Here is a 272,872-nt window from a genome sequence, read left to right on the forward strand (position 1 = left end):
GGGTAAGCAAGTCCTAAATAGTTCCTGCTTCACATTTATGTCTGTCAAATATTCTGAGCCAGAAGGCTGAAGATGATGCTCCAACGTTATAGAGAGTTATGGGTGACTGTTCAGGCAGCAAAGTGTCTCTGTCGATTTTTATTTTTTGGAAGCTGCTAACATGCACTTGCTATTTACTTAAAAACTAATTTTATTCCTTCTCAAGTCTCTGATGGGGCTGAAGACCAAATAGTTATAGTGCCACAATTAAGCTTAAGTTGTTTAGAAGTTAAGAAATCCTTTCATATAGGTAATACCAATAAGGATAAAAGTTAATTTAGGGATAGAACTTTAAACTTGTCAAGATAGGTAGGATAATCAGATACTTTCTCCCAAGTTGCTAAATACACATGGACTGGACATTGCACATATAGATTTTACCTAACAGTTTTCATAATTTCATAATTATTATTGTATTGAAAGAAAAGGAGCCTTTTATTGGACTTAAAGGGGGAAATGTTGGTATAACGTTCTTTTGGAATGTATACACTTTACACTTGTTCATTCAAATGCCGATTTCTCTCCCCCACTCTCTGGTTTCAATCTGGATATTGCCTTGTGATACTTACTCTAAGCATCACCTGTCTCAACTTTGTGTAAACATCCAAAATAAAACAACCAGCCACGATGTTGAGCAATAGAGGGGAGGAGCCAGAGGACAGGAAAGAGGGGAGGAGCCAGAGGATAGGAAAAGAGTGGGAGCAAAAGGGGGAGGGAGAGCTGGGAGAAGAGAGGCAGGAGAGATATCTTGGAACAGGTGTAGAGAGATGGGCGGGACCTAATGTATCACAAAAGCAAGTATAATGTGGGAAATCCAAATGTTAGGAGACTGTGAGGGCTTGGAGGTTTAGGATGGAACAACTATTACCCAGCATTGTGTTCGAGGTTAATTAAATAAATTCCAGTCTGTGTGGTGATTTGGGTATACAGCTGTTTAGGATTAGCAGCTTTACCAGAAGAGATAGCAATAGTAAATATTAATAGTCACTTACAACACCGCCCCCTGCTTGATGCGACTGGAGTGGAAATCCCCTACCTGTGGGGGAGTCCCTTCCTGGGGCTCCAACAGCAGGCCTGGGGACTGAAGCCCGGGTGCTTAACTGCCCTCCTGCAGGCAACTCACTCCTTCCAGTCCCCGAGTGGGCTGGGGACACGTGTTATTTCCATTTCATAGATGTAGAAACTGAGTTGGAGGGGACAAGTATTTGATCCCAGCAGCAAGGGAGAGGCCGTGGCGGTAGGGAGCCAGTGGCTCGTGGGAGCCTGTCGTCTGGGAAGGCTTGCAGTGGCCCCTCCAAGCTGGGGGCGTAGGCGGCCTGCTTCCTGTTGGGGGAGGGGAAAGGGACAGGCATTCCTCTTTCCCCTCCCTCCCTAGTGCGGCGGGGAAGACTGGCGTGCAGTGACTCCACTTCAGGACAGGGGCACCCCACTGTTAGCCGCACCCCCATGTGGCGATAGAGAAAAGGTAAAGGGCTACGGGGCGCTCAGATGTGTGAGCTCAAAGGGCTTGATGGCCTGGGGTTCGGAGGAGTTCTTGGAGAAAGTCGCCTCAAAGTAGAGAGCAGCGGGGGCGGCCAGGTAGAAAAGAGCCTACTAGGCCCGTTCCGGGACTTCGAGGATTTTAGGAGGGGAGCGGAACCCGAATGGATGGCGCTGCCGGAGCAGGTCGGCTCGGGAGCGCCGGGGATAGTGCGGCCTGGGCGGGGCGGGGACCCTCCCCGGGAGGTGCTGAAAGCCTCGGTCGCGGTGGCTAGACCCGGCCAGGCGAGCGCAGATAAGGCCCGGCTGAAGGGAATCCGTAAGGGCGCGCCCCCACGAGGTCCCGAAGGTCGGCCGGCCCCGCCCACCGCGCATGGCCCCGCCCCGCCCCTTCAGGGGCCCCGCCCCGCCGAAGCACGTGTGACTGGTCGGCAAGGGCGCCCTTTGCGATTCCCTCCCCCTTCTTTAGGGGGCGCGACACGACTTGGGGGTAGGGAGCGCGCCTTTTGGGGGCGGAGCTTGTCCATATGCTGCCTCCCACCGGTTGGCAGGCCGAGGCAGCGCGGGGAGGGCGGGGCCTAGCCCGCCGCCCGGGCTCCGCAGGCGGTAGACGGGGCGTGGCTCGTCGTGGCCCCGCCCCCAGGCCGCCCTCCGCGGCCGCCGGAGGCTCGCGGCCGGTTCCTCTTTACATAACGGCGCGGGGCGGCATGGGCTCGGGCCGTCGCCTCCGCCTGGCCGTCAGCCCGCCCAGACTGTCACCGGCCACGGGGTCCATAGCAGCGGCGGCGGCGGCGGCGGCGGCAGCAGCAGCAGCAGCAGCAGCACCGTCCCGGTGGCGGCCCGGGGCCGCGTCCCCCGGCTGCTGTCAGGCGCTGGTGGCGGAAATGAGGCGCTGGCCGTTTTCCGAGCCGGGGTTTCCTGCCTGAGCGTCGAGAGGCCGTACGACGCCATGGGCCGGCCGGGCCTCGACCCGCAGCTTGCGCGGTAAGCGCGGCCCGCCGAGCGCGTTGGAGGAACTGGGCTGGGCGGCCGCCCGCGTCCCGCTTCTGTTTTCTGGTGTTTCCTCATTTTGTTTCTCTTCCCCAATCCCAGACCGCAGTGATGTGGGCGCGGAGGTCAGTGCTTGCAGCTGGGGCCTCCAGCGAGGGGCCTGGCGGGGCGCCGCGGGAGGAACCGAGAGCCTTCCCGGGGACACAGCGTGCTTGGCCCCTGCCAGGGGATTGGACATGTGTGTCACTAGGGTCCTGGTGATCCACAGGGGTGGCATACCGAGCCCTAAAGGCGAAAGCGGGCAGAGATCTTGGGAGGGGAGAGGCGTGGGGTAGGGCATGACAGGCCAGGGCCAGTGGGGAAGTTGTGAGGGTTTTACACGTAGGACACTTGATGAGCCTTGTCCCACAGTCGCCATGGTCCCGCCGGGAGGGAACTCCGTCTGGGCCAAGGTGTGAATACATTCGGGAACTTGTTCAGTCCCTGTGGGCCGCGGCGGGGTGGGTGGGGGCGGCCAGCTAGGAAGGGGTTGCCCCGAAGCAGCCTCAGCTGCGGTCTGGGACCCTCAAGGGCTGGGCAGTAGCAGAAGAGAAGAAACAGGGCCCTCGAGGCAGCATTTGTATTCTCTCTACTCTGCTTTCCAAGTTGAGGGCCATGGCCCGTTTTCCCTCTGTTGAGTGAGGACTAAGAGATTTGCTGTGCAGTTTTAATGAGGTGCAGTTTTAATGAGGCAGAGCGTGGAAGGGGAAGGCACCTGCGCCTGGCAGGGAGAAGGGCTCAATTACAGGCTGTTTGTTTTCACAGTGTCCTGTTTTATTGACCCCGACTGTGGAACTTCCTCAGCTCTCCCGAGCACCCGCTGCTCTGGGGTTTCCCAAGTCTTTGGGCAGGGCACTCTGAAGGACTTGGGCAGGGTCAGATGACAGCCCCTCCTTGGTCTCCCTTTCCTCATTGACACCTAATTGTGAGGGCCACCAGGGCACAGAGAGTCTTGATCAGGAGGGTGGGCAGGCATGACAAGGGTGTTATCTGTTATGGTGAGGTCATTTCTGCTGCTCTTCCTTCCTGGCTCTTTGTCACCCAGTGCCTGGTCCTCTCTGTTCAAGAGACAACCTTCTTAGACAAGTGAGGTTCTCGGAGCAGCTGGGCTGTGCAGTCAGCTTACAGACCTCAGGATATCTGGTCCTGCTGGGCCATGCTCAGGTTGGCTGACAGAGACTTCTGGTGACTTCACAGGGAGCTAACTGTCCCCACCCTGGACCTATGTCATACCCTTTGCAGAGCAGGTCTTTGGGGTCTGGCCCACCTTTGAGGCTAGTTGGCTTCTGAGTCTCCCATCACTGTGGGTCTTTGGGTGGTCACTTAGCTTCTCAGAAGTGATGAAGTCTTTAGGAGTGGGAAGCGTTTTAACTGGTGGAGTCTGGCATGCAGAGATGGAGCGTAAGTATCGTCGGCACGACAGGTCTTTTCTTAGTCCCCCTTGTCCCTGGAGCAGCACTCACGTAGAGACTAATCCAGACTCTGCTAGCTTCGGGGGTGAAGCCCTGGGCCAGTCACCTGACATCTCTTGGGACCTGCCGAGTGTCAGCCAAATCTCTTGCCCCTCTAGGGTGGCCATGTGCTATGTAGGAGCCCAGCAAGGGCCAGGCATTTGAACTAGGCTGGTTGTAACTGCCTTTGCTCTGAGGTCTGAGGCTTGGGTTTTTACCATCTCTGAACTGCAAGTGTTGGCAGAACTCTGAGGTGGAGGTGCTGAAGGACAGCTGTTCTAAGAGAGGCATGCAGTGTGGGCATGAGGTTGGTGCTTAGTAAATTCAAGCTACTGCTAGTAATCCAGGAGGGGCAGGCACTTAATTGCCAGGTTTCCTGGGAAAATGGTCCCCAGGGCTCCGGGGTGTTGAGAATCTCTGTTTGGGCGGGGTAGGGCAGGAAGCGGCTTCCATCTGGAGTGTCTGGAGGGGCTCTGCTTGCTCCTACTAGGCCTGTTCCCAGCCAGCCACCCACCCTCCTGAGGAAACTGAGGCTGGCAGGCTGCCTAGGGGAAATGATTCAGTGGGGGTCACTGGCTGAGTCATGCCTAATTGGACCCAGGAGTCCTGTACCCCAGCTCACAGCTTCCGGGGCCTTGAGGTCCCTCAGGGACTGGGTAGGTCTCAGGCATGGCTGCATGTCCTTGGCCACTGTTAGACACCACCTGTTTGGGCCCCACGATTTGGACATCCAGTGTCTTTTGGTCAGTGCTCTGGATCCCACTAATACCACTAGGCTGTGCAGCCCAGAGTCCCTCTTCTCACAGGGACAAGAGACGGGTCCCTAAGGGATCTGATGGCCTGCTCCACCCTGGCCAGCCGGAAACCCAGCAGCTGAGCAGATGGCTGAAAGATTTTTCCTCCCACACAACCCTGTCAAGGGTCGGCAGGGGGGCCAGCCTCCGGGCTTCCTTGTGAGCCAGGCCTGCAGCCCCTTGGGGCCTGTCCGGATGTGCCCCCCCCCAGCTGCTGGTGGGGGTTGCAGCTTGGTCCCCAGGGAGGCCTGGAGGGAGGAAGTCTTTGCCCTGCTTGTGGGGGCTGACTCACGGCAGCTGACTGGGGGCTGGGCCAGGCTTGGGGGTGGGGGCTCTGTGTGCCTCTCCGTGTAGGAGGTAGACTCACCTTTCAGACCCACACTGGAGGCATCTTCAGATAGTCCCAAGGACTCATTTGGGGCACACGAGTGCCCGGTGCTGCCAGTGCCCCTTCAAGCTCCAGGCAGTCCAGGAGTTGGTGAGGCTTTTCCTGGCAGTGAGGTACTTCTGCCATCACCTCTGCCGCTGTCAACTCTTGCTGGCTGGGTGCAGTGGCACACACCTTTAATCCCAGCACTATGGGAGGCAGTTCCAGGCCAGCCAGGGTTACACAGAGAAACCCTGTCTCAAAAAACAAAACAAAACCCTGTCTGGTATTGGGGGCTGTTCCCGTTTGCCCCACCTCCTGGAGAGTAGTTAGGGTGATGGCTGTCTGGAGTGGCAAGTTGTGTGTGTGTGGGGCTCACAGGGGAGGGAGGGCAGAGGAAGCTAGATGAGACTTCCTATGCTGCAGACTGGGCGGGCCTGCTGCCTGCCAGGTAGTCTAGCCTTAGTCTCTCAGGGCCAAACTTCTCTTGCACCCTGCTTCCTGTGGGCTAGAATGTGAGGTGTGTACACTGGATCTTTCCAACACTGCAGCAGAGAGTTTGGAGGCCTCCTTGGAGGGGGCAGGCTTCAGAGGATGGTAGGGGGTTTTCTGTCCCAGCAGGGCAGGCACAACTCTTGGGTACACACATACTGAATAGCTCTCCCAGACCTGACACACACTCTCCCCTCCCCTCCTCTCTCCCACTGAACAGCCCTCCCTGGCCTGACAGGTGGAACCTCCAGGTAGTGAGGCTTCCTCTGCTCCTGTGAGATGGGAGTGGCGGTCAAGCTGAGAGGCTGCTGAGCCGACTCTGTAGTCATGGGCTGGAGGTGGTCGCAGAATCTCCTCCCAGCACCCTTCCAGTCCCCCGCCTTGCTGACTGAAGGGAGCGAGCTGCCTTGTATGTCTGCCATAGGGACTTGGGAATGGGGAACAGGTACCCTGGGCCCAGCTCTTCTTTGCTGTCTACTGTGGCTCCCACCAGGCTGGGGATCAGGAGACGCTCCTGGGGCTGAACCCAGGTGGGCAGAAGAGGCTGTATCTTCTCTGTGAGGAAAGGCAGGTGAGGAGAGGGGTATCTGTGGTCACACAGAGCCCATCACAAGCTCAGGCTGGGGTTCCTGGAGCTTTGCTTCTTCCTTCTTGTGGCTCCTCTACCCTCCCAGGATTGTCACGAGCTGAGCAGCTGTGTTTCATCTCCTAGCACATGGAGTGATCAGTCAGTCACTGGAGGGGACCATCTTCTGCCTGGTGCTTCTGGCCATCCAGCCGGGAGCCACAGCCACCCATGCTGCCTGACCCAGAATTGGGTTCCTCCTGAGACTTGGGCTTTGCGGGTAGGCAGCCTGACTCACCTCCCCTGCTCTAAGTGTCAGCAACAACAAGACAGCCACTTTCTTCTCCAGCCCGTGCCAGCCTTTCACAGTTCTGAGAGCACTGGCAGGTGTCCATCAAAGCCTGCCTGCTTCTCCTGCTGCCCCTGGGCAGGGTGGGGTGTAGGCAGCCTCTGGGGCTATTGGGGTGGGATCCTCGAGGTTCTCTTTTCTCCTGTGTTGGCACTGGGGGATGTGGGACGTGACCTGACACTGGAATGCCAGCCTGCTTTGCCCAGCTGCAGAGGCCCCTGGGGTGCTTGATCTGAGTGGGCCTTGGGGGAGGCAGAGGCACCTCGGGATGGTGAAGATGGATGGGGCAGCTTGTGAACAGGCTGGCTGGGATCTGCCCTCTCTAGATGGCTGGACCTTGAGTAAGCCCATCTCCTTTACCTGGCTTTTCCCCTCTTTACTTGGGCCTAAGGACAGGACACCCAGCTAGTTGGGATTCAGGGAGCCTGGAGTAGAGTCATCCTTTTTAATGTGAGTGGATGTGCTTTCTCTGTATTTCTGAATAGTTGGTACTGTGGACAGGGCCGCTGGTCACTCTACTTTAGCAGAGCCGAAACAGTCCACATTCCCAGCTCTGTGCCATAAGCACTCTGTAGGGTGCAGGAAGCAAGTTAGTTTCTGGGGTGCACTGGGGCTCTTCGGGGTGCTAGCCTGGCTATTGGGTGGTTTCATTCCTACCCCTTAGGGTTTAAGGCCTGGAGTAGTTAGAATAGTGCCCAGGGGTGTGTGTGGGGTGTAGCCAGTGTCACCTTTGTGAGGGGACTCCAAGTGAACCCACAGCTGGGCCTAGCTAGCAGGGAATGTGGAAGGGCCCACCAGGGTCTGGCTCTGCAGCTACCCTCTAGACCCTGACATACAGAGTGAATTGGTACAAATTCCAGATGAAGGGCAGGTGCGGACAGAGCCCAGGGTACCCAGAAGGCAGGCTAGGCAAGATGATGGCTAGTGGATGATCGTTGTTGGTCACGAGGCAGTGGCATACAGGTGGTTGTTAGGCTGGGGTGTAGCTCACATGGGAGGGAACTTTACTTAGCATATGGGTACGTTCCATCCCCAGCATCAGAGAGACCCAGTACATGCCTGGAAACCCAGCACCCAGGAGCTGGAGGCAGAAGGAGGCCAGCCTAAAGAGAACATTCATGCCAGGCCTGCAGGAGGATGGTGTACTCAAGTCTAGTTTGGCTGTGTAGTAAGACTTAAGTGTGTGTATGTGCCCTTGAGCCCCTGCTGTGGCAGGAAGTGGAGGAGAGCAGGTGTGTCTTGGTCCTTGGGTCATAGTCTGGTGGAGATGGCCACTGACAAATCCCCACTGCTCAGGACAGTTGCGATCAGTAAGCTGAGGACGGACTCTGGACTCGTGCTCCTCTTGTGATGTGATGGACACAGAAGGCCTAGAGAATATGATGCGAGAAAGCAGCCCTGCGGCCCTTGCAGTGTGCAGACGGGACTAGAGCTGTGATGTGTGCACTCAGCTCGCGGGTGCTCCAGGCTGTGTAAGCTGGGCTTGCCTCGCCAGCAAGAAGGCCTGGGGTATGGGGATATGGCACTGACCATGGCTGGGAGTCCCCCAAGAACTAGGTGCTCCCCAAGGGGAGGCGGGCAGAGTGAGGTGGACTGGGTAGATGTGGCCTATTCCTTTTTGCCTCCTGGCTTTTTGCTGTTCCGTGCAAAGTGCCTACTGTGTGGAAAGGACCTTACGATACGGTAGAGTGTGCAAAGTACTGACAGGGTACAGAGTGGCCCCTGTGAGGGCTGCCTGTGGGGTGGACATGTCTGTGAGGTGCTGGAAGTGGGTGGCCACCCTTCCTTGTCTGTTGTTGCTCTTGCAGTGCACAGACCATAGAAGAGAAAGCACCTGGGTGGTAGGGACAGCAGGAAGAGCCCCATTTCTGGCCCAAGTTTGATGGAAGAATAGGGGCTACCTGGTTTTCAGTCTGTGGCTAGAATGCAGACTGGTGTGGGACTGAATAGTATTCTCTTGTCTTGGCCTCCTGACTACCATAATTTTATAAACATGGGCCACCATACCTGGCCAGAGGAAAGTGTTATTGACAAAATTAAATATTCCTTCAGCTGTTAAATGAACAACTAACAGGGAAAGATTACGATGTCTGCCAGTTATAACAGAACTGACAGCAGCTTATTTCACATAGCCAAAAATAGAGGGTGTCAGCCTGAAGCAGCCAAAGATCATCTCTTTCCCTATTCCGTTTGTTACCAACAAAAGGCTGGAACATTAGGTCCCCATCTGCTGCAGGACCCTCTAGCCCCTTACAAGGGGTTCTCACAAACATTTAATGAGTTGGAAATTGAGATGGCCACACAGCCAGTGCCTGGACCTGTTTGCGTTGAGCCCTGAGGGGACAGAGTTTGTTTCTGTCGTTTTGAGGCTGGTCTCATGAGGCCCAGGCTGGCTCTCAATTTGCTGTGTAGCTAAGGATATTCTTGTTCTTTTGACCTTCCCAGTGCCAGGAAGGCACATGCCACCATAATCAGCCAAGGTTTTAAATACCTTGTCTGTTTACTGTTGTATCCTCTGGTACACAGTAGGCCCTCAGCGTACTGTGGGGAGTGCCTGAGGGAGCAGATGAAGACAGGTCTTATGCATAGGTTCTGCAGTGCTTATCCTGGCCAGACACCAAGGATAGTGCAAGGCAACCCATAGACATCGTAACTGTCATGCTCCTGGGTCTGCCGGAGGCCCCTATCAGGCCTGGAGATGCTTACATCACTGTGAGTCTGCTCGCTGCATTTCATCTTTAGTGTGGCTGTTGCTACATTTAAATGAAGGCAGCATCTAGTCACTGAACTTTTCCAGATTATAAGCCATTCTCAATTGGCTGAGGTAGGCAGCCTGACATATGGGAAACTAAGGGGTGGGAGAACCGCGTGAGGTCACTCAAGATCACGTATAACCAGTGAGAGGAGGGCCTGGACTTCGGACCCAGGTTTCAGAGTTCATGTTCCTAACCATGCTTTCTAGAGACGGGTAATAACTATCTGCCTGTTATTTCCCCGACACCCCAAGTCTGCCCCACAGCCTACCATTTCAGGATGGATCTGCCCGCCAGGCCTTTCTTGTCCACCATTAAATGTGTGGCCATACCTGTAAAAACCAGCTGGAGAAGGATGTGTGGAAGTAAACAGGGTCATACAGGGTGGATGGATGGCCTTGACCTCTGCGCTTCCTAGAAAGGGTGGTAGATTACCCCGACCCTTGCTTCCTGCTCTAGGACAGACCCGTGCCTTCCCCTCTCCTCAAGCTTTGCCCGTGGGTCAGGGTTGTCACCAATAGCAGGGAGCTGTGGTCAGGGCGCTGGCCTATGAGCAAGCATTTACCTTGAAAACCTTTAATCATGGGAAATGAGTCTAAATCCCCCCGCCCCCCCCCCCCGAAGTTGTACCATTTTACAGCACCCACCCTGGGCCGTGGAAAGCCTGTGTTCGTTCTTTACAAAGCAGCCCGGCTGTCACTGGTCAGTTTTTACTTTGGTGTTCTGTGAGTAGCCTGTTTCCTGGTAGGCAGTTCCCGTCACCCGAAATTTCACTTCATATGGTCAAAATACTAGACGGAAAATTCCGGGAAACCCCAAGCATGGTTCTGAGGGTTGCTGAGCTGTCAGAGCCCCTCTGGAGAAGGCAGCTCCTCCCCGGTTGATCTTGCCTACCCACTGTATCCACTGAGTGTGCGCTGCCCTCCCGCTGACTTGTTGGCTTCCACGTGCGGGGTGTTTCCGGGTGGCCACGGGGGCGGGAACGTTGCCTCGCTCACTGCCTTGTGTCCTGTCTTGCAGCTCGGCCCCCCCGCCTCGCTCTCCGCCATGAACGGGCCCACCGTGCAGCCGTCCCGCACGTCCTCGGCACCCGCGTCGCCCGCATCCCCGCGCGGCTGGAGCGACTTCTGCGAGCGGCACGCAGCGGCCGCAGCGCGAGAGCTGGCCCACCAGTACTGGCTGTTCGCGCGCGCGCACCCACAGCCGCCCCGCGCCGACCTGGTGTCGCTGCAGTTCGCCGAGCTCTTCCAGCGCCACTTCTGCCGGGAGGTACGAGAGGGTCTCGCGGGGCCGCCGGGTCGCGACTACCGCGCCACTGCCCCGCCCCGCCCTGCGCTGCCCAAAGCGCGCAGCTCCGAGGACCTGGGCCCGCGGCCCGCCTGCGCCCTGCTGCACCTGCGCCGCGGCCTGCGCCAGCTCTTCCGCCGCCGCTCAGCTGGGGAGCTGCCAGGGGCTGCCGGCGACACCAACGACACCGACAATGACACCTCCGCCTCCACCAGGCCGGGTTCCGCCCGCAAGCTGCTACCCTGGAGTCTGCGGGAGCCGTCGGCCGAGGCACTCAAGGAGGCGGCGCTGCGCTACAGCCTGGCAGATGAGGCGGCCATGGACAGCGGCGCGCGCTGGCAGCGGGGTCGCCTGGTGCTGCGAGCCCCAGGTCCAGGCCACGGCCGCCTGCTGCAGCTCTTCGATCCGCCCAAGGTGAGCGTCCTGGAGAGTATGCAACAGCATGCCCATTGCTTGGTAACCCACCCCACCCCCGTGTCCCAGTGAGTTTTCGACCCTGGAGAGTTCAAGGCCACTGTGGACGGGGTCTGAGCTGATCGGTTTAGTCTTTCAAAGTCCAGATCCAGCTGACCCTGACTTGTAAGAAGTCTCTAAGGGCAGAGTGGAACCCCTGCTGTGCCCACCCTGCAGTTTGTTTTCTGAGACCCTGCTCCTCCTGGCTAGTGGCCAGGGTTTCACCAGTTATTCTACTGGCAGGTGAGGCCCAGGATCTCAGTGCTGCAGCCAGCATTCATCTCTCTGGTGTGGGTATGTGAGGCCTGGCTGCCTGCCTTGATTTCCTCTTTCTGTTCTCTGTGGTCCGGTTCTGTGTGACAGCTGGGCTGTAGGGGAACAGTGATGGGAGGCACTCTTGGTCATGTGGTACCAATCATGATCACTGGACAGGTATTTATTAGCACCTACTGTGTATTAGGCATACATCAGGGGCTGGAAAGCTACTGTTCTATTGGGAGCTGTGGACGGAGCAAGCCCCCAGTGAGCACGCACTTGGCACCATTGCAAAGGAAAGGGAGTTGGATCTACTAGGGTGGCAAAGTCCTTGCCAGTGACTGCTAAAAGGTAGTAGTGCTATGAAGCTCTTTGTTTCAGTGTGTGCCTCTAAGTGATCCAGAAGCACCCGCATCCCCACACTCTGCCTTCTCACTCCATACTTTGGATATCTGGTTTCGTTTTTGAGATTGGGTCTTGCCTAGCCTGGTCTTGAACTAGCTATGTAGAGGATGGCTTTGAGGTTTAAGCTTCTTGGTTTTGTTTGTTTTGTGTTACAGTTTTATTATTTAATGTACAAGTGCTCTATCTGCATGTACACCTGCATGCCAGAAGAGGGCAAATCAGATTCCAGTATTGTGGTTGTGAGCCACCATGTGGTTGCTGGGAATTGAACTCAGACCTCTAGAAGAGCAGCCAGTACTCTTAACCTCTGAGCCATCTCTCCAGCCCTTTGGGTTTTTTTATTTGTTTTTGTTTTTGTTTTTGAGACAGGATTTCTCTGTGTAGCCTTTGCTGTTCGGGATTCACTCTGTAGACCAGGCTGGCCTGGAACTCACAGAGATCCGCCTGCCTCTGCCTCTCCAAGTGCTGGGATTACAGGCGTGCCCCACAGCGCCTGGCTAGGTTTGAGCCTCTAGGCTCTCCCCACTGGGTGCTGGAATTCTAGCATGTCCCACTAGGCCTATTTTATGTGGCTTAGGTATTGAAGCTAGGGCTTTGTGCATGGGCAGCAGGATTCTACCCATCACATCACATTCTCAGTTGGTCCCTATGTATTTATTTTTAACTGCACATGTGTGCATGCATACATCCATATATATGTGTGCTCGCGTGTGCGCGTGCTCATGACTGAGTACAGGTGCCCTCAGAGGCCAAAGGTATCCAATACTCTGGACTTGGAGTTATAGGTGGTTGTAAGCCACCTGATAATGAGTGATGGGAATCAAACTCAGGCCCTCTGCAAGGGCAGCAAATGCTCTTAACTGCTGAACCATCCCTCCAGCCCTCTGTAGAGTTTTAAGTTCATCTTGTTTTGTATGTGTTCTGGTGCAAGCACTAGCCCATGCTGGTTACATGACTCCTGCTTCCGTGCCTTCTCCCCCTTGAACAGGCTCTTGCTTAGGTCCTCTTCTGTCGGTCTCTCAAGTGTTGGTATGGCAAGCATCAGTATTTTTGGGGACTTTTTTGAATAATACCCCAGTGACATTTGCACATAGGTCTCTGCAGGGCATGTGCTTCTGTTTCTCTTGGGTAGATTCCTGGCAGTGATTTTCCTGGTGACACCATGACTTTTCCCAAGGGGCTGTGCCGGTTGGTGTACTTATGGCAGTGGCTAGAGACCCTGCTTCCACATCCTCATACACTCTTGAACCTGGTTGTTCTAACAGCCATGTGCTGGTCTCAGGAGCTTTAGTGTCTCATGTTTACTGACCCCTACGATTTATTCTTTTGTAAAGAGCCTGTCTTTTGTTTTTTAAATAATTTATTTTTATTTTGTGTACATTGAAACTGCCTGCATGTATGTCTGCGTGAGGGTGTTGGATCCCTGGAACAAGAGTTACAGTTGTGAGTTGCCATGTGGGTGCTGAGAATTGAACCTGCCTCCTCTGGGAGACAGCTAGTGCTGTTGACCGCTGAGCCATCTCTCCAGCCTGGAGAGACTGTTTAGTTTTGTTTTTTTGTGTGGCTGCATGTGCCTGTGGACAGAGGGAGCCTCTGGTGTGTCTTCCCCTTTGCTCTGCACCTTATTTTTAAAACATGATCTCTGAACCTGGAGCTCATCAGTTCAACTAGCCCACCTGGCCAGGGAGCTCCAGTGACCTATTGGTCTCTTCCCAATGCTGGGCTTTGTCCAGCTGTTGCCATGAGTTCTTGGGGGCCTCATGTTTGTGGGTCATGCTTTACCAGCCAGGCCATCTAATTGGCCAAGGTTCCCTTTTCTCAGGACTTCCCAGAGCTTGCATGTGGTGTGGGCATTCCTGTATTGCAGTGTCATGTCTCATGATGTGGACTGCCTTTTTAGCAACACAAGTGCCACCTTTTATGGTGATCCACTCACTGTAATTTAGCTTGTAGCAGGGGTAGGAGGGGTGTGTGGTATGTGTATCAAGGTCAGAAGATAACTTGGAGGAGTCAGTTCTCTCTCTCCACCACCTGGGTCTCAGGGAATGGAACTCAGGTTGTCAGGCTTGGCAGTGGGCACCTTCCCTGAGCCATCTTGACAGCCCTTATTGAGAAAGCATCTCCCTTGTAGCTTAGGTTCACCCTCAACTCTTAAATCTCCTGCCTCAGTATCCTGAGTGCTTCGATTATAGGTATACGCCACCACAATGGACAAGAAGCTCCCTATTTGAATGCTTTCTGTATCCCACTTGAGAACTACTGGCCCAGCCAGGCTTTGTGGGCCTGTCTTTTCTTCTGGAACTTTATTGCAGCATCATGCTGTCGTGGCGGGCATCTGGACTAAGTTGGTGTATAGGAGTGAGGCAGAGCTACCACACTATGCTTGTGGATGTGTTCTGTGTGCTGGAGAGACTTCTGTTAGAGCCCAACGCCACTTGGTGCTGAAGTGCCCATCTGTAGGGGTGTGCTTCTGCCTCTGGATGCTGTCTGTCCTACTGGCTAGTGTTCTGGATTGTGCCAACAGCACTGTCCAAACTGCCGGTTTCCTTGTCTTCCTTCTCTGCACCCCACTGTGGGGTCTCACTCGTAGCCTGGGTGGATCTGGAAATTACATAGCAAAGGCTTGCCTCCAGCTGAAGGCAATCCTCCTGCTCCAGTCCTGAGTGCTGGGATTGCAGGCATGTGCCACCACCCCTGATTTCTTGTGATTCTGAAGGGGAACCTGCTGACTGGCAGCAGGGGACAGCTGGACAAAGGTCCCAAGGTGGGAGGTGTGGAGCATGTTTGCAGCAAGAGCCATGAAAGCTGCCTGGGTTGGGTAGAGGCTGCCCCGAAGACTTAGCACCATGTTCCAAACATGCACACAGGGGCAAGTGGACACTCTTACTCTTTCCTAAGGTCTAAACTGGGTATGGTGGCACTACCTGTAATCTCCGTAGTATCAGTTCATGGTCAGTCTTGGTTACACATCAAAATTGGGGCCAGCCTGTGTTATGTGAGGTGCTGTCTCAACAGCAAAGAGCTAAGGATGGGCATGATGGACCTGTGGCCCACCCTCTCCAATTATCCTAGCTAAGGCAGGAGGATTTTGTGTCCAAGTTCAGCCTAGGATACAAAATAATCCCATCTCAAAAAATAAAGCCAAATTGTGAGACTGTAACACAGGAGGGACCTAGCACCTGGTCTTACCTGTGTGGCCGAGTAGATGCGAGAAGACACCACTGGCTGATGAGTGGCCCCTGTGCAGTTCCCCTCCCAGGGCAGTGGCCAGGGATGCCGTGTGGGTGCTGTAGATGCTGGGCCCAAAGACAGTCGTGTTTCAGTGTGTGCCCAACTGGGGCGACATTGAGGTACTACAGGGAGGCTTGGGGCTGTTAGTCCTTACTGCATGGCCCAGTGGGCAGGGGTGGTTTTCAGGCCTGGTGGCCTCTCCTAGCCCCTTGGAGCAGCAGGTCAGGCTGGGGTCAGTTTCACTTTGGTAAGCCTGAAAGCCTAGTGCCACCATTCTCTCTGTGGCTTCTATGATGTCAGGAACAGGAGTGACTCTGGGGTATCTGGGGTCAGGCCTGTGGGAGCTGCTGCTTAGGGAGAAAGGTCTCACAGCTGGTGGTGGGAGTGAGGGTTAGGATGTAGAGTGCTGTAGGAAGGGAACCAGGTGGTCATCCTAGTACCAGTGGTCCCTTGTGTGCTGTGTAGCCGGAGAAGTGCTTGAGAAGCTGGGGTGATGATGGGCAGGAGGGCTATGTACTTGCTGGGCATAAAGACAGGGAAGCTAGGAGGCCTGAGGAGCCCCAGGCGTGCAGGGACCTGGCCTCCCTTCCTCCATGCTGTGTGGGAAAGAGGAAGCAGAAAGAAAGGGCTGGCCACTGCCGGCCTGGCGGTTTCCTTTGGGCCTGCCTGGGAGGAGGTGGTGGGGAGGCAGCAGGAAGCCTTGTTCTGTACCCACCAGCTCTGCTGGGTTCTAGGCTCTGTGGTCCCACAGCCCCACCCCCACCCCTGCCAAGCCATGGGAAAGGCACTTGACCCTTGAAAGACAGGCCTGGTTTTGGGCCTTTCGAGCTGCTGTTTCTGGTGTAGTGACTTTCCCTTTGACTTCGTTGCTTTCCTATGACAAGCACTGTAAAGTTGGCTTACCCATGGAGTCCTCCCACAATCCCTTTGAGGGGCCCAGCCCCATCAATTAGCAGATGAAAAGACAGGTCCAAGGCCACACAGCCTAGAGGTGAGGAGGCAGAAATGGGGTCTTGTGTGAGCACAGGATGGGACATTAGGGTTGGGGTTGTATTAAATCCCCAAATTTGCAGAGCAAGCCCTGCCTGCAGAAGCCACACCCAGATGTCACAGTATTTGCCAGGCCTGCCTACCGTGGACCTCAGGGGCAGATGCCTAGGCTTCTCTGAACTGTGAACAATCAAGGGGGCTTGCGCTGAGCCTACCAGACTGGAAGGGGAAGAGAGAAAAAGAGATGCCAGAGTTCCCAAGAGGCCTGCTATATACAGCCATTCCTACTCCCTCAATGGGTTCTGTGAAAAATCAGTCAGAACCCAAGCTCTGCTAGCACTACAGGCAGCTGGTGACACTTGGGCTTCTTTCAAAAGGCTCCATCCAGTTGTATGAATTCACAGTAGAACATGCCTGCGTGGGGGAGGTGCCAGTCAATCCCCACCCTGTCAAGAGTCTCTGTCTTGGACCCTGACACCACCATCATGGAAGATGGTCCTGTTGCTTTGTGGGATGAAGCCATCAGGAGTCAGGGCTGTGGATGCAGTGTTGGGATCATGGCTAAGGGCAGTGTGGTAGGCACTGGGAAGGAGCAGGTCTGAGCTCATATTTCAGTTTTTGTCCTTGGGATATATAGCCCTGGGCTGTTAACTTGACTCTGTGAGCCTCAGTTTCCCATTACGGCAAACAGTGCTCTGGCACATCACCATCCTGAGGGGCAGAAAAGACTCTCTGCATGGAAATCTCCAGACCCCAAAGATGGGTTTTCCAGGTGCCCTCCCCAGTTAATAGTCCAATGGCCATGCTGGGGAAATCCCCTGCCCACTGCTTTAGTGAACAGAAAATAAACAAAGGCTTCAGAAGGGGGCCAGCTCCCAGCCCTCCCCGCTAGCTCTCCTCTGGCTAAGGCTGGGACCCTTCCGGGGGAGACATGCCACCTGGCCCTGGCCTTAGCACAGGTACTCTTACTTAGGCAGTTGTCTTAAAGGGGCCAATTGGCCTCAGAATGCTGCCACCATTTAGGAAAATGACAAGGATTGTCTAAAGAGACCAAAACCACAGATAGACTACCCAGCGTCCTCCCATCCCTGGCTGCAGAGGACAGTGCGTCTCAGTAAATGGCTGTCCACCTGGCTTCCTCAAAGAGGCTTTCTCCTACCCTGCAGTGTGCCGGGCAGATGACTACAGCTGGCATCTGGAGGCTTCCAATACAGAGGACTTCAGCCCATGTGGCCCAGTGACCACAATGAAGTGTCAGTATGGCAGACAGGTGTGTTTCAGCCCCGCATCACCTGGAACCCACTTCAGATGCGAGGCGTCTCCCCAGTGCAGTTAACTCTGCACGGAGCATTGCATGGTCTCGGTGTCTCCTTGGGTAGAGTTTCTAAGAGGGCCATGTTGGGTTGGGCCGGGCTCCTCTCCCTACCTTCAGGGTCCATTGGAAGATGATCTGGATAGCATAGGTTCACTAGTTCAGAGTGGTGTGGCCATGATTACACTCTCCTCGGACATTAGTTAGTCCCAAAAGGACTCAGGCTGGAGGTGGTCTTTTTATATCTGCATTGTATCTTTCGGGAGGCTTCCAAGTCACACCCATTATCTTGTTCCTTTTAATGGCCAAATAATATTCCCTTGTATGGATTTACCATATTTTTCCCCCCTAATTCATGACTAAGTGGAAATTAGGTTGTTTCCACTTGGGGGAGTTATGGTGAATAATACTTTGAACATCTGTGCCATATTTGTAGTAGGCTGTTCAATTAATGCTTAACATTTTGAGGAGCTGCAAAATCACAATACAAACACCACTATGTGATATTCCCACAAAGCACATACACGTGTCCTTGCTGACTTGTCCCCATCTCCACACTGGCTGCAGCTGCAGGGGCCTGAGTTGGGATTAGACTTGGTTCTATGGCTGGCTACGGGCACCTTTCCCTTGCTTAGTGACCATTTCTAATGCTCTGCTATATCCTTTACCCATCAGCACAAGCACTTTTTTTTTCTTTAAATAATTTATTTTGTAGAGGTCAGAAGGTGTTGGATCCTTTGGTTTGGAAGGTGGTTGTGAGCCACCAGGCAGGTGCTGGGAACTGGACTTGGGCATTATTGAACAACACAAAGTGAACTTAACTGCTGAACTATTTAGAACCCAATCCTTTCTAGTTAGGAGTATGACTGGCCTTTTTTTCTTTTCTTTTTGGCAGTGTTTGTCTGTGTAGCCCTGACTATCCACTTTGTAAAACCAGGCTTGGCCTTGAACCCAGACCTGCTTCTGCCTCCTGAGTGCTGGGATTAAAGGTGTGAGCCATAGACCCAGCTGCCATTTCTTTTTAAAATTTTACTCTTGCTTTAACAGTTGATTGGTTTTCAGCATATCTGCGCAACCATCTATTTCCAGAATATCTCATGTGAGGAGGCACCTCTCAGCAGTCTGTTCCCTATGGGTAATCTGCTCTGTCTGTGGATTCTGTTTCCCTGCTGTTTCTTGGTCATTTCTTTGGAGTCTGGGCCTGATGATACATGCTGGGTAAGGGACCTGTCACTGAGCTACACCCCTGCCCACCCCTGTACTTTAGGTCTCGGCAGGCTGTGGTTTGTTTCTCTGTACCTTGAGCTCATGATATAGTCAAGGATGACGTGAACTTCTGATCCTACTGAATTAGGGCTTTGTGCATGTGAGGAAAGCATTCTACTAACCAAGCCTATGTTTTCTGTCTTGCTGGTCCTACCTTGTTCTATCACGGGGCAAACAGTTGTCTCATTTTGCCCTCTGATCTTCCTGAGCTCCTGGCATAAGGCTCTCAGTTCTTCGCCACAGCTGACGGCAGTTCTAGGGCTCAGCATCATCACTTCTGTTCCAACCTCAATTCTTACCCCAGAAAGCTTTCCTCCGAGGACCTCAATATCCACTTTGCCTTGACAGGCAGACAGGATTCCCTATGCTGGGAACAATTCCCTGTGACTTCTTAACAACTTTGATATCTGCTGCCCTAGGGCAGAGCAGGGCAAGGGGCCTTTTGTGCTAAATCTTTCTGACCTGTAGGGAATCTTGTGAGAAAGAAGGGTAGCAGGGCTGGCCCAGGCTTGGCTAGAACCCGGAATTTGTAGACTTCCTTACTTGGCTTGGCTAGCCTACGATGGGAATAAGGAGCACAGTGGGAAAGAGGCCAGAGTCAGGAAGATACATAGTCTCAACAGTCTGCTGTCAGACTTGTCAGTCCCTCTTAGGACTGGCTTCTGGACTGGGTGGCTCCCAGATGTCTCTGTGTAATGCTATAATCTGACTGACTGAAATCTAGTTTGGAACAAAGCAGGGTATCTGTTTTTGTTTTGAAAAACAAGGCTTCCTATTATCCAGCAGGTTAGTCCAGCGCTCCTGCCTCCATCTTCCTAGTGCCATACCAGGTGTATGCTGTAACAGGAAGCCAGGCTCTAGGATGGGAGCTGCTTCAGCCTAGGTGAGGCAGTAAAGGGTGACAACAGTGAGGCTGTATCCTGCCGAGACTGCAGAGGTTCACTAGGCAGAGTCCTGGAATAAAGCCATTCTTGGTCCCCTGGCTCCCTTCCCCTCAGGATTTTGCAGTTTGGCAAAGCTTGTGACCAACTGGGCCATAGCTGTCTTCTGAGGATGTCAGGGCAGCCACAGGCTCCTTTCTTGGGTGGGTGTGGCTTCCCTAGGCCAGGTGGCTTCAGAGCCCTGTGAAGATTTAGAAGTCTGCTGAAGATACTTTTGGGTTCCAAGACCGATCCTTTGTCCCCTGACACATGAAACCATGTGGTGTTATTTTTTAAAATAATTTATTTAATTTCATTTTATGTGCATTAGTGTGAAGGTGTCAGATCCCTTGGAATTGGCATCACAGACAGTTGTGAGCTGCCATGTAAGTGCTGGGAATTGAACCCAGGTCCTTTGGAAGAGCAGAAAGTGCTCTTAACCACTGAGCCATCTCTCCAGCCCTCTGAAACCATGTGGTTTTAAGTGACCAGAAATCAGTACAAAGACTGTACAAGAGGTAGCCATGGCTCTAGCGTCAGCCTCATTTTTCAGCAGGTTGGAGATGCAGTAGCTAGTGGCAGGACTCTTGACCTCTGGCTTCTTGTTGTTATCACTATGTTAGGGTACTGCAGGGTGTCATAACCCACATAGAGCTGACCACCATCCTGGAAACACCCACATCAGCTGCCCAAGTCTAAGTCTGGCGAAAGGCAGACCCCCTTGCCTGCCTGGGGTTGTAGAGTAAGGGGCAGAGTTGTTCCCTCATACCAGAGAGGGCAGGGCAAAGTAGAGGGAAGTAGAAAGCCAAGATACACTCAACATCGTAACAGCTTTAAACAAACAAACAAACAAACAAACTGACTTCTTGGCCTGGAAGTAGATGGTATGGAACGTTCTACTTAAACTGAAAAACTCAAATGGCCCAGACACCCCAGTCTCCAGCTACCCTAAGTTGGGTCTGGGGAAAGCTGCTTATTGGCCAGGCTTGACCAGTGAAGCAGTTGGTGAGGAATGTAAGGCTCCAAATGTACTTAGGATTCTGCCTAGAGATTCCCACCACATCCATCCTCTCAACCAGTAGTCCAACCAGGTGGACCAGTGGCCAGTGCTTATGCACTCTGTCCCAGGTACAGTACATACTCAGGTATCCTAGCAGGTAGCTCAGAACATACACTGTAACTCTCATCCTTCTAGGGCTCGCGCAGGGAGCTGGAAAAGCCCCAGCTCTGACCAGCCCACAGCAGTTGTGGACGGGAATAGGAGACATGTCTTCCCCACTTGGCCAATCTCCAGCGGGCCCCCCTTGCTCCTATTAACAGGCAGTTGGCCAGAGCTAATGGCAAGGGGGGTAGGGGTAGACTCCAGAAGGAGCAGAGAGAGTTAAAGACTGGGCTCTGATGCACTTGGCTGGAGCACCTGGTAGTCTCTCCTGATCTGGCACAAAAGCCACGGAGGGAGGGAAAAAGCCTGTCAAGTCTTTTGTCCTTCCTACTTCTCTGGCTTTCCCAGCTGCTTCCAGTAAGACAATCTTATCACGAGAGGAAATAAAAGACCAGAGGGCTTCTGACCCTAACTGGCACTTGTAGGGCCAGCCAAACCCAGAAAGATGGCATGTACCAGTGATGTTGTATGGCCAACTGCATTGACTGACAGCTTCCTGAGAACTTCCCACAGGTGGGAAGGTGCAGGAGAAGGATACCTACAGAGAGCCTCCAGGGACAAGCCATAAGTGGTCTTCTCGTTCTCCTAGAGCTCAAAGCCCAAGCTCCAAGAGGCCTGCTCCAGCATCCGGGAGGTCCGTCCGTGCACTCGCTTGGAGATGCCCGACAACCTCTACACCTTTGTGCTGAAGGTGAGTGTCAGGGGAGACACTGCTCTTGTGGAGATACTGCTCTCTCCACAGATGCAGAGCTGCATGCCTCCTCTCTGCAGGTGCAGGACCAGACAGACATCATCTTTGAGGTGGGAGACGAACAGCAGCTGAACTCATGGCTGGCAGAGCTCAGGGCAAGCACAGGCCAAGGGTGAGGCTTGCCCTTGCCCAGCCTTGGCTCTCTTTGATTGTCCCTGCTGGCTTCCTCCTCACCTGGCCTCTTCCCCTACAGGTTGGAGCATATGGACACAGAGTTACCCCTTTCCTTAGTGGCAGAGCCTGTCTCAGCCAGCTCCCCAAGGGGAAGCACAGACTCCCTAGATCAAGGTATGTGCCAGTTGCCTGGCCTCTGGGTGTCCTTGGACATGTGTAGCCCCCCCATGTGGGTCATCATCACCATCTTTCTGCCAGGTGCTTCACCTGGAGCGGCGATGCTGGACCCAGCCTGCCAGAAAACAGATCATTTCCTGTCCTGCTACCCCTGGTTCCATGGCCCTATCTCCAGGGTGAGGGCTGCACAGCTGGTTCAGCTGCAGGGCCCTGATGCCCATGGCGTGTTCCTCGTGCGGCAGAGTGAGTCCCGGAGAGGGGAATATGTGCTCACATTCAACTTACAGGGCAGAGCCAAGGTAGGGCAGGAACTGGTGGGCCATGTTGGGGCAAGGGCAGCCTGGGCAGCTGGCTGACCTCTAACCCTGTGTGGCCCTTTCCGTAGCACCTCCGCCTGGTGCTTACAGAGCGTGGACAGTGTCGTGTGCAGCACCTGCACTTCCCCTCGGTGGTAGACATGCTCCGCCACTTCCAGCGTTCCCCCATCCCGCTTGAGAGTGGGGCAGCCTGTGATGTCCGACTCTCTGGCTATGTGGTAGTCGTGTCCCAGGCACCAGGTAAGGAACCCCAAAGTTTTTGTCAAGGGGTGGTATCACAGCAACTGCACACATGCACAAGCTTCTTGTCTGGTGCACTTTCTTCACTTTCAAGACTCATCCGTGTCATCTCTCCTGGTCACTTCTCCAGGTTCCTCCAACACTGTCCTCTTCCCTTTCTCCCTTCCTCACTGGGACTCGGAGCTGGGTCTTGCCCCTCTCAGCTCTGCTGGCTGTCCTCCCGGCCTTGGCGCAGAGGCTCTCCCTGGCCGAGTGACACCCCCGGAGCAGATTTTCCACCTGGTGCCTTCTCCTGAGGAACTGGCCAACAGTCTGCGGCACCTGGAGCTGGAGCCTGTAAGCAGCACCCGGGACTCGGACTATGAGATGGACTCCTCTTCACGGAGCCACCTTCGGGCCATCGACAACCAGTACACCCCTCTCTCACAGCTGTGCAGAGATGCAAACTTGTGAATGTAACCATCTTCCTTCCCTCCAGAGAGCTACTGGCTGCTGTCAGCCTTCCCCAGCTCTGATGTGCCCCTCTACCAGGCTGTCACAGGCTTCCTGTCAGCCGCAGCTAGCCCCTGGCTTTTTCCCACTGTTTACAGATGTACTTCTTGTGCACAGGTGCCACTAGCTGGTACCCTATGCCCTGTCCCCATCCCAGAGTGGGGAGAGGGGCTGCAGGCCCAGAGCTGGCAGTGGAAACTGACAGAGCTGATGACAGACTTCTTACCATAGGGTCATCGGGAAGCACAAAACACTAACAGTCCCTGGATTTTCACATGGTTTCCTTCCCTGTAGCTCCAGTTCCTTGGCAAGTCCACATTCCATGCCACAGGTGATGGATGCTTCATAATCCTGCTACTCTTAGCTTTAGGACAGAAGCTGTGCTAGAGGGATAAGCTTAAAGATCAAAAAATGATTTTAAACATTTTACCTCAGATTAATTTTAAAAAACGGATTCAGGTTTCCATTTAAAATTACAGCTTACTTCACGGCACTGCCCTACTAGGAACCATGCCACACTCAAGTCAGAGGCAGCTAAGCATGCCTGCTTCTCTCGCCCTGAGCAAAGCTAGCACGCTGGTGTCTCTGTATGCTCATCCTCAGGACAGTCGCCTGCTATGGGGTAGCCACTATCTTCCCTAATGTAGAGAGAATGAAGTGTGTCACCCTTTCAGGGAAATCCAGGCAGCTTGCAGAGAGAGAAGGGTGGCAAGGGACATCCCACCCCAGTGCCTTATGCATAAAAAAAAAAAAAAAAAAAAAGAGAGAGAGAGAAAAGGACTCTGGTTGACAGCAGCTTTACAGAGGAAGGGATGAACAGGCAGGGGATAGACAAGCACAGATGGAAGGGCCCCTAGGTTTGTGAACTCACGTTTATAGCTTGCCCCTGCCCCAGGCATCTAGCGGCTTACGTGGCTCGATCGTGGGCCCAAAGGGGAGCTGACACCATACTATGAAGAAGCTCCTGAAATATCTCACTGTAAGTGTTCTGTCCCACGTGGCAGCATGGTCACTGGTGGGAGAATATGCTCTTGAACTATACAGTCTCTCCATCTAGATGGGGCCTATACTGGTCTGATCTTTTCTACGTGACGCAGTTCACGGGGACTGGAGTGGGCTGCTCATGGGCACAAACAGTGCCAGTTAGTGTAGCCCTTAGGATCAAGGGAATCAACTTAATTCTGGGACATGTTCATTAGAGGCAAAAGATGCCGATGCCCTGCTGATACCAACAGCACTGGCCCCTCATCTGGCTACTCTGTACTTTGCAAGCTTGTGTGGCCCTTGGTGGGTGGAAGAAGCAGCCAGCTGTACCTCACCTTGGAACAGCCACTGTTGTGCTCATGGACCAAGGCAGGTCTAACACAGGTGCAGATTTGTGTTCCATCTTTAAAAAAAAAAAAACAAACAACAAACTAGCTTTCCTTTATTTCCCACAAAGTATGAACCAAAGATATAAGCAATATTCAGTCACTGGTCCAGTCTTGTCTCTGATCTGTGCCAGAGAAAAGGGGCTGATTGCACAGACTCTGCCAGATACTATAAACCAGCACCTCTGTCTCACAGCGCTGGAACCTCAAGCTCCATGTGGATGGCTTTCTTTTTAAAGGTATCCAAGGTATCAGAGAAATTTAAGTATATTATGACAAAAAAATATTCTCCTGGCTCTGTGACAGAATGACATTAAGCCAACACCTTTTCTTTTCTGCTAGAGGAGGTCTAGTTGGCTGAAGGGAAACAGGCAGGCTAGCAAGGCCCTGGCCAGATGCACACAGTGTCAACAGCAGATACCATCTCCAGCCCCAGCAGTCCTTACTGGCCACCAATGGCAGGCAAGGCCACACTAGGCAGGAAGTGTCAGTTGATCCCATAGAGACTTAAGTGTAGCTCAGCAGTCTCTGTGCCCTTGCTTCCGTCTCCTGACTCCTCAAGTACAAACTAACAGTCACCAGCACAAAGAATTAGGTCAACTAACCTGCCCTGACTTTAGACCAGCAATCCATATGGCTTTCTCTGTATAAATCTTCTGCCTTTGATCATTTCTGGACTGTGTAGGAAAAAGGAACAGTGATCATTACAATTTTGGGCCAGACAACACTATTTTTTACCTAAGTTTCTTAACCTAAATTAAGGCTTCACCTCTTTCCTGAGGGCTCCATCTTGTGTCCAAATGTTACCTTGGTGCAAACACCAAGTGACAAGACTGTCATTCACTGCCCCCAAAGGAAGATACATCTAACAGCATGTGGCTGGAGTAAGTGGCACTGGGACAATAGGAAGAGGGGATTTCATCTATCATATCAGAAGGTATTTTGGCAAGCTTTTGTTTTATGTACTGTAAGAGTAACTTATTCTTGAATAATGCAAATTTTGCTACAATGTACAAATTGCTAAACGTGAATTAAAAAGGTTTTCAGAATTATGACCATGATCTCTGCATCCACACCCTTGCCTTTCCCTTATGGCCCCCATAAGCACATGCTCAGCCTCGTTCTGCTGCCTGGATCTCTCCTCCCAGGATGGAACCAAGGGTCTGTGCTACCAAGCAAACACTCAGCCGTTCACTCCCAGCCTGGTCAGACTTCTTTGTTTCCCTTTTGAAGTAGTGTCTTCTGCCCCCTGCTGGTAGAAAAGGTCTGAACTGGGATAACTCAGCTCAACAGTGACTTTGGCTCTTTAGATAAGGCAAAGTAGCTTACAGAGTCTGCACCTGCTTGCAGATGCGGACCTTTGGCTGCTGCCCACCTCTGTCTGGCCAGCCTTCCTCCTGCTGGAGCCAACTGCTAATCCGCCTGAGAGGGAAGCTCAGTCTTGACTTTTTCTAGATACCTTGAGCAAGAACTGAAGGTGAAGAAGAAAAGTCATTTGGTCAGCACCTCCTTGGAGACTGGAGCAGAGCACACCCAGCCTGCCTGCCCAGGGTCTGCCTCCCACAGCAGTAGGAGTTGACACAAACACACACTAACTGGGTATCAGTTTTTAAAACTTTTTTTATTTTTTAATTTTTTTTTTAGTTTTTATTTTATATTATCTACAAAGTAAAAGTTTTCCCTTAACTTAAAAGTTGAACCACTGTAGACAGTGATTGCCTCATCAAACTTGATTTATAAATAATAATCCGTCAGTTTGGCGGTAAGAATTTACTGAACTTCTGTCAAGTTTAGTAAAAGGGCGTTCCAAGTCTTGATTTTTTTTTTTTTTTAAAGCGGTAATAGCAGCAAGAATCACTCTTGTTACTTCTTTTGCTAGCTGATGTGTTCATGACTCTCAAGGGCCATTAAAAAATAAATAACTTCCAGTTTCAGCAAGCAGAGCTGGGTACTTGCGGGACCCTGCAACAGCACATGGAATTATGGAACAGCCACAAGTCCCTACATTCCTCTACTCGGTCCAAGACATCCTCCACTGCAAGTGAACTGTTAGCATTCCTATCAGATGTTAAATCAGTGTATCTTTTTTTTTATAAAACAAAATAAATGAAGTTCTAGTTTTCTGTGCTTCCAGTTGGTAGAAGCAGTAGAAGGGAGGGGGGAATTTGGCCTTTCGGTTCCTCCAGGGCAGCCTTACAACTGCTGTTGGTGGTGGGCTTGTACTGTAAAAAAGAAAAGTGGCTATTTAAACAACACAGGCACTACTGCCCACCAGCCTAGTGTCTGCAGCCTACTACTGTTAACTACTCTTGTGCTAGCTGAGTGAGACTGGAGTTTTAATGCTGCCCCCTCCCCCCAGCTGCAGCCAAGGTGGGGTTGGGGAGGGAAGAGGGGGGGTGAGGAGAAACGAACCAGTCAAGACGTAAAACCACTTCAAATGCAAGTCCTGGACTTGGGCTTGTGGGGCAGGAGCACAGGCCTTCACACCCCCTCCCACTAACACTAGCCAAGCACCACTGCTTTCCAAGTCACAGGGGAGACAGGTGTTGTCACAGCAGCCATCCAGTACGAGACATCATGGGTGTCCTGTGTCAGGGCACAGGCTGGGGTGAAAACTACACTCAAACCAGTCTGCACACAGCACGTGCTCATCAGTGTTCTTCTCCAAGTTACAAGCAAACTCGGCCATGGGCATAAACCCCCCACATCAGCCTGTAAGGACTCAGGAAGGAACACGCTTGCCCTATCCAGCCTGTCATACATAACCAGGAAGGCCAACTGAGTCCTCGGCATGCATCAGCTACCCAGAATGAGGCTGCTGCTTCTCAAGCCAACCCTGATACCAGCAGAACACACACAGACTGAGCTCCAGAGGCCCTGAGCCCTGATGCTCCCTGACCGCCACAATCCCTCCTGCGCACACTTGGACGGGCCTTGCTAGTCAGGTTTGGAGCCTGAAGCACTGGTCCTGCCTGACGTTCTACCTGTGCGAGCAGAATGCTCGGGGTGCCCCGGCGGCCCCTGCACACACACGCCTCACCTGAAGGGTGCGTCATATAGGGGAAATGCGCTGTTGTCGAGACTGGAATGGGCTGTAGTGCACTTTGAGCGAGGGCGGCCTGGGGACCGCCGGGTGGCTGTGTCGTCATTAGCATCATTGGCGCATGGGCAGTTGGATGAGAAGGAACCATTCCTGACTGTACATGAGCCTGAAACAGAGAGCTCTTTTACGCATACAGGCAACATCTCCGTCTTAAACAACAAGTCAACTGTTCCTTTCATTGGGCTGGGGCTCAAGAAGGGGCAAGATGGACGACTTGGGTCACCTTGAGGCAGATCCTGCAGGGTAGGGATGGGGAAGTTGGCCACAGCCTCCTAGTCCCCAGCATGTCTGCTCAGATTACCACACAGGGCAAGGTCCTTACCAAGAGCAGGCCTCTATTGGGTGGGAAGGGCACTTTTCTTAGCTTGTTATGGCACAGGGCCAAAAGTATCAATGCCCTTTTCAAGTCAGAGAGCAACTGACAAGGGCCTTGAGGGGACTGCCTCCCAGCACCCTCAGCAGCTTCCTGAGTCTCTCCTCTTCCGCCCTTCCCCAGTCATGATGGGTTCCCCTGAAGTAGGTGAAGCAACACTTAGGCCCCTCACTCTAAAAGCTTAGCTGATGGAGCAAAGGCTGCAGTTAATGGCTCCACTGAGATGAGAGGGAGTGATCTGAAGTTGAGTCAGCCCGGTGCTCCGTACCAAGTGGCAGCAAGTTTAAGTCAGAAAGGTGATGTTGGCTGACTGGCTGATGAGTTCAACCTCGGCTCTGCAGGCAGTGGGCAGAGCAGGAAGAGGCTGCTTCCTGCCTCCCATCCTCTGCATTGCACTAGACCGTCACCCCAGCGAAGCACTGGTTCACACCTTCAAACAGGCCCATGGCTCTCTGCTTTCCTACGCTAGCCTCTTCTCTTCTACACAAACACACGAGTGAGGTTTGGGGTGAGCCCATCTGGCACGTAAATTCACAGCTTCTGCTAGACACTAACAGGACCCTGATTCTCTCAAGTCTCACTCCAGCAAAGCACACTGACCGAACTGGCTCCCCTCCCCACTGTCGCCAGCCAACAGGAGCATATCCTTCAGACCCTTAGCTCTGGGGGAAGGACACCTAGTGACAAGCTAGCCTTTTGCAAGAGACCCAGCTACACAGCATTTGTAGCTCACACCTTGCCAGAGCCTCACTGGCACACTGTGACAGGAAATGGAATCATTCAGTAATTCTAAGTGAGACCTGCCTCAGGGAACTGATCGAAAGTCGCAGAGAAATCTGATGCAGCCACCTTGTGCTAACAGCTACAGAGAGGGCCTCCCTCTGGCCCTGGGCTGCCCTGGCTCTATCAGCAACCACACCTTTCAACCTCAGACTTTACACTGGGGCAAAGAAAGCTCCAGATGATCTTGGGGCTACCCTGGAGCTTCAGTTTCACTGCACCACAGTCCAAGGCCAAGCACTCAGGAAGCACAACACAGGATTGCAGCAGATAAAGGGTAACCAGGCAAACAACTGAGACACTTCTCAGAATCCATGTGACTAACACTCAGGCTAACAGGTCACCTCAGAGAGCTGAGAACCACTGAAGGCCTGCCTGCCATCCTGCCCTCAGGCTCCCATGTGTGCGTGTGTGTAGCGGTGTCTGTATGTGTACACATATACACATAGTGGTGAAGCTAGAGAGACGTAGCAAAGCAGACACAGAAAGGGAAGGACTGGGGTGCATTCCAGACTCAGAGAGTTTTAAGGTCTCAGCTGGGAAATGCTAAATCACAATTTCACTGATCCACCACAAAATCATAGCAACATTCACTGAGGGCCAGAAGATCACGTACTAAGCAGGAAAGGGGAAACGGGCAGATGGCACCACACACAGGGTTTCCTGGCTTGGGGAGCATCTGGCTCCTTGCTGCTTATCTGAAAACCACCACACCCTATGTGGCCTTCACAGAAACGTGGCTAGTGCTGGTTTACCTGAGGTACGTGGGCCATGTGGGGTGGGGTGGTATATGCCGGCTGAACATGAGAAGGATGAATGGTGAAGACTGTCTGTTGTGCTGCTGGGAAACTGCTCTGTGGAGATTGTGTATTGGAGGCAGGTGTCATGGAAGGAGGGGTTGGTGCCAGCCCCGCATGGTAAATGGCTGACTGCTGCTGTGGACTGGCCAGATGAAGAGCCTGGGCGGCCTGGTGCTGATGGTGCTGCAAAGCAATGGGAAACTTCTTTACTGAGAAGCCATTAGGATCAGAGCTTTATACAACAAAAGCAACACAGCACAGCACACACTCAGGCATACACTAAGGCAGGCACGTATGTGCACTTCCCTCAGCCCAGAGAGGTGCAGAAAGGAGAGCATGAGGCATCCCCTGTCCATATGATTTTTTTCTGGGTACTCAAGCCCAAGTCTCAGCCAGGCAGTTTTAAGTCCAAACAAGCTGAGGTGGAGCAACTGACCAATATCAGAGGTATTAATTGCTCCACTAGCACATGTGACTAAAGAAACCAACAGGAAGGCAGAATGACTGCTTGGCTTCAGGAATGAAATTCCAGAGAGTACTTTACACTTAACTAAGAACCTTAAGCTGAAGCAGCTTTTCAACACTCATGTTTCTGGCATTTACTCTTAAGGTATGGCCTACTTGACATGACATTTCTAAGGCCTCCCCTGTACCCACGATAGTTTGGCTACTAAGGATGGCTGCTCCAATACATCCTGATCACACAGAGCCTTATAAGTGGCAGGGACAAGGAAGCAGCTGTGCAGACACAAGCCATGGCTCTCCTTACCTGAACAGGACTGGGTGCAGGATGACTTCCACCGTGCTGGCTTTGTTGCTGTCCGGTGGGAGTGGCCGCAGGCTGAGGATGGGGAGTATGCGGGTGCAGGGTTGCATTAGGATGCGCATACTGCTGAGCAAGGGAGCCCGTGGAGACTGAGGTGAAAGGAAAAGGAATGTGTACAATTGACACACACTGATGAGCGCTGTTAGCCCGCTATGCCTCATTGACAGTACTTTCCCAACACACTACAATCTAACCCATGCCACTGCCAACCTCTGCAGCCATTGACATCAGGCACAGTTTGAAAAACAGACATAAGAGCTCTGCTTAACAAGGCTAGCATCTGATCACATGCTATTGCTCTACACATTAACACTGAGTTAGTTTGAATTTACTCAAAATATTTCGTTTCTCTTGGAGGCTTAAAAGCATCGGCAGAAACAACTCCAACAATCACTCTGGCCTACATGAAGATAGGCCATCATCTGGCTACCCTCACCCTGTTACTGCCCTGGAGTAGTCCCAGTATGCACACCAGTGAAGCTGGGAAAGAGTGGTGTTAGCTGGGAGCAAGGACAAGGTCGCTGCCATTTCAATAAATCATCACACCCACTCCGCCATTCTGTCCCTACCGAGGATTTCCTACTAAAGCCTGGGGATGACACTGACCCCATCCTATTAGCTAGAGAACACAAAAGGAAACACAAGCCTGTTAAAGTGATTATAAAGACAAAGACCCAGGGGCAGCTCTTTTCCATCTAGTAGGAACCCCACCATGGTACCAAAAGATTAAGTATTAGGTGAACCTGTGCCTTCACAAAGCAACAGCCTGAGAATGAAAAGTCCAGGAAGGTTTCATTGCTCCTGTGACTCTGGACAGCTCATCGGCACAAACTTCGAAGTGGGCAGAAAATGGAGTGCTCTCAGCCATTGTCTACAGCACCAGACTCCATCCCTCCACAGCCAAGTCCACACAGATGCTGTCATGTTACTTTCATGCTCTTCAGATAATATGTCAGCAAACACATGTGGGATATGGCAGAGGAGAAGCAATAACCCTTAAGGTCAGCACCAAAGCTCCTAAGAATGGCCAGCATGGAGGGCTCTGGCTGTTTACCACCTCAGTGGCGCAGAGTTTGGGACAGGAAACATTCCTGAGATGTCACAATGCAAGGCAAGGCACTCTATCCCAATGTGTGGTCTTAAATGGTGAATGCCACCTGAGAGGGCAAAGCAGAATGCCAGAGCTGGGATGACCAGTGCATCCAACCGCCAAGCCCACAGCTGTCACCCATGTTGCTCAGTACCCAGATGAGACTGATAAAGGCAATTTTGTTTAGACCTTGGTAAAGCTTTGAGCCAACAGACATGGTAATGAGAAAACCACAGCAGCATAATCTCAAATGTTTTCAATGTGATGTATTTTTGTGAGCCCGGGAGAACAAGCAGTCTGTCTTCTAACCCAATGATTATTAAAAGCCACCAGAACCATCGTAGCTCTTAAAGCTCTTTTTCTTCTTGGAGACAGGGTCTACTAATGTAAACTAGGTTGCTGAACAGTGAGGACAGGTATGCAGGTCTCAGTTTAACACCACATACATTAAAACCTCATCCAGTGTTTATTAAGTATTTTCTTTGTATCAATGTTAAATCCATCGAAAGGAAAAGCAATTCTCAAGTTCTACGTATGGGGTTTCATAAAAATAATCGTACAGAGGCTCAAGAGCTTGGAAATTTCATTAGTATTCCAGAGACTAATGAATTAATTACTGATACTAATGAATTAATACGAATTAATTCCTAAGTATTCAGGATATTTAAAAAGTTAAATGGGGAGAGGGACTTGGAGACACAGTTCAGTGCAGAGCTTTGCCCAGGAAAGGCCAGAGTTTCTCGAGTTTCAGTTCCAGAACAGGAGGGAAAAACAACAGATAACTCTGAAGGAAACTCTAGGAAAATGCTGCACTACCTTCACCATGGAAACACAGCACTGAGGTAAAAATAATTATGTCCATCAAATCTCAGAATTAAATTTGTCAATTGGGAAAATGTAAAAGTCTTGAAAACTGTCATCTCAAAAGAGATTTTTTTTTCCTCTTTCTTTCATAACTCAAGTTGGCCTGGAACACACCATCATGCTGAGTCTATCTTCCAAGTGGAATTGCACCAGCATACCACACCTGGCCAGGGTCAAACAACTTTATTACTCACTTACTTATATTTTATGCTGAGGACTGAAGCCAGAGCCTCCTGCATATGGAGTACACAGTCTACCACTGAGCTACACCCTTAGCCCTGTTCTTAAAGATTTAATAATTAATCAGAGGCAGAGCCCAGGCTATCCTCAAGCTCATCAGGCATCTGAGGATGACCCTGAACCTCTAGAAGGCCCTCCTGCCCTAGCTTCTGATGTGCTGGGGTCATATTTTGTCATTACAACCAGTTGTAAATTTTATTTTTATGTACAAGGTATTGCTACATTGCCTGGCGAGCTCTAAACTCTTAGGCTCAATCAAACTTTTTGAATAGGCAGGACATACATAGTATCATGTTTAGCTTTAACTAAGTGTGAAAACCTTAAAACCTTTATTATTGCTGTGTGTGTATGCTGGCAAGGGTGGTGTGGGGGTGGAGGAATGTGACTTGGCACTCACGGGAAGTCAGAAGAACTGGTTTTTCTCCTTCTACCTTTACGTGGGTTCTGGAGATGGAACTTGATTGCCAGGCTCTTTACCACTGAGCCACCTTGCTGGGCCTATTATGTATCTTTTAAAAAGATGTATTTTTACTGTATTCATGTGAGTGTTTTGCCTGCACATGAGACTGTGCAATACATGTGTGCAGTGCCCACAGAGACTAGAAGAGAACACTGGATCCCTGGAACTGGAGCTAGAGATGGCTGTGAGCCATCACGTGGGTGCTGGGAACCAAACTGGGGTCCTTTGCAAGAGTAGCCAGTGTTCTTCACTGCTGGGCTGTCTCTCCAGGCCTATTATGCGGTTTAACAAAGTATCTCTGCAGTGAGTGTTCTAGCTCAGAAGATCTGCATGCAGAGCACCAATGCTGTAGGGAACCCACAAACGCTGAATCCATAAAGGCTCTATCTATAAAAACCCCAAACAGAAGTGAAAACAGAGATGTGGGGAAGCACAGCAAAGCTGCAAACAGCACTTTCAAGAGCATCATTACAAATGTTTTCCTAAGCTCACTTTCTGGCTCAACAGCCTAAAATAAGCACCTTATATAACTCTCTGTCCTTGAATATTAAGTGAGAAACTGGGGAAATGGGAACCTGACACTGTAATTCTACTAACACAAGAGCTAAGGGTGATACAAAGTGGGGAGAGGGGAATTATAAGGTAAAGAAGTGCAGACTTTGGAGCCAACAGAGAGCAAGGCTTTCAGGAAGGGCAGGATTAAATAGTTTTTGCTTTGCTGGCTAATTTAACTACCTGGGAAGCTAGAAAGACTGAATCCCCTCAAGTTCTGAAATGGCTACTCACTTACTAAACCTCTACTTACAAGGCAGCCTCATGAGAGCTGGGTGAGGTGAGGACAAAGTGTGTCTTGACATAAATATTTAAAATTATAAATATGTCATTGGCCAAATATTTTTTAAAAATTTATTTATTTACTTATACATTATTCCGCCTGCACGTGTACCTACATGCCAGAGGAGGGCTCGAGATCTCATTACAGATGGTTGTGAGCCACCATGTGGTTGCTGGGGAAAAAATTCAGGACATTTGGGAGAACAGCCAGTGCTCTTAACCTCTGAGCCGTCTCTCCAGCATCCCCCTCCCCCCTTTTGGCCAAATCTTTTTAACATTAACTACATTCTAAAGACAGTCTCCAAAGTCAAGACATTAACAGAAGCAAACTCAGTCCATAGGGCCATAAGTTCAATCTATAAAAAAACTCAGTCCATAGGGCCATAAATTTAATCTATAAAAAGGTTCTGTCTGTCTTTTTGACCTTAGATGCACAAGTCATTGAGGATCAGCAACACTTGGAAACACTGGAAATAAGCACAACAGGATCCTCCAACTTCAATAGTATTTCCAAAAAGGAAACATGACTCAAAGGAGGAAATTTAGGGGGTAGAGGGGATAAACCAAAACCACAGAGAAATGTCACAAAGATAGGGGCAGGACACTATGGCGACTAAAATCCCCAAGAGCAGCTGTTGATTTTAGTGCTGATTCCTTTCAAGAAAAAACTATGCTCAGGTTGTTAGTGCTTAGGGATGATGATTAAGGACCTTTCAGCTATTTACCAGGAAAATGACTATAACAGAGCCAGCAGGATGGTGAGGATAACTATACCTCAACTGTGTCCTTTAAAGTTCTCATGTACAGTCTCAACAGACTACTTTCCCAAGAGCATCTGAAAGGGACTCCATTTGTTAACCTATTTCAGGCATAGAACAACAACAACAAAAGCACCTAATTTTGGATACCCAAGGCTTGGCATAATTAATGAAGACTTCAGGTCAAAATATTTCCAAAACCCTGTATCTGATGATGAACTGTCATTCCAAAATAGCCCAAAATTTAGTCCCTAGTTTTTATTAACATTCTCTAGAACTCGTGTTTTATACAAAGTGACATTAGCAACATACCTGTGGTTCTACCAAAGCCCATGATCTACTTTATTTTAAAACACTGCCCTGGAAACAGGGAAAATGCATCTACCAAGTTCACAAGGAAAGAAAGTGGCCTAGATTGCATCAGCTTCGAGGCCTGTGCTTCCAGAAGCTTCTTGTGCTGAAGGAACCTCTGGACACCTCGTATCTGCTCCCAGTACTTTAAGCCTCTAGTCATGCAAAGACAGATAAGCCAGAACTGTCTCTCTAACTACCTCATCTACCCTGCGCTACAGGAACCCCAGTGAGGACACTTCTCTGTAGTCCCAGGACACTACAAACTTAATGCTTTGAGTGTTATCCAAGCTTGTGGCTTGGTATAAAATAGAATTAATTTTCAGAAAACAATTAATTCCTGGGTGAGAAAAACATAAGGAATTTCTGTATATAATAATTGTATATAATAATTGTATATAAAGCACTGTTGCTTTATATACAAGAATTGCTTCCTGAAACAACTCAAATCTTTGTTTTGTTTCCATCTTTCTTTCTTTTTTCTCTGTGTAGCCCTGGCTGTCCTGGACCCACTTTGTAGACCAGGCTAGCCTCAAACTCACAGAGATCTGCCTGCCTCTGCTGGGACTGAGGGCATGCGCCACAACACCCGGCTGACTGCAACTTTCTTAAACTGAGACACAGGTTTTCTATCAAAACTCTAAATAATACAAACACAATTCTTTACTCTTTTTGTTTGTTTGTTTTGTTTTGTACTAGGGAATAACGTCAGAGCCTGGTGCATGCTAGGGTAAGTAATCCACTACTTAACCACATCCCCAGCCCAGACATGCATGTTTTGAATGAATCTGTCTGGTAGAAAGAAAAATATTCTCCAACAAGTTAGCTACTTCAACATGTATCCCTTAAATAGTGTTTACTGCTTAATTAAAATTAGTATAAAAAACCCAACTCACTGGCAAAGTAGAAAGAAGGGCTTGTCTCCTTGTTGTATGGTAATTTGGGACATGCTGAATTTGGGAAATAGAAAGGTAAATTAGCCTCTTGAGGTGTGCATTCCTGATGTTCTGGAAAGGCCGACATATTCAGTGATCTTTTGTATTCACGCACGATTCGCTTTGACAGGGAGTGACCAGCACTGTAAATAAGCATTGCTGCAGAGATTTACAAGCGAACAGGACTGAACCGGAAGGCTTCCCTTCTGTACTGAGGGAGCAAGTCCACACGCTGACTTGCTTAAATAGAAAGAATAAGATTATTATCTGATATAGAACCATTAGCTGATAAAGACCAACATGGCATCCATCAAACAGCCTTGATATAAGCAATATTTAAGCAAATTCATGATACATAATTTTCTACAGCAACACAAATATCATCTCAGGCCCTTGGTAGTGAATCCCAAGGTTCATGATATAAAAATATAAACATAAATATTATACCACTCTTACTAAAATGTGCCTGTATTACTAAGTAGAGGGCAGGCAAAAGGATTATGGGAAATTTTATTTCTTTATGCTTATTGTACTTAAAAAAGTTATTTCCATTAAACAATACATGTTAAAAATATTTAGCTGGGTGTGGCTGTACACACCTTAAATCCCAGCACTTGGGAGGCAGAGGCAAGTGGATCTCTGTTTGAGGCCAACCTGGCCTACAAAGCAAGTTCCAGGACAGCCAGAGCTACATAGAGACCCTGTTTTTCTTTTAGGCTGTGGGAACAGGAAGAACACATCAAATTCTTCTAGCTGACTTGTTCGTCAGACAGCTTTATCATTGTTTCTGAAAATGAAACCATTGCTGTGATACCAACTCAGATGAGCAGGAGACTGGATGTGAGGAAAAGAAAAGTTACAGTGACCTTTTAGGACGGCAGAGGCAATTAAGTGAGTTTGCTAAGGGAAGTCCTTCCTTAGAAAGAGACAAGATCAGACACCATGTAGTTTTTCTTAACATGAGGGCCTTTGCCTTTACTGCACCAGTAATTATCAACAAAAATCATGAGAAATTAGCAGCAACAACTGAGGACAAGCCATTGCAACATGATAATATCTACAAAGTGTAGCCAGAAATCAACATATTCAAGTATTTAATTTCTTGGGATATATCAAATACATGAACTTAAAATTAGCATTTTTTTACAACAGTTTCAAACAGTATGTTTGGCATAGGCATAACTAAACAGCCAAAATAACTGAAATGAATGACAAGGTTATGTGACTATACTGAAAACTGACTTATGATTGAAAACCAACAAACAATTCATTTCCTCTTGTGTTTTTTTTTTAGGACCTGCATGACAGAGGCAAACCCAGATGAGCAGCCTCACCACTCCTACAGGCAGGCAGCTCAGCACAGCACTGTCCTGGCAGCCATACAGTGGATGTTCCTAAAAGCAATGTAAGCTTTAGCTCCAAAGTTTCCTCTTAATTCAATGGGATGCCAGAAAACATGAGGAAAGACGTGTCTCTTTTACTTCTGAATCACGCAGTAAGCAGAAAAGTCCAAGCAATCTAATAATCTTTTCAACCAAGCCTTTAACAAGCTGGAAAACTGTAGAAATGCATGCAAGTGCAGGAAAGTCAGCAAGAAGCATCAGCAAAGCCTTTCCATACAAGGTCTGATCTACTTCTAGGGAGTACAATTCAACACACACTGAAGGACACATCATGACGAAAATATAAACCAAACCAGGCTGTCAGTTTATAAATCAAATAACAGGGGGACTTTTATTTGAGAAAGTGTCCTGCTATGTCACCGAGACTAGTCTCTGAACACCTGACCCTCCTTTCCCTGGTGACCACAGGGATGAGATTTAGAGGCATGCTCACCATGCCAGGTTGACAGATGGATGACAACTGCCCTACTCTTTATTTCAAATACCTAGTTCATAATAATAATAATGTAACAGGCGATAGATGATCAACAATTTAAGCGTTAATGAGGAACAAGCAGACTTCAAAGTTTTATAAAGACAAATGTTTTCTTCCCATGGTACATATCCTAACTACTAATGAACCCTGATGACAGGTGTGCATCTGCTCAGAACATATGTGTGTGGTCACAAACACAGGGAGAAGGTTCAAGGTGCACAATCCTGCATAATGTTAAACCATCAAGAAGGATCAAGTGTTTCCCAGAATCTATAATCTTAATTGTCCTGAATATGCTCATTTAAGGCATCAAGCTAAAAAGATTATAGATACAATGTCTATATAGCTGCAAACACTTATAATCTCAGACCTGCAGTGTACACTCCTCAACTGAATGAATAATCCGCACTTACCCAATACTCCAAAAAGGTTCAAATGTCACTAGGAAAATAATTATGTATCATATGCTAAGTTTGGTATAGTGTTGTCATTTAAAGTTGGGAAGAATTCGGAAGAATTCAAGATGTACTGTAAAAAGCATACAAGCATACTATAAGGTGATCCAACAACTCTACATGGTAAGATGTGGAAGTAGGAATGACGGTCTTCCTGCAAGGCTTAGGCAAGATAGACAGAATGATCTGGGGCAGAACATCTTTCCCCCAAAGATGTTCTTCTAATACATGTCATATTTTTTTTTCCTTTTTCTTTCTTTATTTTTGTTTTTTATTTTTTCCTGAAACAGGATCCCATTATATAGCTCTGGCTGTCCTGGAACTAACTCTATAGATCAGGCTGGCCTCAAACTCAGAGAGATCCACCTGTCTCTGCCTTCCAAGTACTGGGATTAAAGGTGTGCACCACCATGCTCAGCTGTTTTATCATTTTTTTAAAGAGGGAGAAACATGTCAAGACAGAGAATCTGCAGGTATAAAGTAAAAATAAATTGTCTATACTTATGTTTTTGTTTTAAGACTCTGAACACTCAATGGCATAGAGTCAGGTTATTTTTACTCTTTTTTGCTTTTTAAGGTAGAGTCTATAATATCCAGGCTTGTCTCTAAGCCCGGGGCTTAAGTGATTCTCCCACCTCAGTCTCCCCACCACACCAGTAGCCAGGATGTGGATCCCACTGCCACCTCAGACTATTCTTGAAGAGAGCACCTTTACAGAGTTTTAAAATAGCCACAGTCACACGCAGAGAAAAGGCAATAAAATGCTTCCTACCATACATCGCGTGCGTCTGCTCGTGAGCCCCGAACTGAGCTGCTGAAGAGGATACTAGACCAGGTTGTGCATGTGCTGGTGGTGCCATCATTCTGGCATTACCCTGTATGACAGGACTGTACACATGAGGATGCTGTATTCAGATAAAAACAAAATAAACAAAACAATATTACACCAAAAGAACAATGTGAATTTCAGTCTTTTTTAAGATTCATTATGTGTGTGTGTGTGTGTGTGTGTGTGCGTGCATGTGCACACATGTGAATAAGGTATCAGATCTCCTGGAGCCTGAGTTACAGGAGGCTATAAACTGCCACATAGGTGCTGGAACCAAGGCTGGTCCATCTGAGGAGCAGGACGCATACCTCACTACTCTACCATCACTTCATTTCAGTCACTTCTGCTTCCTAATTTTATGGTTCCCAGAAACACTTCAGAGTTCTAATTTTTAGATGCTTCCTTTTGAAATCTTCTTTCTTTTTAAAATTTATTTATTTCATGTATATGGGTATGTGCCTACTTATCTATTTGTGCACTGTATGTGCAAGGTGCCACGGAGACCAAAGGAAGGTGGCAGAAACAGGAATTATAGATAGTAGTGAGCCACCTGAAATGAGTATTGGACACTGAACCCTAGGGTCCCCCACAAGAGCAGCTCTGAGTGCACCAGGCACACACATGCAGGCAAAATAATTATACATGGAAAATAAAAAATAAATCTAAGAAAAGTTATTATAATTCTAACTTGCAGAGATGCATATTTCAAAGGCCTCAACTCCTTAACTATCTGACATCACAAAACAAAAACAAAACCCCCATAAACATATAAATAGTTGAAATAAGATGTTTTTCTAAGGAGTAAAAATGAGTCAGGACCCCCTGGTCTTACCTGAGACTGATAATGCGGCACATGCTGAACCAGAGGCTGACTGGGAAACTGCTGAGGGCTGTAGGCAACGTACTGAGTGGAGTAAGCGGGCGGGGTGGCTACAATGGGTGGCCCTGCTGCAGAGGCAGGGTGCATTATGGTGCTTTGATGATGCTGGTCTTGTCGCTGTTGGGGCATATTTGGTACTGCAGAAAAGAAAAAGAAACATGTTAATGGGAAATGAACCCTCCTTATCACAACGCATGCACTTGAGTGGGTCTCCTAGGCTCTGTGATTTGACTCTGGTCCTGCCTCTCAAAAGCTGTCTTTCACAGATTCCAACTCCTCCAGCTGCTCTGAGCTATTGCTCTACTCTCTCAGCCTCAAGAAAGTGACTCGTCCTTCAGAGTCAAGTGACTTTCTCTTTATCTGGCTTTCATATCTAGTATAAGATATGGTATCAGGATGGGAAAAGGAAGAGAGCAAAGGGACTGTCTGACACTACACATTATAACATGTGTTTAAGAAGATCATGAGAGGTTTGTTTTAGAAGAAAAACAATGATGACAAAAAAGCCAATACAAATCCAACACACACCATTCAACTCCTTTACTTAGCTCTATTTTATATAAAAACACTATTACTTTATTTCATACAAAATTTTAAATAAATTTAAAAGAAGCCATTAATCTTCTGACTGTTTTAACATCAAGGGCCCGGCCACTAAGCCACACCCACAGCCCAGCACCACACAGGACCAAGTACACCAAGTAGCAGAATTCTAGTTAACAATCCTCCACCACCACTGTACAAAAAGAAAAGAAAATCCCTTTGTGCCTGCCATATTCCTACAAAGCCTCCTTTTCCTGATAAATGTCAGCTAAGAGCTAGGCACATCTTTAACGTCAACACCCAGGAGGCAAAGGCAAGAAGATCTCTGTGTAAGGCTCACTAACACCCACTGCATCACCCATGCATTTCCTCCCACAGATGCACATCAGCTGTAGCTGTCACATCTGTTTCTGATGTTATGCTGTAGGAGAAGCTGCATGTCTCATGATGTGTACAGTACCAAGAACATAAAGCATGGCTTGTTCACTCAGTCAACAGGACTAAAGCAACTATTAATGCCTATGTGTTTATTACTTTAAATATTTAAAAAGGTTGACTGAACATTTAATGACTACTGCTGTTATTTATTTTTATCTATTTAAAAAGTAAACTTGAAAACAGAAGAAATAAATATAATAAAATTTTCCCAACATATTACTGACAGTCCCTATGTTAGAAGAAAAAAAAAAAAAAAAGGATTTGGTGGGGGAAAAAAAAAAAAACCCTCCCTAAATCTAATTATCTCTTATCAAATAAAAATTTGCTTAGTTAATCTCACTAAGATTCATATACTCACTAACTCTGTTATTATCTCTTATGGATAAAAGGATAAAGGCGCCCATGTGCTGCTTAGCTAACGGATGCTTGCCACCATTCAGGGAGCCCTAAGTCCATCCCCAGCACCTCATAAACCAGCAGAAGGTGCACACCCACACTTGTGGCACAAGGGAGGTGGAAACAAGAAGAGCAGAAAGAAGTTCAAGGTCCTCAACTTTTGAGGCTGGTTTGGAATACATAACCCCTGCAAAATAAATACATTAAAAACAGAACAAAAAAAGCTAGTAATGGATAACTGTTTTCCACAAAAGACATTTTATTTACTTGGCCATAGTGGTTTCTCCAAAATTGAATATATATATTCATCTTAGATTAATTTCAATGAACCATAATTGATGAACCACAATGGCATTTCAGAAGTCATTGGCTCTCAACTTGGACCAGTTTTGTCCAACAGAAACCATGTGGCAATACCTGGAGACATTTTCACTCATTATAATCAAGTAAAAGGGAGTGCTACTACTAGGGTGTAGTGATTGGTAATAACCAACAACAATCCACAAGCGACTTCTCCCTCCTGTAGAAAAAAAATACCAGTGACAGATGCAAATGGTGCCAATGATAAGAAAATCTACTTTAAGCCTAGCATGGTGGTATAGACAGGAAGCTATAACCTGCCTATAAGAGGTAAGACCAGGAGCTCAAGTCCACACAGCCACAAAGAGAACTAAAGGCCATATATAGTAGGCTCGATGACTCTGTCTTAGGTGTCTTTTACATGGTCTGTGGAATTTCTGAAGCCAGCTCTTGATTTTGTATATTTGAAAAATATTAGAAACATCTTTGCCCAGCATCTCAATTTGTTCAGTAACAGCATATCAGTATAAGGACATAGTAAACACACAGGCAGAGACACCTGCATTCCCAGGACTTTTAAGTTACCCCTTAACTTCTCATACCAGCAATTTAAGAGGCAAAAACCGAGGAAATGCATGAGATCCTCCACTTACACACAGAAAAGTTTATTCTTAAATTTTCACCTCAATGAAGAGAGAACATCTCTAAGTTAATTTCTAACTCTACTATGAGTCTAGTAAAAATGTCAGCTGGAAAAACAAGCATGAAATTCCTTAGGTTGATAATGCCCAAACATACAATGCACCATTTTTTATCTTTGGAGACAGCCTTAAAAAGAGCACTGATAAACGTCTGTACCTCCTTTCAGCTCATGCAGATTCTACCACAGGAGAGTCCTCGAGTCTAACAAAGCAACACTTTGCAACACACAAAATTTCCACTAGAAAGCAAGATGGATGAAAGAAGTGTCACTACCTCACAGGGCCTAGTGAGTTGGGACTACAACATGATCATCAAATGGCAGATACAATACACAGGCTAAGTACCTATAGGTTGCATGTAGTATACAAAAAAATTGGGGGTTGGTGGTGGATAAAAGGTGTCATGTAGCTCAAGATGACCTTGAACTCCTGATCCTTCTGCCTCAGTTTCCCAAGTGCTGGAACTATAGGAGTGTGCCATAAATACAGTTACCACTTCTCACAATGAGATGACACGACATTCACTCATACACCATTCACAGTCCAGCTGGAAAGAGAAACTACAGTCTGTGATTGCAGCAATTTGGGAGGGATAACATGAGTTCTAGGCTTCTTGGAACATAGGCAGAGTGCAAGGCTAATCGAGGCAACCCAAAGACTCTCATTTCCTCTCCCTTCCCTCACCATCCAACTGGGCTCAATCCTTAGAAATACCATCAACACCAGAAAAACAAATCAAAGCAAACAAAACCCACAAAAAAAAAAAAAAAAAAAAAAAAAAAAAAAAAAAAGAGGCAAAAAAAATTACCCAATATCATCCTGGAAACTACTAGTATGTGGTATTATCAATTTCCAGGGCTGGAAGGCACATAGAAGTCCTTTAAACAAACACTACCCAAGGATGCAATCAGCAAGATTCATATGCTAGAAAGACTTATAAAAATGCACTCATGGGACTTACAAAAGATAGAAAAGAAAAGAAGTAAGTAAAGCTGTGTGTAGGGGCAGGAGAGACTGAGGGGTTAGCACTGTGCTGCCTTCACATAGGAACAAGGGGAGACTCACAGCAACAACACAGTAGCTCACAGACACCTATAACTCTGTTCCAGGAGAGCCAACACCCTCTCCAGGCCTCTGAGGGTATCAGGCATATATGTGGTGCACATACATATGAGCAGAGAAACAAATTGAATTTTTAAGAAGTAAACTGAGGGTGGAAGAGATGAAAAGGTCTGTGGTTAGAAGTGTTTAAAAAACACACAGAAAACATTTTGTTGGGTGGTTTGAGGGTATGCATGCCTTTAATCCCAGTACTTGGGATGCAGCTGGATCTCTGTGAGTTCAAGGCCAGACACAGAGAATCCCTGTCTTGAAAAACCAGACCAAACCAAATCAAAACAACCTCCAGCTCCATGGACTCTGACACCCTCTTTTGGCCTCTGCAACTGCTGGCACACGTGTATGTACACACACACACACACATACACACACACACACACACTCAATATTTAATTTTGTTGTTTGAAGAAATGGCTCAGAAGTTCAGCACTACTGTTCTTCAAGAAGATTCAAGTTCAGTACCCAGCACCCACATTGGGGAGCTTACTACTAATAGGTAAATAAAAAAAAACGGCTATGGGGCTGGAGATACACACGCAGACAAAGTATCCATATACATAAAATACAAAATAAATGTATCTTAAGGAGTGGCCACAGAACAAACGAACAAAAAACCACACCCACTGTATTATTTCATCATGGAGAAAATCTAAACTGGGCCTAGTGCCGAATAACTTTAATTTCAGGAAGTTCACTGTCATTTTAAATTTCAACTACATTAGACTATCTCAAAAACTAAAAAGTGTGGGGAAGTGGCTCTGTCTATAAAGTAGCTGCTGCGTAAACAGTAGGAACCAATAGGTTTACAGCACAAAGGATCGACCACATGCCTAGAGTCCTAGGGATGAAGCCAGGAGGACCTGTGGGGCTTGTTGGCCAGTCAGGGCACTCAAATCAGAGAGCTCTAGGTTCACTGAGAGACGTCTCAAAAGCATAGTGGTCATACACTTTGGTCCCTCCCTTTTAGTATGGTGGTTTGAATGAGAATACCTCCACAAGCTCATATTTAAAGACTTGGTCTCCAGTTGATGGTGGGAAGGATTGGGAGCTGTGTCCTTGTTGGAAGAGGTATCTCACTATGGGTGGGCTTTTGAGGTTTCAAAAGCTACACCAGATCCAGTCTGTCTCTGTTTCTCTCTGTCTACACAACGGAAGCGTTTGCCTTCTGCCTGCTTGCCAACACTTTCACTGGTGAGTTTCATGTCCACTTCCTGAGGCATTCCCTCACTGGCATTAGAACCTACTTCTGGAAGACTGAAGACCAGTTGCTCCAGGAGTCCTTTGGTAGTCCAGAGCCAGACTGGGGCTGCAGACACACCTGGTCTTGTGGATCAAACAACTATCTTTCTCTCAGGAGACAGCCTGCCTTGTTAGACTACCAGGGTCACAGCCTATAAGCCACTCTAGTAAGTGTGTGTGAAAGAGAGAGAGAGAGAGAGAGAGACACCTTTGCTAAGGCCAACAGCTGGTGTCAATGTTCAGAAAAATGTGCAAAATGATAAATGTAGATCTAGGCAGACAAGCATCGTGATCACTTCAATTATAACAAATCAACATTATTTTCTAGCACTCAAAGTCTCAAGTAAGAAACTAAGATGGGGTGATGAGATGGTTCAGTGGGTAAGCTGTCAAATGTGCAGGGCTTAGTGAACAACCAAAATCTACATCATCTTATGCAAAGCATAAACATCAGGAATCTTAACTAGCATGGCCTACATGCAGAAAAACAAAGATACCCTGGCCTTGAATCAGATGAATGTTGAATACTGTTCTTTGATTGTCACAAGTGTACACACAGAAGCACACACACACATATGGTGGTGGGGCACAGTAAAAATTTTACAGTGATGGCTGAAGGAATGGTTCGGTGCTTAACAAAATGACTGGTTGCCCTTTCAGAGGACCTGAGTTAAGTCCTCAGTACCCACATGACAGCCTGTCTACAACTCCAGGAACAGGGAGATCTGATGCCCTCTTCTGGCCTCTACAGGCACTATGTACATAGTACAGAGACATACATGTACATAGTACAGAAAGATACAAGAGACACATAAAATACCAAAAAAAAAAAAAAATTGTTTTTACACCAGACAGTGGTAATCCCCACATCTGGAAGGCAGAGGTAGGTGGATCTCTGGGAGTTGAAGGCCAGCCTGCTCTACATAGTGAGTTTCAGGACAGCCAGGGCTATACAGAGAAGCCCTGTCTGGGGGAGAGAATTACAATGTTAGTCTTAATTGGAAACATCAACATTAATTTTTTGGGGGGATGAGGACATTTTTTTATGTATTCCTGGTTGTCCTGAAACTTGCCCTGTGGACCAGGCTGGCCTCCAACTCAAGAGTTCTACCTGCTTCTGCCTCCTGAGTGCTGGGATTAAAAGTGTGTGTCGTCACCACCTGTCTTCAGTATTAATTCTTAAATCTAGTTTTTGTGGCATTTCCTAGTTTTGTTCACTGTAAGAGTGACAGACAGTGGCTTACCAGAAGTGAACACACCTAATGACCAGAAATGGTTTCTAAAAAATAGTTCTCAGTGGAAAAAAAAATATATATATTTATATAAATATATATATTTATATATATAAATATATATATATATATATATAAAGATAAATCAGGGTTTCCTGGAGAAAGGCACAGCTAGAATATGACCTAACTATAGCGGAATTGTGCTGCCTGACGGGGATCCCTCTACCAGAGACAGGACAAGAACAACAAAAGTACAGCAACACAGGAATGTAGAAACATCCATGTTCTCACAGAGTATTTTTAAGTGAGAAAAGAACTAGGACTATTATTCTTTAGGAAGAGGACTAATAGGGAGCATGCTCTCAGAGAAATACAAGGGAAGCTGCAGTGGTCACAGTTGGAGGTAGAACTTGATATACCAATTCTTTCTGAAAACTGGGTAAAAAAAAAGTTTTCCTGCATCCCTGTATGAAGTATCTAAGGTTAACAACTCATCCTGACTAGGACAGAGGATGAATACACCTAATAAATGGACAGGAATCCTAGGCATTCAGAAACTTCCATTTCGCACTGTACCAACAGCTTCTAGTATCAGCACAGGACCTAGGAACTGGCTCTCACTTGCACTTCAAGTGGCAATCCAAGGCCATGCTACAAAGTACTGCACAGAAACTCTGCAAATGGGTTGAAAGCAATCACATTTCTGCTAAGCATTTCTCCCTCCACATGCTTCAGATGCACAATGAACCTTGAGAGCCAAAACAAGACAAAGTGAGATGAAGGATCCATCCACAGCCAGCCAATGAGATCAAGAGGAAATGTTTACAGTGGGAAGGGGTGGAGGTGGTGGGGAGCCCACTGTCAGCACCATATGTGGGGCCAGATGCAGCAAGAGGGGAAGGGGAGGAGGAACTACAGACATGTAATTCCATGCAGTAACCCAATGATGAGACCCATTTTCAGAACAAGCCAGCTGTAAAGTACATGCATGACTCAATGAGAACCAGCTAGATTACATATGGTTACCAGGGAGTTACTGTTTCTGAGATTAAAATAAGTTCATAAATTAAGGAAATAAATGCTGATAGCCTGGCTACTTAAGGAACCCATAGAAGCTTTTGGAGTACACATCACCTATGGAGGATGGGATGCTATGATGCCTGCATTTCTTCAGCAAAGAAAAACATGTAAATATGACAAAGTCTGTTATCCACAGAAACTGAACAAAGTATGAAAGCTAATACCTAATGACTTCCAACTTCAATGACTGTTCCTGTTCACTTCAGTCTTATTGTTTTGAGATGATCTTTTTAAAAAAGATTTCTTTATTGTATATACAATGATCTGTCTGCATGTACACAGCTATCCTAAAATTCAGGATCCTCACACTTCAGTCACACATGCATCATGGTACCTGACTTTATCTGAATTTTTTTCTGAAGCTCTTTAATTTTGTGCATATGGATGTTTTGCCTGCATCTAAGTCTGCATATCACACTGATGCCTAGAGTCTCCAGAGGCCAAAAGAGGGTGCCAGATCTCTGGAAAGAGAGTTATAGACAGTTGTGAGCTGTCATGTTGGTGCTAGAAACCAAACCCAGGTTTTCAAGTGCACTTAACTGCTGAGCCCTCTCTCTAGTCTTCCGTCTTCCCCACATTCTTTGGAGACCAGATGTGATGATAAATTTCAGGCCTTCAATGTTTGATGTCCCTTTTCCCATACTGAGCTGAAAGTATGGACAGTTACCCACACCTGAATCTCCCAAGAGTCTGTGCTGTTTTATTAGTGATGTCTTTGTACAACAGGGTAGAGTTTACATGCATCTAGTGCAATGCAAAACCTCCTGAACTTAGAATGCCTCTTTCACATTACAACACACTGTCAACCTTCCTTTTTAGTGCAATCATCTTTTATATTTTGAACTGGAAGGCTCCCTTTATACAGTTTTAAGCATTTTTTTCAGTCAGTAACTCCATGTGATAATTTAACACAATACAACCTTTTAAGCTAGTGTGCAACACATGCCTATAATTCCAGTACTTGCAAGGTAGAGGGAGGACTATAAGGCTATATCCTGTCTCAAAAAACTAAATACAGGGGATGAGGTGGCTCACAACTGTAACTTTCACACTCAGAGGTCTCACATAGGGATGATCACTACTACTCTGAGGCTAGTCTGAAACACATGAGTTCCAGGACAGCCTGGGGTACAGAATGAGGCTCCCCCCAACCCCAAATATCAAACAAACAAAGCAAAAGAAAAAAAAAAAAAAAAACCTAAGCAAAACAAAGAAACCCAAAATGTTCTCTCCATATTAATACATACCAACACTTGAAAAGCACTTTTCTCCACTAAACTTCTTCCCACCCTCTGTGTAACTAAAGATTGCCTAAAAGCCATCAAATTCAATTAAAAAAATTTTAACGTAGGTATTGTGATGCATGCCTGTGATTCTTGCACTTGGGAGGTAGATGCCGAAGGAGCGCTGTGAGCTCAAGAGTAATAGTCTGTGTAGCGAGATCCAGGACAGTCTTATGTACTGTACACCAAGAATGGTCTTCAACTCACTATGTGGTAGAAAATGCCCTTGAACTCCTGATTCTCCTGCCTCCACCTCCAAGTGCTGTGATCACAGGCCTTGAAACACCATGCCTTGCTTAAAATATAACTGTTGCGACTGGAGAGATAGCTCAGCAGTTAAAAGCATGGGCCTCTTCCAGAGAACCAGGGTTCAGCTCCCAGCACTCATATGGCAGTTCACAGATGTCCGTAACTCCAGTTCCAGGGGATCAAAAGCCCTCTCTTGGCCTTCATGCCTACTTGGGATACAAGTGGTACTCAGCCATACACACATGCAAAACACAATACACATAAAACAATGACAAAAACAAGGTCGTAAAGATCAAAGTAAAAACACAGAAGCTGGGACAGGGAACCTGTCTGGGTTAGTAGGGTACTTGCTTAGCAAACCCTGAACTCAACCTGCAGTACGAATAAAAAGCAGGTATGGTGACATATTCCTGCCAAAAGCAGGAGGGTTGGTTAAGGATCCCCTTAGCTACAAAGCAAGTTCACTGGTTACATGAGAATCTTGTCTCAAAGGAACAGGTAATAGGGCACATGTATGGGAAATAGTCCAGACCAGCACAGAAGGGTTAGAATAGATTGAGTATCTGCCTAGCTATAGTGCTTTGAAGCTTATTAACAAATGTAATAGGTCTTCACCGAGCTAGAACGAGCACAGAAAAATCCATACCATCTATTTTTACATACACCTTTAATTCCAGGCATTAGAGAGGCACAGGTAGGTGGATCACTATGAGTTTGAGGTTAACCTGGTCTACATAGCCAGTTCCAAACCAGTCAGGGTTACACAGTTTTGTCTGAAAACAAAACGAAATGGACCACAAACAAAAGAAAAAAATTTTTTTAATTTCAATTGAGACTTCAAGTTAAAATATTCAAAATTTATTTCTTTTGGAAGTAAGTACCAAATGGGCTAGAGAGATGGCTCATCAGTTAAGAGCACTTGACACTCTTATAGAGGATGAGGGTTCAGGTTCCCAGAATGCACATGGCAGCTCACAACTATCTGTGACATTAGTTCCAGGGTTCAATTGCTCTCTTCTGGCTTCCATGCACTCATACAGTATAAGTACAAACATGCAGGAAAAACATTCATATACATAAAAATAAAAAACAATACAGATACTTTTATGAGCATGAGTGTTTTGACTACATGTAGTCTTTACACTATGTGTGAACCTGGTGTACATGGAGAGCAGAAGAGGGCATTAGATTCCTTGGGTCTGGAAGTTAGTTATAGTATGTGAAGCAACAGTAAGTGCTGGGTATCAAACAAGCACTCTTAACTGACGATCCAGTTCTCCAGCATCAAAATTCACCTTTAAAAAGGCCAGAGGTTAGACAGATGGCTCAGTGGTTAAGAGTATTGTCTATTCTTCCAGAGGTCCTGAGTTCAATTCCCAGCAACCACATGGTGGTTCACAACCATCTATAATGTGATCTGATGGCCTCTTCTGGCCTCCAGGTGTACATGCAGATATATAGCACTCATATACATAATAATAAAGTTAAAAAAAAAAAAAAAGGAAAAGAAAAAGAAAAGGGCCAGGTGTGGCGGTGCAAGCCTTTGATCCCAGCACTTGGGACACAGGGAGGTTTATGAATTCCAGGAAAGCCTAATCTACATAGCAGTTCAAAGCTAGCCAAGGCTACTCAGTGAGAGGGAGAAACTCTGTTTCAAGCAGGGGAGGAGGAGTCAAGGGGACATTTGTTTGGGTTGGCAAGATGGCTCAGTAGGTAAGGTACTTATGTAACCAAATCTGATGACCTAAGTTTGATCCTCAGAACCCACTATATATATATATAAAATGATATCTGTTATTAAGCGTCACCTGAATGTTCACAATGGCCATCAGAAGTAAACACACACACCCTGAATTGAGGCTAAAGTCAACCATTCATTGCACACTGGAGCTTAATCCATGCAGCATGCAGACTACAAGCAAACACAGGCAGGGTTGTTCTCACCTTTACCTGCTCTATATGTCTTGGCTTGGTTCACGGGCATGGGCGTCATAGGTATTGGGTATAAAGGCTTGAGGAGATTGAAAACATATCATTAGATTCATATAGTAACAATGTATTCTATCACTATCTTTAATGTGATCTGGCTTGTATTTTCCTGATTCCCTATGAGTTATTCAAAATTAAAATAATATCCACAACTAAAAGGAAGAATCTGGCCTATGGCAAATATAAGTCAGTTTTTTGAAAATGAGTCCTAAAACTCAGATCCTCATGATAGTAATAAACCCAACCCCTACTAACCATCCCCTCTGTAGCCCTATCTGCTATCAGGTGTTCACTTAGTACAAATCTGTGCTAAACACAAACTATGGTGGCCCAGCAAATTCCAACCCTCGGACTTACTTGCACGCCTGGGCTCACTGGGACTGGATACATCATATTTGGTGCAAAACAAACAGGCTGAGTATAGACCGGAGCCGGCTGCTGATGAGCCACCATGGACGGGCTCGGCTGTGCCTGAGGCCGAGGCGACGTTGGGGTAGTAGAAGGCTTTGGCTATAAAACAAAAATAAAATTCAGTTATCTCAAGATGAAAAGTAACTATGAATGAAATCTTCAGAGCAATTTCCCCAATCTTTCTGTTGATTTCTTTCTAACCTAGCACCTTCTATTCAAAAGACAAAACCAAACCAAACCAAACAAAATAAACCCCCCCCAAAAAAAAACAATTAAAAAAGAAAAAGAGAGAGAGAACAGATCTAGCATATAAGAAGCTGACTCGGTCTCCAGGAGTGAAAGGGGAAAGCTGGCGCTGCAAACCTTGCTCAGTGGTAGAGGGCTGGCACACTCAGACTTGGTGTATTCCCTACAACTGTATTTGTGTCTATTTAAAACCATGCATACAAACACAAAAGACTTTTGCAGAAAGCTAAAATATTTATCAATAAAAAATATAAAAATTGTAGTAATTTCATAAGGAAGTAGAAAAGGTCTATCTACTCTTATTATTCTTTTCCTTTTTCTGTTTTTGGGCAGGGTCTCACTGTGTGGCCCATAACCCTTTGCCCAGCCCTCTTGCTTGCTGGGATTACAAGCATGTTTTACCACACCTGCCTGAGGAAATATTTCCAAATGGCAGAAAATCAATTTTTCCTTCTGTAGTGAGTGGAATATGTATGCATCCTTGAGCTCAGCAGCCTCACTAATCAGCAACCGCACATTCTGAGCTGTTCTTCACAGCTGCACTGACAACCCATAGGGAAAAACAAGGGGTCTCATTGTCCTACAGCTGGATTTAGATAGATGAGAGCACAGGGAAAACCAGGAAGATCACAATGAGGTCTCTTCAGAAGTTAGCTAAATGGCCATGAACTCACCTGAGAAAAAGAACGAGGGTTGAACTCCTTTGCATTGGGATTCAACGTTGACTTCCTAACTTGCCTAAATGAGAAAACAAAACAAAACAGGCATTTCAGTGAAACATACTTGGAATCCATGTTTTTCTCATACTTGTCAGATTTCAAATGATTGCTGACACAGATCGGATTGAAATAATTCTCAGTGCGTTCCACTGAAACACATACCTCTGCTGCTCAATCTGACGACAAAAACAAAACAAAAACAAACAAATAAAGAAAAAAACTAGCCATATAAGAACAAACTAGGGCTGGAGAGATGGCTCAGAGGTAAGCACTGTCTGCTCTTCCAGAGGTCCTGAGTTCAATTCCCAGCAACCACATGGTGCTCACAGCCATCTATAATGAGATCTGTTGCCCTCCTCTGACATGCATGTGTACATGCAGATAGAGTAGTCATACACATAAATAAATCTTAAAAAAAACAAACTAAGACCAAAGAAACCTTGATTGCTCAAAGGCAATCAAGGAATATTTCAACTGATGAGGCAGAAAACCCCAATGCTTAATATATGAACTCACAGTATTTCTAACTGTTGCTTTAAAAAAGTTAGGGCTCTGTAGCACAGCCAGGTTGGCCTCAAACTTGGGATTCACTGCTTCAACTGCCCAAGTGTTGTGCTAACAAAGCCTGTGCCAGCATGTGTAGCATATGCAGTAATTTTAAGTGTGACAATATTTTTTAAATCACATGCCTTGGGAAAAACCATTACACTAGTTATTTTTCCCCCCTGCAAATCAAGAATAAACAGTCACTCAACAACCTGCCATTCTTGAGTTCAAATAAAATTAGGTTTTCTGTTATCCAGAACACAAAAAACAGTGATGGTTAGGTCTGAGGCTAGTCCAAATCATCTCTTTAATTGCTTTAATATGCCAGATGCACAGAATTAAGATTTATGAAGATGTGCGTATCAACTAAACATTTGCTTCTGACAGAAAATGCCTTGCAACTATGCGTAGTGCAAGCTGCACTCCCTTCCTCAACTGGACAGCCAACAGTCCTTACAGACAGCACTGTTAGGCAGGACTAGAGTCCCAAGACAGGGTCTTCAAACTTTGAACTTTGTGTCTCTACAAAAGTAGCTTTTCTTACCCCCTCCGCTGGGTGCAAAACAGAATGCAAAGAATGCTAAGAATTCAATGACCAGATTCAACTAAGATTTATAAAAGCCAGCTCTAAATATCAGCTACTTTGTGAAGGAAGACAACTCCCAGTGGGAAGGAAGAAATACTTTAAAGCAAGTTTTACTTGGATAGAGGATATGATAAAGGCCAGGATACTCACTCAGCTGCATCTTTTTTCTCTTCTCTGTCATCTTTCTCTTGTTTGCAGGCTGGACTGGAAGTCTGCACTCCTTGGGATGTGACCTCAGGGCCCCTCTTGTGCTCAGTGTTACTAAGCATAGAAGGGGAGATGCTAGGGCTATTGGTCTTGCTGCTGCCACTGGTGCAGTTGCTGCTGCTGTTGTCAATAAAAACATCCTTAGCACTTGCTTCAATTTTGTCTTTGATCAAATCTCGTGACTTTTCTCCCTCTCTATTTTTGCTTAGTAGTTGATCCACAGACTCGGATGTAGAACTTGCCTGTAACTAAATATAAAAAAGAATTTCCCATAAGTTTAAGTAAAGTAGTATCTGAAGGCAACAAAATCCTTTGAATAAGGCTTTTGGGTCACTATTTTCAGAATACGGCTTCTTCGTTTACGTGTTGAGAAAGGATCTCTGTGCGTAGCCCTGGCTGTTCTGGAATTCTCTATGTAAACCAGGTTGGCCTGAACTCACTGAGATCTGCCTTTCTCTGCCTCCTGAATGCTGGAAGGAAGGAATGGGCAGCATGCCCAACTTAGAATATGTTTTTTTAAGCCACTAATCAAGAGAATGTTAAACAACAGAATGTTAGCAGCTAGTGTGCAAGGTTCAAGAATTAATTATTAGCCAGTTTGGTGGCATAAGGCTTTAATTTCAGCACTCAGCAAGCAGAGGCAGGTTTGTGAGTTCTGGGCCTGCTTGGTCTACATAGTGAGTTCCAGGACAGCAGGGCTATGTACAAAAGATGCTGTCTCATCCCCCTTCCCCTGCCTCCAAGCCCCAACACAAAGAAGTTTCTTATTATCCTGGTGTGTTAGTTCATGCCTGCAATGTCAGAACTTGGAAGCCAGAGGCAGGAGGATTGGTCAGAGCCAGACTGGGCTAAATGCAGAACTTAGGAGGCAGGGACAGGACAGCTCAGAGTTCCAGCCCATCCTGGGTTATATAGATTCTGCCTCAGCAGGAAGAAATAAAAGTAAATATTTGCTACAGGCCTCCAACACCAGCAATTGTGTGGTGCACACTGAACAAGATGCAACAGTTCTGATCCCCTACACATGTGAAGGCAAAAGAAGCCACAATGGAGGGTATCTCCTACCCTACCCCCAAACAAAACAAAGCAAAACAAAAAAACCATATGAAGGTTAACACCTAATCTAAACAAAAACTAATCTTAAAATCCCAACAGCATGAGAAAGAGAAAGGGGAGAAAGCAAGAGGAGGAACATGCTCCGAGTATGTCATATACGTTTATAAAATTGTGCTTATGAAACCTAATACACAATAACCATATGTCAGTTAAAAAGACAGGGCTGGAAAGATGGCTAAGTAGACATCTGCACTTGCTGTTCTTACAGGTTCAGTTCCCAGCACCCGCGTGGTCACAATCTCCAAAATATCTGGTGACCTCTCTGGGCTCCATGGCTACCAAGTACAAATGCAGTGCACTTGCACAAATTCAGGCAACACACCAGATGCATAAAGATGCAAAGGAGGAGCAGGCATGGCGGTGTAAGCCTGCACTCCCAGCACTCTGGGAGGCAGAGACAGACAGATCAATGTGAGGCCAGCCTGGTCTACAAAGTGAGAAACTCTGCCTCAAAAATGAATGAATGAATGAATGAACGAACGAATGAATTGAATGAATGAATGAATGAATGAATGAATGAAAAAAAGGGCTAGAGAGATGGCTCAGAGGTTAAAAACACTTGTTGTTCTTCCAGAGGTCCTAAGTTCAATTCCCAGCAACCATATGGTGGCTCATAACCATCTATAGTAAGACCTGGTATACAGGCAGAATGGTGTATAAATAATAAATAAAACTTAAAAAAAAAAGCACAAGAGGGGCTGCATATAAATTATTTTTAAACTGCAAAGGAAAGGGTCTAGAGAGAGTGTTTAGTGGTTAGGAACACCAGCTTCTTGATCTAAAGGAACCTGGTTTCAGTTCCCAGCACCCACATGGCGGCTCATAATAATAATCTGTAACTCCAGTTCCAGTGGATCCAGTGGATTTGGCCTACACTGACACCAGGCACTCAAGGTGTCCACATACATGGACAAAGAATACCATTTCTAAGTAAACAGATCTTTATTTATTTATTCATTTTTGAGCCTTTTATTCATCTAAAAGGCACAATTATGGGATACATTTGTAATTTCAAACTTAAAGATTTCCCTTTACGGGGACCTGTGGGAGGCAAGGTTTCTAAGAGCTGAGAGCCTGGAAACATTGCTTTCTTGGTCAAGAGGTATTGCCTCATTTTTTTTTCCTTTTTTTTTTTTTTTTTGAATTTTATTTTTTTCTTATCAGTTACATTTTATTAACTCTGTATCCCAGCCGTGTCCCGATCCCTCATTCCCTCCCAGTCCCTCCCTCCCTCCCTCATCTCCACCGTGCCCCTCTCCACCGTGCCCCTTTCCAAGTCCACTGATAGGGGGGACCTCCTCCCCATTCATCTGATCCTGATTTATCAGGTATCTTCAGGACTGGCTGCAAAGCCCTCCTCTGTGGCCTAACAGGACTGCTCCTCCCTTCGGGGGTGGGGAGGCCAAAGAGCCAGTCATTGAGTTCCTGTTAGAAATAGTCCTTGTTCCCCTCACTTTGGGAAACCAATTGGTTAGTGAGCTACCACAGGCTACATCTGAGCAGAGGTTCTAGGTTATATCCATACATGGTCCTTGGTTGAATGTCAGTCTCAGAAAAGACCCTGTGCCCAGATATATTTGGTCCTTGTGGAGCTCCTATCCTTTCCCCATCAGACTAACTCCCCTTCTTTCTTATGATTCCCTGTACTCTGCCAAAGGTTTGGTCATGAGTCTGCTTGTAAACAGATCTTTAGAACAGGCATGGTGGCACTTGTCTTCAGTCCAGAACTCAGCATGCAAAAGCAGGCAGATCTTTATATGTTTGAAACCAGCCTATACAGCAAGTTCCAGGACAGCCAGGTCTACAAAGTGAGATTCTGTTTGCACACATATGCACATAAAAAGGGGGCAGAAAGACAATTTTTTTCAGGCCAGCAAAACAGTTCAACACGTAAAGTGCTTGCTGCTCAAGCCTGAAGATGTAAGAAGGAGGCCCAAACCCATGCAAAGGCGGGGAGAGCCAACTCAAAGCTGTCCTCTAATCTTGACACACATTCTGGAACATGCATCCCCCACAATCATAGAAAAACATGCTAGTGATAAAATTTTAAAAAAGCCTTTTCCATTTCTAGTCTTATAAAGGCAAAACTACCTATAGATGGAACAGTGATCCAAACTATTTGTTATTTTTTAATCTGCACAATAGCCCATTTTAATGTAGGTGGACACACAACACACAGTGGTTCAAGTAAAATCTTTATCTACATAATCTACACCATTATGTCTTAACAGGTCAAACCCACAAATCAAACCCTAGAAATCCTTCATATGAAATACCAGCACTCAGCTATACTACAGAGCAGAAACTGCTCTCAAAACAAAGAAGGGCAGTTCAACACATGTCACAGGGGGGGCTGATGTTCCATTCACTGAACAGTTCAGTACCCCCAGATAGCCCAGCTTGTCATTCACTAGTCATGTGACTCTGTACAGAGGATTTAACTTTATTGCCTTAGTTTCCTGATCCTCAGAGTGCATCACAGTGACAGGAAGGGAAAGTGTCTGAAGCAGAGAAAGCACGGAAATGTACATTGCTTACTTAATGTTACATTAGAACAATTAGAACTCAAAACAGTGCACTGAAACTCCTGCTTTGCTTCCTAGCATCTACCTATTAGCTGGGGACTCAAAAACGATCAACTCCTACAGACTGACTCTTAAAACCATCGCTACCTAGAATTTAACAAGCATTAAATTTTTTTAATTAAGCAAAACTTAAAATTAATTAAATAATTCAGTTAAGTTTTTAAATAATGGTAAGATCTCAAGTAACAATGCTGCACCTGAAGATCTCAGAAAAGGAACCACAAACTAAGCCCAAATCAAGGCTAGGAAAAAAAAAATACTAAAAACTGGACAGGGGAAAGTATTCATCACTAAGGGAGGGTCAAAGAAGTTGCATACTAATACTGCACTAGATAGAAGTCATCTAATAAGTAAATAACTTTTTGTTGTGGGGGGCTCTTTCCAAGACAGGCTTTCTCTATGTAGCCCTGGCAGTCCTTGAACTTAGAGATCCACCTGCCTCTGTCTCCTGAGGGCTAGAATTAAAGGTGAGCACCATTGCACCTGGAAAGGACAGCCTTTCAAAAAGGTTATCAACTGTGAGCAACACAACAGGAGCAGGGCACATAGACACTGGAAGAAACGGAGCCTCGTACCAAACTTCCACATCTGCAACAACTTTGAACAAGAGTGAGGGGGTTAACAGAGTTCAACACCTAATATGGAGATAACTGAGATACAAGCAAAAGATTGAGTGTGAACCTCACTTAGTAAGGTGAATTACACAAACAAGGTAAGAGCACCCTGGGTGTTAAGAGAGCATCAAGTGTTGTCATCTTAAGGACTGGGGATTTAAACAGTGATTTGCAAGACCAGACACCAAAAGAAGAAGCTAAGCGGCAACTGACATCAAGAAAAACAAAAACAAAACAAAACAAAAAAACAACTAGATGTCATTAAATAAAGTTGTGTTTCAAAGAACAGAAAGTGAAGACCACCCACAAAATAGGAGAAAAGATCTTTTGAGAAATAGAGGGCCAAAAATGGAGCTTTGTGCCATCCTGGGTATGAAAGCTAACATCACAGAAGTATCAGAGAAACAGCACCGGACTCAGATCTATAGTACATGAGCGCAATACTAGTGAAAGTAAGGCAGAGATACCTTACGACTGAGGTCAGCATCACTACACATTCAGACACTGTGTGTGGGGGGGGGGGAAGATATAAGAACATGCCAATTTATTAATTCATTAATAAGAACCAAGTTTTAATGTAGGGGGAGGAATAAGAAGTCAGAGGGCAACTTTCAGAAGTCATTGCCCTCACCCAGAATTGAACTCAGGTTGCAAAACTTGGTGGAAAGTGCCTTTACTCACTGAGCTAGCTGACTGGTACCCACCTTAAAATTTTAAAGCTGGGTTAAGAATATAAACAAACAGCAATCTAAACAAGAAAAAAAGTCCCCCCCCCAAAAAAAAAACCCACAAGAAAGAAGGATAGTCAACATCATTAGCCACAAGAGCTCTGAATATCAAAACCACAGCGAGACTCCACTCCACATCCAGGGACCACAACCACACATGAACTCCAACACCTTAAGGGGAGAAATGGCCACCCATAAACATGGCCAGGCGGTATACATCTGTGATATTGGTACTTGGAAGGCTGAAGCCGGAAGGCTGAGCATTTGAAGCAGCTGGAGTGACAAAGCAAGTTTCTGTCTCAAAACCAAACCCAGAATGAAAACAAAAAGGATTTGTTGGCTGCTGGTGGGCATGTACAATGGTGACCATGCAACTACGATGGCAAACTGACTGGTAGTTCCTATACAAGCTCAACACACTACCACATGACTCAGAATTTCCAATCCTCAAGAAGTGACAACATATGTTTGTAAGAAATCAAACCTCAATGTTTGTGTTGTCATTATTCATCATGGCAAAATAAATAAATAAATAAATAAATAAATAAATAAAATTTCTGAGTCACTGAGTGCTATTCATAACAAAGCAAAGCAGAGCACTCCACTCCAAAGAGCATGTGTGCGTACATGTGTCTCATATAACCAAATCATTTAAAAAGGCCAATGAAACAGGCTGTTCTCAAAGATTTAGTACAAATAGTCAATGAATGCAAGAAAAATATTCAAGATGACTGCCACGACAGAAATTTGAATTAAAACTCCACTGAGGAAACTGGAGTTTTAAGTGGTTAGAGTGTGAAATCCTCTTGAGGAGGACCTAAGTCAATTTTCCAGCAACTACATCATGTGGCACACAACCCCTGTGCACACAATTCCAGGAGATCCAAAGCCACCTTGCCAGGTATCTGCATTCATGTGCATTTACACACACACACACACACACACAAATATTTTATACATGTATGTATGTATGCATCCATGTATGTTTTAACAAGGTCTCAGTATGGAGCTCTGGCTGTCCTAAATCTCACTTTGTAGACCAGGCTGGCCTCAAACTCAAGAGATCTGCCTCTTAGTGCTGGATTAGAGGCATGTGTCACTACATCCAGCTTAAAAAAATACAATTTTGGACCGGGGAGATGGCTCAGAGGTTAGGAGCACTGGCTGCTCTTCCAGAGGTCCTGAGTTCAATTCCCAGCGACCACATGGTGGCTCACAAACATTTATAATGAGATCTGGTACCTTCTCTGGCACGCAGGTGTACATACAGACAGAACATTGCCATACATAAAAAATAAATCTTTTAAAAAAATACAAGTTTAAACACACACACACATGCTCAGATTGTACCTTAACCAAGCCAGAATGGCAGTCATTAGAAACAAACAGCAGAGGCTCAGTGGTTAAGAACACTGGCTGCTCTTCCAGGGAATCCTGGTTCAATTCCCAGCATCCACATGGAAACTCACAATGTGGCTGCAACTTCAGCTCCAGGGCTTCCGCATGTGTGTGCAAACATACACACTCATACATATGAATAAAAAGATAAAATAAATCTGAGAAAAAAATAACCCTAAAAACTAAAAACAGACCTACCACTTGACCCAGCCATTAACACCCCAAGCATTTACCCAAAGAACTCCAAACCTAAGTATCAGACATTCTTCCTTATCAAGACTTCTTGCTGGGCTATTTACAACAGCTACTTACAGAAACAACCTAGGTGTCTATGGACAGATTAATGACTAGGGAAAATGTGGCATGTATATATAACAGCTTTATTCATCCAAAATAATCATATCCTTCACAGAAAAATAAATATAACAGCAGAGTATCAGATTAAGCAGATGAATTCAGAAAGATAACTGCTGCATGTTTACTCTCATTTGTAAATCTGAAGATTTTATATACGTTTTATAGAGAAGGCATGACCTTCCCTTCTAAAGCTAAATTTCAAGACTCCCTGAGCTGGTATTGAAATGTATGTAATTTGGTGGGCAGGCTGGAAGACTCGTTGGTTAAGAGCATGCACTATTTTCCCAGAGGATCAGAGCATGGCTCACACACATAATTAAAAGTAATAAAAATAAAATTTAAAAGCCAAGCAACTCTTTTAAAGTTTTTTCTAAAAAGTTCTATTTATTTATTTATTTATTTATTTATTTATTTATTTATTTATTTATTTGGCATGCAGTGTCCTGCCTTCATGTAGGCCTGCACACCATAAGAAGGCACCAGATCTCACTACAGATGATTGGTAAACCACCATATGGTTGCTGGGACTTGAACTCAGGACCTTTGGAAGAGCAGACAGTGCTCTTAAATTCTGAGCCATTTCTCCAGCCCCCAATAGGACTTTCTAAGGGTAAAAATAGTTTAAATGTAGTTTGGCATCTAAGATACAGTTCTTTGTAAGTTTTGTGTGGAAGAATGAAAAAGTAACAGGAAGGCTGTGGATACATCGAGAAAGCTTGTCTTAGGATAAAAAGTGGCATCACAGGAAGACACCTACCATGGGGGTGGGGGGCGGGCTTCAGCCCTGGGATTAATCCTCAGCACCAAAACTGTGAATGAATCCTCATAACGTGGACTATGAATTAGCTTAGAACACCAGGATGCATTTCTTCTCAACTACAGACCTACTGAGCCAGCTGCTCAGACAAGACACCAAAGCCGTGTGGTCTAGGATGTCAGTTTCCAAGATAAGATAATACCCTTTTGTTACCTTCAGTGGTTAAAAACAAAACCACACACACACACACACACATTTGTGATTTTAAGTTATTGCACTTAAAACAGGGAAAGACACCTTTAAGACTGTCAAAGGCTAGAGAGTTGGCATCATGGTGAACAGTGTCACAGCTTTCCCAGAGGACCCAGTTCAATTTCTAATACCCACACCTGGCAACTCACCATCACCTTAAACCCAGCTCCAAGGAATCACAATCTCTTCTAGCCTCAGTATACCTGAACTTCTATGTATATACCTAGTCACAGACAGACAGGCAAGACAAGACACACACGTATATGCACATATTTAAACCCTGTGGGCTGGAAAGCAGTATTAGCAGTTAAGAGCACTGGCTGCTCTTCCAGAGGACTTAGGTTCAGTTCCCAGAACCTGCACAGTGGCTCATGACCATCTGCAACTCCAGTTCCAAAAAATCTGGTGCCTTCTTCTCACTAGGCAGGTCCATGAACAAAATCTATAATGCAAACACTCATATGCATAAAAAACAACTACAAAAGTTTTGGTTTCTGTACATATGACTTAACATGTACACGGCAAGAGAGAGAGAGAGAGAGAGAGAGAGAGAGAGAGAGAGAGAGAATGTATTTTAATAATATACTTTTGTGAACTGTTCACCAATCAGTCAATAAGTGAACTTACCCTAAAATCGTTCTTAAACTTCTTTAAATCATCAATCTGTTTTCTATGTTCAGAAACAACTGGTGACATACCTGTAAAACCAAAACCTGTTAAGACTCCAATTGACTTCTGATCTTAAACTTAAAATTGTTAGTGTGGAATGTTAAAAATTAGAACAGAGACCAGGTGTAGGGGGTACATGCCTTTAGGACCTTCAATCCCAGTAGTGGGGGTGGAGGTGGAAGAGATAAATAAGTAAATAAATGAGAACATGGGCTGGAGAGATGGCTCAGAGGTTAAGAGCACTGGCTGTTCTTCCAAAGGTCCTGAGTTCAATACCCAGCAACCACATGGTGGCTCACAACCATCTGTAATGAGATCTGATGCAGACAGAATATGTATAAATAATAAATAAACAAATCTTTTTAAAAAATGAGAACAGAACTATTACCTGAAGACTAACAATTTCAAATATCCATTCTGGCTAGACATTTATTAACATATGTATTTCATATAAACAAATTTTAGAAAGCGAGTACTCAGTATGAAGCATGAAATTACAAAAACATTTTTCTATTCTGTCATTTTGTCTAAAAATTTTAACAAACTCTAACCTTTGTTTTCAGCTTTTGAAAAGCTAGGTGATGTTTCACTTGCTTTAATACTTTCTTTATTCCCTGCAGGAGAGTTCTGCCTCTGATCTTGAAGCCTGGAATCTTTAGCTAGAAAACAATTTTAAAAAAAGCAAAAAACCAGCATCAGACAGAAGTTAGGAAAGTAATATAAGAAAACACCAACCACTTCTAGACTTTCTGGTTTAGGGAAAATTAGTTTCATTACACAGAGGTTCTTCTCTTTTAGCCATCATAGCAAAACTCAATACACATGCTCATACAGCAGGGCAGAGCCTCTGCTACCAGATGTTAGATAATGCACACAACAGTGGTGTCATAGACAGTATCTTACATCCATAAAAACACCACTGTGTATTCAGAACACAGCTCTTGGTCATACAGGGTTACAAATAGGAAAGGCCTTCATTGTGTACCCTCAATAGATGGTGTCAGAGCTCTGTTGGATGCAGGGCTGGCAGGAGTAGGAGATGCAGCTGGAACAGGCATGGAAACGGCTTCAGCAGGGATGATGCCAGCTTGGGGAGAAGCAAGCACAGGCCCACTGGGAGTGTTTCCAATACTGTTCTGCCTGGGAGACCTGGGTCTGTGAGTTTTTGGAGATAATCTTGGAACTGGAAGCAAAAACATACTCATTAAATTCTCAGAAATATCTTATGGCAGAAATTACCAATATCTAAGTACCACTGTGGTTTCCCTCCTAATTAAATGTGTTAACTTTGAAGTATTTTGAATACAGCTAAGCAACGAGTTCAATGGCAAGCCAAATCACACTAAAATAGAGAAGACATCCACAATATGAACTACATTATTTACTTAAGGTGAGACATCCCTTCTATGCCTTTCTCCTTCTGTTGACACACTAAAACTCCTTTGGGAGCTTGTTGCCCAGCCTATGTATTTTTGTTTGTTGTTTGTTTGTTTTTTGCAACATCAAGATCCACAGCCAGTGCTAAAGAAAATGAGGACATGATTAGCTTAAAGAGGTATCTAACACAGAACAAATGACTTCAACGTAACCCGTAATATTTCAATTAAAAATTGAAATTAAAAAAACCTACTTGCAGAGTTCAGACTCAAGGGCTTAATAAAAAATGGTTCAATTTGCATCACGTTAGTGAGTTTTCTTTTTGAAGTCACAAGCATCCTGGAAGGAAACTGCTCACTATTCTAACTTTTCCAGTTATTGTAAAGTACAGAACTGTAACATGATTCTCACTGTATCCCTAACAACTGTCTCTCCTCTCTTCTTTCTAATTAGGTTGCTACTCTCAGACCATCCACCAATGATGAAAGATCAGAAAACCTCAAGATTTTTTTCTCACCTTCTATTTTCTTGTTAAGAAGGTCAAGGAAAGTAGCACAAAGCAATTTACAGGGCAATTACTAAAACTGCATACTGCATAGGGGTGAGCACATGAGGGTATAGCAAATAAAAACAGACATTTAGCAGTACTGGGTTTTTGTTTAAGCCTAAAGACCTCTTTCTGGTACACATCTACTGACTGATTAAGAAAATTAAGGCCAAAAGATCAGATCAGGCACGAGCTCTACCTCTGAGAGACCAACACAGCAGCCAAAGCAGTCTGGCCTAATTCTAAATCTGCCCCAAGCAGGACCTTAACTGCAACTGCCCACAGTCAGCGGACTTCTCAGACACACATAATACAAGCTGAACTTCTCCTTGTGTAGACTACTCCTTGAAGAGCACCAGGTCAGCACCTGTTTATTCCACAGGCAGATGCCATGTAAACATGCTGCAACAAGGAGCCTATACAGGTTTACAAAATGAATACAGGAACAAAGCTGCCAGAATGATGGGATGGTTCCTTCAACTAGTGTCATGAGGATGTGTGATATTTTATAACCAGCAACTCCTGCTTCTGCCACTAAATTCCTATCTCTGTACTTCCTCTCAGACCTTTAGCTCGGTCCTACTGTATGTGTACTGTAATGACATAATCAATAGTATCACAGTGTCATACCTACCCCCACTGACCACCGAGGACCACGTTCCCCCTGCAGGACTGGTCCTTGCCACTGGGGGAGCAGTTGCTTCACTTGGGGGATTGTGGGATACAAATTCTAGGCCGCCAGACATGGAGCCTCTCCCAGCGGAGATTCTGTGATTCCGAGGGTGCCGCTGTGCCTTTGGAGACATCCTTGGAGGGCCTGAGGAAGACACGATGGATGTCGCCTAAGTCCTGCAGTGTTCACCTTACTGCTTTTTTGTTAAATATAGCCATATACTCACTTCTTTAACAGATTTTCATTGTTAAAAAATTAACCAACCTAAGAATTATTTAGTGGGATGTCAATTATGTAAGTACATTTTATTTCCTCTTTTAAGATTTATTTTTGTTTTCAATTATATTGTATATAATATGTCTGTGTCTGTGTGAGAGTGTGCAAATGAGTTCAGGTGCTGAGCTACCTGACAAGAGTGCTGAGAACGGAACTCAGGTCCCCTAGAAAAGCAGAAAGCTCTCTAATAGCTGACCTATCTTTCCTTATTTCTTTTTATTTTTGAAGCAAGGGAGGGATAAAATTGATGGTGAGAAATAAAACAACATGGCATAACACTGCATAACTACATTTTGTACATAAAAATAAGCTATAATAGTTCTATTAGGCATCAAATCACAGCTGTATGGTGGGGTATTATGAGTTTATTTTTTTACCTTTTTACCATATTTTATTTCATTACTTCCAAAATGAGACCAAAAAAAAAAATTTTTTTTTTTTTTTTTGCAGTGCTAGGATCCAATCTGGGGATCCATACTTGATAGGCTTAGGCCCGAATTCTATCTCTGAGCTACATCCTTTAGGCTTACTTTGAAGTATTTCTAAACAGAAGCCTTAGCTCTCCTCTCCTCACGATCATCAATTTTACAAGTCATGGCTTCCAGCAGTCCTCATGTAAGTGGTTGCCATTTACGAGCCTAACAGGGCTACTTTGCAGGAATCTGCACTGTGTGAACTGTTGACATTCTCCGTCACTGACTCTGCCAGCCATTAGGGACTGCTGTGTCCACAGCTGTGTGTACACTAAGCCACTGAGTAAACACAAGTCCAGAACTACCCCTCTCAGAAGACAAATGTGAGGCTCCTAACACACGCTCTCTCTGTGTGTCCTCAGTGAGAACACAGTCATACATGACCTCTGAGGAAATGCTAATTGCTGTTAGGACTTTGCTTTCTCATTTGTAAAAATGTATTAATTGTCATTGTGTGTGTGTGGTGTGAGGTGGGTTTGTATGTACCATGGCATGTATCTGCAGGTGAGGAGTCAGTTCTATGGAAACAGTTCTCTCCTTCCACCTTCACTTGGGTTCCAAAGACCAACCTTATGTCATCAGGCTTGCATGTTATGGGCTTTTACCCACAGAGCTACCGCCTCAGCCTACTGTGGAGGCTTTCACCTGGAGGCATCAGCAGCCCTAAACAATGCAGAGCATTCTCTGTGAGCAGTGCAGGAGTAGTCCTCCCAGCTTACTACAATGCAATGCTCACAGTTCACTTGTGTTCAATGCTCATCTAAAGCACTCTTGTGGAATAATCACCTTTACCCCAATGGTGTGCAACAGAGCTCCATATTGCTACTAAGGGCCAATACCAGAGGCATGAATAAAAAGCCAGTAAAATTTGCCTTTGCAATATTACACTCTTCAGCCATGAAGTTCCCTTCTGCCTGGGTGAAAATTTAACAATAGCCAATAAATTCCCAAACAGCTTTTTTTTTTTTTTTTTTAAGGAAACTCTTATCAGTCCGGATCAGCTATATTCATCGTGACTTTACCAAGACAATGATTAGAATATTAATACAACTATTCTGAACAAAGGACACTGTCATTTAGAACAAAGGATTTTTAAAAAACTTATAAACTGCATTAAATCAGAATGCTACCTATTTCAGGCAGAGTGTGTGGGTGGCTGAAACAGGGTCTCACCATATCGTCCTGGTGGGCTTTGAACTCATTATACATGCCAAATTCACCTCAAATTTCAGCAATCCTCCTGTGTCCCAAAACTGGGACTATAGGCATGTGCCACCATTCAAAGAATATGGCATGTGACATGGTGAATTCAGCATCAAATATAAACAATTTGACAAGAGAAAAAAAACAAAACAAAACTGGTTTTTAGTTGATTAATTTTAGATAAAGGTCTCCCCCCAGAGTAAAGTAGCCTTTCAATATACTGATATTGCAAAATGGATTTAAAACAATTATTCAATTAAATTAACAATTCCTCAGGAACTCTAAAAACTACTGTTACCTGAGGTTAGACATATAAGGCTACAAGGAATGTCATGGATCACAAAGGACCCCAAAGTAGTACTCCTGCCTTTGGCCAACAGGAAGGTTCACTGGCACCATGGCCAAGGAGCTGGAAAGCAGCAGTCCCAACCCCAATCCTACCCTCTCAGAAATGGAAAATACCCATTTCATCACAGTTGCTGTGCCAGGGCCGTGACCTTCCTGGGTTGCACAGGAGCACCATTGCCAAACAGGTTAGACCCCATCTTTACATCTAGGACAGTGCAGAGCTTTACACAGAGCACTTATCAAATTTCACTCTAGTGAAGAAAAGGTTAACAGAAATAGCTTTAATAAACTAAAGTTAAAACACAGAAATTATAGATTATTAAATAATGAAGAGGAAACTATTTTGTCATCATAAACTCACAAAGGAGTTAAACAAAGACAAACAAAAACATGAACAAATCGTGGTATTGTACCTTCTGAAGACATGCGTTTAGGCATAGTAGAGACAGGAGCTGGAGAACCATGAGCAGAGGGGTGAGACGGGGGTCTGGATGGCCTCGAGGGGGGCCTGGAGGGCGGCCGTGTAGGGGTGGCTGCCCGAGGTGGAAGAGAGTTGGGACCTGACTGGTAGCGAGAAGGTGGGCGAGAGGAAGGAGATGGGCAAGGCGATGGCCAGGGAACACCTGACAGAACAAATGATATGAAGGAAAGTATAAAAACTAAAGAAAAAAATGAGGGAAAAAGTAAACAGAAAAAAAAAGTAAAATGACAAAAATGATTTCTTGTACATTTTAACCCTTTGAGGACAGTCATTTGATTTGTGATAAGTTTTAGCATAACTTAACTGACACAAATTCACATTTTAACCTCCTTAAAATTAAGTCTGTTTAAATAAATCCACGTTCCCAAAGGGTTAATTAGGATCTACACATACTACTGAAGAAGACAGTTCAGACTCTGCCTAGTAGGCCTACTTCTTCAGCTGTTGTCAGCCATCACTTGTGAAGAGAATGTCACACACACAGATAATTTCCCTCGGTAAACAAAGTAACTCCTGCTCAAGAAGGCCATCACCTTCTCTGGCTTTTGCTCTGAACAATTAAAAAAAAAAAAAGTAGCTACTGAATCCATTGTAAAAAGCTGTTTTCTTACTCTCACCTGAGATTTTCATCAGGTCTATATCTGATCCTAAGTGTCAGTTTTAAAATTTATTAACCAAATCCTATTTAAGCAGAAATAAAAATTTACTTCTGCTGTATTCTAGAATGCTAAAATAACAGCACCCTGTGCTTTTGTAAAACAAATCTCATTCCAACACACTAGAAAGGGTCCCACTTATCTACAGTCTGCTACACCAAGGGGAAGAATTGCAAACTGCAGTGTACAAACCCTGACAACAGGTTCAGCACTGTGGTCACTTCTCTGATGCTTAGCTAATAGTCAGGGCTCCTCTCTAACAGTCTAACAGGGGACTCTGTACTGGAATATCATACATTTCTCAGCACTCTTCAAGTTTTTAACTTGAAAATTCTGTTCATAAACAACTAAAAATCTTTACTCAGTGAGCAAAGAATTTTCATCATCATTACTAAGTAGAGAAAATACTCAAGAGTGTTTACTTGGAGAGGAATTCTGGAGAAAAGACTCAGTGAAAATAAATCCAACTGGAAACGCTGTGTGCCGCTTTCACACATCCCGCATTCCTTTCTTTCCTCTCTCCCTCCTTTCCTTCCTTTAGCATGAGATCTCACATGACCCAGCTGGCTCAAACTTCCTGTGGATCCTACACTGGCCTTTGTCTCCTCATATTTCTATGAGCCACCTCATTCAGCTTACACTGTTCTAACCTTCAGCAGCTGAAACTGCTGTCCACTCTTTTCCCTGTCAATTACCGTATTTCCAAATAATTCACTTCTGCTGTTAATCTGTATTCATCTGACTGGAGACACTACAGAAAGTGCCTTCCTACCAAGATCCAAGGCGCTACACTCTATCACCTACCCTCAGGAACCAAAGGTTCTCTCTGCTGTATTTTCCAGCAGAGTTCTTTCATGACTTTCTTCACATGACTATTGCTCATGTCTGATATTACAAATTAGCCCAAGTTCTCCCTTGAACTAAGCATAACTGAATCCATCACAGTTAATGAAAACAAGTCTGCACTAACTTGAGTGTCTTCCACATGAACTGTGCCTACGGTTTTGTTACCCAGTGTTTTTAAGACTGAGAACCTAGTCAACACTTTCCAATTTATTTCTATGTGGAGTGTTTTTAGGCCAAATAAACATGAAGACTGCAACAGTTCAGGGCCTTGTTATCACTCAAAATGCATGAAGGACATATATAATGTTACACTATCTAGCAGCCACAGAACAAAACTAAGTTATATACAATAAAAGCTACTCAACAAAATTCACAAATGGCATGCACATTCCTATCACTTATATAAACAGATGTTTAGACAGCTCTGTACTTGATCACAAACATCAACAAATATGGTCAAAATACTTGCCTCCATTAACTACTCTTTGGTCGGCAGCAGAGCTTGGGCTAAAATCTGAAGCGTGAGAGGAAGCTCTTGATGGCACTGAGCCTGGTCCAGGCTGGCCCATCCGTGGTGAGCTCTGTCTCCCACTTCCCCAGGATAAGACTTCTCTGTTTCTTTGTCCAGGAGGAATATATTTATTTTCCCTGGAAATGAGAGATCCTCAAAATTATTTATGCTAAAAGGTACTGGGCTAACAAACACACCAAGAGGTACACTACACACCACACCACCTCATACCCTGCAGGTCTTGTTCGGCCAGCAGTTAACAAGCTGGGCTCACTTGTACCCTCCTTAATACTCTGATGCTTAGGAAAACTGTAAAACTCAGCTGTGAAATCTTGAAGTTATGATGCAGCTTGTATTTTACCCACAATGCAGCAGGTGTTCTAAAACATGTTTATGAATAAACAACAGACCCATAAGCCCCCAAAATACTCTCAACCACTGAGTCATCATTTCTCCCTTCAAATTCACCTTACACTGTTCATGTGTTCTCAGAACAAGCATCAGTAAAAGTTGAAAGGTGGGCTCATGCCTCCCTAGTTTGTCCAGCCTTCACACTATGAGTCTGTCTAGCAGCTTTCTCTCTGCTGCAATACTGTGTAACTGACAGACTCAGATTGTGTTTGTGCCTCACTGTTAAATATAGGCTATTCTTCAAGCATGGCACACAAGTGGATCTGCCACCTGCCAGCATGGCATTCAAAATACTGATCCTGGGTTCCTAGCCTTTACCTAAAGTGAAAAGGCCAGATTCTCTTATAGGCCCATGTGTATGTGGGAGTGAAAACCTTTCCCCACACTCCCAGTGGCAGACAGGCCCCATTGTCATATCAGAAATGTCACCTCACCTCTTTTGAACACCACAGACAAAAAAAAAAAAAATCTAGTTCTTCCCCACTCCAGATGTCCCTGGTGCTCTGAAAAGACCTTCAACCCACAAACCACACTGCACTGCCACTAGGTCACTGGGTCCCACTCTGACCTTATTTTAAGGAACTCCTCAGGGTCTGGGCTGGGTCCTCACATGGGTCCAACACTTGACTCCAGAGAGCTGAATCCCAGAAGGTACTATCAAGATGACCTTGTAGTTTTTTTTCCCCCCTCTAACACTTTTTTTTTTTTTTTTTTTTTAATTTCAAGACATGGTTTCTCTGTATAGCCCTGGCTATCCTGGAACTCACTCTGTTCGAGGCTGGCCTCGAACCCACGAGATCGCCTGCCTCTGCCTCCAGAGTGCTGGGATTAAAGGCGTGCACGACCATCACCCAGCTCTCCAACAAAGTCTTAAGCCAAATCCATCAGTACTTTCTACCTAAGTTTCATGAAAGAGAAAACAGTCAGACTACATCTTACACAGACCTTAAATCATGTGTGTAAAACACTACACTGTGGTTCCCTTTAAATACCTAGTGTTTGTGCCATGCCCCTCACGATCAGTGCAGTTTCTCTGGACTGCGGTGTACTTTTCTTCCTCGCTTCTGTCATCATTCTCAAGGGCCAAACGAGCTTTGTACTGAGCACTGGATTCGATTTCCTCTGCCAACTGGTTTGCCCTTGCCTCCCGTTTTAGAAACTCCTCTGAGTTGTCCCTTTCTAAGGGAACTCTAAACAGAGAAGAAAAAAAAAGATATAAGTGATCGTTTCAACACTCAACTACTAAGAAAGTTTAGAGCATGGGGTTACCAAGGACATTGCCAAAGTAAGGGGTACTTTGCTATCAAAACATGCATTTTTATTATATAGAAGAACATTTACTATTTCAAGAACTGGTTCATGACAACCCTAACCTCTGTAAATTTAACTTTTTTACAATTTAAAAACAAACACAAAATGTATTTTGACCAGAAAACAAGGAACAGGGAAGGAAATTACATTTATTCCTTGTTTTCATGTATGTCTGTCAGCCTAAATAGTTAATAAAAATGTTATACTTTTCTTTTAATTCGAAACTAAAAAGAAAATTTAGTCAACAACATAAGATAAGCTGATAAAAATCAAAGACAAATGCACCAAAATGAAAGGGAACTTTGTGAACTTACGTATATGAAGATAAACTGCTATCATAAGTAGACACTACACCATAATTCTCTTCATTATATCGAAACATATCATTGGGATCCCATCCGTTAGACTAGAAGAAAAATGAAGGTCGTTTTCCAAAATGAAACTTTTTAATTCAGCTGTAATTGATTTTTATAGAAACATCTAATAAAGTGTATTGGTTGGCTCTAACTCTCACCCCTTCCCTCCAAAAAGGGCAAACTTTACTTTAAAAATCTTTTAAAGAAAGCTAGACATGGCTCATACCCATCATAATAGCACTTAGGACACTGAGACAGGAGGATATTTTGAATTCAAGGCCAGCCTGGGATACATTTCCAAAGGCCCTACTTAAAAAAATAACTCTTTAGGAAAAACTTTTCTTACACGTATCATCCCCTTAATCAGTAGGTGATTACATCAGTTATCTGACAGGATGTGAGGAAAACTTGGACAATCCAGACACATCAAAATTCTAGGGCCTCTGGGTCAGGGCTTCCACTTGTGTTAAAAGCCTTCCCCAGAAACTTCCATTGCTAAACTGGGTCAGAGAAGGACAAGAAGTGTATCGTGACAGCCAAAAACATTTCTTTCAGTACTTGGAGTAAGGAAGAGCAAAGTCAAAACTTTTTCTATTGAATTTCCACACTAGAATAAAACCTTACCCAGCCCTTCCCCTCCCCTAGGTAGGTGAGGAAGGATAGCATAAAGGCTATGGGAAGGTAAATGGGATGATGTCAAACAAGCTAAGTTTTACAGAAGTTTTGCCAGAAAGGGTTGTAAGAGGACCTCGGCAACAGCTATGGGTCCCACTGCCCTAATGTTCAACCTCAGCACTGTTATCCTCCATTGGTGAAGGAGGGAACTGTCACTCTCAAAACATAGGCTGCACTCTTCAATGTGGAGAAACTAACCCAGAATACAGCCAGAATCTTCAGTGGCAAGTATCAATGGATGGCTTGCCACTAACTTCTCTCATGTCTAGCGCTCCTTTTAAAGCCTAACAGGTTGATAGCCCAGTGGTCAAGAATACATATTAATTTTCCAGGGGACACAGTGGAGAAAGAGCGCCAACTCTCACAAGCTGTCATTGAGACTCCACAACTCAATATGTATGCCATGGTGTACACACACAGACACACAAACTCTCACTCACTCACTCTCTCATATATATAACATTTACAAATATAAGTAATTTTTTGTAAATTGAGTGATGCACCACACTAAACAGAAAAATATATATCAGAACTAATCATCTTCAAGTTCCAGGGCACATAAATAACCACCATTAGGAGTTTCACCAGCTTAAGCCAATGGTTCCAAAGTTAAGAGCTTTTACTACTGAGCTGGGCATGGTGGCACAGACCTTTAATCCCAGTACTCAGGAGATAGAGGCAGATGGATCTTAGTTCAAACAGCCAGGTCTACAGAGCAAATTCCAGGACAACCAGGTGTACCGGAGAGAAACCCTGTCTGGGGGAGGGAAGGGAGGAAACAACAAAACAAACCAACAAAAAAAGAGCTCTTAGTACTGTTACAGAGGAACAAGGCTGGATTTACAGCTTCTGTACAGCAGCTCTCAACTAACTGAACTCTAGTTCTAAAATCTGACACCCTCTTTGGTCTTCATGGTGAATATTCTGCAACTTGCTTTGTTTGTTAATAAATATATTAAGTATCTTTCCTATTTGAATACTGGCTTTTGGTAGGTATATATTTCTATTAAGTATCAGTATTCATGCTTAACTGATGGGTACCTACTAGTAGAAATAATGCTGCAAAAAATACCCTGCAACATAATTATTTGCATGTATTATAGATATATTACGACTAAGGTAAATTCTTATTTTTAAATGTATATATTTCCTTTTTCTTTCTTTTTAAAGATAGGGTTGCAAGCCAGTTGGTGTTGCATACCTTCCAGCACTCGGGATGTAAAGCCAAATGGATCTGTGTGAATTCTAGGCCAGCCTGGTCTACAGAGTAAAGTTCCAGGACAAACAAGGTTATGCAGAAGAACCAAGTCTCGAAAAACAAAAACACACAACACAACACAACACAACACGACACGACAGTGCAGTCCAGGCAGACCTAGAACTTGCTATGTAGATCAGACTGCCTGGAGGTCAGAATCCAACTGCCTCTGCCTTCTAAGTGTTGGGACTAATGGTATGCATATGCACCACCCACAATTAGCTGAAATAAATTCTCAGTAGTAAGACTAACAGAACAAATCATACATTTTAAATTTTGATAAACACCTGGAGGGGTCCCCAAACCTTCAATGAACTTTTCCCCCTAACTAATAAAGTAAAAACTGTTCCTGTTTCCCATCCCAAAGGTGCAGTGGTATCACCCATGAAAAGCATCATACCAGCCTTCCAGGACAATCTTGTTCTTTAGCCAACTGAGTTCTTAGAAAAGTCACTATTTATCACATAACTGAGTCCTATACAGTAAACGTGGTTCTCTATTCACAACAGAAGGTTCTTTGCCCACTTAACCTTATTTATGACACAGCTGAACATTAAATCACTATACTTTAGGGGGCTGGAGAGACGGTTCAACGGTTATAAGCATTCTATTCTTCTAAAGGACCTGAGTTCACTTCCTAGTACACACATGGACACTCACAACCATCTGTAACTCCAGTTCTAGGGGATATGACACCTTCTTCTAGTTTCTAAAAGCACCAAGTATATATAGTGCAAAGACCTACATGAAATACAGCCATACACAAAAAATAAAAATTGTAAGTATAGAAAATATAATAAGCTCTATGCTCTATCACAAAGTCTACTAAGATTTGACTTGTAGATGGTATGCCAGGACAAATAATACACGATAAATGGGCATTTCAGAAACAAATTTCTATAGAAAATAGTACTGATTTAAGTTAAAAAAATTAGGCAATAGGTAAATTTTCATGTAACCTAATTATTTATGTTTTGTGATTGCTATTTTTCGCCCACAGACAGGATCTGACTGTGTAGCCATAGCTAGCCTCAAACTTGTTACGTAGACCTGTCTGTTTCTGCCTCCTGATATAAATCAGGTAACACCACATCTGGCTGCTTTGTTTGTTTTTTTTAAGTCAGGGTCTTATATAGCTCAGGCTAGCCTCCAACTTTCTCTTCAGTACATGTTGAACTCCTAACTTCTACAGTTGCCACACCCAACTTAAAAGTTTTATCTTAATGAGAACTCTCTTTCTCAGACAAAAAAAGCCAACTTGACCTCATTTCTAGGAAAAATCAACACAGAGTTAAGTGGTACCTATCTTAGGCTGCTTATTTTGCAGGTATTCAACACAAAACAAGCTGCCATCTCTTAACTTCCAGTTTCCAAAAGTAAATTGCTCATCACTATCTTATTACAAAGAACTTAAGAGTGCAGAGCCCTCAAGTCAAGGTGACGGTCTTTTCTTTTCTTATTCTTTACTGCCCAGAGACAAAGCACTGCTTTAAACGTGCTCCCTATGACAGAAGCTTGTTTACATTGTGGGCTGGGGTGTGCTGCACCCTGAGCTATCACAGAGGTCACTCACCACATCATTCTCCAGAGCCTCCAGCTCCTCGCTGGCTGTGAGCTCCCCAGCATCCCAGGGCTCCAGGGCTTTCTCCTTGTGCTCACCGTTCACTTTAGCGCTGACTGCAGAGTCGGTAAAAGCATCTGTAAAATGACAGCAGGCAGGCAACATTCAGATGCAGAGCAGTAACCATGACAAAGTGAATTCTGGGATCTAAGTAACAATGAACCAGTGCACTACAGCACAGGTGACTAGTGAAGACATTTCCTCATCACTTCACGTTGTGAAGCACTGCATACAACCAAGCTAATTTAACTGTGAGTTCATGCTCTCTTTGGTTGAAGAGATCCACCCATTAAGATAAATCTTTACACAGGCTCTGTGGCGTACGCCTGTAATCCCAGCACTCCAGAGGCAGAGGCAAGCAGATCGCTGTGAGTTCAAGGCCAGCCTGGTGTATAAAGTAAGCCCAGGACAGCCAGGGCTACACAGAGAAACCCTGTCTCAAAAAACCAGAAAACAAAAAGACACATCTTTTAAGTATCTATAGCCAAATACCATTAGTTGTCCTGTTTCTTTCTTTTCTTTTTTTTTTTTTGGAGACAGTATAGCCCTAACTGACCTAAAACTCAACATGTAGCCCAGACTGGCCTTGAACTTGTAGCACTCCTCCTGCTTGTCTGTACCTCTCCAGTGCTGGGATGGCAAGCAAGTGACACCCTGTGTGACTGTGACTAGGCAGAATGGCTTTAACATTCTAAGCTTAGGTCTCTGTGCAGAATCAGTATCCAAATGTATATTCTGACATGTGGTAAGTTAAAGCCATTCTTAGTGACCCATCCCTTTCTAAAACATCTCCTCAATACCATCTTCTTAAGATGTTCAGATTCAAGATGGGTGTGGTGGTGCATGTCTTTAATCCTTGTACTCAGGATGCAGAGGCAAGAGTCTCTGAGTTCCAGGGCAGACTGGTCTACAAAGAGAGTTCTAGGACAGCCAGGGTTACACAAAGAAACCCTGTCTCAAAATATCGAAAAAAGAAGAAGTAGTTCAATTCTACAGAGTCTGTCTCTAGCAGGCTCAGGAGGCAGGCTCACGGAAACTAGTATTAGCCCACAAGCTCCCAAACCCTTGTGGCCCAACTGGCCCGACCCTTACTGCAAGTTGCTACAAAGAGCAAGAAGATAAAAGTGTTAAGGTGTAGAATTATCCCACAAAAGAAACTATTTCAGGGTTTTGATGTGGCACTGCTTAGTCATAGCATCCCCAGGGGTCAAGCAAGATACTGCCAAAGTAAAATATGCGGGTGACAAATTTTAAGCATAGTACTGAGGGCTTGCGCGGCCTAACCACCTCTTTCCAAATGGGGGTATAGAAACATGGACATGTGCCATGCTTACTAGCTGCTTGCCTCACCAGTAGATGTCTCCTGCTACTATCAATTACAAGCACCAAGCATGCATACAAGGAACCCCTCAGAGCAACAGAAGTAGAATGGAGCTGTACCGGGGATAAATCTTTTTGAGAGGGACAAGACACTGCTCATTTCCCAACACCCCATCTTCATCTGGAAGCCCTAAATAGCCCCAAATAGCTAGTCTCATTATTTTCTGCTAGATTGACTCAAACCTTATTCTACGTCATTTGATGTAGAAGCTCTATCAGCTGTTGGTAAAAATTAATTTATAAACCTGGAGAGAAGACTCTGCTCTTGCGGAAGACTAGGTTCAGTTCCCAGCACCTACACTGGGAGGCTCACAACCACTGATAGCTCCAACTCTGGGAGATCTGACATGCTCTTCTGGCCTCTACAGGTACCTGTACTCAGGCGAACATACACATACACTTAATCAAAAATAATCTTTTAAAAATGAATTTACTCACACGAAGAAACCCTGTCTTGAAAATCAAAGACGACAACAACAACAAAAAAGAAATTACAATCGCATATAATTATTTGTTAGGATCCTGAGATTCCTTTAACTAAAAGGAACTAAAAACACAAAGTCTATTACAGGGCACATACTACCAGTCATATTCATCTCTACGCAAAGCTGCAGCATTGCTTATCAACAAAACACTGTTAACATGTTAACCACTAGCTTTTTTAAAAGCACACATTTATGTTAATAAAGCATCTACTTAGATACAAACTGAGCATAAAAAAATCTCAACATTCAGCCCAGCATGGTGGCCCAAGCCTGTAATCCCAGCATTCAGGAGGCAGAGGCAGGAAGATCTCGGTGAGTTCAAAGCCAGCCTGGTCTACAAAGTGAGTTCCAAGACAGCCAAAGCTACACAGAGAAAACTTGTCTCAAACAACAAAATCTTAACATTCTGATTCAGGAAGTTAAAACTCAAAGCTGAGAACTGTGTCTCAAAAACTGTGAGGCTGAGGTATGAGGTTCATTGCTACACAATACAGTAAGACCCTGCCTGAAAGAAACTGCTAAGACAGAGAAAGAGATACAGACAGGAAGAAAGAAATGAAGGAGGAAAGCATAAAAGGTAAAGTATAGAAGAGTGTCCCACAGCCACAAGTTATTCTCCTTTTTGGACACCGAGCCTCAGAGACAGCCAAGTACGGTGGACTGCACCTCTGAGATTATCCACGCTCAGCCTTTGGGTGTGATTATCCACACTCAGCTGTGTGCCACAGCTGGCTAAATGCATCTTCTCTTGTTTGGGGGAACGTGTGTGAAAATTTCAGCAACTTTAGGGATGAGTCAAAAGTACCTCTCAAGAGTAACACTGTGGGGAGAAAAAGAAAAAAAGACAAAACAAAACAAAACAAAAAAATCCCATAAAATTCCAACCCACAAACTTTCAACTACATTTTTGTGTTCTGATTCTGAGCATCATCAGACAGCAGCCTACTCAGAAGATAGCTCAGAAGAAGTGAGCAGACCTGGTGAGTCCCTAGAACCAGATTCCCACTGCTGTCGACAATGAAGGTTGCATTAAGAGGCATTGACTCAGCCTGCTTCATTTTCACTACTACATATTATAAAGAAAGAGTAGTCACACACTGTAACTTAGCTCATGCTCTTCCTTCAAAGTAGAAATGGAAGCAAGGAAAATGCAAAAGGACCCAAGGAATGGCACTCCTTCAAAAAGCAAGCAGCTTTCTAAAGCCAGTTTGGAGAGAGGCTTCAGCCCCAAGTACCAGACTTCAGGACAACAGTCTCATGATCTAAAGGGAAGAAAGACTTGAAAGGTAATCCCATATTCTGAGCAATATTCCATATGGCAGAATGAACTGTACCACTTGTACAATAAATATATTTCTCTTATCGTAGCTTGGACTTTAGAAGTATCACTGCTAGTGACTAGGAATCCCAGTCACATTCTAGTCACAGGCAGACCATGTCCAAGTCATAACTGAATGTCTATCCATTTTCTCTTGTGGTCTACATGCCATAAACATTGTAAACACAACATGTAGTACCACTTAAGCACAGAAAAGAAAAGGAGAAACAGGAGGACTTATCAGACAAGAAAGAAATATTTAGCTGTTTCTGTCTCCCTCTCTTACTTGATAAACACACAACTTACAAAAGCCTCCAGACTAGAGGGGGAAAGGTACACTTTACCCCACTTCTATGCCTCACCCACAATGGGCATCTGTAGTCTGGGTCATTGCTGCCACCTGGCTTAGTAGGAAATAACTATTTCCTATCCCATCTACACTCTGCCCCTCAAACAACTCTATCTCTAAGAAAATGTTCAACTTCTCCAGGTATGGTGGCTTATGTAAGTAACTCAAGTCAACCTGGGGTACATTGTACATTTCAAGCTGCCTCAAACAGGGAGAAAACAAAGCAAAACAGCCAAACTTGTCCAAGAATTGGATTTTGATGATGATGATGATGATGATGAAGAAGAAGAAGAAGAAAAAGAAGAAGAAATGGGCTGGCATTTGGCCCTAAATGGCTAAAGAGGATCAACTCCCCTGAGTAGTCCTTTGACCGCCACATGCTTGTCAAGGACATAATAAATGTTTTAAAAATAGTGAAACTCATTAACGTTTTTACAGACCTGGTCAATTTCTAATGCTACTGGGTCTATGCTTCTCTTTTGTTCTCTATATTTTATTGTTTTTGTTTTTCAACATTTATTCATTTAATGTATGGAAAAGCAACAACACATGTGGTGGTCAGAGGACAAATTTTAGGAATCTATTTTCTCCTCTAAGCACTTGGTTCCTGCAAATTGAACTCAGGCCCTGCTTGGTAGCAGGCGGCTTTATCTCCTAAACTATCATCTTGCCTAATCTCTAAAAGAAATTTTGAAGGCCGAGCCAGAATAGTAGTCAGGTAAGTAAAATGTTAGTGCTATATTACAAGTAAACAAAAATTTTAAATTTACAGAACTACAAAATGAGGTAAAGTACAACTAAATAGAATGTTAGCTGGCACAGAGAGGCATTCATTTTGCTCCCCAGAACCATAAAAATTAAACTACAGGGCCAGTGAGAGGGCTCAGCAGGTTAAAGAGTTTGCTATCAAGAGGTTGAAAACCTGAGTTCAATCCCCAGAGGTAAAAAGAGAAACTATTAAACTTTGTCTGCTGACTTCCACGTGTGCACCCTCTATGCACTCGCCATGAAATTAAGAAAAATTTAATCCTGTCTTTTTGTTGACCATCCTCCAGAAGTAGGGGAAGCTGCCCAAGCCCATCTTTTTAGAATTTACTGCAATAACTGCTTCAATATAATCAGAATTTTGTTTTGTTTTGTTTTGTCCATTCTCTCAACAACAACCCCAAGCTCTAGAGGTAGAGTTTTTGTGTGCAGTCCTGGCTGTCCTGGAACTTCTCTGTAGACTGGGCTGGCTTTGAACTCACAGAGATCTGCTTATCTCTGTCTCCTGAGTGCTGGGGTTAAAGGCTTGTACCACCACTGTCCAGATGGGTCTGTTCTTGGGATTGGAGCTCATTCTGTAACAACCCAGAATGATCTGGAACTAAGTTGTAATGTTTGTAACCTAGACCAAACTGTAATGTATGGCAATTCTCCCATCTTAGCATGCCAATGCTGAGATTATAAGCATGTGCCACCATGCCCGGTTAATCAGAAACAAGCAAAGGGTTGAAGCTGAAACAAGACCAGCTGAACAGAACAGACAGGGATTAGGGCTAGATGCCAGGCAGAACCACAGGCCCTGGTTTCAAGCCCTTGTGCCACAAGTACACACAGTACATGGGCAAGTTTAATGTTATACAATTGACCCCACTTTGCTGTTTTAAAATACCAAAGTACACTGCAACCCCCAGTATGCAGTAGTGGAGAACACTCAGCCACTTGAAAACCTCCAAGTCAGCCTGTGATAAGTAAGACCTTGTCCCCAAAACAAACAAATTCCTTAGGGACTGGAGAGATGCCTCAAGCAGTTAAGAGCATATACTGCTTCTCCAGAGAACCCAAATCCAATTCCCAATACCAATGTTGGATGGCTCACAACCATCTGTTAACTCCAGCTGCAGGGGATCCTACACCTATGGGCCACATGGGCAGCCATGTTCGTGTGCACATAGTAGACACACATATACATAATTAAAAATGAAGCCAGGCTTAGTGGTGCATGCCTTTAACCCCAGAACTTAGGAGGTGGAGGCAAAGGCATGAGTTTGAGGCCAGCCTGGTCTGCAGAGAAGTTCCAGGAGAGCCAGGGCTACACAGAGAGTGGGGTGGAGGGTGGGAATAGGTAGGGACCTCCACAGATCCTCCCCTTTCCCAGATAAGGTACCCCATTAACCAAAACCCAGAATCCAAAAACCAAGAAGAAAATTATCACAGGAAGCTAGCTAAAAAAAGAAAAAAAAAAAAAAAAAAAAAAAGGCTTCTATGACTTACCAAAAGGAGACCTCCATAAAAAAATACTTGCTATTTCCTTTTTCGAGCATGGCCATTCACTGAAAGGGGTGGGGACACCAGGCAGAGAGAGAGTGCAAAGATTCTAGCTCCAGAATTTGGCGTGGAATGGTCTTTCTAATCTCACTGGGGTCTCCAAATGTTAATCCTGAGATTTGCAAGAGAAAAAACAGTTCCTATTTTTGAGCCAAATTTGAAGCAAGCTTTATTAAACACTGACCAGGATGGACTTTGGTCAGGACCATTCCCTAAAATTCCCAGGTGAGTTGCCCCCAGACATGTGTTGTAGGGGCCTTTAAGGACGAACCTACAAGACCACCATATTTTCCCTTGCTGCTTTTTACAACTCCTAGCATTCCAGGAAGTTACCTGGTCCATGGGCAGGTGGAGCTGTTGGGAGTTGGTCTGGTGCTATCCTATGTTAATCAATTTCCCCCTGGAGGCCTGCTTGCTACAAGCATACACTCACATACTCCAAATTTTGCCTCTCTGCTTAACCAATGAAATGCCAACACACCTGGGCAAGGTAGATGGGGAGGTGTGGCAAAGGTTTGAGGCTTTTGGGGACAGGGAGGATCTTGGAAAGAGACAGATAGGAAGGGAAGAGGAAGCTACCATGAGTTAGGTGGAGAGAGAAGCACCTGGGCCGGAAGGAAGGTGAGAACAGCATGGAAAGGAGAGAGCCAGATGAAGAATAAGCAAGTATTTATAAGATTACGGATGGAAGTTAGCCCAGACAGCAATGGTTAAGGCAGATGGAATGGGATGCGGGCTAGGAGATGAGATAGCATGAGTGGAATTATCTGCCTAGCCCAATGTATCATAAGGGAATTATAAAATCAGGAGTCTGCGTCCTTTACTGATTATGACAGCGGGTGAGACAATATCGCTGTAATAATTATAGGGCTAATAATAAACATATTTAGCCCGACACCTTTTATTTTCAGCAACATGGAGCTTATAGGTTAAGTTTGGGTCTTATAAAAACACCATCTTGAAAAACAAAAATAAATAAAATAATGAAATACATATTAACAAAAACCACCAAGAAAAGAAACATGGAAGAGCAGGAGAAGAGAACAGCACCACTATGAAGAAATTGATAGCTGTGGTCAGAGCTGACAGTCCTTCGTAAGCTGCTAAACAAGATAAAAAAGGGCAATGTTCCTAGTGGAGTACTGCTCTGAAAAAATGAAAAAAAAAAAGGGGGGGCAATTTGAAAATCATTCTCTACCATACCTGTCACTGAAAACTCACATCTGATGCATCAAGTCCCTAACCACAACCACAACATAGTGCAGGCCAGAAATACACAGCTCTGTCCTACATGCCAACACAATACACATTATAGAGATGAACAAACACTTAACTACAAAATGCAAGGCTTTGAGGAGCCCAATCACAGTCAACAGTTGTTCCTTCAACTGGAAACTTTAAAGCAGAGAATTAGGAAGAACTATAGTATTAAAATAAAACCAAGCCACATTTATAATCTCAACTCAGAGAATGGGGCAAGGGGCTCACCTCATGTCTCAGTCTAGTCTACGCTTCACAGTGAGTTCTAAGCCACACAAATGAGGCAATTAAATAAATTGCAAAAGTCCCAACTGATCTGTAGTAACCACAGCCTCTGGTTATTCTAAACAAGGCAAGGAACAATGGACACAGTAACGGTAGTGTTTGAGAACTATAGCCCAAACATGATTGATGGGCAAGAAGAGCTGAAGAAAAGTGGCTTAGGCCACCATTCTGAGGACACTGGCTATCTGAGTGAAGAAGAGAGAATGAAAAGAATGTGGACAGGATCATGCCAAGGAAAAGTTAACACATAAGCTGAGCATAGTAGCTCATGCCTGCAACCTTAACACCCAAAGTGAACCAACCAGAGCTATATGCGCCATCTTTAAGAAGAGTAGGAAATAATGTTTTCACATAAATTTAAGCCAAAAGTTCTCGTATATCTGTGCTATTTCACTTTGCTTTTTTTTTTTTTTTTGCGCTTGTTTTTGTAACAAGATCTCACTCTGTACACCTGGCTGCCTTAAACTAACAATAACTTTTCCTATCTCAGCCTACCCAGTGAGAGAATTAGAGGCCTGAGCTTAAGGAGAAGGTCAAGTAAGTCGGTCAGTTGTATGCTGTCCTGTTTGGTAGCTTAGAAGCTGACCTCTAGCCTCACAGAGCAAGACTCCCCCACTGAGCTACAGACCTGCACCAGCCTTCACTTATACGAGAAACCTGGCATCTTTTGGGAACATGCACTTCCTGAGCTATTTAGCTAAATAAACCCAGTAGAGTCAGGCCTCTAAAGACTAACATGTCATCTTTTTTGAGACAGGGTCTCTCTCTTACACAGCTTTGGCTATCCTTGAACTCATGTGTAGACCTGGCTGGCCTCAAACCCACAGAGATTCTCTGACTCCCATACAATGGAACTAAAGGAGTGCCCACCATGTTTCCCCTGAGGTGTCTGTCACCATGTAAGAGAAGGAACAAACATCCTATCACTGCCTTCAAAAAAAAAAAAAAAAAAAAAAAACCACTTGTTTTTATCTAGTAAACTGTTCATAAAACATTTTTTTGCTTTTAAACTACAAAGAAACCTCGATGAGAATCTGAATGTCCAATCCAACAATCACAACGTTTTATGGATATAAGGAAGGAATCCTACATCCACACAACTAGCTGTGGTCTTCAGTGGCAAAGTACTACATGAGCAATGGGGCACCACTCTGTGGTGCGTATGCTTCTAAGAGCTGGAAAGAAGAACACCTGCGTCAGTGGTATATAAACACAGCAAAACAAGAGTGCTCAATATGAAGGCAATGTAGAAGGATCAAGGATTTCTGCAGAAAACAATTTACATGAATAGAATTCAAGGAAAATACTTAGAAATAAAGCAGGGAGACACAGGCATGCAATCTCAGAATTCAGAAGGCTGTACATCAAGAAGACAGTAAGCTTGTAGCAAGACCAAGCTCATTGCAAGATGATCTCCAAATCACTGCCCCTCCCCAAAATCTTAAGTATAAAAACACTTACTCTGAAGGAGGCAAACATTTCTTTAAAAAACAAAACAAACAAAACCATGGAAGATGACCTGAGTAAGTAAAAAGACACCTCCTAATTTTGATTTCTCCCCAAATTTGAACTACAGACCTAATGTAATCTCTAGCAATTTTACAAAAAGTAACAAAATAACACTAAAACTCACTGGAAAACACAAGGTACCCATAGCAGTCAAAACAATTTGGAAGGCTTGGGTATGATGGTGGTGGTGTCTCTGTGAGCTAGAGGCCAGCCAGAGCAAAACAATGAAACCCAGACTCAAAAAAATTTTTTTCATGAGTGTCTGAGGAGTAGTACTTCTGTTTCTCTTGCAGAAGACCTAGGTTTGAGTCCCAGCACCCACATAGGAACTCACAACCACCTGCAACTAATCCAAGCTATCCAGTGACCTCTTCTGATCTCAGGACACAAGGCATGCACGAGATGCACATATCTACATGCAGGCACTCATATACATAAAAATAAATCTTTAAAAAGTTTAGATTCAACTTACTACAATGGCAAAGTAACAGGATACTACAGCTCTGTAGAGAACCACTGAAAATTCATATACCATTATTTCTTTAAAGATTTATTTTACGTGTATGCATGTTTTGCCTTTGTGTATGTCGGGGTACTACATGCATGCAGTGCCTGCAGAGTCCAGAAGAGGGCATCAGACCCCCCTGGAACTGGAGCTGAAGAGGTATGAAGTGCCATTAAGAGTACTGGGTTTCTGTAAAACAATGGGTTTCTGCAAGTGCTCACAGCCACTTCTGAGCCTTCTCTGCAGCTTCCGATACATCTTGACTTCAGTGTCGGCCTTACGTTCAGGAAAGGTACTAAGACACTTTTCTAGGAGGACAGTAAATGATGCCTGAACATCTGACATATCTACACATAAACAAGTTAAAATCCCCCACAAGCACAATCAGTTCTGGGGCACGAGAGAGTCTGTTTCTCTTCCAGAAGGAAGATCCCGATCCCAGCACCCACAAAGAGACTCCACAACCTCCTGTAACTTCAGTTTCAGAGTAGCCAATACTCCTTTTTAGCCTCCACGGACACCCCCACACATGGCAGACACACTAACACCATATATACAGAAATAAAAGTCTTACATCATAAGTTCCAGGAAAGCTGGAACTACACAGAGACATTAATGCAAAATAAAAATAAAATAAATAAAATAAAATACCTAGCTGTGATGACACATAGCTCTAACCCCAACACTCAGAAGGTAAAAAGGCAGAGACTATGAGTTTGAGGACAGTCTGGTCTACACAGCAGGTTCCAGGCAAGCCAGGGCCATTAGTTAGGCCTTGTCTTGGAAAAACAAAAACAAAAACATAAGCATACAAGCCACAAACCACAGAACAACAGGAATAAACCTTGATGGGCAAAACTTTCACAGGTAAAGAACCAAAGAAAAACAGGTAAATGGGACTTTAGGTGAATGGGGGGGTAGGGTAGTGTATGAAATAACTAGTCAAGAAAGCTACTTTTTCTAATTAATAAACAAACAAACAAATACATAAGTAAGCAAGCTGGGCAAGTTCCAGGTCAGTCTGGTCTACAGAGTGAGTTCCAAGACAGCCACAGAGAAAGCCTGTCACACACTCACACACTCACACACTCACACACACACACACACACACACACACACGTGCGCGCGCACACACCCCCAAAAAAAATCAAAACCCAAAAACAAGAAAGAAAAGAAAGGAAAAGAAAAAGAAACTGATGCTAGCACAATTATTCCAGCACCATAGGAGGCAGAAGTAGGCCAGCTTGGTCTATACAGCAAGTTCAGGTTAGACTGAAATACACAGAGACACAATCTCAAATATATAATTTAAAGAGAAAAGAAGAGAGAGAAAGAGAGGGAAGGGGAGGGGTTAAGAAAAGAAAAGAAAGAAACAAGTTAACTAATTGCTGGGCATGGCAGTGCACAACAATTCTAGCGCCTGAGAGGATGGACACATTAGTAGCTGGAGCCCTAGGTGGGAACCATTTTACACAGTACCTGGAAAGAATCAATCTGAAAAAGCAAACACTAAAGTGCTATTTTCTTTAAAAATACAACTTGCTGTTTTAAAGTGTCTTGGTTCCTCCCATAAAGCTGCATGGAAAACGGGACAGATGTCCCGGACAACAAATGGTGGAAAACACCTAAATTACTGTTCTATTGCTGTGAAGAGGTACCATAACTATGGCAACTCAAAGAAGAAAGCATTTAGTTGGACACTTATAGCTTTTAGAGGGGGAGTCCATTAATGGTGGGGAGCATGGCAGCAGGCAGGCACGGTGCTTGGGCATCTCCAGGTAGCAGGTAGTGTGGGCTTTTAACATCTCAAGGCCAACCTCTAGTGACACACCTCCTCCAACAAGATCACACCTCCTAATCCTCCCTAAATAGTCCACCAACTAGGAACCAAACATTCTCAATTCAAAGCCGCACAAAACCACACCAACCCTGTAATTGCCATGAGATCACGCAGGACTTTGAGCACATTGCTAGAGAGACTAGGATGTAGCTCAGTGGTCAACATGCCATGTACATAGCCTTCGATTGTCACCTAAGTGCTTCAGACCAGTTGTTCTAATAGGCAGAGCCAGTCTGTAACAGAGCAGCGGTAAGAAACCTAAACATCTTCTTCAGATAAATAATCGAAAATAATGACACTCCCATCAGAAATATAGCTACTAAAATACTTTTTAAAAGGACTTATTTTACTGAACACCTTTAATCCTAGGCCAAACTGCCCAGTGTCCAGAACAGGTGAAAAAAAACTGAGTAAAATTAAATAAATTCCATTTCTTATAGCTATGCAAACACTTGTGTCTTCCTGGCACACATTCAGCATCTTAAATTCAGACTGTTCTTTTCTAATAGAGACCAGAAGAAAAACTGTCTGTTTAAACATGCTTACACCACATCCTGCGTCCTAGGACCCCTTAGTGAAAAGGCATCCCATCCCTCAGCATTCAGCAGGGACACAAGAAACTAAAGCGGCCCATCACCATTCTTTCACTGCTGGCCTCGTGCCCAGTGTTAACATATCTGCTATTGCTAAGAAAAGATGAAACCATAACTACACCAGAGACCAGAGGCTGGTATGACACGGGGCCTACTGAGCATGTCAGGGCTCTTGTGAATTGTGTACCTGCTGTTGAGTTCAAGAATGCCACTTGCTTTTAGAAACCAAGACACATGTGTACCGGTGCCCGTCTTCCATTTGCCTCACTATCAGCAGGCAGGAGTAGCTTCCCCCTCTTTATCACCCAGCAAGGGAGAAGCAAACTCCACCCCTTTAAACTGTGGTTCTTTGGTTGGTGGGAGGCAGGTCACCATTTCATATGCATCAACACCTATCCTATTTCCTAGTTTCTAGCAGATCTTCTAGAGATAAGTCACTAGCTTTGTAGAAAACAAAATTTACTTCATTATTTTTCTTCTGTGACGGTCTGCTTTTCTGTTGCTGTGATAAACACCATAATGAAAAGCAAGTTGACGGAAAAAAGATCTCATGCCTAACAGGTTACAGACCATCATCAAGGAAGGAATGGTCATCAAGTTAAGAATTCAAGGCAAGAGCTTGAAGCAGACACTGGTGAAGTGCTGCTTGCTAGTTTGCTTCCAGGCTTACACTCAGCTACTCTAGATGGCCCTAGCCACCTGCCCAGAGGTGACACCTCCCCACAGAGGGATTGATCTTCCTCCAATCAGCAGTCAAAAAATGCTCCATAGATACATCCAAGGATCAATCTGATGGAAGATGGTCTTTCTTTCTAGTATATCAATCAGGCCACCAAGATTAGTCAGCACATGCCCATCTTCTCTCTCAAAATTATACAAATGCCAGGTGTGCTGTAGCATGTGTCTGCACCTCACTGTTGTCTTATATGGTACTATGCCAAAATAGTGGGAAATAGGAAGCTAATCCCTCCTACATGCTATCCAATGCCACTGGATAATGATATGCTTGTCTACAAGTAAAGCCTTGCCTTTACTGTGTACACAAAGACCAAGGCATGAGCTGACTGTTTGGGGTTCTTTATTCTGTCAATACAAACATTAAACTCTACTGCACTTTCATGTCTGGGAAGGTAAGTCCTACCTGTTGTATAGAAGGAAACATTTTCATCTTCTCTTTATAAATACATGGTAGTGCAAAACCTTTAGCACCATATCAGTATCTACAAAAAGGATGCTCTTCTCTCTAGAGATGATCAGATCACTGAGCACTAACCACACTGCAATATTAAATACTTACATTCAAACCATAGCAAAATCTCCAATTTGCCCAAATTTACTTGAAAAGCATTTTTATTTATTTAGTATTATTGTTTTGTTTTGTATTTGTTTTTTTTTTTTTTTTTTTTTTTTTTTTTTGCAAGGCTGGGCACTGACCCCAGTCAGGGCAAGGATAGGTGTAGCTCAGCTGGAGGAGTCTTGACTATCATACAGAAACACATCAGTTGGACACTCTGTACTGAGTAAGACTGTCGTTGTAGAAGACTCCTGTAACTTCAGGACATTAAGTGCAATCAAGATGGTCCTTGGCTGCACACCAAGTAGCCTGGGTACAGGAGACTCTGGGTATGAGGGACTAGACACAGACACAAACACCAATGAGATGGCTCAGTGGTTAAAGGCACCTGCCACCACACCTGACAATGAGCTCTACCAGGGTATTCATGTAATAGAAAATTAGTTCCCACAAGCTGTCCTCTAAACCTCACACAAATTCCATAGCATTCATGCCCACATAATAATAAGCAAATGTAATTTTATATAATAAACAAATGTAATTTTTAAAATGAAATATGTAAAAAACAATCAGGCCACCTTACTTTTACTAGTACTAAATAGTACTCTTATTCCTCCTGCCTCAGCCTCTAGCTAGAATTACAGAAAGCACTACCAAGCCCAGGAAAACTTGTTTTTAATGCTCTGACCTGCTATTGTACAGCATGTCCTATAACTGCAACACTCCCTCCAGAGGACAAGTAAACAGAAGGTCCACAGCCTCATAAATCTGCTTAGCCATCAGGGAGTAGCAATACTTGAGGAGGGTTAGGAGGTGTGGTCTTGCTGGAGAAAGTGTGTCATTGGAGGTAGGCTTTTAGGCTTTAAAAGCCCAATCCAGGCCTCGTGTCATTCCCGTCCTGCTGCCTATGGATCCTGTTAGAGAATTCTAAGCTAGTTCTCTGGCATCAGGCTTGCCTGACTGTTACCATGTTCCCAACCATGATGAAAATAGACTAAGCCTCTGAAACTATAAGCAAGCACCAATTAAATGTTTTCTAGAAGAGTTGCCATGGTCATGGTGTCTCTTCATAGAGATAGAACATTTACTATGACAGATCCAGGAAGATTCTTGAGGGCCATACCAATAGTTTAAAAAGAAGTTAAAAGGTTGCTAAGGGTAGACACTGGCAAGCAAAACTGCCTGCCAGCTACATAGAAAACTCCAGGGTTGCAGTCTTTGGATGTTATCACCCCTGCTGGGGTGAGCTTTCTGGAGGTGCAGCTGCTTTTGAGTTGTCCCTAATCCTTGTAATTCCTCACCCATACTCTAGTAACCCCAATGAAACTCATTAGTCTACCATGGTCTGTCCTGGGTTCCCTTTTTGTTGAGTTGTATGTGTTGTGTCACCCCAAGCCTCTGTCATACAACACCTGGATATACACATGAAAAATACAGAAAAGAATTTATATTTTCTGAAAATGTGTGAAAGTAACTATAGCAAACACTTTCAATCGCATTAAGCTAACAGTCCTTTTTTTTTTTTTTTTTTGGTGAATATTTTCATGAGCTTAAGTATTTGCCTAGAGTGAGATTTAAATGTACAGGTTTGTTTGTAGTTCCACAGAACAAGGAAATTTCACTGGGTTCTCAAAATAACTCAGAAGAGATCTGGGCACCTCTCTGCACTGTCCAGAGCCATCAGCAGAGTGACAACACTCCAGAGCCCAGCAAGCCTGCTCAGGCTAAGCACTGCTTCAGCTTTCTTACACTGTTAATCTTTGGTTTTATTTATTTATTTTATTTTGGGAGGAGAAAGGTGAGCATGTGTGGGGGTACACAGTCCTGTACCTACTTATCGGTTATTCTCCTGTCACTCTCCACCTTCCTCCTTTGAAGCAGAGTGTTTCCCTGAATCTGAGACTTAGCAGTTTTTGTTTGTTTTGTTCTGTTTCATCTAAGCTAGAAACCAGCAAGCTCCAGAAAGCTTCCTGTCTACCCTACTCAGTGCTGGAGTTACTTGTATGAAATGGACCACATCTGGCTTGTTATACTGGTGTTGGGATCCAAACTGAGGTCTCTGTGGTGACGGAACATGCATTATAAGCGAGTCATTTCTCCAGCCCTTTTTCCAGTCTTTACACAGAATTATGAGCCTTTAAAAATGTTTTAGAATACTAAATGTCATGCATTCAAAGAAACTAACTATAAGCCCATCTGCTGCATGCTAAGACTATCGTGGATACTGAAATTTTTTGTTGTGGTTGTTTTTTCCAGACTGGGTTTGTTTTGTTTTTCCAGACAGTGTTTCTCTGTGTAGCCCTGACTGTCAATGGACTCAGACCTGACTGGCCTCAAACTCACAGTGATCTGCCTGCCTCTGCCTCCCTGAGTGCTGGGATTAAAGGTGTAGGCCACATGCCCAGCTGATAATAAGAATTTTTAAAAGATTAAAACCCAGCCAAACAAATAAAACTAAGCAAGCATAAAAAAACAGACATACTGGCTCATGCCTGTAATCCTACTACTTAGGAAGCTCAGACAAGAGATTTATCAAGAGCTCATAGCAAGTTCAAGGCTAGCCTGGGGTAAAGAGTAAGCTCTTGTCTACAAAAAATAAAATAAAAAATAAAGATACTACTCAAATTTAGGGAACTCAGAATATAATGGGAAGAAACATCACTCTCATACAACTGGTCTAAGGGTAGCGGTAAGGCAATGGGCAGCGGCTTACACATGGCAAAAAGCCCGGAAAGCACAAGCATGTGAGACGGCAGTGTAAGAAGGAAAGATAAGCCAGGAATGAGGCAGAAAAGGGATGATCAATAGAGGAAAGCAGGTGCTGACACTATTAAAACTGAACATGTCAAATGTGGCCTGAGAGTCTGAAGGAGTCCCAAACAACCTGGTAGTGGCCTCAGGTAGGACTGTATGTATGAGAAGGGGGAAAGCAACTCTTTTCAGAGACAAAGACTTTAATAATTTGCAGGCAGAAGTGAAAGAACCAGTAGCATAAAGAGTGTGGTGTCCAGAAACAAGTAGTACAAAAGCCCAAGATGGTGGCCCATGCCTAGCAAGCCCAATTTAACACCCAGAGCCCAGAGTAACAAGGAATCAACTCCCTGAAGGTGTTCTCTCCTCCACACAGTAACACACATACATAATACGTACACTTACAGTAAGTAAAGGCCAAATAAAAGATCAGGGAGGGAGTAGGAATGCTGTGGAGGAAACTAATGGAGAGGTAAATTTAGTTGCTCCTTCCATAAAGCCGGAGGAAACAGAATCCAATTTGTAGATGAGGAGTAAGCAGTAGTTGTAATTACTTCAGGTCATTCTGCGTCATTACTTCTTACTGCATATGACCCAGGAAAGCACAAGTGATTATTTGGACTGCTTCCAATTTGAGTGGTCATAAAGAAGAAACTGAAAGAGATGACACACATCCTACTAGACCAAGCATCAGTGCTGAACAAGAGATTAGACATAAAGCATGTTCTGCTATTGCACCAAAACCAGAACAGAATGTGGCTCTTTTAAAATATCAGCTCTAAACGGCTCCAATACAGAACGAAGAATGATTTAGGCAAAGGGTTGGCAAGCTTTCCTGTCAAAGGCCAGATGAGATATATGTGCAAGGCCTATTGTCCGTTATAAGACTGACCTCCAGATCTGCAGGACAGCAGCTGCAGCCAACACATGAATGAAGGAACACAGCACTGTTACAATCAAACTTTGTATAACACTATATCCATCTGCTGACCTGCTATCCTAGCTGGTGAGACTACACAAAAGCACAGAGCAGTAAAGTTGCAGCATGAGAAACAAGCAAGAGGGGAGACATATAAATCCATACACACAGGGAGATCATCAAAACAAAGAACACAATACAAACACAAAATCACTAATCACTAGGGGCTGGAGAGCAGGCAGTGACAGCTGATGGTCAGCATGTATGAAGACTTGGGGGGCACAATGGAAAGAAGGGGGGGAAGGAAAATACAGACTAGAAAGGACCCTAGAAAGAGCAGAGCAAGAGAGAGAGGTCTGATTTTAAGACAAATGGCAACAAAAGTAGGTGGCTAAAGAGGGGAAAATGAAGGCAGAGGCAGGCACAGTTGGTAAAACACTTCCAGAGCATGAAGGCCTGAACTCAAATTCTAGGACCCACAGAACACTGCTCACATGTTGCTGTGCAACTGTCACCTCAAGTGCTAGAAATGCACACAGGAAAATTCCCAGGGTACACTGGCCACCCAGTCTAGCCAATCAGTGAGCTACAGGTTCAGTAAGAAACCCTGTTCCAAAACAAGTAAGACAGGACATGATTGAGGCATACATACGCCTTTTATCCCAGCATTCACATGGCAGAGGCAGGCAGATCTGAGTCAAGGCCAGTCTGATCTACTTAATGAGTTCAAGAAAAACAAGGCAGGGGGGAGGAAGAAAAGGGGAAAAACAAACAAAAACCCCACTCAACATCTACTTCTGCTGCTTACATACACAACAGGCCCACAAGCACATACAGACACTACACACACACAGAAAAGGCCCCTGGGGGTGGGGGTGGGGGGCTGGAGAGATGGCTCAGTGGTTAAGAGCACTGCCTATTCTTCCGAAGGACCTAGGTTCAATTCCTAGCACCACATGGCAGATCACAACTGTCTGTAACTCCAGTTCCAAGGGATCTAACACCTCCACACCGATGCACATAAAATAAAATTAATTATTTTAAAAAAGAGAAAGGAAAAGTGCCCTGGGGCTAGAAGGATGGCTCAGTGAACAGTACTCAGCCGTCCTCTGAGCTTCACACTACCCTGTGATACACAAAGATAAAAGAAAACATTCCCAATATGTTTGCAACATAACTTAGTTAAGAAAAAAAAGACAGCCGCCTCCCCCTAATGGGGGAGCAGCCTTGCCAGGCCATAGAGGACAATACAGCCAGTTCTGATGAGTTCTGATAAGCTAGGGTCAGATGGTAGAGGAGGAGGACCTCCCCATCAGTAGACTTGGAAAGGGGCATAGAAGATGATGAGGGAGGGAGGGAGGGAGGGTGGGAGTGGGAGGAAATGAGGCAGGGGGCTACAGCTGGGGTACAAAGTGAATAAACTATAATTAATATAAGAAATGAAAATTTAATGAAAGAAAGAAAGAAAAGAAGGAAGGAAGGAAGGAAGGAAGGAAGGAAGGAAGGAAGGAAGGAAGGAAGGAAGGAAGGGCCAGAGTGCTAGAGAAATGGCAAACCCAGCTTTTCCAGAGGTCTCCAGTTTAGGACCTAGCATCCACATCATGGCTCTTTACTGTTTCTAACTTTAGTTCCAAAGGATCGAACATCTTCTTCTGGCCTCTGTGGACATTGCAGGCATGTGGTATACATATATACACATACCTGCAGCAAACTAATACACATAAATAAAAAAATATTTTTAAAATAAACCTAAAACATTTTATTTTTAAAAAAGCTAACTTTCCAATTAAAAGCTGATCTTTACAGCTATGCTTGGTAGCAATCACCCGTAATGTCAACACGTAGGAGACCGAGGCAGCAGGATCAGGAATTCTCTTCATAGCCTGTTCCAAGCCACCCTGGTCTATGATAGAGACCTGTCTATACATGCATGAAAAAAAAGTTCATGACCTATTCTAGCTAGCTATTCGGTCCAATAAACCATATTGGCCCATAAAATAGGGACTATTTCTGAGCCTTTCATATATCTGTAAAGATGGATCAAGATAGGGTTGGGACAATGATGATGCAGTTAAAGCACTGGCTGCTCTACCAGAGGACCTCACATGGCAGCTAATAACTGTCTCTAACTCCAGTTCCAGGGGATTCAATGCCCTCTTTTGGCTTCCCTGGTCTCCAGGCACATATGTGGTGTAAAGACATACATTCAGGACAAAAACTCATACACATGAAAATTATTTTTACAAATGGAAGCTGGAAAAGATAGCTCAGTGGTCAAGAGCACTGGCTGATCTTCTAGAAGACTCAGGTTCAATACCCAGCAATCACATAGTAACCTACAACCACCTCTAACTCCAGTTTGAGGTAATCCAACATCACCTTCTCCCATGGGCACTGTATGCATATGGTGCACAAACACACATGGATACAAAACACCCACACATATAAAAATAAAATAAAAAGTACAAAAGAAAGTTTTAAAAAACTTTTTTCAAAGATATGTGAGTATGACTCCCTCCTCCCAACCCCCAACCCCTGGTTTTTTGAGACAGTGTCTCTGTGTAGCCCTGGCTGTCCTGGACCTCACTATGCAGACCAGGCTGGCTTCAAACTCAGAGATCGACCTGCCACTACCTCCCCAGTGCTGACATCAAAGGTATGGGCCACCACTGCCTAGATGTATGAATATGACTTTTAAAACATGTTGAAATGGCCTTTGAGAAGTTTCAGCAAGTAAAGGCACTTGCCACCAAACTTGGCAACCTGACTTTGAACCATGTTAGAAGGAGAATATACTTCCACAAGCTATCCTCTGCACTCCACTTGTACATGAAGGTACACATACACGCATGTACACACAACATGTAATAAGTCTCTTCTTTAAAGATGTGCTTATTTATTTATTTTTATTTAGATGAGTGCTCTATCTGCATGTACACCTGCATGCCAGAAAAGGGCTTTAGATCCCTGCATAGATGGTTGTGAGCTACCATATGGTTGCTGGGTATTGAACTCAGAGCCTCCGAAAGAGCAGACAGTACTCTTAACCACTGAGCCATCTCTCCAGTCCCTGTAAAAAGTTTTTAAAAATTACAATGACATTAACAAAGTTTGTATCAAGGTTCAAAAGCCCTATTATACAGCTGGGAACAGTGGTTGCCACTTTCAGTCTCAGCACTCAGGAGACAGAAACAGAGGCAGGAGAATCTTTCTGAGTTTGAGTTTTGCCTGATCTACATATTAAGTTCTAAGCCAGCCAGGACTAAATAGTGAGAACCTACCTCAAAAAACAACAATAAATAAATAAATTATTATTATTATTATTATTATTATTATTATTATTATTTGAAAAGCCAAAAAGCCAGACATAAAAAGAAAGCCAGGTGGTGGTAAACACCTTTAATCCCAGCATTTAGGAGGCAGAAGCTGGAGGATCTCTTGTGAGTTCGGTGCCAGCCTGGTCTATGAAGGGAGTTCAAAGACAGTCAGAGCTATAAAGAGAAACCCTGTCTCAAAAACCCAAAAACAAAAAACAAAACAAAAACAAACAAACAAACAAAAAAAATGAACCACACAATAATCTGTACCTTACATTGCCTGCAGTGTTTTTGCTTTGTTTTGTTTTGTTTATGCCAGGGTCTTGTTATATATTCCCAGGTGACCTAGACTCATTATATAGCCTCATATGACCTTAAACCTGCTTGCCACAGCCTCTATAAAATTAGGATTACAAGTGACCATCACGCCTAGCAGTTTGTTCCTATTTTCTTTAACCTTTGCCTTATCTGTGGCTATATTTTTAATGTTAAAAGATTAATTATGAAACGGTTAAAAAAAAGAAGCTGAACCACACAATGCTCATTACTACAATGTTAAGGGCAAACATGAGTTAAAGAACTGGGTTGTGTCACTACTTGACCACATTACTTACATATGTCTGTTTTCTTACTCAATAACAAGTAGATAAAAATCATACCCACTTTATAAAATTATGATGACAGGAAAAACTTAACAGAAAACACAACAAAATCTGACATGAGGCCTGCAGAGATGATAGCTCAACAGTTAGGAGTATGTGCTGCTATTACAGAGGACCTGCACACACACTGGGTGGCTCACAACCACTTAAACTCCAGGTTCAGGAGATCCAGTGACCTTTTTTGGTCTCCACAGGCACTTGCAGTATGCCCATATGCCAACACAGGAAAATGAAAACTAATGTTACAGAAAATGGATATTGTGTTGTTAGGTGTGTCCTAAAGAGAGGCAGTTTGGGTGTGCCTATGGAAAGCCTCCATAGGTAAGAATGCCAAAGAATGGACCAGTCCTGCCTATTTTAAGGCAAGTTGCTTGGGGGAGGTCTTGTCAGCTCCTACTAACTTGGGTTGGAACCCCCAAAAAACATGACATGATGATGACATGGGCCAGCCTGCCAAGGATGCAGAGGAGCTAGAGACTTCTTTCCTATCACCTGGACCTAAGAAAGCTCTATCTCTCTTTTGGCTTAAAGATCCCTCATGGAAGGAACTCCTGGCAAGAGACAGGGATTCTCTCTCTGGGCTTGTAGCAGCTGGCAGGACACAGGTAAAGTAGAATTCTAAGAAAGAGAGCTAAGAAGTCCTTTTGGGTTTGGAGGCGCTCAAGAAAAAAGAGTAGCTATGTAAAAAGACACAGATTTCTAAAGAGCTAGCAGTTTAGTTGTAGAATTTGGCTTGTAAATGTGTATTTTGTAAATACATATTTTATATATAGTTCAGAAAATAAAGTTACCTCACTAAGCTAGCATTTTGTTTTTTGTTTTTTTTTAAACCTCAGTTTACACCTCCCATGGCTTTATTGGTACAAATATTAATTTTTAAGAAGATAAATATTACACTAAAAACTTTTTTCTTTTTGAGTCTCACTATGTAACCTTGGCTAGCCTCATACTCACTATGTGTACCAAGCTGGCCTTGAACTTAGATCTGCCTGCCTCTGTTTCTGCTCCCAAAGGCTGGGGCTAAAGGTGAAAACCACTATGCTTGGTTGACTTGTTTTTTTTCTTTTACAAGAATTTAAGTTTTTTTAATTTTACATTTATTGGTTTTGTTAGGAGAGTGTGTGCATGCATGTAAGGGTCAGGGGACAACTTCTGAGTGTTTGTTCTCCTCTTCACAATGTGGGTTCTAAACTCTGGGCTGGCAGCAAACAATTTTACCTTTGAGCCACCTAACCAGCCCTGGCTTCCCCTTCCCCACTGGTGACTGAATCTAGGATCTCATGCATGCTGGCCAAACACATTCCACAGTAGTGCTGCTGGGTGTTTTTGTTTGTAATTTTTAAAAGTGTTTGTGTGTGTGTGTGCACGTGCTTTGCCTGTATGTATATCTGTGCATGGCTGGTGCTAGCATGAACAGAAGAGGGTGTCAGATTTCATGGAAGTGAAGTTACAGGCAGTTTCAAGCCCCCATGTGGGTAATGAAAATTGACGAATCCTCTGGAAAAGTATCCAGTGCTCTTAACCACTGGCCACTTCTGCTGTATGTTTTTGTTGTTGTTTGAGACAAGATCTCAAGATCTCATGGGCCTTAAACTTGTGGCAGTCTCCTGCCTCTGCCTTGTAAGTGTGGAAATAGTGAGTAACCATGCCTACCTGAAAAACGTCAATATTCTGACAGTGGTGTTTTAAAAAAAAAAGGTTAAAAGAGATGTTCCAGGAGAAAATTCATCTCCTTCTTTATTCAGAAAGCTTTGATGTCAAATTTCTACCCATTAGTCATTCACCTCTGTCAATCCCTAAGAAGTTCTCTGCCATTCTATCCTTACAAGGTCTACAAAATTACTGTATCAGCAAAAACTTTACAAGATAATGGTTAACTCAGGGGGAAAAAGGGCACTGAGTCAAGGAAAGAAAGCATTCAAGACTCTCAAAGCTAAGATGATCCTTAGCACTAGAAACCATGGCATCATTTACCTCATTTGCCCAGTACTCAAAGCAGTATGTTGTTTAGATTTTTCTTTTTTTTTTTAAACCATTTATTTAGTTAGTAGTTAGTTATTACATATATAGTGTTCTGCCTGCATACCAGCAGAGGGCAGCAGATCTTATTATAGATGGTTGTAAGCCACCATGTGGTTGCTGGGAATTGAACTCAGGACCTTTGGAAGATCAGCCTGTGCTCTTAACCTCTGAGACATCTCTCCCGCCCTAGATTTTTATTTCTTTGTACTGGTGTTTTGCTTGCATGTGTCTGTGCATCACGTGAGTGCAGAGCTCAAGGAGGCCATAAGAGGGTGCTACATCTCATGGAACTCAAGTTACAAATTGTTGTGAGCCACTATTGGGGTGTTAGGAATCAAAATCAGGTCCTCTGGAATAGCAGCCAGTACTCTTAAACTCTGAGCCATCTCTCCATCCCACAAGCTGATTATTAGTAAATTAAAATATAAAGAAAGGCAGACTGATTGTTTGGAAAATGTCCCTAAGTGTCTAACTATAACTCAGTGTTAGCAAGTACTGGCTAAATTCTTTTTTTTTTTTCTCCAAGAAACTAAAAAGCCTTGAAGTAAATCTCTAATACAAACTACTCCTTTTTAATGCAGCACTAATTACCTTAATTTATCTGACTAATGAGAAATGCCAAATTAGTAACTGAAACTTCTGTATGTAGAGTATTCCCAAAATAATCCTTCACTCTCAAGGAGATGACAGCTTCAGCTAGGTGCTGGTGGTACACACCTTTAATCCCAGCACTCAGGAGGCAGAAGCAGGGAGATCTCTGAGTTCAAGGCCAAGCCTGGTCTACAGAGGAAGTTCCAAAGTTCCAAGACAGCCAGAGCTACACAAAAAAGGATGGCAACTTCTACCAACATATGATGTATGTACATACAGGAAGGCACAGAGGGAGGGAGGGAGGGAGGGAAAAAGAGAGAAAGAGAGAGAGAGAGAGAGAGAGAGAGAGAGAGAGAGAGAGCACCTGACCTAAAAGCTTGGTAGAGGGTTTGCTCAAAGTGTTTGCCATGCAAGCATACAGATCCAAAATCCAAGTTCAATCCCTAGCACCCATTTGAAAACCAAGCATGGCTGTTGTTTATAATCCCTGAACTGGGCAGGAAGAGACAGGAAGTTCAGAGTTCACAGTTCACTGTTCTAGCCTCAGAGAGCACCTAGTCCTACCAAAAGACCTATCTCAAACGTAAGGTGGATGTCTCCTGAAGAACTATACCCAAGGCTGACCTGCTAGCCTCCATGTATACCACACAGAAAAGTCTGACTGAAGGACCCTAAACTCTTGAACACAGGCAGAATTTATCTTTAGTATGCAAAGGCCTTGCGCTCATTCCCAGCACTGGAAAATATGACTGTACAATTAATTAAACCATTGTGGGCTTCTTCAGTTTCTTTGGTTTGGTTTCTCTGTAGAGCTCTGGCTGTCCTGGAACTCACTCTGAGGAGCAGGCTAGACTTAAACGCAGATCTGCCTGCCTATGCCTCCTCCTCCTGCCATACTTGGCTTTCTATAAAAATACTTGACGTTACGTCAATACTCCTGTCTTCATAAGAAAAATTAAACCACTAATACACAGTAAAAGTTATCCTTCCACTCATGAGTCCAACAAATATTTAAAAGCTGTTGCTGTCATCTGTATTTTCTTGGCATGCTGGAGAACCTAAACCACCTGAGAAAAGAATAAAATAAAACAACTGATTTCAAAAAGAATGCTCTGTAAAAACTATCTCAGAAGTAATATGTTTTATTTATTTTCATCTATATTTAAGAAATGCCAATTCACTATTTAAACTTTAAACAATAATAGCATAGTCAAGGCTATGGACTCATAGTCTCAGAACCATAAAACAAAGCAAACACCCAGGCAATAGTCACACTCCATGATGCTCAAATGCTGAGATAAAGGATCAAATCTGGGGTACAGAGGTACTTAAAAAGCCAAGTTCCTATCTCAAAATGGGCAAAACAAACACATAAATAAAGAAAAGCCAGGCTAAAGATGTAGCTCAACTGCTACATGCTCACCTAGCATGTATGGCTAGGGTTTAATAAAACCTGGGACACTGGAATATATCTGCAACCCCAGTACTGGGGAGTGAAGGCAGGATGCTTTATCATTGGAGGCAAGTCCTGACAACAAGAAAACCTGTCTTTAAAAACTAAACAAATGCTGGACACAGTGCACATGCCGTTAATCCCACCACTTGGGAGGCAGAGGCAGGACAGCCAGAGCTACACAGTGAAACAGTTGGAGGGAAGAAGGGCAATGACAACTAAACAAGCAACAAAACATTCAAACATCAGAGTTGCAGCTGGGGCTCAGTAGTAGGGTTTATTTAACACATGTACAGCCATAGAAAGGAACTCTAGAATTGTAAAAACAACACAAGTAGAGCCTAGTGGGGTATAGCAAAGTGGTCAGCTAGTATGCAGTGTACCAGGCTTGATCCACAACACTCCCAAAACAAGCACACTCCAAACACAACAAAACAGCCAAAATCATTTTTTCTGTTACAGCCAATAATCCTCAGAATGCTGTGTGTACACTCAACCAAAGTTTGCTTTTCCCCTTTGTGTTATGACCAAAGTCACTCTTAAAATTTACAAACATGAAATCTTGCTGAGCAGTGGTGAACTCCTTTAATGCCAACACTAGGGAGGGTAGAGGCAGGTGGATCTCTGTGAGTTCAAGGCCAGCCTGGTCTACAGAGTTCCAAGATAGCCAAAGCTATAGAAAGAAACCCTGTCTTGAAAAAACAAAACAACAATAAAAACAAAAACAACTAAAAATTTCCAAAAGTATAAAAATACACTATGTGGTATTCCAAATCATAAGCAAAACTGACTCTGAAGGCAGCAACTAAGAAAGCATTTGTCTCCTTCATCAGTGACTGAAGGTTTCTTAACAGCTGGGCAGTGGTGGTGCAGGTGTTTAATCCCAGCACTCTGGAAGCAGAAGCAGACAGATCTTGGAGTTCAAGGACAGCCTGGGCTACAAGGAAACCCTGTTTCAAAAAAAAACAAAGGGAGCACCATAATTTCCTGTGCCTCAGAGCCTCGGTATGAAAAATTCAACCCCAAAGCACAAATACTTCTTAGCACCAACTGAAGTATGAAAATCAACTTTAGTTATTGACAATCTATCATTCAAGAATTTTTGAATTACAAAAATTCCCAGTGCTACCAAATGCCTCTTCCCACATGGCCTTCTTCAATCAACACTTGAAACAGGTTATGGACACACACCTACCTATGTAACTATATAGCCACGTTGAAATTCTCAAAATATACAATCATATTCTGAACAGCATTTGGTTTCACTGAGATGGTCTCACTATATAGCCTGGACTGAGCTTCTGAATTTTAGGCTTACAGACAGGAGCTACCACTGCTTTTACATGCTATTATGTTAACAAGTGCATATTGGGGCTGAAGAGATGGTCCAGTGGTTAGGAACACCCACATAGTAACTCATAATCATTGGGAACTCCAGTCCCAAGGGATCTAATATCTACTTCTGACCTCCATGGTACATGGTACACATAAATACATTTACAAAACACCTATATACATAAAACAAATAAATCTAAAAACTTTCTTTAAATGTATACTTTAACTAATTATACTTCTAAAAGTACCAAGTTATTTTCACTTAAGTTTTAAATATTTTCTAATAAAAATGCATTGAAACTCCCATTTGGAAATTTAAAAAAGCATTATTTATATTACTCTAGAAAATATATCTAATTAAAAAAAAAAAAGAGGAAGAAGAAGAAAATCTCATTTCCAAACCTAAGGACAAAGCCTACTGCCTCAGCACTGGGAAGGCAAAAGCAGGAGAATCAAGAGTTCAATGTCAGCCCCAGCCACACAGCAAGATACTGCCTTAAGGGAGAGAAAACCCAGTTTATTGATTACTGGAGAATTGCTGCTGCAGTGGGCAAATTACACCAGGATTAGAGTGACTTAGGAAACCAAGGCCTACCTCTTCGTGCATAACTGGAGTCTGTATCTTTAAATTGTACCACAACAAAGTCTGAGCATTTGAACAAAATACTCTCCATTATTTCTTCACGTTTTGGCCCCGAAGTGGTTTCTGTACTTTTCTCATGTGCAGCATCAAGTACCAAATCACACTAAAATAAAAACATTAAAAACATTCATTAAGTAATATTTACAGGGCTATTTAGCTCATCAAAGCACTCACTTTTTAATAATCAACTCCTATTTAGATCTGTCATGTACCAACAACCAGAAGCTCTCGAATCTAAAAACGTTTCTTACTAGTGTCTGAAGCACACTAACGTTAAAGGAGAGCAGTAACTCAGCACACCTCTCTTTTAGCTCCGAGTCTGAAAATGGTTGCAGATAATAAGCACACACAACATTTTCAGTTATACAAACCAGACATTAAATAGTAAGAATTTGCTACTAGAGAAAACAGTCCCAGTGGTTTTTTAAAAAAAGTATGGTGAAGACACTTTTACTTGATAAGAAATATCATCTCATAAGCTCAACTGCCAACTCCACAGTCAGCTTAGACCCACAACAAGACACTCAAGAAGCAACAAGATCATAAAAAAATAACCAAATGGTAAAAATTACCTTAGGACTGTATGTTTTAAAAACTCCTTCATATACACCTCCATTTTTCACTTGTACTTCACATTTTGATCCCTAAAAGACACAATTAAAATAAAAAAAAATAGTGTGCTATCCCACCAGAGAGAAGTGTTTTCATTTCACTTTACTCAGTAATGGATACTGGCTGGCTCTGATAAAGTTGCAACACATTAACTTTACACAAAATTCTCTACATAGTACAGGACTGGCAACTCCAAAGTGAATATAAACTGAAGTATGTAGCTAAAGCTACATACTTCTGTCCCTGGTACCATCAGATACCAAAGTATTACACAAAAGACAATCAACTATAAGCACTACTTTACATACAACAGGGTTAGCAAGAATTATCTTTACTATGAGTTATAATCAACTGAAGAGCATTCTAATGTATTTTTTAAATCTTCATTATATATAACCTGATAATATTAGGCTGAAAATTGTCTATATTTTAACTCAATGAAATATTCCACCCCAAAGGAGTTTATCCCCAACAATCAGGTAACTTACAACAACTGATGTAAGTATATGAACCATCCTCACGTTTGCATAGATCCCATCAAAAGAAATCTGAAATGTTTGAAAAATAAACATTGTAAGTTGGTCTTTGTAACTGCCTATATACTAAAGCTAATGCAATGCTCCTCTAGCTGTAAGACGTTTGGATTATAATGTACAAATTAAGAGCTGGTTACTATCATATTTTGTTTCCTTAGAAGAACAAAAAGAGTTTTAAACAGTGAAATCAATCAATGAAAAATAATAATTACTATGACATAAAACTAACAAAAACAGCAGACTTACACCTCCATGTGTGAGAAAGCAAACCTCTGAAGAGGACAAATCAATGTTTGCAGGGGTCCATGTCAGGTAGGGAATATCATATTGCCTTGTGTGCAGTGGTGGCTGCAGGATTATAAACTTTTTAAAACTCTAGGCATAGGCAGACATGCTTGCACATACCTTTCATTTCAGCATTCTGGAAGCAGAGGCAGGTGGATTTTTGTGACTTCCAGGCTACCCTGCTCTACACAGTGAGTGGACCAGGCCAACTAGGCTATAATATGAAAACCTTGTGTCAAAAGACACACAGGCAAAAACCTCAGACAGAAGCTGGTAAGAATGCTCAGTGGGTAAAGACACAGGAGCCTGATATCCTGAGTTTAGTCCCCTTATAGTGGTCTCGGACTACCAGATCTGCACCATAGCACATCTGCTACCCAACACTAAATAAAAATAAATGTAAACCACAACAGACTCAACCTTCAGCTGGGCTTGAGAGTAGCTGGATGGCAGAGTGCTTGCCTAACACATTTAAGAGCCTGAGGACCAAAGGCAACTGAGTGGTGAGGAAAGACCTCACCACCTGGGTCCTGAGAGTGTACAGTACACCTTAATAAAGCAGAGAAGTGGTGAGCAGGGCACACCTTGCACAACTACCTTCTCTCAGCATGTCTGAATCAAGGCAACATTCCAAGCCAGACTAACCGTCACTCTAACCCTGACTCTCAGAAAGATAACCTGACCAATAAAGAACATGTTTTAAAACTCAGTAGCAGTCAGATCTCTGAGTGTGAGGGTAGCCTGGTCTACATAGCAAGCTCCACACTAGACAAAGCTACACAGTGGGCCTGTCCCAAAAAAACAAACAAACAGGTGGGCAATAGTGGCTCACAACTTTAACCCCAGCATTCAAGGTGTTTGAGGCCAGCCTGGTCTACAGATTGAGTTCCAGGACAGCCAAGGCTACACAGAGAAACCGTGTCTTGAAAAAACAAAAACCAAACAAACAAAAACCACCAATCAGTGGCAGCTTCTCATATGGACTTTATGCCCTTTGTATTCATTTTAACTCACTGATAAAAGTTGGAAAATGTCAGAACAGAACTTATTTTCCAAGGAAGAAAAATAAAATGAGTTAAAATAGCACATTAATACAAACAAAAAGCCCAAAGAACTTTTGCAAACTCTGGTCCTAGAACACTAGAACACTTGACTTGGTATCAGTATTATACATGCCACAAACACTATTACCAGAAAACTGTACATTTCAAAGTCCTTACTGAAAAACAGCTCATAGAATCAGTAATTTTACATCAAACTGGCTCATCTATAATATAATTATCTGTTGTATAATTCAAGAGATTTTATTCTTTGCTTTATTAACTAAGTTGATGGTTAGAAACCATACTTTATATATTTTTCCAAACAACATGAAAGTTACTCACCGTAGGTTGAGACAGTCCTTTGTTACTGTTCCGACCTCTGCAAAGATTAAATATTGTTTTTATTAAATTCAATTTTTTTTTACATTTAAAGATTACACAAACTTAATTTAAAATATTATCTTATAATTCTATTCAAATACAAGCCAGGCTCTCTGTGGAAGGGACCATTTAATATTGTATGACAGGAAATCTAAGCAGCTATGTGATGTCCTACGAGGCCAGGGAGAGATCGCCAGAGAAAGATGAAAGAAACACAAGACTGTGTTTCACCAAAACCAAATGAATGAGCCAGGATGAGTGGTGCATGCCTTTAATCCCAGATCTAGGGAGGTAGAGACTGGGCAGCCTAGTCTACACAGTAAGTTCCAGAACAGCCAAAACCATGAAGTGAGACCTTGACTCTAAACAAACAAACAAACAAACAAACAAAAAACACAAATGGATAAAAGAGTGAAGACAGCCTATATGGGTGAGGTGGTGAATGGCTGTACCTCACAGGCTGCGACAGTGGGATGCTATGGATTTGAGGTCAGCCAGAGCTATTTAACTCCCCACCCAAAATAAACCCACTGAAAGAAAAAAAGTAACATTAAACATAAAGCAATAGCATTCTTAAAAGCAAGGTATGGTGGTACACACCTGTAATCAACATATTTGACTAATATTCCAACATATCTCATTTTCCCCCATCTCTAAAAATGTTTAAAAATAAGTTAAAACAGACCTTTTCAAAAGGCTTAACAGGTAAAGGCACTAGCTACCAAGCCTAATGACCTAAATTCAATTCAATCCTCAGGACTCACATGACAGGAGAGAATCAATTCCTACAAATTGTCCTCTGACCACTATACATGTGCTGTGACAAATATACACACATACCGTAAGCAAATAAATGTTTAAACACCAAATAATTCTAAACACTTTTACTTCTAAATCCTACGTGTCTCTGCCAGAATTGGCATTTGATATGGCAGACCTGGTGGTCCACAGCTGTAATTCCAGCTGAGGAGTAGCTTCCTGACTTGAGGCCAGCTTGGACTATACTGTCAAATTCAAGAATTGTCCAACAAGTGCTTTTTTGTAACAACCCTCTCCCTTGGAAAAGATACGGTACACAAAACTCAGTGACCAGGTTGGGAATGTAGCTCAGTGGTCAAGCATGCTTGCTTAATGTGTTTGAGCCCTAAGTTCAGTTTCCAGTACTGCAAAAACAAAAACCCGCATTAAACAACAAAACCCAGCTATCAAACGGTGCCTCGTAATGTGGACTATTCTCAAGTGAACTGACTCATAGGAAATATACCATTGTTTCTGTGCATTCTGGGGAGATTGGTTCAACACCTCATCAGAACCAAACTACAAGGAGCTTCAAATCCATTATATGATTATTTGCGTGACCATCTCACTTTGTTTATTATTTATAATATCCAATCAAATGTAAATGCTATATATTCACAATTGTATTATTTAGAGAATGACAAAATAAACCCACTCTGCACTGTGCATGCTGGTATGGTTTTCCCCAAATCCTTTCCATCCATTGTTAGTTCAATCTGCAAATCTGGAACCTGTACAACCTAAGGCTTATTCTATGGCAAAAGACTGGGGTTCCTCACAAACAACAACAACAAAAATTATATTTCTGTTCCACATATTGTGGAACAACACAACTGTAATCCCATTTTAAGGTTGCTGGTCTTTTTAAATTTTTCATGTGTGGGTGAGTGCATGCCTGGTTCCCACAGGGGCCAGAAAATGACATTGGATCCCTGGGAACCGGAGTTACAGAAAATTGTAAGCAGCCATGTGAGTGCTGGAAAACAAACCCAAGTCCTCTGCAAGAGCAGCCAGGGCTCTTAACCACTGGGCCTTCTGTCCAACCCCTGCAATACCATTTTAATACAGTAACCACACACTCTTAAGTCAAAATTTAAAATATTCGACTCTCAGGTTAAAATGGCGGGCAGACCTGCTGTTACAGTGTCAAGCAAGTGGCTGGATGGCTTTCGAAAATAGTATTATAATGCTTCAGGACTCAATAAGCTGGGGTTAATGTAAGATGATACAATGTATGAAACTGAAGATGTAAAAGAAGCCATAAGAAGGCTTCCTGAGGACCTTTATAATGACAGAATGTTTCCCATTAAGAGAGCCCTGGACCTGAGGCATCAGATCTTGCCTAAGGAGCAGTGGACAAATGAGGAGGACAAATTCTACCTTGAACCCTATGTCAAAGAGGGTGGGGGGAAAAAAGAAGAATGGGCGAAGAAGTGATCTTGTCATTGAGATCTGTGGGTATGCCTGGTCTCAGCATATTTTTATGACATTATCTCAACTTGACTCACAAGTTAAGAATTATTGGCTCTGCAGATGCCTCACTTTAAATAAATGTCTATTGTAAACATTAAAAAATGTAAATATTCAATAAATAGCAAAAGTCAGTAAGTGGCTGGAAGCCTGGAGCAGCGCTGCCAGTTCCTCAGCAGCGACAAGAGCAGGAACTCGGCAGTATCTCACCTACCTGTTTTCCAACTGTTGTCTTCCTCACCTCACTTAGTAGACCACATGACATCTCATTTCCTTCAGGGATCCTGTAACCCTTTGCTTCATGCATTACAAAAATGTTCTTAGCACCTGGCAGGATGGCTTGGTGGATAAAGGCACTTGCCACCAAGCCTAACAACCTAAGTTCTATCCCCTGGATCCACACAGTGGATGGAAGTTGTCCTCTGACCTGTACACTCCAGTCAGGAGTCATTTGAAAAGAAAAATTCTTAAAAGCCTAAAGACTCTGCTAGTAACTTGTCACAGATCTTACTATGAACCAAACACAATGTTAAGCACTAGTCTCTAGTCAACCACCCGTTTTATAGTTGACAGAAATGGACCTGACCCAAACCACCCAACCCAGTTCATAAGCAGTAAAGTCCTGCTTGAAACCAGGTGCACCTAATCTAATGACCAGGCCTTTTTTTTCTTTTTTTCTTTTTTTCTAGGCTTTGCTTTCTCTCAAGGATCATATCCCAACAAGAACTTCCTGGCACTCTTGAAACTTTACAATGAAGGCTTAAAAAAACAGGCTCAGTTAGTGGAGTGTAGCCAGCCCTGATTTTATCCCCAATACCAAACAAAAATAAGGTACAGTGAGACACACTTGCAATCTTAGTACTAAGGAGGTAAAAACAGGACCAAGAGTTAAAGGTCTGGACCACAAAGATGGCTCAATGTTAAAATGTAGTTACTGTTCTTCCAGAGGTCCAATTCTGTTCCCAGCACCAATGTGGGATAGCTTAAAATAGCCACAACTATATTAATATCTAATCTAATATCAGGGGTCTAACACCTTCTTCTGGCCTTTGCAAACACTGCACATACAGAAACATACTTATATATAATAAATCTTAAAACAAAAGCAGTTCAAGGCTAGCCTCAGCTACACAAGAGCTTGAGCCCAGCCTAGACTATATGAGAATCTGTCTTTAAAAGAGCTACCTCCTCCTCCAGGGTCTAACCCAATAAATGGATGGAAATATAAAAGATCATGTTTAGTAAAATACCCAGACCCATAAAGACAAATGTCATACATCCTCTATTATCTGAAGTGCCTAGCTCCAAATCTTCAGATATGAGTACATATCCTGGAGTAACTACAGAAAACAGGAAAGTAAGGAAGCAGTATGGTGGCACACACCTTTAATCCCAGCACAGGCAGGAGGCCAGCCTGATCAGCATAGTGAGTCTGAGGACAGTCAGGACAGGACAGACAGATGGACGGATAGAAAAGAGGAAGGAAGGACTGTTGCTGGGGATATTACATAAATAGTTTCCATGAACTTTTTCATCTGAGCTGACAACACTTTCTCCAAAAGCCAAAGGCAACCTAACCAAAAAACCTAATACCCAGACATGGAAAGCCTTCTTCTGAGTTGTTGGTCACGGTTGTCCAAAAGACTGATAAATACACAGCCTATTGATCACCCCTTAGGTGACCCTCAGAGGTGGAAGATAAGTCTTTATTGATGAAGACAAACATATATATCAGAAATAGGACCCAGAGGCACCTGAGCTGAATGAAATTAACCCGAATGCCTCCACCCTGAGGACTAGCTTTCATTGTACCAGAAGGCAATGATGCCTATAAAACACAAAGGGTACAGTAGTGGCATGTAGACTTTGGTAGGTAACAACCACCCTACCTTTAAAATGGCTGACAAGCCTGTTTGGATGGACCACTGGCCTATGACAAAAGAAAAATTACAGGTACTAGAACAGCTGGTTTCAGGAGCAGCTAAATGCTCATTGAGGAATCTATCAGCCCATGGAATTCCCCTGTGTTTGTTATAAAAAGAAATCAAGAAAATGGAAGATGTTAACAGATTTAAGAGCCATAAATAAGATGACTTAGCTAGTAGGCTCTTTACAGCCTGGAATCCATAAATAAAGCCTTCTTTATTTACCTAAGCCATGGCCTTTGATAGTAATTAATTTAAAAGATTGCTTTTCACAATCCCATTGCACAGACATGATGGGGAAAAGATTGCTTTTTCAGTATCTATTTATAATAATAGTTGTCCAATAAAGAGGTATCATTGGAAAGTCTTAACCACAAAGAATGTTAAACAGTCCTTCTCTGTGCCAATATTTTATACCATAGCCATTAGAAATAATTCACAGTTTCCTCAATTTATAATTAATCATTTTATGAATGATAATTTACTGGTTGATTTAGATACAGATACCTTAAAAAATTTTTTGACAAAGTAAAGAAAATTTTGCCTTGCTGGGGATTGCAAATTGCTCCCCCCAAAAAAATAAAGAAGAGATTCTGTAAATTATCTATAAGATAGATTTACAGAAAATTCAACTACAGAAAGTACAAATCAGGAGAGATCAGTTACAAACTGTTACTTATTTTCAAAAATTGCTGGGAGATATTACCTGGCTACAGACCACAATTGGATTAACTATTCAAGAGCTAAGTAATTTCAAACCTTACAAGGTGATAAGGACCTAGTCCAAGAAAATTATCAGCTAAGGCTGAGAGAGAATTGGCTATGGTAGAAAAGAAATTACAGGATGCACACTTGGACCACTTGGATTCAAAGCTTGACTGTATTTTAGTTATTTTGCCTTTTACTCATTCTCCCACAGAAATTCTTATGCAGAGAGAAGATACTATCTCAGAATGGATACTTTTAGCAAACAAACAGCAAAAAATTAGCCAGGAATGATAGAACACGCCTTTAGTTCTGAGGGGAGAAGCAAGTGGATCTTTGTGAATTTGAGACCAGTCAAGGCTACACAAAGAAACCCTGTCTCAAAACAAACAAACAAACAAATAAATAAATAGATAAATAGATAAATAAAACAAAACCACCACCAAGTGTCTTAATTCCATGCTAGAATGTTAGACTGTAGACTGCCATAAGCCCATGTCATCTTGGACCAGCTTTCAAGTATTCTTCTGAAACAAGATATTTTGTTGTTTGGTATTAAAAACACAGCTAAGAGATTTTAAATGGTTTAAATAAATTCAAAGGGTTACTATAGTTCAAACTTGTTTTCTAAATCTCTAAGAGCTGGAGTGATTTGGAGCTAAAATATTTGAGCAAGGCAGTGGTAGTCCATGCCTTTAATCCCAGCAAAGACAGGCACATGGATCTCTGTAAGATAATTGTTTGCTAAATTCTAGAGTTACCGTGAACAAGGTGGTGGTGGCTCATGCCTTTAATCCCACTATTCAGTGACAAAATTCAGATACAATTGTTAATTGGTATGTTTGCACACTCGAGGAATTGTGTTCCATATTTACAGATTATTATAAAAACCTCTACAGGGTACTAAAAAGGCAATTACTTACCGATGGGGACAGGAACAAAGAGCAGCTTTTGCAACTGGAAGTAAGCTCATCTCTCTGCATGCTAACCTGACCAATACTGAACCAGGTGGGTATCATATTTATTGATAAAGTGGTAACTGAGGACTCTTCATAAAGAAAAAAGCAGCCCACCAACATTTGCCCATTAGCTTCTATGCAAATGCTTTCTATATACAAAGAATAAATATTTTTTCTTTGAGAAACAAATCTGAACATTTCATCAGGCATAGAGAATCTTATATTCACTCACTGCCAACCACCCTGTGATCCTAAGGGCACCCCTTACAATGACGGATTGGATCCATTCAAAAGCAGAAACCTTCCTAGGCTTAGCCATGAAGGAAAAGTGTTACCTACCTGAATTCCTTCATGACCAGGAAATGGTAGCAAAGGGATCTGTGACTTTCAGAACTGAGGAAATAGCTCAGCTAACTATAATCCAAACCCCTCCCCTCCCTAAACCGCTCACCACTCCCCAAAAAGAAGCACTTATTGAACTGTGGGGACCAACAGAATGGTCACACATTTGGCCAATGCATTGTTTACTGGTGTTTCTTCAACTACTGATGAAACCAAAACTAATGGAAAGTGGAAAGGGGGTGGAATGGCCAATGCTGAGGAAGGAGCCTGAAAGATCAGCACAGACAAACAACTACAGACAAACAAGACAAACAACTACAAAAAGCAAAAGGAAAATTTCTATCTTCTCCAGTACATGGTGTATGTGCAACAGGATAGTTTTATGGCCATCAAAATGGTACACAACTGGCAGAAAAATGGCAAAGATATCTGGTCATGGGGGACATGAATGGAAATAGCAAAACTTAGCAAAGACATCAAATTTTATGTAGTTCATACAGGCAAGACAGACAAAACATCTGAAAATAATGAAACAGTGGACAAATTGGCATCATCTTTACTTAAGACTAGAATATTAAAATTTTCCAGGGAACAAATTCAGAATAAATCAACAAGAATGATAGATTACATATTCAAAAAACTTGAGAAAGTTTTTCCCTAACACTAAAAAATAGGGGGAAACTGAAAATCAAATTAAACCAGGGCAACTCTTCGAGAATAACTATTATAAGAAATCCATAGCCCAATGGTGGTTCACACCTTTAATCCCAGCACTATACCACTTTTGCCTTCTACCTAACCAGACTGCCACTAAGCTAACAAACACCATCAAGAGATCAGATACAGACTACACACTGCACAGGACATTCAAACTGCTGAGTTTATATAAGACTGAAATAAAAATTTTAACAAAACTTTTAACTCAGAAAAACTTAATTCTAAGACTGCCAAATACAACCAAGATGGATATTATAGAATGCTTGGCAGAAATTGCTTCATTATTGTAAACAGTTTTACTGTGTTAAGAGTCAAAACCTTTCCTTTTGATTTAGACAAAAGGGGAAATGTTGCAGGATATTTGATTTGTGCTGTTTACTGGAAAAGCCTTTTTCTAGTAGTCGTGTGGCTCAACCCTAGCACACACCTTTAATCAGAGAGCTTTCTACTTGAATATTGTAAACAGGATTAAATAAAGTCAACAATAGACCAAGAGGCCGAGCAAACAACCAGTTGACAGGAAGTGAACATAAGATTATTAAAAAAAAAAATCATAGAGAGGAAGTCAGGAGGATGGATACAGATGCACAGGAAGTAAAAGGGAGGGACACTGAGTTTGAGAATTTTTTGAGATTGTGTGAGAGAGGGAGATTCCTTCCAGGATGTCAGCTGAGAAGGAACATCAGCTGGGTGCTTTTCTCTGCCTCTCTGAGCCAACAGGCTTTCAAACCAACATCTGGCTTCCAAGTCTTTATCGGTAAAAATCTAACTTAACCTTCCTAATGCTGTGACCCTTTAATACAGTGCCCTATGTTGTGCTGACACCCAACCATAAAACTATCATTGCTACTTTATAACTGTAATTTTGCTACTGTTATGAATTGTAATGTAAATGTCTGTTTTCCAATGATCTTTGCAGTGAATGAACCTTGTAAAAGCATTATTCAGCAACACACACACACACACACAAAGGAATCATGACCCACTTACTTTTAGTATTTTGGTTTTCTCTCTCTTTTTCTTTTTAAATGGGAGGTGGAAGGTTGGAGACAAGAGTCTCATGTATCTCAGGTTGGCCCAGAAACAAGGTCTGTAGCAGAGGGCAACCCTAGACTCTTGATTCTCCTGCTTACACAATCCAAGTTCTGGGATTACAGGTATGTGCCACCACGGTTTTAAGCAAAGCTGGGGATCCATTCCAGGTCTTCATACATTCTACACAAGATCTACTCACTGAGTTACATTCCCAACTCTCCACTCCTAACTGAGTACTTTTAGACCCAATAATCTATTTAATGAAAAACTAAGTTAAAGTATGCTTTGTTGAAAGTACTTAAGAGTAGAAAGATTTTGGATTTACAATTTCTTTGGACTTTAGAATAAAGAGGTAGATGTCTTGAGATGTGACCCAAGTTTGTCCTTTCATGTGTATCTTGTGCACATAAGCTGAAGATGTCTGTATGCAAAACCTTAAGCGGCCGGACATTCTGACTAATCATCTTTGGTTTGATGCAGAACTTCCCACCTGTAGCATCATGCTGACACTAAACACATTCAGACTTTGGAACATGTGGAATTTCTCATTTTCCAGCCAGAGGGGCTCAACCAGAAACAAATGCAGTAAAGAACCAGCAAAACGTCTCAAGGGGTGAAGGTAGATGCAGACAACCTCAGTTCAATCCCCAGAACACACATCATAGAAGGAGAGAAGGGACTCCCTCAATTACCCATCTTCAGACCTCCTGAAGTTACCTGCCTACTACCCCTGCCACAAAAATACAAAATAAGGGCTAGAGAAACAGCTAGTACTTCCTGAGGGAGATAGAGCTTAGTTTTCTGCATCCACATCAGGTAACAACATATCCAGGGCATCCATACCTATGGCTTCCTTTCCTCAGGCACCTGGAATCATGTTCACATACAGACACACTTATATGCAAAAACATTAAAAATAAATCTTTAAAATTAAAATAAAGAAACCTGCACATAAAGTAGAACAGCTCCTTTAAGAGTAACAGGAAGGAGGAAATGAGTGACATATGAGCATGACTTGCTAAGTGCTAAAGGAAAGTGGCAGGTGTACAGGGTCATCATACCAGTATACCAGTTTGTCTACTTTCATACACTATCCCTTAAAAACAACAAGTGCTACAACAGAAGTTCACCAAGCAACCACACCTATCAGGGCAAGGAAAACACGAACACAAAAGGATCTACCACTGGTAAATTACACTTGTTAGCTAAATCCAGAATGTGATCAAGTCAACATAAAAAAAGATCCAATTAAGAAATAAATGGAGAGCCGGCACAGTGGCTTACACCTGTAATCTCAGAGGCAGAGACAGGTGATTCCGAGTTCAAGGTCAGCCTGGTCTACAAAGCGAATCCAGAACAGCCAAAGGTACACAGAGAAATCCTGTCAGTGGCTTACACCTGTAATCTCAGAGGCAGAGACAGGTGATTCCCTGAGTTCGAGGTCAGCCTGGTCAACAAAGCGAATCCAGAACAGCCAAAGGTACACAGAGAAATCCTGTCTCGAACTCCCCCCCCAAAAAAAAAAAGGGGGGGGAGGAAGAGAGGAAGGGAGGAAGGGAAATGGGAAGATTAAGATCGTCAAAGTACCTGTTGTCAATTTTGACAACCTGAGTTCAATCCTCCTGGAAAGAGAACCAACTCTAACAATTTGTCCTCTAACCTCCATATATATATATAATGGCATTTCCATGCATGCACCTGCTTTGCCTGCATGCATACACACTAAATAATAAACAAAGAAATAAACAAATGGAAGGGGCTGAAGAGACTACACAGGAGTCAAGAGCATTTCTTCTTGCAGAGGACACAGATTCAGTTCCCAGCACCCACATGGCAGCTTACAACTTTCTGTAACTGTTGTCCCAGGGGATACAATACCTTCTTCTGGCCTCCACTGGTACCCATAAATATAAACACACACTTAAAAAAAAAAAAGTTGAGGGAAAGTGGGAGTATGTGCCTTTAATACCAGCACTTGGGAAGCAGGGGCAGCTGGATCTCGGCGTTCCAGGACAGCCTGGTTTAGATGGTAAATCCTGGGCCAGCCAGGGATACATAGTGAGACCTCATCAAAAGACAAAAAGGAAATCTAAAATCATGAAACTTGAAGAAAAAACAGCACCATGACCTTGTATTCTTTTGTGTTGTTGTTGGTTTATTTGGTTCGTTTTGTTTTTCAAGATAGGGGTTTCTCTGTGTATCCCTGGCTGTCCAGAAACTTACTCTGTAGAGCAGGCTAGCTTCCAACTCACAGGTATGCGCCTACCTCTGCCTCTCAACTGCTAGGATTAAAGGCATGTGCTTTGATGACCAGCTATGACCTTCAATTTTTTTAAATTCATTATTTATACAGCATTCTGCCTGCATGTATGCCCACTCACCAGAAGAGGACAGCAGATCTCACTACAGATGGTTATAAGCCACTATGGTTGCTAGGAATTGAACTCAGGGTCTTTGGAAGAGCAGACAGTGTTCCTAACCTCTGAGCCAATAATGTAGTCTTGGCTGCTTGGAAGGCTGAGAAAGGAGGAGCTCTTAAGCTCAGAAATTTAGCATCAGCTTCAACATCATGGCAATATGTCTCTTTAAGCCAACATTCTATATTGAGGGCGAGCTGTGTGTGAACTCTGTAATTCACTAGCAAAAAATGTAACTAATAATCTAACTCAAATACAGTCAAAAAACAAATCAGCAAAACAATGTTTAAGGGTTGACTGAGAACACTTGATGCTCTTCCAAAGAGCCAAGTTCAGATTCCAATGGCCCCATCTGATACAACTCTAGCTCCAGGGGATCAGATGTCCTTTTCTGGCTTCTGAAGACACTGATACACATACACATAAATGATAAAATTAATCTAAATATACAAAGACAGTGAGGCTACACATGTGACATAGACCTGCAACCTCAGCACCCAGGAGCTTGAGGTAAGAGTCCGGGACTGGGGTATCCCTGCTACACATTGAGTTTGAAGACAGCCTCCCTAGCATAAGACCCTGCCTCACGGAATGGAAAGACGGCTCAGTGGTTAAGAGCACTGTCTGCTCTTCTAAAGGTCCTGAGTTCAGTTCCCAGCAACCACATGTTGGCTCATAACCACCTATGAGATCTGGTCTCCTTTTTGGTGTGTATGCATTCATGCAGGCAGAATAGTGCATAAATAATAAATAGATCTTAAAAAAAAAAAGACCCTGCCTCAAACAAATAAAAATAAAATATTCTCAGTATCACTAGTTTTTAGGATTATTATTATGGCAGCTTACAGTAGCTCACGAATAAAGTATTTACTCATAAAGCCATGAATTTTATTTCCAGCACTGTCTCCAACAAATACCAGAAATCAACAAGTACGTAAAAAAACAGTGGGGAAATAAGAACCCTTGCATACCACTGGTAGGAAAGGAAGATGGCATGCTCACACTTGTTAGCATGAGGACTCCTTAAATCATTCATTAAACACAAACAGAGAGGTTGTTGAGACAGCTCTGAGTAAAGGCATCCCTGAAATCCATAAAAGTGGAAGGAGAGAGAACTGAACTGGCTCCACAAAGGTCCTCTGGCTCACAGAAGGACGTGCACATGCGTGCTCGCACACATACACACACACCAAGCATAGAGAGTTGTTGGTCAGGTCCTTGCCATTGCTCTGTTGCCTCCAGAACTAGATAGTAAAACTTTTACTAATGAAGACACCACACACGTTGGATTCAAGACAAAGAAATCATACTGTAACAGAGCTAGGAGTGTCCCTGCTGGCTAGCTTTCATAGTGCCTGAAGGTGCTCATTTACAGCTGCCCTGAACAAAGGAATCAACTTGAACAAAGTCTTAATCCTGAAGTGTAGACCCCAGGAGTCATAACACCAACCTTCCAGTTAAGCTGTGTCCACTGCTACAATAATGGCACTGATAATTTGGTGGAAGGGACAAGTAACCACTTTCTAATTGGAACAATTTTCTCCTGTCACAGCAGAAAATGCATGCCTATCTTTAGAGTCCATGGCTAGGAAAGTTATAGGCTTACACAGGAACAATCTACTGTTGTTTCCCTAAGTGGACGCAGTATCAAATGAGCTTTTAAATATTTTTGTTCATCCTATAGGTTAGAGATGCTCTCAGCACTGATGAGACACTAAAAACTAGTCAAAGTGCAGAGAATGAGCAACTGTTGAAACCTGGGCCTAAAACAAGACATCTGTATGTACCATCCACCGTTCAGAGAGTATCAAACAAGGGGAGAGCACTAAAATCTAAAAGCCAGGGAATGGACATGGCATGGAAGCTGAACTCAAGAACTTAAAGCAGTTGAGGTTACCTATTGAAGACTGGACCCACCCATAATCCAGCACAAACAGGACATAGGATCTCAGAGTCCCACTCCTCATTGGGAAGCTACTGGCAATTAATAGTTGCTGGAGGACAGGGGCTATTTCTTTAGTGTAGTACTGCTCTTACTGTAGTAAATAACTCTCAACCCATATTCATGTGAGACACTCTAATCAAAATCAGTGGTCACACATGTGCACACACACACATGTGCACACACGCACAAAAGAATGAAAACAGCTGGGGGAGTCATTGGAAAAAGAAGTTTAGCAGTAGTGGAAATAGGTAAGAGAATTATGGGAGTGAGGAACAATCAAAGGACACTGTACAACAATGAAATTACTGAAGAACATTATGTACATCAAAAAAATTAAAAACTAGAGTAATTGGGAGAAGTTTAAATAGAATGACCACAAGATACAGCAATTCAGTTTCTGGGCATATAGCCAAAAACCTGACTGAAGCAGTGAGTCAAAAGACAATTATACACCCATGTTTGTTCACAGCAGTTTCACTCACCACAGCCAAAAGGAAGATGATTCAAATGCACATTGATGGGTGAGTGAATGGGGTGATGAAATGTGGCCCAGCCTACAATGGAATGCTGTGTCAATCATTAAAATAAAGTTCTCCAGAGCTGGAGAGATGGCTCAGTAGTTAAGATCCCTTTGCTCTTACACAGGATCTTAGTTCAGTTCCCAGCTCCAGTTGAGTTACTTGAGTTACTGTCTGTAACTCAAGCTCCAGAGGATACAGTGCCCTCTTCTGGTCTCCATGGGCACCTAAACTCATGTGCATATATTCCATATACAACACACAGACACACACATAACTTTCAATGAACCTGGATCTTGCCGGTTGAGCTAGGATGGCTTGCACCAGCATTCACTGTTTGGTTTTTGTTTTTGTTTCTGAGGCAGGGTATTCCTACAAAGCCCTGGCTGACCTGAAACTCACTATGTAGACCAGGCTGACCTCAACCTTCACAGAGACTCACCTGCCTCTGCCTTACAAGTACTGCGATTAAAGATGTGCACAGCCACACCCAGCTCTCAGCAACATCCAGGTTCATTGACAGACAGCTTAAGAAGAAGGTGGCAGCATCCAAGGCTGATCTCTGTTCTCTACACACCTGTACGCATACATATACATCAAAATAATAAAAAATAATACTATCCAATCAACAATGTGACTTCCTGCAAAACCCACTGTGGTCTTTTGACTGATGACCTGAAGGCTACAAGCCAGGTGTGACATAGGTCTGACTCCACTGAAGTCCCTGGACATCACACTGATGCACCACACATAGGTCATGTGGAGTGCTCCCATAAGATTATATAGCCTAAGAACTACAGACTCCATATGTTATGTAATTATACTGTATGTTATTCCTAAAGTAATCCCTAACAGCACAACTTCGTTATCTTCTTGTAACACTGCCCATTTGTAAGAGTAACAGCTCTCCCCCAGCTCCAGAACCAGACTTGTTACATACAAGGTGTTATCTAAAATATCCACTTTTCTATACTAAAAAAAAAAAAAAAATCCAGGAAATCGTGATCTCACCAACTAAACAGAAAAACAGGAAATAGAAACTGCCTCTGAGACCCAAAGTCGAGTTTAAAAAATAAAACTAAAAGTAGCAGGACATAGCAGACCTACTACAATGCCTGGGCTTGGCAGGCTGAGGCAGGAAGAGCCACCAAGGCAGCAGTCTCGAACATACACATAGAAAGACCAGATCTCTGAAACCAAAGGTAGTCACCAAAACCAGGATCAAGTAAAGGATAAGTAAAGCAGCAGAGATAGTGATTGATTACTATACAGCATCAAAAAAATTACATCAAGAGAAAGCACTGGAGACAGCTGGTTAACTCAATGTTACAGTGCTCACCTGGGGAATATGAACAGCCTAGGGCAAAGAACGAAGATGGCTCAGTAGGTAAAATCAATTGTACACAACCTGATGACCTGAGCTTGAATCCTGTACTGACAGGAGAGAACCTATTCCCAATTGTCCTCTGATCTCTCCACATACTCCTGGCATATGCCTGCCCTAACTCACACACATACACACAAAACTAATAAAGTAGCAAAGGAAACAGGTATTCGAGCTTTTAACCTGTGCCTGGGAGGCAGAGGTGTGAGGATCTCTGTGTGTTCGAAGCCAGCCTGGTCTACAGAGGAAGTTCCAGGCCAACTAGGGCTCCATAGTGAGAACCCTGACATAAAATAAATTAATTAATTAGCTGATTGATTTAGAAAGTGGGCTGAAGAGATGGCTCAGTAGTTAAGAGCACCTGCTGCCCTTCCAGAGGACATAGGTTCAATTCCCAGCACCCGCTTGGCAGCTCACAACCATCTTTAACTTCAACTCCAAGAGCCACAACACCCTCTTCTGGCATCTGAAGGGACCAGCCTACACACACACACACACACACACACACACACACACAAGCATGTAGTTTTTTAAAAAGAAGGAAAAAGAAAATTTCAAGATGGCAAGACAAGTAACTAGTAAACTTGTAGAATGAAACAGATTAGCAAACCTAAAGAAAGTCAGGCACAGTGGCACTCGTCCTTAATCCCAGCACTCAGGAGGCAGAGGCAGGTGGAACTCTATTGAGTTCCAAGGTCAGCCAGATCTACAAAGTAAGTTCCAGGACAGCCAAGGCTATAAGAGACACTGTCTAAAAACAATTTTAAACCAAAAAAATTACATTCTCACAGAAACTTGAGAGGCTGGAGAGAGGACTTGCTGTTCAATCTGCAACACTGACTTCTACAGGGCTGGACATGGCTGTAAGCAACCTGCAAACCCAGCCCTTATGCGGGAGGTCGTCACTGGGGCTTGTCCCTGCCACCCTAGCTCCACGTTTCCTGAAGGCCCCTGCCTCAAAGGAGTAGTCAGAGTTACAGAACTGGACACCACTGAATGTGCCCTATCAGCACACATGTGTGTACATACATGACGCTTATACACTAAACACGAAAGAAGTTCTTAAGAAAATCTAGAGCTAGCAAAGTAGAAACTCTTTTGGTTTGGTTTGTCCAGACAGGATTTCTCTGTGTAGCCCTGGCTCTCCTGAAACTCTATACACCAGGCTGGCCTCAAACTCAGAGATTCACCTTTATCTCCCTCCCAAGCGTTGGGATTAAAAGAGGATGTCACAAAGGCCCAGACCCCCCCCCCCAAAAAAAAACTAACTTTGTTTAGTTGGTTGGTTTTTGTGAAAGACAGGATTTTTCTGTGTAGCCTTGGCTGTCCTGGACTCACTCTGCAGACGAGGCTCGAGGCTGACCTAGAACTCAGAGCAATCCGCCTGCCTCTGCCCCCGAGTGCTGGGATTACAGGTATGTGTCACCATGCACAGCCAAGAAACGCCTCAGAGATGAAACAAACACTCATTGCTAATTCATTCTTCCTCCTTGACCCCAACACAAACCAAAAAGGAACTGGGGAGTGAGGTCTGTTTTCAAAAGGTGAAGGTGCCTGACACAAAAGAATATGGACCTGACTTCTGATAGCCAGCACCCACATAAAAGCCAGGCACAGTGGCATCAATCTGTATGCCCAGTAACTGAGGCGACAGACAGGTAGGTCCCCAGAGCTCACTGGCTAGCCAGTGTAGCCACTGTAGCCAGTTTGTTAGCTCTGGATTCAGTGAGAGACAATGTCACCCAATAACAGCCTATGGACTACAAAATTTCCAACCCCCCCCCAACATACACACAAACCCCACAAAATGTCAGTAAAGGTAACTGCAAAATAAAAGCTAGTGTAAATGCCTTTTAAAACCTGTTCTTCTACTAACTTACATTCAAATGTGTAAAATCACATGTAATCAAAGTTCAAGCAAGACCTGCTTGAGCTTAGAATAAAGACTTTTTTTTTGAAGGGGTATGGGGGAGAGGGAATTTGAGACAGGTTTCCTCTATGTACCAACCCTGGCCACCTGAGAACTTGCTTTATAGACCAGGCTGGCATCGAACTCAGAGATCCATCTGCCTCTACCTCCTGAGTGCCAGCTTTTTTTGAGCCAAATCTAAAAAAAAAAAAAAACCTTTATTAAATACTGACAAATATGGATTTTGGTCAAGACCACTCCCTGGAGTTTATGGAAAACACACACACACACACACACACACACACACACACACACACAAAGGGGGAGGGCACTGGAGAGATGGTTCAGAGGTTCAGAACACTGACTATTCTTCCAAAGGTCCTAAGTTCAGTTCTCAGCAACCACAAGGTGGCTCATAACCATGTATGAGATTTGGTGCCCTCTTCTGGCCTGCTTGCACATATGCAGACAGAATACTGTATAAATTATAAAATTAAATAAATCTTAAAAAAGAAAAAAACTAGAGCTACCAAGACTGACAACTGGAATCCAATCCCTGAAATTTACACACACATGCATGCACTGAGTAAACATAAACTTTAAATGGGACAATATTTACACAGAGCCTACAAAATTGCCCATACATCTGAGCAACCTCCAGATATGTGGCACCTAGCAGCTGAACGCTGTGCAGTGTGCTGCCACTGTACTGTTTAGGAGAATAGCACACATTCAACATACATGGTCTTTCTTTTGGACACAGGAGCCTAGCTTGCTGTATTGTCCAGATTCAACTCCAACTCTCATTCTACCTTGGCTCCGAGCACTTGGAAGGACAGGTGTCAACCACTGTTCCTGTCTTCATACTTTTTGTTTTACACAGATCTCACTACCTAGTCCAGGGAAGCTTTAAACTCACTATGTGGCCCAAAGAGTAGTTAAAGCCTTGAAGTCCTGGTGATCCTCCGGCCTCAGCCTCCCAAATGCTGGGATTACATAAATGCAAAACCAGGCCCAGCTTTAACTTCCAGGAATTTCTGATCTGTAAAGGTCTGAGCACATGTTCAATCACTAAATAAAGTCTGCAGTATAGCTTGTGTTGAACTATGACAAGTACTGACTAATGCAACTTCTCCTTACTGTTAAGAAAACTACCGCAGTTATGGGAGACAGGGCTGGGGAAATGGCTCATTTGATAGAGTGCTTGCCCTACAAGCAAAAGACCAGAGTTTGGATACCAGAATCCATGTAAAAGTTGGGTATGATGGCATGCATCTGTAATGCCAGCAATGAATAAAAATGCAAGCTGGTGACAGGCCTACATGGCCAATGATAAACCCTGTCTCTAAGTGTAAACAGTGCCTAAGAAGCAACAAACTTTGTCCTGACCTCCATATGAGTGCCAAGCACACATAAACACACATGGGCACATGTACGCACACACACATATGCATACATACGAACACATAAAGCAGCAACTGGCACACCACAAAACCCTAATCAAAGCGCTTACAGTTAACTTGAGTAGGTGAGTCACTGCTCTTCCCAATTTGATTTTATTATAAAGAGTAATCCCATAACCAAACTTTAATATTAAACACCTCCTCTCCAGGTGAAGTTCTATCAAATACCAAAAAAGATAAGCTAAGATGTTTTATCATGAGGTAAGAATTTATAAGGAGCAGACAAACTAAGATTCTCCACACCTAGAATTCAAGCATTCTTGGGGTCTCAGAAAAACCTGTTGTCCCAACAGAAACTCATGATAAAAAGGTCGGACACTCTTCAATATGGCAACCACTGGCCATATATGGCATTGAGTATTTGAGTCAGAGCTGGCATGACTTAGGAATTGCAACGTGTACATTTCAGTTACTCTCATCTCATGCTTTTTAAAATTTTGTGTGTGTGTGTGTGTGTGTGTGTGTATTGAGGTTTCACCTGTGTGTCTGTGCACCAGACGCATTAGTTATAGATAGTTGTAAGCTGTCATGTAGGTGCTGGGTATCAACTTGGGTCCTCTGGAAAAGCACCCAGGGCTCTCAACTACTAAGCCATTTCTCCAAGCCCTCATTTTGTTTCTTAAAAATTACATGCATTTAACTGGGGAGGTGGTGGTATATGCCTTTAATCCCAGCACTAAGAAGGCAGAGGCAGGTGGATCTCTGTGAGTTAGAGGCCAGCCTGCTCTACAGAGAGTTCCAAGACAGACAGGACTACACAGAGAAACCCTGTCTTAAAAACCCATGTATTTGTGTGCATGTGTATGGGGTGCACATGTAGGTCAGAGGAGTCTGTTCCCTTCTCCCAAGTGGGTCCTACCCGGGATCAGACTCAAGGATTCAGACAGTAAGCACCTTTCTTTACCAACTGAACGCCATCTCAGCAGCCTTTTTTTTTTAACCACATATTTAATTTATTATGTATTTGTGTGGGGGTACCATGGCACACATGTGGTGGTCAGAGAACTTTTGTGAATCAGTTCTTTTCTTTCACTCAGGTTTGTCAAATTTGCAGGCTCTTCAGAGGCCTGCAGATTCTGAACCAGTCAACTTCATTTTAAACTGAACTACCCTGTGTGGCTATCAGCCACCATACTATACAGAAGCACAGGTTTCTCCTTCAATTTCTCCAGACAGAAAGACTGTTAAGTGGCTTATGTCTCATGAAAAAAAATTAATGCCTTCAAAACACCACAGCAGACAGAATTACAGGTGAAGCAAAAGACTGACCTGCTACAGCTGGCTGAAGGGTATAGAAGATTCTTTCAGTTGCTCAATTTTTACATATGGGTGACATTTTCCATTTTAAGACCTTACTCAGGAGCAGGGTACAGTGGCCCATGCCTTTAATCCCAGGACTAGGGAGGCAGAGGCAGGAAGAAGCCAGTTTAGTCTACAGAGTGAGTTTCAGGGCACCAAGCGCTATACAGAGAAACCGTGTCTTGGGGAGGAGGGAGGTTGGAGGAAGCAGATTTACTCATCCGGGTGTGACAACACATGCTTTTAATCCCAGCACTTAGGAGGCATAGGCAGGTATGTATCTCTGAGTTTGAGGCCAGCCTGGTCTACATGGTGAGTTCTAAGACAGCCCAAGCTACATAGTGAGCGCCTGTCTGAAAAAGCCAATCCGGTTCACAGCGAGGATAAGAGTTCACAACATTTGTGTGCTCACCCTCCTTTCCAGATATACTGGGGAACTTGAATGGAAAGAGAGATGAAGTTTCCTTTTAAGAGTTCTAGACTGCTGGAGAGATGGCTCAGAGGTTAAGAGCACTGGCTACTCTTCCAGAGGTCCTGAGTTCAATTCCCAGCAACCACATGGTGGCTCACAACCATCCATAATGAGAATCTGGCACCCTCTTTGGGTATGAAGGCATACATGCAGACAGAACACTGTATACATAATAAACAAATAAAAAATAAAATTAATTAATTAAAAAAGAAATAAAAATTTAAAAAAAGAGTTCTGGGCTAACAGACACAAACGTACAAAATGAACATATGCTTTGTTGTGCCATGCAACTGTAATCTAGAAGGTAATGAAGCTGAATTGTGAATTCAAGGCCAGCCTAAAATACATGGCCAGAAAAAAAATATGTGAACATTTAATACATGCTAAATATTAACTGAAGCACTTAAGAACACAGTTTCCACAGGACAGTGCAAGTGCTAGATTGCAAGCCTGTCCTACACCCCACCAGGAAAGAAGACAGGCCTGAGTCTGTTGCAGTCTTGACAGAGTTAGAGGGTTTATTTTGACCAGGCTTTTTAAGGTGACTGTAAATGGGATTGTTTCCCTGACTTCATTTTATCACTGGTATACAGGAAGGCTACAGACTTTCATGCTAATTTTATATCCTACTTTGTTAAAGATACTCACTAATGTGAAAGAGATTTTGGGTGGAATCCTTAAGATCTTTTACAAATAGAATCATATCTATATATGAGCGTATTTTGACTTTTTCCTTTCATTTTTTTAATGTTTTAAAGGAACTTCTCAAAATTTTTCTTAACTACATTTTATTTATATGTAAAGGTGTTTTCTCTGCATGTGTACCCGTGCACCATGTATGTGTATTCCCCAGATGACATAGAGGGTATCAGATCTCCTGGAACTGGAGTTACAGGCAGTTGTGAATCACTGTGTCGGTACTGAGAACCCAATCTGGATCTTCTGGAAGCCAGTGCCCTTAACTGCTGAGCTGTCTTCCTAGCCCCATCCCCCAAATATATATTTTATTACATTTATTTATTGGGGGAAAGTGTAAACATCACAGCATGTGTATAAAGGTCAGAAGGTTAACTCAGATGACCAAACTTACAGGCAAGTGCCCTTATCTGAGCCAACTTGCTGGCCCCTTCGAAGGGGCCTAAACTGCCTAAGAGTTCAAAACACACCAGCTCAACCGCCTCAGTATCATCATAGGTAGGTAGGCATTTTGAACTACTTTCTGCTGTGTGCACTAGGATGGAAGATCAAAGGAGACACCTCATCTCACCTGTCCGCTACAGTGTCCTCAGCCTGGCAAACAGAAATTACTGCAGAAGGGGGCTTTAACACATGATTCTCACAGTGAAACCACTTCTACAGTCATTAACTAACCAGCTACAGAGCATACAAGTTGTACAGGGCCATTTGTGTCCCTAGTCTAAATCTAGAAGACAATGCAAGCTGATCCCAACCTGAGATGACACAAGAAAGGCTTACAAATAAGCACAGATGCTCGCTATTATTGGGCATTAGGGAAGCACATTTTTAAAATATTTTATTTGTATTTTATCTGTATGGGTGTTTTACCATCACACCCATGCAGTACTCAAGTAGGCCAAAGGAGGGCACTGGATCCTCTGGAACTGGAATTACAGGCAGCTGTCAACAGCCATGTGGGTGCTGGTCATTAAACCCAGGTCCCCTGGAAGACAAACTAGTACTCTCTCTTAACCACTGAGCAATTTCTCTACCCCCCCCCCCAGAGAAATGCCCTGGAACACCCAGACTAAATCAAGAGCTAGCATACAAAACATTGACAGAAGAGTCAGAACTTGAAAGGTCACACACTGGGCTGTGGCTAACAGTTACAGCAATCATGTTGTAGCTACATTAAATCTTCTCTTTAACACTGCTAAGTGGAGGGTGGGCGGAGTTCAATAGTAGAACACATACTGGTCTCTGTCCCCAGTACTGGAGGCAAGGGGAGTATTAGTTAAAAGCTGGATATGCATGGTGGCTCAACACTTGTAATTCCAACACTTGGGAGAGTGAGACAATAATTAACAGGAGTTTGAAGCCAATCCCAGTTAGAGACCCCGCCTCAAAAACAAACAAAAATCTAACTAACTTTCCCAAGTTTTTCCCTTTCACCAGAAAGGACTTCATTGGCCACCATCAATGATTCTTGGCCCTAAAGTAAGAGCACTGGCTGCTCTTCCAAAGAACCTGGGTTCAATTCCCAGCACCCATATCAGGAAGCTCACATCTGCGAGGAGATCTAACACCCTCTTCTGAACTCCAAACACACACAAAAATAAATAATTTTTTTTTAGCACTTGGGAGGAAGAAGTGTAAGGGTCTCTGAATTTCAGGCCAACCTGCTCTACACAACAGGTTCCAAAATAGAAAGGACTTCACAGATCTGTCTTAAAAAAAAAAAAAATCTGTCATTTGCAGCATTACCTGCTTTCTTCTATACTACTATCAGTATGTACTACTGCCGCACTTGAATACTGCAACATTAAAATAAGCTAAGTTCAACTTTAAAATGACAGTGATGGGTGACTGAATTTGACCAACAAACAGTTTCTGGCTGGTTGGTGGCTGGTTGACATTAACCCACCTACATTGAAGTTTTAACTTTGCTCCTACTCAGAGTTCACCATAAAATAGAAGCCTCCAAGTAGAGAAGCTGTTAATGCAAGTCACTGGGCACCAATGCCACGTGAACCATACCTCCCAAAAGCTGCAGGAACACAGGACAGTCACTTTTTCCTTCAGTAAGACCATGTAAATGAATAGGGGAAACCTATCAAGACTACATTTAAGAAGACAAATTCAAGAACAACAGACTTCATCTCATGCTGAGGAAATACTGTGTGCTCTATGGAGGGACTTGACTACCAGAGAAAATGGTCTGGATCTGAATCAGGCAAGAGTGAGAACCACTGACAAGTCTCTCCAGAGTGTGGACATACTGACGATCCTAAGGTTCTGGAGTGTGCAGGACAACCTAGAAGAGAAAGTGCCTAGACAAGGAAAGCAGGAAAGATGCTAAGAAATACATGTTAGGGAAAAAAACGGAGCCCAGGTGTTGCTCAATGGCAGAGCACAGGCTTAGCATGTGAGGCCCTAGGCTGGATGGCTCTGTTGCTAAATTAATTATTTGGGGGTGGACCTCATTCGAATGCCACCTATGCAGCCAAAGATGAGACTTGGCAAAGAGCATTGGCCTTAGTTTCTTCACCTGTAAATAGAACTGAATAATAGAACCCACCAGAATCTTCCAGCTTCAAATCCATATGACTCAAAGTGGAGTGCCAGGACAAATGGGAGGTAAAGAGAATTTAGTGTCTCACTTTTTGTGTGTGGTGCCAGGGAAGGAACAGGGCATGCATTCCACCACAGAGCTAAAGCCCAGCCCTATGTGTGGTTCTTACTAAACACAGAAACAGCCCTCACTAACAGCCCCATAACCTTCTCTGGGCCAAGAGATACAATCAAACAACCAAACTGCAGCCCTCAGGCAGCTTACCTGAGTTAAGAGATGATTCAAGTCTCTAGCTTCAACTACTACAACCAAAAAACAACTCACACCGCGACAATGTAAACCTGATCAAAGCCACTGGCTCAGGAGAGTATAACTAAACAGAAGAATGTAACTGTTGTTCTGCTAAGTGACATGTAGTTCAAATGCTTTCTAAATACTGCAGCTTATACCCAAAGATTAGGGCTGCCCTCAACTTTGTTGGGAGAAGTTTCTTTCTGCTGTGCCAATAGTTAATGCAGAGACTCATAACTTGGCTGAGAACAAGTTGAGTGTTCAGTGCTTGGCCCTAGCAGGGCACCTATACCAACACACCTGGCCCCAGGCTTCAAGCAACATCATGAAATAGGAACAGAAAAAATTTAAGAACCGGGTGATGTGGAGGAGTGTTCTGAAATTCTGTCTTCTGAACACAACATAATCATTACAGCTACAATTACTTGCACAAAACCTATACAAGAGCAAAACAGTATCAGTCCCACATTTCAACAGATAGAACTAACTGGACTCAGTGGGCTACAAAAAAAGAAAAATTTAGGGCCAGGCATGATGGTTCATACCTTTAATTCCAGAACTCGGGAAGGAGAGGCAGGCAGATCTCGACTAGAGGCCACCCTGGTCTACAAAGCAAGTTGCAGCCTAACCAGAGCTCCATAATGAGGAGTACCCTCCCCCTAAGAGCCAGGACCCTTTAACTAAAGTGATTTCATTATCTAATCACTCATGACCTAAAATCTGAAAAATACTTGAGCGGTATTAAAAATGATGTGAGCTTCTAAGTCACCACTGTGAGCATGTAAATTAACTACATTGTGCTGTAAGGCGATGTGCCACCCCCAGCCCACCGCACCCAGCAGCCCAGGGTCATTAACTCAGGCGGCAGCCCAGCAGGGCATGCTTTTTGAGCTCTCAGAGCCCCCAGTCTCTCTCCCTCCTATCACACTATTTTCACTGCTGTCAATCACATTTGCCTTTAAAAGTTTTACTTTTGATTCACTGGCAACTTACAAACATAAGTCTTTTTTTTTTTCCATTAAACAATTACCAGGAAGCTAGGGAGTGCAGTATTTGCCTGGTATATACAAAGCCTTGGGTTCAATGTCCAGAAACTTTCCCTTGGCTACACACCAAGCTTAAGGACAGCTTAGGCTATGTGAGACCCTGCCCTTAAAAAAATTTTTTTGAACTAGATCTCACATTACAGTTATGCAGAATTATATAAATTAAAAAAAAATTAAGGAAACTAGACTTATTTAAGTGAGCCAAACTCAAAAACTCCTGAAGGGCAAAAACTGTCTACAACTGTACTCTGTAAGACACAGCAAGATCTAGTATTGTTTTCATCTCCATTTTATTTTTCTGTGGTGCTGGGTGGGGATCTAATGCAGAGCCCAACAAACTCCGGACAAACACTGCACTAGTGCGTTGCACGTACAACCCACCATCTTGTTTATATGTCTATATTACTTAAGGGGGAACGCAATAAAAATCAAGAGGCTGCTTTCTGCAAATCACTTAATCTCGCAAACTGAAAGGTTTTTTTCTCTCTACTTTGTAATTTTTTTTCCCTTTTCTTTTTTCATACTTTAAATTCTTTTTTGTTTTGTTGTTTTGAGACAGGGTTGCTCTGGCCTTGGCTGTCCTGAACTCACTTTGCACACCAGGCTAGCCTCAAATTCATAGGGATCTGCCTGCTTTTGCCTCCATATTCTAAAACTCTATCATCTCAAGAAAAAAAAAAAAAAAACATTCTACTGAACTCAACACCTAATCTATGAGGCTGGAGATGACTCAGCAGTTAGGAACAGCCACTCCTCTCGCACAGGACCTAAGTTTACTGCCCAGCACCCATGTTGATCAACTCACAGCCTGTAACTTCAGTTCCAGGGGATCTGACACCTACTGTCCTTGAAAATTCACATGCACATTTCTTCCAGGGACACACAGGTGCCATATAGCTAAAAAATAAAAATAAGAGGCTAAAAAGCACTAGCTGCTCTTAGAGAGGACCCAGGGTTCAGTTCCCAGCATCCACACAGTGGCTCTGTAGATTCTTTTCTCAAAGCACTCAGTGCTCTCTTCTGACCTCCCAAGGCAGTAGGCATAAACATGGTACATACACAGACAGGTAAGTAAAACACTCACAGCATAAAATAATCTAAAAATATTTTTAAATAAAAAATAGAAATCCTAGCCAGGCATGGTGGCACATGCCTGTAATCCCAGCACTTGGGAGGCAGAGGAAGGCAGACCTCTGTGAGTTCAAGGCCAGCCTGGTCTACAAAGTGAGTACAGGACAGCCAGAGCAGTTAGAGGAACCCTGTCTCAAAAAAAAAAAAGAAAAATTAACAGGTGGGAGGCAGAAGCAGGCAGATCTCTGAGCTCCAAGACAACCAGGGCTACAAAGAAAAACCCTTATCTTGGGGGGGAAGGGGGAAAGGATCTTAAAAAAAAGAAAAATGTACATACAAGCCATATGTTTGAATCATACATGAACCTGTAATGGTGGTTACCTTTTTAAAAAAAAAATCCTTTTTTAATAGCTGAGAATTTTTGCTTCCCAGTGAGATTTTATTTGAGATTCTCACTGTGTAGCTTTTACTGGCCTAGAGTTCAGAGATCTGCTTGCCTGTCTCTCAAGTTCTAGAATTAAAAGCATGTGGCCAGGCAGTGATGGTATACATCTTTAATCCCCAGCACTTGAGAAGCAGAGACAGATGGATCTCTGTGAGTTTGAGGCCAGCCTGATCTACAGAGCAAGCTCCAAACAGCTACAGCTACACAGGAATCCTGTCTCAAAAAAAAAAAAAAAAAAGGCATGCACCAACATGCCTAGCAGTATTTTACTTTTCTGCAAGTAACCAAAACTTCCAAATATAAGACAAACCTCAGCTTAATAATTTCACAAATAAATTTGTTTGTACTGCAGGACAGTGCTCGTCACCACAGAACACATCCCATATGTATCCGTATTATATCCCATATTTCACATATCTATTATATCTATTTTTCAAAACACTGGACAGACATGGTATACACACACACATATACATATATATATATATACACACACACACAAATTAAAACATTAATTGTTTTAAACAGGAAAGTAGCTTATGGCACAACCACATATAGAACTGAAATATGTGCTTCAAGGCCAACACCCTCATGAAAAAGTACAGCATATTCTCTATAGATGTTCATCTTCAAAAGTATGAGGCTCTCTTTTTTGATAGAACACTAATTTAAGAACATTTAGGTATGACGGCATCTGCCTATAATCCCCGTAGTTGAGAAGCTGAGACAGGAGAATCACAGACTCAAGGCAAGCCTAGGAAAAGCAAGGTTCTGTCCCTAAGTAAACAAATCACACTTTCCAGCATTCGTGACACAGGTTTTAAGGTAGGGATTCAAAAATGTCTTTACACTTTTTCTAGACTTAACTACCCAGAGACAGGTAGTTTCCTGAGAAGCAGGCTTTGTATGTGCCAACTAAGTAAGCATCAACAGGTGAGGAGCACTGGGCATGTAGTTCAGTGGCACACTTGTAGATAAGCAACTGCACCCCTTACAGTGAAGAGGACTCCACACACATTTCCAACACCCCCAAGCACTAATGTCACTATTCACTCACCCTACCTCACCTTTCTGAGACAGGGTCTAGCTATGCAGCCCTCGCTGGCTTGGAATTCACTATGTACACCAGGCTGTTCTCAAACTCACTCATGTTTTTAAATTTTTTCAAGGCAACTTCAAATCAATGTTTGTTTGTTTTTCTTTCTTGACAGAACCTAGGATTCAATCTAGGGCCTCTTGAATGCTAGGCAAACCCTCTACCACTGAGCTACATCCCTCCCTCATGCATTTCCAATTCAAAACCTCCAATAGCAGGTTTAGCCTGCTAATAAATTCCATTTACATCTCCACTGAAGCTGTCACCATCACTTCAAATAACTATAAAAATAGACTTTTGTACTCGCTCAGCACTATAATGCTAAAAGCAATTTCTACCTAGCCAAAATAGAACATTACAATTCAAGGAAAAAGTCTCTAAAGAGAATGTGTGCATGCCCACAGTGCTATAGCAGAATGAAGTCCCAACACGGCTGAAGCTATTTAGAGCAAAAAGAATGAGACAGTTCTTTAAGTCTGCATCATGTGGCTATTAATCAGGATGGTGAGTTTCCATCCCCTGTGTAAAACTGCAACTGTCTAACTAGAGAAACAAAAAACACAAGTTCACATTTAGAGAAAACAAGAATGCCTGATCCCATGTCTCCCCTAGCATACTTAAACACGCAGAGCTCAGAGCAACTCCAGCATTGTTTTTTTTTCTTTCAACGCAGAGATGCAATCTCCACATATTTGAACAAACAAAATATATTAGTTCAAAAGAACAACAAAAACATGCCTTTCTTTGATATTAGCAGACTTTAGTAGTTTAGCTCTGATGACCTAAATATCAACTTTACTGCTAAATTCAGATTGGCATCATTAAACAGCTATCAATAGCCCTTAGGATGACAAAATGAGCCAGTCTTAACCTTAGGAATTGCAACTAACTTCAAGACGAATGGCTGAAGGACCTGACATCTCCACTGTTACCTCTTCAAGTACGCTGCTCTAATCCACTTAAATTTGTAGCCATCCCCTTCCTCAAACTCTCTATGCCCTTAATCTGCTGCCTCTAATCCCATTCTTGTCTAATGCTGTCCACAGATGTGTTGTTTAAAGCTGCCTGCCTTTCAGTCACGGTAAGCTAGGTGTGCTGGAACACACCTGCAATCCCAGCAAACCAGGACTGGCACAGGACAATGTGGATCACACAGGGAGCTAGCTTCAAGACTCAAAAGAGTCCAGGACAGCAATCACCTTTGGTTTAATCATGGGCACATCCCAAAAACTTTTCTCTGCCTTATAGATATGCTCAATAATTTGTGCTGTGCAGTATTTTACACACTTGAGGAGATATGAACTTAAGATGACTCCGACATTTAAATGAAAGCACAATGAACAAAATTTTTTAAAGATTTATTTCCTTATTATTTACACAGTATTCTGACTGCATGTGAGCCAACAGGCCACAAGAGATCACCAGGTCTCAGTAGAGATGTTTATGAGCCAGTATGTGGTTGCTGGGAATTGGACTCAGGACCTCTGGAAGAATAGCCAGTTCTCTTAAACTCTGAGTCATCTCTCCAGCCCCCAACAATAAACTATTTCTAAGATACAATGCCTTAAGAAAATAAAGCTGAAGCTGGAGAGGTTAAGAGCACTGGCTGCTCTTCCAGAGGTCCTGCTTTAATTCCCAGCAACCACATGGTGGCTCACAACCATCTATAATGAGATCTGGTGCCCTCTGCTGGCCTGCAGGTGTACATCTAGGCTGAACACTGTATACATAATAAATCGAAATATAAGAAGGAAAAAGGAAGGAAGGAAGGAAGGAAGGAAGGAAGGAAGGAAGGAAGGAAGGCCATAAAAAAACACAAAGTTGAAAAATCAAGAGAAAAGATTCTTAAAAAGTGAGAGGGCTGGAGAGGCGGGCACACTTGTATCCTGGGACTCGGGGAGGCTGAGGCAGGAGGATCTATGTGAGTTTTGAGGACAGCCTGTCCTACAAAGCAAGTCCAGGAGAGCCAAGGCTACACAGAGAAAACCTGTCTCAAAAAGAAAGAGATAGAAAGATGGCTTGCTTAATGAGTAAAGGCACCCGCCCCCAGGGCTGGCAGGCAACCAGACTTCCATCCCTTGGCCACAGGGTGAAAAGAGAACCTCCAAGTTGTCCTGGAACCTCCAACCACACACTTGAAATTCACCGACTCTCTCTCTCCTTTCCTCCCTCCCCCCCCAACCAAATACAACTTTTTAAAAAAGTGCTTAAACTGAGCAGTGTTGGGGTTGGTAGCATACAGAGACACCTGAAATCCCAAGTGTGCTTTTGAGGCCAAAACAAGGTCAGTCTGGGCTACAATTTTTTTTTTTTTTTTTAAGATAGAGGTAGGAGCCTGTCATGGTGCTTGAGGCAGAGGCAGGTAGAAGGAGTTCCAGACAAACCAGGTGGTGGCACATGCCTTTAATCCCAACACTCAGGAGGCAGGGGCAGGTGGATCTCTGAGTTTAAGAACAGCCTGGTCTACATACAGCCTGTTCCAGGACAGCCAGGGGTTCCACAGAGAAAGCCTGTCTCAAAAAAGAAAAAAAGAAACCAGGCATGATAATGCGCATCTTTAATCCCAGCACTCAGGAGGCAGAGGCAGGTAGATCTCTGAAAGTCAGAGACCAGACTGGACTGCTACATGGTGATTCCAGCACTGTCAGGGCTGCAAAGCAAGAGAACCTGTCTGGAAAAGAAAACAAAAACCAGGAAGAAGCTCCAAGTCAAGCTTGAGAGCTGACTCCCTGACTAAGAGCACTTACTGCTCTCCCAGAAGACTCAGGTTCCAGTCACAGTACCCACTTAGCAGCTTATAACTGCCTCTACCACCAATTTCAGGGGATTCAGCGCCGTTGTCTGTTCCTCACCCTACACACATGTGGTACACAACCGCACAGACACACACACATAAATTTTTAAAAGTTAAAAAAAAATGTCCAAGCCAGCAAGTTTGGAATGGCACATACCTTTAAACCTAAGGCTACATAATAAGGCTTTGTCTCAAAAACAAAACAAACAAGAAAAAAAGCCAACAAAATCAAGGGTAACCTGGTCTACAAATTAGATGCTCCCCTAACCACCACTAAACCCAATAAAAAAGGAAAGAAAGGAAGGGTGAGAGAATAAGCCATGCTGATTGCCAGTGCAGTTACTAAATAGGAGTTGAGAATGTAGCTACATTGGTACAATGTGTGCCTAGCATGCAGAGAAGCCCTCAACTACCATCCCCAGAACTGCATAAACTGGGTACACACCTACAATCTCAACACTTGGAAGTGTCAAGACACGAGGACCACAAGTTCAAGGTCATTCTGTTTTCAAGGCCAACTTGGAATACAAAAGACCTGATCTTAAAAAAAAAAAAAAAAAAAAGAGGTGGGGTTGTGGACAGGTGGCTCAGCGTTAAGAGCACTGGCTGTTTTTGCAGAAGACCTGTGTTCAGGTCCCTGCACCCACATGGTGGCTCAAGCCACCAGGAACTATAGTTGTTTGACATCTGCAGTCCCCCTTTGTCCTCCACAGGCACCAAGCAGACCAGAGGCACAAGAAAACAAATAGCACAACAGATCCACCTGTCTCTGCCTCGCCAGGCTAGGATTACAGACTTACACCACCACTGCACAGCAGATGTGTAACCCAGAATGCCTGGCCCTCACTGATCCTTCTGCTGCCACCTCCTTCAGCAAAGCCTATCAGTGTGCCCCACCACAGCAGGCTGAATTTTTTTTCAAAAGTGATCATAAATTAACAGGTAGTAACACAAGTAAAAGTAGAGGATTAACGATTTTTAAAAAGCCTAAGTTTTGTTTCAACAGTTCCTTCAGAAATTATGGGTCTGATTCAGTAGTGTACACTACAGGCTCTAAAACATCTTCACATACAGTCTTGGTGAAAACTCAAACACAAGGGCTGAAGTGGTTAAGAGCTTGTGTTGTCTCATACATCTACTTCCTATACAGACCTGGCCTCAAACTCAAAGATCCACTTGCCCCTGCCTCATTGGTGCTGGGATTAAAAGCATGCAGCACCAACCCTGGCATTTGTTGCTCTTTCAGAGGATCCTAGCACCTACAAGGTGGCTCACAACTGTCCCTAATACCGTTTCAGGGGATCCAGAACCCTCTTCTGGTCTCTATGGGTATCAGGCAAGCACACAGGGCATTTACAAACATGTTCGCCAAACACTCACACAGACAAAAACAATCTTTCTAGAACTAAAAAAGGAATAAGCAAGAGGAGCAGGATCAGTGGCTCAGGGGTAAGAGCACTGGTTGCTCTTGCAGAAGGCCCAGGGATTCCAGCACCCACATGGTGGCTCACAACTGTCTACAGCTCCAGTTCCAGGAAAAACAGGGCCCTCTTCTGGTCTCTGGGAACACTGGGCAACACATGCTGTGTGCCTAACATATAAACAGGCAAAAGACTCATACATATGAAATAAAATCTTTAAAAACTAGAAATGACCAGGAAACATACACATGAAAAGTGCCTATGAATGACCCTGCTGTTGAATGTGACGTTTCCCAACAGCATCTAACAACACAGAACCCACCCCACCCCCTAAAGAGCTGCCTTCTTGGCTCCAGGACCCACCCACTGAGTCTTCTGAGAAATAACATGGCACAGCTTGTGAAAGCCATAAAACCTTAGAGTCCTTGACCTAGTGAAACCACTCCTGGGCACTTTCTCTAGGGAAAAAATTAAAATGAAGCAAAACACTTTTAATATGAAGGTCTCTGTACCTACCACCTCTACGAGAACAAAAATTTGAAGACCAAAATCCCAACAGTGAGGTAGAAACTTAGCTTAGTAGGTAAATTACTATTTAAAAAAAAAAAAAAATTACCAGGTTAAGGGGGAACAAAGCTGATCACACAACCTCACAACAAAATGTCAAAGTGGAGAGTAAGAAGTGGATTCAGGTGCACCTGTGGTAAGATTTTAAGAAAAGTGATCACCCATTTCTTTTCTAAGACAGAGGCCTCTAATTGTTCTCAAAGTTACAAAATTCTGTTCACACCAGGCCAGGTCCAGGCTGGCTGAGTAGCAAAAACCTTGTCTAGCAGAAGCAAGGCCCTGGGTTAGAGTTCCAGGTTGGGGGAGGGGTCCAGAAATAAAACAGTGCTTAAGGCAGCAGTGAATTTCTAGGCTGTGGAGAACATTTTGCTATTTCTAACATGACATCAATGCCACTTTTTCTTTCCTTCTTTCTTTTTTTTTTTTTTTTTTGAGTTTATTATTGTGGGAGAGGCAGAGCCTGACCCTGGCAGGTGCGTAGAAGTCAGAGGACAGCTTGCAGGAGTCAGTCTCTTCCTGCTATGGTGATAGGGGTGGAAATCCTGGTTGACAAGTGTGGCAGCATGTCTCTTTACCCACTGAACCCTCTCACCAGCTACATCTCCTTTCCTCAAACATGCTGCCAGGCTCATTGTAAATGACCCACACAAACCAAGCAAAGTTCTCTAAGTTATAATGGATTTACAACGAACTGACAGAGAGTAAGAAAGCAATTCTACAAGTGTTAACATTAGCCAAGGCTCTAAACAGAAAAAAAAAATGTACATTCTGAGTCCGGTATTGTACGGAACTGCCAAAAAGAGCAAGTGCTAAAATGTATGCTTCAAGAACTAAAAGGAAGGAAGACTCTAACTTTGGTACTCTTACCCTACTCATCTGGGATGCTCACCTCCCCGTGGACTCAATTCAGCTACAATCTAATCTCTAAGACTAAAGAGATCTCATGGAGCTTAGAAACTTTAATTTGTATTTGAACAAGTTAAATACATCTGTCACTTTCTGATAACTAGAGGAAACATGCAAAAGGAAAGAAAAACAGGATGCATCCTTAAAGATTTTTCGTTTTTAACTGAAGTCAAGGGCAAAAAAGGCTCCAGTTATAGAACCCCAACTTCACTGAGCTGGGGAAATAAATGATAGTTTAATTTGAACGAGGCAGGCTAAGGAGGTTTGAAATGCCTCATGCTAGGAAAATCGGGAGTGTGGGGGAAATAAAGTAAAAAACAGACTGTTCCCAGCAGAATTCTTAAAAACCTGCTCTGATTTACCCCACGGGTTAACTTCTGTAGAGAAACACTCTCTGCAAATGGACGGCTGGAAAATGCGGCTAAAGAAGAAAACTCCGTACATGAAAAACCCTCTTGCCCACCTCCGAAGTCCTGGATGCCTATTTTAAGGAAGAGGCTGTTCAAGGGCCTGCCGGCCAGGCCTAGGCCAAAGGCAGCCACGGTAGTGCCTGTAACACGGATGGACTCGGGGCAGGGGAAATGGACTTGCATGCCCTTGGTAAGCTCTGGCGGCGCTTCCCAAGTTAAGGACACCGGCCACAATGGAATGGAGTCTATTGGCATTCGCCTCTCCGTTTTAACACTAAGCATTTTCTTAGTTCGTGAAATACGAACTGACAAGCACCCCCACCCCTCCCCACCCCCGCGCGCACACACCCTCCAGAGTCAAGACCAGTCACACAGGACAGCACCCGGCCTCCAGCTCCTACCAAGAATATTGAGAGGAGCGAGAGGGGCGAGGAGGGCGAGGGCACAAGCCAACACCCGCCTTGTTGCCATCCGGACCCGCACCAACTCCTATGCTGCGGTTCCTCACCCCTAAAAATTTCAGGAACTGGGGCGGGGGTTGGGAGGAGAAAATGCGATGCGTGTCCGATGCCCGCCGCCAACCCACCTCCGGAGTCCGGCCCTCGCCCACCTCTATTCAAAGGCGCCTTCTGCTCGGAGAACTAGGAACAGCAATGCGGATCGGCCACCACCCGCGCGCAGGGGACCTTGCGGGGAAGGAGGGAGGCCGGCCTGGAGGGAGCCAGGCACCCCCCCCACCCCTTCCCCAGCTAGGGGGGAGGACGGCCCGCTGCGGGAACCCCGCCGCCCCAGCTCTAAAGGGGGATGGGTGCGGAAGGCCGCTGGCCACCCACCTCGCCCCGGTCGCCCACCTTCCCAGGGCCTGCAGGGTGGGGGATATGCAGGACACCGGGCTGACCCTACCTGGGGCGGCTGGGCCTCCACGTCCCCTCCTCCATCCCGACTCCCCCACCCCACCAAGAGGCTCATTTCAGGAGAGGGTGCGCCTGCGACCTGCACCCTAGCCCATCCGCCCTTCCATCACGGGCAGGGGACGCAGCAAGGGGATGGGGCGGGGACACCGATCGCCCCTCGCACACACATGAGGGGCAGGGGGCCGCCCCGGCCGTCCATCTTGGTCGTCTGGGGGAGGGGACGCGATGGTGCGGGAGGCTGGACACGGCCCGAGAAGCCCGAAGAATCCGCCTGCGCCTCCCGCCCCTCCACGGGCCCCCAGCCCACCGCGTCGCCGGCCGGTCACGGGGCGAGGCGGGGGAGGGGACGAGCGGCGCGGGATCGGCCCGACAGGCGCGGAGGGGGCTGGGGAGCCGACACCCACCTGCCCAGGCCGGGGCGCCCGCCGCCCGCGGCCGCCGAGGAAGACGCCACCGGCGCGGCCGGGACCGGCACCGTGGAAGACGAGGTGGACGCGACCGAGGACGGCACGGCGCCGGGCGACGAGAGCAGGCCGCCACCGGGCTTGCGGCCACTGGCGGGCGCGGGCGGCTGCGGCTGCGGCTTCAGCGACATGGTGAGCGGCCCATACACCGGCTCGCACGCCGGGCGGGGACAGCCGGGAGCCGGGCGCGCTGAGGAAAAGCCGGAGCGCGGCGGGGACGCGCGGACGCCGAGCGGGCAGGCGCGGGCTGGCGCGGCCGCGGGAGCCAGGGGCAGCAGGACGACGACGAAGGGGCGGGGAGGCCCGCACACACCGAACAGCCGCCGGGAGCCGGGCCGGGACGCGCCGTAGCCGTTGCTACCAAAACAGTCTGAGGCGCAGGGCGGCGAGCGCGGCCCGCGGGGAGGGGCGCCGGGGCCGCGCGGGGGAGGGCCGGCGGAGGGATACGCCACCGCGCCGCCCCGCCCGCCGCGCCGCGCCGTCCGCGGGAGCGAGCGCCGCGCGGCCCAGCTCGACGGGCGGTGCGGCTCGAGGCCTGCGGCGGGCCGCTGAGCGGCGGCGCTCGACGGGCGCATGGGAGCCGGGCTCGCGGACGCGCACGGGGCGACGGGGCCCAGAGGGTGAGGAGATGCGAAACGGAGCGGGGGAAGGCGGGGGGGACTCTTTACCGGAAGTCGGAAGGGTCAGGCGGAAGTCGGACGTGAGACGGCTGGGGCCGGATCGGGACACGTGAGGAGCGGGCGCCGCGCTGGGCCGCGTTCGCTCTCCGGGGTCGGCCGAGTGCCGCGAGGGGATCCGCCCTCGCTGAGGCGGGTCTGCCCTTCCGGGAGGGAGTGCTGCTTTTCGCCCGCCGGCCCCGGTTGGCAGATGTGCCCCGCTGGTTGCTCCGGTGTCCTCGGCCCTCTTCGAGGACCTTGGTTCCCCCCACCACCACCAGATGCCACATAGAGGATGGCCCGCGGGCGCCTTCGGGGCGGAGACCCGCAGTTCCCTCTCTAACCCCCGGGCCTGGCACACAGTAGGCCCCCAGGTGCCACTGCGTGCTTGATTTCCCTGCCAGCATGGGAAGCTTGCCACTACGGAGGCCACCGCCAGCTGCTTCACTTTGCCCCACTTTATTCACCCCTGTTGGGTATCTGACCTTCATTTGAACCCGTTTTTCCCTCGCTCGAACTTCCTATTCCTCCTTCCGGAGAGTTGAAGGGAAATGGACGGCATTGGTAGAGGTGGATAATGGGGTCTTGCCATGTATAACGGGGTCTCCCTCAGTGGAGACTAAACAGACCTCACAAGAATGTGAACTTCAGACCTTGACCCTTCTGAAAGTTTTATTTTAACTCGGGGAGGCTGCCAAACACTGTGGTCTGTTTTATAAGGTGTAATTGCATTGGAAGCAAGTAGATAACTTTTTTTTTTTCCCCAGTGATTTTGGGGTTTTTGTTTTCTCCTTTAAGTGAAATTACTTAAGGAAATGTCGGGCTAAAGGACAGCAAAATCCCCCTCAATCTACTAGAGTTAAAGTCAGGCGTGGTGTTCATGCCTGTAATATGAGCACTTGGGAAGTGGAGGCAGGATTAGCTCTTCAAGGTCATCTTCACCTACTTAAGGAAATTCTAGGCCAGGCTAAGCTACAAGGGACCCAGTCTCAAAAAGGGTAATTAAGTGAGTAGTGACCCCTGGTTATGGCACATGACTTTAACCCAACAATGGGAAGGCAAGTGGACCTCTGAGTTCAAAACTTGCTCGGTCTACATAGATTAAAAAGTAACAAGAAGTGGTGCTGATGACCAGCCAGATAGCTCAGCAGGTAAAGGCACAAGCAGCCAAGGCTCATCACCCATGTTTGATCCCTGGAGCTGACATGGTGGAAGAAGAACACTACCCTTGGAATTGTCCTCAGCCCTCTATTCTTAGATTGAATCAAATGTTTGCCCATGCATGTATACACAATAAATATGACCTTCTGTTGTTGTTTGTTTTGTCGATGTTTTTGTTTTGAGACATAATTTCTCTATATAACAGCTCTGGCTGTCCTGGAACTCTGTAGAACAGGCTGGCCTCCCAAGTTCTGGCATCAAAGGCTTGCGCCACCATGACTGGCCATAAATGTCTTTTAAAAAAGAAAAAAATAAAAAGAAAGAATCTGGGATGTCACTTGGTTTTAGAGTGGGAGCCTGATCAAGCTTAAGGCACTCCAGCCCCATAACGATGGTCCACAAACAAATAACTAAAAAACAAACAAAAAAAACTTGGAGCATGTTTAAGAAACACTAGTAGTCCAACCAAAAGTAAATTAACCTCCTACATAGCCCAAGTAAAAATTGTCATATTTGGCAAACACACACAAAGTCATTTCTCCCAAGAACATTGAGAAAGCTGGTCTTTCTAAGTGTAGTGGCCCTTTTAAAAGTTAACCTGAAGAAGCCTGATGTGGCTGCAAAGCCTTGAATCCCAATAGGTGGAAAGTAGAGGCTAGAGTCAAAACAGTTCAAGGCCACCATGGCCATACAGCACATTCTGCCGGCTATGTGAGACACTTTCCCAGAAGAAACAAAAAAAAAGGAACAAATAGCAACATTTCATGTTAAAGTTGTTTAATATAATTTATTTTTAATGTGTGTTAGTTCACAAGTCAATGCATTAGCCAGTGAGCAGGTTGCTTAGGCACCTGCAATGTCATCATTGCCTGCTGCCTCTTACTTCGTTCTCTTGCTCTCTTTTCTGTCTCTCCCCTTTCTCTGTCAGGGCACCCCCTTCCCCAATATGTCCCTCTCCCTCTCCTTCCTTCTCTCTATCTCCATGCAATAAACCTTTCATATAATATGCTTGCCACATGTACACACATGCAACACACAAAATAAATGAGTATCTGTAAAACAAAAAGGATGGATTTTTTTTTTTTTAAAGAAGAAAGAAAAGCTAAATGTCAAGTTTAAATTAAATTTTGCAGATACTTGGTAATGATCTGGGGCCTCAAGCAACAGTGAGCTGGGACCTGTTGGCTACCACTAGCATGTGAATGAACTTGGTAACAGGTCATACCTTACTCAAACTACCACATGACTGCAGTCTTTGCTTATTTGGATTACTAGAGGACCTGGAGCTGGGGCCAGCTAAACTACACTCTTCCACACTGGGTGTGTGTGTGTGTGTGTGTGTGTTTGTGTTTGTGAGTATGTATGTATATGTATGTTTATAGAGACCAGAGGTAAACATCAGGAGACCTCTCTAGTTTGTAGCTCTGGCTGGCCTGGAATTTACAGAGATCTGCTTGCCTCTGCCTTCTGAGTTCTGGGATTAACATTGAGTGCCACCACGACTGGCACATCCAACATTTTTTAGGTGGTCTGGGGCTCACACTCAGAGTCCCCACAGCTGCTCAGTTTACCAGCTGAGCAGTCTCTCCAGGACTGCACTTGGACTTTTAGCCTTCTGTTGCTTATATTCTAGTCCAGGGTAATTTGCACACATGATATCCACTGGTGTCGTAAACCAGCCAGTGATTCTCTGAGGTTACAGAGTTAAAGCATCCCCAGTGATATGACGCAGTCCTTACAATGTAATCTGTTATTCAGCAACAGGGCACTCATGTACATGACCCAAATATGCTTCCTACAAGTCTCATGTGTCCTCGAAAATCTTTCCAGACAAATCGGAATCTGAGCCAATACCATTTCTCATTATCAGCAGCTTTTTGCTTTGATCTGTGTATGGGGAGGTGGACGCTTACAGGGACAACTAGCAGGAGTCAGTTTCCTCCTTCCATCGTGTGGGACCTGGGAAGGGAGCTTGGGTGCTCAGGCTTGGTAGCAATCACCTTTACATGCTGAGCCATCTTTCAGGACTCCTAGTTAATGTAACCCCAGCATGTGGGAGGTGGAGGCAGGAGGAACAGGGAGGGGTTCCTGGTCATCCTCTGTTAGCTGGTGAGTCAGCAAGAGCTCCATGAGACCATGCCTCAACACACACACACTCTCTCTTTCATATATATATATACACACAAAGAACATGATAAAAATGAAGAGGGGAAGAGAGGTGGCTCAGTGGTTAAAAGCATGCACTGCTTTTACAGAGGACTGAGCAACCATGTTGGGCAGCTCACAGTCTAATTCTGCCTGCAGGAAATTCAGCCACTTTTTTTTTTCTCCCCCCCCCCCCCCCCCCCGTAAGATACAGTTTCTCTGTTTAACAGCCTTGGCTGTCCTAAACAGGCTAGCCTGGAACTCAGAGATATACCTGCCTCTGCCACCCAAGTGCTGGGTTTAAAGGCGTGTGCCGCCACACCTAGAATAAATATTCTTTAAAAAAGGACAATGAAAGGGCCAGTTGTGGTGGCATATACTTTTAATCCCAGCACTGGACATGCAGAGGCAGGTGGGTCTCTGTGAATTCAAGGTGAGCCTGGCCTATATAGTAAGTTCCAGAACATCCAGACCCTGTCTTTTTCTCAAAAAAATAAAAAATAAATAAAATAAAACTAAGATTATTGTTCTAAGAGAGGGCTGCTACTGAAATGTGTTGCTGGAGCTGGTGAGACAAAGTTCAATCCCCAGCACCCACATGAGGCAGCTCAAGACTACCTGTAACACCAGTTCCAAGGATCCAATGCCCTCTGACCTCAGTGGACACCATCATGCAGGTGCGTCACAAAAACTCATGCAGGCACACATCTTTAAATATCTTTGGGGGGGTTGTTTTTTGAGACAGGGTTTCTCTGTGTAGCCTTGGCTGTCCTAAACTTGATTTGTAGAGCAGGCTGGCCTCAAACTCACAGAGATCCACCTCCTTCTGCCTCCCCAAGTACTGGGATTGCAGGCATGTGCCACCCTGCCCAGCCTACAGAAATATCTTAAAAAAAAAAAATAAAAAGGAAAGTTGTTCTGTTTGATTTTGCTTGGTTTTGTATTTCGAGACAGGGCTTCTCTGTGTACCCTGGCTAAAGAAAAGATTTTTGTTTTTTTGCTTTGCTTTGCTTTTTGGTTTTTCGAGACAAGGTTTCTGTGTGTAGCTATGGCTGTCCTGGACTCACTTTGTAGACCAGGCTGTCCTGGAACTCACATCAGCCCACCTGCCTCTGGTTCCCTGAGTGCTGGGATCAAAGGCATGCGCCACCACACCCAGCTGAAGAAAAGTATTTCTGATATTTAATACATAAAAATAGATATGATTAAGCCAGCAAGATGGTTCAGCGGGCAAAGATACTGGCTCCCAAGCCTGAGAACCTGACTTAGATCCTAGGGACAAACCAGGAGGGAAATAATCAACTCTCTTTTTCTCTCTCTTTGCGTAATCTTTAAAATTGTTTTTTTAAAACTGGCCATACAGTACACCAGTACATACGTATAATTCTAGCACTTGGGGGGCAGAAGCAGGTGGATATCTGAGTACCTGGGCAGCCAGAAGGTATGGAGTGAGATCTTATCTCAAAACAAACAGACAGGAAAAAAACAAACAAACAAAAAAACTATTTCTGCAGTGCGAGAGAATACCTTTAAGATTGGGTGACCAGTCTTACAGGCTTTCCACTTGACATGTGGTTTCAGTGACCCCCTCGGCATGCCACAGAGCACTTAGGTTAGCCTGTTAATTTTGATCACTTCAGTGGTGAATCAGGTCTTAGGATCTGGAGGTGACAAACTGAGCCCTGCAAGGCAGAGATTTGGAGTGATTTGCTGTTACCAACCACCACAGTGTTTGTCACATGACCCATATGCCTAGCAATCCATTTTTCTGCAATCATTTCTCTTCAGTTCGCTTCGTCTGACCGTGTTTAAACTGTGATGACACATTCTTCCCTCAATGCTCTTGATTTCACTTTCAAAGCATGAAAATTCCAATCAGTGCCAACCTGCCCTCCCCTCAATCCATCCTCTTCAAGTTTTTGCAGATGTAATTTCAAAAATAGGACCATGGCTAATTACAGCAAGGATTTTTTTCCCTAACCACAGTTACTCTGGATTCTTAGAGGCTAATCTATTTGTGGACACTCCAGGAATCCCAAAAGACTAAAAGCCAGGAAAAAAAGAAAAAGACATGGCACAGGCCAGGGGCTTTCGGGAAGGTGGTAGGCAAACACATTGTGTATATCGCTGTAGCTCTGAGGCCTGAGGGCCCTGCACCAAGGGACACTGGGATGCAGTGGCCACATGGCAAAGCATGTCAGTGGGCCGGACCCTAAACAGGCCCTCCTACTATAAGAACAGAACACTGATGCTGTGATGCTGTTCTCAGAGCAGAAGGTCTGTACCAGCTGACACAGGCACAGGAAAAACTTTATTCTTCTTTTCCTTTTTTCCTTCTTTTAAAAATTTTTTAAATGTTTGTTGGTTTGTTTGGTTGGTTGATTTGGTTTTTTGAGACAGAGTTTCTCTGCGCAGCCTTGGCTATCCTGGACCTAATCTTGTAGACCATGCAGAGATATGCCTGCCTCTGCTTCCCTGAGTGTTGGGGTTACAGGCGTGTGCCACTGTGCCAGGCTTCTCTTTATTTTTCAGTAGAAATGTTTAATGAAAATTTTGGTGCTCCCCCCCCCCCCCTCCAGCTTTGAAACTCTGGATGTAGACCAGGCTGGCCTTGAATTTACAGAGATCCACTGTCACCTGCCTCCCCAGTGCTGGGATAAAAGGTGTGTGCCACCATGATGGACCCTTTTTGTTTTTATTTACTTCTGTCTCTCCTGCCCCTCGGGAAATTTTGTGGTTTCAGAGCTGGCCTCAAACTCTCAGGGATCCACCTGCCTCTGCCTCCCTCGTGCTGGATTAAAAGTGTTCATCACCACCACCCAGCATTAAGAATATGTTTAACACTAAAACTAAAGCAACCTGATGCTGGAGAGATGGCTTAGTGGCTAAGAGCACTGGCTGCTCAATAATGAGGACCAGAGTTCATTCCCTAACACCCATGCTGTGCAGCTCATAGCTGCCCGCAGCTTTGGCTCAAGGGAATGCGATGTCATCTTCTGGCCGCTGAGGGTATACCTGCACCCACTTGCATACACCCGCCCCACCCCCCATACTCATAAATACATCTTAGACTGTAATGCTGGTACTTGGTGACCTAAAACAGGAAGGTAAGTTCAGGCTCATCCTAAACAACACATAAAGTTCAAGGCTAGCCCAAGCTCGGAGAAACCCTATCTCAGTGGAAACAATGGAGGTCATCAGGATGCCTGGGCATGTAAGGACACTTGCTACCAAGCCTGGTGTTGATCCCCAGGTCCCACAAGGTAGAACAAATTCCCAAAAATTGTATCTGACCTCACAGGTGTGCCAAGCTCCATCCCCCAACCCCCAAACAAAAATAAACTGAAAAGACAGACCCCAGCCATCGGTGGTGCACGCCTTTAATCCCAGCACTCAGGAGGCAGAGACAGGCGGATATCTGAGTTTGAGGCCAGCCTCGTCTACAGAGTAAGTCCAGGACAACCAAGGCTACACAGAAAAACCATGTCTTAAAAAAACAAAAAGGGGGTGGGGAGGAAAGAGGAGAAAAGAAACAATGGAGGGCTGGAGAGGTGGCTCAGAGATTAAGAGCACTGGTTGCTCTTCCAGAGGTCCTGAGTTCAATTCCCAGCAACCACATGGTGGCTCATAATTATCTATAATGAAATCTGGTGCTCACTTCTGGCCTGCAGGCACACATGTAGACAGAACACTGTATACATATACATTTAAAAAAAAAAAAAAGAAAAGAAACAATGTGTTCACAGGCCTGGCCCTGCCATGAGGATCTGTAGGTAGTCAGTGGACTCTGGGAAGGGAAAGAAAGCCGTTGTTGTCAAGTGGTAAACCAATGGTAACTCACACTCCTGTAAGTAAGTAACCTCCAAGAGTGTTCCCCTGAGCTATTCTAGTAAATTCATTAGGTCACCAAAAATGTTGGGTGTGGCAGTGTGCACATGTCATCCTAGCACTTGGGAAGTTGAGACAGGGATATATAAGACCCTGTTTAAAAAAACAAAACAAAAAAACAGGCGTGGTGACACGCGCACTTGGGAGGCTGAAGCAGGTAGATCACTGTGAGTTCAAGGCCAGCCTAATATACAGAGCAAGTTCCAAGACAGCAAGGGCTACACAGAGAAACCCTGTCTCAAAAAAACCAAAATAATAATAGTAATGATAATAATAATACCAAAAAACATGGAAGAAGAGGACGACATGGGAAAGGGGGTCAGAAAGAACAGGAGGGAACATAGGAGGAGTATAATCAAGATGGATTACATGCAGGGGCTGGAGAGATGGCTCAGTGCTTAAGAACATTGTTGTTCCAGAGGTCCTAAGTTCAAGTCTCAGCAACCACGTAGTGGCTCACAACCATCTATAGTGAGATCTGGTGCCCTCTTCTGGCATACAGGTGTACAAGCACACTCATATACATAAAAATAAATATTAAGAAAGGTGCATTACATGCAAGTATGCCATAATGAAAGCCACTGTGATGTGTGACCTGCATGTGTTAACACAAGGTAAAGATCCTCCCTCCACTCAATGGCCTGTGGATTTTCTGTGAGAGAACACAGTGCCCACCCCACCCCACCCCCCAGGAGCCCTGTGGCTATGTCTGCAGACAGCTTTGTCTGTGGTAAGGAGGGGGTGCTCCTGGCAGCCTTGGGTAGAGGCCAGGCGTGGCTTGCCTTTGGCAGACTTGTAATACAGATATTCACCCCTGGTCACGGTTTCCTGGCGAGCCATTCAGAAATTCCTGGGATTGTCACAAAGGTAAGTGGCTCTCTGTAGGCTAACAGGCCTCCTGTTCTGACTGCCACCCTCGGGTTACATGGTCTAAAAAGGCATCACTGACATACCTAGCAGTGGGATGAGTGCCAGCTGGATTTACAGTGACAATGGGGGAGGGGTGGTCTCTAACCAGCAGATTGGCCTGTGCAGGCAGATGGGGTGGGGGCCCACTGCTTCTGAATAGCAACAGAGCTTCACAGGGCTTTTCCATCTCTCAATTTTTCTAAAATCAAATTGACTAAAGCAAACCTGGCCAAGGCCAGATTTGGTGTGCAAGGGCACAGCCACTGTCTTACTGGTTGAGTTTGTCTTGTTTGGTTTTGAGGGTTTTGTTTTGTTAGTTTGTTGAGACAGGGTTTCTCTGTGTAGCTCTGCCTGTCTTGGAACTCATCTGTAGACCAGGCTGGCCTCAAACTCAGAGATCCACCTGCCTCTGCCTCTCCAGTGCTTGGATCAAAGGCATGCGCCATGATGCCAGATGGAATGTTATTGGCATTCCTGCTTGGATGGAAAGGTATGCTGAGATTCGGAAGCCCAGGAACCACACAGCTCTGAGAGGAAGCCTCTGCGGGAGGACATCCCTGGCTGAGTTGTACTACTACAGTGCAACAATTCCATTTCACGGCTCCTCTTCAGCAGTTGCCTCTCCCAGGGGAAGGTGTCCCCAGCAGAGCTGAGCAGCGCAGGAGCCTCAACCCTGCTCCACTTCTTCACTTCTTCCATTCTTTGCTTCTTGCCCTCTTCTGATGAGAGAGTCACACCAGGCAGAAGATCTCGTAAAAAGAGATTCATTGGGAGGAACAAGTCCAGCCTTGGCTGTCTCTGCTCCTGGGAGAAGACAGTGGGGAACTGATCAGTAGGCAGGGCTTGTATAGGATATCTTAGGGGGTGGAGCTTAACAAAGTGAAGATTTCCAAAGTAAAGATTGGTGGGGTTTCAAGTCCTGAGCTGGGGGAGCTCAGGAATTGGTGGGGTTTTCTGTTCAGGAAATGGTGAGATTTTTCTTGAAGGGCAGGGTCTGGGCACTCTGCCACCTCGGAGCTGGGAATGACAGATAGAGCCATTATTACAGCCTTTAGGGAAGTCTAGGAGGCAAGGCTGGAGCTCTTTTGGGGGGCTGGTCACTTTTCTGCCTTGAGGGTTTATAAAGTTTACAAAGGGGAATGTTTTACCTTCTGCTTGAGTCTGTGTGAATAGCCAGCAGGTGGTTTGGTTTGGTTTGGTTTGGTTTGGTTTGGTTTGGTTTGGTTTGGTTTGGTATGGAGACAGGGTCTCACTTGTAGCACTGGCTGGCCTGGAGCTCAATGTGCAGCCTCAGCTCCTAGAGATCTATTAAGTGTGTGTCACTATACTCTGGATTTTTTTTTTCCTGTAGTTCTAGGGATTGAATTTTGGGCCAAGAAGCATGGCTCAAACACAGTAGTGACTTCTGTGCTAGATTCTCCTTTACCTCATCAGGCTTCCAGAAGTCATTCATTCTAGTGAGAGTCACACCCAGGGCTGTTCTCAAAAGATCTGCCTGTCCAGAACAGCTTCATGATCTTGGGAAAGTCATCCTAGTCCTTCACCAATGATGAGGGGAAGGGTGGATGCTCTCAAGATATCAGAGACTCTCCAAAGAGTACCAAAGCAAAGAGCAAACACCATGAAACCCACAGTGGGCATCCCATCCTGCCTGTAGAGGGAAGCCTGCTGGGGGTCTGAGGTGGGTACAGCACCTATCCTGCATGAGCCACAGCCTGGGTTGGAGCCCCACCATCACACAGAATGAAGGAATGACTAGACAGAGGCCAAACACTGTGGTAGTGGACAAACACTGTGCTCCTGCAGCTCTGGCGGCCTGTGAGCCTGTGCTTCTCAACTCTCACTCTCACAGGCCTGTTCGTGTCCTTTGATCTCGCTTTATTGGGCAGTGTTCCTGTGTACTTTCTAAACATACCAGGCTTTCCAGGCCAACCTCACAAGTCTTTCACCCAGTTCCTGAAGGTTATTTGTGTTTGGCAGACACTAGGAAAGGGAAGGGCGTCTTAGAGTGCTTGGAAAGGGATCATGGAAGTAGAGGCCAGGAGGAGCGAAAGGAGAAGGTGAAGACGAGAAGAGAGCCTGCCGACTGAGGGCAGTTCCTAAGCATGACTTTGCTTTTTGCTTGTTTGTTTACTTGTTGTTTTTGAGACGTTTTCTCTGTAGCTGTCCTGGACTCGCTTTGTAGACCAGGATGGCCTCAAACTCCCAGAGATCCCCCTGCTTCTGCCTCCCAGAGTGCTGGCATGCCACCATGCCCAGCTGGCTTTTTGCTTTTTGTTTTGCTAGTGCTGGGACTTGAACTCAGGGTTGAATGCATGCTAAACACACACTCTATGGCTGAGCTACAAGCATACTGTTGATGCCCTTTTCTTTTTTGAGATGGTCTCTTGTAGTCTAGGCTGACTTCAAACTGTCACTGTAGCCAAGGCCACCCTTGAATTCCTGATTCTCTTGACTCCCAAGCAGGATTACAGACCTGTGCCGCCATGCCTGGCTCCAGGTTGTGGTTTGTTTTGCTTGAGGTAGGATCCATTATGCAGCTCAAGCTGGCCATGGGCTTGAGATCCTACAGCCTTGGCCTCCCAAGTGCTGGAATTCCAAGCATGTACCACAATGCCTAGCTCCCATATTGTTGTTGTTTAAAAACAGCTGTGTTGAAATACAGTTCACCTGTGTCAGAAATGACAAACAACAGCAAAAGAGAATTAACATTCTAGGCTTCCATTTTAAAACACACAGTTCATGGGCCAGGAAGATGCCTCAGCAAGTAAAGGTGGTTGCCACTAAGTGTGATATGAACTGAGTCCAATCCCTGGGCCCCACACGGTGGAAGAAGAAAACCAGCTCCCAAGGATTCTCCTCTAACCTCCACACATGCACAAATGAATGTAAATGAAGAAATGCTACCCTCCAGGAGCCTTTTGACTTTGTTCAGAACTATGCATCTGTCACCAGAGGGTAATTTTCCTCATTCCACACAGCTCACCACTCCCTCCACTCCTTCTGTCCCCTGCTGAGTGGACATTTCCCAGAACACAGACTGACCATCTTCAAGAATGCAGTCACTGCCCTCTTGTCTATACCAGGACCCTCTCTCATCCTCCCAAGCTTAAACTCTGCTCCATTCCACGCCTGCTTCCCCAGGGCCAAGTAACCACCATTCACTTTCTGGTTTTTCTTTTCTTATTACATTTTTATTTTTAATTGTGTGTGTCAGGGTGGGGCATGCGGCACATGCAACAGAGAGTGAGTGAAGTCAAAGGACAGCTTGTGACAGTCAGTTCTCTTTCTACCATGTGGTTCCTGTGGGCCTAAGGTGCCAGGTTTGCCAGCAAGCACCTTTACCAGCTGAGCCACTTGGCAGGTCCTTGTTTTGTTTCTTTTAAAACAGGGTCTTGCTAAGTAGTCCTGGCTAGGCTAGTGGCCAATCTGTAGTTCAGGATGGCCACAGGCTAATGGGATTACAGCACAATGCCCTGTCTCCAGGAACTATCTAATTTCTGTTGCTGACTCAGCTAAGAGATTCATCAAAAGGCTGGGTGTAGGCTGGAGCAATGGCTCAGCAGTCAACAGTGTTCAATGTTCTAAGAGGATCCAAGTAAGGTAAAGTTTCCAGCACCCACATGGGTGGCTCACAACCATTTGTGACTCTAATTCCACGGGTCCTATGCCTCTGACCTTTACAGGCACCGGAACTCAAATGTACATACATGTGGTCATACACACAATTAAAAATAAATATTAAAAAACAAACAACTGGGTGTGTGCTCATAGTCCCGGCATTTGGGAAGTAGACGAACAGAGACAAAGGATGTCAAGATCATCTTCAGCTACAGAGGAAGTTCCGGGCCAGCCTGAGACTGTAAATGAAATAATAAATAAACAAATAAAAATAAATAGGCCCATGAATGTGAAGCTCACAGCCCTGAATCAACTTCTGTTCTATTCAGATCATAACCAGCTTTTTCCGTGTAGTTTTGAAGAGAAGTTGAGGCTACAGAAGGGGAACGTGGTTTTCCCACCCAGGCCAGCTTGCTGTATCCAGAGGTGTTCAGTTTCAGATCTGGAACCTTTTCAAACCCATGAGTTCAGAGCAGAGGCATTTGCACAAAGTCCTTCTCTGAAACGTCAGAAAAGGTAGAGCCTTGACACCACGCCAGTATGGGGACAGTGTGCAGGAGGTGCCAGGAAGCAGATGTGTGAGGTCAGAGGAGGTGACAGCGCCAAGCAGTGATGCGGTGACAGGTTAAGTTTTATTTAGCCTTATTTTTTTTTTATTTTGGTTGGTTTTTTGTTTTTGTTTTTGTTTTTTGGTTGTTGTTATTTGTTTTTTGTCATATGGTAATTCTAAATTTAATTCTTAGATGCTGTCATCCCTGCCCCAAGTTTCCAGTGGACATTCAGCATAATACACATATATTTACAAGGCTCCTTTTTCATTGTTGTTTTGTTTTTTTGAGACAGGCATTCTCTGTGTACCACTGGCTGTCCTTTGTAGACCAAGCTGGCCTTGAACTCATAGAGATCAGCCTGCCTCTGCCTCCCAAGTGCTGGGATTACAGGTGTGCACCACCACGGCCTGGTACAGGGCTTCTTTATAGGGCTCACAAATGCCAAAAGACAGAAGCAGCCCAAATGCCCATTAGGAGGTGAGGCAGAAACCAAATGCGATGTGGCCATGCAGTAGAATATTATACAAAGAAACATCAACATATTCTGCCTTGGGAGAGGCTCAGAACCTGGCAGACATCACAGGTCATATGTCCCTGAAGTCCATTTAAATGCAGTATCCAGAAGAGGCAAGCTCACCAGGACAGAGAGGCTGTGGCTGGTAGGAGTTTGGGAGAGGGGAATGGGAAGAGCCGGCTTCCCTTTGGCAGAGGATGTTCTGAAAGTAGATCGAAGCAGTGATTACACACTGCGGTACATTAAATTCATCAAAATATCTCCTCTAATGTGGTTGAGACATGGCTGGGGATGTGGCTCAGATGGTAAAGTGTTTGGCTAGCATGCACAAGCCCTGGGGTCTGTCTGAAGTGCCACATCAGTCAGGCATGGTAGTGAATGTTCAAGGTCATCCTGGGCTACCTGATGAGGCCAGCCTTCGATCCCAACACTCAGAGACTGAGGCAGGACGATTGCCTCAAGTTCAGAGCCATTTGGCTACAAAGCAACTTTATAAAATAAAGTAAATAAAAGTAAATTTTATGCTATATGCATTTGAGTTCAACTTTGAAAACAAGATCTTTCTTTTAATAGCTTGACTTTCATTGTGAAATAGTTAACTTTTCTTTTTCTTTTCTTTTCTTTTTTTTTTTTTTGGCTAAGACTGGGGTATTAAAAAGAGACACAATATTACAAAATTTCCAGGGCAGAGCGGACACAACAGGGCTCTGAGTCAGAAATGAATTCCCATTCATCTTCTCCCTCGACTTCTGGTAAACATACACTCAGAATGAAGCCGGGTTTTAACCGAGAGTTAAATTTAGCTGGCCTTCCTCCGGAGCCGGTTCCCTGCCTGTCACAGCGCCTCGCCCCCAGCTCCTGGAGCCTCCATGCGTTGTGCCAGCCTCCGCTTTTCCTGCCTCCTTCATTCAGGCATTCCCCTGCTCCCACGCGGAAGTCGCGCTCAGCCCCAGCCCCAGCAGTGACTAACCCTGGGATGAGCCACTCTGCCAGAATGCCATGTGGTCCCCAAACTTGAGCGAGGGTGGCTGGGAGGCTCACAAAATGGCCCTGTGTCCAAAGAAAACCCCAGATGTCCACACTGACCAGCAATCAGCGAGCACACGTTCTGTGGCAAGCTGAGCGCACTGGCACATGCGTGCGACCCTAGCACCTAGACAGGACAATCGTTTGGACCCAGGATTTGAAGACCAGCCTGGGCAACAGAACAAGATCTGGTCTGAAAAAAACACAAAGAGAGCCAGGCGCTGGTGGCACTCACCTTTAATCCCAGCACTCGGGAAGGTGGATCTCTGTGAGTCCGAGACCATCCCGGTCTATAGAGTGAGTTTCAGGACAGCCAGGACTACATAGTGAAAGCCTGTCTCAAAAACAACCACAAACAGCTCAGGCAAGCAGAGGGCTCAGCTGGTGAACGGTGCTTGTCCGCTAGCCTGACACCCAACTTTGAGGCCCCAGTTAGCGGGAGAAATATTCCTAAAGGTTGTCCTTTGACTTCAGCACAGAGTGCTGCAGAACACACTGAACACACATTGAAGAAATGTCATTAAAACAAACATGGGGTTGGGATAGCAAAGGTCCATAATCCCAGAATTTTGGAGGTAGAGCCAGAAGGTTCAGGAGTTCAAGGTCATCCTCAGCTACATAACCATTTTAAGACCAGCCTGGGCTGTAAGAGATCCTCTCTCAAAACACTAACATAGAGACACGTCAGAGATGTTTGGAGATATACATGCCTGTATGTATGTCTGAGAGTGTCAGAAGCCCTGGAGCTGGAGTTACAAGCAGGTGTGAGCTGCCACGTGGGTGCTGGAAATTAAACCAGGTTCTGTGGCCAAGCAGCCGGGACTCTTGGCCGGTGAGCCGTCTCTCTTAGAAGAGCAGTCAACTTCAGTTCAGTTCACAGTATCCACATTTTAGGTGGTTCACAACCAGTGCTTCCAGCTCCAGGGGATCGGCGGCCCTTCCACACTGAGAGCACCGCCACTCACACAGACCCGTGATTAAAGAGAAGACGTCTCTTCTAAAGAGCTCACACCAAAGTAAAGAAATAGACCCTGCCCTGGCACTCCTGTTTACCCAAAGGACTCGGAGTCGGCATGTCACCAGTCCCTCCTCAGCAGAGTTCACTGCCACTCTACTCAAGACAGCTCAGTTGTGGGGCCACCTTGGGTGTCTTTCAGCAGAGGAATGGGTTTTTAAAAAGTGACACAGGTACAAAATGAAATTAGCCATAAAGTACAAAATGATGTCTCAGTAAGACAAATACTGCATTTGTCTATCATTAGAACCTGGGATTTCTTTCTTTCTTTCTCTTTCTTTCTTTCTTTCTTTCTTTCTTTCTTTCTTTCTTTCTTTCTTTCTTTCTTTCTTTCTTTTTTCTGAGACAGGGATTCTCTGTGTAGCCTTGGCTGTCCTGGACTCACTTCGTAGGCCAGGCTGTCCTGGAACTCACAGAGATCCACCTGCCTCTGCCTCCCTGAGTACTGGGATTACAGGCCTGCTCCACTGAGCTGGGCTATGGAACCTAGAATCTTATGCAGGAACAACAACTCGTGTGCGCTTACATGACGTGGAAGCAGAAGTGACAGTGTTTGGGGAACAAACAGCACTAGTGATGGGGGAGGATCAGGGATGACTGGGAGAGGAGAAAATGCTCAAAGTACATTATATGGTAAATAGTATGGAGTGTACTTTATGTAACCTAGTTCCAGATAATAGAAATGAAAAGATGTGTGTGTGTGTGTGTGTGTGTGTGTACACTCCTGGGTTGTTCCCCTTTAACCGATGACAAAAATAACTCTAGGTTTCCATTATGACCAATGTGGCAGTCCTTGGGGCAGGACTTTGTTACATGGTCTTTCATGAGCCTTTGTGTGCAGGGATTAGAATCTGCTGATTACCCATGCCAGAGTCACATGACTCTGACTGGGAGCAGGCTGTGGTCTCAGGACCAGGCAAAGGTTTATTGACCGGAGGTAAGAGACACTTGGGAGGCGGAAGCCACAATCACGGGCCTTCACTAAACTTTCTGCTTTGAGACAGTGTCTCACGTAGCCCAGGCTGGACTCAAACTCACTATGTCACCAAGGATGACCCCGAGCTCGCTATCCTTCTGTCTCTACCTACTGAATGCTAGGAGTACATATGTGCTGGGGCTGGACCCCAGGGCTCTATGCATGCTGGGCAAGCCCTCCACTCACCTCTCATCAGGCTTCAATATGTCCCTCATTGCCTCCTGTCCAAATGTCCCCAAGTAATTCATGGGTGCAAACCTTCTGTCTCCCGTGTTTCTAGACTCCAGTGGCTGCCATTTTCCCTACATTGTGCCCTTTTTATCCATGCTGGATGGCAAAGCATTTAGATCTTCCTCTCCAAAGACTTGCTCCAGCAGTGGTCACCAGAGGCCCAGTGCCTGATGCAGGAAATTCTCTCCTTACTCAATCCAGTCTTTCTATGATACCTGAAGCACTGCGCTGGTGTGTGTGTGTGTGTGTTCTTGAGACAGGGTCTCACTCTAGGCTGGACTCAAACTGATGGTAATCCTTCTGCCAGTATCCTGCATATTGAAATTACAGGCTGACAGCCAGGTACGGTAGAGCTCGTCCGTAATCCCAGCACTCTGAGAGGCAGAGGCAGGCTGATTTCCTTGAGTTCGAGGCCAGCCTGGTCTAGAAAGTGAGTCAAAGACAAGGCTACACAGAGAAACCCTATCTAGAAAAAACAAACAAAACAAAACAAACAAACAAACAAGCAAAGCCAACAACAAAAAAAGAAGTTAGAGGCTGGCTTTGAACTCAGGGATCTGCCTGCCTCTGCCTCCTGAGCAGTGGGATTAAAGGCATGTGCCAACACTGTTCAGTAAAGCCCTGTTATTGTTGTTTTATTTTTAATAATTTTTTATTTTGTATTCATTGGTGTTTTGCTTTCATGTATGTCTATGTGAGGGTGTCAGCAGACAGTTGTGAGCTACCATGTGGGTGATGGGGATTGAGCCCAGGTCCTCTGGAAGAGCAACCAGTGCTTTTAACCACTGAGCCATCTCTCCAGCCCCAGCTCTGTTATGTTAGAGCTCCTGTATTCCTATCTGTTCTTTCTCCTTCCTGCATCATTGGCTACATATCCTGTTCTGAGCCCTGGGTCCTTCTATGTCATCTGCTGTTCACCCCAACAGCAGGTCCAAATTTTCACCCTTGTCCTTTGTACTTCTAGACATCATGCCCAGGGGACAATGCCCTTGATGGAATACGTATTCCCTGACAGCCAGGTGATCATAGGGCAAATGGCCTCAGTTTCCTTGTTAACAAAATGGAGATGACAGTGGCACCTGCCTGGTAGAGTCAGCCAGGATGCTCTCCTCCAGCACTGGGCATGATGTATACATAGAGCTTAGGGTCAGGCAGAAAGCAGGGACCAAATGACAACCGGAAAGCAGCTCCCAGGCTGGGTAAGCAGGTCATTACCCTGAGTGGTTTTTATGTCCAAGTTTAAACAGCTGGTGGTACCAGCACTCTGTAATCCCAGCACTCTGGGAGGCAGAGGCAGGTAAATTTTTGGGAGTTCGGCCTGCTCTACAGATACAGGACAGCCAGTGTTACACAGAGAAACTGTGTCTCAAAAACAAAAACAAACAAAACAACAAACCAAACCAAAGGGAGGGGCAAGCCTCTTTAATCCCAGCACCCAGGAGGCTGAGGAAGGATTTTGAGTTTCAGGCTAGCCTGGGCTACATAGTGAGTTCAGTGCCAGCTTGGACTACGTGTCAAGACCCTGTCTTTCCAACAATGGGGTGGGGATGGGCCGTGCACACTGGCCGCTTTCAGGCAGCTCCTCCCCCCTCACAGCCCAGTGCCTGCCCCTTACTGTGCTCACTAACCTTGGCCTCCAGAACTTGGGAACAATGTCCCCATTTGTTTCTACCTCCTGGTCCTGACAAGGAGCCACCATCTTTCCCTGAGTTTGTGGGGGAGCATAAAAGGTGGAGTTGTGTGTACCAGTGCCAGCAGAGGTCTTCAGTAAGACAGACCTGTTCATGAGAGCTCAGTGGAGGGCCTAGGCTAGAGTTAGAGCCAGGAGCCTGAGCTGACAGCATGGAACTGGTTTTCAGTCACAGTGGGGGTAGGCATGGAGGTGTGATCCTAGCACTGGGGAAGCCAAGGCAAGAGGATCTGGAGTTTCACAGCAGCCTGGGCTATGAAGCAAGGCCCTGTCTCAAAGGTAAGAGAGAAAAATCATAGGGAAGAGTGAAGGGTACAACCCAGTATAACCAGTGACAGCCGCAGGCCTGTCCTTCAAGCATCTTCAAGAGGCTGGGTAACAATCCAGGAAATTGTAGGACTCACGAGGAGGATGGCTTCTTTGTCTGTAAGTAACAGTGAAGGGCCAGCAAAATGGCTCAGTGGGTGAACTGATGACCTGAGTTTGATTCCCAGGACCCATACGGTTTGAAAAAGAGAACCAATTCTACAAGTGGTCCTCTGACCTCTACATGCCATCCATGCCACGTCTGTGCATGCACACACGCACAAAATAAATAAATAAAATGCAACAAATAAATGCACACACACAGAGAAATAAACAAAATGCAACAAATAAATAAGATGACAAGGAGACTTAGAGTGTCACTTCCTATTGTTCCCAAGACAGTTTGTGTTCCCACAGCCTCAGGTTGCTGTTGACTTAGAATCGACATGGCGCACAGCTGGCAAGAGAGCTTGGCTGCTGGTATCATGCAAGAGTGTGAATATGAGTTCAGATCCCCAGCACTTATGTAAAAGCAAGATGCAACAGTGAACACCCATAAGCCTGCAACCCCAGCACTGGGGAGAGACACAGCGGAATCCCCAGAGCTCTCTGGTCAGCCAGCCTAGTTGACTGGGCAAGCCCCAGGTCCCAGCGAGACCCTGATGCACAAAATAAGGTGGAGAGCTGGCTCATCAGTTCTTCTGCTCTTGAAGAAGATCCAGAGTTGGTGCCTAGCACCCACATGGTCGCTGGGCTCACAATAATCTGTAACTCCAGTGCCAGGGGATCCGACGCCTTATCCTGCCATGAACATAGCATGTACATGGCGCCCATACATAGTGCCATGCACATGGCGCCTATACATAGTGTAATAAACACCCATACACATAAAACAAAAATAAGCCAAGGTGAATAATACCTGAGGAATGACACCTAACCTGCCTTCTATACACAAAACATACATGTACATGCACACCCACACATACAGCTGTACTAACATATACACAAACATGAATACACAATACTTTGTTTTATTTTGGTTTTTCAAGACAGGATTTCTCTGTGTAGCCTTGGCTGTTCTGGACTTGCTTCCCAGACCAGGCTGGCCTCGAACTCACAGAGATCTGCCTGCCTCTGCCTCCATGAGTGCTGGGCTCACAGGCCTGCAGCACTGTGCCCTGCTTACAATAAAAATGTTAAGATTAAAGTAATAGGTGCATATGTGTGGGTGTGTACACATGCATGCAGATGCTCATGCAGGCCAGAAGAGGGTGTGGGGTGACCTGTGACTGGAGTTAGGAGCAGTTGTAAGCTACTGTACACAGATGCTGAACCAAAGCCAGTTCTCTGCAAGAGCAGCAAGTGCTCCTGACCCCTGAGCTATACCTCCAGGCATAGGGAGAAACGGTAAGATAAAAAGGGCTCCATGACTCACATCGCTCCGAACATGTGAGGAGGTGAAAGGGAAGTCTGTCTACAAGGGCCCAGTCTAAGATTCTAAGAGTGTTCTCTGTTTCCTACTTGGACACTCAGGCTCCACAGAGCATAGGGCACCGGAGCTGATCCCTGGGTTCAAACATGACAGAACACTCCTGCGAGGTGCCCTCTGACCGTTACACATGGGCCGTGGCATGCACATTACCCCACACAATAAATATAAATGTAAAAACATTTTTCAAGACAAAATTCTTGCCACGTCTGCATACAGCCACATACAACAACCGATTCCCCCTGCCGGCGAGCTCGCGCTCTAACCTGTCCTGGCAGTGGCTTCTAGACTTCCTCCCTTCTGTTTTCTCTCTGTAAGGGATTAAGCTGCAGATGAGGTGGAAACTTGCAGTCTAGTTCCGGCTGGCTTGTTTGTAGTTTTAGGTGTCGGGGCAAAAATTGGAGACAGGGTCTTGCATTATAGCCTTGGATGGACACATACTCACTACAAATTCCAGACTGGCCTCAAACCATGGCAAGGCTCTTGTCTTGGTGCTATGATGACAGGCGTGAGCCACCATGCCTGCCTAATAACTAATTTTGGGGGTGAGAGTGGTCGCCGAACACAGGCTTTTGTGTTTCACATTTCAACAGCATGTCTCAGTAAGTTGCTCAGACTGGTTTTGACCTTGTTCTGTAGCTCAGGCTATTCAGGAGCTGGGATCGTAGGCCTGTGCCACCAGGCCTAGCCCTACTTACATGTAATAATTAATAGGCTGAGTTACCTACATTCTCAAGAACGTCAGTTAGTGGGGATAGATCAGAGCAAGGCTGAGACCAGATCATTGGTTTTGGTTTTTTTTGGGTCACATGTAGCCCAGGCTAGCCTCAAACTCATCATCTTCTTGTCTGAGCCTTTCTAGTACAGGGATCACAGATGAGTACCCTGCCTCCCACCCTTATCAACAGGTGCTCCTCATTCTGGGTTCCCCTCTGCTTCCCAGAGCATGGGGCAGAACACAGCAGTGTCCTTTACAGAACAACAGGCTTTCTAGAGAGTGAAAGTGAGAGTCGGGTGGTGGTGCACACTTTTAATCCCAGCACTTGGGAGACAGAGGCAATTGAATCTCTTGAGTTCAAGGCCAGCCTGGTATACAGAGCAAGTTCCAGGTCAGCCAGAGCTACATAGTGACTCAAAACAAACAAAAAAAGAAAGTGTGGCACTCAGAGAGACCACATAGAGGACATGCTTGAGGGCGAGGTAGACCCTGGCTAGAAAGATTTCAGGCAGGCTTTATGCTCTTTTGTTTTAAACATTTAGCTTCGCTTATTTTTATGTGTATATCATATTGGTGGCATGGTTGGTGGCCTGCGACCAGAAGAGGACAATTGGACGGTTGTGAGCCACCTATAGGTGCTGAGAACTGAACCCAGTTTTTCAAAGAGCAACAAGCCCTCTAAACTGCTGAGCCATCTCTTTTATTAACGAATATGATGGTGGTGATGGTGGTTTATACATGGGTATGGAGGTCAAAGGACAACTCTGTGGAGCCACTCCTCTGGCTTTTATGTGGGTCATCTTTAGGGCTCAAACTCAGGTTGTCAACTGCCTTTACCAGCTGAGCCATTTTTGCTGGCTCCTAAATGTGTTTTGTTGGTGTTGAGACAGGGTCTCTCTGTGTAGCCCTGGCTGTCCTGGAACTCACTCTGTAGACCATTCTGGCCTCAAACCCCAGAAAGATCCACCTGCCTCTGCCTCTGAAGTGCTGAGATTAAAGGCATGTGCCACCATGCCAGGCTCCTAAACTATTAAAAGTCCATGGAAGAGACGGCATTCCTGAGGGGTGCTCTCAAACTGCAAGTGATTGACAGGCACAGTTGTGTTAACTCTTAAGGGAGGTATGACTTTGTTCTTTACCAGATGGTAATCTTTTAGACAGTTGGTGATGGCCTGCCTACACCCAGGCCCGAGCTGTCCCTCAGCTGCTCCTCTGACCAGTATTCAGCACGATAGTTGCAGTCCTTGCTTTTCCCAGCTGCTGAGGAACATGGAGGAGTCCACCCCTAATTGCCTTCGAATGTCTGAGTAGCTACTGAACGGCTAGTGTCCAGGTTTAGGATTACAGTGAGACTGACCATTGCCTTATTATTTCCCAGCCTGGTGACCAGAGTCCAGGCTGGCCAAACCTCTTCCTGTTTTCACAGAACCTCAGTTTTTCCAGCATTTGCAATGGGCAAGGCTTTTACAGTGGCCATGGCAGAGACTATGCTGACCTGACAGGGCTGTGTCCAGGGGAGGCAGAGCCAACTTAGCAGATGTGATGTGGCCTTGGGGTTCGGCAGCCAAACAGCAGTTGAGGAGTCGTTCCTACCTGAGACACTTGGCAAGTGCAAGGCCACTCCAACAGCGGGGCGGGATTGGGTCTGCCTGTCTGGGATTGCCTGACTGGGAGACCAGTGCCGAAAGACTCACATAGGGAGGTTCTAGACTTTTCTGTGTCACATACGCTAATAATAACACATTGTGGGTCCCTTAAAATCAACCACATTAAAAACCTAAATGTTGTATCAGTGAGGACATGGTTTTCTAGAAATCACACAGCGCTGATGGAAAGAACGGAGTTGGTGTCTGTTTAATACTGATACTAATATAATACTAACATTGAGCCTGTGTGACGGATTAGCGGATAAAGGTACTTGCCACCAACCCTGCCACCTGAGTTTGATGCCTGGGTCCTAGGTTTCTTTTTTTCTTTTTTGAGATTGTTTTTGAACGCCACAGAACTAGGATCTATATAAAATTCCAGACACAGAGGTTGGTGTCTCTGTAACCCCAGCCTCCTCTAGGAAGAAGGGAGGCAGAGACAAGAAAGTCACCTAGCAGGCCAACTAGCCTCGAGTGCATGGCCCAGCAGCAGAAAGAGACCCCTGCCTCAGTACCAGTTCCTGTAAGTTTTCCCCTCACCTTTACAAGGCAGTGTGGCCTGCTTAGACCGTGGTCTCATATACACACATCAGTGTTTGAAAGCATTTTTTTAAAGTCTTAATTTACAACCCTGAGAGGCAGAGGGGCGGCATGGGGAGAAGCAGCCAATTTGCAGAGGAAGAAAGGAGCAAAGCTTAGCATTTCTGAGGGAATCCTGCCAAAGAGAAAGTGCAGGGTTGGAAGCAAATGCTACCCGGCATGGACAATCAGGACAGGTTCTAGGCCTCAGCGTGGAGCCTTTGCCTCTGGACTAGAATTCTGGCAGCCCTCAGCCCAGCTAGGCTCCTACTTAATTGAAGACGAATGTGCTGGGGGAGGGTTGGATGGAGGCCTTTGGGCCTTCCTGTAGAGTCCTGTGTCCTGTACTTGGCCCTGCCTGGGATCCAAGCCAGTGTTGATTCTTAGTGGCTTGGGAACAAATGCAAGAAGCTGCGTTCCCAAGGCCTGCCTGCACTTAGAAGAGGATTTTAGTTTAGTTTCTCCCCTTCCCCCCCAAGAACAGGTGGCTTTGGGGTTGCAGGGGGCTAGGGGAGCTGTTTGGGGCTGGGTGCTTCCACCTGATTAGAAGGGAATGAGAAAATGAAAAAAGCTTCTGTGTCTCACCACAAATTACTCTATGGGACACTTCTGGTGGCTCTAGCCAAGTGGGCAGAACCTCTGCCCAAAGGAGCTGTCAGTTTGGTTGTTTTCTTTTGGAGCATTTCCAAGAGGAACTCCCGATTGTCTCCTAACAGTTTCTGCTGACTCTTCACTTCTAGGCCTTTCTCAGAGATCTGCTCTGCCCCAGAAGGGAGCCTGTGGCGTGCACCCGCCTCATGGTTTTCCTAATTCATGTGAGGTGATATGGGCCAGTTTCTCAGGCGGTGAGGGTGCCCCCTACAGACCGAACCAGAACCGTCTGACAGACCAAGGTGATGCCGGCCTGCGGGCTCTGTAGGCTCCTCTCCTGCCCCAAGGAGGAGGCCTGAGGGCTCTGTAGGCCCCGCTTGTATGGCAGCACTGGAAATAATGCACAGTTGACCTTTTAAAGCTTTAAAAAGATTTACTGGGCCGTTGTGGCGCACACCTTTAATCCCAGCACTCAGAAGCAGGTAGATCTCTGTGAGTTCAAGGCTGGTCAGGTCTACAAAGTCCAGGACTGCTGGGGGTATACAGAGAACCCTTTCTTGAAAAACTTTAAGTGTTTTAAAGATTAATTTTTTATTTTATGTGTATTTGTGTGTGTGTCTGCTGCCCACAGAGGCCAGAAGGGAGCTTTGGGGGCTCTGGGAATGGAGTTAGGGATGGCAGTGCGCCACCATCTAGGTGCTGGAAACCGAACGCAAGTTCCCTTGTAAGAGCAGCCAGTGCTTGTAACCACTGAGCTACCCCTTCAGCCCCCACACTTTACTTTTTGTGTGTTCATGTGGACACACATGTAGGTGTGTATCTGCTATGGAGGCTGGATGTCATCCTCAGGTGACATTCCCCAGGTACAAGGCACCTCCTCCAGCCTTGAGATGCGGTCTCTTGGTGGGACTGCCGTTCATTAATTAGGCGAGGCCGGCTGGGCAGAGATCTCCAAACATCCCTGTCTAACCCCTCGTGCTGGGATTACAGAAAACATGCCATTGTGTTTGCCTTTTTACATGAGTGCTAGGGATCAGACTCAGGTCATCACAAGCACGGCAGGTACTTTACCCATAGAGATACCTTCCCTGACTCCACATGCCACCTGCCTCAGGACTTTTCTTTGTAAGCCACAACACTAACGTGTAAGAGGCTTAGTGTCAATCTTCTACTTAAGGGAAAAACATGGCAGAAGACCTTTCTATGGCAGTAGGTCAGAATGGCTCTCCTATGTGATATGTCTGCTGTGGTTAACAGACCAGTTTTGACCATGTGACAAGGACTGCACTGTGGTTATATCATGTCAGGCTGGGATGATCCTGGGTTTCCATGGCCTGCGTATGGAGGACACAGAAAGTGAACTCACTCTTTTCCAGGCAGAATCCGGCTGGCTCTGAAGTCTCAAGTCAGGGCTCTAGATCAACAGATGGACGAAACAAAGCTGCTTTAGTTCATGCAATAAGCTTGGTAGTTAGCCTGAAGCAACAAAACTAAGTGCAACAGAGCAGCTCTGTGCCAAGTACCAAAGCCACATTTTTCCAGATAATTCCAGTGAGAAATGTTTGACCCAAAGCCATTCGGCATTAGGCCCCAAAGACTGTAGTCAGTCATCTTGTGTGAAACAGCAGATTGTCTGTCTCTTCCTTTAATTCAGCAGGAATGTGCAATCCTGACTAAGAAGCTGCTTCAGAACTCATGTTCCCTTGGCTTCTGTTGTTCACAACACACTGATCTGCTGCAGCCCAGGTTAGCAGTTCTCAAAAGTGTTGGCCCAGCAACGTAGCTCTCAGAAATGAAAACCTGAGGTCGGTGAGTAGTCCAGGGAGAGCTGGGTCCAGAGACTCAAGGTGAAGCATCATTACAAAATGAAGAGGGCCAGGTGTGGTGGTGCACACCTTTTATCCCACCATGGGAGTGGGGGCAGGGTGGGGCAGAGGCAGGTAGATCTTGCAGTGAGTTCCAGGACAGCCAGGGCTATGTAGAGAGACCTTGTCTCTAAAAACTAAACCAAACTAACAAAACAAGACATTCACATCTGCAGTTGCAGCTCTTGGGAGGCTAAGCTCAAGGCCAGCCTTTGCTATACTGAAACTCTGCATAAAAAGGGGTGGCGGTGGTTGAGGTGATGGCTCACTCGGTATTTGCTATACAAGCATGACAACCCAAGGTCACTTCCCCAGCACCCAAGTAAAAGCTGTACATGTGACCTGGAACCCAGTGCTTTTAGGGACAGGAGGATTGCTGGGGCTTGCTGCCTGCCAGCCTAGCTCCACACTTAGTGAGACCCTGTCTCAAGACAACATGGCAGAATGACAGAGCAGGACACACAACAGTCTTCTCTGGCCTCTGTAAGCACACACACCCACACGACACACATAAACACGGAGGGCCTCACACACATACATACACACACACACACACACACACACACACACACACACACGGTCTAACATGATTATGGCAATTATGGCAGTGACTGTCAGCATAAAGGGACCACAACCTCTCTCCAGGAGTAAGCTCTCCTAATGCACATGTGAAAACTTCTCTTGTTGTAAATGGCTTAAAGGGAAATGTCACATTCGTGGCACAGAAGGGAAAGGTTTTTCTCCTTATCATTTAAAAATGTTTTCATTTCACTGGGCACAGTGGCACAGGTGTTTAATACCAGCACTGATGAGGCAGAGGCATGTGGATCTCTCCCCTGGTCTACAGAGTGAGTTCTAGGACAGCCAGAGCTACAGAGAAACCCTGTCTCAACAAACTAACAAACAACAGAAAGCAGACCATTGACACTCTTAGATACATGCTCCCAAGCAACCTAACAAATGCAAATTTTATGCAGGGCAGAATAATTTCTAGTTATTTTCGTAAGAGTTCATTGGTCAAGGGAGTGTGGGAAATCCAAGTGTTTCTCTTTGTTCTGAAAAACACACCAACAGCTTCTATCCTGTGTAATGGCAAATGCAAACCTAACTCTTTGACCTTTTAAAATAACATTTTATTTACACATCTTGGTTTTTGAGACCTTCAAGTAGTTTGGAAGCCCCTGTCTGTCTGCTGCCCCCTGGCCACAGCCTTCCCAGGCATCCCCACCTTTACTGTGGAGCACTGCTCTCACGGGGCAGCAGGGCTGCTTGGTGGACTGCAGTGAAATGAGGAGCCAGCTTTGGAAACGGCGCCCAGTGCTCTTAATTAGCATGCTGCCACCCATCCCAGCTTCTGCAAGGTCAGATGTGCAAGAAGAGCTTGAGCCGGCAAGACTGCAACAGTGTAAAACTTGTTCTAGATAAAATAGAAGCTCTGTGAGGGGTAGCTCTGCTCCTGCCCCAGCTCCAGGCGCCCGAGGACCTGGCGTGCTAGTCTGCCCTAAGGAAGAGCCACGATGGTCTGAGCACACGCATTCTGCAGTTACAGGTGGCCTTTTGAAGAATGCCATGGCACATTCCACAGAACTGGATGGTGATCAGCAACACAGGCAATGTGGTGACAACATGTCAGATATTCGGTCAAAGGACGAGGTCCAGTCAGGAAAAAAAAAGTTGCTAAAGTGTGACATTTCAAACCTTTGGCTGATGATAAAGCATAAAATTAAACTGTACTACACATGGCTGCTCTAACTGCTCACTCTTCTAGAAGCTAAATCCCAACATGGTGTCCCCCCAGTTCTGTTCAATTATTACATTACAAGTTACCTGATGTTCCGGGCTCTAGAGAGGCACACAGCCCTCTGTTGGTTACAGTAAGTATTGTATGGCTGTTGGAAAGGGGCTCTGCTGGAGTGAGAAGCAGTGAGATCTACTATGCAAGCCTAACTGCAATCTGCCCAAGCCCCCTCCAGCTGCAACCTGCACATGCTGCCTGGCCTGTCAGGATACACTGACCCCAACAACACACATCAGCTTGTCAGAAGCCTCTCACCAGGCTTGCCCCCGACTCCTGCTAGATGGAGGACCCTCTCAGCTACCTGACCTGAGGAGGAGCCAGTAAGGCTTTTCTTATTTAACAGGCACATTTCATATGGAGTCATCAAAAACAGAGCTGTCACCATCTTCCCTAGGCTGGGTCTACTCCATTTACCCCATTTACTAGTTTTCCCTGCCCTCAAGCCAGACAAAATAGCTGCTGAGGACACACTTGTGCCTGGTCTACAACCTAGCCTCTTCCCTATAACCTGCCAGCAACTCTTCAGCTCTGCAGAGAAAGAGAGGGATGGCAGGAGGGAGGAATGCTCTGTAGCAGGCAGCAGGCTCCTGTCCTGACAGCTGCTGGGGCCTCTGGGAGGCACTATGCTTCAGTACAGGTGATGCTGCCTTGAAGGTCACACCAAGTCATAGACCTTCCCCCAAATTCAACTGCAAGTGCTCCAAATGAATAAACAACGGAAAACGCACAAGACTGGGGTCTACCCAGCTGGAAGGCAGAATGGCCATGAGGTGTCTGAGGTCTGAGACTCACCCTTGGGAAATGCTGCCAATGCCACCCCTGTCAGTCTCCTTATACACGCAACAAATGAAGGAGCCACACGACCACAGTTCATCCTCAGGCGTACTTATTAGGGCCCACCCTCCCACTCAGCAAAGGTCCCAGCACACCCTGCGGTGCCCAGGAAGTCTCAGAGACAAGTCTTGGAAGGTCACTTGCCCCTCTTGCTGCGGCCCTTCCTGGACTGCAGCTTTCCACCAGTTCCCGAGGAGGGAGGGTTGGGGGCCGAGGCCATGGCAATGTTGATCTGGCCCTCCTGGATCTCCTGCCTCGTCTCCGCAGGCAGGTGGCTGATCTGCTGCTGAGTCTCCAGGTAGAACATGACATCACGCAGCTGTTCCTGGATCTCGGTGATCTGCAGGTCCTTCTGGTCACAGGTCTCCTTCAGTAGCCTCTCCTCCTCCTTCAGCTTGTTCTGCAGCAGCAGCTGGTTGGCTCGCAGACACTTATTCAGCTCCTGCTCCTCCTGAAGCTCCGTGCTGAGCTTGGCCACTCTGGTGTTCAGCTGAGTACACCTTGAGCAAAAGAGGGAGACAGGCTGGTTTCATGGCTCCATGTCCCTTTCTGCTCCGGGACCTCAGAAGCTAGGGCCTAATGAGCACAGCAGCAGCAGCTCTGTCAGAACATGACGAGGAAGTCACTAGGGAAGTGACATTCTCTGAAACAAATACTCTGACCTCATGAGTTTGCTAAAGGAGGGAAAAGGGTCAAGAGTGAGGGTGCTCTGTCCTCAATGCTCACTCCTAAGTAGAGAATTACAAACTAAGACAATACAGGAGGTACCATTTTTATGTATCAGAATGTCAAAGAAGCCAGTTATGGTAGCTCCAGCCTGTAATCTCAGCACTCAGGAAGCTGAGGCAGAAGCAATGTTTGAATTCAGGGCTAGTATAGGCTATAGCATGAGACTCCATCCCAAAAGACCAAACTGAAGATTGGTTTTGTGGCACACATCTTTAATCCCAGCACCAGGAAGACAGAGCAGGTAGATCTCTGTGATTTCAAGGCCAGCCAGGTCTACATAATGAGTTTAGGCCAGCCTGGGCTACAAAGTGAGACCCTGTCTCAAAAAAACAAAACAACAACAAAAACAAAACAAAACAGAACTAAGATGAAGAACAATAAATGAAGACATTCAGGTTTGACTTCTGGTCTCCACAGGCTCATCTTTGAACACACACACAACACACACTCACAATTGGCAAGTTTTGTATTACACAACTGTCCACAATTAAACATTAGGCCAGGTGTGGTGGCACAAGCCTTTACATCTCAGCAGAAGTAGGTGGCTCTCTGTGAGTTGGAGGCCAGCCTGGTCTAGATAATAAGACCCTGTCTCAAAAACAAAGTAACAAACAACATACATTAGAAACTCACTAGACGGTGGAGGAAAAATGGATGCAGGGTTCATGGAAGACCTTTAAAACTATTTTTGTAACTTTCCTGTAAATCTGTTTTTGAGAGAAACAACACTAAGATTCAAATATCCTCCTTAAAGTTCTTTTATCTAAGCCTGGCAGTGGTGGCACACACCTTTATTCCCAGCACTCAGCAGACAGAGATAGGGGACCTCTGAGTTCTCTGGTCTACACAAAGAAACTCTGTCTCAAACGAACAAATATCTATTATACTGTATTTTCACAAAAACAATCTTGTCACTTCTATAGTATATGTAACTGAAACCAGTGAGGGAACCTTACCCTCTTCAGTGCTTGGGAAAAACCAAGGCCCTTCTGCATGCTGGGAAGGGCATGCCACTCAAGGGCTCTGCCACTGAATCATAGGACAGCAATGACCACCAGCAACAACTACGCTGCCCACTGCAGCAGCAGCAGCAGCAAGTGTTCTTGTCATGCTGCTCATGGGCATTTTCCTCCACACTCAGCATCATTAGCCACTAGGTCCAGCCAAGGGAGAGCCTGTGACATTGGCTTTGGCAAAATCTCTTTCCTAACTGCCAGCTCTCTGCCAAGATGGCTCAGAAACTGCAGGAAGAAAGGAAAGCCATCTGCGTATGGATTGCAACAGAGTTTGGTGTTCCATATGGACCCACCTCAAGTGGAATGCCAATGGCACCTTTTTTACATTTTACATTTATTTCCTGTGTGTTTGTATACAAGTGTGCCATGTGTGGAGTTCAAGGACCATGTGTGGGAGTCAGTTCTTTTCTTTCACCACATGAGTCTTGGGATCGCACAGGTAGTGGCTTGGTGGCTAAGCCATCTTGCTCACTCCTAACTGCACAATGAGAAGTCACTGTGACATTTCTCTAGCCATAAAGAACATGCTGAAAGGAAGCAAAGGTGCTTCTGTGGAAAAGTCTGTTGGCATTCACGGCTGCAAGGAAGTAGAGATACCTACTTTCTTTCCACGGACTGCTTTTCCTTCAGGAGGTCACTTAGCCTGAGCTCCAGGCTGTCGCACTTCTCGATGGTCTCTTTAAACTTGGTCTTCATGTTGTTAATCTGAAAGTTCAAGTGGCCCAGGTCAGGCAGAGTCATGCACTTTTGGGACAGTTCCTGTCACTGTCTTAATAACCAGGACCAACCAAACTCAGAAAGTCCAAGTAAGCCACTTGAAAGGAATTGTGACAGCAACAAAAATTGTGAGAAACTACGACAAATACATTTTTCTAGGCTAAACAAGGACTAGGAGCTGCTGGGTTCCCAGGGAAACTGCTGATGGACACCAAGAGCTATCGAAGAGCTAGGGTTGCATCTCCCACCCACAATCCCAGCACTCATGAGGCTGAGACAGGAGGATTGCCAAGAGTACTCTGGGGTACAGTGAATCTTAGGCCATTCTGGGCTACAGAGGGAGATCTTGTCTCAATAAACCAAAACATTAAAAAAACAGAAGAAAAACAAAAGAAACCCACGAGACTGGTCTCTACAGATTTTCTGATGTGCTATGAGGCCTTAAGAATTGCATGTTTGGGCTAGAGAGATTACTCAGAGGTTAAAAAGCACTGGCTGCTCTTCCAGAGGTCCTGAGTTCAATTCCCAGCAACCACATGGTGGCTCCCAACCATCTATAATGAGATCTAGTAACCTCTTCTGGCGTGCAAGCATATATGCAGAAAGAACACTGTATATATAATAAATAAATAAATCTTAAAAAAAAAAAAAGAATTGCATGTTTGCCTTGGGTCAATCTGTAAATCAATGTACCTAACGAACTAATTCATACTTCAGAGATTTAGAAAGAACTGCATGATATTTAGGTCAGGCAAAAGCAGTCCTACCAAGAGCCTGCCGGAGTCAAGTTAGGACTTGGGACCAACCTACAGGTGAAGAGCTGCAGAACTGGGAACTGCCTTAATTTCATATCTTAGAAACTGGAAGAAAAGGCAGGCACAGTGGCACACACCTGTAATCCCAGCACTCAGGGAGGCAGAGGCAGGCAGATCTCTGTGAGTTCAAGGCCAGCCTGGTGTACAAAGGGAGTCCAGGACAGCCAAGGCTACACAGAGAAACCCTGTCTCAAAAAACAAAACAACCACAACAAAAAAAGAAATGAGAGAAGATGAGAGGAGTAGGGAGGAGCAGATGAGAGGAGTAGGGAGGTGGGAGGCCAGGTTGCTGCATCAGCGTCCAGGAGCCCAGTGCACAAGCAGTCTTTATAGTCACTCCTCTCAATAAGCGATGCCATAGATCAATGAGTTTCTGAGGAAACAGACTCAGAGCAAGCAATGATCCAAGGTCTGCCAGTTGCAGGGTTGGAGATCCTGTCCAGGACTAAGATTGGCCATAGTCAAGCTCTAAACCACTGTGAAACTCAAGGCCAAAGCTTTATGTCCTGTGCTTGGGGTACATCTAACACCCACCACACTAGGATCACACTTTATCCTTTATTTCTTGCCTTGTTTTATCTATCTTTCCATCCACCTACCCACCTACCCATCTACCCGCCTGTCTGTCTGTCTGTTTATCTAATCTATTTTGGCTTTTTAAGACAGGGTTTGTCTGTGTAGTCCTAGCTGACCTGGAACTCACTCTGCAGACCAGGCTGGCTTTAAACTCACAGAGATCTGCCTGCTTCTGCCTCCAAAGTGCTTGGATTAAAGTTTTGGGCCATCACTGCCTGGCAGAAAGAAATAATTTTTTAAGATTTATTTATTTCTACATATTTGCATGGCTGCCTGCATGACAAGAAGAGGGCATCAGATCCCATTATAGATGGTCATGAGCCACAATTTGGTTGCTGGGAATTGAACCCAGGACCTCTGGAAGAATACCCAGTGCTCTTAACCACTGAGCCATCTCTCCAGCACCAAAATAATTTTAAAAAAGAAAAACACCCAAGACCCTTTACATGGCTCTATGTGACTGTGCCTACATCCCTGACAGGCTGGAATGAATCACACTGTATCATATCTACAAGTGGCCTACAGGTTCTGGGCTTGGCCTGTAATTGGCCCATCCACACCACCACTATAACTGTGTTATGAAGCCTACAAATGAGAATCTGCCACTGTTCTCTACACGCTCTACTGCTTGGACAGCAGACAGTCACAAAAGGACACTGCAGCACAAAAGGCTTGCATTAGCCATGAACTTATGGACAGATGCTATCTGTCATAAGAAACCAAAGGCATCCTTTTGAGTGCTGTGAGCTTTTATCAGAAGCTGCCCTGGCCCCAGCTCATTTTGATCGGTAAGTAAGCGTGTTCCTTTGGACTTCCCTTCCTCGGCCCTGATTTGCTTTTGCTGGCATGTCTTAGGGAATGTGGCTAACCTTACAAGGCAGAGAGGGTCCCGAGCTCATTTTGCAAGGGTCTGTGTGAAGCAATTTGGGTGGTCATGCTGGTTGAGCCACAAACAAACAAACAAACAAACAAACAACCATTAGTGAGTCTGCAGTGGCACACTACCCTGGATGTCTATAATCTGAGTGACAGTGACCCTGCTCTGCTCTTGAATACCGGTTCAGGCTTTCTTCCCTGTGTGACAATCACACCCTATTTAGGATGGAAAGTCAAGTGTCCTCTAGGGTCTCTGCACTGGCACTTCTACTGTCTGGAAGGTTGTCAGAAGAATTTCATTGATGACTTTTAACTAAAGATCATTTGAAAGCCCATTCCTACTGTTGTTAGGGCCTAGGTAGGTAGGAATTAAGTTACTAGCTGGATCATTTACAAACTTAAGACTTCATTTACTGCTAAGAGAAGTAGTTGTTAGAGATATACATAGTAAGCCCCAGTACTGAACATTTGGACATATAGTCAAACACTTATACACATAAAATTAAATCTTAAAAACAAAACAAAACAAACATGCTATGTAGCCTCAAACTTAGGGGATTAAACAATCCTCCTGCCTCTACCTCCTGAGTACACAGAGCTATAGGCCACCATGCATGGCACATTAATGGACCACTTAGTTAAAATGTAATAGCTGCAGTTCTGAATCAGTAGTCTCAGGCTGACTACAGAAGCACCACCATTCTGCCTAATTTATTTTACTCAGTTTACAAAGCTGCAGAAGCACACCCAGCTTCCAAGGCTACTGTTCCCAAGTTGACATGCCAGAGGCTGACCCATGTTGCAAAACCTTCGCACACACTTCTATAGATTCTGGGGTTTGCCCGAAGAAGTCCTGACTGAGGATACTGTGAGGAAGCAGTGGGCTGGACAGTCACTGAAGCACTGCCTGCCTGTTTTTATGTTCTTGTACAAAATGCTTACGATCCCAACTATCAAGACCCTTTAACTCTACAATTTCTTTTTAGAGACAAAACAATTCTCTCCCCATCATCACAAATCAAAGCAAAGATCCTCACAGTCCCTCTCCCTCTCCCACCTGTCAGTCGCCCTATGGCATTTTATTCACTAAGTCACTTACCTCCTCTGCTGTGTCCTTCTCTATGCGAACAATCTTGTTTTCCCAGTATATCCGCTGTGATTCCAGCTGGCTTGTTAGCAAGTATGAATACTAGAAACAGAAGAAGTACCCAGATGAGAGCTATCACCAACTCTGAAATTCAATAACACTGACCCCTGTGACAGCCAACAGAACTACTTCCAGAGTCAAAGTCTCCACGGGCATAGTGGTGCTCACATACTCACAACAAAACCAGATGAAATTAGAAAACAAACGCATCAAACAAACAAACAGAGCTGCGGGACTATGATGGTGTATGCCTTTAATTCCAACACTTCAGGACAGCCCGATTTATCTATCTAGTTTCAGGCCAGCCAGGGCTACAAAGACAGGCCTTATTGCAAGAGAGACACAGAAAGAGACAGAGAGAGAGAGAGAGAGAGAGAGAGAGAGAGAGAGAGAGAGAGATGCAGAAAGAATAGACATGGTCTTGCTTGTTGTCCAGGCTGCTGCACACTTGAGGCATTGGCAACCTTCCAATCTTATCAACTGGGGCCTTCAGGCTTGTACTTCCATGTCAGGCTCATCAGAAAGTATTTTACATTTGGTTCAACCAAGGGCAACAGGTACTGGGCCAGAGGTAGAGAGTGGAGCTTGCAATCTAGCTGGGAAAAAATGCAAGATTCCAAATTTATTTTTGTTTTTATAATGCTGTATATGTATCCTATTGTTTTTTTAATTTTAATTCTATGTATGGGGTAAGCATATGAACACAAATGCAAGTGCTCACAGAGGTCAGAGGCATCTGAATCCCCTGGAGCTGGGGTTACAGGCAGTTGTAAACTGATGTGGGTGCTGGGAATTGAACTCAGGTCTTTCAGAAGAGTAATATGTGCTCATAACCACCGAGCCATCTGTCCAGCCTGCTGTGTATGTATTCCATCCATGTATGTACACGGGGAACACAAAGTCAGCCTCACATGTCATTCCTAAGGCACGGTCTACTTCCGTTTTGAGACAAGGTCTCTCACTGGCCTAGAACTCAACAACTACTTAGACTAAGCTGCCTGGCCAGTGGGTCCATCTCCTTAGTGCTGGGTTACAAATTTGTACCACCACTTCCTTTTTTTTTTTTTTGAGACAGGGTTACTCTGTGTAAAACCCTGGCTGTCCTGAATTCACTTTGTAGACCAGGCTAGTCTCGAACTCACAGAGCCCCACCTGCCTTTGCCTCCTTTGACTAACTGAGCTATCTTTCTAATATTTTTGTGACTGGTTTTGATACAGGGTCTCTTATTGCCCAGACTGGCCTCAACTGTCCAGGATGGTCCTGAGCTCTTGATCTTCTACCTGTACTTCTTCAGTGTGAATGCACACTTATACAAACTTATTCTGGTCCAGAATAAGACAATTGTAAGAATAGAGGCTTTGAATTTATGTAAAATTAAGGGCTAGAGGCATAGCTTAGTGATAAAAAGTGTGACCTTGAATATGTGAGACTCTGGTTTCTACACTCAACATCCCTCCCACATGTAAAACTCTAACCAACTTCTGTATCTTGGCACCCTGGGGAAGTGTGCCAATTTCTGCACCCCTATTAGTAGCACTCATGAAAGTAGCACTGATGTGAAAGTTTACCCACAGAACCTCTAACTAGACTGTGAACTCTAGCAATGAGGCTGCATTTGGTCTCTGGATCTCCACTCCTACATGATGGCACAATCCATAGTACTGAATGGCCACAGTTAAGGAAGAATGGCGGGTCAGAGTAGGGCCGCTAGGACTTCTGGGAGTAGATGAGACTCTGAGGCTGTTGACAGACAAGCGACATGAACAGACACCTGTACTTGGATAAACCAGGATCAACACAGGGCCTCTTCATCTCAAAGAACAACAAAGATTCTGGTGTAGACACACTGAGATGGGGCCAGGGGTGTTAAGACCTGTGGGCAAGGCCAGGTGTGGTGGCACATTAGCATGTCTTTAATCCCAGCATTTGGGAGTTGGAAGCAAGCAAATCTCCCAAGTTCCAGAATAACCAGGGCCTGATAAAAGCTGGATAAATTTCTTAGCACTGAGGTATAACCCTGCCCCGACAAACTATTTCTTAAATATATAAAATGTGTACCTTATTAAGTGTTACGAAGCGCCCTTATTAAGTGTTCATATGGAACACTTAGTCTAAAGATTTAATGTCAAGGGGATGATCGTTTCTGTCAATATAGTAATTTATTAAGAGCACAAGCCTTCCTGAAGGGCACTCTCTGAATCTTATCAGAGCTAAAAAGTCTATAAATGAGAAGCACCCACATGTGGCTCACAACAGTCCTATGGAACTCCAGTTCCATAGGATTTGAGGCCCACTTCTGGCCTCATCAGGCACCAAGCATGCACATGGTGCAGACACACAGGTAAGCAAACTCATACACATATACACTCATATACATTAAAGAAAAAAAAAAAAGAATCTCAAAATAGTCTACATTCAAATGAGCCAATTTCCAAAGTCCATTCCCTCTGAAAGTCAGGGGTGTGGGTTTGTTTTCCTGGTTGAAATTTTCTTTTTTTGAAATGTACATAAAACAGGACTCGTTCTGAAACATTCCCTTCATTAACATAGTTTGTGTGGGCACGGTGGCATGCTCCCGTCATTCCATCACCAGGGAAGTGGAGACAGGATAATCAAGACCCTGTCTTCAAGCCAAACCAAAGTAAACCCACATACACAACAGAACATCACCAATAAAACAAGAGACACCACAGGACTGCTCTGCACAGACAGCAGTCTCTGGCAGACAGGATTCACTGCTTCCAAGAAAAATCTGACTATGCTAAATGTGTTGTTACTTCAAACATATAAACTCAAAAATGCCTTTAAATGAACAAGCCCCCAACTCAGAAAGTGAGTATGGTTAAAGACACAACTATGCATAAATGGCTCTAGGGAAGAAAGGTGCTTCAGGATCCACTCTGACTCAGTCTATTCTATGTCCAGCTTCTGTAGAGACACCGACAGGAACATGCTGCCTTCTGGCTTTATGCTGCTTTGGAAGATGACCCGAATTGTCTTAACTAGTGACCCCAAATCCAAGATAACCAGGTACAACACACTGAAACAATAAGACAAAATAGTACCAACCATACAAGTGACACCACAGGTAGACTTGCAAAAAAAGAAACATTTTGGAAATTCTTCACAACAATGACAAGATTTCTAAGTTTCCACAAAGGGCGGATAACAACATTAAAAGGTCGAAGCACCTTTCTCCAGAGAATGGAAAAAGGCAGCAAAAGCAGTTGCTAAGTGACAGCTAATAGCCATCTCACCTCTAACTGTAAGGCATCTATCTTCTCATCCTGGCAGGTGTCGCCCTCACACTCGTACTGAACGATCTTTCCATCCGTCTTGCTTGCAACCAGTCGATGGACATAATTATCTAAAGAAAGGAGGAGTCAGACAGAGGCTGAAAAATGAAAAGTTCTCTGTGCTCCCCCCAACCCAGACAGGGTCTCTCCGTATAGCCTTGGCTGTCCTGGAACTCAGGCTGGCCTCGAACTCAGAGATCTACCTGCCTCTGCATCCCAAGTGCTGAGATTAAAGGTGTGTGCCACCACTGCTACTGTCTGGCCAGTTCTCTACGCTTTCAACTCTGAAACATTTTTTTGTTTTTAGAAATCTAAATGATGCATGATTTTTCTTTAAAAATGGGTCAAATCACTTGAACTTTTGGAGAATGAGAGGGGCAAGAACACACATGTAAAGTGTCTCTCTAACTCTCAGTCTGAGCGATCCCTAACCTGGTGCCCTCAGGAGCAACTGTGCAATCTTAGTCTGCCATAGCCATAAGGAGGACACAACTGCAAACTGTGAGGAGTTTCCACAGGAAAGAATGCAAGTCAGGAAACAACCATGCACTCACCTCCAGCATAGTCCCAGACCCGATGGTTGGTGAGCTGCATGGCATATGTGTGCTGGGTCTCCTCAAAGTGCTTGTAAGCATGTCGACTTACATACCGTCCACATCCTATGTGGCCACATATTAAACAAATCCAGAGGTTCTGCCAAAAGGGGAGATCTAAATTGGTGATGTGGGTGGGGAAGCACATGACCTGTATCACATGGCTTGGAACAAAGACTGTGGCGCTTCTTCCATAGACTTCTGAATAAGAAGGTTCTAAAACACATCCTTCCTGACTGGTCAACCATCTCCCCTCTCTGGCTTCTGCAGGGCTCTAAGTGCAGATTCACAAGTGACTGGTGGGCACCTCAGTCTTTTTTTTTTTTTTTTTTTTTTTTAAATTGTGTAGCCCAGGCTGGCCTCGAACTCATGATCCTCCTGCCTCTGCCTCCTTCTGCAAATCCTACTGGTGTGCGCCACCTCAGTCTTTTAAGAGAATAATAGCAAATAAAAGTATGAAGAATCTGTGTGCTCATACAACTGAGTATAGACAAAAAGTAATCGATCCTCAAAAGAGGCTAAGCTGCAGTGGGTACAAGAAAATCCCAGACCAATATAGCTGCTCTTTGTTCCTCCCCACCGGCATTACTTACTTCCTGGACACCACATTCAAAACACTTGTTTTCTTCCACTGGCTCTGGTGTCTGACAGTACCGGCAAACAGGACACCTATCCAGGACATGAAAGATAAGGCTGAGATTGTATATAGGCATTGAAACCTGGACTATAAACTCTCCCCTCTCTACGCTCCCCTTTTCTTTCTTTTCTAAAATGTGTTTACTTAACTGAGACAGGATCTCACCCCACAGTCCTGGCTGGCCTGAGCTCACTATGTGAATCAAGTTGATGTCAAAGTCATAGAGAACAGCTTGCCTCTGATCCCAAGTCTGGAGACTTAAGATGTGAGCTACCACACTCAGCCAATTATTTTTGTTGCTTTTTTGAGACGGGGGTCTCACTATGTAGCCTTGGTTGACCTGGAACTTGCTATGTAGACCAGGCCAGCCTCAAAAATCACAGAGATCTGCCTGCCTCTGCTGGAATTAAATGCATTTGCAAGCATACCCTGTTCCCAGCCAATTTTTTTAAAAAAGGTTTATTTTTATTTGTATGTATATGCCCACCAAGGCCAGAAGAGGGCATCAGATCCCCTGGAGCTGGAGTTCCAGGTGGCTGTGAATAGCTCAAGTTTCTGGAAACTTAACCTGGGTCTTCTGCAAGAGCAGCCAGGGCACTTAACTGCTGAGCCACCCTCCAGATACACACATGACACTGTTTCCTCTCAGGTAGTCTACTCTGAAGATAATTTTTAACCCCTTATCATTCTGCCTCTACCTCCCATTTGTTAGTACTATAGGTGTGTGCCAGCATTTTCCAACTGGGGTAACCCTTTCCAATCACACTCAAGAGGAACTAATGTTCTTTTATTTTTATTTTTTTTGAGACAGGGTTTCTCTGTGTAGCCTTGTCTGTCCTGGCTTTGTAGACCAGGCTGACCTTGAACTCAGAGAGATCTGTCTGCCTCTGTCTCAGCTTCCCCAAGTGCTGGGATTACAGACGTGTACCCTGTGCCTGGCTGGTTTAATACTGGTCATCAATATATTTTTTAAAATATATTTTGTTTGATGGATCAATGTGCTGGAAAGTAGAATACAAATGTAGCTGACTAAACTGCCACCAAGAAAGTAAGGTCAAGGTGTAGTGAGCATCCATTCATTCTTTGTCCAGGTCACAAAGAGCACAGAAGAGGCACAAGTAGGCAGAAGGCCAAGTTCCTGAACTGGCAAGAAGGAAGCTCAAGGTCCACTGACTTTCTTTAGTACTGATGATGGGCAGGTGCAGTGGTGCACACCTATAGGGCCAGTACTAAGGAGAGAGGCAGAGGACAGCATAAGCTCAAGGCCAGCCTCGGCTACTAAGTGCCAGAGCAGCTGAGCTTAACACAGGGAGGGCTTATTTTGGATCTTAAAGATTTATGTGCACATGTGTGTTCTTGAGTGTATTTTATGCACCATGTGAAACAGCGCGTGTAGAGGCCAGAAGAGACCATTGATTCCCAGATATGGAGTTCCAGCTGATTGTAAGCTGTTCAACATAGATGCTAGGAACAAAAGCTGGGTCTCGGCAAGAGCAAGAAGCGCCCTTAACTGCTGAGGGTCTCTCTAGTGCCCTTGTTAGCTTCTGAAATGGGTTTCACATAGACTAGAGCAGCCTCAAGCTTTCTATGTAGCCAAGGATCACCTTGAATTTTGGGTCCTCCAGCCTCCAATTCCCTAGTACTGGGATGTACTGTCTGGTTTAGGTAGTGCTAGGAATGGAACCCGGGCTTCCTGGTTAGAGCTTGCCCAGCTTCTATGCTAGGCAAGAACTCACCAACTGAACTACAGCTCTAGACCTGAGATCTCGTTTCAAGTAAAACAACAAATAGGGGCTGAGTGTTAAGTGGAAGAACTGTACTTGGCAAGGAGGAAGGGAGAGGAGAGAAAGGAAAGAAGAAAGGAAGAGAAAGAGGAAAGGAGAGGGGAGGGGGAAAGGCAGAAAGGAACTGGGAAGCAGTGCTGGAAATGGCTGCTGGCTTAGGCAGAGTAGCTGCACACGTAGACAGCGGCTTCCCGTTACTCTTCTGCCTGTGTGCTGGCTGTGCCAGAGACTAGACAGAAAAACAAAGCAATATTGAGCTCTAACTCTTGACTAGGTCATGTTCTAGGATCTAGGAAAATATTCAAAACCAAGCTTCAGTAGCACACAATGAGTACATTTTGACATTCTACACCATTTATGAGAACAACACGGAACAACCAAAGCTCCTGCCAAAACCCAGCTGTTCTGCCTACCCAGGATTAAGGGCATGGCCACCATGCTTGAATTCAACCTCCCTTTATGTGGGAGTAGGACATTCTGTAGCCCAGCCTTAAACTTCCAACCCAAATCATGGAATTAAAGGTGTGGTCACTTTAATTCACTTCTGAATCAACCTACTTATTTAATCTGTGTGTGGAGGTCAAAGGACAGGTCTGTAGAACTGGTGCTATCTCCCTTCACTATGTGACATCAAGTACCTTTATCTACTTAGTCATCTTGCCAGCCCTAAGCTTCAACAATTTCTTCTATCTTTGTCTGTCTGTCTGTCTATCTATTTGTCTATCAACCAATCTATTTATTTTGAGACAGGGTTTCTCTGTGTAGCCCTGACTGTCCTGGAAGTCACTTTGTAGACCAGGCTGGCCTCTCCTTCTTGAGTGCTAGACCTCTGAGTGCTGGAACTAGAAGCCTGCATCACCACCACCCAGTTCATTTTTTCTTATGTGTCTGTGTTTGAATTCACATGCACGTGTACGTGCCCACAGAGGCCGGAAAGGGATTTTTAAAGTCTAGGTATCTGAAGAATAATTTTGGACTGGAGAGATGGCCCAGTGGTAGGAGCTTTTTCTGCTCTTGGAGAAAAAGTACCTGGATTCCATTCCCAGCACCCACATGGCAGCTCACAACCACCTACTAACTCCAGTTCCAGGGGATAGGCTGCCCTCTGGCATCCTGCGTCACCTGCATGCATGTGGTGCACATAAACTTACGCACATACTCACACAAATAAAAATATAAACAGATGACAATTTCCACAAGACCTGAAAGAAATATCGAGGTCTCATCACTATTGAGATGGCAGCTTTGCAGAGTCAAAGACTAGCAGCTGATGGCTATTTTCAATTCTGGAAAGGGGTCATAAAGGGGACCCCTGCACTCACGTGGTATCATCCCACCGCTGTAGACACTGGCTGTGGAAGCTGTGGTTGCATAGTGTGGTGAGGATGCCGTTCACAGACTCGTCCATTCGCTCCAGACACACAGTGCACTTGGGGAGCTCTGTCAGGTCCATCACAGGGAGGCTGGCGCCCTACAGGAAACATTTGGTTAAGCCCCAACCTTCATCCTTTAGCATCTTCTTCTTTAAACAAGAGACTTCCTGTTGCTTTTATTGTTCTTTTTTTTGCAGCATCCCACTCTAGACTAGGTTCACTTGGAACTCTCAGCAAGCCTTCTGACGAAGCTCTGAAAAAACTAAGATCAGAGGTGTGGCCACATTTGGCATCTGCTTTTCCTTTTCTTTTTACAGAGATTCAGCTTTTTAAATGTTTTAAAAAGATTTATTTATTTGTATGAATCCTCTGTCTGCTTGCACACCAGAAAGTTAATAGAGGGTATCAGACACAGTACAGATGGTCATGAGCCACCATGTGGTTGCTGGGAATCGAACTCAGGACCTCTGGAAGAGCAGCCAGTGCTCTTAACTGCTGAGGCATCTCTCCAGCTCCCAAATTTAAAAATTTTTATATGTTATTGGTGTTTTGCCTGCATTCATGTCTGGGTACCACATATGTGCAAATGACCATGAGGTCCAGAAGAGGGCAATAGATCCCCTAGAATTGGGAATTAACAGTGGGTTATGAGACATCTTGTGGGTGCTAGGAACTGAACCCAGGTCCTCTACAGAGCTGCCAGAGATAATAACTGCTGATCCATCTTTCCAGAACCCCATCCCCTTTAAAATCCTGCTTTTTGTTTGTCTGTTTTGGAGGTAGAGTTTGTTAACTCAGGCAGACGTCAAACTTTTGAAGTAGTTGAAGAAGGCCTTGATGGTCTAATTCTCTTGCCACCACCTTTAAAAAAAAAATTTTTTTTGGGGGGGGTTCCTTTTTTTTTGAGACAGTATTTATTTCTGTAATAAGCCCTGCCTGTCCTAGACTTGCTCTGCAGACCAGGCCTCAAACTCACAGAGATCTGTCTGCCTCTGCCACCATGTGCTGCCCACCTTTTTAATTCTTAAAAATTAATTTTTATATGTCTATGTCTGAGTGTATGTGTGTGCTCCATGTGCATGCAGGAATAGCTATGATGCCAATGAATATCTGAAGAAGACACTGGGTCCTCTGGGACTGGAGTCACAGGACATTGTGAGATGCCATGTGGGTGCTGAAAACCTGACCTGTGTTCTCCACAACAGCAGTAAGCACTCCTAAATGCTGAGCCATCTCTTCAGCCCCTAGCTCTACCCCTTGAATGCTCAGATTCCAGTCCTCCATCATTGTAGCCAGCTTTTGGGTCTAGCATAAATCTTGTCAAATTACATTTTTGTGGGCTGAGTGGTGGTGGTGCACACCTTTAATCACAGCACTCAAGAGACAGAGGCAGGTGGATCTCTTGATGAGTTATGAGCCTGATATACAGAGTGAGCTCCAGAACAGCCAAGGGTACACAAAGAAACACAAAGATTTTTTTTTTTGCTCAAAAAAAAAAAATCTAGAATATGTGTGTTAGTATATGTATATATAGCATGTATCTACATACATGTGGAAAGAACACAACTTTCGGGAAGGTGGGTCCTGTGGAATAAACTGAGGTCAGCAGGCTTTGTGGTAGCAAACAACTTTATCTGCTGAGTTTGTGAAGCCATGGCTATCCTGGAACTCACTTTGTAGACCAGATACTAGACTTGAACTCATAGAGATCTACCTTCCTCTGCCTCAAGTGCTAGGATTAAAGGCGTTAGAGAACCTGCTTCTTATGTCTCCTTGAAAAAGAAGGAACTCGAAAATCAACATGGAGACCCTCTGGCTTCCAGAGCAGAACCTATAAACAACCAAATGAGCCAGTATTTCAGGCCAGCTCCAGGGAGCTGTCCTGCTGCAGATTAGAGCCAGAACAAGTGGATAGCAAGCCTGGACCGCAGCCTTCGGGAGGCAGAGACAGGAGGATCTCTGTGAGTTCAAGGCCACCCTGCTCTACATAGTAAATTCTAGGATAGCCAAGGCTACACAGGGAGAACCTGCCTCAAAAAAGAAAACAAAAAGTTGAGCATGGTGGAAACCACCTTTATTCCTAGCACTAGGAGACAGAGGCAGGTGGATTTCTTTGAGTTCTAGTTAGCCTGGTCTACACATTGAGTTTCTAGATAGCCACAGCTACACAGAAAAACCTAAAACAAAAAGCTAGAAAGAAGATTAGGGTTAACAGTTTGAACAAAAATGCTTCTTTCTGCTCCAAACAGTACTCCATTGTTCTGGGTTTCAACAATGCAGTCTTCTCCTTACTTTGATTTGGGGGCAGGGTCTCGTTACATAGCCTAGGCTGGCATCCAACTCACCAGTTTCTATTCTCTGCCTCCTGAGTGCTGGGGTCACATGCATGTACCACCATACCTGTTTTCTACATTTTTTAAAAAAGATTTTACTTACTATGTATACAGTGTTCTGTCTGCATGTTCACCTGCATGCCAGAAGGGGGCACAAGATCTCATTATAGATGGCTGTGAGCCACCATGTGGTTGCTGGGAATTGAACTTAGGACCTCTGGAAGAGCTGGCAGTGTTCTTAACCTCTGAGCTGTCTCTCCAGCACCCTTAAGATGCTTAACACCTTTTTAAGATGTTTCTACATCTTAAAAAAAGGTATAATTTGCCATTTTGTTTTTTTAAAGCAGGGCCTTGCAATGTAGTACAGGTTAGCTTTGAACTTGCCATGCCACCTGTGAATTCATCCACTCCCACCCTGTAGCCTAGCTGGAAAGAGTCTCCATTTTAAACTCTGGCTTTTAGCAAAATCACACCAACTATTCCATCACCACCAAGCTTCACCATCCAATTTGTCAATATCCCATCAGCCCAAAGCAACCTCCACACTGTTAGCTGGCCCTCCCTGTTCCACTTTTCTCTGAGACCCCAGAACCTGTCTTTTGTCTTTACCCTCAATCTCCACAGTAAGGCCTATTTTGGATGTTTCTGCAAGCATCTTGACATTCAATTCTATACCAGTCAGCAACATTTCTCTTCAGACATAAGAAGTCTTCACACTTACATCTTCAGATTTCAGCACTTCAGCCCTTTCCACATACACCAGCTGGCAAACGTCATCTTCAATTGAGTTGAACTGGCGGCCATTGCATGCCATGTAGAAACTATCCGCATCAGCCTGTGCACACCATCGGGAGAGGCAAAAAGAAAGGCTGGTCAGGGAAGCTACCCTTCCCGCTCCCACATCCCACATGTTTACAGTCAGAAGAAGAGGCAAGCACTAGGCACAGCATGCCCTGAGCCACCAAGTCAGCAGACTCTGCAGCGCAGTGTTCAGGCTGCTGAGAGGTTTGGCTTACACGGCAGAAGGCATTGCAGTGTGCTGAGCAAGAGCTGTGTACTGCAAAAATTCAACCTGCTACCACCAGCAACCTCCTGGATAGTTCTTTCCCCTCTAGTCATTGTTTTTGTGGTGGTTTAGAGAAGACACTTCTGGCAGTACACGCCTTTAATCCCAGCACTTGGGAGACCAGCACGGTCTATACAGTTAGTTCTAGGATAGCCAGGAATACACAGAGAAACCCTGTCCTGAAACACAAAACAAAAAGAAACAAAATAAAACCAAATTTAAAAACTAGCATCCGTGTTAATGTATAGGGACCAGTATGGATGAAAACCCAGATCCCCTTCAGTAAACTGAATAAGCACCCCACTAGGAAGGTCCAATACCACAAGTCAGGATTCCTAGTGCAGGTTGAGGTAGCCAAGACTGGGGCTTGAGAGATGGCTCAACTGTTAGGAGCACTGGCTGCTCTTACCAGGGTCCAGGATTTAGTTCCCCACATGGCTGTTCAAAACCAAGACTAACCAGCCTTTAGCATAACGAGCTGTGCTTTCTCATGGTGGAGGCTGGATGCACTAGAGATATCAAGAGTAAAGGCAAATCAAACCCTGGCTCAGGCTTAGTGGAGAGCAACAAGACAACTCCAGTGTTTAAACTCAGTTTTTCACGGCAGCAGGGGGCTGAGGCCTAGACTACACTCCCATAGGGGCATTAGCCCAAACATAGGAAACTGCCTGTTTCAGCCCTACTAATGCTGACAAGCTGCTTGGGGGATGAGGGCAGCTTCCTCAAAAACAAAACAATTGCACTGTTGACTTCCACCACCAGATTCAAGGCTGTTTTACCAAACCTGGCTCTCCTTTTCAGGGGCTCAATCTCACAAGGACCACAAGTCTCTTGAACAGTTTTTATTTCCACTCCAATGATGTAATCTCACAGATTTTTAATTTATTTTTATTTTATATGTAAGGGTGTTTTGCCTATATGTGTACCACATGCATGCAGTGCCTATGGAGGCCAAAAGACATTTGATCACCAGTAACTGTAGTTACGGCCAGTCATAAGCTGCCTTATTGTTGCCAGAGACTGAACTCAGACCCATTCCAAGAGCAGCCAGCACTCTTAGAGGCTGAGCTATCTCTCCAGCCTCACGATTTGGATTTTTGGTTATTTATGCTTTCGTCATATAAGCCAGTGAACTGAGCTCTGAGAAAGACAGTCAATTCTGATGTTGTTTTACTGAAGGGGCAGTGAACTTAAAGTTCAATCTGTAAAGCTGGCTGTGGGACAACTCTCCCCATCTTCCAGGGTTACTGGAGACACTATTAGATGAGGAGATGGCTCTCTCAGGCTGTGGTGCTTACTGAGGGAGCAGCTAGGCTAGGAGGAGGCTAGGCTCATCTTCTACAGAAGGCACTGACTACAGCTGCTGGAAAGGCAGAGGCCTCCTTGGATCAGGAGCTGTCTAAGTGCTCACCAAATGACAGGACTCATCACAGAAAGGATAAGCACAAGACCCAACTCATTATTCTATTCTTGAGGGAACTGTTCATCTACACCAAAGAAATGTACTTTTAAGGCTGGCAAGATGGCTCAGCAGTGCTCACCATAAAGCCTGACAATATGAATTCAATTCCTGCAACCCACATGGTAGAGCAACTCCTGCAAGCTATAATCTCATCTGCACGTGAACACTGTGGCATGCTCTCAAACACGCACACGCTCATGTGTGCAAGCACAAACAAAAACATGCACACACCCCAATGCAATGAAAACCTATAAGCAGGTGCTAAAGAGATGGCTCCACAGTTAAGAGCACATACTAATCTTCCAGAGGATCTGAGCCATCCCCAGCACCATAACCAGATGACCCAAAACCAGCTGTAACTTCAGAAAATCCTCTTCTGGTCTTTGTAGGTACTGTATACATATGGCAAACATATGTACACATAAAATTTAAAAATCTGTCTCTGTATCCTCTTTACAATGTAGGTATTAAAACTTCAGGCTAGAACCAGAAGGTGCTGGCACACACTTTTAACCCCAGCACTAGGGAGGCAGAGGCAGGTGGATCTCTTAGAGTCTGAGGCCAGCCTGGTCTACACAGTGAGGTCTAGACAGCCAGGGCTACCTAGAGAGAGACTGTCTCAAACAAAACAAAAACTCTACACTGTTAAAATGCTGCATAGGGCTGGGTGCAATGCCAGTGCAGGGGAAGCTGAAGAAGACAGAAGAGAGTCTGAGGGCAGTCGGAGTGGGTGACACACACAACTGGCAGAACTCTCCTAGTTCAAGGCCAGACCTGAGTTCCAGGATAGTGATGACTACACAGTAATCCTGTCTCAAAAAGACAAACAAGGAAATGAAGTGTTTGAGTGCAGGGGCTGGAGACATGGCTCAGCAGTAAAGAGCACTTGGTCTTGCAGAGGACCCAGGTTCAATTCCCAGCACCTGCATGGTGGTTCACAACCGTCCTAAACTCCAGCTCTAGGGGATCAGATGCCCTCTTCTAAGCTCCAAGGATGATGCACACATGGTATAAGACATACATGCAGGCAAAAGATTCATACATAGAAAATTAAACAACTAAATCTAAGACAATTTTTTTTAAAGTTTGAGGTCAGTCTTCATGACACCAGGGAACCTTGTCTCAAAAGAAGACAAAATGTTAAAATTGTATATAACCAAAAGATTTAAAGAATCCAATTTTTGGTTTTTGCTGTTTGTACTTTTGGTTTTTTTTTTGTGTTTTTAAATATTTGTTGATTTATTTTACATACATGAGTGCTGTCTTCATGCATATCAGAGGAGGGAATCAGATCCCATTACAGATGGTTGTGAGCCACCATGTGGGTGCTGGGAATTGAACTCAGAACCTTTGGAAGAGCAGCCAGTGCTCTTAACCGCTGAGCCATGTCTCCAGCCCCCGATTGTACTTTTGTAATTGTACTTCAGAGGAATTCAGAAAAAGGCCAACCCAGTATGATCGGGGCTTCCTCTTCCTCACTGACACAGTGACCAGCTGCAGGGCTCAGAATGTACGCTGTCCTCCCCCCCCCCCCACACACCCCTGGGGTTTCTCTGTGTAGCCTTGATTGTCCTAGAACTCACTTTGTAGACCAGGCTGTAGACCAAACTCAGAGATTCACCTGCCACTGCCTCTCGAGTACTGGGATAAAAGATGTGCATCACCACTGCCCAGCTGTGTTTTCACTTTTAAAAAGACCAGAGTGCTAGGCAGTCCTAACTAAGTACAACAGGGAGAAAGCCCACCACACTGTTGAGTGGTCACCTGTCCTGCACATTTTTGTTTTCATATCTTGATGACATAAATTTCTTCCTCCAAGACTGAATTTCCTGAAGGTCATATGATCCATGAACCTCCAATGAAAGCTAAAAGAATAGAGGCTAGCTAGATGGTGCAGAGGGTAGAGGCACTTGCCACCAAGCATGACAGCCTGGGTTTGATTCCTGAAACCCACATGGTAGGAGAGAAGTGACTGTGGCCAACATACATATACATACATACACAAAAAGTAAACACAGCAGCAGCAGGGCCAACAGAAATGATAAAGTATTCAGAAGACTTCTGAGTCCTCATGAAAAACTCCCCTGTGAGGATCAGGGGAGCAAGCACATGACAGCTGCCCGTATACGGACTCAAGCTACAACCTTCACATGACACTTCAGATCTAACTTTGGGAAGTGACTAGTTGGATCCTATTCACACCTGTTCTGTGTGTATTTGCGGAGTTCTAAGAGCATCCAGTTGTTAATTTGACTTTACAAAGTTCCCCACCACTGGGAAAATTAAAAATGTGTGTCAAGAGCTAGAAAGATGACTCAGTGGTTAACAGCACTGGCGGCTCTTTTCAGAGGTCCCAGGGTTAGTTCACCAACATTTGTAACCCATGCTCCGGAGTAATGTGATGTCCTCTTCTGGCCCCCATGGACACTGCACACAAGTGGTGTACAGACATACATGCAAGCAGAATACCTACACATATAAAATTAAAATGTTTTGTTTTGTTTGAGACAGGTCTCTCTACTTAGCCCTGGCTGTCCTGGAACTCACTAAGTAGATAGAGCAGGCTGTCCTCAGACTCACAGAGACCCCTCTGCCTTTGCTCCCTGAGGGCTAGGATTAAAGGTATAAACCACCACACCCCACAAAATAAGCCCCAGACACGGTTTCTCTGTGTCATCCTGGTGGTCCTAAAACTCACTCTGTAAACCAGGCTGTCCTTGAACTTCCCAGCCAACGTAGTTAAATTTCAATGGACAAATATCACAGGATATAAAAACACAACAAAAGCCTGACTAACGCCGAAGCTGGAACAGCTCCTTGGCAACATGAGTAGTAGTAAAGCTCACCTCACTTTTATGTTCGTATACACACACACAGGCTCTTACGAAGCAATATGCTATAAAGCAGGATATGAAAGAGACAATGACAAAACCTTCTTAATTGAAAACTACACAAGCATTTTCAGGTCTAAGAACATCACTGTTCTTTCAGGGCATCTGCCTCTCTGTAATGTCAACCATTCGTAACACTTCAGTATTAGACCAATCAACATCAATATTTAAAAACCAAACCAAAAAAACACTAGAGCCAGTTGTGGTGGCACATGCCTTTGATCCCAGCACTCAGAGGCAGAGGCAGGCAGATTTCTGTGAATTCAAGGTCAGCCTGGTCTACAGATCGGGTTCCAGGATAGCTAATACTACACAGACCCTGTCTCAAAAAACAACACAACCAATAACAACAACAAAAACCAAGGAGAGAAAGAAAAAAAAAGAACCCAGGAAAGCAGAGATGGCTAGGTAGTAAAGAGAGTATAGAGGGTTTTGTTTCCAGCACCCAAGTAGGGCAGCCTGTACTCCAGCTCCAGGGGATATGACACACTCTTCTGGCCTCCATGGGCACTGCACTCAAAGAGCATCTTGTAAACAGAGAATGAAGGAAGTGGGCACAATGACAAATAGTACAGTGACATGGACTGCAGAAGTGCTGAGGCTCTAAGGTACTAGACTAATTACCACTGGATAAGCAAATGCCACACTGGATTTCACACCCAATCTGATACATAGAAACCATGAGTCAGTTGTGGTGGTTCAGGTCTGTCATCAAGCTCCATGGGAGACTGATACATGAGATCACAAGTTCAATGCCTATTTGCGCTACTAAGTGAAACCAAAGGCAGCCTGGGCAACTTAGTGAGACCCTGTAAAAATATTAAAAAAAAAAAAAAAAGAAGCCGGGCACAGTGGCGCATGCCTAGAATTCCAGCGCTCCAGGAGGCAGAGGTAGGCAGATATCTGTGAGTTCGAGGTCAGCTCAGACTACACAGAAAAACCTTGTCTCAGGGAAAAAAATAAAAACAAAAAACAAACAACAACAACAAAATAAACAAAATGAAAAATAAATAAAATATAAAAAAGTAAAAAAAGGGCTGGGGACATAGTTAGTGGCAGAGCATTTACCTAGCATGTGTGAGGTGTTGGGACTAATCTCCATAACCACAAAAATTAACAATAAAAATAAATTAAAATATATTTTTTTTAACTTTTGGGAGTGCAGGCAATTGGAACAATGGATAATGCCTTTAATAAAGATCAGAAGATTCCAGGTTCAACTCATGGCTGGCTTGGTCATCTTTGTTTTTTTTTGTTGGGTGTGGTAGTATATACCTCCAGTCCCAACACTTGGGAGGCAAGACAGATCTCTTGAGTTTCAGGCCAGCCTGGTCTTCAATGCAAGTACCAAGCTAGCCAGGGCTAGACAGTGAGACCCTATTAAAAAAAAAAAATGCCACCATAATTGTATTTCTAATAGCTATGGGCCACAACCACAGTGACTGCACCCTGGAGGCCATGTAATGTATTTCGCGCATAAACCACACACAACTGGTATCACAGTTTCTCTTAGCATGTCTGTGGCAGAGAGAAATCTAGCATCTTTACCTGTGCACTGAACTTGATCAGCACCATATACTGATTTGGAGTAGAGTCTCTGATGATTTTCATTTGTTCAATTACATCATTGAATGGGGCAACAAACTTCATGAGGTCATGACTGGTCATGGTGGCAGGGACGGTGAGGACACACAGCATGGCGCTGCGTCGCACGTCTTCTTTTAAGGAGGTCATCTTACTAAGAGGAAGACAATAAGACCGTCTTGAAGAGTTTGAAGAATACCAACCAAATAACTCTTTTGTCCAAGAAGATATAAAATATAAAATGGCTAATATTTCACAAATTAACTTAAACAGCTTGTGAGTTTACTTGAAAACATATACTCATAACTACTCCTGAATCCTTCTCCACGTGTCTGCAGTACACTTTAAGGCAAGCTCTGAACAGTCCACATTGCCCCCACCAGTTTTCAATATCTAAAACAATCTTCCACACAAGGTATTTTAATTGCAGTCACCCCATTCAGCTCCTCTTCAGAATTTTCAAACTTTACATAAACGGTTGTTAAACTATCCTAGCCAGACCCAATATTTTATTCTCCTTTTTATGTGTATGAGTGTTTGCCTACGTATATGTCTCTGTACTACCTGGTGCTTAGAAGAGGGCATGGATCCCCCGGAACAACAATTAAAGATGGTTGCAAGCCATGTTATGGGTGCTGAGAACTGAACCTAGGTCTTCTGTAAAAGCAGCAAGTGCTCTTAACCTCTGAGCCATCTCTCCAGGCTTGTGTTTTAGTCTCTTTAACTTTTGTTTCTTTTTCTTTCTTTCTTTCTTTCTTTCTTTCTTTCTTTCTTTCTTTTTTTAATTTTCTAAATGTTCTCTTTTTTGTTTGAATTCTGAGCCACAGTCTGAGCCACTATTAAACTTCCACAGGCAGCCTCTAAAGGCGGTAGGGAACTAAACCCTGAACTCTCAGATTCAGGGTCAGAAGCCTTATCAATTGAGCTATCCAAGGCTCCTTTAATTTTTGAATAATAATCTACTGTTGAAAAACTATGAGGCACAGCGCTACTGTGAAGTTGTCTTAAGAGCTGTAAATCTATGTCAGAATTCTAAACTTGGAAGATATGACTGAAGATTACAAAAAGTGCTATGGAGTTAACAGCTGGGAAAGAGAGAAAAAACTTCTACAATGCAATTTGCTTTTGATACTCTGAAAACGGACATGACAGCTGGGATCCAAAATGGCTACCTGATGACTGGCTGTTTTTCAGTTTCCCAAGAGGGACATGGAAAACAAGTTAGGGCAAGAATAGTTGTTGAGACATCAACCAGTTATGCTATCCAGGAGCTAAAGATCCAACTGGTAGGTTATCTGTCTAAGTGCTTCCTTTTCTTGGGCTTCCAGAAGAAAGGTTTTGTTTGTTTGTTTGTTTGTTTGTTTTAAAATACAGGGGAAAAAAACTGAAAAAATCCAGACCAACTGGTTAATATCTTTACAGGAATATCTCTGAGTTCTATGCCAGCCAGGGCTATACAGTGAGACCTTGTTCCAAACAAAACAAAACAAAACAAAACACACACACCTCAAAACAAAGTAAAAAAACAAAGTCATCAAAAGAGGTATTCTAATTAAAATTGCCTGGCTTTGCAGCTTTGGTATTGTTGTGGTATGCACATGAACATGTGATACTTTGGCTCATTCTGTTTGCAATTCCCCAATCAATATTCACACTTAACAGCTAAAAGAATATTTTCCGAAGCATTTCTTAAGTACTGTACACATTTATTTTTGAGTAGGGAAAGCTTTGGCCCAATCAGCACTACCTAATGCAAAGCATTTCAGAACTCTCTAGTCCATAGTACCTGATGACAGTATGCTGTCAAAGCTTTAGCTGTCAACCTCACTTCAGGCCCACAGTGTTTCCTAAACACCCAAATCAAAATCAGAGCAGTCTGCAAAAAAAGAGCTTTTCTTACTTTGTCTTATACAGGTGCATGATGCCGTGGACGATTTCAACAGAGGGATTGCCACTGAAGAAGGAAATCTGGTCTGGGAGCTGTTTGGATGGAGAGTCTGGGGCCGTGTTCACAGACTCATTCTGTTCTCTACTTCTTTGGGCAGAGAGGGGGGCTGCTGAAGATTTCTTTTCTTCCACTGTGTCTCTCAACTCATCTTACAAAAGTAAAAATTAGCAGATCACAACAGCTGCAAATATGCTGAAGGTGACTAATAAAGTTAGAATTCCAAGCTAGAACAGTAAACTGTGACAGAGAAACTATAGTGTATTGCAATAAGAACCATTCATGCTAGGTATGATGGCTCATGCTATAATCCCAACACTAGAAAGCTGAAGCGGGAGAGCTATAGTTGTAGGCTACAGCAAGAGACCCTGTCACAAGAAACAAAAACAAAAACAAAACCATATGGGAAGAACTGCTAGGTTTGGGAACATCTTAAATTTAAAGCTCTCTCTGCTTAAAAACATCTCATACTCTCGTAAAAACAAACAAACAAACAAAAAACTCTTAACATCCTCAAAACCCAAGAAGGGCTCCTCCCACATCAGGCAGCACCCCAACACAAGCTGGCAAACATTTACCACATACTCCTCAGTGAGACAATCAGGGCTCTCTGAAAACTAGACCTTCCAGTTCTGATCACACCTACATTGAAAATGCAGAATGCATCCATTTCCTCAGCTACGAGGCCAGCAGGGCAGGGAGGCCACAGCTGGCTTACCTGGATGTACTGCCTATCTGGGGCCCAGTTAGTGGTAATGAGCACTCCCACCAGAGTTAAGAATCTACTTTGTTGGTTAAGAGCACTGGCTGCTCTTCCAAAGAATCTGGGTTCAACTCCCAGCACTCACAAGGCAAGGCAGCTCACAACTGTCCATAACTCCAGTTCCAAGAAATCTGACACCCATACACACATATATAAGCAGGAAGAATACCAACGTACATAAAATAAAAATTAACTAATTAAAAAAGAATCCACTTTGTTAAAAATCAAGCAATCCTTATTATTCTTTTGAAAGAGGATCTTCTTATGTTATCTATTTCCAAACTCCAGGGCTTAAATACATAACCCTTTTGCCTCAGCCCACTGAGTGACTGGGACAAAAGGCAGGTACCTTGGCACCCAATTTTAGTACTATTTAGAAAAAAAAAATTAAAGGCAATGAAACATGGCTTATCAAAATCATACAAAGCACACAAGTGGTGAAAAAAAAGTATGCTGGAGTAGGGCTCAGCTGGTAGAGTGCTAGCTGACATACATGAGGCCCTGGGTCTGCGCCCAGCACCACATGAACTGCATGTAGTGGTGTGTACACACAATCCCAACACTCGGGAGGTGAAGGTAGAAGGATTAGAAGTTCAAGGTCATCCTTGCCTTCATACAATGTTTGAGGTCAGTCTGGGATAAATAAGATCTTCTCTCAGATAAGTGAGTTTAAAAAAAAAAAAAGCCAGAGGTAAACCTCATGATCCAAAAACAAACAAAACAAACAAAAAAAACCCAACAACCACTCACAAAGTGCACACGCGCGCGCACACACACACACACACACACACACACACACACACACACAAAGCCAGGGGCTCACAGTACAAAAGCAAGGCCAGGCTTCCTGAGGGCATACCTGTGCCAGCCTTCATGGTTTCAATAATCACATCCGTCATTTCCCGACGGCCAAGGTGTTGGTGGATGACTGCTGCTTTCTCTCCTGGTGACTTCCCTTCTAGACAGGCGACAGCTGACGCCAGTGTCTTCTTTTTGATCTCCTCATCGGACATCTCCCCAGCTGAAGAACACATGAAAGATTAATACCTGATGACAGAACAAATTGCCCTTACTTCTCAGCAGTCCAATCAATAGGTTTCCTCCCCCCAAATGGGTAAGGCGTCCTTGCAGTGTCTGCCTCAGTCCCTCTAGGTCTCCTACAGCAGCACACATAAAACAGTCAGACAGTGTCCATCCCAATGGTCTCCGAAACACGGGGCTGTTCTAGTGAACTTTAAACAAACCCCCAGGAATAAAAACCTTCCAGAACGTTCCACAGCAATCATATCCAGACGAACTACCATGAGAAACTGTGTGCCTATGTTGCAGCCAAAATATAAGTCTCATGAATAAATGGTGTTTCAAAAACCCTGAGCTGTGACTTAGATAACCTTAAATCAGCTCTGAGGCAGACCCGGGCTTGTCCTGCCCAGCACTCACCCATCCCACCACTCCAGCACACAGCTCTCAGTCTATCTTTGTTGCATAAATGTCTTCATGACTGGGCCCAAGAAGATACCTAGTGCCAACTCAGTTGACTTTCAGAACTAGGGGTCACTTTGAGTCCTTGAAAACTGCATATAACCTTGAAATAAATCACACTCAAGGGACAACAATCTTCCACTGTAGCTCCAAAGGCTGGACTCACCGAGTATCCCTTGAAGACACTTCCAAGAACAAGCACCAGCCCCGCTCTCCAACTGAGTTAAGTGTTCCTCTCTTCTATCAACTTATCGTATTTATTAGTCCGTATGCCACAAATTAGACATTATGTCTGATTCTTGGCACGACAAAGGTCTGACAGACACCAAGCAATCACCCTCCCCCCCAACTTTTCTGTTTGTTTGTTTGTTTAGACAAACCTGCTTAGACAGGTTTCCCTGTAACTCTGACTGCCTCCACCGCAGGAGTCTCAATGTTATCAGGTAATGTTGTGACGATCAAGAGAGAGTGGAAGCCGCATGGCCCACTGTGGAAGCCTGTGACCGGTGGTGAAGACGTCAGATTCTCGGGCCCAGCTGGGTTAGAACCGGTTTCCAGCCACTCACACCTGACTTTGGGCAAATCATTTAGGCACTGGCTTGTCTGCCAGTTTGGAAAAGGTGCATAGCATCCCCCACCCCAGGCCGCGCTTTCTCGCAGCGAGGTCGACGACAAGCAGAGGCACCTGGCAGCCCGGGGGCGGGTGCAGCGAGGGCAGCCGACCCGCCGGCCCTGCGCGAGGCCGCGGACTCACCGGCGGCACTGAAGCCGAAGTCAGCGGGGACCGGCGAGTGACCCGCGAGCTCCAGTCGGATGACCACCAGGGACACACTCATAGGACAGGCGCTGGTCGGCGTGGGCCCCAGCGGGCTCGGGGAAGGCTGCGGGCCGAGCCCAGAGGCCGAGCGGCCCGCGGTCGGCAGCGCCGCCACCGCCTCAGAGCAGCGGCCGCCGCCTCAGCAGCGGCAGCCCTCTCGCGCAGACGGCCGAGCCACAACAAGCTCCACTTCCGCCTCCCGGCCGCCGTCGCTGACCCGCGGGGTCGCGCACGCGCACGCGCCGGTAGGAAGGGGGCGAGGCCTCGGGCGCGCATGCGCCTTCGACAGCCACTGCTGACCCTTGGCTGACCGTCTCTAGGAGAGTGCTCGGTCTACAGAGAATCAGTCTGTTTGCGTTCGAACCTTCGCTTCTTGTGTCCCGCCCACTCAACGGCAGGGTTTGCCCAGGATCTAAGATTTCCTGGGCTTTCGACCTCGGGGCTGAAACTTTATGCAGGTATGACGGTGGGCTGGTCAGTATCTCAGTGTCCACACAGCTGTCCGCTGAGAGCTGGGCATTACGCGGCTGCATGGGGTACTTTTGCAGACACAAAACAAACCCTGACAAGACGACCTAGGTAGTCCTTGCATAACACCACACGGTTGTGTGAAATGAAACGCTGTGTGGAGACAGTGATAAGCTGGGAAGCCTAAAAGTCATGGTTAAATTTGGTTTTGTTGTTTGGTTTTTTTGTTGTTGTGCTTTTTATTTGTTGTTGTTGTTTTCAAGACAGAGTTTCTCATTGTATCCCTTGCTGTCTTGGAACTCACTCTGTGGACAAGGCTGGCCTCGAACTCAAAAGATCCGGTCTGCCTCTGCTTGCTGGCATACAGGTGTGAGCACTACCGCCTGGCCATTGTTTACTTGTTTTGAGACGGGATGGCTCTAACTCTATATATTGCAAAGGATGTCCTTGAGCTTCTGTTCCTCCAGCCTCTTCCACCTCCACAGTGTTAGGGTTTCAGGCCTCTGTTGAAGGGTGTGTGGCAGGATAGAACTAATGTTCATGCAGGTGTCATCGACAGCACTGAGAAATGTACTTCAGTGGTAGAATGCTTGGGGTACAGGCTCTGGGATCAATGTCCAGTACACACACATACACACACACAGATGTACACACACACATGCGCGCACAGAAAGGCCAGCAAAAATCAGTGCATTATGGAAAAAAAAAAAAACATGACAGGATACCATTTTGTATATAATGTGTGAGATGTGTGAGGGAGGACATGTATACAAATTGTACCTGTAACAAGAACACACAATATGTAGAAGTGCTTATGCTAGGCCCCATGTAATCTCTCACACCCGTGTAATTCCAGAGTTTCCCAACTCCTGGCCTGCTCACATTTCAGGTCCTGATAAGCCTTTCAGGCCATATCGTATGTGTGTCTGTGAACCATAGATGTCAGTAGTACTCTCTCCTGGTGGGGACAGGAGAAAATGTGCACAGATATTGCCAAATGCCCTTCAGGGGCCCACGTCACCCCTGTGGAGAATCACTGGCTTATGTGAAAGTGCACGGGCCTTCCATACCGAGCCCATCATCTGACCATGTGTCAATAGTAGACATTTGTTTTGGGTGCTTGAGGATTGACTTAGAGCCTTCAGCATGCTGGCAGGCACACCCCAAACTCAAGTGTAAGGCAACCATAAATGGTGTGCCGCGTTCTCACTTGATAGCTGCATATTCTTTACCTTAGGTGGTGGTGACTGCCCTTTGGCAATAGATACTGTAAGTGCCCCCATTTCACAGAGGGAGAACCTGAGGCTCAGGGGAGAGCAGTGTACCCAGGATTCCCCTCTCAATATGTAGCAGAGCCAGGATGTGAAACCAGACAGTCACCCCAGACCATTTATATCTGTTCTAACCCATCTCTGTAGTATAAAACCATGCACTGTGTGGATACTTAAAAAATTATAATCGAGGCAGGAAATCTACGTTATTGTAGCCTCAGTCTGATTGACAAGAAGAAAATAAATACTCTTTGTGGAATAGCGGATGCCAGTTCCAGGGAGCTAACATTGGTAACCAGTAACAGACAAGCTGTCACAGCTCTTTGTGGCTGTCAGACACTTAAATGTGTCCCTAGCTCTTCCCTCCCTGCATCCTTCCATCCCTCTCCCTTTTCTTGCTGTGTAGCCTGGGCTAACCTGGCATTCAAGGCTGCCCTGCCTCTGCCTCTGCCTCTCTTTGTGGTAGGATTGCAGTCATGCATCACCACTCTGTGCTTCATGATCTATTCAGTTTTTTCACTCTTCATTTAGCCTGAGGAACTGCTCTAAGTCTAGAAACAGTACCAAGCCCTGGGGGAAGGATGCCTAAAAAAATGACTAAGACAGTTCTTGCCTTGTGGAGCTGAACTGTAGGAGCCGATGGAGGGGAGAACAGTAAGGTGTGAGGGGTACATACTCCGCTAAAGATAGGGAGAAGGAGCATCAGGTGGGGACAGGAGCCCACCATAAAACTGCCATTGTCAGCTTGGGAAGGGAAATAGAATCTATGGAGAGGAAGGCAAGGCTGAAGGGTAAAAGTGAGTGGAAATTCATCGGGCAGATGAAGTAGGGGAAAGGGCACTGAGCTGGTCTGCCCACTCATCAGGTGCCAAGGCCTGGAGAGATGAGAGATAAAGTGCTTGCCTAGTGGGGACAAAGGCCAGAGTCCAATTGCTCAGCTGTACACAACCCAGAAGGGGTGACAGAAGCCTGTAATGTCTGCCTTCATATTGATTTCTGTGTCCTTCATAGACTTTGGCCTTGGCATAGGAAGAAGGAAAACTGGAAGATGGCTCATCAGCCTTGAAGTTTGAGGGTTTTTTTTGGGGGGGGGGGGGCTTTTTAAAAAAACTACCAAATCCAGCCTACTTTTGATGAATAAATACATCATGCCCTTTTCAGTATTTACCATTTTAGAATCCTGTGTTAGCTGGGTACATTGGTTCACATGCGCCTGCCATGCCAGCTGCCTGGGGATGCTGAGGCAGGATTGCTTGGGTCCAGGAGTTGGAAACCAGCTTGGGCAGCAGAGCAAGACCCATCTCAAAAAGAAAAGAGAAAAAAGGAAAAAGAGTCTTTCTTTAGGTCTTGGTTTTATTTATTTGAGGGGTTTTTGTTGTTGTTTTTTCTATATGGGCTTTGTTTGTGTGTTTGAGTACAGTCTCATTATGTAGCCCTGGCTGTCCTGGAACTCACAGAGATCCCCTGCCTCTGTCTCCCCAGTGCTGGGATTATAGGTGTGCTCCAGCAAGCGCAGATAAATGACGAATTTCTCATGTTTGATTAAGACAGCCTCCAAAGTTAGGAAAGCAGGCCTTTTAGTGTTCTGGTGAAGGGGCCAGCCCAGAGATAGTTTGCCTCTAAGGGCTCTGTACCCAGTCAGTGGGTTGATCTGCTGATAAGTTCATAATGTGATATCATTGTTGGCATCTGGTGAATTCTGGGAGGTTCTGTCCAGCTGAAGGAAGCAAGACACTGGTATATGTCCTGGTGTCTTGCCCTGGGCATTTCCTGTGTTCCCTCTCTCAGCTTCCTGCTTGGCCATGAAGACATAACTCTTTTCTGTCATACTTCCTGTGGCCATGATGTTCTGACCAAGTGCATGGAATCACATAGCCGTAGATTAAACTCTCTGAAACTGTGTGCTTGAACAAATCCTTCCCTTGTCCTTGTCTGTCTGGAAGTGGGTCAGAACAAGGGGGAAAAACGTTACTAAGACACAGGTTCTCTAAGTTGCCCAGGCCAGCCTGGAACTCAGCTTTCCTGCCTCAGCACCTCGTGTAGTTGTGCTATCACACACTGTTTCCAGTGAAGGTTTTAAAAAGGGTTAATCCAGGCTGGTGGACTTTAATCGGGAGGCAGAGGCAGGCAGATCTCTGAGTTCAAGGCCAGCCTGGCCTACAGAATGAGTTCTAGGACAGCCACAACTACAAGGAGAAACCATGTGTCAAAAAAAATAATAATAATAAAAATAAAGAAAGTGAGAGAGAAAGAAAGAAGCGAGGTTAAGAGGTGATCACAGGGGGCTGGAGAGACGGCTCAACAATTAAGAGCACTGACTGCTCTTCCAGAGGATCCAGGTTCAATTCCCAGCACCCACATGGCAGCTCACAACTGTCTGTAACTACTGTTCCAGGGGATCTGACACTCTCGTTCAGACATACATGCAGGCAAAACACCAATTTACATAAAATAAAAATAAATAAATTTTAGAAAACATAATAAAAAGCGATGCGCTCACATCTGCAGCTGTGAAGGGCTACTCTGGCTGATGAGGGAGGACGGTAAAGAAGGCTTGAGAAGAGGTAGGGGACTGTCGGGACTGTCACGGTGCCTGGAGAGACTTGTACAGTGAGAGAAGAAGCTAGGAGGTGGAGGTTCTCAGGAGAAAGCACAGACAGAGCTGAGGCCTCTGCGATGGGACTGAAGAGAGTCAGGGCAACCTCTTTTCTGTGGCTCTAGCAGTTGGGTGAGGCATCTGTGGGTGGGGCCTGAGCGTTTGTGGGGCTGAGAGGTGTGAGTAGCAGGGATAAAGCCTGCATGGAAGCTGTGGATCAAGCTGCTCTGTACCTTCTTCCCAAACAGCCTCGGCCTCACCATGTACACATGGAGGCTTTTCCAGCCTTCCTCTCTCCATTGGGCATGGAGTACCGCTGCCCTGAAACACACCCTGGGCAGGCAGCAGGGAGCCTTCCGATGGACACACTCTGGTGGCCACAGCTACAGAGCAGTCATCTTTGACATGGGTGGAGTCCTCGTGCCTTCTCCAGGGACAGTGGCTGCCCGTGAGTTCATCACTCTTTTTCACTATTGAGGGCTGGGTGGGAGTGGAAAAATTGAGGGTGGTATGGTGTTATTAAAAAAAAAAAGAAAACCCAAATTATCTGATTTTTACTCAGAAGTCTCAGGAGCGAGATGCTGGTCCAGACGGCTAGCTCAGAGAGGCAGAGAAATCACCCAGCTGACCTTCCCACTCAGCTCACATCCTGAAGGAAAAAAGCCAAAAACCAAAAGCTTAAAGCCCAAAAAGCCAAAAGGTCAAAAGCCAAAAACCAAAAATCTAAGGCCAAAAGCTTGCTGGTTCAGCTGACTACCCAGGAGAAAGAAGCCAAAAGCTCTTTCTTCTTCTCTACTCCATTTTAAATACCCTTCCTTTCTGTCCCTCCTTTCTGCTTAATCCTTGTCAGCTAGTTACTTACTCTTGACCCAGTGTTAACTTTATTAAAGCCCGTGTACAGAAAACTCTTGGATTAAAGTTGTGTGCTTGGGTTGAACCACACCATAATCACCTATTTATAATAAACAGAAAGCTCTTAGATTAAAGGTATGTATTAGGGTTGAACCACACCAAACAAAAGACAGGTTTTTACAGGTCACAGCCTTGGGGTTCACAGTGAGATTAAATATCCTGCAACAGGACATTTAATTCTGGTAGGGGAGACAAATAGGCCCTAGGATCAAATTCTAAGCTCCACTTAATGGCATTGTTTGAGGCAAGTTATTCAACTTCTCTTGGTTGCTTGTCATTAAAGTAGGGTTAAAAATAGACTCTCCTTCCTTGGGATTTGGGGGAGAGTTAAATGGAATGGTTACAAGAAATACTGAGATCTGTTGGTAAAGTCCCTCCCTAGCATGCACGAAGCCCTGGGTTCAGTCCCTAGCACCCCATTAACCAGGCGTGGCATTTGGGAGGTTGACTCAAGAGGATCAGGTATTCAGGGTCATCCTCAGCTAAACAGCAGGTTCAAGGGTAGCCTGGGCTACATGAAACCTTATCTGTCTATTAATAAATAAACACAAGGAGCTTTGTCTTCCTCCTAGCTGTCATGATGTGAGCTACTGTGTTCTGCCTGCCTGCCTGTGAACTGAAGCCTCCAAAACTGTGAGCCCAAGTAAATCTTTCCTCCCTTTAAAATGAGTAAACATGTTATACAAAGAAACTCTGGAAGACTCCCCCTCCAAAGAATAAATAAGTAACATACAGAGAAAAAGTACAAACGTGAAAATCTCGCCCATCACAGCTACAAGAAACTAAAGCTATAGCAGTGTATTCTAGCACTCCCTGCAGCCAGGGTGCAAGCATTTATGTGCTCTGGAGTTTTTTCATATACTGTATTACTTCACTGTGGGCTCATAGCTTACAGTGTCTAGCATTGTCTAGCATTTTCTAGGCTTGTCTAGCATTTCAAAGAAAGAGCCAGGTGATAAGGACCTTAGTTACTAAGGGCCATAAGGTCTCTGATGGAAGTGCCTGAATGCTGCCATCATAGTCAGAGTAGCCAGGGGCAGCGATGAGTGAAGGCATGGCTGTGCAGTCTCCTAGGCGCCTCTGTGATTTCCGTGTGTCAAAAGAAACCATATGTGTTGTGTTAGTTCTCAACTTCTTCAGAAGGTAAAGCCATTCTGACTCACAGGTCATATAAAAAGTGATAGTGGCTAGCTTTGGCACAGGCTGCCGATGAGCCCTGAGAGTGCAGTCCTTGGGCTGGGATATAGCTCAGTGGTAGAGGGCTTGCCTAATACCCACAATGCCCTGGGTCCATTCTCAGCACTGCAAGAAGACAGTGGGGAAGAGGAGAGGAGACTGGGAGGACCCAAACCCACATTCCTGGGTCTGAGTGCAAGGAAAGAAGTTTCTTTGTTGCATTCTTGTCCTGTCCCCTTCCCGCTGCTGTGGTAAACACCATGACCAAAGGCAACTTAGAAGGAAAGAGTTTTCTTTATTCATCTTCCATGCTCTAGGCAAAGTCTATCATGGAGGGGAGTCAGGGCAGGAACTCAGGGCAGGAACCTGGAGGCAGGAGCTGAAGCAGAGGCCACGGAGGACTGCTGCATGCTGGCTGGCTCCCCGTGGCTTTCCCAGCCTTCTCTCTTACATAATCCAGGACAACAAGTCCTGGGGTGGCCCCCCAGGGGTGGCCAGGTCCTCCCCTATCAGTCCCTAGCTGAGGCATGCCCCCACAGGCTTGCCTGTGGAGTGATGTGATGGAGGCATGCTCTCAAGTGAGGATCTTGCTTCCCAGATGACCCCACCTTGTGTCAGTTTGACCAAAAACTATCCAGTACAAGTCCGTATCCCTACTTTACCATTTCTAAGCCTTAGAGATTAACTAACTCATTTAAACTAAACTGAGCTGGAGAGATGGCTCAGGAGTTAAAGGCACTGACTGCTCTTTCTGAGGACCTGGATTCAAATCCCAGCACCCTCATGGCAGCTCACAACTGTCTGTAACTCCAAAATCTGACACACTCACATAAACATACATGCAGACAAAACACTAGTGCACATAAAATAAAGACAAATAAAATTTAAAAATATATAAGCTGAGCTGAGTGAAGAAAGAAGCAAAACTCAGTTAGGGATGTAGCTAGGGCGCAGCTCACCTAGTACTGCTAAGTGACCTGTGTCTGCCTCTGTGCCGGACACCCTATGTTGTTCTAACACTTCTAGTTCTTGTTGCCTCCTTTGTATGTGTCTATAGGTCACTTAGATTTCTTCTTCCGTGAGCCCTGTGTTTCTTGCTGAACTGCAGGAAGAGCCTCTTTTCAGTTATACAGAGCATCTTTGATGTTTTGAGAGATTTATTCATTATTTTTATTTATGTGCATTTGTGTGTGCCTGCCTGATTTATGTTCTGCAGGTGCCTGTGGAAGCCGAAGTTGGGTCTGTTCAAGAGCAGTAAACACACTTAACTACTGAGCCATCTCTCCAACCCCCCCCATCTTTTGATTTTATTTATAATGTTTTTGAGGGGTTTTTTTTGAAAAAGGATTTATACCAAAATTTGCATTTTTAAGTATCATTAGAAACATCTGTTTTTTTCTTTATAGTTTTAGACTTTAGAGTCTTAGTTGAGAAATTCTTTTCTAGCCAGATGGGGTGATTCACGTCTGTAATTCTAATACTTGGGAGTCTGAGGCAGGAGGATCACTGAGAGTTCAAAGCCAGCCTGAGCTACAGAGTAAGTTTCAGGTCAGCCTGGGCTGCAGCCCCAGGTATGCCAACCTCATTTGTGGACTACTGAGCTACAAGAATATGCATGTGTGGCTAGGGAGGGGGCTCAGTAGGAGAGGGCTTGTCCCAGAAGCACAGGGAGCCATGCTGCAGAATCCGTGTAAAAATGCTGAGTATGGTGGCCTGTGCTTGTAACCCGAGCACCTTAGGCAGAGGCAGGAGGATTCCCAAGGCCGGATGACCAGCCAGTTTAGCCTGATAAGTAAGCTCTAGCCAGTGAAAGCACCTGTCTTAAAGGAGATGGATGGCATTTTTGAAGAGGACAGCATGTGTGCGTGCATGCGTGCATTTGTGTGTGCGCATGACACACACAAGAAAAGAATGTAAATCCAAAGGACACATGCCGCTGAACCCTCCATTCCCAGTAAGTCCCAGCCTTCTGTGATTACCTTTGTGAAAAGTTTGTTTTCCCTGGCAATATTCATACCTATGAAAGTATCCATTAATGCCTGGGGGCACGGTAGAAAATGCTCATCAGAACATCCTATACAGACTGCTCTGTTTTTGTTTTTGTTTTTTCACTATCTGGTAGATGATTCTGCCCACTTTTCTTTTTTTATGGTGGAAGAATCTAGGCAGCCTTGTATGTGCTAAGTCCCCCCCCCACACACACACACACTCCCTCGCCTCCCCCTGCTGTCATTCCCTACACTTTCCCCAGTGGTTCCTGGCATAGGTTTACCCTGAAGGTTAGCTTGCTTTGCCTTTGAGGACCATGTCAGTTTTGTGAGCTGTACCATCTCTGACACAAATAGGTTTCTGAGGTAGTTGCCTGTGTCACTGTTGTGAGAATCGGTGTGGCTGAGACTTAACAGATAGGAGGCTAGGGTGTGCCTCTCATAGGATGCTTGCCTTCTGTGCAGTCTCAGTGCTGAAGAAAAAGAACCCAAGGACCCAGAGAGACTGATGGGGTTCCTGAGCCATAATCATAACTGACATAATAAGCCCTTTATCCATACACAATCACCTTTCAAAATCTTCCCTTTGCAAGTAATTCTATACACACAGCCTTGTACATAACCTTCACTTGCTTTGTAAAAATATCTGTATCTGAAAGAAATTCCTGGAAGTGAAATTATGACATCGAGCATACATTGAAAATTTTTGACAGAAACTGCCAAATTTGCTTTCCACAGAGGCTGTGCTTAGTTACCTCCAAGAACAGTACATGAGGATGCCAGTTTCCTTCTGTGCTTGCCAACTCTAGGACCAGAGAGCGAAAAGGCTGTGCCCTCCAGAGTGCTCAGGGGTTAAGGAATGCTTGCTTTTAAGGCCTTGCTGTTCTCTGCATGTGTACGCTGCCTTGACAGCTGTTTTTCTGAAGAGCATGATTGCTTCTCTCTTTATGCCTTTCCATAGTCTCAAATCACAGTTCCACTTTTTCAGGAAAAGTGCTTCAGAACAGAAGAGAGTGGCTAGAGAGATGGCTGGCAGTTCAGCGCCCCTTCTGCCCCTGCAGAGGACCTGAGTTTGGTCCCTACCCCATGGTTCACAACCACCTGTAACTCCAGCTCCAGACGATCTACTGTCCCCTCTGCCCTCTGCAGACCCTCAGTACCCTTGCTCCTTGTCTGAGTTAGTCTTTTCTCCGGATGTCAGAGTAAGAGACAAGACTTCCCCAGAGCACGCAGCCACCACAGTGATGCCACAGGACCCGGGGCTGTCACTCCCAATCTCCCAGCCAGTTTTTGTTGTTTTTTTTTATTCTGTGTGTGTTATGTCCTACAGAATGGGAGGTGCAGAATCATGTCCCTTCTGGAACTATATTGAAGGCTTTGATCAGAGATGGTGACAGTGGGCCCTGGATGAGGTTTATGAGAGGAGAGATGACAACAGAGGGCTTCTTGGAAGAATTCGGGAGACTGTACTCTGAAATTGTGAGTGATAAACATTTCTTTCCTCGTGTCTTTCTCTTCTCTTTTCTCAGGGGAGGGGTGTGGGACAGGTATGTAGCGCACAGCAGCCTTGAACTCACACTTTGGCCCCAAAGGACTTAGAACTGCTGATCCTCCCTTATCCACCTCCCAGGTACTTGGGTTACAGCCGTGAGCCCCCATCTCTAGCATCTTCATTTTTTTCTTTTTTCTTCAAATATGCTGGTGTTCAGCCACAAATTGATTTAAGTGAACTAAAATGAAAACCTGATAACCAATCTTTATGTTTTTAAGTTCTTCCTTCCTAGGCATTGAGTTTGCATATGAATAAATTACTCTTTACTGTAAGCTACAGCTGATACTGAAACATGAGCCATCAGCCTAATGGCTTTGAGTCAAAGCTTATTAAATCAATAAACATTGACCATTTTCTCTGCACTGTGCACTACCCTAAAGTTTTTCATGTACAGCAGCTTCAGCAACCTTCAAAGCCCCATTGAAATACAAAATGAAATAATAGTAATAAGTTTAACAGATGGACCAGATGATGGTAGATACTGGTCAAAGTGTATTTATGCTGCTGAATTAATATACTTTAAAATTTTTACAGTGGTGCTAGCAAGATGGCTCAGCCAGTTAAGATGCATACCACCAAGCCTGATGACCTGAGTTCATTTGCTAGAATCTAAATGATGGGAGGAGCCCTCTTCAAAGTTGTCCTCTGACCTTCACGATTGTAAGATGCCACCTCTACACCCACAGTTAAATAAATTTGTTTTGGTTTGGTTTGGTTTGGTTTGGTTTTGGTTTTTCAAGATAGAGTTTCTCTGTGTAGCCTTGGCTGTTCAAGAGCTCACTCTGTAGACCAGGCTGGCCTCAAACTCAGAGATCTGCCTGCCTCTGCCTCCCAAGTTCTGGGATATAAGGAGTGTGTTACCACCGCCCAGCTAATAAATGTGATTTTTAAAATACTAAAACCAAAAGCAAACCTTGAATTGGTGGTAGCAAGTCAGAGGTCAAGAGTGCTTGTGGCTCTTGCAGAAGACCTGGGTTCAATTCCCAGCACTCATATTGTCACAGCCATGTGTAACTCCACTTCTGGGACTCCAACACCCTCTTCTGGGGTCTGAGGGTTCCAGGCAAGCACATGGTGCATATACATACATGCAGGCAAAAGACCCACACAGAAAAGAAAATACTTAAATAATATTTTTTTAAAAACCTAAAATTGTTCAGAAACTAAAGTTCATAAGGCTTATGCAAGGTACAACACAAAAGCATTCATTACTAGAGATTATTAATAACAAATGACACCTGATGAAATGCTTTAAAGTTTAATGTGTCCTTTTTTTTTTTTGAGATAGGGTTTCTCTGTGTAGCCTTGGGTGTCCTGAACTCAGTTTGTAGACTGGCCTCAAACTCACAGAGGTTCACCTGCCTCTGCCTCCTGTGCTGGGATTACAGGCGAACACCACACACCCAATTCATTGTCTCCTCTTTTGATGGTCAGACTTTCTTGATTGTCAAGCCAAGAGCAGAATGAAGAGCTCTTGTGATCACAGTGGGGATACATCTCTGGCTATTAGCCATTCTGACTGTAATTCCAAGTTAAGGGGTTTGTTTTTCTGTTCTCTCTGCTGCCCAAATAAAAAAATAAAACAATAAAAAGACTATTTAAAACTTATTACATCTACACCTAATTTGGGCAGATATGTGAACAAAAACCTACTTACTGGAGACTGCTGGCAGGCAGCATTTAAAGCTGTACTCTGACCATCTCCCTCACATCCATCAACTTGTACTTACCACATCAAACTATTTCCGGTCCATTTGGCTAGCATCAAATCTGAGACCCCTGTTTTTCACCCAGGGTTGGAATTAAAGCTCCTGAATGACTTTTTAAAGACTGTCCACATAGCCAAGGGCAGTGGCACACACCTGTTGTCCCAGTCACTAGGGAAGCTGAGGTAGGAGAATCACTTCACTTCAGGCACTTGTCTGCTCAGTATACTGAGAACTCCTCTCAAAATACAAATGCAAATTCTGACGTCATGAACAACAAGCCTATAGGGCTGGGCTCTTACATCCAGGCAGCAGTAGGATGCTGGGAATAGATTTTGGCTGTGGGCCATGAGGGACCACACTAATGACTGCCAATTCTCCTGTCTCCTCTCCTGTTCACAGGCAAAGACTTCTGTGCCCGTGAGCTCATTTTTCTCTCTGCTGACCAGTGAGCAAGTGGCCAAGCAGTTCCCAGTGATGACACAGGCTATCTCTCGGATCAGAGCAGAGGGCCTTCAGACTGCAGTCTTGACCAATAATTTTTATCTTTCCAATGGGAAAAGCTTTTTGCCCCTGGACCGGAAACAGTTTGATGTGGTAAGTTGATAGATGTGAGGGAGATGGTCAGAGTACAGCTTTAAATGCTGCCTGCCAGCAGTCTCCAGTAAGTGGGTTTTTGCTCACATATCTACCCAAACTAGGTGTAGGTGTAATAAGTTTTAAATGGTCTTTTTTTTTATTGTTTTATTTTTTTATTTGTTTGTTTTTGAGATAGGGTTTCTTTATGTAACCTTGGCTGTCCTGGAACTCACTCTGTAGACCTGGCTGGCCTTGAACTCACAGAGATCTACCTGCCTCTGCCTCCCGAGTGCTGGGATTAAAGGCCTGGCCTTATGTTAGTTTAGTTTTTAACAGGGTCTCATGATATTGCCCATGCTCCACACTCAGACTCTCACCTGCACTCACAGCTCGCCATCAGCCCTCATGTCTCACGTGGATTCTGATTCATTCTTTTCACTGTCTGATGCTGATTGCAGACCAGTGCCATCCCATAATACCTCACTGCTGGTCTGTGAGATGGCTCCCTGGACAAAGGTGCTTACCTTCCCACAGCATGCTGGGTGTTTGTGAGGTTTCCAGCTCCTTTTCTTGGGGTTGGCCCCGAGTGTGGGCCCCTAGGTTGTATCCCTAAATTTTCCACTTCTTCACTTTAAGAAGGCAACACCACTTTCCGTAACACCACCGCTTGTTACAGTAAATAGCCCTGCACCATCTTCATTCTTTCAAAACCTGTGCCAGTTTGTGGGAGCTGCACTCTAGGGCCGCCTCTCTCCCCCAGGTGGTGGAGTCCTGCCTGGAAGGCATCTGCAAGCCAGACCCCAGGATATTCCAGCTGTGCCTGCAGCGGCTGAACCTGCAGCCCTCAGAGACCATTTTTCTTGATGATCTAGGACCAAATCTAAAAGCAGCTGCCAGCCTGGGCATTCACACCATTAAGGTAATCCTGACTCTTAAACCACCTACTATGCACCAGTTAATAATAGGTTTTCTCCACTAACGAAATGAGCCGGTTCAAGTCAGATTAAGGCATAAAGGCAGGTTTATCAGATGCAGCTCTCTGGCAGGTTCACTGGTCCCAAGGAACCAGAGGAACAGAGGCCAGGGAAGTCACCATGGAGAGAGAGACAGAGAGGAAGGGGAAGAGAAAGATTATGAGCAGGCAGGGAGAGAGAAAATGCAGAGGGAGGGAACCAAAATGTCTGGATAATACAGGGAAGCCCAGCCCTTGGGCTGAAAAGCCCTTGGGTGTGCCCTCTACAGGTAGAAACTGAGGGATGCTGGGAGAACTTGGAGGCTAGGTCCACTTTGGCACGTTAAATGCACACCTCAGCTGCTTGTCAAGGGTCTGAAACCCAACAGTTAACACAAGCATGTTCATGTTATCTCTTCCTGTTTGTGCATGTAGCTTTCCTTGGTGACTCTCATGAACAGTCATCCGGCTTTTGACTGCTATGAAATGTGTAACTAGCTGCTCCTATCTGAAGTGTGGGGTGGAGGCAGTGTGAGGAAAGTGGCCTTTGACTGGCACAGACTGAGCATTGCTTTTCTAGATGGAGGGGCCACAGGAGTCTCAGGCCACACGGGTCACTTTAGGTCATGGCTGTGAAGCATGGGAGGTCCCAAGCCAGGATGTTCATCTGCTTTTTTTGCTGTTAAACTCATAGGCCACAGAGACAGCCAGTGCTCCAGTGCAGCCTTCTGCCCTCGGTGAAATAGGCTATGGGCTTTTTTGTTTGTTTGTTTGTTCATTTGTTTTAGGTAGTTTCTATGTATCCCAGGCTGGCCTTGAACTCTGGATCCTCCTAATACAGCTTTGCAGACTGTAGAGTGTGTTAGCATCCTGGCCTCTTGAGAACCAGTGGCCTTTATCTGAGAACTGACTTCTGACCTCCAGGCTTTTCCCCTTTAAGTCAACAGTTCTCAACCCCCCTGGGGGGCATTTCAGATATTTACACTGTGATTCATAACAGTCGTAAAATTACAGTTAGGAAGTCACAGCAAATATGATTTTATGGTTGGGGTCACCACATCGTTAGGAGCTGTAGTAAAGGGTCTCAGCAGTAGGAAGGTTGAGAACCGCTGCTCTAAGGTGTGACCCTCACGGAGACAGGCAGAGTGAGAGCCAGGCTGATAGGGCCAAGCTGGGAATTTTTTTTTTTTTTTTTTTTTCCTGAAACCAGGTTGCCAATCCTGAGACAGCAGTGAAGGAGTTGGAAGCTCTTCTGGGTTTCCCGTTGCGCGTGGGTGTCCCCAACACTCGTCCTGTGAGGAAGACCATGGAGATTCCAGAAGATGCCTTGGAGAAGTACCTGAAGGGCTTGCTAGGGACCCACTACTCAGGTAGGGGAGGTCTCCTTTTAGGGAACCCTCTCCACAGCAAGGCCCACAGTGCAGTTGTCACTTCCCAACCCTGACGGAATATGCGGGTGCTGTTCCAGATCCATAAGAGTGCAGTCGCCCTCGCCCCAGCACTCCATCTTACAGTTTGCGGGGGCGGCCTCTGCCTGAGAATAGCCACTGAGGAGGAGGGAGCTTGGAGACAGTGTGTACACTGAGCGATTCCGACTTTTTGAGACAGTAGTCTGTTCTGAGACTTTTTTTTTCTCAGTGACTATATGTTGCACAGTTTTAGATTGAGATTGGGAATCCAGCTCAGTGGTAACACTTGCCTAGCACGGGTGAGGCCTAGCTCTTCTGTTTCCAGCATCAGAAAAGAAGAAAAAAACCTCCATGATTTAAAAAGTGGCAAGGTGACCTCTCTTCCAAGATCCTCTTTTTCGCTGCATTCTACCCTCTGAAATAGGCATCTCAGAGCTTTTGAAATCTTTCTGGATGACCGTGTCCCCCACCCCCAGCTGACTCAGTCCTCTAGAAGACCTATTTGTACTGTCAGAGTATGATTTTTCCTAGCCATGGGTTTCTTGACAGCACACCCACAGAGCTGAAGGCCCCCTTTGACCAGGCCAGCCAACAGCCAACTCCATCTTACTCACACACATCTTACTTTGAAGCTGAGGCTCAGTGAGGTCTGCCTCTCCTTGGAACCTGCCAAGGAGCCACAGAACTTAGCCTGGAGGGTGGGAAAGTATGTCTCTCGTAGGCAGCATTGCCTTTGCATAGCTCCTGCTAGCTGTCAGCTCTCAGGTTGGTGTCAGGCATGGTTTGGTGGAGCATGGGTGAGAACATACAAGGGTACCTTTGGTCTCAGGACTAGGACATCCCATGGGGCCAGATGTGTTACCATGACTGTGAGGACTGATAAACAGAACCTATGTATATGTGCATTCACAGGACAGGAGTTGGCAAGGAGATGAACACCCATACAGAGAGGGGAGGTGACCTTGTGTTAAGAAAGTGGCCTTTAGGCTAGAGAAATGGCTCCGAGGTTAAGAGCACTGACTGCTCTTCCAGAGGTCCTGAGTTCAATTCCCAGCAACCACATGATGGCTTACAACCATCTAATGTGATCTAATGTCCTCCTCTGGCATGCAGGTGTACCCACAGGCAGAGCACTATATACATAATTAATAAATAAATAATCTTTAAAACATTTTAAAAATCGAAAGTGAGCTTTGAGGCTGTATTAGCATGTGGTTTGGAGTATATGTGCCTGGGGCTCAGCTGTACCCGGGAGGGCAGTGTCTCTCTGGGCATCTTCCAGGAGGAAATCATGCATGCCAGAGGTACCCCTCCTTGGGAAGAAGGACTATCCATCTGTCTGGACCACAGTACTGACTCTCTTCCAAGTGCTCTGTATTGTCACATTTGCAGGCCCCATGGAGCTCCTTCAGTTTGATCATGGACAGTCAAATCCAACCTATTACATCAGGCTGGGTAACCGTCAGCTGGTTCTAAGGAAGAAACCCCCCGGGCCCCTCCTTCCCTCTGCCCATGCCATAGAGAGAGAGTTCAGGTAAGTTTCTGGGGGCAGAGGGTGGTTGTCCAGATGGTTTCCCCAGCACACAAGTTCAGCTCTGAACTGGCAAGCCAGCTTCTGTGGGACTGCTCCAAAGTCCCTCCCTCCTTTAATTGTATGTGTGTGTGTGTGTGTGTGTGTGTGTGTGTGTGTGTGTTTGCAAGCACACCCATGCAAGCCAAAAGAGTACGTGCATGGGTGTGTGCGTGAGGGTGTGTGTGTGGACACACGCCCTTGGAAACTAAAAGAGAATATTTGGTCCCCTGGTGCTAGAGGTCCAGGCGGTTGTGAGCTGTTATGTGGGTGTCGGGAGCAGTGCACACTTTATTTCATGTGCATGAATGTTGTGCCTGCATATATGTAAGTACAGTTACCACCTGCCCATGGAAGTCAGAAGGTGTTGGCTCCCTGGAACTGAAGTTACGGATGGCTGTGAGCCACCGTATGGATGCCGGGAACTGAATGCAGGTCCTCCGCAAGAGCAGCCGGTGCTCTTAACTGCCGGGCCATCTCCAGCCTCACTCAAACCCTGCTTTTTCTTTTTCTTTCTTTCTTTTTTTTTTTTTTTTAATGATTTATTTATTTATTATGTATATAGTGTTCTGCCTGCAGGCCAGAAGAAGGAACCAGATTTCATTACAGATGGTTGTGAGCCACCAGGTGGGTGCTGGGAATTAAACTCAGGACTTCTGGAAGAGCAGTCAGTGCTCTTAACCTCTGAGTCATCTCTCCAGCCCCTTTTTCTTTCTTTCTTTCTTTTTTTTTTTTTTTTCTTTTTTCTGAGACAGTGTCTCACTGTGTAGCCTTGAATGACTGGCTGTGTAGAACCAGGTTGACCTTGAACTCATAAAGATTTACCTGTCTCTGCCTCCAAGGGCTCTAGAGAAAGGTCTTTGTGTTTGTGTCATGGGCGCTTTACCAACGGAACCATTTCAAGAAAATCTTACCAGTTTAGCCCACAGTGATGTGTTTCCATTTATTCTGGCAGAGTAATGAAAGCCCTTGGGAATGCTGGTGTCCCTGTCCCCACTGTCCTTGACCTCTGTGAAGACCCAAGGTAAAGATCTGTATATTACCCTGTGCCCTTAGGCTACAGGAGAAAGAGGGTTGGGGGGGGGGGGCAAAAACAAAAACCCATTTGCTAACTCAAGAGCCCATTCCTTAGAGGTGAGAAAATCACCTGCAGCCACTTCTTCCAGAGCCCGAGACCCTGTCACCCAGAAAGCATTTCCACATCCAGAATAGCTTTCTTGGTGTTCCAGATACATACATACACATACACTGACATGGTACGTGTGTAATTCCAGATCTTTGGAGGTAGGGGCAGAGGCAGGAGGCTACATAGTCTTTCTCTCTCTCTCTCTCTCTCTCTCTCTCTCTCTCTCTCTCCCTCTCTCCCTCTCCCTCTCTCGTCAAGGTTTCTCTGTGTAGACCAGGCTGGCCTGGAACTTTGGAGTGCTGGGGTTAAAGGTGTACCACCACCTCCCTTGAGAGACCCTCTCTTAAGCAAACAGTACACAAAGAAACACCATATACCACATTCTACACACCACACACACACACACACACACCACCCACACATACACATACACACCACATGCCATAGATCACACACGCATCACACCACACACACACACACACACACGCACATCATACACCACACACAGAGTCTCCTGAGTTTCAGGTTGCTTGGTTTTGTTCTTTTCTTCGTTGTGGCCTAAAATGTTTTGTTTGTTTCTTAGAGAAGGTCTTGCTGTGTAGCTGTGTCTCTCCTGGAATATGTAAACCAGGGTTGCCTTGAACTCACAGGTAGCCACATGCCTTTCTCGGCTGAGTGCTAGGATTAAAGGTGTATATCACCATTCCCTGTACTTTTAAGTGTTTTAAACTGCTGTAGCTTTCTGGGTGGGTGGGTGTGTGTCTGTCTGTCTGTCCTTGAGATGGATGACTTTGAATGGCTGGCCCCTCTACTTACACCTAAGTGCTAAGGTCACCAGCTCCCAGCCTGTTTCTGTGGGGCCAGATGGAACCCAGGGCTTTGTGCTTGCTAAGCCAGCACTGTTCCTTCCTCTAAACTGTTTTCCTAGCTGGTCTCTCTCATTTTCCTTAATTTTTGATTAGGAAAGTTTTCAAGCACACAGAAAAACTGAAAGAAAACACAGCACAGAAACATCTGTTTACACTTTGGATTAAAATGCTGTTACTTTTTGATACATGTCCTTTTCATAAGTGTGGAATAATTTACATGCCTTGTTCGTGTATTAAGACAGGGCCTTACTGTGTAGCCCGCACTGACTTCTAATTCATAGTTCTTCTGCCTCAGCCTCCACAGTCCTGGGATTATTACAGCTGCCTTCCAAGAATGTTACATATGTGTGCATGTTCATGAGCGCACGTGCACACGTGTGTGCACGCATGTGGAGGATAACCTTGGAGTATAGCTCCTCAAGAGCCATCTTGTTTGTTCTCTGGGACCTGAGGGTCTCTAGGCTGGCTTGCTAGAAAGCCCCAGCGATCCACTTACCTGCCTTTCCAGGCCCTGATTGCTAGTCTATACCACATACCTATTTTTTTTTTCCTGTGAGTTTTGGGGATTCAATTCAAATCTTCATGCTTCTGCAGAAAGAATTTTCCTGACTGAGCCATCTCCCCAGCTCTTCCAAGAATGTCTTTGATGGGGCTGGAAAGGTGGCTCAGCCGTTAGGAGCACTTGCCAGTCTTGCAGAATACCCAGTTCTAGTCCTAGCACCCACACAGTGACTCTCGGCTGCCCCTCCAGCTCCATGGGATCCAGGGCCCTTTTCTGGCCTCCCCAGGCACCAAGCACGCAAGTGCTCACAGACCTTCATGCAGGCGAACACCACACACTTAAAGAGAGAAGAATGTGCTTCAACTCAGGGAAAACACACAGAGCAGAAGGACTTTTAGAACCACTTTTTAGAGCAGTAAAGTACTTTGTAGTTGTGATAGCAGGTGGTTAATAAAGTGACGACAAATCACCTGAGCACCCTAAGGTGGTGCATGTGCCTCCAGTCCCTTTAAGTAATGGTGCAGGTAGCATCACAAATAAGGAGGGGTAGTGGATGGCTGCCCTCATGTGTAAGTAGGTGCTGTACCAGGACCTCCGTGTGTTTGTTCTTTTCTAAAACTGGGTAAGCTTCATAGATGAGAAAACAGCAGTAAGGAAACACCTATAACTCTAGTCCCAGAGGATTCAATACCCTGTCTGGCTTCCACAGGCTCATGGTGCACACACACACAATGCAGGCAAAATGGCCATACCCATAAAATAAGATGAAAGGGAAGAAGACAGCAGATGGCTCGGTGGGTAAAGGCGCTTGCTGCACGAGCGTGAGGACTTGAGTTCGAATCCCACGTAAATCTGGATGGACAGTAGGAGTGCCTCTCATCCCAGCGCTCCTGCAGCAAGATGATGGGAGGCCAAGATAGCCGAAGCTATGGGCCAGCCAGCCTGCTGCACACGTTAGGAAAATGAGACACTGTCTCAAACAAGGTGGAAGGTGGGCTGCCACCCGGGGCCGCCCTCAGACCCCAACACCTGTGCCTCATGACACACCTGTGCCTCACCTATGCTCACACACACATGTATGACAGGGCACAGCCCTGTAATTCCAGCACTCTGGATGCTGAGGCAGGAGGATCTAGATTCCAGAGACAACCTATGCTATGTAATGAGACCAAAGAAAATGAAAACCCTCAGAGAGTCTCCGTGGGTTACACAGCGAGTGTCAGGCAGAGTGACTCTGAATGACTCCAGACCTACTCCTCTCTCAACTATTTGGTTCTGTAGTTTTTCACTCTTAGACATCTTCAATGGTTTCACACAGGCCAAAGAGCATGCTGGCTGTCTCTGCACACATAAGTGGGCGTGTAGGAAGTGTTGGGCACTCGCAGTTCCCTGCACTAGAGGCAGAGGAGCTCTGCCCCTCTCCCAGACTCTCCTCACAGAAACTGAGGATAGCCACTGCCGTGCTCACCCCCCTCTGTGTCCCTGCCAGCGTCATCGGCACCCCCTTCTACTTGATGGAGTACTGCCCGGGCATCATCTACAAAGACCCCTCCCTGCCTGGCTTGGAGCCCAGCCAGCGGCAAGCCATATACAATGCTATGAACCAAGTCCTGTGCAGAATTCACAGTGTGGACCTGCAGGCTGGGGGCCTGGAGAGCTTCGGGAAGCCAGGTGTGCAGGGGAGCCCATCCTTCACCGGCGGGTCCACTCACAAGGCGAAGCTGTACTGTTGGGGACTGGGTGGTCAGGGTGCTCACCTTCTAAACCCAGGCTAATCCTAAGTGGCTCTGCTTTCTGCCCTTTCGTCCTTGGATAAGGGTGTCCTGGGCTTAATTAAGGACTCTGTTTTCCTTGTCACTTTTTGTCACTAAACTGCTTAATCCTTTCTTTCTTTCTAATGCTGATCACAGTAGCTAACATATACTTTCTACTTCCATTCCCTGCTTCCATCTCTTCCTTCTTTTCTTCCTTTTTGAAGAAAATTCTTTTCTTTTATTTTATTTGAGCCAGGCAGTGGTGGTATACAACCTTGATCCCAGAACTCAGGAGGAAGAGACAGGCTGATTGAGGTCAGCCTGGTCTATGGAGCAAGTCCCAGAACAGCCATGAGAAACACTGTCTCAGGAAAACAAACAAACAAACAACAACAACAAAAAACAAGCATAGCTAAGGATAACTTTGAACTCCTGATCTTCCTGCTTCTACTTCTTAAAAGCTGGAATCACAGGGTACGCCACCACACTTGGCCTTTTTTTTTTGTTTTTTTCTTGCTATACAGGGTTTCTCTGTGTAGTCTTAGCTGTCCTGGAACTCACTCTGTAGATAAGGCTGGCCCTTGAACTCACAGAGATCCACCTGCCTCTGCCTACTCAAGTGCTGGGATTAAAGCATGTGCCACCACTGCTGGCCACACTTAGCCTCTTTAAAAAAATGAAAAGAAAAACAAGAAAGAAAGAAAAACTTTTCTTGCTATGCCAAGAGTCTCACTGCGTTGCCAAGCTGTCCTTGAACTTGTTTCAAATGATCTTCCCACCTCAACTTTATGTACTTTATTTCAATATTATTTTATTTATTTACTTTAGCTTTTTGAGACAGGATATCTCTGTATAGCCCTGGACATCTTGGAACTCTGTAGACCAGGCTGGCCTTGAACTCGGAGATCCACCTGCCTCTACCTCCCAAGTGCTGGAATTAAAGGAGTGCAGCACCTTGCCAGGCTCAACTTTGTGTATTTTGTTCTTCCTTCATCTCTGAGAGGACCCTTTCAAGATGAGGAAAAGTAAAGGCCAGAAGGCTTAGGCAGTGTGCTTGTCACCACGCAGGTGGGATGTGCCAGATCTGGATTCCGCCCCTGGTAGTCTGACTCTAGATTCATGCTCTTAGGGTCCCACTGTTATCCTTAATCAAGAAGGGGTTTATTAGGCCGTTTGTGAGTTTGTCACACCCCTCAGAGAGGATTAGGGGTCAGGCTTAAAGCTTTGATGTGAGGAAGACTGCCTAGACCGTGTAGAACTGCCTAAGGCTAAATAGCTGGTAGCTTCCATGTTGGCAGGAGCATCACATAGGAATTCCCTGTCCCGGGAACAAGTGCAGACACACAGCACTGGCACAGAGCTGCTGCTGGTGAACTTGCAGCTCACTGAAAGTTGTTAGAACCGCATACCACTTCCTAACCCTCTTCCCCTCAGGGGACTATATTCCTCGACAGGTGAAAACCTGGACCAAGCAGTACCGAGCAGCCGAAACCAGCACCATCCCAGCAATGGAGAGGCTTATCCAGTGGCTGCCACTGCACCTTCCCAGGCAACAGAGAACCACAGTGGTGCACGGTGACTTCAGGTAGACCCAGCTGCTGGGGGCTGAGCATCCAATTTGGAAACTGGTGGGCAAGCTCCTTGCTGGGGACGATCAAGCCAGTGGTCTTGGTCCAAATTACAGATGGGAACCGTCCCTTCACAGAATGCTTTCTTTATGTCAGAGCTTCTCAGTATCCGCACTGTGACAGTCTCATGTCATGGAGGGCTGCTTAGGAAGTCAAGCATCATCCCTGGGTTTTGCTCACTAAATATCATGAGAAAATGTGCACCAAGTTCAAGGAAGGTGGGAAGGGAGGGTGGAGGCCATTAGCAGAACACAAAGTGTTTGTGTGTTAGAGAATGGGAGGAAAAACAGCAACACAGCAGGTGTGGCTTCTCTTAGAAGATGGCACGAGGTCTGTGTGTTGTTCCTGTATTTGGTTGTATGTTTGGAAATTTTTCTTTCAGAGACTTCATTTACTTTTGACTATAGGTATATGTGCGTAGGTGTGAGTGTAGGTACCCATGGAAGCCAGAAGGGCGCGAGAGCCTGGAACTGGTGGTTGTGAGCCAAATCCAGCTAGGTGCTGGGCTTCAAAGTTGGGTCATAAGTTCATAAGCCCTGAGCTCGCTCCCCAGCCCCTTCCATTTCTTTTAACTCAAGCCTGCATTAGTGTCCACTCAGGGTTCAGAAGGCCTCAGAGGCCATTGGTTTGTTTAGAAAGGAGTGTGGTGTGGCTCCGAGGCCACTGAATAGACCGGAACTACAGTGTGGTTCCTAACCAGCTGGCTCTGCTTGGGCCCCACTCTGCTGTAGCTACATGCTCTGCTATAGCTACTGCATAACAAACTTTGCCAAGGCCCCTTAGCTGACAGGACAACACATTCCCACCAGGGTGGCTTTCTGTCTGGGGCTGCAATCATCTGCAGGCTTCCTTTGCCCGCGGCTGGGCTCCTCAGGCTCCTCTGTGGTTTTGTGGTTTCCCAGCATGGATAGCAGGACTTACCTTGTGGCTTGGGTCCCAAAGGTGCATGTACTAAAGAAGCTGTTATCTCCACTGATCTCCATCACCCCAGAAGTCCCTCAGCATCACTTCCTCCACTTGACATTTATTAGAAGCCGGGTGCTTCATGGAGCGAAGAATTGGTGGCAAGTGTGTCAAAAATGTGCAGGCCTGCTTTAGTGACATCACAGGGAGGGTATGAATCCAGAAGGGGTAACCTCAGAGAGGGCTTCTGGCCGGAGCTGTGGCCCTTGAGAATTGGGAGAGTAAGTGCTAAGCTCTTCCCATCCCTCGCTGATGCTTCTGACTGGCCGAGGCCAGCTGGATGCCAGCGGACCCAGATGCCCTATAGGTTGGCCTTGGCACAGAATACAGGCTGGTGGAGGGTGAACCTGGAGGGGCAAATGGAGCGTTCCCAGCTGTCTCCATTCTTTCTGTGGCTTCTCAGGCTGGACAACCTGATATTCCATCCTGAAAAGGCGGAGGTGCTCGCTGTCCTGGACTGGGAACTTTCCACCTTAGGGGACCCCTTTGCTGACGTGGCCTATAGCTGCCTGGCTCACTACCTGCCATCCAGCTTTCCCATGCTGAGAGGTAGGAGCCAGCTCCGGGGCAAGCGTTGGGGCATGTGCTGGCTGAGATGGCGTGCTGGTGCTGGGCTGAGGCTTGAAAGTGAGGACCAGGTGATAGGGTCGCTGGAATTGGGGGTAGGAATAGGAGGTATCTCCCTTCGTTCATACCGCATTCTTTTTTCTTTTGCACTGGGTTAAATCTTGAGCCTCATGCATGCTAGCTGATACTCTAACATCAAACGGAAGCCCCCAGCTTGCATCTTACTTTGTGTGCCCTGGACAAGCTCTTGCTGATCTGCATATCTGTCTTTGTCTTTTGTTTTTGTTGTTTCTGGGTTGTGTGCTCTGAGATGGGCTTTCATGGCTGGTTGTCCTTGAACTCTCTGTAGCTGAGGCTGGCTTCAAACTCCTGAGCCACCTGCCTCCACTTCCTAGGTACTGGGATTTCAGCCATGTGTTACTGCATCTAGTTCACTATTGAAACAAAATATTACCGCATATTTTTACCATCTTATTGCACCTAGTTGTATACTTGGCTTGGGTCTGGTTTGGAATGGAGGGGGGGCTGTGTTGGTTGATCATTGTTTTTTCCCTCCTTCTCTTTCCTGTTATTCTCTGTTTTGTTCTTTTCTTTTGAGACAGGGTCTCTCCACATAGCCCTGGTCATCCTGGAACTTACTCTGTTGGCCTCATGCTTACAGAGATCCACCTGCTTCTGCCTCCCAAGTTGTGGGATTGAAGGAGTGCTCCAAGCATGCCCAGCTGTTTTGTTTTTAATTGTGTGCATAGTGTGGGAGGGCACGCACAGGCGAGTGTAGAGGCAGACGTGGAAACTCCCTGGGCTGGGGTTACAGGCCACTGACTGGCATCGGTGCTGGGACCCTAACTCTGGTCCCCTGTAAGAGCAGCAAGCACTCTTAGCCACTGGGCCATCTCTCCAGCCCTTTATTCTGTGTTTTGAGGCAGTTCTCCCTAGGTAGCCCTGACTCTCCTGGAATTTGCTTGTGGCCCAGGCTGGCCTCAAACTCCTGATCCTCCTACCTGTGCCTCAGAGTGCTGGGATACAGGCCTGTGCCACCATGCTCAGTCTAGTTGTATAGCTTGGACAGCTGTTCATTAAATATTTCTTTGGTGGCTTACTTTGCAATACAGCTTTTATCACATAGGATTAATGTAAGACATTAGATTCCTTAGGTTTTTTTTCTTATTTGGATACTTTGTTTTTAAGGATTTTTGTTGTTGGTGGTGGTTCTTTTTTTGTTTTTTTTTTTTTTGTTTTTTTGTTTTTTGTTTTTTTTCCTTTCTTACTGTTGCTTCCCTTTCAACCCCATAAACTAGTACACTGGACGTCTTTCTAGTTATCTAATTCCTAGGCACACAGGGTGTTCAGGCTTCTAGTGGTGTCACAGTGGAAGCAGATCAGTCAAGGTAGAGTCGTATTGTCATTATCTGCTTCATAATATGGTGAAATTGCTTTTCTGATGCTTCTGTGTGTCTGTCTGTCTGTCTGTCTGTGCGTGCCTGTGCGTATCTCTCAGCATGGTGCTGAGCATCACACCCAGGGCCTGGAACACGCTAGACAAAGTGCTATACCACCGGGCTCCACCCCCGGCCCGTCTAGGACTGTTTCTAATCGACTGACCAGTTGAGGATGGCCTCCATCTGTGAGCTGTGGTCCAGGGGGAATCCTCTGTTTACTGTTAATTTGGTCTGAAACCTTGAAGGAACAGTCTAGCAGCTTCATGCTTGCCTCAGGCCAAGGCTAGAGCAAGGAGCCACAGGACTCACAAGCTGCCTCACAGCTGTGAAAGCTGCTTGGGAGCATAGCGGCCTTCAGAGTTCACGGGAGCTAGTGGTACGCAAGTGTAGGTACCAACCACTCAAGGACAGCTCTGTCTGTCATCACAGGGTTCAGGGACCAGGATGTGACGGAGCTGGGCATCCCCACTGCGGAGGAGTACTTCAGGAAGTACTGTCTTCGTATGGACCTCCCGCCCATTGACAACTGGAGCTTCTACATGGCTTTCTCATTTTTCCGCGTGGCTGCGATTCTACAGGGCGTCTACAAGCGGTCACTCACAGGTGAGTGTTGGCCAGCCTGGTGGCCACAGAGACTTTGAGATGATGGGTTTGGCCATCATGAGAGTGTGTATGTGGATAGCCTGATGTGGCAGCACCTGGAAAGTGGGGGGAAGAGAACAGAGTATTTAAGATCGTTCTCATCTACATGTTGGAAGCTCCAGGAGGCCCTCTCAAAAACAAACAAACAAAAGCAGAGAGAAAAGTGCTAGTGTGCTCTGTGAGGCTGGCATTGTTATCCAGAGAAAACATGACTAGAACTTGGCCCCATCCTTTTCTCTACGGGGGTGACCTACGATCATGGAGGATCTCTGACTGCTCCCTCGTACTGCAGAAGTGATTTGTCATGTCACTAATTAAACTCGCTTCCTTTTGTGTTGTATTTTTGTTTGTTGGTTGTTTTTTGTTTGGTTTGGTTTGGTTTGTGTTGAGAAAGGGTTTCTCTGTGTGGTTCTGGCTATCCTAGAACTCGCTCTGTCCCATCCTGGCCTCGAACTCATTGATCTGTCTGCCACTGCCTCCTATATGCTAGGACTAAAGGTGTGCGCCTCCACAGCTTGAATTAGTTTTTCTTTGTAGGAAAAGAAATGCCAAACAGCAGGGGACATTCAACCTCCAATTTCTAGTTCCCAGGCCACTGCCTTACCACCCTCTTCAGACTCAGTTTCTCTGTCCACCAAGTTCAAATTCAGACTGCAGTGCTGCCTGGGAGTGCATGGCCACGGCCCTGGTGTGAAACAGGCTATCAGCCAGCGGTAGTGTCTGCCCTCAGAATACCAGCTATGTTACCAACTCACATCACCAGGGTTAGGGCTAATCAGATTTCCCTCCTTTCTGCATAGGCCAGGCAAGCTCGGCCACAGCCGAACAAAGCGGAAAGCTCACGGAGTCCATGGCTGAGCTGGCATGGGACTTTGCCACCAAAGAAGGGTTCCGGGTTTTCAAGGCGACGCCATCCGCCAAACCACTAATGGGATCCTACCATTCATGGGCTGGGCAGTCGTCCCCAAGGACCACCTCGGGTGTGAGACATTACAGCAGCGTAGCAGCTGCTGCCCCTTCTCACGAGGCAAAGGGAGGCCTGATCATCTCTCCAGAGGGCCTGTCTCCTCGAGTCAGAAAGCTGTACGACCAGCTGTTACGGTTTATGGAACTGAATGTGTACCCCGCGGAGGAGGAGCTGCAGAGACACCAAGCCTCGGCCGACAGGTGGCGCCCTTCCCCGCTGATCGAAGAGCTCAAGGTAATAGAGCTCGCTCGTAACCGTGGTTGACATTTGTGAGTCAGTGGAGAGGCAAGGGAGTAGAATTCTCTTGATTTCCCATCACTAGAAAGAGGCTGCTGCTGATTAACCCGGTTTCATCCTGCCACAGGAGGGTTGTTGGGATGAGAAGGGAGAATGGTAAGCTGGCTGGGGTTCTTCTCCAGCGATCCCCACACTTGGGAGGTGGAGGCAGGAGGAACTGAAGCCCAGGCCAACCTCAACGGCTTGAGACCCTGTCTTAAAATGGAGTAATATAATCTGTGGCTTACAGAGACCGACAGGGTCAGGTGGGCACCTGTCACACGGAGGTGAGAAGCAAAACCTCTTGCTAGAGATCATAACTTCAGAAGCAGAGAGCCGAGTGTTTGCCAACTGGCCTGCTCACCCTGCTGTAGCTGATACCGCTGATCCATCTGGAAGGGAGGCCTGCTGAGGGCCTGTCTGCAGAGGTCTGGGTAGTGGGGAGTCCTCCAGGAGCAGGCTGTGTCTGATAGGATTCCTAGCTGCAACAGTGCTAATGTTAATCGTGGTGAGACACCCGGGATGTGGAGACCTGGGTGAGCTCACTGTGGGCCCTTCTGGCTCTCTTCTTGATGCCGCTCACACCTGCAGGTTTGTGTCCAGCCGATGGCTCTGACCTGGCATTGCTTTGGGTACTTGCTGTGTCTCTGACTGGACCTTCCCCTCTCCTTTGTGTTCCTCTGGCCAAGATAAGATGTGCTCATGGTAGGAGAGATGACTCAGAGGTTAAGAGACCATGTTGCTATTGCAGGGAACTGGAGTTCAGTTCCCAGCACCCACATCAGATGCTCACAGCTGCCTGTAACTTCAGTTCCACACCTGTCACCGCCATGGGCCCCCGCATTCACAGGCATACTCACATACACACTTATGTTGGTTTTTGTTTTGTTTGGTTTTGGTTTTGGTTTTGGTCAGGGTTTCTCTGTGTAGTTCTGGGTGAACTTGTTCTGTAGACCAGGCTTGTCTCAAACTCACAGAGATTCACTTGCCTCTGCCTCCAAAAGACTGGAATTAAAGGTGTGTGCCACCAAAAGCCAGCTGTGTTTCGTTTTTTGTTGTTCTATTTGTGTGTGTGTGTGTGTGTGTGTGTGTGGTTTGTTTGTTTGTTTGTTTGAGACAAGGTCTCTGTGCAGCCATGGCTGTCCTGAAATTCGACATGTAGACCAGGCTGGCTTCAAACTCAGAGATCCAGAATCATCTGCCTCCCAAGTGCTGGGGTTAGAGACAGGCACAACCACTTCTGTGTGTGTGTGTGTGTGTGTGTGTGTGTTTCTTTTTTAAAGATACGAATCAGTGATTGTGGCCCTCCCTTTTCCTCTGATAGGAGAAAGCCAAGGCTGAAGGGCTTTGGAACCTTTTCCTGCCCTTGGAGACAGATCCTGAGAAAAAGTATGGTGCAGGGCTGACAAACTTGGAATATGCACATCTGTGTGAAGTGATGGGCATGTGTTTCTATGCTCCTGAGGTACAGTCCACAGTCCCCTCCGCATGTGAGAGCATGTCCCCACACAGCCAGTCACAGCCCCTGCATGTGGAAAGTCCATCTCAGGGCATCACGCAATCATGGGGAAAAAAGGGCAAGTGTAGGCAGCTGATTTAAGCCTGTGTAAGGACTCCATCGACTCCGCAGGGGAAGGGGGCTGCGGAGGCTTCTAGCCCCTGGCTTCAGGGTCCTTAAAGAGGGGTCCATGGGGTCTCCAGAGCACTTGAGATTCAGCTTCAGGGTGTGTCTGGCCTTCTTTGGGGAGAGGAACCGCTTTCCTGATTTGTCAGGGTGTCAGTGATGGGGAAGGGACCCTGCCTCTGCCGGGAGCTTGAAGGTGTGGAGGACACTAATGACTTTCTTCTCTTCAGATATTTAATTGTTCTGCCCCAGATACGGGGAATATGGAGATCCTGCTGCAGTACGGCACCGAGGAGCAGAAGGCCCGCTGGCTGGTACCGCTGCTAGAAGGCAGGATCCGTTCCTGCTTCGCCATGACTGAGCCTCAGGTACCACGTTCATACCTTCCACTTCGGCTGAGCCACAGCTGCTCTCTGCTCCTGTATCATGGGGGACGCTAGGAACTCTAACCATGAAATGTTCTTGTGCAGGTAGCCTCCTCAGACGCCTCTAATATCGAGGCTTCCATCAGAGAGGAAGATGGCTGCTATGTCATAAATGGTCACAAGTGGTGGAGCTCAGGTACTCGGCCTGAAATACGCTTTTCAAACATTTCAGTCTGTATGGATGAGCAGGCCTCTGAGGCCCAGTATGAGCTGGGGGGGGGGGGGGAGGGACGCTTTGTTACGGAGGCCCTCAAGGACCTGGTGACCAGGTTGCTGCAGGGGGATCTCTGGGAATCTGTTCTCTATTTATTCTGCCCCTGCCCTTTTGGCTGGAAATCTTCTTGATGGCTTCCTCTTGCTCTTGGGGTCAGGTGTGTTGTGTCTTAAGGGGTTTCCAGGTGTCCCTCTGTCCCTCAGCTCACAGAGCCCCCATACTTCCCTTAAGGCAGGGATCACCAGATCCCATCCCATTTCGCAGGGGAAAGCTAGGACCTGTGGTGACCAGTCACCTACCTAAGGCTTTAGCAGCTGGCAGGTGTCTCTGAGATGAGATAGTCCATGCTGGCTTCAGAGCTCCGTAACTCAGGCTGGCCTTCACTTCCTGAGTCACCTGCCTCTGCCTTCCAAGTGCTGGGATCACTGGTGTGTCACCGCACCAGGCTCAAATTTATGTACTTTTCAAAATTCCATACACCTTCTAGGCATGGTGTTGTGCAAACTGTAATGCCAATGTGGGGATGCCATTCTTGGTCCTGTATGAGTTCAAGGCCAGTCTGGGATACATGAGACTCTGTCTCAAACAACAAATCCAAATGCTGCATTGTCCTTAAAATTTCAAAAAGTTTCTTTATAATTGTTTTGCTTATTTGTTTTTATTATTTTATTTTATTATTATTTTTAGATGGGGATATAGCCCTGTATAGCCTTGGCTACCCTGGAACTGGTAGTCTGTGGTGGTCTTAAACTCCCAGAGATCCACTTGCCTCTGCCTTCCAAGTGCTGGGGTTAAAGGCTTGAGCCACTATTCCCTCTGTTATGATTCTTGCATAGCGGGAGAGGTAGCTTAGGGGTTAAGAGCACTTGTTCTTGCAGAGGACTTGTGTTCCGTTTCCAGCATCCACATGGAGGCTCACACTATATTATTATTATTTTGGTTTCTCAAGACAGGGTTCTTCTGACTTCCTGGGGCTCCAGGCATCATGTGGTACACATAAATGCATTCAGGCAAAACATACACATAATAGTTTTTGTTTTGTTTTTTTTTAATTTTATAATTGCTATGAAGTGAACTCTTAACACTTGTTCATTGAGGCACTGACTTTCACTACATCTCCCATTAGGAATAAAATTCTGACTCGTGTTACGTAAGCACTCTCAGCACTCATCCTGTCCCGTTTTCTCAACCATGTTCTTGGGAACCTTTTGACCACGTTGGGGAAAACCTAATATTCAGAACCACCTATGGCAAGGAGGGGGAGGGAAGAGAGAGAGGGAGAGAGAGAGAGAGAGAATGAGAATGAGTGTTTCATGCTCTGGGCAAGCAGTCCATCCTGAGCTGCTTCCCTCGTTCCTCTCTCCATCTTGGTGGATTCTGAAGCAGCGGCTCCATTTACGCAATGTGCCGGTTGGGTGCCTTTGACATATGTGTCACACTTTTTACATGGAGAGAACACAGGAGCCAGCCAGCTGGGCTCCCAGGACCTCCACAAAGGCCACCAGCGGTCTGCTAGAAGCTTAGATCTTTCCTGGCATCTTAAGCAAGGAAGGGAAACTTGAGAAGCAGAATTTCATTTGTCTTCTGGGTGTTTCCAGTGCCACTGCCCTGGGTCTACTAGCACAGTATCCAGGAGAGGGTGCACTCTCGTCAAAGTCTTTTGAAGCCAGTTGTAGCTTGGCTGCTTCACTGGATTTGTGAGCTGTCTGTTTGATGGTAGACATCTCATCCTGTCGCCCACTGCCTCAGGTGGAGCTCTGCAAGCTAGAGGCACTGATGGCAGCCATTTTGACATCTTGTTTCTGTTTTTTAAGTCTAGCATGACGGTTTTTCAATTTTTTCTCATGGGGTCAGGAACAGGGCTCAGTTCCCAGCACCCATTCTCGTGACAGCTCACAACCATCGGTGACTCTGGTTCCAGAAGATCTGACACCCTCTTGTCTCTGAAGGTGTTGCATACACATGGTGCACAGACATGCAGGCAAAAACTTAGAATCACACAGTTAAAGCATTGTTCTTACAATATGGTAGGTTCCTGTCTCCCTGAGATAAGTTTTGTCTGCTCTGGAGCCTGCATGTGCTTCTCAGGCCAGGGCTGCATGTGGACAAAGCTCGATGGCCCTGGAATCCACTGATAGAACCTTTCTCTCTCCTCTCCTGGCAGGCATCCTGGATCCACGCTGCAAACTTTGTGTGTTCATGGGAAAAACAGACCCTCAGGCGCAGAGGCACCAGCAGCAGTCCATGCTCTTGGTTCCCATGGACACTCCCGGAATCAAAGTCATCCGGCCTCTGTCGGTGTTTGGGTTGGAGGATCCTCCAGGTCAGACCTCCCCAGACTGCTCCCCTGAGTGTGGCTCTGGTCTGTGGGCAGAAGTTTGGGGAACCCTTGTTCTGTTCAGAATTTGCCACATGCCAAGGAGAAGATGGCATTGGTAAGGCATGCCACAGCCTTTTATTTCCTGAGGAGCATGACCCACCCAGCAGACTGTCCATGTGTGTGTTTATGCTTGCTTCCCTTCTAGTCTCAGCAGATGAGCAGGGGTCCGTGAGAGGAGACAAGCAAGCAGGGATGCCAGGGCAGCATCCTCCTGGCTTTGTCTCGTACAAGCCACAACCCCAGTGGGGTCACCCATCCCTCATGAGAGGGGTTCCTCTCCTGAAAGCATTCACACCCTCACTTGTGCCATCTCCAGAGGACTGAAGCACTGTTCCTCATCTAGGGGTTCTGGCCTACATCCTAATTTAACCACAAGGCCTGTAAGATGGCCCAGTGGGTACTTCCATCAAGCCTGAGGACCTGAGGTCAGTCTCAGGATCCATGCATTAGAAGGAGAGAGCTGGCACCGCTCGTTGTCCCCTGACCTCCTCACACGTGCTTGGGCATATGTGTACCCACACACAGCAAATGACAACAAGTGGGAAATGTAAAAATGAATCAAACAGTAAATAGTCTGTGGCCAGTAAGGTAGCATGCCAAACCTGAATTCAGTCCCTGGGACCTACATGATAGAGAGACCTAACTACCGCAAGTTGTCCTCTGACCTCCCGAGGTACACCATGTCTATGTACAGACATCTCTCTCTCTCACACACACACACACACACACCAGGAAAATTTAATGTACAATTTTTTATTTATTTATAATGTATACAATGTTCTGTCTGCATGTACATGTGGGCCAGAAGAGGGCACCAGACCTCATTGTTGATGGTAGTGAGCCACCATGTGGTTTCTGGGAATTGAGCTCAAGACCTTTGGAAGAGCAGCCAGTGTTCTTAACCTCTGAGACATCTATCTCTCCAGCCCCATACACTCTTTTTTTTTTTTTTAAGAAATTTCAGAAGCCAGGCAGTAGTGGGCATAGGCAGGCAGATCTCTATTGTTTGAGGCCAGCCTGGTCTACACAGAGAAACCCTGTCTCAAAAAAAAAGAAAAGAAATGGTAGAAGTACTTGTTTTTGCTGTAGACCTCTATTTGCTTTACAAGTTTCTGGGCTCAGTGTCCCCTCCTTAGCTGTGATCTAATTAGAAGTTTAAGGCCTGGGAACAATGCCAGCAAATAGCCCAAACCTAAGCAAGGAAAATGTATTTTGGTCTTTCAGGAGGCCACGGTGAAGCACAGTTCAAGGACGTGCGTGTGCCCAAGGAAAACATACTTGTGGGCCCTGGCCGAGGCTTCGAGATTGCCCAGGGCCGGCTGGGGCCTGGCCGGATCCATCACTGCATGAGGTTGATCGGGTATGCAGAGAGGGCCCTATCGCTGCTGAAAACACGTGTGAGTTCTCCTTGTATGCACGTTGGCTTGCAGCCACTCTCGATGTCCGAGTGTTAGACTGTGGTCCTTCTGAGAGCAGACTCCCAGGACAGTGTTCGTGCCCAGATCTGCATCTCTGTTCTGATGTGCCAAAGCCAGGTTTTATGATGGCTGACGGTGAGGTTCCAAACCCAGGATCATGGGCAGCCAGGAGCCATTCGTGCTCCCAGCACATAAAACTGAGAGCCTGGACCGGGGAGATGACTTGGCAGTTAAGAGCACTGACTGCTCTCCCAGAGGTCCTGAGTTCAATTCCCAGCAACCACATGGTGGCTCCCAACCATCTATACTGGGATCTGATGCCCTCTTCTGGCCTGCAGGTGTACATGCAGATAGAGCGCTCACATTAAAACTTCAAAATGTTGAAATAATATAATAATCTCAGATCCTAGGGAGATCCTGCATGGCTGTTCGTGCCCTGGGGTCACAGCATCTGGCCCTGTCTAGCCCAGTGCATCCAAGGCATGGTATCTTATGCCTGTAATTCTAGTACTCAGAAGCTGAGGCAGGAGGATTTCTGAAACTTCAAGACCAGCTGAGATTCCATAGCACGACACTGTCTTAAACAACGAGTCATTCTCCATGGGCCCCTTAAGGGCTGGAGGCCTGAGTAGAACAGAGGTCTCTTCAGCTCCCACGGCATCAGGCAGGAGAGGGAGGGTCTGCAAGAGGCAAGAGGGCAGTTCAGCAGGTGTTGGTTCAAACCTCAGGAGTCTTACCGTAAGCAGTTTATTTTAGGCATCTCTAAGCATTGCACAATTTAGTGAAAACTTATTCTGGTGATGAGTAACTCAGTCCAGACTGATCTCAAGCTCCTAGACTCAAACAGCCCTTAGCCTTCCAGATAGCTCGCTCGCGCCATGTCCTGGACAGCTACCTGCCGTCACGATAGGCAGTTAGGTGCTGGGATACCAAGTATTCTTTCTCTTTTGTCCGAAAATTGATAGTCATGTCACAAGATAATATTTGTGAAAAAATTACTTTCTCGAAGATAGATAAATAAAACATGAAAGAAGAATGCTTTTGACTCTGGCAGTCCTCTCCATCTAAGCTGGAGCTCCGGGGTGTGAGGCTAGCCATCGTCAGCAGGTGGCACCATGCCCCTTCATGAGGCTCCCTCAGTGCCTCCTTCCTTCCAGGGTGCAGCCTTGGCTGGCTGGGGCCTTCTCTCTTGCCCAGCCTCGTGCCCAGACCTTCAGTCAACGGTTCTTAGAAGTAATCTAGGCTGGACAGTGGTGGTACATGCCTTTAATCCCATCACTCTGGGAGGTAGAAGTAGGAGGAGCTCTGAATTGTTGGAGCCCAGCCTGGCCTACATAGTGAGGTGAGTTTCAGGAGAGCCAGGGCTGCACAGCGAAACCCTGTCTTAAAAAAAAAAAAGCAACATACGTGCCTCTCACCTTAAAGGAGGCTTATTCCAGAGCCACATGTATGTGTGTGGCCACTACCCAGGAATGTAGATTTACGTTACCTAAGACTCCACGTTGCAACGGGTTAGGTTTTACAGAGTTTCTATCGTCTTTTATATTTTATATGGAAAATGACTTTATTTGTTCTAAGGCGTAGGCCAGAATCTCCTCAGAACTTCTGAAACTGCTTCTTGGTGCCAGCAGCCTTGGTGACCTTGAGCACTTGGATCGGGTCTGCACTCTCCCACGGTGACAATGTCACCGATCTGTTCATCCCTGAAGCAGGGGACAGGTGCACAGACATGTTCCTGTGGCACTTCTCAAAGCGATTGTGCTTCTGGATGTAACGGGGTAGTCTTGGCAGATGACAGCGGTCCTCTACGTCTTCATCTTGGTCACCACACCAGGCAGGATCCGGCCTCGAATACAGACGTTGCCAGTGAAAGGGCAGTGTCGCTGCGTAGTGCCCTCCATGGCCTCCTTGAGCTTCTTGAAGCCTAGACCCATGTTCTTGTACTGAGGGAGTTTTTCCTTGTCAGTTTCTCCCAGCGAAACACGCTTCTTGTCATGAAAGATTGTAGGCTGCTTGTGTAAGCATGCTCTGTCTGAATATCTGCCATCTTCCCGGCAGCCTGAGAAAAAGAGAGTTTCAGCCAACTCCCGGGGCTCCTTATTTACTCTTTGAGGTCTGGGCCCTGTTGTCTTAAGACATGGTCTAACTATGAATTATGCCTCCCCTTCCCCTAGTGCCCCGGCATAGACCTGCTTGAGATCCACCCGTCTCTTCCTCTGGGATTGAGGGTGTGTGCTACCACGCCCAGCTTCTACTACACATGAAGTTTGTATAGTAGCAGAAGAGAAAATCATAAAACACTTTCAAATAACCTGACGGTGCTCCACAGAGCCATACAACCTGGGGATGGCTGTAGGTCTCTGGAATTATCTGATGACATTCTTAGCCTTTGGGTTGGTGTTACACAGAGATCTTCACATTCCAAAAGGATTTCTCTCGGTCACAAGGATTTTAAGTCAGGCACATCAGGTGGCAAGCAATAAATGGCTATTGAGGCACCGTAAGAGGCCAAGATTGCTGGCTCTGGACCTACAACATTCCATGCTCTGCAGCGTCACTGGAGTTGTAAGGTTCTCTCAGCCTTCGGCCTTCGTAGGACGGTTTCTATAGGCGTAGCATCTGTAATGAGTGCTGAGTGCTGTACTCAGACCCCTCCCCACTAGCTGGCAGGCAGGCAGCTTTTGATCTCCCCACTCTGTGTCCCCTCCTCTGCGAGTCTCCCACACTTAGGCTTCCAGGGCCACTCTAGGCCCCGGCTCCTCAGCCCTGTCTCTCCGGTGTCTGTAGGCGATGTCCCGTACGACCTTCGGGAAACCGCTCATAGAGCATGGCACCATCATGGCTGACATTGCCCAGTCACGTGTGGACATCGAGCAGGCACGGCTGCTGGTGCTGAAAGCTGCCCACCTCATGGATGTGGCAGGAAACAAGGTGGGGGCCACACAGATGACAGAAGTCATCCTGAGGTGACACTGGAATCGGGCAAACTGTGGGATCCCAGCTTTTGGACACTGATGTCTGTTACTGTTCTGCTTGAACTTTGGTCATCTGCTACAACCAGAAAAGACCCAGGGGGGGAGATGAACTTCCACCAGCTGAACTGGTGGCCTTCCTGGTTGGAAAAAGGGAGGTCTGATGGCCCCTGGTCCGCCTGTCCTCCCAGGTCATATTAGTGCAGAAGGCAGATGAGGGAGAAAGGACCCACAGACCTGCTCCCACTACAGCATTAGCCTAGAGGGACTTGTCTGCAGAGTGACACTCCCTATCGCCTGTAGTGGGTGGCCATGATGCATGTCGACCGCTGTGTTATCCGCCCTCCTAGGCCAGGGCCCTACACCCAGGCAAGAGCTGCCATGACAGGTACTAGAGCTAGGTGCACAGCTCCTGGTTCTTTGATGCCTTTGTAGCTGGAGGTTTGAAGATGCGTCAGTCAGTGGCCAAAGTCAACCTTCCTGCTTTGGTCCACTGTTGCCTGAAGCTGGACGTAGCTGTTTTGTTTCTGTGGCGTTTGGAGTCAAACTCAGCACCTTGTGCTTGCTGGGTAGGTGCTCCCACACAGACAGTGCAGCCCAGCTGTCCCTCTCCACCTCAGTCATGCCCGCTTGCAGAACCCAGAGCTGCCTTCAGTGAGTTTGGCTTCATGTTGTCCTCCTGCCACATCCTCCTGTTCTCCTAACTCTACCTTCCTCTGCAGGCTGCAGCCTTAGAGATTGCCATGATTAAAATGGTAGCCCCTTCCATGGCCTGTCGCGTAATTGACCGAGCTATTCAGGTGAGCTGCCCTGCACTAGCCCCTCCCCCTGGGCCTGCCACCTCCCTCTTCAAAGGAAGCTTGTTCAGGGGGCCCTCCCTCCTTCCCAAGCCCAGGACAGTGAGTGTGTCCCCCCCCCCCCCAGTGCATTCTGCTCGCAAGTAGCTGGCCTCAGGCTCAAGGGAGCCCTGCTGGTGCCTCCTTCCGCATCCTGACACCTGAGCTCACGCAGAACCTCCTCAGTAGCAGGAGCAACCTGCTAGAATGGGCTAGGTGAGTCAGGCATCCGAAACATGACAGTAGTCCGTGTGAAGTCTGGAACACACAAATGTCACAGGGGACCCCCGGGCGAGACAGCAGTCTCCAGCTGTTTTGAGCAGGCTGTCGGCTTTAGAACTCACCCAGGCTTTCCTCTCTTTCCTGCTGTATATCTGCCAGGCCTTTGGAGGAGCTGGCCTAAGCAGCAACTACCCCCTGGCTCAGTTCTATGCCTGGGCACGAGCCCTGCGCATTGCTGACGGCCCTGATGAGGTACACCAGCTGACAGTGGCTAGGAGGGAACTGAAGAATCGTGCCAGGCTGCAGGAGCCAGCGGCGCCCAGAGAGTAGATGCTGTGTTTGGAAAGGCCTGGTATGTATGGGTCTTGCATCCCGTCCCACACCACATTCGGGAATGGCCATGGTGACCTGAGCCTTCTCATGTCCCCCAAAGCTGGCACTGCGGGAGGGGCTGTGAGTTAGTGTTTTAGGCGTGGAGGAATGAGTTTTGGTGCAGGCCTGGAGAGGTGGTCTTGAGTTCCTCAGAGTTGACTTGTGACTTGCTTCTTCCAGGCTGTAGGAATATGGACACTTGTGTGCTGTGATCTCTCCACAAACAATGGAGCTTCTAGGAAAGCAGAGAGCGTGGGACACATCAGATGCTCCTGAAAACTGGGATGAAATCATTCTGTGACCACTGGAGTCATCATAGAATACTAACTCGATGCCCTGTTTGAATACGGATATGGGGACACAAAGGGTCTGTGTACTTCCTCTTTTCACATGAGGGACATGGGAATAAAGGCTCCTACAGCCCCTGTGGCCCAGGTGTCAGTGGCTTCCTCACACCTCTGCTGCTTTCCCTGTGCTGGCCTTATATACACTGGGGTCCCATGGGGCAAGGATGCCACAGCTCCTGCTGCCCTCATGTGTCTTCTTCACACCTCTCACCACCAGTTCCCTACCCCACCCCAGAAAATATCACCAAAGGAGCCATGCCCCCTGAGTGAGGTCCCCATCAACTGCCACGATCCGTCATCTATCCTGTGATCCTGTTGGGGCATGGGAGGGAGGTGACAGACAAGATGCCACTGAGATTTGGAGAGTCACATGTCCTCCTTGAGGATGGGGGATGGTCACCTGGGCAAGAGACGACTCCTTAGAGGAGCATGGGCACCATGGGCCCAGAAAAAGATGAGGCCATGGCTGGGAGGACTCGGCCTGAAGGTGCAGCCACAGTCCAGGTCAGAGCAGCGAGCCCAGCAGGCACCATCACATGCTGTACTGTAGACTTGACCTCAGGGGACCTGCCTTCCCCTGATTGACCTGCCGCCCCATCCTGGACCATGAGCTGCAGAGCACACAGTGGCCACAGGCTCCTTAATAGGTTTCTCCAGTGTTCTGTTCCCCGCATGGGCTGGGGACACAGGTGCCACCAGAGCTGAGGAACAGTCACTGTAGGAAGATCAGTGAAGGGCCTAGCCCTCAGTGCTAGCATAGCGCGCGCACTGGCAGATTCCAGCAACCTGAGTCCCTCCACCTCTCTCTCAGGCCTGTGAGAAAAAGGAGCGTTCATAAAAAGGAAGTGGTCATGGCCATAAGAAGGTCTCTTTTGACCTCTGAGGTTAACCTTGCTCTACTGCCACGCTAAGGCGTAACCCCACATCTGCCTTAGAGCAGCTGCTTCAAGGCCTGGACATACTGTCACGTGCAAGCACATACATAGTCCTAACCGCCAAGCCATCTGTCCAACAAATTCAGTTTGGATTTGTAAAAGCCCCTGCTAGGGCCAGAAAGGAGGCAAGGCACGGAAAGTGCCTGCCGCGCATGAGTAAGCTCCCGAGTTTGTGCTCTACACCCCCACATGGGAAGGCTGGGTGTGTGTGATCACTGGGAGAGCAGTGACGGGGTCCCCATGCCCTGTATAGTCAGTCCTAGGCCCTATCTCAAAAATCTAGGTGGCCAACTCCTGAAGAATCACACCCAACGTTGTTTTCTGGCTTCACATGGACAACACACACACACACACACACACACACACACGAGTAAACTCTTCACAGCTTTGCAGTTTGAATTAAAGTTTAGTGAGAATGTAATGAGTTTGTGACATGGGCATGAGAACATTCAATGTTGATATTTCTCAAGAAGGTCAACTTATGCAAGAAAGGACATGGGAATGCCTTCCGCTTGCCTCAGTTTCTAGGGAATAGTGTGTGTGATGCTCCCATACGGAAGACGGTTTTCTGAAGACAGCCAACATTGCTGTGTGTGAGGCACACTTCTCCGCTGAACTGCAAACACTTAACTAAATTCTATTGACAAAGTAGCTGTAACAATAAAAGTGGTCCTGGCTGTGCAAAATGCACTGACTTGCTCTGAGGCTGCCCAGAGCCCCTTGGTTTCCCATTTTCAGTTCTTCCTGCATTTGACCAACCTCTCCCAGAGTGGATGAAACCTTTCAAGCTCAAGTTCCCTAACAACCATGGACTCCAGTGGTATCTCCTCCAAGAATAAGTAGATACAAAATTTAAAGAGGTATAGGACCTATGGTCTCAGAAGTCGCGATGGAGCCAGGCATGGTATGAAGGAGTCTGGTAATGGAATTCTGCCTCTTGGCCTTGGCAGATGTTGGTTTAATATAAAGTTCCATTTCTCCGAGTCAGTTTATCCAGTCGCAGGGTGCTCTGTTCCTGGGAACTAGATAATAAACCTTGTGTACCCTTGTGTGAATCCTTGGGTATTTTGCCAAGTGATGCAAATGGGATGTTGCTACGGGAAAGTTACTTGTGGCTTTTTGCTTTAAAAAAGCTGTTTGAGTGCCTTATAAACGAGTCTTGATCAAAAACCTGTCTTGATTCCATTCTTCGTGTCTCTGCCCCGATCATTCCCATTCTCTCTTTCAGGTGAACCCTGCTCGATTTGCCCCTCGGGACAGGTCAATGGTGGCACACACCTGTAATCCCAGTACTCAGGGAGGCAGAGGTAGGAGGATATCTGTGAGTTCGAGGTCAGCCTGATCTACAAAGTGAGTCCAGGACAGCCAAGGCTACACAGAGAAACCCTGTCTCCAAAAACAAACAAAAAAAAGGCACAAGGGAAGGATCTAAGAGCAACAGGTGTTCGTGCCTGGCACATCCTTTCCTGCCATCAAGTCTGCCCATTCTTTGGCCTGAACCTTGGAGACTGTCCTAGAATGTCCTAGCATGTACCCAGTGTGGAAGTACACATGACCTCAAGCATGTTGCTCTGGGTCCCAGGGGGCTTGCTTTGGTGATGATGGAGTCTGACCAGGTTTATGGGGTCCATGGCAGCACTGCCTGACCTGTCATGGAAGAGGATCGTGTTGGGATTCAGACCAGGAACAAGCATCTGAGGTTCCTGTTTAACCAAAGCTGGCTTCCAGGTTCTCTCAGCATCCCTTAGTCCCTACCTGAACTCCCTAGCCCAGAGGCTGGGCTTCCTCTCCTCCAGAGGGTCTTCACTATATAATCCACATCATTTTGCTTCCTCTCTCTCCTCCGTCTCCCTTTGCCTCTCCCCTTCCCACCCTCCCTTCCTCCCTGCTTTCCTCCATCTCTCTCCATCTCTGTCTGTTTATCTGTCTCCTCTCTCCCTCTCTCCATCCTGTGAGGTCCAGAGAGCTTCCCCCATCCTGTGAGGTCGGGAGAGCTGCCCCCAATAAGCCTGCATTTTTACCTTAATTTGGCTTGAATTGGCTCATTGCATCTGAGGAGATAACCTATCAGATCAAGGCGGAGCAGTCCTGCATTCTCTTCTCTCACCACAGCATTCTATCCTAGGACAGGAATGGAAACACATCCCTCTGTGCTGCTCTTGGTACACATCAAGCTGGATTCTGCAGGGACAGTGGGACTGTCTGACGCTAGGGTCCCATCATGCCCAGTCCTTCAGCTGAATTTGATAGGTAAGGTTTATAGGATGTCCAGCATGCTAGGCAAGTGTTTTACCACTGATTTACATCCCTTACCGCAGAATGCCAGCCTTCCTGTTTTGTTTGGTCCCATAGTCTGGCTTTTTGAAACAGACTCTCTTTATGTAGCCCAGGCTAGCCCTTAAGCCACAGTCCTGCCCCTCTGAGTCCTGGCATTAAATGGAGGGGGTTAAAGGAAGGGGTTCTTCACAGTAGTGGCAGCTCTGTCCACTGTCAGTCAACAACATGCAGCTGTCTGTCCATGCCCAGGAGCCAGGTGCCCTCAAGGTACCTGGCCAGGAGCCCTTCACCCACAGCGAGGCTTATATGGTCCATGGTCTCGCTGCAGGATGTTGTCCCAGGCTATCAAGGTGTTCTTCGGCCATGCATGCTACCCTAGGCCATGTTGGGTAGGGGCCTTGATCACTCCTGTAAGTCCATGGATCCCTGGCACGTGTTGGAAAGGGGGAAGACAGACTCACCCCCTAAGCGACCAAACAGCAAAAAAGACTCCCAAGCCAATGAGGTGCGGTGTAATCCAAGCTGTGGTAATGAAGTGCCCACCTTTGGCAAGAAGAAAGGCCCAGTGTAACTCCTACATCATTCTGGCTTTTGCTAATAAAACCTCTTTGTCCAGGTTAAGAGAAAAAAAAAAAAGAGTAAAATAGGGTTGGGGGCCAGAGGAGTGTTGCTCAGTGGGTGGAGTCCATGAAAGCCTAGGGTTTCACCTTCAGCACATACACTAGCGTGGTTCTCCAGAGAAGGGACAGGATGAGCCTGCCTCCATATGAATAAACAAGGAAACAAAAAGGTTAAAGAAGAAGAAAGCATGGTGTCACGCTGGCGTGTAAAGTAGAAATCCATGACCACTTGAGGACATTTGCCAGTAGAAAATGGTAAGTGACCGAAAGGACACCACGCTGATGGGCCAAGTGTTTACTGCCTTTGCATATGTGTGAACTCTCACAACGCAAGGGTGCAGTCACAACGAAATGACTCCAGAGCACTTAAAAACCCGCTTGCAACGAAATGACTCCAGAGCACTTAAAAACCTGCTTCCAGTGAAATGTCTGAGAAACATGTAAAAACCCGCTTGCAACGAAATGACTCCAGAGCACTTAAAAACCCGCTTGCAACACACTCACACACAACACACAGCACTAGATAGAATTGCACATGTCGGTCTCTGAGTTTGAGGCCAACCTGGTCTATATAGTGATACCTTGTCTCAAAACAAAAACAAACACACAGTCATCAGCCAGACAGGAAAATCAGCCAGGACAAGGACATTTAATAGCTAGCAGAGAGAACACTGGGCAGCACACAGACATTTCCTCCCACTGTTTAGACAAGCATATAAGACAATAGGGGCTTGTTATCAGTATCTGAAAATAAATAGTAGTGGGAAGGGCGTAAGGGTGTGGTGGCTGCTCTTGGGTGGCCAGCCTAGGCTAGACATTTTTTGCTTGTTTGAAACAGTTTCTCTGTGTTGCTCTGGCTGTCTGGGAACTCAGCTCAGTAGGCTGGCCTCAGAGTTCAGAGATCCACCTGCCTCTGCTTCCTGAGTGCTGGGATTACAGGGGTGCCCCACCACTGGGTAAGACCTGGATCTTTCCCCTGGCTAACTATAGGAGCCTCCCTCAAGATGCTCTGTAAGCTGGGCTCCCAACCAGCCCAAAGTCGTGAAGGCTGGACACAGACACTGCCCAGCGAAGTGGTGAAGTGTGGCAGGCTGGGTGTATTGAAGTTATTTGTCTGTTTAAGATTGTGTCTCCAGTAACCCAGGCTAGTCTTACACTCATAGAGCCCAGGTTGACCTTGAACTCCTAATCCTCTGACCCCACTTCCTTAATGCTGAGATCACAGGGCATGCGCCACAGGAAAGGAGACTTTCAAAGCATTCTCAATTTCTGATACTTCCACCTTGAGAGGGGTTGCAGGCCACGGCCAAGTAGCTTGTGTATGGCAATATCCATGTTTAATTAGGAAATATCCTGTGACTTCCCGCTCTACCTCTACGAGTTTCTCAGTGAGTCAAAGATACAAGCTGTGGCGTTGTTTGTAATCACAGAAGATTGGAAGGCACCTAAATGCTGCCCATAGAAAAAAATCTTTAAATAAAAATGTACATGTAGCGAATGGGACAGCAAGTAGCTGTGTTTAATGAGGAGACCTTGAGTGAGGATACCGTTCTGTAGGAAGTGGGTCTGCAGATTCAAGATCCCCAAACAATCCAAACCATTTTGGCAAGGCCAAATGGCTGACTTCTACAGAAGGGCTCCTCAACATGCTGAGCAAGCAGCCACATCCAGAGGGCCCTGCTGACCCTTCTTTAAAGGGTCTCACTCACTATATAGTCATGGCTGGCCAGAACTCGAACGCAGACCTCCAGCCTGGCCTCAAGCTCTCAGAGGTCTGTTTGCTTCTGTTATGCCCAGTTCATGAAACCCCCAAAAGACCACCAAGAATGGACTCTACTGCAAAACACATGAGGATCTTTTTATTACAAGCTGGAGCCTGGGTTGCAGCAACTCCATGGTTGAAGAGGAGGAGTGCAGCCCCTTTGTCTAGGGGAACAAGGTTTTTAAAGCGCAAAACTGCAAGCAGCTGGTTATATGCCTTGACATGACATGATTGGGTAAGGAATATTGACTTTTGAAATAACTGTTTTACTTTAGATGCCAAGACTATAAACAGTTCTGGCCTGGCCATCTGGGCCAGTTTCCTAGCAACTGTATCTCTAGTGGGCAGGAAAAGAATGTGGTAAGGCTATTTCCTCCCCCCAGGTGGCTGGTCATGTCTCCACCTGGCTGGCCTTTGTTCAGGCTTGTGCTCCAAACCCCAAACCAATACCCAAAAAACCAATTTTCAATTATTTGGTCTCTCACTCTGTCTCCTGAGTGCTGAGATTAAAGGCCCGGATCCAGCTTTCTGTTGGGTTTTTATGCCTAAGACTAAGGAGACTTGTTATTTCACTGACAGCCTTCCGTTCTGACCTGATTGGCTAATACAGAGCTGCACAGTTTCCAGGCAGACATGAAATTTGAGCTTGTCCTTTGATTTCTGTAAGTGTAGGCCCCTGAGGAATCTGAATTTCTGCTAAGTGGCTTCTTGACAATTTCTCCGCACTGTGCTCTCCGTTTCCCAGATTCCTTTGCACAGGTTGGTCATGTGACCCGCCCATGTGGTCCTTGAAATGCTTTTCCCTCCTGTTTTGTGCTAAGGGTGCTGAGCCCCAGAACAACTTCGGCTGTTCAGTGCTAAAATCAGAGACACACAAGGAAACGCACCCAGGCCCCTTGTCTGGTCACCGGGACTTCGCCCTTACAGCGCGGTGACAATATCCCGAGAGACATCAGAGCAAGGCGAAGCTTACACACTGCAGGCACCTGCTGGGTGCTTCAGAAACACGCTGGGCCACGGCTCCGCCAATCTCTCGGGCTCCTCTGTTGCAAAACACTTCTCTTTGCACTGCCCAAGAGTCCCAGCCGGGCTCATCATCTCCTTAGCCTGCCTCTGCGTTCTGGTTGAAGGACACACGGGGGACCAGGCGTCCACCTCCCTTTCTAGCCAATGCCCTCCCGCACCTCCAGTGCCCAGTTGTCCACGGAATAACCGCATTCGTGCAATCCTCTCTGTACCGCCTCAGGCCCTGCTCTGGGCGCACACGGCGCGGGCCGGCTCCCTCGGGTCGGAGGGGGAGGGGAAGGGACAGCTTTAGGAAACGGCTAAGCTCTCTCCGGCCGCTCCAGGGTTCTGCTAGGCTCCAGCTCTGATTCGCCCGGGGGAGGCAGGTCGCGCCCCGTTCGGGGGCTGGGGCTCCTTGGCCCCGCCCCCGTGCCTCCCCCGCCCCTTGGCCGCCGCGTGGGTAGGAGGCGAGGAGTCAGTGTGCGGCGCTGCGCTCGCGGGGTCCGCAGGTCCGTCTGGTCTCGGTTCAGCATGCTGCGCGCCGCACTCGCCACCGCCCGCCGCGGGCCGCGCCTCAGCCGCTTGCTGTCCGCTGCCGCCACCAGCGCCGTGCCGGCCCCCAACCAGCAGCCCGAGGTCTTCTGCAACCAGGTGAGGCTCGGGGTCGCCTCCGCAGGCCCCGGGGCTGGACGGAGCGGGCGAGCTGGCCTCAGTTTCCCCACCCGGGACCGTCGTGGGCCCCTTTATCCCGCGTCGATGCAGCCGCCGGGCGCCGTGGGTGTTGCTTCCGCCCCGCGCGGTCCTGGGTCCACTCAGGAGGCTCAGCCCTTCTCTGCGAGGCCTCTCCTTCAGCCCTCCCCGGCTCCTGCAGACCCGGGCCGGGGTTCAGAAGGAGGAGCTGGGTCAGGACCCCTCCGCGGCCGCTCTTACCAAACCAGGACTTTGTCTCAGCCCTGTAAGCTTTGGTAGAGCCTGGAGCCACATGAAAGAAACTGGTTGTGAAGTATTCCTTTTGTTTGTGCAACAAGTGCGACTTGGCTGCCCTCTTCTGTAAAATGGGAAGGCGGTCAAAGTACTCGTGTTGATGTGTTATTTTGAAACAGGATCTCGTCTGGTAGCCCAGGCTGGCCTGGAATTCGTCTGACCGCCTCAGCCACTCCCGCCCCACGTTGGATTAGGACGAGGCCCACCCACCTACATCCTCCGCCCTTCACCCCCTCCGCCTACTTTTTCTTTTGAGACAGGTTCATACTAAGTTGCCCAGGCTGGCCTTGAACTTGTAATTCTCCTGCCCCAGTGCTGGGACACGGTGATAGTGTATCTCTTGATCCAGGGCCCCCTGACCTCGGTGTGAGCATAGCAACAAGTGTCAGCCTCTCCCCCCCGCCCCACCCTTTGTGCAGAGTGGCGGTCTAAACAATTCAGCCTTTAAGCCTTCCAACAGGGAGGTCGAAGCTATAGTCATTTCCGGCTCTGCAGATCGAGAGACTGAGGTCTAGTCACTTCCCCCAGGACCCAAGGCATGAAGAAGTCGGTTCTCGGCTGGGATTCCGAAAGTAAGCCCCTACCAGGACGTTCTGTGGCGCTCTGCAGCTCTGCAGGAGCAGCGGTGGCCTCTCGGCCTCTGCCAACCGTTTCTGTGATTTTTTTATTTTAGGAGTGCTAGGAAGAGTCAATCCAAGGGAAAACATCAATAACAAAAAACATCTTCTGGGTAATGTCAGCCGTAAAGGCAGTACCTGCTGGGTTTTCTCGCAGCTGATCGTAGGCATTTGGGCTTGGTGGAGCGGAACAGCAAAAAGAGCTGAGATGGCCACAAGAGGAGGAGGCACCTCACCAATATAAGCTTCTCCGGTTCCTCTTGTTCACCTGGGCAGGAAGTCTCAGGCCCTAACATGTGCCCAGGTTTGATGATGCCGTTTGGAGCGTGGGTTGGTGGAGTGGAGTGATTCTCCCCTGTGGCAGCCTTTTTCTTTACCACATTTTTTTTCTTTTTTTTTTTTAAATCGCAGTAACAGTCCATGTTCACTGCAGAAATGCGTGGCACCTAGGGATTTATAGCTGGGCACCCTATTGCACACCCCGAAAGAGCGCTGTTAACGTGTGTGGCCTGGCTCTGTGCTCTGTGGCCTGGCTCTGTTCTTGGCTCTGAATTTGTGTGGGAGACAGCCGCTGGCTACCTGCCACTTGTGTCCCCATAAACACTTGGTCTCCTTGAACATTGCTGATCTTTCTCAGCCAGTACACTCAGCTGCTTCTAAGTTTTTCTGAGAACACGAGCGCCCAGCCCTAGGGAGGCAGTGCCTGAAGGGAACTCTAGAAACTGCTGGCCACTAGTGTGGCTTGTTGGCAAACCTTCTACCAGGTGTCCGGGTTCTTCATGTTCTGGTTATCTCTAGGGCACTTACTAGGGCCACTTGCTCCAAGGAGCCGCCTGTGTGGCATTGAAGTTGCCTCTGCAGATGCCGGCCTTGCTTCCAAGGGCAGCTGCAGGGCCTGAGCATCCTGGGGGGTGTCTCTCTTCAAGCTTCTTGGGTCCCATCCGGGTGGGGTCATGTCCTCACCTTCTTGCCTAACCAACGCAGGCTGAGCGAGGCTTGGCTTATCTTCCTGGAGCCCTCTTGCCCTGAGAGGGACCACAGGGTCGGTAAACTTCTAGGGTAGGTGTGAAGACTTTAAGTGACTTGGGCTTCCCCAGAATGGATCCATGAACGTGGCTTCTGAAAGAACCACATTTTACCCCTATCTTAATGTCAGATGTCAGGCACTGAACTTGATACAAGGTCCATGAGACTGGTTTTCCCATTTAGTTATTTCCTTGCTGACTTGGAGAACAGTTAAGATAGAGAACGGTAACTCCCAACACCCCGAGTGTATGTATGTGGCTTCACGCCTCTATCTGGGGCCTCCCTCCTCACCATCACCAGTTCTGTGTCCGTAAGAATAATGAATGTGAAAACCAGCTGTGATGCGCGCACCTTTAATCCCGACACATGGGAAGCAGTATATCAGGAGTTCAAGGTCAGTGTTGGCTACATACTGAGTTCCAAGCACATGAGACCCTGCCTCAAAAACAGCAAAGTGAAAAGAGCGAGGACTGAGGGTGGGCTCAGCTGGTGGAGTGTGAGGACTGGCAGTGGGCTCCCTTGTTAGAATGAAGCTGACCATGCATGATTCCCAGCAATGCATAAACCGGGCGCGATAGTATGCGCCCTTTTCGTCCCAGCATGCAGGAGGCAGAGGCGCAGGAGGGTCAGAAGTTAAGGCGAGTGTCAGTACATAGTGACTCGGAAGTCAGCCTGGGTTGTAGGAGAACCTGTCAGAGAGAGAGAGAGAGAGAGAACCTATTTGATAGATAAATAAGCATGTGCAATGCCTCCTCAGATTTAAACTGCTGGCCGCGCCCCCACTGATGGGGCCCTCAGGAGGCTCCACTCATCCAGCAGGAGCTTCCTGAGCCGGCCAGGCCCAGCTGACCACACACTGGATCTCCTGCCCACGGGCAGCTCATGAGTTGGAAGGCGGAGGCAAAGACCTAAGTGAAAAATGCATCCTGTCACCAGACAGTCAGCACAGTGGAGAGAAATAAAGCTGGGAGGGCTGTGCAGGGTCAAGTCTGGGCCTTGGTGGCCACATCTGTAAAACGGGCTAACAATCCCTCCTCATGGTGGGGTTGTGGTGAGGACAAAATGGGGTGCTCCTCAGCCAGGCCTGCTATGGCTCTCATGGCTTTGCTGTTTATTACAGCTGTGTAGGAGCTGAGATAGCAACACTTTCTTAGCTTACAGCCTGAGGAGATAAATCCCTTGGCAGGCTAGGGGCAGAGCTCTGTGGCCCAGTCACCATCAGGCTTTTGTTATGTAAGTACTGGTAAACTTGGAGTTTATCTTTAAGGGAGAGAACTAGCTACACAGAGACGGAGTGGGAGCTTTGGGTACCTTAAACAGGGAGGAAACTATAGAGAATAACAACTACAGAGAATTTTCCTTAGATTTATTTTTTATTTTACTTGTATGGGTTTTTGCCTTCACGCATGTCTGTGTACATGTGCAAACCTGGCGCCTGAGGTCAGATGAAGGCAACGGATCCCCTGGAGAAATGGAGTTACGGATGGTCGTGAGCCGCCGAGTGGGTGCTGGGAATCGAACCAAGATCCTCTGCAAGAGCAGCCAGTGCTCTTAACCACTGGGCCGTGTCTCCAGGCCCCCAGGATTTTTCTCAGTTGCTACACTGAAGCACCCTCAGTCCAGGAAGTGTAGCTAGGAGGATCACTACAAACACTGGCAGCCTTTGGTAGAAGCTGCTTGCAAGCGTTCACGTAGGTGACGCCTGAAGAGGGATGCCGCCGTCCCAGCGGTAGGAAGGACTGGCCTGTGTGGGCCTCCCCCGCAGAGTCCGCTTGGTCTCCAAACGGTGGACCTCAGAGACTGCTTCAAAGGGAAAGCGGTCCGCGCTTCTCGTGATAACGGAGTACGTGAAACCAGTTAAAGCTGCACCAGTCAAGACTTGGCCCTGAATGCTTCACCCTGTGCGGTGTGCCCAGCAGGCTGGAGGAGAACCTCTAGGGCAGCGGTTCTCAGCCTGTGGGTCGAGACCCCCCCCACCAAACCTCCATCTCCAAAAATATTTTCATTAAGATTCATAACAGTAGCAAAATCAGTTATGAAGTAGCAACAAGGATAATTTTGTGGTTGGGCTCAAACACAACATGAGGAGCTGTTCTAAAGGGTTGCAGCATTAGGAAGGTTGAGAACCGCTGCTCAGGGATAAGGCGAGCCTGGTGGTTTCCTGGGTGGGCAGGGATGGGCAGGGAATACCCGTGTGGGTAGACATGAACGGAGACTTTGGCAGTATCTTTTTTTGCTTAAGGGTGCATTTGCATGGAGTCAGACACAGTGTTGCACACCTGTGATCCCAGCGCTTGGGGGGGGTGAGACAGAGGCAGGCAGATCTCTTTGAGTTCAAAGCCAGCCTGATCTACAGAGCGAGTCCAGGACAGCCAGGCTACACAGAGAAACCCTGTCTCGCCTTGAAAAACCAAAACAAATAAATGTGCATTCGCTGTAATCAAATAGGAAAAGAAAAAAGTGGGAGGGGCACACTTGCAGCCTCAGCACATGGGATTTGGAAGCAGGAGGTGCAAGACTTCAGGACCAGCCTACACTACTGGGTTCAAGCAGGGAGGGCCTGGGAAGATGATGAGGATGATGGACCACTGATGGGTACCCTGTCCGCAAAGCTCGTCAGTGTCAACAGAGCCAGTGCGGGGCTAACCTGGGACACAGAGTGAGACCCTGCCAAAACAAGCATCCCAGATTATGCGATCTGTCGTCCTACTGGTTACACTGGTTTACCCTTGAGTCTCCAGAGCCTCATAAAAAAGGTTGGGGTGACCTGCAGAGCCTGGAGATGTCTTTGGCAACCTGCGTTTTTTAAAACTAGGGACCACAAGTAGTGTTCCATGCCACCTGCCTGCTCGGGGCCATGGAACAAGCTTGAGCTCCAAGGTGGCTGGGTCGCAGTCATGTCTGTGCTGGCCTCAAGCCGAGTCCGGAATGCATGTGGACATGGGCCGGCAGTGTCTGGTCAGAAAACCCCAGGCTCAGAATCCTACTGCCTATCTGAGCCTGAGCTGGGGTCTATTTCAGTTGCTGTCCCTGCTTCAAAGGGGAGAAATGGGCTCCGGGAGGCCTCAGGCTGTTGATTCGAAACCAGGCTTTGCTCTCAGCTCTGATTAGCTTGAGCGCACGTGTGCTACCCCATGATTAAGACCCTCTGGGTCAGCTGGGCCTGGCGGTGCACACCTTTAATCCCAGCACTCTGGAGGCAGACGCAGGTGAACCTCTGTAAGTCTGAGACCAGCCAGGGCTACGCAGAGAAACCTTGTCTCAAAAAACAAAACAAAAAAAGACCCTTTGGGTCAGAGAAAAAGCAAATATTAAGGAAACATTCAATCAAACCTTTGAGATCAGCAGAGGGGAGCCACATTTGTGCTTCAATTTGTGTTACTGGCACTGGCACTATGCTTTGGCAAGGGACAGCCTTTGGGTAAATATTGAATTTACAAATGGTTGCTGTTTATGCAAGTGGCTGTGGTTTTGCGATGAAGGAGCCAGAGGTAGGATCACTTCCTGGGAACCTAATGTAGAATATCTGGGAGTTGACATGAGCAGAATGTGGGAACGGGCGGGAGGTGGTGGAATGGGTCAGGGATGTTATGGTAAGCTAGACTTGGCAGCTGTTAAGCATAGGACAAAGTAAAACCTCACTATCCTGCAAAGGTTCCAAAATAGAACTAACCCCACCCCCTCCTGGGAGTGGTGACGATAGATAGATAAATGTGGCAGCACAAAAAGCTCCTGCTTTGGGGGTGGGCAGAAGAGGGGAGGACTGGGGTCAAGGGCCAGATTATGTCAGGGACATCTTGGAGGTGGGGAGTTGGCTCCCCTTAGCCTTGACCACAGACTGACCGGAGGAAGCCTTGGATGTTGAAAGAGTGGATGAGTGTGGCTTTCTGTGTTTATTTGGAACCTGACCCCTTGGGATCTTGGAATGCAAAAGATTATAGCATGTGTTATTCACTGGATCAGTTGCATAACCGCTATTTGAGAAGCAAATGATTGCTTGCTCCGGCTTGGGTTTCATTAGAGCTAAGGGGGGTGGGGAAGAGACGGAGTAAGGAAATGAGGGAGAGATTGGGCAAGGCTTACAGGCTGGGCATGGCAGCGCTCAAAGGTGAGGCCAAAAGGTTGTGAGTTTCCGGGCAGCCTAGGATACATATAGACTATCTCAAAAAGTAGAGACGGAAGAAAGAAGAAAAGAGAGAGCCTGATAGAAGAATTCCCCAAACCACATGCTCTTTGGAATCTCCCACGTGGGAAGTGAGGCACTCCAGGACCATGGGTTTCCTAGGAGACAGTCTCCATTCTTTCAAACATCAGGACCCAAAAGGGAGATTCCTGTCAAGGATGGTGCTGGCTGTGTTCTGGGGAATGGGGCAGCCATCCACCTGCAGAACTATGTGCCCAGGTTTCCTTAGGGCTGCATGTCTCACTGGAGTCTGTGTATGTGAGGAAGATAAAAAGTGGATAAAAGCTGTGGTAGGAAATAAAAAGACCCCGCTGACTCACAAAACGAACGGCTGCTCCTAATCCAGAAAGACACCTGCAGCTCCTCCCTCCTGCCGGGGCCATGATCCATCTCTCCCAGTGTCCTGGGACAGCCTTGCTGGGATGCCGGTGCCTCCATTGGGAAACCAGTGATGGACCCTCCCCTTCTGGAATGATGCCGATGGTACCTGCTCCTAAAATGAGACCACCCATGGGAGAACATATGGCAAGGAGGCCTCCTGCTTGCCCCATGGCAGTGGTCAGCAACAGCTAAGGACACAGAGCCCTTTACCATTTGGTGTTATTTGTTCCATCACTAGAGACCTTGGTAAGGAGGAAGACCCGCCCCCCTTCGTGGTAAAGAGTGTTCCTGGGACGCAAGTTTCGTTTATATCGTGGACTGTGAAAATGAAATCGTCGGCTCTTTTAGTTTAAAAACAGAGCAAAGATGGAGCCATGGAGGTGGCTCAGTGGGTAAGGATGCTTGCCACCCAAGCCTGGTGACCTGAGTTCAAACCTCAGAAGGAGAGAACCAACCCCCAAAAATTGTCCTCTGATCGTGACACACATACTGTGATGCTTACACACATGGTTAACAAAAACAACCAACTTGGAATTTCCACCCTCCCCCCAAGACAGGATTTCTCTGTGTACCCCTGGCTGCTGAACTCGATTTGTAGACCAGGCTGGCCTTGAACTCACAGAGATCCACCTGCCTCTCCTTCTCCTTCCCTGAGTGCACCGCTGCACACGGCTTCAACTGGAATTCTTTCTAGAAAGTCCCCTTCTTGGACAAATCACAGCTTACAGTGGTTTGAATAGGAATGGCCCCATGGACTCATGTGTTTGGATGCTTGGCCCATAGTGAGTGGCACTGTTAGGAGGTGTGGCCTTGTTGGAGGAATTGTCGCTGTGGAGTTGGGTTTTGAGGACTCCTATATTCAAGCTCTGCCCGGTGACGGTTTTCTCCCACTGTCTGCCATCAAAGTGTAGAATTCTTGAGAATTCTTGGCTCCTGCAGCACCATGTCTGCCTTCTCACTGCTATGTTTCCCACCATGACGATAAAAGCTGCCTTGGTCATGGTGTCTCTTCACAGCAATAAAACCCTAACTAAGATGCAGCTAATGACATAATTAATCTTTTGTTGGCCCCAGGGCAGAGGGTGTCTGAGTGCTTGTATATAAAGTGGCTGGGATACTCAGTCCTGCCTCTGTCGGGGCTGAGATCCCTGGGTCCACCTGTCCTGCTTACAGCCTGGCAAGCCTTGCTGTAACTTCCTCGCAGCCCACTACCAGAGCTACCTGGCCTCCAGACACACAAGGAGAGGAGTTTCAAATGTTCTGCCCTGTCCTTGCCACACTCCCTGGCCACATGAGTCTTTGCAGTTCTTTTGCCCCTAAACTCTTTCTGCTGTCACTCTTCAGGTCCCTGGCCTGCCCCCCCCTTTTGTCAGGCAACCTCAAGTCTCTCTCTTTGAGACAGGGTATCAATATGTATTTGTGTTCATGCTGGCATTAAGGGTATGTGCTGCCAGCCCCTAACTCTTTGGCTCTCCTTTTCTTGGGTCCTCTTTAATGGAGCCCTCTAAGCCTGCCTGCTTCACCACAGCCTGTGCTTGTTCACCGGGGCCCTCCTCCTGAGCTTCAGGGAGCCAAGGCTTTGTTTGGCCCTGTAGCATGGGTGGTGCCTGTGGCTTGCTGCCGGAGCTCACAGGACGCCCAGTGAAACCCTAATGACATGGTGGAGAGAGTTTTGATTTTTGCTTCAGATTCAGAATGTCACCTCCTGACCTGTCGTTGTATTCTAGAAACTGCGAAGAGGAAGTGAGAGCTAGGAGGAAGCTCTCCTCCCTCTGCTATGGTGACTGGATTCAGCATGTTATGTAAGACAGGCCTTAGTTTGGGGCCAGGAGGGTTAGAAGTGCGTGGAGTTTTGGCTTGGACTCCGTCTACCCTTTTGTGGTTCGGAAGGCGTTCTGCTGGAAGCAGGGCTGTGTCAGAGCGCCCTCCCCTCCTGGATCCCCACTAGTGTTTGGCTGGTGCAGGGAGTTGGGAGGGAGCAGGGAGGAAATGGGGACCCTGAGCTCAGGAGTCTCATATTTCATTAGCCAAGAAGGAAGGACAGATTGCTGAATAGGCTTTTGACAGACTGGAAGAATGACACAGCATATTATAGCCTTGCCTCTCTCTCAGCAAGGGGACAATGCAGGGAGTGCCCTGGCGGGGGTCTGCCAACTTCGCCCGCAAGGGTAAACTCGACTCTCCTGAGGAGGGAGCTGAGAAACCGGGTCATTGGTCTAAGATCTTTAGTTGTAGGTGGCTGCCTGGTCTAGAGGAGTGTCAAGAGACACCTGTGGCCAGGTCCTGGCTAGGAACTGCACACAGCCCCGAGAGGTACTGTGGCAGATATCTGAGATTGATTCCCCCAGTCTCCCCGGGGGAGGGCTGGACTCCAGTCCACGTCTGCCTCAGTTTGAAGTTGGTGCCTCCCGACATTCAGAATAAAGAGCGGTGGGGCTGCGAGTAAAACACAAAGCTGGCGCCTGGGTTTTGCTAAGTGCCTCAGTCCTCCTGCCTCAGCCTTCTAAGTGCTGGGGTTGTGGGGCTCCATGCTTAGCCTGAAGGAGCACTTTCAGGGATGAGTATTCTAACCGGGAGGCAGACCTGCGCTGTGGCCTTGGCACCCCAAAGCTTGGATTCAAGTCCTGGCTCTTGCCACTGCTGTGTGAATGTGAACCCATGGCTAGCCTTCACCCTGCCCTGGGACCCTCCTGGGTATGGTGAGGCAGATGACCTAGTGCTTCTGCTGACAGCTGCTCCTGCAAATGCAGGTCGTGGGGTGTAGACAAGGAGCAGGGGACAGTAGGAGGCTGTTGGGTCTGGGGGTTACACAGTCAGTGAGGACAGACCACCACCAAAATCTGAAGTTAACTGCTGGGGGAAGAAGCTTCTAACTGACTAGGACCACAGTCAGACTCAGGAGCTGACTGCAGCCGCAACGGAAAGGAGCAGGCTCCTTTTAAAGGAAAAAACTGTGAGCAGATACAACTCCCTTGCATACCGGGCTTGCTCAGGATGTGATTGTCCCTAGAGCAAGGAGGGGACGAATGAGACCAGGTGCACGCCGATTTCTGACACCATAGGAGCATGGGAAAGGAAGCTTTGCAAGGGAATTTTTGGAGTTTGTGATACCGGGGTGTATGGGAACAGATGTACGTCTGCCTGAGTGAGTTTGTGGAAGCAGAGTGGAGCAGAGTAGGGAGTGCAGGAACAATTTGAGCAGGGCTTGGGGCCTGGGGACACAGGCACATGGAAGTGTGCCAGGGCTTCCGGCCTGGAAATACCTCGGGCCCTTCAGAGACCAAGCAACTTCTTGCCCTGTAGCCTGGCCCTCCAGTGTCCTCTCTTTTTTGCCATCTAGGGATCTCTGAGCCTCTGACTCTCTCCACCCCCATCCCCATGTCCTCTTCTGCATTACCTCAGGTTTCCAACTTCCTCTTGCTTCACATGAACCAGAAAGAAGAGGGAGAAGATGCACTGTGTCCAGGGTCCCAACCTAGCACAGCATGGGTGGCATGGAACCCAGCTTGGGAATATTAAGGTTTCAAGTCTGAGCCTTACACCCAAGTCCCTCAAGACTCAATCCCATAGGTCTAGGATTAAAGGGACAAATTGGTTAAAGATGACTATCAGTGGATATGAAACTACACACGCCTAGCTTGACAGTCTGGTCCATGTTTACACGTATCTTGCCAGATGTGAGCAGTGAGCAGCTGTGAGAGCAATGTGTTAATGGTATAGAAAATTCAGCCTCCTGGAACTCAGTCACTACCCACTGCAGTCAACATGGGCACCTGCCCCATGGCAGGCTGGTGCCAGGGCATGCCGCCTTAGGAAGAGGAACTGCAATGGAGGTGAAGAAGGTGGAGAAGGCTTGAATTACACAAGTCCCTGACCCTGGGGACAAGGCCAGGAACAGAAATGTCCAAGTGTTCAGTGCAAATTCTGCCTCTAGCATATGTCCTTGATCACTGAACGGGGCTACTGTCCCCACCCCGGGACAGAGCCTGACCTGGAAGCGATTGCTCATGTTTGCTGCAGGGATGAGTGGATATGCTGAGAAGGATTATCTGTTCCTTGGGCAGTCTAGAATAAAGATGGCTATCTGGATATGATGGTGCATGCCTTTAATCCCAGCACTCATGAGGGGCAGGCGGGTCCAGCCTGGTCTGCATAACAACCAGTGCCACATGGAGAGACCCTGCCTCAAAACAACAACAAAAAAGATAGCTTTAAGCATTTTCTTGTTCTCCCAAAGAGAGTGAGAACCCCACCTGTGAGTCTAGACTGGGTCTGTGACACATTCTGACTTATAGAATGCAGCAGTGGAGACATCAGCTTCTGAAACTAGGCCAGGGCAAATCTTTTAGCTTCCTTCTGGCTCTGCCATGTGTCAGAAAGCCAGGTAGCCACATGGTATTGGATGAGTGAGGAACCACCTTGCTCATCCTGCCCAGGTGACCCCTGGACTGCAGTCCTAGGAGGAGCCCAAGCCATGGGCACAGCTCTTAAGAAATTGTTAAGCCTCTGTGTTTGGGGGTGTTTGTTACACAGCATTAGATGACTGACAAAGAAACCAACTCACTAAGAGGTCAGACGGCATACCCAGGTCACGTGGCCCATGGGCCCTCTCCCTTGGCTGTTTCTAGACTTGTGCTTCTAACCTGGAATGTGCAGCCCTCTAGCGCTGATCTCTGTCTCCAAGTTTGGTCTGTGTTCTTCTGGTTTTTTTTTTTACCTTATGGATTGGAGTAGAGCTGAAAGCTGGATCTGAGGACATGTTTTCATTCTCGTTGCAGATCTTCATTAACAATGAGTGGCACGATGCCGTCAGCAAGAAAACATTCCCCACCGTCAACCCTTCCACGGGAGAGGTCATCTGCCAGGTAGCAGAAGGGAACAAGGTGAGACCTGGTGACTTAGTAGATTGGGCTTTGTTTGTTTCTTGGGTAGGGTCTCATCCTGTAGCCCAGGCTGGCCAGGAACTTGCTGTATCAGTCCTCCCTCACTGTGCCCTGAGTGCAGGATTATAGGCATGTGCTACCATATGGCTGGGACATGACCACTTACGTATTTCACTTTCCTAACTTAAAACCACCAATCAGACATTTGAGGTGTGAATCCACAGCAGGCTCCATTACGCTGGGGTGCTGGATGGAGGCTGAGCTTTCTAATTCCTGCTGTGTGGATTGGGAGGTAAATCTGGGGAATGCCGAGCCACTGTCTCCTTTTTAGACCTGGGGTGGAAGGACAGGAAGGCAGGTAGATTGGACACCATAAAGTTTGGGTCTGCTGAGATGAGTGGTTCAGGTGTCATTTTTATGTATACAGGGGGGACTGGAAAATATAATGGAATTTTAAAAATGAGTCTCTGAGCTTGGCACAGCCAGTGGCACCTCTAATCTCAGCATTAGGGATGTGAAGCAGGAAGGTCATTCTTGGCTACATAGCAAGGTGTAGGCCAGCCTGGGCTACATGAGACTCCCTCTTGAACAAAACAAAAAATTAGACTATCTTTTCCATAAATTTAGCATTAGGCCCCGTCTGTTCCTGGCCTCTGTTTTAAGATGGTCCTTTCCTTCCTGCCCAGGCCTCCTTTGCTGAGGGCTACGGTGTTTTTCTGGCTTATGGGGGGTCCTTCTGGTAGATGTATTTATTCTAGATGAAAACCTTGTGCCTTCCTCCTGGTTCACAGTCCCCTGTGCAGGATGTGCTAGGCTGCCCAGCTTTCAGGCCCTGTTGGAAAATTCCATCATCTCAGAAGGAACACTGCTTCCTTTGGCTGGCCTTGGCTTCCTTGGTGGCATGGAAACAGGGTTTCTCACTTTCTAAGGATTGACTCATGGGGGTCTCTCCTGCCCAGCACACCCACTAATGGGGTGTGTGTTTGCAGCTAAGTTTTGGAGCCCTGAAGGACCGTTTTAGGGAGATTTCCTGCGCTGGCCCATACTGACTGGCCCTGGGTGATGGGCAGTGGGGTGCACAGCACTGGAAGGGCATTTGAGGCTGAGGTCTGAGCCTCCGGGGTGACTGTTTTACAGGAGGACGTGGACAAGGCAGTGAAGGCCGCTCGGGCAGCTTTCCAGCTGGGCTCACCCTGGCGCCGCATGGATGCATCCGACAGGGGCAGGCTGCTCTTCCGACTGGCCGATCTCATCGAGCGGGACCGGACCTACCTGGCTGTGAGTGCTTAGCCCTCCTGTCCTCACTGACCACAGCTGACAAGGCTCACAGAAGCCCGTGAACATCCAGGGGCCTTGCTGCTCATAGATGGTAATGGAGTCTGATGGACACTTTGGGGGTCTGTCTGTCACAACCAGCAGAGCCTCCCTGTCTGTCCTGATGCCATGGGTATGGCCAAGATTGAAGATTTTTGAGGAGAGGGGAAGGCCTTTCCTATTGATCCCCAGGGCTGGTCACCTCCCCCGGGCACCTCTGCATGGTGGGCCAGGCCCTCACCCTGGGCATCCTGACAGGTAGCCACAGTTCCGTTCTTACAGCCTTGGGACAGGGATGAAGTCCTTGGCATGGCTGGCTCCACTGCCTAACTTAGCCCCCACGCTGGCCCAGACCCGCCCACTTCACCTTCCTTTATTTTTGTTTTTTGTTTTGTTTATTTGTTTGTTTCAAGACACGGTTTCTCTGTGTAACTATGGCTGTCCTGGAACTTGCTCTATAGACCAGGCTGGCCTCGAGGTCACAGAGATCTGTCTGCCTCTGCCTCTGCCTCCTCAGTGCTGGGACTAAAGGTGTGCGCCATTGCAGAAGTTTTGGGGCGGGGGAGGAGTCCCGCTTGAGGTTTAATAGTGAAGACAGCTGTATAGTACAAGGCTGTTAGTCTGCTTTCTGGAACAGTCCCTCAGCTACCCATCTGACCACCTGGCCTCCCTGCCCTGCTCCTGCCCTGTCCCTCGCTCCAGCTCCAGCCACCAGCACTTTTTTTTTTTCTTATCAAAAGATGCATTCCTTCCTCATACACAAAAGCTGTTAGCATAGTGGGAGAAGTCCCAGAGTACTCACTCTGAACCAATCGGCTGCAGAACTACGCCCACTCTGTATCTTACTGTTGCCTTTTGGCCAGACCCAAGGCAACAAGACCTTCCAGGACCTCCCCGGTAGCAGCTTGCTTTGTAACAAAGAATCCTCTCTTTGCGCAGGTGAGGAGTGACAAACATTTACATATCCTGCTAGCACCTGGCACTGCCAGCGCAGCCATTAACGACTGAGAATTTTGGGACACACTTTCATAGCCAGTTGATACAATATGTGCCGGGGTAGGTTACACCAACAGGGCACCACCATCGCCTGGCTCCCCTTTTTGACAGCCAAGCTTCTTGGAGCCCAGGAACCTTTGTACACACTGTCCCCCTCCTGCCAGGGCTCATCACTTGCTCCACATGTGCCCAGGCTGGCCCCTGCCAGTCCTGCAGGGTTAGTCTTAGTTGGAGTTTCTGAGGCGGAGCCTGGAAGGCTGCTTTTCTTCCTAGCATGTATAACGTGTGGGAAGGATGATCTGTCTCCCCATGCTCCTTCCTCAGAAGCCACTCTTCTCATGTCTATACTGCAAACAGTTGGATCTGGTAGGGGACAGAACTTAAAAGTCTGTGAGCTAGGTGTGGTGGTGCACGCCTGCAATCCCAGCACTCGGGGAGGCAGAGGCAGGCGGATCTCTTGTGAGTTCGAGGCCAGCCTGGTCTACAAAGCGAGTCCAGGGCAGTGAAGGCTACAAAGAGAAACCCTGTCTCTAAAAAAAAAAAGTATGTCTGTAAAGTGAGTGGAGCTGGCTCTGTGTGTCTTCCTCTCCTCTCCCTGCCTTGGGAGAGGCTGGGCCAGTAGTTTAAAAATGCCCCTGACATTCAGTGGTCCCAGGGAGACTCACCCTGAGCCTCCACCCATCCTTGTCAGGTCAGGCCCCAATGTCGCTGGTCATCTTTCTGCTTCCTTTCATTCCTGCACCAACATGTCTCTGCTGACCTTGATCTCTCCTCAGGCCTTGGAGACCCTGGACAATGGCAAGCCCTATGTCATCTCCTACCTGGTGGATTTGGACATGGTGCTGAAATGTCTCCGGTATGGGCTTCTGTTCTTTGTTCTGGCCATTGTGAGAGGGGAAGGAGTGATGTTGAGAGGTAGAAATGGAGTGAAAGGATGCTGAAGGCTCGCAGGGACTGGAGCCTCCATTGAGGCTTCTTCTTGTGACAAAATCCCTCAGGGTCAAGCAACAGGCCTCTGAGATTTCTGTGTCTTGAGCTGTGTTTGGTAATTTCTGTGGTCCCTGGAACTGGGCATTTATCTAAAGGATCTGATGAGATAGTCTTCAGTTGTTCCTAGTTTCTGGCAGTCTTTTTTGCCCTCCTTCCGTGTCTGCTTTTAGTTACTTAGACTAAAGGCTCACTGGTTGTTTTGCACAGTGTCTTTTGATTGATTTTCTGTTTCTTTCCTTCTGCTATTCCAAATTTAGTCTGATCACAAACATCTTAATGACCAAAGAGCAGGGGCTGATCACCCCTTGGGGTTTGCCCATTGTAGGCATCAAGAGTCACGTCTCAAAGTGGAAGGCCTGAGTCTTAACCCTCACTCTCTGACTTCTTTTCTCTTGCCACATGAGGCTTCTTCAGGGCCAACCTTCATGTTGCCATCCCTTAGACTGAATGCCAGTGTGGTCAGACAGGCAGTGTAGACGGGATGTGGCAGAGGGCAGCGGGGCCTGAATGGCAGGAGTTTTCCCCATATTGGTGGGGCTCACCCAAGGTCATCATGTCCCTAGGCTCATGTCTTGTCCGGACAGCAGGGGAAGGTGCCGCTTACTCTGGTGCAGAGGGAGGAGCAGAGGGCACTGTTCCACATCCAGAGTTTGGTAGAACAAGCCCCTACAACAAAGAATTTTCCAATCCAAAATGTCAGGCATGCCGAGGCCGAGAAACCTGAGTCCCAACCTGGTCAGCTTTGGCAGACCCTGTTCACTTCAGGAATCTTCCTTCTACAAACCCCCAAACCTCCATCCTTTATCTTTCCTGCCCCTACTTCCCCGAAAACACAGCCGTTACACCATGACCATATACTGGCTGTTCCCCAGCCACTATGCTTTTTTGTCACCTGTGTCCCATGATTCAGATAATGAGCTTCATAAGTCGAGGCCATTTAGAGACATGCTAGCCATTGGTATGTCTGCCCTCCTCCACCAGGTCATACCCGTGATCCTCCAGCACTGGGCTGGCACAGCAGGCTCATGTTAATAAATCCAGGTGCTTAGTTAAAAGACTGAGTCTCTAGAGAGGCGTCCTGAATGGGTGGGAAGCAGCCCCGGCCGTGGACCTGAGATTGGCAGCAGCATCGAGTGTGATCCTGAGGCTCGGAAGTTTATAATAGAGCGGGTACTCCCGTCCTGGCGGCCATCCGTGTCTTTCTGGGAATAAGCAAATGCCGGTGTTATCAGTGTGATCCGGGCATCTCTCCCTCTGCCAGGTGTTGCAGGCTAGACACTGACTAATGCTTGGATTTCTCTTCTTTTAGCTATTATGCTGGCTGGGCCGATAAGTACCATGGGAAAACCATTCCTATAGATGGCGACTTCTTCAGCTACACCCGCCACGAGCCTGTGGGGGTGTGTGGACAGATCATTCCGGTGTGTGCCAGCCTCTCTGGAAGTCCTGGTGTTTGGGGGGAGAGGGGTGTGAAACGTGGGGTCAGCCGTCCTCATTGCAAAGCGAGAGATTCTACTGTTGGTGTCATTAGAGGATGATGGGGTGACGGGTAGCACACGGGCTTTGGTGGGTCTACCAGGGTGGGTTTAAGTCTGAGGCAGCCAAGCATTTATCCCCTGTAAGCCTCAGTTCTTCATACGAACAGCAGCGGTCTGTTGATTATGGGGAGGTAGTGATTAGGGACTCGTGTGGTACCTAGTACCAAAGGTACTAATAGGTGTGGGCCACTGTCACTGTCCGCCACCTGCCTCAGCCAGCATCCGAATCCATGAGTGAATCGCTGGGGCCCTCAGGAGTGGCCTTCCTGCCACCCGCTGTGCTGTGTCTCGCTGAGGAGGACCTGTGGTTGGTAACTCTTGTTTCCTGCAGTGGAACTTCCCGCTCCTGATGCAAGCATGGAAGCTGGGCCCGGCCCTGGCAACTGGAAACGTGGTTGTGATGAAAGTCGCTGAGCAGACGCCGCTCACCGCACTCTACGTGGCCAACTTGATCAAGGAGGTGGGTGGCCTGCTCTGCCGTGGCCTCTGAATGTCCGGGCCAGTGGCTTGCCTTGAGGGAGATCCGAGGAAAGGAGGGGTTTGGACTTCTTATAGTGTGGCTGTAGAACTTGGTCCTCAGTATCTTACCCAAAGGGGAATTCTGTCCTCGGCATCCTTACCCAGAGGGGTCCCTGCTACTGTCTCCCACATTGGGGCCTGGGGCCCGACACTCTGAAAGATGAAAGCCACTGTGCTAGAACTGTCAGCTCCGCAGCGGACCCCACAGCCAGGCTCCTCGTCCCAGGGACTTTTGGAAGTCCCTGTAGGGTGGCTGATGCACTGCAGAGCGGCTTTTGCTCTGGTGTGTCTCCAGATCACTGTTGGGGGGATAGGGTGCTGTCTTTGCCGAGGGCCTGGGGGCAGGAAGCTGACGCTCCCACCTCTCCTGGCCCTCCCTGCAGGCAGGCTTCCCCCCTGGCGTGGTCAACATTGTTCCTGGGTTCGGCCCTACCGCCGGGGCCGCCATCGCTTCCCATGGGGACGTGGACAAAGTGGCCTTCACAGGTTCTACTGAGGTAAGGTGTCTCAGGGTGTCAGACCTGCAGCTTGGTGGTGCAGGCACCGCCCCCTCGGTGGCTGCTCCCTGCAAAGACACCATCTTCTGACACGCCTCCTAGTGACCCAAATGACAGCCCACGTATGTGTGCCAGACAGCAGAACAGCTATGTCCTCTGTGGTCTGCCAGCTGCCCCGGATGCATTTGGGGGGTTGGGGAAGTTGGCACTCCTGTGGGTTAGGGTAGCTGGGACACACTGGCTTCAGGAAGCCCAAGGCCTTGTGGTTGTATCCCTGGGGAACCCGCTGGACGTCCAGAGGCTCTGTTCATTCCCTTTGAGACTCTGACGGTACCTTTAACCCCAGCGCTTGGGCGGTGGAGGTAGGAGGATCAGGAACTCAAGGGAAGCTCAGCCACATAGTGAATTTGACACTAGCCTCAGCTACATGAGAGCCTGTCTCACAAGCAAGCCAGGCATGATGACACATGCCTTAGCCCAGCACTTAGGAGGCAGAAGCAGGCGGATTTCTGTGAGTTCAAGGCCAGCTTGGTCTACATAGGGAGACCCTCTCTCAAGATTTTTTTATGTATAGGCGTGCTCTATTTTCACGTGTGCCTGCAGGCCAGAAGAGGGCAACAGATCTCATTATAGATGGTTGTGAACCACCAAGTGGTTGCTCGGAATTGAACTCAGGATCTCTGGGAGAGCAGACAGTGCTCTTAATCTCTGAGCCATGAGCCATCTCTCCAGGCCTGCTCAGTTTTTTTTGTTTTTTTTTTTTTCTTTTTCAAAACAGCAACAGTAACCAAAACCAGAATGAGAGTGTTGGTACTGTGGAGATAGGATGGGCAGTACCTGGGCTCCGGAGTTGTTCTCTGGGCAGCATGGATTTGCTCTGCAACCTCGGCATATTGTTCGTTCATTCATTCATGCATGCATGCATTCATTCAGAGACAGGATCTCTACATAGCTCTGGCTATGTAGACCAGGCTGGTCTTGAACTCTGCCTCTGCCTTTTGAATACAGAGACTAAAAGGCCTGCTACCATGCCCAGCTTGTGTTAGTTTTCTCTTTGTTGTGACCTGGTACTAACAAGAGGCAAGTTAAAGGAAGGCTGGATGACGGCTCAGACTCTGTTATGGGGAAGCGGCCATGACAGCAGCTTGAGGGTTCCTACTCACGTCTGGGCAGACTGGGGAAACAAGACAGGAAGTGGGGCTCAGCTATCACCTCACCCAAGTGACCCACTTCCTCCATCTAGACCCCGATTCCTAAAGGTTCCGAGACATCCCAAAACACTGCCACCAGCTAGGTGTTCAAGCCAGTGGGGGACGTGTCACATTCCAACCGTGACGCTCGGTGAGCCCACCTCCTTGAGCCTGTCTGTACGGTGTTGAGAACCGAGCTTGCTCACAGGTCCCAGCCAGGGTGTGTAAAGCTACGACCACTTAGGAAGCCAAGAGCGAATGAATGAATGAATGAATGAATGAATAGGTCAGGATTTGTACAGGGCTGCTCCATAGCAGGGACACATTTCTTTCTAAAGGTGAGCGGGTCCCCACCCCCACCCCTGAAATCCCAGCCTTCCAAGAGGGCACACTAGTTAGTGTAACAGAAATAATTTTTGAACAGCTCAAGTGGCAGGCCCTTCCGCACCCAGAAGGCCCTCGGGCAGAGGCATGGATGGGTCTCATAGAGGGGCTGGCCTCCTTGCAGAGATGTGCCGGGCTCTGGGTACATTGTCCTTGCCCTCACAGAGTCCACAGCACACAGGGGTTGACACTCAGCTGGGGAGGGGCCACATCATAGTCTGACTGGTTCGTGCCTTCTCACCGACCGTCTAGTTCAGTGGCCATGCGGCATGGGCACTTAGAGCCTTCGCCCTCTGAGGGCATCGGGAGCGGTGACTGCGGGCCTCAGCGCCAGGTACACACAGTATTAGTTATTGTCACCGACGTCTAGGGCTCGGTAGCAGCGATGGCAGGTGAACTCCTCGGGCCCCTTGGGACTTGGTGACACCGTGCGTGGAGAGGCGTTTAGCTCTCTTCCCCCGCTCACGGCGGTCTCTGTCCCTACAGGTTGGTCACCTGATCCAGGTTGCCGCGGGGAGCAGCAACCTCAAGAGAGTAACGCTAGAGCTGGGGGGCAAGAGCCCCAACATCATCCTGTCGGATGCCGACAGTAAGCTTCCGGGCCGCAGGGAAGGCCTCCGCCTCCAGCGTGATTGACCCCTCCCACCTTAGCCACTCCTTCCCTTGTTAGGGCCAGCCCAGGCCCTGTGCTGTCCACCCTCAGCATACCCTCTCCTGCCCTCTCTGAGGAACACCACTTTTCCCCTCTCTCTCTTTCCCAGTTGCCAGTCTTCACAAAGGAAAGGTTTCATTTCATTCTGGCCAGGCCCCATCCGTCTGTGTGGTTCCCCCCCCACACCGGCAGGCACTACCCCTGATAGTGTGAAGGGGTTGTGTGGGCGAGCGTCCCTGGGGTGAGCGGCCTCGTCTCATGTCGCTTCTCTCCGCCGTCCCCTCCCTGCAGTGGACTGGGCTGTGGAGCAGGCCCACTTTGCCCTGTTCTTCAACCAGGGCCAGTGCTGTTGCGCCGGCTCCCGGACCTTTGTCCATGAGGATGTGTACGATGAGTTCGTGGAGCGCAGTGTTTCCAGGGCCAAGTCTCGGGTGGTCGGGAACCCCTTTGACAGCCGGACGGAGCAGGGGCCGCAGGTAAGCCTGGGGCTGCAGCTGGGCCTGAGTCCAAAGCCTGTGTGGCCCGGAGTGGGTGGGGCTAGGTTCAAGTGTCTCCTCTGCCGGGTACCAGTTGTGTGTCCTGTCGGGGTAATGGAGAGACCCCAGCCCCTGTCTGAGCCCCACGTTTTGGATGGTTCATGGACCTTGGCAGGGGAGTGGCCGCCATACCCGCTACTGAGCCATTCCCCTGAGTGTTTTTTGTGTTTTCATTTTGTTAATCTCAGAGTTTAAAGGAAAAACATTGGGTATGAGGTGCCTTCCCTGGTGGTAAAGGATGTAGGGTCTCTCTTGGGCATTGTGCTTCTGACCATGGGCATTTACTCTTTGGATCTTGCTCCTTCAAGACCTTGGTCCCCTTCTGAGCTACCTCTGGCTATAGGTTCTGAGCCCAAAGCCAAAGAGAGAGGGCTGCTCCGTCAGTGTGGGGGCTTCTCCCGCAGGTGGATGAGACTCAGTTTAAGAAGATCCTCGGCTACATCAAGTCAGGACAGCAGGAGGGGGCGAAGCTGCTGTGTGGCGGAGGCCCTGCCGCCGACCGCGGCTACTTCATCCAGCCCACCGTGTTTGGAGACGTGAAGGACGGCATGACCATTGCCAGGGAGGAGGTTAGCACCGTGGTTTGGTTTACTGTCTTGACTGTATCCCAAACTCTGGTTTTGAGTCATCTCCATGCCTAGCATCACTCTCCCCTTAAACTCACTGGGGCTTCCCACCACTGGGAGACCATTAAATCCCTTTGCCTAGCCTACAGGCTTGTGATACCTTAATTTAGTTTCTGTCCCTACTCTGAGGTTCCTGGGCATTCCTCTCCTCCGCTCTGTCCCCTGTCCCCTCTGGGCATCAGCTGTTTCTTTGTGGAGGCCTAGTTTCTCTCAGTGTGCAATAAGACTCCATTTCTCTCCTCTCCATTTACTCAGTGTGCACTAAGACTCCATTTCTCTCCTCTCCGTTTAATGAGACTGTCACTCTCACTTCCCGGCATCTTCCTCCCTGGCTCCCAATCAGGCCCCTCTGTTCCAGCTCGATGGATACGCTGCTTAGATGGTGGTCAGGCAGGCGGCTACACAATGGCCAGTTCCAGCCATTCCCAGTAGTCTCTTGGGCAGATCTGAGGTAGTGGCACCAGCTGCAGCAGCCCAGCTTACACACAGGTCTTGGTTTCTGAATTTCATTCCCCATCAAAGGAGCTAGAGTTTCTTGAAGAAGTGACCTGACCTGTTCCAGAAACTTATGGGAAGAGCAAGAGAAATCAGAGGCCGATTTCACAGTCACTTGCTCAGCAGCAAGTCTGTGTAGAGGAATTTTAATTCAGAACGTGGCTGTTCTGGCAAGAAATCACATCCAAAGACCTTCTAGGTCTCTGTGATCCAGCTGAAATACAGGAGGTAGAGGCAAGCAGATCTGAGTTCAAGGGCAGCCTGGTATAGAGCAAATTTCAGGTAAAGAAAAGCTTATGTGCAGGTGTGGTGGAACATGCCTTTAATCCCCAAAAAATGAAGGTAAGGTTAGTTTGTAGAAAGAAGCACCCATGTTTTGAAAGTGTTTAATTCAGTGGCAGAAAAAGTGATGAATCAGAGAAAGATTTGATAGAATAGGATACACACAACTGTCACGAGAACAGAGAAGAAAGGAGAGCTACTTACCGGAGCTACTTAAGGAAAGAGGAGGCAATTTTACTGGAACAGGTTGCAGAGAGAGAGAGAGAGAGAACTCAGGTGAAGACCAAATAGGAAGGAGCCAGAAGATTAGAGCAGATTGCTGGAGTTAGTTTAAGGCCAAGCAAGGCAATTCAGGGGCCAGAGAAGCCAGACTGAAGAAGTCAGCTGGGAGAAGAGTTTGAGCCAAATCAGCTAAATTGAACCAGCCAGCCCAGAGCTCAATGAGAACAAGAAAGGGCGAGCTTATTAAGCAGTAAGCCTCAGAGGCTGAAAACATTCTAGGACTAGGTTAGACTATATAGAGGCTAGACGCTTCAAGGACTAGGCCTGGGTTAGCAGACAGAGACTGTAAGCCTCCAAGACAACAATTGGAGCAGGCAAATAAAAGTTCCTTTACAAGTCTATGCCTTGTACCTGGCTGGGTTAAAATAATGGGAGCCGGTCTAATTCTCTATGCTAAATTCATATGCTAACATGTCCTATGTGCCATGGGACTCTTTAGAAATAAGCCAGGAGGCCTCCAGCGCTTGTCTGCTTTTCTCCCTTTGTGTTTCATGAGCTTGGAGGCTGCTGGACTGGCTAAGTCAGGTCTCAGGCTCAACAGTGTCCACTGTCCTCTGCCACTTGTCAGTCCTGGAGGTGGGGAGCAGTCACCTCCCGCCTTCCAGCCTTCCTCCTCTGCCCTCTCCCTCCAGATCTTCGGTCCAGTGATGCAGATCCTCAAATTCAAGACCATAGAGGAGGTTGTGGGGAGAGCCAATGATTCCAAGTATGGGCTGGCAGCAGCTGTCTTCACAAAGGACCTGGATAAGGCCAATTACCTGTCCCAAGCCCTCCAGGCCGGCACTGTGTGGTAAGAGCTCCCAGTAGCCATTCTTCAACCCAGTAAAATATCACCAAAATATCCAGAACCCCAGAGTTGCGGCACTAGACCAGGAGCTGTCCATCATAGCCTCTGCCAGTGAAAGGACACCCCTTACCTCCAGATCGGGTACCCATGAAGCTGGTGCCTGGCAACCTTCCTTAGCTGTGATGGCAGGCGCCCAGGCTGAGATCGTATCTGGTTGCTGAGCACCTGCTTCATCACCATTAGGGAAAAACAAAACAAACAAACAAAAAACAAAACAATAAAATGGAGCGGAGTGATGCTAGACCCTTATTAGCCAAGATGACTCGTTTGGGTTGGAAGCTGGCACATGGTGTGTTGTGTTGATGGCCCTCTGTGACCACAACTGCACGGACAAGGATGACAGACAGTGTCTTCCGTGGCCTGCCCTGTCCATGCCTCCGTTTTCCATATAAGATTGTGGGGCCATATGGGGCCTGGCATGGCATGCAGTCCCTCATAGTGACCTCTGTTCTCCTCTCGGGTTACAGGATCAACTGCTATGATGTGTTCGGGGCCCAGTCCCCATTTGGTGGCTACAAGATGTCGGGGAGCGGCAGGGAGCTGGGCGAGTATGGCCTGCAGGCCTACACAGAAGTGAAGACAGTAAGTAGACGGCATGTGGGCCCCGTGGCCTGGCCTCTCCAGGCCAGGGGTCATCCATACTTGTTATTAGAAGACACCAAAGGGGTCAGATACAGTCTCTAGGGTCTTAGCCTGAATAGGCACATGCGTTAATTTGCCATGGAGTTGGTTAGCTCGAGAGAAGGCAGGACTGCAGTGGGTGGAGATGCTTCCAGTAAGGAGTGTGAGCAGACACAACTGCCAAGCCACCCCTTGTCCTGTTCTGCTCACAGGAACATAGCCCAGGCCCCACCAAAAGCACAGAGAGAATGGCAGTGCTGTTGGACACAGGTTCTCCAAAAAAAAAAAAAAGAAAGAAGTCAGGTGTGGCCTAAAAATACCCAATGGGTTAGCATCTCCAACCATGGAGTACAGATTCCCCTTAAAAATGGCTTGTCACACATTTAATGTGGGAAATGATCACATTTTAACCTAAAGAAGGTGGATGCGGGCTGGAGAGATGGCTCAGTGGTTAAGTGCCCTGGCTGCTCTTCCAGAGGTCCTGAGTTCAATTCCCAGCACCTACATGGCTGCCATGTATCTGATGCCCTCTTCAGGTGTGCAAGCGCTCATGTAAATAGAGTACTCATATGCATAGATAAATAAACCTTTAAAAAATAACTTAAAAAAAAAAAAGTGGATGCAAAATAAAGTAAATGCAGGAAGAGCCAGGTGTGGGCCATCGGCCCTGTCCCTGCTGTGACTCCTGTGGCTGCAGCCTTGGTCTCTTCCTCGGCATTCCCTGGGGGTCCTTTGTGGGGGCCTGGACAGTGCTGGATGTGTGCAGCACCAGGAGCTGCTGACAGATGATGTCCTCAAACCCCGGAAAGGGCCTCCAGACACTGGCAGCTGTCCCCTGGGACCTGGGGTGAGAATCTAGGACCAGGCCAGGGTGTGATCTCCCGCAGAGGCCAGCCTGCTGCCAAGGCCATGAGGAAAGGAAGAGAGGGGCTTTTGCCTCCAGGGGAACCTGCTGCCACTTGCCAAGTGTGAAAATAACTGCTTCTCCGAAACCCTTCACAGGTCACTGTCAAAGTACCACAGAAGAACTCGTAAAGCCAGCACCCGGAATCCCAACAAGATCCTGAGAAAAACCACCAGGCACACTGCACCTCCAAAGAGACACCCCTCTACCTAAGTGTCTTGGACCAAGAGAGTCAAGATTTGATAAACAGGGCAGGCTGGTGGGCGGGTGGTGTGTGGGGAAAGGTCCTAATAAACCAGGCAGGGGTGGGGCCAGGGCAGAACACATGTGCAAGCCGCTGGGTTCCATCCTCCATGCTTAAGTAAAAGAGCAATAAAAAAAACCCTGATCAAAACCACAGGCTCAGTTCTCTAAGAAATAGATTCTGAATCTTATCTCCGCTGTAACACCCCACTGTGGGAGGGAAAAGGGCCCCGGTTGGTACTGAATTAGCTCTGGGACGCTAGCACCTTGCTGTTTCCCAGACCAAAAGTGATTAAAGGCAGGAGGACTCCTCTCAACTCCTGGGTGCCTGCCTCTGGTCACCAGCCCAGGGGTGCGCCTGGTACCCGGCTGGAGTGTTCCCACTGTTTGATGGTGTCACAGAATGTGTGGCCCTCCCTCTCTTGGCGCTCGTGTCTGTGATTCTCTCAGGTAATTCTAGGCCGATGAGGAACGTTAGCCAGAGAGAGGGAGGCATGGTTATCCATGGCTGCTGCTACAATTTGGAAGTCTCCCAGGACGCTGGGTGGGTGGGTGGCGACCCGTTTGATCCTTTCCAGGGTGATCCGGGTCAGCTTTCCATCAAGGTATCTCATGACTCGGCGTCAGTCCCCGTGGCTGCTTACCTGGACTAGAGTCAGCAAAAGGGCAATCTCCAGAAGTTGCTTTGTGCTCCCAGGCTGCCTCACACGCCCAGAACCAAGAGGAGGTGGAGGCATTAGTGACAGCAACCCACAGAGGTGGCCGGAGGAGGCAGGTTCTCAGGGAGTAAGAAGAGGAATGGCGGTGGGCGGGGACTGGGGCCTGGACTGGCAACTCAGTAACTTCTAGAAGCTCCAATTCTGTTTCAGGGAGAAGGCTCTTGGCCTTGACACATGTAATGATGATCCACTCATAGTAGAAGGCTCTTGAGCAGGCTTCTGGGTTCATTTGCTTTCTACCTCACCTTCTGAAAGGTTCCATTCCCAGAGGTTTTTAGATGCCGGGGACGTCTGCCCTGCCTGTGTATAAACAGGAGTGCTATGACCATAGCCCAACCCCGCCCCATCCTAAAGTGTGGGTCGTAAGCCTTCAAGGGATACCTTGTGCCATCTGTAGATGATTTGCTATATATATATATATATATCAGTGTCCGTGACGATTGCCGTAAAAAGTTAGTAAGCAATTAGCAACAGTGCTTGTGAGGAATTATACTGTTCTTGGCACGGCTACACTTGTGTCTTGGAGTGTTGAACTTACTCAAAGTCCATGGTCCATAGTTAGGAGCCTGGCTGGAAGCTCTGGGGCGAAGGTCACAGCTCTTACTCAACTTGCAAATAAACATATCAGGATATGGAAAGCAAGTACAACAGCCAGTGAAGAAGAAGCTGTCCTCAAGGGAGTTAAAGGGATGGTAGGGGGATGGGGAGGTGGCTCAAAGGTTAAGAGCACTGGCTGTTCTTCAGAGGACCCAGGTTCGTTCCCAGCAACCGCATGGCGGCTAAAAACTGTAACTCCAGCTCCAGGGGATCTGACACCATCAGAAGACGCAGGCAAAACGCCAATACAAATAAATTATGTGTTAAAAGATTTGCTTTAAAAAAGCAGGGGATGGTGGAGCCGTGAGAGATTGCTCTCAGGGTAAAAAGCTTATTTGAGTGTGATGACCCCGTGAAGTCCGTTGACCTCCATATATATATATATATATATATGCATGTGTGTGCCTGCACACACAGAGAAATAAGTAAATACAATTTTTAAAAGTCAGACACTTGGTATGGTAGCACACACCTTAGGCCTCAGGAGGCAGAGGCAGCAGATCTCTTGAGTACTAGGGCAGAATGAGTTCCAGGACAGCCAGGGCTACACAGAGAAACCCTGCCTCAAAGAAACTATAAAATTGAATGGCTGCTGGCAAAGATAAACCCTGTAATCCCAAGATTTATAAGACTCAAGAAGTCGGGAGGGTGGCCAAGAGTTTGAGGCCAGTCTTGACTAAAGAGTGAGAACCTGTCTCAATAAAACAAAAAGGGAACAGAGGACAGGGGGAGGGGGGCAGGCCACGAGGCAGCTGTGACAGTAGTGAGCCCTTGAAACCTTCGGGAGTGGGTCCTACCTTCCGCATCTCACTCAAAGGTTACCACGAGCAGCCTTTTTGTTTTGTTTTCGGATGTAGATGCCTATCAGACTGTCATGCTGCACGGAATATTCGTCAACTGTGTCTTGGGAATGCTACAGGAGGATTACTGTAGTGTCAAGCCAAATCCCATTCATGGGAAGGGGGAAGGGGTCCCGCGGTCTGAGTCCTGGGATGGCTGGGGGCTGCTTCCTTTGGCTTCCATCTCTTGGGTCCACCTCTATCTCAGCTTCATTTCCAGCTGTGCCCATTCTGGCTTCTGGTGTGTCTGGAGCCTTAGAAGAGCCTGACTGCCATCAGTCACCTGCAAAGAGAAAGCGTTCTATACCGCTGGCGTCCACGGTCCCGGCTGATGTGGGCTGCCTTCATTGCGCTGGTGCTACAGAGACGGGACCAAGTTTAGACCAGAGTCACGTGGTCCACCCCACCCCACCCCCACGTGACAAGGAGGCCAGTCCCCACTAGCTAAGCTAAGAGTGCCGGATCTCCAAAGACTAGAACTTTCTCCTTGGGAACGGCCACAGACTGAAGGGGACTGATGCCTGTGTGTTCTCCTATAAACAGTACCAGTACTTGGCGGGGGGGAGGGGGGGAGGGGGACTATGTAATTCTTGGCCCCGGGCGTGTGAATCCGGCTCAGTCAGTGTAAGAGAAGCAGTTAATCCGTAAACACAAAGGCAGGCAGGTGTGATGAGCTGCCTGGGGCAAGGGCTTCTACACCCAAGACACCGCAATCCTGGGCTGGAAGCAGCTGTCTGGGGTGAAAACAACAGGAGCCTGATCTCTCTGGGTACCTGGATGTGAGCTGGTCACAGGAGTACTGGGTGCAAAGCCGCAGTCTGTGGGTTTAGCACGTGGGTGCTGGAGCCGAGACCTAGATATCAGCGCCGCCTTGTGGACAATGGCCGAACTACAGCGCCATCCATTACAGGCTATTAACAGGCGCAAAGGGACCTGGACTACAAACAGGGCCTGCAGTAAAGGGAGCTTATCACCAAACGTGATTCCAGAACCCGCCGGCGGGACAAAAGAGAGAATTACAAGAAAACGGACACAACAGGGAAAACAAAAACCTGCACATGGTTGTTCACAGCAGCCAAAGGGAAATGCTGAACCCCAACATTCATCAGTGAACAGATGAATCAAAATGTGCCTGGTCTCCACAAAACTGTCCAGCCCCAAGAGGAATAATTGTGTGTGTGTGTGTGTGTGTGTGTGTGTGTGTGTGTGTGTGCGTCTGTATGTATCACAGTACATGTGAAGAGGTCAAATCAGGAGTTGATATCTCTCCTTCCATCATATAGGACCAGGGATTGAACTCAGCTCATCAGACTTGGTGACAAGAGCCTTTTTACCCACTAAGCCATCTTGCTGACTTTTTGTTGTTGTTGTTTGTTTGTTCGTTTGTTTGTTTGTTTTGAGATAGAGTTTTTGTATAGCCCTGGCTGTCCTAGAACCCACTATGTAGACCAGGCTGGCCTCTAGCCCATAGAGATCCACCTCCCTCTGCCTCTGAGTGCTGGGATTGAAGGCGTGTGATTGAAACGCCAGAATGAGCTAATGGCAAGATGAAGTTACAGTATATAAGTGCAGGCTTATTGGAAGCAGCTCTCCTCCACCGCCATGCATGGGGAGGTGGAGAGAGAAAAACATGCAGAGTGAGGAGAGAGAGGAAACGCGGAAAGGAGAAGAGAGTGATTAAGAGGTAGGGGGACCAAGATGTCTGGCTTATGGAAGGGAAAAGGAAGTTCAGGGTAGGGGTGGGGCATGCCAGCCACACCCTGCCGCAGGTATGGACTGTGGGATGTCTAAAACGAAACGTCATGCACCACCAACCCCAGCTGATTAATCCATCTTAATGCTTTGGTCCATTTGGTCAGCATTCCCCAGCTTCCCCCATTTCCTTGCTGTCGTTGTTTTTCCTTCCTTTTCAGTTTACCCTGGCGAGTTACAGGCATCGTTGTGTGTGTTTGAAGTTCTACCTGATATGTTCTCTTACATGACCACAGCTCACACACCGGATTTGATTTGAAGAGTCTGAGCTGTTAGGCTGGAGGTTTGGAGACAAAGGCCAAGATGGAATAGACAAGGAGACCCCCCTCCTTTCTCTTTTGGCCAGAAGCCTGCACTTGCAAAAGCTCTCACAAAACACTGGATAAACCAGCTCCTAGCTGCGGATTCCAAAGTGACCACTTAACCTAAGTGCACCCTATAGGGCCCTAAACTCCCCTAATAAGGCTATAACCCCAGTACCTCACTGTCACGTCACCACTCCCTCCTCTCCCCCTTCAGGAAGCCTTTCCCTCAGCCTAGGAGCCTGTGAGATCATGAGCTGGGGAACACATCTGAGAGCTACTTCAAATAAACCTGCTTTCAAACGTATAATTTGGCTCAGTTGGATTTATTGCTCTGGCAGAGAAGCCACTCAAGATCCTCAAGGACAGAATATGTGTGAGTGTGGCCATCAACCCCGGAGACATCCGGGGAAGGGCAGTTTTTTCCTGCCCCTTTGTTGCTTGCTCACAGCCTGCCTGTGAGTTTGAGGGGCCCACCTAGCCACTCCCCACTTCAGAACCAACCGTTTTCTGCATCAGCTTTCCAGCTCCCCGGAAGCATCCTAGCATGCTGCAACAGGGCATTGTGGGTGGATGCTTGACCGAGGTGAGGCAGAGGGTGTGGCCTGGAAGAGCACGCTCACCTGACAAACAAACACCAGAGACTAGAGGGAAGCCCTCCTGCAGATGGAGCAGGCATAGAAGAAAGTGATGGGGTTGCGGCCACAGAACAACCCAGCAGTCTCTGGGGCCACACTTCACCTTTCCCCACTGTCCCTAGAACACCATCTCTCCACTCCTCTCTTCGGTGCATGCCACAGTAGTGACATCAGTCAGAGCAGGGACAGATTGGATCCTGTAACCGACAGCAGGAGGGCCTACTCATGTGCAGAGAAGCCCTGGAATGAATGTGGGCTTGGGGCTGTGGAAGTAGAGTGAAGGGCCTGGGGGATAGGGCAAACCAGCTGTGCCTGCCAGAGGGATCTTAGGGAGTTAGCCACCCCCCAGCTACCCAGAAAGCGGGAGACAGGATCCTCTCATAACTATGAGCCATGCTAGAATCTGGTCTCAGGGTCTCTCTCTTTCTCTGACATACAAACATGACTGCATGGCCCTCTCCCTGCCTTGTGGAGTCTCCCTGTGTGTGAGTCTGGATGAGCTCCCCTCCCTCCTTCCCTTACTCTCTTCGTCCCTCCCTCCCTCTGTGGTTCAGATGGGTGGTTTCCCACCCGCCTTAGGCCAGGCTGTTCACGCTGTAAGCGGAGTCACACAGTATTTGGCTCTCTGTAATCGGCAGACTACATTTGGTGTTTTGGGTTTTGTTTTGTTTTGTTTGTTTGTTTGTTTTTCTTTTTTTTTTTTTTTTTTGAGACAGGGTTTCTCTGTGTAACCTTGTTTGTCCTGGACTGCGTTGTAGACCAGGCTGGCCTTGAACACATGGAGATCTACCTGCCTCTGTCTCCAGAGTCTGGGGCTCTAATGAGAAACCAAAGAATTAAAGCTCATTGGGTATTGCTTTAAAGTTTAAAGCACAAGCCTGAACGAAGGCCAGCCAGGTGGAGATGTGTCCAGCCACCTTCGGGGAAGAACTAGCCTCAACACCCTGAGGGGAAGAACTAGCCTTATCGCATTCTTTTCCTGCCCACTAGAGATACAGTTGCTAGGAAACTAGCCCCTCTCCCCTAGGGCAGCCAAACGAGAGAATTGAGACCATTAATGGTTTGGGGGCCTTCTGATAGCTAATCAGTTCAAAATGCAGCATCCCCTTTTGTGTTTTGACCAATAGATGCTTGTCCCTGCTTTAGGCGCGCTGGGAGGGACCCGACCCTTTAAATCACCCAACTAACCTGAGCAATACCCAATGAGCTTTAATTCTTTAGTGAGGCTCTCAGCTCTCACCGTTTTGGCGGTGAGGGTATGTGAGTCCAAGCTGTAGCTTGTAATAAAAAGGTCCTCATGTGTTTTGCAATGGACTTGACTCCTGGTGGTGGTCTTTTGGGGTCTTGTAAATCAGGCACGACACTAAAGGGATGTGCCACCACGTTCCGTGTAATTTTCTTAGTGCTGTCACATCTTTCCTCCACTCCAAACCGCAGAGAGCTCTCTTTTATTTTATTTTTGTGCTCTTTGGGAGTTTTGTGGAGGAGGGGCTGGGGTGGGGGAGCAAAAACCTCCACATGTGAGCCAGTGAGGTAGCTCAGAAGGAAAAGACACTTGCAGCCAAGCCTGATGACTTGAGTTCAGTCTCTGGGACCCACATGCAAAAAACAGGCTCCTGTGGGTGCCCTCTGACCTGTAAATTCTTCAGTGTTCTCCACCCTTTCGGACTGTACTCTAAGGAGGTTTCTTTGAGGAGATGTGTGCTAATTTATATTAACTTGACACAAGTCAGAGTTATCTGAGAATGTAGGGGGACCTCACCTAAGAAAAATGTCTCTATGAGGCGAGGTTGTAGGACATTTTCTTAATTAGTGATCAGTGGAGAGGGCCCAGGCCATTGTGAGTGAGGACAGCCATGTGCTAGTGGTCCTGGGTTCTATAAGAAAGCAGGTTGAGTTGTTATGCTCAAGTCTCGTGGACCCCAAAGACCACCAAGGAGTCAATTCCGATGCCAGGTCTTTTTATTACAAGCTCGAGCTCGGGCACACACCCTCACAGACGAAGCCATTGAGAGTAGAGCCCAGAGCTCAGGGGAAGGAGGTCCCAGTCCTTTCCAGTGAGCCCAAACAAAGCAGGGGAATTCCAGCCTGGCAAGCTTCTATTGGTTGAAACACAAAAAGCGACATTGCATTTTAAAATGATTGGCTGTGGGAAGGTGGCTGTTGCTAGGGGAAAGGGGTGATCTGGGCCAGTTTCCTAGCAACCATATCTCTAGTGGGCAGGAAAGGATCCAATAAGGCTGGTTCCCCACCCCCCACACACACAGGTGGCCGGACATGTATTGACAGGTCTGGCCTTTGTTCAGGCTTGTGCTTTAAACTTTAATCCAATAACCCAAATGTTGGGAGCCGCTGGTCTGCCAGGCTGCTTTGTTATTCAGATCTCAGCGGAAAGACAGCTTCCATCCCGGCCTTCACTGGAAATCAGTGATAAACTGCCAAGTCTACCTCCTGTTGTTTGAGACTGCAGGTCTTGTCAAAGTCACACCTTTTGTTTGGCTTCCCTGTGAATTCACTCATTGTGCTGAGGGGCTTTTGCTCTGACTTAAAATGAGTCTGAAATAAAGCAAGGTGTCTAGTTTCTCCTAGAGCCTCTCAGAAAGGTCCCATGTGTTGTGTGTGTTGGTTTATTAATTTCAATCCTCACTCCCGAGTTAAGAACCGTTTGACTCTGCAGTGGGCTCCAGCATCCAAAAAATTAATTTTTGATTTTTGGTCTCTCAGAGCAAGCCATGAGAGACCAAAAGATAAAGTAGCAGCGATTAAGACCTAAAGTAGGTGCGGTAAAAAGTTAGTAATGCCCTGAGGGGAAGAGCCACCTCGCTGTGTTCTTTCCCCACCCACTAGAGATACAGTTGCTAGGAAACTGGACCCTCCCCCTAGGGAGGGACACCTCATCATGGTCAATGGTCTGGGAACCTTCCTATAGCCAATCGATTCAAAATGTAGCATCTTGACCAATAGATGCTTGCCAGGCAGGAATTGACCCTGCCTTGGGCATGCTGGGAGGGACCAGAATCTATAAATGACCCAACTAACCTGGGGACGGCGTGCTCAGCTGTGTAGGCCCAAGCTGCAGCTTGTAATTTACAATAAAAAGACCCTCATGTGTTTTGCAACGGAGTCGATTCCTGTAGATCTTTTGGGGGCTCGCGAACTGGGTATAACAGCCCTGGGGAGCAAACCAGTAAGCAGCACACCCTTGAATCAGCTCCTGCCTCCAGGTTCCTGCCCTGCTTGAGTCCTTTTATATGTATTGGTGCCTTGCTTGCATGTATGTATGTATGTATGTATGTATGTATGCATACCACGAATGTGCCTTTGTGCCTGAGACAGCCAGAAAATGTTGGATGAAAGAATCAGACTAATTTTTTAACCTATGTTTCTTTTAATTGCCTTATAACTTATATTTTCAAGTTTTAGGCCCATGTTAATTAAAACCTCTTAGTGCTTCTCCAGAGAGCCAAGGAATGTAAAAGTTCCTGACTTTAGCCATCTGTGAGGGCAGAGATAAGGAAGAGAAGAAGCAGAGATCTCTACTAAGAGGAGAGGAAATCACCGGCTGGTGCCTGTGAGATGAGCTTTGTTTGGAAACTGGGCCAAATAGCCCCAATCCTTCTCCTGAATAGCTTCTGACCTTTGATCTAAAGCCTGTAACCCCCACTCCTCAGAACAGACACAGGATGAGTAAATCACTCTCCCACCTTTAACTGTGGCTATATCTCATATGGAAAAATTCCAAACTGATTTGAAGATCAGATATTTACGACAGGGCAGACCGGACCTAAGGGTGCCCAGAACCAACCAATTATTTTAAAAGTTAAATCCCTCATCCAATCCTGACTCACCAATTTGCAACCCCTGGAATTTCCTGCACTTTGTCTTTTAAAAACCTAAGTCCTTTGTCTCCTGGTGCCACTCCTTGCTGACCCGCAGGGGTGACCCCATTGCGCAATGGTAGAAACAAACCTCTTGCGATTTTGCATCGATGATTAGTTTCCTGGGTTCTCTTCATACCTTCTTAAAATTAGGATCATGCTGGACTTAACATTATGGGGGCTCATCTGGGATTGGGGGGTTACTGAAGAGAACTCTGGACACTGGCTATTGGAGTACTCATCTGAGCTCAGAAGTAGGTACTGCGGTTGTCCTTGTCCTGTGTCTCTTGTCTGATACATGTTTGTTCTGTTATACCAACAGTGACAGTGTTGGGTTTCTGTCTCTCCTGAAGCTTTGCTTATGGTCTGGCTTTCGAGCATCTGTAGGAGGGATTCAAGTCCCCTGAGTAGGTTTGAGGCCACTCACCTGGAAAGGTCTCATTGAGGCAGACAGACGTATCATTAATGCCGAGGCTGCGGGACATCTTTGAGGGCGCTCCGGTTGCTCCTTTCTGTGAACAGGGAGGAGATGGAGAGATTCTGATCCTCCAACATGGATTGGGGGAAAACTCTGCTCCCCAAACAATCTGAGTCTGTGTGCCTTGGCCAAATAAGGCAAGGCGGTGATTCCTGTTTATTTTGTATCCAGCTACTTTACTGAAAGGATTTATCAGCTGTAGGTGTTTCCTGGTGGAGTTTTAAGGGCCACTTAAC

General features: G+C 46.3%; 5 protein-coding genes, 1 long non-coding RNA gene and 2 pseudogenes across 20 annotated transcripts; 4 read left to right on the forward strand and 4 right to left on the reverse strand.

The window, feature by feature from the left end:
- Positions 1-1,484: 1,484 nt before the first annotated feature.
- Sh2b3 (SH2B adaptor protein 3) lies at positions 1,485-25,112 on the forward strand. Of its 4 annotated transcripts, XM_021631334.2 has the most exons (8): positions 2,221-2,502; positions 10,339-11,019; positions 21,189-21,290; positions 21,371-21,462; positions 21,544-21,638; positions 21,723-21,940; positions 22,027-22,198; positions 22,329-25,112. In XM_021631334.2, the coding sequence occupies exons 2-8, from the start codon at positions 10,366-10,368 to the stop codon at positions 22,649-22,651; spliced, it is 1,656 nt and encodes a 551-aa protein (XP_021487009.1). In that variant the 5' UTR covers positions 2,221-2,502; positions 10,339-10,365; the 3' UTR covers positions 22,652-25,112. The 4 variants fall into 4 exon arrangements, with proteins under 4 accessions (XP_021487007.1, XP_021487006.1, XP_021487009.1 ...); XM_021631332.2 differs by lacking the exon at positions 2,221-2,502 and adding an exon at positions 1,485-1,504 and having other exon boundaries at positions 21,544-21,940; XM_021631331.2 differs by having other exon boundaries at positions 2,218-2,502; positions 21,544-21,940.
- Positions 25,113-25,662: 550 nt separating this feature from the next.
- Atxn2 (ataxin 2) lies at positions 25,663-138,457 on the reverse strand. Of its 8 annotated transcripts, none has more exons than XM_060382450.1 (25): positions 137,951-138,455; positions 103,939-103,975; positions 102,221-102,280; positions 101,693-101,764; positions 101,073-101,223; positions 74,252-74,376; positions 70,704-70,795; positions 70,071-70,268; positions 68,626-68,804; positions 66,587-66,832; positions 63,835-64,017; positions 62,262-62,459; positions 61,828-61,935; positions 61,235-61,305; positions 52,744-53,048; positions 51,417-51,480; positions 50,443-50,595; positions 50,047-50,107; positions 39,469-39,653; positions 38,580-38,712; positions 35,436-35,489; positions 29,886-30,031; positions 29,072-29,299; positions 27,101-27,269; positions 25,663-26,282 (listed from the first exon to the last, which is right to left on the reverse strand). In XM_060382450.1, exons 1-25 carry the CDS (start codon positions 138,139-138,141, stop codon positions 26,254-26,256), a joined length of 3,438 nt encoding a protein of 1,145 aa, XP_060238433.1. In that variant the 5' UTR covers positions 138,142-138,455; the 3' UTR covers positions 25,663-26,253. The 8 variants fall into 8 exon arrangements, with proteins under 8 accessions (XP_060238433.1, XP_060238432.1, XP_060238434.1 ...); XM_060382449.1 differs by having other exon boundaries at positions 50,041-50,107; XM_060382451.1 differs by having other exon boundaries at positions 50,041-50,107; positions 66,587-66,796; positions 137,951-138,453.
- On the forward strand, positions 105,895-106,212 carry LOC110546407 (cytochrome b-c1 complex subunit 7-like; annotated as a pseudogene).
- An 8,097-nt stretch (positions 138,458-146,554) lies between the features above and the next one.
- Positions 146,555-155,617, reverse strand: LOC132653699 (uncharacterized). The gene is made up of 3 exons (XR_009591496.1): positions 152,717-155,617; positions 149,246-149,439; positions 146,555-147,573 (listed from the first exon to the last, which is right to left on the reverse strand). It is a non-coding gene; the product is annotated as an uncharacterized LOC132653699 (long non-coding RNA).
- A 9,081-nt stretch (positions 155,618-164,698) lies between these two features.
- On the reverse strand, positions 164,699-194,291 carry Brap (BRCA1 associated protein). 2 transcript variants are annotated; one of them, XM_021633194.2, is made up of 12 exons: positions 194,060-194,291; positions 192,683-192,844; positions 191,016-191,211; positions 189,080-189,269; positions 182,834-182,947; positions 179,729-179,877; positions 176,579-176,654; positions 175,947-176,085; positions 175,354-175,463; positions 172,048-172,137; positions 168,566-168,669; positions 164,699-166,719 (listed from the first exon to the last, which is right to left on the reverse strand). In XM_021633194.2, exons 1-12 carry the CDS (start codon positions 194,139-194,141, stop codon positions 166,356-166,358), a joined length of 1,776 nt encoding a protein of 591 aa, XP_021488869.1. In that variant the 5' UTR covers positions 194,142-194,291; the 3' UTR covers positions 164,699-166,355. The 2 variants fall into 2 exon arrangements, with proteins under 2 accessions (XP_021488869.1, XP_060238444.1); XM_060382461.1 differs by lacking the exons at positions 191,016-191,211; positions 194,060-194,291 and having other exon boundaries at positions 192,683-192,819.
- A 124-nt stretch (positions 194,292-194,415) lies between these two features.
- Positions 194,416-231,926, forward strand: Acad10 (acyl-CoA dehydrogenase family member 10). 4 transcript variants are annotated; one of them, XR_009591497.1, is made up of 23 exons: positions 194,416-194,580; positions 198,706-198,905; positions 203,864-204,012; positions 206,194-206,388; positions 207,131-207,289; positions 208,533-208,692; positions 210,124-210,265; positions 211,257-211,325; positions 214,288-214,469; positions 215,987-216,137; positions 217,547-217,692; positions 219,579-219,752; positions 220,592-220,992; positions 222,359-222,499; positions 222,889-223,026; positions 223,129-223,219; positions 225,462-225,620; positions 226,902-227,074; positions 229,883-230,026; positions 230,790-230,867; positions 230,992-231,119; positions 231,285-231,477; positions 231,678-231,926. XR_009591497.1 is itself a non-coding variant. In XM_021633164.2 (22 exons), the coding sequence occupies exons 2-21, from the start codon at positions 198,719-198,721 to the stop codon at positions 231,453-231,455; spliced, it is 3,210 nt and encodes a 1,069-aa protein (XP_021488839.1). In that variant the 5' UTR covers positions 194,416-194,580; positions 198,706-198,718; the 3' UTR covers positions 231,456-231,477; positions 231,678-231,926. The 4 variants fall into 4 exon arrangements, 3 of the variants coding, with proteins under 3 accessions (XP_021488839.1, XP_060238442.1, XP_060238443.1); XM_021633164.2 differs by lacking the exon at positions 230,992-231,119; XM_060382459.1 differs by lacking the exons at positions 206,194-206,388; positions 230,992-231,119.
- LOC110546374 (small ribosomal subunit protein uS17-like) lies at positions 228,580-229,169 on the reverse strand (annotated as a pseudogene).
- Positions 231,927-238,897: 6,971 nt separating the features above from the next.
- Positions 238,898-263,584, forward strand: Aldh2 (aldehyde dehydrogenase 2 family member). The gene is made up of 13 exons (XM_021633165.2): positions 238,898-239,094; positions 250,413-250,517; positions 251,655-251,795; positions 253,604-253,683; positions 255,127-255,238; positions 255,687-255,815; positions 256,258-256,371; positions 258,432-258,534; positions 258,889-259,073; positions 259,538-259,702; positions 261,451-261,608; positions 262,133-262,247; positions 263,289-263,584. The coding sequence occupies exons 1-13, from the start codon at positions 238,975-238,977 to the stop codon at positions 263,319-263,321; spliced, it is 1,560 nt and encodes a 519-aa protein (XP_021488840.1). The 5' UTR covers positions 238,898-238,974; the 3' UTR covers positions 263,322-263,584.
- Positions 263,585-272,872: the final 9,288 nt, after the last annotated feature.

This window comes from Meriones unguiculatus, chromosome 4, assembly GCF_030254825.1.
Source record: "Meriones unguiculatus strain TT.TT164.6M chromosome 4, Bangor_MerUng_6.1, whole genome shotgun sequence".
NCBI lineage: Eukaryota > Metazoa > Chordata > Mammalia > Rodentia > Muridae > Meriones > Meriones unguiculatus.

Bases quoted from the DNA above. Each gene is read 5' to 3' on its own strand.
- Atxn2 (XM_060382449.1), bottom strand. From the start codon at position 138,141: ATGTCGCTGAAGCCGCAGCCGCAGCCGCCCGCGCCCGCCAGTGGCCGC. The intron at 102,281-103,938 runs GTGAGTAACTTT...CAAACATTTCAG, and splicing joins AAGGACTGTCTCAACCTACG to ATTTCTTTTGATGGGATCTA. The intron at 26,283-27,100 runs GTGAGGCGTGTG...TCTTTTTTACAG, and splicing joins CTATATGACGCACCCTTCAG to TACAAGCCCACCACCAACAG.
- Sh2b3 (XM_021631332.2), top strand. From the start codon at position 10,366: ATGAACGGGCCCACCGTGCAGCCGTCCCGCACGTCCTCGGCACCCGCG. The intron at 11,020-21,188 runs GTGAGCGTCCTG...TCGTTCTCCTAG, and splicing joins AGCTCTTCGATCCGCCCAAG to AGCTCAAAGCCCAAGCTCCA. The intron at 21,463-21,543 runs GTGAGGCTTGCC...CTTCCCCTACAG, and splicing joins AGGGCAAGCACAGGCCAAGG to GTTGGAGCATATGGACACAG.
- Aldh2 (XM_021633165.2), top strand. From the start codon at position 238,975: ATGCTGCGCGCCGCACTCGCCACCGCCCGCCGCGGGCCGCGCCTCAGC. The intron at 250,518-251,654 runs GTGAGACCTGGT...ACTGTTTTACAG, and splicing joins AGGTAGCAGAAGGGAACAAG to GAGGACGTGGACAAGGCAGT. The intron at 262,248-263,288 runs GTAAGTAGACGG...AACCCTTCACAG, and splicing joins CCTACACAGAAGTGAAGACA to GTCACTGTCAAAGTACCACA.
- Acad10 (XM_021633164.2), top strand. From the start codon at position 198,719: ATGTACACATGGAGGCTTTTCCAGCCTTCCTCTCTCCATTGGGCATGG. The intron at 206,389-207,130 runs GTAAGTTGATAG...TCTCTCCCCCAG, and splicing joins ACCGGAAACAGTTTGATGTG to GTGGTGGAGTCCTGCCTGGA. The intron at 223,220-225,461 runs GTACTCGGCCTG...CTCTCCTGGCAG, and splicing joins TCACAAGTGGTGGAGCTCAG to GCATCCTGGATCCACGCTGC.
- Brap (XM_021633194.2), bottom strand. From the start codon at position 194,141: ATGAGTGTGTCCCTGGTGGTCATCCGACTGGAGCTCGCGGGTCACTCG. The intron at 175,464-175,946 runs GTGAGTGCATGG...TCCTTTCTTTAG, and splicing joins GGTCTGGGACTATGCTGGAG to ATAATTATGTCCATCGACTG. The intron at 172,138-175,353 runs GTGAGATGGCTA...TTCTGTTTCTAG, and splicing joins TAGATGCCTTACAGTTAGAG to TATTCATACTTGCTAACAAG.